Source organism: Anas acuta, chromosome 13, assembly GCF_963932015.1.
Source record: "Anas acuta chromosome 13, bAnaAcu1.1, whole genome shotgun sequence".
In the NCBI taxonomy this organism is placed as follows: domain Eukaryota; kingdom Metazoa; phylum Chordata; class Aves; order Anseriformes; family Anatidae; genus Anas; species Anas acuta.
This window is the reverse complement of record NC_088991.1, coordinates 4,964,952-5,194,185: the sequence shown is the minus strand read 5'-3', so window position 1 is coordinate 5,194,185 and position 229,234 is coordinate 4,964,952. Positions and strand designations below refer to the sequence as shown.

Sequence of the window (229,234 nt, the reverse complement as noted above, 5' to 3'; positions counted from 1 at the left end):
CTATTGCCTGTTTAAAATGGCTCACTAAGTGCCCCCTGCAGACCGTACTGTAATGAACTCGCTCTGCATAAAGCCCTGCAAGGGCCATAAATGCAGCCCGTGTTTTTAACAGTGCTGAAGTCAGTTACGATGAGTTGCAATTGTTAATGCGGCCTGATGAGTTAGGACTCATTAAAACGAAGAGAGGAGAAACTATTTTGTTTAAACTGCTTCCTCCTACAGGGACTCAGGAAACAGAACGCAGGAAATCTTAGTTCTGGCAGTTTACTTCATCTTTTCTCACCTGCGCTGATTCACACAGAGACCTGCCTGTTCCTCTCCTCTCTGTGGGAAGTCCTTGAACACACACTCTGCATCTGCACAACCAGCAGTGGCAGAGTAACGTGGCTGCTAAATATTCCCACTCCATATTTAAGTGGCCTTGAAGACAGTGCTGTTGCTCCCAGGAAGACACAGGATGAAGGACATTTCAAAATATAAGCTGTCATAATATCAAATGCCAAACGTCAAGGTGAACGAAACTAATGAGCAGAGCCTTCAGAGAGTCCTGTGCTTTTGTCACTGATGCTACTTACACTGGATCCGTGGTCTACACAGAATTCCCTGGATCTGAATCTAGCCTGTTCTTCACTGTGAAGTAATGCCCAGTAAGGATTTCCTCTGTGGTTTAAGCTGTGCGCCTTCAAGGTCCACAGATTTTCTCTCAGAGTGCAGGTTGGCCACCACGGAGACAGAGGTGCTGCCTGTCAGCCTTGCACTGGCCAGGGAACATATATAAGGAGATTTAGTTGAAATGAGAATTTACAACATGCTTGAAAAATAAGTAGTGATGCATGTAGGCCAATGCAGGCCAATGCAACTGTTTGTTTTCCTTTAAGGTACTTCCTAATAAGACGAATTCAGCCCACTCTTCCTTCCTGCTAATGTGGTTTATTCATCTAGTTCAAGTAACAGAGGTCACAGCAATAATAAAGGTCGTGCAGGACTCAAACACTGCGCAGATTGGGCGCATTTGGCCTTATTTGGCCTGAAGGAAGTAAAACTAGGAAGGAAAAAAGTTCTCAAGGAGTTCATTGGAATAGATAGCAGGGATCGTTTTATTGACTTTTCTTTATGTTACTATTGATTTCACAAGATTCATTCCAGGGGAGGTCAAAGAAAAAAAGCACACGGTTGTTCCAAAACAGGAAGCACTGAAAAGACAAAAGTAAGAGAAATGGGGAAGAATACAGCCAGTCTGCTAGAAAGGCAAGAACAAAATTCAGCAATGAAGCGTGAAGGTTCTCGCTGCTGAGACAATCGGCACGTCTGGAAGCACAGACTCTCTGGCAGAGGAGAATCGTTGAGAAGGCATCATCCTACTGTCCTAGAGAGGGCAGGAGTCCACATCGACTGGGTGTTCTCATCTAAATCCACGGTAATGATACTAAAGAATTAAATCTATCATTTGCATACTTTCTAGGGCAAACCGAAGGTACACAGGTGGCTTACTCAGTTCAGTGATTTCACTCAGAGTAGGATTTGACCCATCCAAAAAAAGAAATATATGCCTGCTTCGAACATTAAAAGCTACATTAGGAACCTCAGAAAATTCAACAGGGACAAAACCTGCACTGGGAAGAACCAAGCCCTGAAGCAATACATGCTGGGGACTGAACAGCTGGGGCACAGCCCTGCTGGAAACACAACAGTCAAGGAGTGGAGCAGGTTGCCCAGAGGGGCCTAGACCCTGCTCTGTGTAGGAGCATCAGCTACAGACCTTGTGAAGTCCTTTCCAACTTGAATTACTGCATGACCAAGTCTGACTCACTGCTTCATTCTAACAGAGCCTCTCTACATGTAAATTGCATTTGTCTACACAGTCAAATTACCAGCATAAGACTTCCATGCTGCCCAGGTCTAGCCTTTCCAAATACCTGGTTAGTGATTTACCGTCAGCTTCAGCAGAGCTCTCCTGAGAGTTAATGTTTTTTTGTCTGCATCAAAACAAAAGGTGGTAACTCTGATCTCACAGAAGTGAAACAAAGTGCATCCACGTTGTGAAGCAGTAAAAGTTGGCTACTGTAAGAAAACTTCCAGGTAGTCTGATCTTACAGCTTCACATATGCATTTGCCTTTTAGTTTTTCTTAATATTGTTATTCTACTTCATTTGCCAAATAACAAATATTACTCAGTATTCTCTCAAACCATAATTTATCCTTTTATCATATGCAAAAGGTGTTATTACTTATTAGCTAATCATGTCCATTTTATTCTCTGTGAACTGTCCATTTCCCTGAATCTTCTTCAGTGTCACATTCTTACCATAATCCTCCGGAAGGGAAAGTCTCTGAAATCAAATCAAATTTCATAAACTGTGATAGGAAGTTTTCAAAAATGTAAGGAGACAGTCTTCTCCTTTGCAAATGAAACAGGGATTTTACTTCCTCCAGGTAACTTGGTGGAAAGAAGACCATTGATCTGGCAATAACACACTGTTTCTTGCCAGAGTCAGATATGGTAGGTGTCCCTCCTTTTTCCACAGAATTTTCTTTTCACAGTTACTACTGTGAAAGCTTTGTCACTTCTAGCTTGCTTGCTTTCCTCCAGAGTAACAGTTCTAAAGAAAAATTCAGATGTGACAGCAGATAAGATTAAGGAAATCAATAGCAGAATGCAGCAATCTCTGCTTTCCCACTGAACTAAAAAAAAATTAGCCCAGCAATTTCTGCCCTTCCAGGCTGCTGTGGATGGGCAGTATCAGCACAAGCTTTTAAAGCTAGGACGACATACTTTGCAGTCTTCAGGACCAAGAGAATAAACGTGGGCATCTTTAGACACTCTACTTGGAGTAGCAGTTGTTTATTTTTAAGCTGGACAGTTGTCACAGTTAATTCTTCAGAAACCCAAAGGTTAACATGCTTTTCGTAACTATGCATTTAACAAAAAAAAAAAGGAAATAAAATAACTTTATTCTTTCCTGGGAGAGTTTTGACCTTTTATTCATGTATATTTTTCAAATTCTGTATTCCTCTGTTTACGCTGCAAGCTAGAATGTCACAAGCTATCTCAGCACAGAGCAGACCTACAAAGACAAGCAGGGGTAAGCCAAGGAGAGCAGGTGGAAGGGGGTGAGCATCTCAAATGTGGTAGATCAAGGTAATGGGCTTCCTTACTCGTGCCTATGATGACATCTGGGATATATGGAACAACTTTTCCCTCTTTTCTCAAAGCTTCTGAAACAAACACAAACCATTCTCACGATATGATGTCAAGCCAGAAGTACGGGATTTTACAGCCTCATGTAAGAAGGATAGGATGGTGGACCAAAGCCAAAACATTACCTCCCCAAGCACTAAAATAGCTAGATCAAAATCTGAACATCACAAATGACTTCTTGTCTATCTGACGGATTGTTTCTGAACTCAGAGCTGCACTGGAGGTTACAGCAATAATTCCTCCTGTTGCCGTGATGACTCACAAGTGGATCAGAACATTGCACTGACACCTATTGACTCAGCATCTCTCCACCGCTGAACAGTATTTGTGTCAGTGCTGATGCAACAGTCTGCTCTGATGTTAAGCTTTGAAGTTGTGAGATCCCAGATATCTTCATATTTCTTTTATAGTAAATGGGACATGCCAACAGATTGCCTAGAAAAAACAGTCTTCTCCTTTCTCTTCCTGAGCAAGAGCCTTTGTACCGCTATTTCCGTCCAGAAAGGAGTTAGGAACTGAGAAGAAAAAGCTAAGAACTGAGAAGAAAAAACTCTTTTTTAAATGACTCCAAGCAAAGTTTTAGAGCTGGCCATGAAACATTGTTTCCGCCCAGTTCTGTGAGTAAAGTACCCACTTCTTGCTGGTGCCAGGTCCAGCTTCTCTGACAGAGTACTGATTTTGCAGCGGGCTCCAATCTGTGCCTCTGAGAGCCTACATGCATTTGAGTCAAGAGAAGGGAGAACATCTCTTCCTTATCAAGTCAGAACCCAGACTACAGATTCACCTGTTCCAAGTACAGACAGATTTTTTTCCTGGACTTGAGCAAACCACAGCTCTTTAAGCCACAAATGCTCCGTAATACTGCCCTGAGTCATGCTAAGTAGTTCCCTCCTAACATTATCCCAACGTATTAATAATATTCCTTTTATATTATTTTATATTATTATCCAATTAATAATACTCCATTTCCTAAGATTACAGTTAGTATTTAGGTACCATGGATTTTTATTTAAGCATTTTTTTATTAAGACAGATGCCCATCTTTTTTCTACTTTAACCCCATTCAGTAGAGTGATGTTTTTTAATAGCCTTAAACACAAAGTGAGTATTTCATAAATAAAGAGAGGAATGGATCCCAATACAATAGGCTATGCCAACCTTGTTCATATTGTCCTATTCCCATTTGACACAATTGGACAAGACCTGAAAAGGGTAAGACTGGTTAGAAGGAAGGATTGAGCAAACGCAGCTTTTATTCTGAAACATGCAAGTGCCCTTTTGCTCAGCTGACTACACCAAATGCAGTAAGTACCCAAGGTAGCTTGGAAATCTATGCAAAGACAGAAGAATCTTAGGACTGTGACATCGATCATTTTTGCTTGCATCAAGGGTCTAGTTGAGCCCTCCTGACACCTAACAGCCTGAGCTGCACTGATAACTGGATTGGCGTATGGTTGGATCACTTGATTCTTTCAGATACAGTCCAAAATTTGCCCTTCAGAAAATTTTCTTTGTGTCTGTTTCTATGCAAAGTGCTCAGTGGTGCTGCAGAATTGTTATCATCTGTAATGAAAACCAGAAACATCTCCCACCTACTCAGCTGAGTATTGCCTTTCATTTTGGTCCTCCTTTTCCAGTAGCAAGGCCTTTAACTTCCACTGATGGCAGAAGTTTCTGAGTGCCTGCCAAGCACAGTGAAAAGTACTTACAGAACAGCTCAGAAGTATGCGTAAACAGAACCAGAGCGATGTTCCTGATGGGCTGTGGGAAAGTGGGAGACCAGCAAGTAAACTACAAAACAAACAAACAAAAACACACACACACACACACAAACATTCACACAAACACATGTAGAAGCAACTGGTGACAAATGATTTTTAGCTTGTGGGGATCCCTACAGAAAACTCTGTAACAGACCTGTGCATGTACGTGAGTGGATAATGTAAGAGAGGCTCAAGGAACGTTGCACCAAACCAGAACTCTATAGGGGATTTGATATCAAGGTAACGGTAACAAGATGAGAATATCTACCTGTCATGTATTGAAAACACAGAAAGAAGCCCACTGCCTTGTAAAGGGCCTTGTAATTTCTCTAGAGACCCTTTGTCATTCTCAGTCCAAGTCACCTTGTGCTCACCGCTGCAAACTTGAGGCTTGTTGGTGAAAGTCCTACTAAGGGGCACTTGCTGGCTTGTGACAGACTGCATCAAGTTTCCACAGGAGCTTGCTGTTTATTCTTTAAGAGCATTTAAATACTTTACAGACTTCTCAGGCATGTGGCAATTCAGACTGAGTGCAACAACAGACGCACTGGGGAAGGCTACACAGCGTTTTACAAGGTAATGACTTTTTTCCTGTTTTCCATCATGTAGCACCTAAATATTCTTGTCTTATTGGTATCATCTCGATAATGAGTAAGATCTTTTTTTCTGTACAATATCGTTCTCCTAAAAAACTGGATTATGCCACCAGTGTGCCATCATTAAGACAAAACAACAAAGAAAGGTTTAAGTGAGATTTATAAAGCCCTGATAAGGAAGGACCATATTATCCCCAAGTAAATGTTATCCCTGCTATGTAGAATAATAGTTAATAACAAAGAAGCTTAAACTCCATCTCTGTCTGTGTCTGTATTTTCTAAATTCAAATAATGGAAGACCATTTCATTACTCCAGTGCCCTGCGATGTATTTGGGGGTTAGGGAATTCAAACCAAATGATTATGCAGGGAACATACTTGATTTGCTTTAAATAGAAAAAAGGCTGCAAATCATTTTGTAAGCACCCAACAAGTTATGACAAAATATGTGAAAAATGCCTGGCAGAGGACAGTATAAATCCCAACACAGATTCAAGACCCTCCCTTTCTTTTTGAAGACTCTCCAATGGGAACCTGAAATCTGGGAAGAAGGACTGTATAGGCTGCAGTTCATGGGAGTGTACTGCCTGTTGTTTATATTCCCACACTTCAGATATTATCTCACCATTCCCGGTTACTCCATTTGGGTTGAGTTGGGTCTTAGCTGTTGCTCTGGAGATATGGGACATATTTTTGCTTATTACTAATAGCTAGAAGATTTTCTTCTTAACTGGAATGATATTTCAAGTAAATTACGCTTAATACATCATTGGTATGCACACAAAAAAAAACTGGTACAGAATGGTTTAGGAGGTTAAGGGAACATGTAGGCCACGGACAGTCCAACCATGGTACAGGTGGTCTCTAGAGGTACAAAGCAAGCTTTCAAAATACTTCTGACGTGCAAGAAGGTGAAGAGCCTGAGGATTACAACAAGAGCAACAAACCACCAAAAGACCTTTCAGTCTGAAAGAGCCCTGGGTTGGAGACGCAGAAAGTGAAATCCCAGTTGTGCAGTAGTGCTGTTCCAAAGCAAGACACACAGGACAAAGAGAGTGGCAGAGCCTATCCAGGTCCCCACCTGCCTCCATTCTTTGTTGCTGTAACTATTAGCAGGTTTCTAGCACAGGCTCACATGTTCTTGCAGCTGGTTGAATCTTTCCACAGTCACCAGGATGTCATGATGAAGTCCAGAATAAAATTATGAAAATGACACTGCATGAAGACAATTGGAATCAGGTTGGAAAAAGCAATTCTTGTACATATATAACACTAACAGCTCTAAGGTACAGTTTGTGTCATGGGATTATAAACCTGTAGAGGGAAATGTTGTTTTGCCTGCATGGTTATGCTTATGCATACTTATTCTGAAATGAGTGTAAAATATCTTCAAGATAAAGAAGAACTCCCAGAAAAGAAGAACTCCCTTTTCATGTTGTATTTTTATTTTAAAAATCTAGGTTTCAAGAAGTGACATGAAGCATCATATGAAACACTCCTAGCATGAAATCGAAAGAAAAACATTTTCCAGATAACTAAAAGAAGTTTATCACAAATGCATGCACTGAATGCTTGTTAAGACTCTATTTTAATGAAGGATGAAAGGGGTTGCAAAGACAGTCAATGAAATTTTAACACAGCTTTACTATTTACATTTACTGGTGAACATAACTTGCTCACAGAATGATTGAAAATGTAATAATGACACTTCAGATTTCAATATTTTTATTTGCCACACAGATAAAAATGTGTATACATTTGGAAAATCACTTCATTCTGTCATCGCTGGTTCATATGTCTTATGGAGATGAGAAAATGTGTGGAAACTATGAAAACTAATAAAATACTAAGTTCAATCAATTCAGAGTAAATACTACTTGTATAGATGAGACACCAATCTTCTGAAGCCAGGAAAATGGCCAAACTGCTTGACCAGAAATGGTTTTAGCTATTGATTTATCAAATTGCTAAGACTTGCATAAATTTTTAGATCAAAGAGTCTGTTGATGGGATAGTTTGCTTCTAGTTGTCTTAATTGATGCAAGAGAAAAAAGTCCTTTAGAAAAAAAAAAAAAAGACTTGCAGAAGACAAACAAATATGTGTTGTTTTTTTGGAGAAAAATATACTAGAATCTTGAAGTCTTTACAATTCAAAATCCATAAAGTGAACTAAACTGACTTTTTTTTTTTTTCATGTGTAAAGTTTCATCTCAACCACTTCAATGCACATCTAAGGGAAAGACAGTCCTTTTGTATACACTTCAGTTGAACTATCTGCTTTCTGACAAGGCAGACTTTTTCAAAAATCTGCCACTTAATAGCTTGGACCACTTCATTTAAAACAGCTGAGAAATTAAACTAACAGAGATGTAAACTATGAGAAATACCAAAATACAATTCCCTTTCTGTTAGACTCATTTGAGTGTTGATGTAAAGATTTTAAGGCATGAAAGACCCCTGTGATCTTGTGTTAGGCTTCTTCCCCACAGCTTCTGCTACAGATGTTGACAATTACTTCCCGGATTTACAACTGAACTGAAGAAGTCAATTCAGACTGGGATAGATTCACTCAACTCTGTTTACAATGTTATTGATCCAGGACATGCCATCACTCTAGAGGTTTCTCCCTTAAAACAGATTTTCCTCAGATCTATTACCTTTCTTTTTTGTATTTGAATATATTTTGGTCATGTGTAAACACTTACTGCTGATTGATCTTCCTTGCAACAAGAACATGGCAAAGATGAATACAAGACTCAACTATACTGGAAAAGAGCATTTCAAAACTCCACACCATTGGAAAATGTAGGACTAGATGATCTTAGAAGTCTTTTCTAATCTAAATGGTTCCATGACTCTACAACCACCATAGCACCATGGCTACAAGTATTTACTTAGAGTGAAGAGCTATGTGTCACTGTAGTTTTAGACTTTTTACTAGTTATTGTGCCAATAATGAAGTAGCATGGGACACGTCTCCCATTTAACTTCTGTTCTTTCAGGCAAAGATGTGGAATGCTTATGTAACTAGGAAACAAGGTTAAATCGACCTTTACCTCTGCAACACATTACAAATTTATTCTGAAGTGAATACATCTTTTTGGTTCCTACACAAAGGAGGCAGCAGATTTTGAACAGGATTTCATTCCTTTCCTTGCTTGTGACACATAAAGACCACATATACCAATTCTGCTACCATGAGACTTCAGATCTCTGTAGCTCAGCAGTTGAACCCCACGGGTTTGTTAATAAATGAGGACACCTGGCATTAGCTCGGGTTCTCAGTGTACCTTCATTCGCCTCTGAGACTTTCCAGACAGCAAAAACAGGGTGTGTTGATCAGGTATTTTGGGAAATAGCTGTGATTCCGACAGTTGGCTCGATTGAACCAAGCCTAAGCACCTCTCATGGCCTGAGTCTATCTGTTGCTGCTACTTCACTAGTCAAGTAGAAAATTAAACAGAAATATGAGACAATTCTATGAAAATGCAGTATATTTACTGGCACAGCACTGCCAGTCCCAGCTGTCCTTATGGCAGGGGGGTTTATTCAGGTTTCCTGTATCAACTTGCTTTATTCTGGTGCATAGATATAAGTCACTGCACCTAGAGGGAGATTTGCTCAGGATGATTTTCAATGTATTCTAAAACATATTCTTCAGTAATAAAAGGAAACACAACCATCATTGTTCTCATTGTCACTATGCTAAAGAAAAGGAGAGATGGAATATCATAAATATGCACAAGTAGACATGCCAGAATTCATCCCTTATCTGGAACATGTAGGAGCTGAAGAAAAATGTACCCGCCAACAAATAATTATTCCTAGCTTTCACACCACGAAACCAGGATGCTGGAAGCTTGACCTGTGTTGCATCATTCATACCCCTGTTGTGCAAACACAGGTAATGTGGCTCAGAGATACGTACTGCACTGTAAAGCCTTGGAGCTTTAATTTGAGGAGCTTTCAGTAATTTGTGACATATCGAGTAAGAATGTACTTTCAGATCTTGCACTGTGAACACATAAGCAATACAGGCCACAAAGAAGGAGCTGATCCAAAGCTTTCAGGGAGATTCATTTAAAGGGAGTAAAATACTGTTTAAGACTGCAAGGAAGCACAGCAGACACTGCAGCCTACAAAGTGCAACCTCAGCCTCAAACCGTGGGCCTGCATAGAACAAGACCTTGGCAGATGCCACAGGTTCAGGGGTTCACTGCCAGCTCTTAACTTCCCAATCCCAGACGTGAAAATATTGGCAGAAACAGCTGAGAAAAAGCATTATCATCAGTTCTGCATAAGGATGCTGCAATGACCTCCAGGATATGATCCAGCCAACAGTTAAGGTTCATTTCAACCTCTGTCCGCCTGACGTCTGCGCAGCTACCACAACTGCCAAGGAACTAGAAACTGGAAAGCGACACAGCCAGCTGTGGGAATGCACTGACAGCGTGCCAAAAGTCAGTGCAGAAGTGACTGCTGAAAGTTTCAGTGATTTATGAGGTGGAAAAGGGTGATCAGAATGCAAAAAGAGAAATAAGAAATTTCCATTTCTACTTCATCTGCATAGGGCACTGCACAAAACACTGAATGACACCAGGCCGGTACAATGTCTGAAGTACTGTGACCCTGAAAGGAGAAATGCAAATGCTACCAGACAGGTAAACGGTGACTGTGAACAACACAACAGTCTCTACCAGCTCAGACAGAGGTTATGCACTAGAGTGAACACAAGAACCAAGCAGGATTCTGGGGGACAGACTGTAAGTTTTTGGGTGTCTGAGCTTAGTGGGGGTGGAGGGCACAGAGAACTCTTTTTTCACCCAGTCTTAGAGAAAGCAACCTTTGGTTTTACTGTATTCGTATGGCAAAGGTTAATCCTAAAAGACTCATTCCTTTCTATAAATGAATTTGCACATCTCAACTCACAATGTTTGAGAAGAAAGTGTTCTCTGAACTTCTTGCACTGCCACCACAGAAGTCATTGATGTCAGCACACGGTATACATGGAGTTTTACACCAGTCTCAACCACTGGACCAGGCAAAGTCAGTTACCAGCCAAACAAAATAGCGAAGAGGAAGATCACACAAAGTGCCAGTAGATGTTGAGATGAGTCAGTGCTGTGGGATTGGTTTTCATAAGGGTCTTTGTGCAATGGAAAAATGCCTTTTATTCATGAATTTAAGAGACTGGTGGATGCTGAATAAGAATGGGTCTAAGGGAATTCCATTGTTTTCTTCACTTCCACAGTACAGACACTCAAAAGCACAATGTCCTTGCTTGCAGTCTTACTGCTGGCAATACTTGTGTTAGGGTGCTGAGAAGCTTTTGTGCAGGCAACAGCCGTATGTCATTTCAGTACCAACTCCTGCCCTTGAAAATTATTAAAATCCAGCACATCTTCTGAATGAGAAGTGAAATGTGTTCTCCAGCAACTCCTAAAACTGCTCATGTTGCTGTTAGCTATGTTGAAACAACGGTGTTCAAATAAAATTCCTATTAGAAAAAAATGAATTGAAATCTTTCAGTAGAATTAGATTTTCCTGAAATTTTCTAAGCCAGAAGGTTCATAAAATACAAAAGAAACAAAGGAGGAAAAAAATCATTCTTTATGAGCTATAGAAATGTAGCAAAAGGGAGGAAAAAAAAAGCACTTTTTTGAAATATTAAGTCTACAAATGATAATTTTATCTCTTTCTGTCAGTAAATGGTTCCTAGAGATTGGTTAAGGTTATAAACGCATAAAAAGTGGGGTAAAATGAGCTATTAAATTTCAAACAGCACTCCCAGCTACATTCCCATCACAACTGGGGAGGAAGGTGTTTAAAAGTCCCCTTTGCTTTTGCCAAGACTTACAGTGCACGCGCAGAACAGCAGCATGCTCTCAGCAAACTTCCCTGTCACTGTCAGGGCTGGGAACACAGAACAGACCCTCAGCATGGCACAGGAAACCTGCTGGAGGGTGACAGTGACAGAACCCACAGCAGACCACTGCTCTGCACAGTTCCCACCTGAACAGCACAACCCATTGTCCTGGCCAGTTCTTGTCTGAAGTGCAGCCTGTACAAGCAGCTCCATGCAGCAAATCTCTGCACTTGCACATGGCAGGGGCTGCAACACACCCTCCATGACCTGCTAGTCCCTTCTGGCCCTGGAGATCTATGAACGGGGAAGGAGGCTTTGTGGGACTTCAAAGAACTTCCTTCTGCTCCCTGCAGGATTAAATCACGAGGGATTATTTTGCTTTCCCTCCTCCTATGTTTCTAGTTAAAACCATTTTCCCTAGCTGCTCTCCTCAAGCAACTGCCGTGCAGTAATTCAAGCCACATTGCTCTCTAGAAGAGGCTGCGTCCCAGGGCTGGGCAAATCCTTCTTTCTAGAAAGAAAACTGCACAGAGGGATGCTTCAGTCTGAAAAGCACCAGAAAAATACTTTCAAACACTTAATTGACACAACTCTTGAAGGTCGATACCCGCTTCTCTGTCACCTTCAGTCTGCATACTGCTAATACGTACATAAAACATAGCAAATTGTCCTTCAGCAAGTGAATCCATTTGACAGAAAACCTGTAACAACATACCAATAGATCTAGCTACTTCTGGTACATCAGCTTGGTTATGTCTTATAACTACTCAGCAAAACAGCACAGCCAATGGCTTTGCCATTACTGACTTGATTGTCATAAACAGAAGAAAAATGATGCAGTATGAGGTCAGCCAGTCCTCAGATCCCAACACAGGATCCAAAGCTGTTCAAAGAAACTCTGTGTCCCTAAATAACCAAGAGAGCACCTATTAAGCAGTGTTTTAAATGTTTTGAAATTACGTGATAAGTTTCTAGAGGAAGTTATGAATTACAAAAGATTGCAATTGAATGTTCAGCAAGTTTACACCTTCTATCTATAGACCTATATGATACAGATCACATTATAAGCTTCTATCACATCCCTGATCAGATCTTTAGTCCTAGCACAGACGGATACTTTTCACAGAATCATGGAACAGTTTGGGGTGGAAATGTCCTCAAAGCCCACCCAGCTCCACCCCCTGCCATGGGCAGCACCCCCTCCCACCAGCCCAGGCTGCCCAAACCCCATCCAGCCTGGCCTTGGGCACTGCCAGGGATGGGGCAGCCACAAGCTCTCTGGGCAGCCTGTGCCAGTGCCTTGCAGCCCTCTGAATTTAAAACCATTCCCCCTTGTCCTGTCACTGTCTGTCCATGCCACTTTCAGGAGTCACTCTCCATCTTTCCATAAGCCCCCTTTATGCACCGAAAGGAGCTTTTACTACACATCCAAGCAGAATAGCGTGATCGTGTTTGGGGAGGATCTCCCAGCCAACCCCTCCTTCTCACAGATCCTGTGAAATGCGATCCCGCTGCTTTAGCTGCACCTGCAGCTTTACAGGAGCTTCTCTGGTAAAGCTGGCAGTGCAGTACGAGAGCCAGACAGTTCTTGTTGATGCTTACACTGAGTGAGCCTGTTCTGCGGATTGCGTTCCCATTGCTCTAAGAGTAAACCCTCTTCACCACCAAACCCTTTTTGAAAGGTAAACACATTTATAATTTCAGATAATGACAAAACTGCATGAGATCTCCAAGAGAAAGTGTTTCTTTGAAGTAATCTCATAAAGAGTGACTGTGCTGGAAGCTGAGGTCAGGCTGTCCTAACCACCCGCATTTGTGCATATTCAGCAGTGACTCACAGAATTATGAGCCAGAGCGGGTGACCTGCAGGAACTCAATAAGAGCCAAAGGAGAACTGAACATTTGTGTGGCTAATTAGAAAGCCTACATTTAGAAGTGGTCAAATAAATACTGTAGTAAAGGAGAAATACAAATCCCTTGGGACTCAAGGTCAGAATACAGGAGAAAAACTTTCCCCCAAGTTGCTTATTGCATTGAAAGCCTCTCTGCAACTTTCTCTGAAACCTCTGGTACTAGAAAACACCAGAGAGCAAAATCAGCAGCTGGACATGAGATGGCACCACTGTGCACAAGTGATGTCAAAAATATTAACTGTAAAATGAGAACTAGGAGTTCCTCATCTGTACATACTGATGGTGAAGAAACAGTTTAGAGGCGCTCACAGGTGCTCCACTTTGTCCAGTATCCGCGCTCCAGGTGCTGTAGGCACACGATAATTCAAGGTCCATTCCCAGTCCCACCCATCTGTAACACTGAAAGGGATTTTGAGAAGTCCAGCACGACACACTTCATTTTCTCTATTACACACTCCATATTCTCTATTATACACAATTTCTTAATTCTCATATATGATTTCTTAAGCGTGCTGCCTCCAAGTCCCCTCACTAACAGCTTTTGTATCTGGAGGCCAGCTTTTGATCACGGAAGAAGCAGAAGCACAATGAAATCCACCCATTTCTAATGCCAGCACAGTTCTGTGACTCATTTCTGTGTTCCCTTCTGTTGAAATCAGGCATATAAATGCTGTAATGCGAAAATCTGTTCTACACAGTAAAAGCCTTGGCTTCACACAGCCATTTTATCATCGTCTGTTCTGTGACGTTTCTAAGGCTTGGCTCCCCATTAGAGAGATTTCCCTCCTCCACAGCTCGCTCTTGCTCTCAGGGTCCAGGCAGGCACTGCAGCTGGCCAGCCCTGCTCTCCCAACACCCACACGCCTCCTCAAGAATCTGGGGGCTTCCACGGGAGGGATTTGTGTTTCAAGTCATCTTCTGTACCCAAAGACCAGCAAAGAAGGCAGCACCTGGAGACATTTGATTTCAGCAGCCATTCTGTTAGCTCTCCCGAGACACTGAGTATTGATGCTGCCAGCTTTCCAGGAGCACTTGGTGCAGCAGCTACACAATTGTGCGTGATGCAGCTGCCATTTGTTGGTGCTCAGCAACTGCTCTACAAATCACCTTCTTGATGGGTCTCAAGTTTTAATTTTCTTTCAGGGGACAAGAGTTTCCATTAAGGAAACTGCCATACCTACAATGTCTGGTACACTATACTTTCGAGGAAGGGCTCAATGAAGGGCCTTCAGCCAGTCTCTAGCCTGCAGATGGGAATTGTGGTGCCTTTTCAGGTGGTGAGCTGTGGAAGGAGCACGGAGTATGGTAATTCAGACTCCAGAAAGTCTCCTCCTGCCTTCAGCACAGAGTGACTCTGCGTTTCTTCATGTCCTATTTCTAAAGCTGACTTTAAAATACCATTTAACAGAATAAATTTACTCAGCTAAAAGACTTAAGGAACTGTATTAAGTTCACAAAATTTGGTATAAATGGCAGTTTAACTCGGCTTCGCAGTATGCTCACACAAGCAAAAGGAATCAGACCTTCACTTCAGGCTCTCCTGACCATTTGTCTGTTGTGAACACTTTCAGCAATATCACCAATACATGGCAGGGTTTCAGGCATTCTAATTGACCGGTTTGGGTTGCTTTTTGTGGTTGTTTTTCTGCTAGTTTACTCAGCAACCATTTCATATAGTCTTCCCGTGGTTAATTAGATAACTCACTTCTGCTTGTCTAAAGAGTTTATAAATATAAACACATTATCCGTTATTGTATTTTCTTTTCCTACCAATTTGTCTCACAACAATAAAACTAACTACGTTTAAAAAAATAAAAGAGGCTACAGGGGAGAGCTCTGCACAAAAAGGCAATCATTATTTCCCAGGTCATTCTCAGAGGCAATAACATGAAATGATATAGAACTAATCAACAAGTGGTAGCAACAGCATGCATTCCAAAACAATGTGCTCATTTTACCCCGAAATAAACCTCATTGGAAGATGTGTGGATGAATAAGCCGTATCTGCAAAGAGACGTCATCCTATCTTGAATAAATTACTTGACAGTCACACTATACTGAGAATTTTCATCAACTTTGCTCTTTGTATATCCAAGGCTCGGGTAACTGACACAAATGCAATCTATGGCTTTTTGTTGATGGAAATTTAATTCTCCAATAACTTAGTTCTACTGAGAAAAACTTCAAGTTCCAAGAGCTTTCACACCTCAAAATAGAATAAAATAGTCAATGGAATATTTTGGTAGGCAAAAATCTCTGCTAACCCTGCACTGTCAGGGAGACATCCTGCAAAGATATTTAACACAGAAATGTTCTGCAAAACAAAGTAAAACCTGATGGAGCAAATCAATCCTGGATAGGGTTCATCCCAGGTGTATGAGTGATGCCATGCATCTGCCATGATGCAGAATTGTAGAATCATAGAAATACAAGGTTGGAAAGGACCTACAAGATCATTTAGCCCAACCATCCTCCTCTCACCAATACTACACACTAAGCCACTAAATCATAGCTTGTAGCACCTTGTCCAGGTGCTTCTTGAACACTGCGAGGGACAGTGATTCCACCACCTCCCTGGGCAGGCCACTCCAGTGCCTGACCACTCTTTGAGAGAAAAAGGTTTTCCTAATATCTAATCTAAATCTCCCCAGGTGTAACTTGAGGCCATTTCCTTGAGTCCTAATGTAGCACTGCTCATGGAAACACTTCTGAAAGCATGGTTCTTTACCAGCTCCTTTTACTAAAGTAGACTGCATGGTTTAAAGAGGTAAGGAGGAGAGGAACCAGGTAGCAAGCATACAAAAGTACAAGTAATATAAATATTTACTTACTTTCCTACAATGCAGTGAAACAGCACAAAGCAGATTTAGCTCTGAGAAAAGGTAATAATTTCATACAGAAGCCTGCAGAATTCAAGGTCGTTCAATAACATCAAGAGCCAAACTTTCTTAGGAATCAAGAACTACTACGTTAGAAAGGATAAAGATAGAAGACAATTAAATATTCAGTCTCTAGAGCATAATCACAGACAGCTGGTGGTTGATTTGATAAAACAACCTCTCCGGTCAATTAACATTTTGTGGTTCAAAGGATTTCTTGGATGGTTTTCTGAGGTATCTAATTCTGATCTGTCAGACACCTTAATGGAAGTGAGATCCAGGGTCTCCCATGGCATGGCAATTCCTATGTTCCATGCAGCTTGTAATGTCCCCTAATTTAATAGAGCACTGAGTGTATACAGTCTTTCATATTAGGCCTAAACATAGTGTTCTGATCACCTGCATTTTAATAAATTATATAGAAAAGTCAAATGGATTAAAGAGAAATCACATTGAAAACTGTTCCTTGCATAATTATACATTGCTTTTGCAAAACTTCCCTTGTGATTTTAAATGGAGACAGAATCTTTCATCACATCCTCATATAAACTGCTGAATAGTGTCATTGTGAGATTTCTTCCAACACTACCGTGCTCACTAGCTGTATCATCTTTGTCATAATGCACAATTCTTGCATAACTTTGTTCATGCATAGAAGGCTTCACCTCACTGGTGAAACAAGCTTTTTGTCTAGTTAAAGTCTGCACATTTAGAACAAAGTCCTGGGAAAATGCATTAAAAAAAAAAAAAAAAAAAAAGACAAGTTGATTCTCTTCTTGATTTTTGTGTTGTATTTTATTTGTCCGATTAGTATAAAGCATTCATTTGGCTGGCAACTTGGTCAAGACCACTTTTTCCCAGAGTATAATAAAAATTTCTACAATGCCAATAGCTCTGCTACTTTCTGGGAGCTCTGTTATATTAGATTTAAAGTCTTGGAAAAGAAAATGAGCTTCAGACATAATCTTGGCAGCCAAATAACAATGTCTAAGTTTATGTCGGCTATTCAGAGCCCACAAAATAAACATGGGCCTAATAATCTCATTAGGAACTAATTCCATGAGGTAGCCATTCTGGTGATGACTTCACCGACAAACAATTCCAAGCATTTATAGCCTACTTGGACTGGAAGTTAGAAATATTAGATGAAAAAGGGAAAGAACAGGTTCAAATTACAGTGCGGTAAGATTAAGTTCTACCACAGTAATCCTACTGCTCTGCTATTGTTACAATCGCCAAAGCATTTTATTTCATTTTGCCGAAGGTGAATGGTCCAAAGGCACACGGAACATAATGAACTTGCCTTCTTTAGGGCTATTTTATTATGTTATTTTAGCAGATGAATAATAGCAAATCTCTTCCCTTCTGCAAAGCAAATCTTTCTACCACTTCATTCTACTTTAGTATGTATGTAGCCATACACATGGTCTGATTTATACAAACACAAACAACAAATATAGTCATTAAGGAAAAACAAAAAGCAAAAAATATAGTGGGCTATACAAAAATAGTCCCGGTTACAGATGCAAACAGCAACATTAGTGTGAAACAGCAACATTACTGTGAGAGCAACATTTATTCAGAATGCATGTTTATGTTATTTTTTTAACAGATATTTCCTCCTGTTTTCTTTCATTTAAAAAGTTTTATTTGAATTTGTTCTCTGGGTTTGTTCATAGAATAAAAAATGATCAAAATTGTTGCTCAGTCTGTGAGACATCTACAAAATAACTGACATGTCATTACTGAAATGAATGCTGACCTGTAACCAGTGGCTTGTTATTAACTCATATATGACCACACAGCCAACACAGCTCTACAGAAACAAATACAGATCCACAACATGCACACAAACAGTTAAATCTGATTTATTTCAGGGATAAAATATGAATGCAATTCAGGGATGTGAGCCTGTATTCCAAAATCTGCCACTGCAGTAACAGTATTTACCTGCTAGGACTCGGTAAGGGCTTCAGTGTCAGCAATAAAAGGTTCATGTGATTACATGCTTACAGGGAGTATCTGATTTGTGCATGCCCTTTGCATGTATAGGCATCAAGAATGGCACCCAGCAGCCTTCAGCTAGTGTTCTTCAAGCAAACAGCAAGAATAATTAGACACCTTCTTCCCAAGAACACAGAAGTGTCTCCCACAGAGGCATAGAGCCATGAAAGAAGCAGCCCTCCATTAGCTTGCTTCTCTAGATAACAACATAAATCTCTGCAAAATGTAACCCACAATCCTTCCAGAATGTTTTTGTTGGGTTTGTTTGTTTGTTTTCTAACACTTCAATTCTGCTTCTTCCTGTCCTCGGGGCAATCACTATGTGCAGTAAACCTAATCTAGGCATACTCAAACTCACGCTCAAAAGGCAGATGGGTACAATTTTAGAAATAATCACACTTAGCACTTCTTCTGTTTAGGGCATTAAGTAGATCAAAACACAAACATTAAGCAGAGAAGTACCTCTTAAGCAAAGGAACAAATGCTCTACACCCAGAACAATATGTTGATAACATTTGGGACTGGCAAACAAGTTTGCTGCTTTCCTGACCTCCCACTTGGGTTCCCACCTGCAGAATAGGGAAGGAAACCAGCAATTCTCTATGCGCTGGTCTCCTCTACAAAGCCTCACCTAACCTCCCAGAAGTTCTACGGAGCTGCCGTCGGGATGCTGAATGCAGGCATGACGCAGTGCTGCGCACTGTACCGACGGAGGACTAGCTGCAGGAACGATGATCGGTCAGAGACATCTAACGGTGGAATTAGTGAAGTGAAAGTATTTTGCATCCCTGAGAGAGGTCCTGCTTCAAAACAAGAGGAGGAGGGCTTCAGAGCAAAGGCATTTTGAGAGAGAGCTTGCTCTGCTGTTTTGAGCTGGCATATAAAGTGCTACACACTGGTAGAGGCAGTTCATGGGAGTACTGCATGGACCAGAACAGCAGAATAAAAAACACAGAAGCATTTCTAAGAATTGGCTTCCAGGTGCTTTGCTCAGCCTGAACAAACACACAGGAATGTCTTCTACCCTGCTAAATCCACCCGAGTGACTACTGTCTAAGTTTTGGGGCTCGATTTGTATGTTTAATTTTACAGTTTGTATCACCTCACGAGGTCTTCCTAACAGCTGGTATTTCAACACCCTTTTCAAGTTATATACCTATCCCCCTAGGTCACTGCTCAGTCAAGTGATTCAAACGTGATAATTTTATCTCTCTTCATGAGTCAGTGTGATCCACACTTGAGATTAGTGTCTGGCAGTTCAAAAGACAGAGCTGACAGATGATAGCCCTTCTTGATACACAGAAATGTTTTAACTAAGGAAAGAAAAATAGATGAGAAATCAGAGAAAAACAAGAAGCCTGGATAGATTACCTACTCCACTTCCCTTGCTACTATAGATCTAATCAAGGTATCTATTTCTAAATAGATAAGGTAAAAATTGAAAAATAAATTGAAAAATAAAAAAGGTAGAACTAAGAATTTTAGCCTGATACTAAACAGCTCAAGTTCAAGTGCTATCCCTTCTCTTCCTTAGCCCTCCTCCAAATAAATTCCACCTACCTGCTGCAGAAGCTTTATAGCCTGCTCCTCCCACAGCTTTGCACAGTGCAGGCAAATTGATACCACAGACTTAGTAGCTGAAGGAGTTCTGTGCCTTTCAGAAGTTTTCTATTAACCGTTTCTTCCAAAACTTCTGAGCAAAGAAGTAGAAATGAAATTATAGGTTTAGAAATATTTTCTTCGCTGAATCAGTTCGAAAATCCAGCTCCCCTTTCATGAGCATGCTCCAATGAGATGGTTTATAAGAAGGAAAATGCACTAGCCCAGTTTCCTTGGGGTCAGAGGAACCCTTTTTTCTACAGTGCTAGCCTCTTGGTGTAGCGTTCTGAACATAACAACATGTTTTATTGCTTGGTTAGGTAATTTTAATAATTCCTTTCCACCTATGACTAAATGGCCTTCTCCAAGATTGCAGACACTTATATTGCTATGAAAAAAAAAAAAAAAAAAAAAAAAAAACTAAAGGCAGCGTTATCCCTGAACTTTTGTTAACTTCTAGCACTTTGGGGGGAAGAGGTGTAGGAGGAAGGTAAGGTTTGAGCTTGCAGGAAATAACTTTCTAATTCAGAAGATCACTAGGTCTGAGAGTCAGTGTTTCTTTTGTGGTTTTTGTTTGTTCGTTTTTGCCACGAAGTATTATAAAATGCTTAACTCAGCAATTAGCGATTGTCTTTTATGAAAGCCAGACCACTGTGATCTGGGAGCTACACCAAAATCAAATAATTGAGGAAATAATTTTTACTAGTTAATTTTGAAACTTCAAGCCAAAATAAAGGAACTATGCAGCTCCAAAAAGAAATGACAAGGTGATGAGATAGCTGTTGGAGCTGCATCACTGTAAACCAAGGCTCAGAATAGGCTAAATGCAAAAAAGTATGTGAAATGACATGGATTACTTTTGAGAGTTGAAACTCACAGGGGACTTATGTTTGTTTTGTGGTGTTCGTTGTTTTTTTTTTTCCAAATTGCCTTCTGAATTTTACTTTCAGTGCCTCTTTCTACAGAATAGCTGTTGCTTTCTTTTTAGCTATTATTCTAACACTTGCCTCAGCCATCATGCAGCCTAGATAAGACTTACATTATGTGTACGGTATCTCCTTGTACTTCACGTCCTCACAATGAGTTACAAGACTTTAAAATCCTGGAGAATCCAGCCATGCATGCAACAGGTAGAATTGTTCTAACAGAAGTTCACCAGGTCTGATCTCTGCAGTTTCTCCTCCAAAATGGAATGACTCAAAATAGCCTTTGAGCAAAGCAGAGAGGTTGACTGAGATAAGTAAGGGCCATCTGGAATTTTGAGCTATAAAGGGCCTCAGAGGGTAAAAATGAACTTCCTCCCGTAGATAGGACAATGTGTATTGCGGCTTCATCCATTCCCGATTTAGAGTGCTACAGCTATCTGCTGGAGAGACTCTTTACTGAAGCTGCAGAAATTTCTTTTAAGCTCTGCAGCCCAAAATGTGTTAAATTACGTCTGCAAACAAGCAGTTTTTCTAGTCCTTTCTTGAAGAGTCAATTACATAAAGCCCCGCTGAACACATGAAAGTGGATGGGATCTCCTTTCCTTTGGGTTTAGATCTGCATGCCATAGCTTTTAGCCTGTGCTTCTTCAGCTATGCCTGACTGCTGCTTGAGCACAGTTTTCACTCCGCCATAGGACTGAAAGCTGTAATCTCCATCCAAAGCTTATTTTGTGTACACCTGCAGCATCCAGATGGCAGGTGCTATTTTAGTATTAACAGCGTGCTACTTCTACATTTGTGGTACATCCCAGATTTGATGCTCTTCACAGATAAGATTTACACAAAGTACTTTTTCTAATTGCATGTGGTTCTGTAAAGCTATGGAAGAGCCTGGGCAGTTTAAGTGCACATAACTCACGGCAAATGAACTGGTGTCACTCTCAGCCCTGCTCTTCTTCCTCCTCCCCCGGTAGAGTTCAAAAATACTTTATCTAAGCAGAAATATCCCTGACTTTGTCATTTAGCTTTCTTGAGCACAAACTGTAGAACACTTGTCAAGTTTATCCCTAATCTACATAGAAAGGCTGCTGTGATCACCTCAGAGGAACTTTTGTATCGGTATGATGTGGAATTACATCTGAGCCAAGTTCTTAGAGGTAAAAAATCAGCTGGGTTCATGGTACTATCTAGACTGCACAATAAAGCACGGGTTAGCCTTTCACCTTTAAAACTGAAATTACATTGCACACCACCTGGCCCTAAGGGAGAAGTCAGAGGGACATTCAGTATGCTCAATGGCAGCACAGCACGTGTGACACCAGGGATTTCATATTTTGATGCTGATGCTCAGCACGCAGACAGTTTCATATCAAGTGATTTTTACATGGTTAGGGCACATGAATAAACACAGCAAAAGACACCAATACTTCTGCAGACCTTGCACATCAGATATTAAATTTGGATTTTATTTTTGATGTTCACGTATACGCAGTTTAAACGGTTGGATAGTTGGTAACTGTTTGCGTGCTTGGTCATCTATCAATACTTGCACATTTACTTAAACAATGATCCAGATTTATTTATTTATTTATTTAGGTCTACTTACTGAAAAAAATTTCAACTTTTAGTCATGCTGGAACCCATTCTCTAATCATCATGCTTGCCACTGCTTCATACTGTTACCCTCCCAGGACTTGTTATAATCTTATTAAATAGTTAAGATAAGCAAGATTTTTTTTTTTATTTTGCTAAATAAAATCTAAAAACACTGATTCTGATCTCTTTTGGTAAAGAGCAGAAATACATTTACACATGCATACAAACCAGTCCACAAAGTATTTTTTGTATCTTGATAATGTGTGAATAATTGCAACTTGGCTGTGGGAAACCAATAATTTATATTCATTAGGTAGCAAAAATTGAAAAAAAAATATGATAGCCTACTGTACCTTTCAGTACTGAGTCACTTTAAAAATACTTTGATGCTTTTTCTGTTGTTGGTTTGTTTATCTCTACAGCTTGTAACTGGCATTAGAACAAATGGCATTGTTTCAACAAAACACGGGTGAAATGCTAAAAAATCACTTCTTTCATTAAAGTACCTCAGGTCATATAAATGCCTTTTTGGTGAAAGTGGAGGATAATTCTGAATATCAAACTCTCTGTAGTTCTGAGATGTTGAAGATTTTCTGTCTAAAATTGGACTCGCTGTCCTTTAACAATTACAAACAAAAAAATGAAGAAGCAATAGAGCAGAAAGGTAGCTTAAAATGTTGTTGCTTGAATAGGAAAGCAAGGCCTCTTGTACAGGAATTGAGGATCTATGGAGTACAGTCCAGTCACAAAATAGCATCTCTTTTATGGGTGGATGTTCCAGATGTGACTGTAGAAGTGGGTAGGCAATGCTGCTTTCCCTTTTCAGTGATTAATGCTTTGTACTTTGGAACCACTCTACTGCACTTTAACGTGTCTGACTTCCTAATTTAAATGCAAATACTGCCATTGAAAAAGTTCTGCTAGTATGCAGTAAGTTTAGCAGTATTTGCAGTTGCTGCCTTTGTGATGTCTGTTAATCAGGACAACTTCTATACCAAGGTGACTGACTAGGCAGCTACTTCATCCACCGGTGAAATCAAAATAGGTCACTCACGTAGCTCCTGAATGTTGCCAGGCACCGAGTTCAACAAGGTCTTTGTGAGTGGTACAATACACCCAATTCTACAGCTTCCCTATATCAAGATCAATGTGTTCCCAAGAAAAGCTGCTTTATCCAAAGGGTTTTTTTTACTATTAGTCCCCTTAATGATCTAAATTACTTCCCCGGTTAAAATGATGCACGTTTTAAGTGACCTGACAGATTTAACCTCCTACCACTTCTTTCTTTGGCTCATTCTTACTCCAGGTTCAGCTAGGTGCAAAAGTAGTTATTATATAGTGGGTAGAGATACTCTTCTTTTCTTGGTCCTGTCCACAAAGAATGGTCTTGTACCTGAGAGAGAAAACTTAAATGTAGGGTATCACTTTCTACCTGCAGTCCCAGAATGCTGAAACTAATTGACTTGACTAGCATCTCTTAGCTGTACTGTTAATTTTGTATCCCCTTCTGTCCATATGTCCTTTTATGCATCAGGACACCAGAATACTGACTGTTCTGTAAGTGCAAAGGGGCCTTGACCCTACCATATAGCTCAAAATTAAGTGCGTGCTACCATATAATGCAAAATGTAATAAGACTCGGAAAAATCATCTTCTCCACTGAATATGCTGAAGGTCCTCATGAGAAGATGCAGTGCCAGATGGCAGGTAAAATTCCTTCTTGGAGCAAGCAATAGTGGTATTTCGCCTGCTTACTATTGCTAGGTAGTCCTAAACACTTCTCAAAACACCCCAATCTTCCTATACTGGCAGATGATCAATGCTTTTATCTTGGGTTTGTTCCCTCTATCCTACTGGGCTAAGTAGGTGCAGTACTTTGAATTCTGCAGCAAAAGAGGTCTGATTCATGACAGTTATTGTTTATCTGAGGCTGAAGAATGTGAGTAGGAGAGAGTAGATAAGCAGTCTAATGTTAAAGGCGTAATTATAAAAGGTAACTAGGCTTTGATTTCTCAGTGCCAGCTTGTGAGCTCACATGAGGCATGAGAAGACAATATAGAGATATTCATGCCTGGCCAGTACAATCACATTTAGTATCTTCTTCAAGCACATCAGTGCCTGTGGTATTTTTATTGCTTTTTTGCTTACTGTTTCAGACTGGTTGGTGAATTGTTTCTGGATGACACATTTAAACTCCTTTCACATTAGCTATTTGTGTTCATGAAACGTTTATTCAAAGTGATCAGTAGAAGTTACTTCTTTATCCTCATAAGCACCACAAATACAGAGTTAAATCTTTGAGAAACAAGCTGTTGCTGCCACTGAATTGTTCCCTAGCTACTGGTGAGCAAGCCTTCCCAGAGGCAGGCTAAACCAATTCTGGAATGCTCCCAGACTCTCTCAGCTTCTGAAATGAACCTCCTTCTGAGATACACTTTGTTTTCCATGGGTTAGCTTTGAGGCTCTGATACAGCAGAGGCTTTAGCAACGCAGAGTCATGCTAGGCTATGGAAATGTCTTTGGGATGCTTTGGTTTGCGTCTCCAGCTGATAAGCTAAGCTGATAAGCATGGTGATTACCAAGTCTCTGAACTGCACTCTCTTCATGAATTTTGGATTCAGGTCTCAAAGTGAGATGGAAAGACAAAAGCAACCTTCTCAAGCGCAGACTCACAGAAAGGATCTAGGAAATACTAAAGCAGAGAACACAACAGGCACCTCAGGGCAGCGGTCACAGCGACAAGGCTGACAGAGCTCGAGAAGTGTCTGAATGCTCTTAGACATATGGTTTCTTCCCACTTTTTTCTTTTTTGTTGAATCCTTGTGGGATCCAGAAAACAATCCTTGTGGGTCCCTTCCAACTCAGGGTATTCTATGATAACACCTACCAATATAAAGATTTAAATCCTACTAGTTTGGTCTCACTGACTACTCCAGTACAATGTTTATTTAAAAATATAAGGGTGAAGGGACTTACCTGGAAAATAAAAACCTTTATAAATAATACTGACCAAAGGAACATGACAGAGCTGCTTGAATGTTAGCTTCATTCACAATACCTTTTCAAGTTTGCAAATTAATTTTGTTCTGCATTGGAACATCAGTAAGCTCCTGATTTCTATATATTCACTAATTTTGCAAAACTGAACTGATGAAATGGCTGTTGAATTTAGAGCTCTGCATTCACTTTTTTTTTTTTAACCAGAGTCATTCTGTAGGCTGATACTGGGATACTAGTCTAAGCAGCAAATAAAATAGATATTGAAGCCTAATTCAAAGTGATATAAGATTTAATAACCAAAACCTCTTTTCAGAAGAAGGCAAAGCAGAGACTTTGAGTTTCTTTAGGTCTCTTCGTAAAGCAATATACTTCCCAAGAACTGATCAAAATTCTCAGCCCCCTAAGTTATCTATTTCAGTGAAATCTGATTGAAAAGAAAAAAAAAAAGGCAAAAACCTTTAACACCTACTATGCTGTTACCCCATAGCATAAGATACTTGGGAGGTTTTGAAACTACTGAACTGTAACCTGGGCTGAGACCAACTGACTCAGTATAAGACTTCTTCACTCCAACGTGATAATGTTCTTCAAAGCAGCAAACTGCTCATTGCTGTAATGCCTACAATTACTTTGACTGATCAATCTCAAAGGCAAGAGATCAAACTATACTTTCAGGTGTCTTAATGTGAAGTAACGCCACTGCAGTCACAAAAGTACAGTTACCTGAGATAGGAAAATGACCTCGTACTGCATCCTCCAAGAAGCTAGCAAATTATCTGATGTGTTTGAATTAAACTGTAAAGTCTTGGAGCTGGGACTTTCTTTTATTTACTTAAACTTTTTGGTACATTTCTGCTTACTAAGCTAGAACAAAAAAAACTGTCAGTATTTGTAAGACTACTGGTAATGACAAGCTGGAACTCTACGTCTATTCTAGATGAATACCTAAGCACAGGAATAGATTATTTCTGCATATCAACATTCACTGTATGGTTGACACCTACTGTTTAGCAAGCAAGCGCCATGTGGTTTTCTGGTTAAAAGACGTACGTATTTTATTTACTGCATAAGCTTCTGCTAGCCAAACAGGATTGCCTGATGGCTTTCACTAGTGGATTGGTATAGCCATTGATACAGATTTTTAAATGGCTGTAATACAGGAAGATCTAAGGCCACATTTTATAAAGTAAACAAATACACCTATATTTTTGGTTCGCACTATTCCATTATTATTTAAATACATTAACAACTGCATCCTCAAACAGCCTGGCATTTCAGAATCAAGTAGCATGCAACAGTGACATATTCCACAGGACACTTAAACCTGACGTATAGGGCTGTATATATCTGTTACAGTCAAATGGGAGGACATCGTGTTTGCTTGGGGCTAAGAAATTCACCTCCATATTTTGCTTTTTCCTTGCACAGCTGCATTTGGAATACCTGAGGCTTTACTTCTCTCCCACCACTCTCAGTTGCTGCACAGGACTGTGCAAGAAAGTTCATCTGGGGCTAAGACTGCTGAGATATTTCCAAATGGCACCTGATGACCCTTCAGGATTAGACTTCGTACCTGCACCTCCTAAATATTGAAGGCATAACAGGAAAAGAGAAAGTTATTTAAGGTTCTCTCCAACAAATCCTGCAGGAAATTCCTTGAACAGAATCCAGCTGGCCCACCTGCTCACCTGCACAGAAGCCCTAGAGGTAGGAGATGACGTGCGCCGTAGCAGGCTTCTCTGGCAGACCTGCCAGGAAGGGAACTGCTCCACCCACCTCTGTGCTGCTGCCTTCTGCTAACAGCAGTCTCCGGAAACCTAGGGAGGCCAAAACTAGACACAGCAGTTCAGATAACCCTGGGAGGTATTACAATCCTTTCCTTTGTTCATTCAGCTTCACTAGTGCAGCAGGCCAGCTCCTGAAGCACTGTATTTATTTCAAGTTTATGTCATTTGTTTGCACACATGGACGCGTGTTACCTCTATGGTATGTTTGAAAAAGTCAGATAACCTTTACCACACCTTTCGTTTTGTATCTGTAAACAGCTCTCAGTTCAGCTTCATTCCTCATTCAGCTATAAAGAATCACAGAATGGCTTGGGTTGGAAGGGACCTTAAAGATCACCCAGCTCCAACCCGCCTGCCACAGGCACGGATGCTAAATGATAGAGCATTTCAAGCTAAGAAGGGAAGCAGGAGTTTTAAAAATGCCTGCAGCCTGTTACCTCTTCCTCCCCCAGTGAGGAGTTCTAATGGTGTCTGGAAGCTGTTTGGGCAACAACTTGCTTCATTGGAGCAGTGCAGTCTCAGCTCAGTAGTGATCGAGTCATCTCTACGGCTGGATGTTTAGCCTGTGTAAAATAAGATGATGGTATGGAGGCAGTATCTTTACACCACAGGATTGCTGCTGTCAGGGCCTCCGTCCCAGGAAAGGCTGACTTTGAATGATTCCTTTAACCTCAGTGCTTTGATTTCTTAAACAGAAAAAGGTAATCAAATTACCTTCATTACAGTCTTTTCTCCTAACCTGTCTTGTGAGGTCTGTCCTTTCTGCAGCGCCAGCTCTAGGTGATCATTTGTTTCCTACAGTCTTTGATTCAGAGTTTTCCTGACTTCTCTCTCAATCAGAGGAGCCTGCTGACTTCTGTAGTGCCTGATTAGGCTCAATCAGGAGGCAGCTGAAGAAACAGGAGAGGCAGGACCCACGCCTGCTGAAACAGACAGGCCACCTTATAAAACACGCATAGCCCATAATGTCTGTCATATAGACCCACTGTGAACACAAATGCAAGTAAACAATGAAGGTAGCTCAAGGTACCTCTCTGGAAAACAGATTTTGTTGGTCAAACTCCTCTACTGAGCTGAGAGTTACTCCTCCATCTTTAAGCGGTACCAGTAGAGCACCACCTGATTTTAAATGCAGGTATTCTGATTTGCTTCTCCTAATCTTGATCTTGAAACTTAAATGTCAAGTGAAGGAGGAGCTGTGAGCTTATTTTTTTTTATTTATTTATTTTTAAGTTTTAGCATTTGCATATTGCCTTGAAAGTATGAGCCAATGCTGCACGCCAGTTCTGGAAAGTTTCTGCCACTTTTGTAGCACTGCAAATTATATGCACTCAGCAAGGGCCAACCCCTGTTGGAGGACTTTACCTTCATTTCTTTTCACAGGTATCAAAATTAACCAAGTCGCAATGTCTAAACCAAGCTTTTCCTCTAAACAATCTACTGAGACAGAGAAGCACTGAGTTGGTGGCTCCTGCCTCTGTATCCTGGGGGTATACTTCCATCTGGACGAGGACATCCACTGGAAGTCACAGATGCACTTAGAGAGGCTTTCATGTGCTCCCAATTGTGCTGATCCTATGCACTACCCTGATACTAGGCAACAAATGAGGTATGAACATTTCTAATGTTTTCTTCTGCATACGATGTGCCCCTGGCATGGCTCCCGCAGTCTGAAGACATCAACCTGACATACACCCACTGTGATGTTCCTCAAGCCACACTATTCTTCTTGGGAGCCTTCCAGCAGATTTGCTGCCATGCTAGGTCAGCTCCACTGGCAGAAAGGAGCTGCAGCAAAGCCAGGATCTCCTCATTCGCTCAACACATCTTCTATATGGGTACTGAAATGCCTTGTGAATGTGGCACGTGGCTGTGGGAGGTCAGGTCCTTGCCTTCAATACTATACAAGGGAGAAGAAAGGCAACCCACTGGGGAAACCCCCAAAAGAGAGCCTGGGCTTTGTCAAACTTTGTAGAGATACAAACTGAGTTCTTCAGGCATGATGCCTTTGGCTCTTCCCCTTTCCTCTCTCCCATAGCCTAAGTGCTGTTACACAGCTACGACAGCTGACTTCGAAGTAGCAGAGCCATGAGTGACACAGGTCTTTACAGCCCCTGACATGGAAATTGTCATTATGTAATCTGTGTGGCACCACAAGTTTATTTTTACAAGCATTTTTGTGCCCTCTGTAAGCACTTGGCAATTACTGGTGACACATGCTCAGTGGTTTGGGGACACAGGATTGAAAAGGACATCACTTGAGTGCAGTCCTCTGTACATAATCCTGTTAACAAGTTAAGCTTTAATTTAAAGCTAGGTACAGTGCTTGCCTCTGCTGCTCCTCCTGAATGCCTGTTCTGGAGCTCCATTCTTGAATTCAACACAAGATGTATTTTGTATTGTCCACCCCTGCGAACAGACAAATGCTGAGGCTGTTTTGTGTAGGAAACAAGTCCTACGAGCAGCGCAAGGAAGTTTTTCTGCCTCCTAGAAAACACTTGCCTAAATGGAAAAAAAACACAGATCTTGTTTGCTGATCCTCTTATCTGTGTCTCCATACAACTTTCCTGTCCTTTCTGCTGAACAGATCTTTGCCCTGATTAGTAAAGCTTATCTGTGTGCTGATATCACACCACTACACAACACCATTTGTTGCTGCTCTGTGCACAGCCCTGCAGCATTTCTAAGTGGAGATACATATGACAGGAAAAGATGATATTGGGGAATAACATCAGATCTTTGGTGGCAATAGTGCTGAAAGGCAACAAAAATGAACCATCTACTCCACAGATTTTCTTTTAGTCCTGTAGACTCAGTATTGATCAGAACAATTTTGCATGAAAAATTGTTTTTCATGCATGTTCTTCATTAATTTAATCAAATATTTAGAGATTAAAACATGAATTTCAAATGATTCAAGTCTGAAAGTTATAAGCTTCCTTTTTAATGTTATTTTTACGTTATTTCTTATCAACAGCACTGATACAGAACAGTATACAACAGATGCAGAGTGGGAAGGTGTTTTAGTCTACAAGAAAAAAGCATCTTGCTCCAGAGAAAAAGACGACACTCAACAAAATTAAGGAGAGGACTTTGCTAAAGCAATATTCATTACAGGTCATCTCAACTATAATGTTATCCAAAAAGTGATATTAAAAATTACCTAGCTGTATCTTCAGATTTACCTACATGTGAACAAAATCTCCAAATAAACTTCTGTCCTTGGAATAAAAGCTCCAGTCCTTTCTGCAGCTTGATTTCTCTTCACCTGAACTCCAAGACAGCCTGATGTAGGCTAAAGACTGTTTTCAGACTCAGTGATTCCTCCTGATTGCACCTGATTCCTCCTGACTAGCACTAACTCCCGTTGACCAAGTTCAGGCCACAAGAAGAACATGTCAGACAGGGCAGAAGACTGTAAAACAGAAGACTCCTTGGGTTGAGGCCAGAATTGGTTTTTCAAAAAACTCTGGAAACACTTCATGACCACCTCTACCATGCTAGAAAGATGACTGTAACTATGCTCCCATACCATTTGGGAATAAAACATAATATTCCTCGCCTAGATGAGCATCTATGTCATCACATGCAAACTTGGAGGACTCAGTGTGGTTATTACCTACTGTCCTGGTGGAAGTAAAGCTTTAAATGCTCAGATCTAACCTTCCTCTGGGTCAATAGGAATGGTGCTGAGAATTTTACCAGGTTTATGGTGCAGGTAGGCAACAGAGGAACGCAGCCATACCAAACAGCTCACAACACCTACTAACTAGTAATAATTTTCCATCTTAAGATTGAACACAGGCAAATCAAAGTCTATGTTATTTACTCTTGAACTCTGGCCAAGACTTCAAGATATAAATTCCACTCATTAAAAAAAAAAAAAAAAAAAAAAAAGTGTCATAATTGTCCACAAGAGGTCAGAAACTCAGCAGCCTGTCTCATTCCAAAGGGAGGCTGGGTCAGTCTGATTTTCTATTTCCAAGGCTGAGTGTCCAACCTTAAAGAAATTATTTTTATTCCTCTGATTTTCTTTGGAGATGAGAGATTTAAGTTGAAAGCCTTGAGAAAACCTTCCCCCACACAAATCCCCAGCCAAAATAACGGAGCAACTGTGATGTGGCAAGAAATCAGTACACCTGAGATTCCATAAGTAGGCCACTTATCACAGTGTCATTTTGTCCAGAACAATGCAAGTATAAAAATGATAGTGCTCTGATCTGGTGGTGGCTGGCACTAACTTCTTCCTTTTAGTCCTGGTGTAGATGGTACATAAGGATACGGGCAATGCAACACTGCTTCTCGTAAACTTACAGAGTAGAGCGATGTGTTCAAAGTCAGAGGTCCTGAGTTCTGCCCTGGGCTGGCATCTGCTCTGCATGCCCTTGAGCTGCTGATGTCCTTCCTTAAGCGATGCTTCTGAGCCAGCTCTGCTGCCATGCTCAGTAAATAATGTTCTCTCTCTGGTTTTCTTCTCCCACTTTTTGGCTGAGTTACCTATTAGACTGTAAGCTCTTTAGCAAAAGGAATGAAATTTACCATCTGCCTGTAGAGTGAGCAGCAACACTAGCACTTTGAGGTACAAAAAAGAAATGCTTTCATAGCTACATCTAAGATAAAAGTTCAACTGCTGCTAAGGCAGAAAACACTGAAGTTAGGGATTCCCAAACTTTTGGTCTCAACTTTTGAATTCGACTTTTAACAAATACTATTAAAAAAAAAAAAAAGAAAAAAAAACTCACACCTGAATTACTGGTGCCCCCACTTGAAACTGCCAGCTGCTTGAGCTGCAACTGCAAGCTGGTAACCACTCACCCCAAGTGCTAAGCACTGCCAGGGAAGATGGCTGCTCTGTGGAAAGGCTGAGGGTGGCAAACACAAAAGTGCAGCTGAGAAATACTGCTGGAATCATTGTAGCCAATCACCTCAATAATTACCTAATTAATGCTTAGCAGAACCGCTGCTCCATACAACAAAACTACAAACACTTGTCAGCAATCTAAAACATATTTAAGCCATATAATTCAACAGTCCAAAGCCACAAACCACAAATGTAAAAGTTCCAGTTACAGAAGCGCCCTAGCTAAAATATTAAAGGCTATAGTATATGATACAAGCTGTCTCTCCTGTAGTCTGTGGTTGTAAGGGTGTTGCTAAGCATTTCTGCACACCGGTAATACAGAATAAGATACCTGACTAGCAAGAAATTGCTGCAGAGATTCAGAGAGCTGGCAATCAGATTCATTTTTCATCAGTTTTCATGTTCCAAACTAACACGTCATTGGAACAGAAGATGATGATAACAGCAGAGATTAACTGTATTATTTTTCTGAGCTCAGTCCACATGGTTTGTGCATTATTTCTTAATCTGCAATTGAAAAGTTAAACATTTTTAGAATGATGATGGCAGTTGCTCCAAGATAAATCTCTACGTTTTGATGATAGCAGCAATCCCCTTCATCTGAAACACATACTGTCCACATGGATTAAATGAGAAAGGGAAGGAACAGCAACCTATTAATGGATTAATTTCAATGAAACATCAGCTGCAATTAGCACTGCTCCAATCTAGCTCTGCAACAAGGCAATGTGGACTCAGATAAAGCCTGCTTGTGGACCTAGAGCAGAGTTTCTTGATTCTGAAAGAGGCAATTAAGCTCTTCTGTGCCTAAATTTCTACTACCTCAAAATGGGAATAAAACCGACTTGATAGGTTTGATAGGCACATGAAGATCAAGAATGTTGACTTATGGTAAAGAAGAGGGCAACAAGTGGCAAACAACTACTCAGTACATCAAAAATGGGGCTAGATTAATATATTTGCTCTATAAACATGCACCTAAAAACCACTCCCGCAAGTCAAATAATCACACCACAGCCACAGGTTCTAATTTACAAATGAACACATTCCTCGTCCACTTGGTTATGGAGATGCATTTGATAAGCACGAACAAAACATGAGTGATACAGTCCCAAATCTACCAGGAAAAACTACTGCATTAATTTACCCAACAGACTAACTTCGGGTATCCTTATTTCCTAGCAGGGGAGGATCTGGTAAGATAAGGATTAAAATGACATGGCGTTATCAAGCATAAGCTTCCAGATGTTAGATAAGTATTGCTGCTGCTTCTGTCTCTTTGATGACCAGCAGCATCCCTGCTGCCTGCTCTTGACACTGACAAGGGCAGGAGACAGCACTTCCCCACAGGTGGAGCACAAAGCCCTCTAAAAATGCCCATGACTGTCAGTTCCACCTGCGTAGTCACAGAGGTGACACTGCAAAAGGATCTGATGTCACAGCAATGCCTGGTGGTCTGCAGCACCCTTATTTACCCCAAAATCAATGCTATTATGCAGCTGTGTTCTGTCACATTCCAGTATGAGGTTAAAGAAGGTCCTTTGTCACCCACAAACTTGCTTGCTTTCTTGGGCATTCTCCTGTGGGCAAAGCATGGTACCTGCTGAGCACAGGGAAGAGCTCCTCAAAGGGACTATGTAGTACAGAACAGCACGAAAAAAGTCCCTTGCCCTTCCTCCCCCTCACTTGCCAAAAGATGGCTGCAAAGCTAATTAATGTACAGAAACTTGCAGCAGGTGGTGTAGTGCCTGGCTAATTCTAGCAACAACCATCTGCCCTCTGGTTGCAGTGAAAAGAGGGGGTGGATGGGGAGGTGACTCAGCCGAGAAGAGCAAGCAGCTCAGCTGAAGCTGAAATCATACCCAGCTTAGTACAGTCTGTATTTTGTACAAGACCACTCCCACAATGTGGAAATACAACTGAAAAGCCAAGCTTTGGCAGGTATTTGTTAAGGACAACACCAGCCCTCAGCTCCATTTCTTGGGCTGTGCTGACTCCTTTATGCTGAGGTTTTCAAGCACTGCTCTGAACTCTAGCCCTCATTACTGACCTGGCAGATTGTCACAATTCAAACTGGATGCACGTCTTCCTCTGACCTCAGAAGGCACCAGATCTCCTTGTACAGATTCGTTTTGTGTTTGTACTGCCAACACTGCTGTGCCAAAGCAATAAAATGAAGTCAGCGTGCTCCCTCCCATAACACCGCACGAGGACCTGACCTCAACAGCAGTCCAATGGGAGGTGCAGAAAGAATCTGAAACTTCCATCGCTTTTTGGTAGCTTCCTAGACTACCTAACTGCTAGGAAGGTGACCCCCCAAAATCACCACCTTAACTAACACACCTATGCTGACAGGCAAAGTAGCATTACTTGAAATATACTAGAAAATTATTTCTTGTCTGCACAGCAAAATTATTCTGAGCACCAGATTTGACTATGTCACTAAAATAACTCTTATATAAACTGCTTTTCCTGTAGGCTAGTGGTAGTTTGGTAGGCTTACAGCTATTCTGATAATCCTTTTAAGGATTACTAAACTCTGAGCTAGAAGCTGTATTTTTTCTATACTATGTTGCCCCAGGAGACCTGCAAGTTAGTTAGCTTCTGCACAGTATCACCAGAAGGGAGCAAAATTAGCCTCTATCTCCTATGTGACATAACAAATGTGCAAACAATTTATTCTTTGTCCTACAGCTGCACTCCTCTAATCACAGAGAAGTGCATTGGTTTCTCCAAATTGCATTAGAATGTGCTTAAGATGTTGCTGATTATTGTCAAATGAAGATCAGTTCAAAATAAGGTACCTTTTTTCTTTGATAATATTTACACTATTCATAAAAGAAAAATAAAAGGGCAGTGTTTAAAAAAATCTGCAAAGGTTTCATTTTCTTTCTCTCAATTCCTAAGAGTGCTTCCATCGGCCACAGTAAGAAACGAAAGCTTGAAATAACTCTTTTTTTTCTGCCCAGTGTGCTCTGAGCAGTTGCACTGTGCAGGTGAGTTGGGGCTACAGATACTACATCCAGGACAACAGCAGAGTATTTTAACAAGGCTCTCCTTGTCGCAGATTTATTTATTTGTGACAGCATTTTGTTGATATTGTAAAATAGCTGTGCAGGCTGGAACTAATCAAACAATTTGATAGTTGACCTTTTTGACACTTGAATTTCAGTTTGACTACAAATAGAGCAGCACAAGGGAGCTGCTTTCCGGGAGTTGCGCACTCAGTTGTGTTTCAAAGCTATAAAGTATCTTTGACACAAATACCAACTAGTAACTGTTGGTGCAAAACATCTCTCATCACATTTTTGCATAGCATGTATTTTAGGATTTCACTGGATTTTGGTGCACAGCCATGGCCTAAAAGCATTTGAGAAGCTCACGCTGATCCTAGAATAAAGATGCAAGTTCTAAAATTCCGTATGAGAAGCTCCAAGACACCATCACAAAACGGTTTGCTTCAACCTTCAATGAATGGAACTAGAACAGGAGAAAATACTCTAGGTCTATAGACACTAACAAAACTACAATCCATTCTTATCTTCCTCATTTAAAGACGGTGTGACTTGACACGTATGCTGGTTTTTCTATAACTCTCTTCAAAGCATTCACTGTTAAACAGAAATTCAAACACTATTCTGGGCTCAAAGAATCCCGGACCTCTTCTAGCATTTTTTGGCATAATGCCTATGAAAGGGGGTAAATGGAGTGCTTCCTTTATCTCTTCCCATTATGTATTGACATTTCATTGAATGATTTATAAATAAAAGCCTTTCCCTTTGATGTTTCACCAGGTCTTTGTAAAGACCTGCAGGTCTTTGTGCGTAAGTTTCTCTTCATTGATCCATGAGGCATGCGGGATATGCAAACACTCGGTGATCCTACCCATCCATAATCTTCTCACTTTAAAGCCAATCCTTAATTTGCCATTATTCTTTGTAAATCTGCATCACAAATAAGTCTGGTTCTTTATTTCTGCTGGCATCCCAGTGGAAGAAATATTTTATCAAGCCTTCAGCAGGCCCTGTACATCCTCGAACACACTTAGACTGCATCATCTGGCAAGGACAAACCTTCTATATTGGGTTTGGATCAAACTGCGCCACTGCAGCTAGCTGAGATTCCCTGCTGTCTCTCATAGCAACAGGATCGTTTGCTGAAAAAGCAGCATTGATCACCAGCTGGAGCATTTTTTTTGTTGTCACCTATTCATTAAGCAAAATCAGATGCATTCAGTGAACCTGGAATATCTCTTTGACGTGTCTTGAAACCAAATTATATCCCTCACCACTGATGTGTTCATGAATCAGTTAGTAGTTACAAGTAGGAGAGATGCCACTCTTCTCTTGTTTACCATAGTACTATTAGTAAGATAATTGGTAATATTCACTACACTGTTCCAGAAGCAGAAGCTGCAGTTTTCCCTAGTCCTTAGGACTACCTAGCCCTTTCAAAAGACTTTCCTGTTTCCTTTCCAAGAATTTCTCGAGCAAGGAAGATCTCAGCGTACTGGACTTGTGTTGTATTCAAAACAGTCCAGCAAGCAAAAGTGGCAAGTTTTTCCTGAAACCTGATTCTAGAACTACATACATTTAAAAGTCACAGAGATAATTCTATGCCAGAAATTTTTGTCTCAGAGGATCAGTCAGCAGAGTAGTAGCTAAACCAGGATTTCATAAAATGAAACTTTCTGGATGAGACAGAAAGAGACCCAAAGTATTTTTTACATGCACAGAATGTTTTACCTGCAAGAGTTTTCACAAGATTTAGTATTACAAACAATAACCAAATGGAGGCACTCTGATAAGTAGCCGTATCCTCAGCATAGACTCCTGATAAATAAGGCTGCTGATAAAAAAGACTATTGTTACTGAATGTCTAGAAAACACCTAAATGCATGCAACTGCTGCTATGCCAAGATCTGTGTCATCACACTGACATGTATTTCTGTGCAGACAGGGGGAGAAGGATGCTCCCAGCTCAGTCCACAGACGTGGTGTAAGCATAACACATCTATGCTGATGAAAAAGCAAGCACCTGTCAGCTAATACCATCCCTGGCCTCTGATTTGACTTGATTAAACTGGTAACATTTGACAATGAAGGAATTCCTAAAATCTCATGGAATACTTTGAAGCTATGTTCCTGCAGTACCACACCTAGTATTCTGCCATAGAAGAACTCTAACCGAATGTGTGTCCAAACAGGGGCTTAGACTAAAGCTGCTATTTTCAATTGATCTGCATGTTAAAATCATGGCTGTATTATGAAAAGGGATTTTATTTAAAACCTCAAACAAAATCAACATTAATGTTGGAGCACCTCCACTAAGACAAACTTCCTCTGAGAAACATACAAAGCAACAGGCTATTTTGCATTCAAGCTGGCCAGGTACATAATCTTGACAGGTTTTATCACAGGTACGACTTAAAACAAAATTTGTTGCTGTAACAAGGATGCTTAACAAGGATGCTGAACCATTTCATTTGTAAAGAATATTGATCACTGCAGAGCAGATTCTCAGGCTGCATAAATCTAATGGGAATTAAAAAATACAGCAAAAGAAAAGGTTTGTCACTAAGATTAGAAGACATCATTTTGAACACGCCTGAGGAATAGCTCTTCTGAGGAAGCTGCTGCTATTTTTTCCTGTTGATTTACAGAGCAAAATCGCATTTCAGCAGATGGTTCATTTTTTTCCACCACAACTTCAGTAGGAGTAAAAAAAAAAAAAAAAACTCACAAATGTAGGAATAAGATACATTGGATGCTTGCTGCATAATAAAACCTTTGTTTAGTTTTTATTCATGCACTTATCAGCACACTTAATATCTAAAGTTAGTTTACAAAGAAATTCTCTACATGTTTACAACCCAGTCTGTATTTAAAGTGGCAAACTTTGTGGATAAGATAAATCTTTAGATAAAAGACTGAAAACAGATTCTATTTAACATTTCCTGCTAGGATTTCTTCTTAAAACCTTCAAAAGGGAATGTTCATGTTTTCATTCTGTACACTTTCTGTTAAAATTTGAGATCCACATTTGGAAATCTCAGCAACAATCTTTATTGCCATCCATTCCATGGCCTGCCCTTCCTGTTTTCCAAAAACAAAATGCTGTATTTATTTTGAAAATGGGATATCCTGCTGGAAGGCTTTGAGGAAAAAAAAAAAAAAAAAAAAGAAAAAGAACACACTGAGCCTAAGACCTCAAGTATTCCTTCCTGTTCCCTAAAAGAAATCAAGAAATAGTTCTAGTCAAAAAAGGAACTATGGCAGGAAAAAACTACTTGGGAGTTACAGTCAGAGCAATACTTCAAGAATAAATAGTAGGGAAATAATTACATAAATGGCTGTGGTTTTTTTCACAGAATTTCTTACATCATGGACATAAAGTCCCTTAACAATATTGTAAACTTGGAGTATAATGCTTTGAAAGAAACATTTATGAGCCCCATTCAGGGACTAAAATCTATTGTAGTGTTCTTTAGCAGGAGCAGAACAACCAGCTTTTTTTCCTCTAAATGAGTGAGAAAAACCGATCTTTGACTGAATTTTGACATTTCATTCAGTATAACTGGGTGTGTTCCAGACACTCACCTGTATAGCCTTCTACACAGGAGCCTTAATTTTTACTTTAGCAGTGTTTTTGCATACTTTTCATAAGTCAAAGCAACTTCTGCATCGGCCATACACGGTAAGACAGTGGATGAAATCATGACCAGTAAAAAGGAAACTGTAAGGTTTTGTTCATGTCTTTCTGAATGAGATCCAGTTGCCTAAACAAAGCCCTCTCCTGTTCCCTCAGCCAGTGTGGGACACCCTCTTCATCTGCCAGCTGCCATTTGAGAGGAATGTGGGTCTTTTGTAGACTGTGTTGTATTTGCCAGCTCTGTACAGATCTTTTGGATAGCCTTAAGCAGACATCTACAGCATCAGGTACTTACTTCAGTTTCCTGCTTCACCCTGTGGTTTTGTACCCTGGTTCCCCACCCTCCATGGCCATTGGCTTATCCCAAAGCTTCTTCGGAGTGAACCAGTCTGGTCCCTCTCATGTAGTTCTTCTGGACAGTTTACTGTAGTGTCTTCTCTCTGCTGACAGCAGGGCTGAGACTAGGTCAGGTCCAGCAGCCTCCAACACTGCACAGCCTGCCACGACGCTGCTCCCTAAAGCCATTTGGGGCACAATTCCTAAGAACACACCTTAGCATCTGACTGTGCAGAAAGGTGTTGGAGTCACATTAGCTTTGCAGCTCTAAGATGTAAGAACGGCCACTAGGGTAGAATATGGGAAGGGAGACTAAGAGCAGCCTTTAATGGAAGAGTTGCGGTTCTGTTTCTGCATTTTTTAATTTAAGCAATAAAAAGGACATTTAAATCAAAGAGGCCAGATTACCCAGGCAGCTGAATTTTAGCACAAAGCCAGGATAATCCATTTGTCCTAATATTCTTTTGAACAATCATTTTGTGCAAGACTCACGTGACTGTGACTAGAACAAATTCTTATCTCCATCAAAAACACAACCCCCTCCCCCCCCAGTCAGGATCTATCCCCACCTCAGAAATCTTTACTACAACTGAGAACAGCGATTCCTTATCACCTGTATCCTGAGATATAAATAAAATTAAAGACTCCATGGTTATTTATAATGTAAAAGGAACAAGATTTCTGCAAGCATGATCCATGCCACAGGGTTGGTCTATCCTGGCTATTTAAGTCATAAGCATGCATTAAATATAAATATCCCCCTCCTGCAGTCTCACTGCGAAGATCCAGAGTATTGCCACAAGAATGAGAATGACATTTTGACATACACAAATAAAACTATCCAAGCTACAACACACTGGTCTTCTGAGAAATGCAAAATAATAAGGCCACTGGGTGATAGTCACAGCTGGACCCTGCGAATTTCTGAAGAGAAGAACAAGTAGGACGTGACTCAGAGGGAGAAGGGTGACAGTTACATATATGTGAAAAATTGCAGAAAGCAAGATCCAGGGAAAAATACAGCCACATATCATACACAGCAGAGTCAGAATTCCTAGGGAAACCTCCTGGGTATGTTCCAGAGGCAGTGTGTCCACAGGCAAATCTACGCATTGTATTTTCCCACATGAAAAATGAACACTTACAGCATATTAGACACACGATGCTTATTACTTGAAAAGCCCTTTCTTCAGAAGATTTTGGAACCAAGACGTCATCTGCTGTGTATTTAACCCTTTGGGGACTACAAAGATCATCTTTTATTGATTCATAAAGACTTCTGAGATACTTGGACTTAGAGTGCTAATTGCGTAGTTCTCTAAATCCATTAATAACATTATTACCTGTGTGGGTAAGGCTGGTTTTTGTTTGTTTTGTTTGTTGTTGTTTTTTTAAATCTCCAAAGGTAACATGTATTCTTTGGCAGGCAGAGTACTGATGGTTCATATGGCAAAAATATGGGAAGGGAACTATGTCTTTGGGTAGCCTCCACACAGCAACTACTTGCATGTACTTTCCTCCTTCTGTCATTGTCACCAAAAGCTAAGAATAGTAAGCATCTAAGAATGAGTGGAAAAAGAAGTCAGTGGGATAACTGGAGGTCTTCATTGTCACCTCTAAACTTGTTTTCGGAAAAGCTTTGCTAGTATACTAATAATCACCTTTAAATGTTGGCCCCTGTTTTTCAACCCTTCTGCACCCCTCCTCTCCAACCGCAGTGGGATTTTTTATTCTACTCCCTTATGCCCCCCCCAGATCACTGCTCAGAGGACTCAGGTAAGGACAGCCAGAAAACCACAACTACCAGGCACTTTCAAGAACCTTTTCAGTCCTAAAACCCACGTAGAAGTAATGCTGCTACAATAATTCTGTTTAGCCTATATTTGTGGGATTTTCTCTGTATGACTGATGGCTATTGAGAAATGCCTGCCACGTCAGCACCAAGCACTGTTTAGTCACACAGCATCCTTTGATCTCCTACCACACTGGCAAGGGCTCTGCTGTGCTGGTTACAAAACTGAAAGGTATCTCTGCCTTACTTGGCACAGGACCATCCCTGGTCAAAGCTGTAGTGTTTTATTTTAAAGCCTTTTGAGGCAGGGGAGAATTACTTCAGACACACTAGAAAAGAATGAACCCATTACAAAGCTATTTTATGCTGTCTTGTTAAAACACACACACACAAAAAAGGCAACACCTTCCAAAACCTAAACTCAGGTGTTAGTCAACAGCTACAGACATTGAAATAAGAGAATAAACTGATGCAATGCTCGCCTCCATTTAACATTTCTGCATGTAAATTAAGCCAGCTCAGACTTTCTTATCAACCTTCAAGTTCAGTCCAGTGAACCAAATGGAATGCTACCTTCCCCATCAGAGCTCTGCAATCAAGTGTCAAAAGACCTGAACAGGCCTGAAGGCAGATTTATACCCTTTTAGATTTGCTTGTAATTTTACTTACTATATCTTTTGGAGACTCACCACTCCCACAAACCAAGGAATAAATAAAAATACTCCTCATCAACAGAGTATACCTTAGTTATTTTTCCAGAATCCAGTACTAGGGTTGCATTTTTCCCCTTTTCAGAAGGATTATTTGCAAAATTAAGTCAGAATGCAACACAATGCCTTTTTTTTTTTCCTCCACAATCTGGACATCACCACTGACTTCTTCATAAACAGAGCTTCACTGCCTCAGTACATCATAAACATTGGGTCATATGGTCAGTAATAATTTAATTTGAATTATGAGGCTAACCTAGTTAATAACTGTGAGATGTGTTCCATTCGTGGACTAAATAACTAGATAGTCAGGAAAATAAGTGTACATAGGATGTTAAGCTCTGCAAATGAATATTACTAACCATGACTCTTTATTCTCAAGATGTCCTTAATATAATTATGCCAAGAGATTTCATAAATAGTTCATAAAGTATCTACCCAGATTCTCATCTACCCCCAAACCATCTCATGCTCAGTTTAGCAGTCATAGAAATGGCAGCATAACAGATTAGATTTGAGAAAAAATATTTATCCAGCTGCTGGAAATATAAAGATAGAATATATCTGCAAAATACTTTGATCTTCTTGAATAGAAAGCACTGTAAAATGTGTGAAATAATATTATACAGCTGTAATAGTGGAAACAACTATTGTTATGCAAAACAAATGCAATAAAGCATTTATTCAAGTACACTGTGTTTCAAATAATCAGAACCTTAACTGAGATACTTCAGAGAAAACTTCAGTAAACCTCACACTAGACAACTCTGGAAGAATACCACTTACAATTCATACTTTGAAGCATAAGGACAGATATGCTTCAAACACTGTATTGCTTATGATACACTCAATTATCACAACTTTTTCCGAATCCTTCTAAGCTATTTGTTCCAAGATCTGGCAGCCCTTTTAGAAGAGGGCATATGCCATTTCCCCTTGTATAAAAACCTAGAGCCACTCCCACTTAGCACATCTGGAAGGAAAGCACAAAGGATCTTCCACACGTTTTTTGCTTTTAGAAAACATTTGACACTATTTCTGTTTGCTTGTGCAACCACTCCCCTCCAGTTCTGAGGACCAGACCTGAGTTACTAAGTAACAGCCTCCCAGCCACAGAATCTTTAGTGCATTAAGGCAGGAGTCCAAAAGGTCCCTCATTAGGCACTAAGAGTCATGGTACCTTCCCAAAGAAGTACAGGTACTGCTGACACACTTCTGATTTTTAAACCCAACTTCTTCTTCAACTCTGCAATGCTGTGCACCTCACACAACAGCTGCACAGTTACAAACCATCCACGTCAGAGCTTCTTGCAGCGTGACATTGGAAGTTTTGTTTTTCACTCCAAACTCAAGAGTTTCCAACTCATGAGTTTATCCTGGGATTCACAGAAATACATTCTGCTAATCAGAACAAGTGAACCGAAAGAATTTATTTTTAATAATCTCATCTGGTTCATAATTAATTTTTAATGATGCTAACTGCAAGCTACTAAGAGTAGCTTCCTCAAAAGGGCACAGTCAACATAAAGAGCTCAAAGGCTCTTTTTGACTTTACTGAATAAATTTTGAACCCTAAAAAACACTCAGAAGACCACGTGCAAGTTTAATACTTGAAATCATGTATCTCAGCTGACAAGAATGTGATTGTATCCATACCAAAAGCCCTTGGAAGAGATGCAATTCAGTTCAGTCTTCCCTGTGACTTGAGTTCATCTCTACAACCCATGGTAAAGAACAGAATTTCATCTTTGTACCCTCGAACAGTTCAAGACATGTTGTACTGCCATAAATTAAATAGATGAAATAATTTGCTAACAGTGAAATTAAACTTGGTAATGTAGGCTAAAAATTGAATCTGGATTTCCTCAGCCGTTGTTCAGGATCTTTATCCCTTCAGCTCTCACCACACAGACACATGCTCAAAATTTAGGATAATAAGCATGGTCAGTAGCAGTGAGTGGTGAAGTAGTGTTACTCATTGGTGGTAAACTGACCTGTGATAACCACTGAATCTGTATTAGTCAATGCAACTCTGTTACAGACATGTATAAAGACTTTTTCTATGCCTCTTTTCATTTCCCAATAGGCTTCAGTTTGGTCAACAAACATCATACAACTGCATTGAGGATCTTCTCATTCTTAGGTCTTGACACTATTCCATCCAAAACAGACTCAACACAAGCAGAGCAAGAATGCCTCTTTCCTTCACTTTTCATCTTGAAGCTCCTGAGCAGCAACAACAGCATGGCAGTACAGGAGCTGGAGAGCTTTAACGTAGCTAAATCCTACACTGTGTGATTTTTGGTTACCTGTGTCTGAAATGCAGTAGGGAAATCTGCTCAGGGAAGTGCTCCAAAGCAGCAATGAAACAGAGAAGTTCAAACAACTGACCTTCAGACATAAAAGTACCTGTCCCTATGTAGATTTCCCTTTGGAACTGCTATTTTTTCTCCAGAGTCATTTATTTCTTTGTCCTTTACTTCCAATATCACTTGTGTCCTTGCATTTTGGTCTGTTTTATTTGTGCATACTCCAGCTTTCTGTCTCATTCTGAGAAGAGCTTTGAGCAGCATTGGGAGTGGAGCTTGATGAGCTGACTTGGAAGAAGCATGGAGCAAAAGCAAGGATGCTTGATTCCCACTCATGTTTATTATCGGGGGGAATGCATCACCACTTTGTTTTGGTTATATCTGGAAACATAAAATAAATCTGTTCTTTAAGTAACACTATTACATATAATTTCCAGGGAGAGAAAACATTATTTGGGCTGGGGAGCTGGGGGAGAGGCAGAGGAGAGGGGTGGATGCAAGCATTTGGAGAGGGGATAATTTCTGAGCTAATTCTCTTTTACACTGAGATGGGGGTGGGGATTTAATCAATGTTAGTATTAAAAGGAGCTATGAAAATTGCTGCAGGCTGCACTACATTAATCCTTTTTTTAGCTTGGTCAATTACTAACTAAAAATTTGAATAGCAATTAAGAGGGGTACTTAATCAGCCATGTAGGCTTCTGTCTATGCTATGTATTAAAAGTGCCACCTAGTGGAAAACATCACTTTAATGAGAGGCTATTTCTGTGACTATCTTTAATTCATGAGTGACTGACTACAAAGCTATATGAAACATAGCTGTAGATCGCAAAGTCACACCTACACGGGGACGTTCTGTCATGACCGGAGATATTTTCAAGAACTAAAGGAAACAAAGAACACTAGTTCCAGAAACCACATAAAATAACCCTCAATGTTATTTCAAAATTAGACTAAATGATCTACATCCAGAGTCTGCAGCCAGCAGCTAACTGTCTGATAGTACCTATGGTGCAAAGAGCAGAATGTGTTCGGAGAGCTCTCAGAACCACTGAGATAAAAACTTCAAACAGAATTTAAAATCTCAACTTTGTTTTACCATATATGAAAAAATAACAGATTTTTTCTAAATTTTACTGAGCTGAAGACATGAATTTCTACCCAGCAGGAGAGTACTAAGCACATATAAACAAACACACAGAAAACACAGTGTACTGGAACACTAGATTACATTTTACTTAACTCATCTGGCCACTCAGTTTATAGCAAGCATCTCTCTCACAGTTTTGGGGGTTTTTGGTAGGGACTGCAAACTTTGCATTATGTATCATCTCTGCTAGGTTTGTCAGGTACAAACTGACAAAACTGGGCTCCTTGTCTATGGGACAAGTTTTCCCTCCTGTCTCTATGAGCAGCCAAACAATGTGCTGAGGTCCTACAAAAATGGCAAATGTGTAAATAGACCAAAGCAGTAAAGATTGGCTTTAGATCTGTTTGTACTTGGTTTTGGAAAGTTTACTGAGCAGACCCCTTCGGTTTCTTCCTACATTCGGCAGTGACTTATCAAGTCAGGCTTCAAGGATTTCATCACTTTCAATCACATCGCATAATGGCATGACTCACACAGCCTGAGGAGATCCAGCACAGTGCAAGGTGTTAAAAATTCAAAGCACAGAGCATCCTGAAAACAACGGTTAGAAAAAGCGATTTTCTTTTCAGAACTAATATCATTTTCCCTGTTCTTATGAGACTGTCTTTTATTTTAGCAATCCTAAAGGCTACTGTAGTCAAAATATGTTAGCTAATTCACTTCACAAGTGATGAAAAAAAGAATTCATATTACAAATTCCTCATACAGGCATTTATTTGTCATTCATTATTTATATATATTACGATATATTCTTTGGGGGCTTTTATTAAATTACATCAAACTACATGAGGTCACGTGTTACTTCTGCATGCCATATTAATCTCTAAAATAGATTACCCAGGTAGCCCAAGGTAAGTGAACAAATTAATGGCACTGAGAATCAGCCTCATTCTACCTACTTCTGCTACATCATACTACCTACTGAGACATGTCAGTTCTCTTTGACACAACAGGCAGCGAAGCAGTGCCGTCCTGGAAGCTGGCATCAGTCTTTTAACAGCACTTATATCTATTAACACAGAAAATGTATTAGAAACACAGCTACTCCTTAGAGAATTCAAGATTAAAATACCAAAGGCCTGCTCTTCGTTCTTCACTGCCATCACTTCGTAAGGCATCTGTACTAGCGCGATGTGGGTGTGCAATGCCAGCATTCTGACTAGATGCCACATTACATTACGGAGCAATGTAATATACATCACAGCCTAACAGAGGCCAGCCCTATATACTCTCATACTGAGCTGTAAATAACAGCTCTGAGTACTCTGTCATACAGAAAATCACTTGTAAGGCTAACATTAAGAAGCCTACCACGTGCCTTAATAGTATCACTTCAGGTTTCAAAAGAGATGTTTCAGTTAATTACACAGCATGGCAAAAACCCATGCAATATAACCCAAGTTTCAAGCCAGAGTTCTTCACTAGCTTTGCTGCTTCCTGCTTCTGGGCATGTGACAGACATGAATCACACAATTTAAGGCACAATTGGAAGGAACTAATATACTAAACCAGAATGATACACGACTATCATTACCCATTCTGTTCTGCACAGAACAGAATAGACCCTGAACTTGGAAATCTGAATAATGACAGTCACTGAAAATTTTATTGGAAATACCTTCTTGCCATTCAGCCAGCTGACCACTAGCTGTCCCCATTGCTTCACAAGAGTAAAGAATCAGTGTTACAACTGGAAGGCTATTTCCAAACGAAATATATCTTCAGAAATGAGTGCTGCAACTCTTGGGGAAGAGGGGGAAAAAAAAAAGGAAAAAAAAAAAGAAGAAAGCTCAGTAGAATTAAAACAGTTAAAACGAGCTACTAAATTTCTCTTAAGTTTTCAGATAGTGTAGATGTGTAGAACACCAACATCCTCGGACAGTGACAACACTACAATTTGAAACAGATCAGCATGGAAAGCTTAGCAGATCTACGACATTTTATAAGACCTAGGGCAACAGAAGTTCCTGGGGATCCATTGTTGTAGCAGAACAGGAATAATCAAAATGGGCTGGGGCAATGCAGCATTCCTGCCTAGCTTCTGACCACAACCAGCACATCATCATCTGCAACACTGGATAAAACCACCTTATGAGATGCTTTCCCAACCCAACCCATGGATGCTCCTTCCACCTCAGACTATAAAGCCTATTCAAACTTAGAAGCGGAAAAGGTATCTCAGAGAAGCCATAGGGTACAGGTGTCTTAAACTCACCTTCAAGTTTTGACAATTCAGGATGACTTCTCATTGCCATTCACCTTTTGGCTTCTCAACATGAGCTCAGAACAGAATTGTCATTTTATTTGTTAGATCTGGGTTTGGTCTCTTCACAAATCAAATTGGAGTAATCTGGTTTTTATGTTGTTAATGGTTGAGATTTATTATTATATAATAAATAAGTGAAAATAATAATTTATAACGCAATTAAGTCTACCTTAAGTGCCTCTTCTAGCCTTAGTGCTGCTATTTATAAAGAATGGAGAAAGTCTGCATGTACTCAGTAAAATGTATGTTATGATTTTAGATGCTATTTATTGCTTTTTGTTTAGCCTTCGTAAATAAGCCCCATTATTTGCTCTATAATATTTGCTTCTAAAAATCAAAGACAAAGCAATGTCATTTCTAATGTGCCAGACCTCCAGTGGACTCCTCTAGCCAGTGAAACTGCAATACAATATACAAGGTAGTTTTCAATCAAGCCAGATATTTTAGATCAGAATCTACCCTTTTTCTCTGCTACATTATAGTCAAGAAAAGCTGAACAGGATACAGAAGGTGGAGATTACTATATCCTTCAAAATATAGGGAAAATAAAATTAGGAAAGAGAGACTGATCCTTGCTTTCGTCTTCCACTCTTGTACTTGGCAACTACTGCTCCTGCACAATGCACTAAAGCAGTTTGTTGTGGTTTTTTTTTTTTTTTTTTTTTTTTTTTTTTTTTTTTTTTTCTGTGAAGAGCTTTATTCAGAACTGCAAAATGAAATTCAGAATTGTCAGTGCAGGATTATTAGCAAAACAACACAAAATCACCAAAGTGGAAACAAAGAGTTCAGAATTCAAAGTACATTGGCAATTTTCTTTAAAACAGGCTAATACTCTGAAGCAAAACTCCTCCCAGTTTGAAATCCACAATTTACTTCCAAATTCTAGACTTCGCCATATGTAATATCAACATACACACAAATGCTGGGCATCCGCTGTGCCACAAAATACCTATTGAATGTCTGTTTAAACCGCGATCTTTTTTCACGTATGAATGTACTGTGTCTGTATATTCTAATAGACATGAAACGTTTAACAGCCAGCTCCACACAAAATACACATACTAGGAGGAAAATCTTTCACACGAGAAACTGGATGTGGATTAGTTATTTTCTGTTCTTCTGTTTTACCTCTAATGTCAAATATTTGTAATTTTAAAAATTTAGTTTCATTTCAAAACTAACTTTCAGAGTTTCAAAATGTTACCCTACACAAATAATTTTTGTAAACAAGTGTTCAATAAAAATGTTTACGTATCCTTTTCATAGAGTAAAATGTCCAGAAAAAAAACATAAGTATCAAAACCAAAAAGAACGTAAGAGAAAGAAGTAAGCATAAAAAAGAGAAATGTATTTGTCCAGACATGATCAGGAATGAACGTTATCCTCAACTTATGGAACAGAGTAATATTTTCCTGAAGAAAACAATGAATTTGTTTTCTATTAAACTGGATAAGACAATAGGCTTTATTCACCTAAATAGTGTGCTTATTTTGCATTCCAAACTCTCTACACATATAGTACTGTGTAGACTTTATAGATGTAACAACTGACTCTGAAGAAAATTCTCATCTTCCCCACCCTACCCCAAAAAGGTTCTGAGTGAAGAATGGTGTATTTACAAAGGATTTGGTATACATACATACAGATCTCCCCAAAAAGACACCTGTTACTAATATTCTTGCTAGAAGCTATGAAAAGCAATTCAAATCCAAATATTTTTGTACTGTGTTTGCTTAAGAGCCTATGAAAATGTTTAGTTTTACATGAACTATATCAGCATTATTATTTACCTACCACCAAGAAGTTGAAAAACATGTCTGTCTAAAGATGTGCTTCACCTAGGAGGCTAGATTCAAGTGATACAAATGAAAAATTTGGTGCTAACTGGAAGCAAAATATAACTTGCTGAAATAGGATCAACTTAAAGAATCTGAAGAAAGCAGAGTTTCCTTCTTAGGGGTCACAGCACATGGCCAGAAGAATAAAACAATATCAGTTTAACAGTCCTATTTATAAAGTACTTTCTTGAAGCAGTATGGAACAAGGAAAAAAGTCCTCTTCCATGTCAATATGGACATACTAGTTGAAAGTGTCAAAAGATGTCTGTGATAATTACTGCTTTTCTAATAAACTCTCTTTTACTTTTTCTAGTTGCATAAACTAACTATATTATAGTAAAAAATATAGCAAAAACTTTTCTCGTGTAGTGATGTTGCAATGGATTAGGGAATAGGATAGAGAATGTTTGCTTGGCTGTAGTTTGGTGTATCATTGGTGTAGTTTGGGGTAACATTCCTGGATGTTGAAGAAAGGCACATCAAGATCTAAACTATGCAGCAAGACCCCAGCTCTTCAGCAGTGTTTCCAGCTGTTGGTATGTTAGGGAGCTACAGCCTGCAGGAAGAGTTTTTGTCAAATTAACTAGAATATCTTCCAGACAGCTGGAGGGCTACAACTAATGCTACAATAAATGAGCAAATGCTGCTTCTTCCGTTAGCTGATTTATTGGTACACCTGCATTCAGGAGAGGTACAGAAATGTTTCAAAGGATGCATCTCCAACAGATTTGAAAGGAAGGAAAGGAAATCAAAATCAGGTTAAAACAAAGTTGTAAAGAATCTTTTTTTGGTAACTACTTGAGGGCTACCAAACTACCTCACTGGTCACTGATGTGTGTTTCTAAATGATTGAGTAGGAGTGAAATACTCTAGATAAAAAATCCTAAAGTATATAAAAGATCATGCTGCAGAGTTTAAACCCCATTGCATTGGTTACCTACAGAAACAGGCTGTGCAGACACCCCAAAATGTAGTTAGATTAATATTTATTTTGCTGATGTGGGAGAATTAAGCTGTTCAGACACAATGCAATAATTAGTGACTTCCCCAGATCTGGTGAGTCCACCCCAGCAGCTATACTTGGGCATTCTGAATGACCAACTGCCACACATCTGTAAACTGAATAAAGCTCACATATGCAAATACAAAGAAGTTTCTGCCAACCTCCCCTACCTAATGTTTTTAAAATACCTTTCAACAATGATGCCAGCAAAACACGCTCCTTCCAAAGCTCACAAAAAGCAAGACTTGTAAAAGAGCACAAGTTTTACAAAAGCATACTATATGAAAATCTTATAACAAACACTGAAACAATCACAGAAACCTGTGCTTCACCAACTAGCCCTGATAGTAAGAGACAAAAGATTTCCAGAAGCACAGCTAACCACCTCGTGATTACAGCCTAAGGACACCATTCTCACAAAAGGAAACAACTGGCTTGTCAGGTGTGTGAAGTGATTCTTTCCTCCTGAGAAGCAGAAGGAACCTGTAAGTTCAACTGGTGTTAAAGTGCAAAAGACACTCAAAGAAAAAATACACTTCTGAACAAAGAAAAAACTCATCATACTTTGCACCTGTTTAAGAAAAAAATCCCTTTAACAAGTTGGTTCATTAATAAAGGTGCAATTGAGTACCACATCATTAAAGGAACAGGAATGAAAACAGTAAATTCTCATTAGAAGACAATGCTAAGGTATCTATCTCATTTAAAAAAAAAAAAAAATCAACACTTTCTCCCCTCACCCCTGGTTATACATAATCTCTTAGGAACTTGGTACTTACTAACATAGGATTGCTCCTGAAGTTTAAGAAACTGCTTTTTTTTGTGAGCTAAAAAGCTAGAATTTGTTCCCATATTTCTAAGAAAAAGTGCTACTTATTGTGAACAAACACAGCAATGAGAACAGAAAAACCTTTAGGGAAAACTGCTACTCATTTCAATATCACAAACAAGACATAAGCATGGGGAAAGTGACAAATTCTGCATTCTCTCCATAACAGACTCTCTTTCTGTTAACATTGTAAGTTAGAATAGAGAAACTTCAATCACTGTGGCAAGCAGGCAGCTCATGAATAGGCTTGCTAACATCAACAAGACTATTCGTATGAACAAATGCTCAAAATGACTATGAGACTTCTTGTATATCCTTTGTAATGTTAAAATCAGCAGGACTACTGTGGTTTGCAAGTGCTCTCCCACATGCACTAAGAGCTGAAGGCAAGAGGCGTGCTCATGCAGTTAAAGCCTGAATCAGTCCTCTGTTTTCAGATAAAAATATTACAACACATTTTAACAACAGAACTAATGGATTCACAGATACCAGGCTTTACCTAACTATAACTAAGGCCTGAAGTTAGATTCTGATGTGCATTGCTCAAGCAAAATACTACTTTTACTGTCGGAACGGTTATTGGTTAACTATGAATGCAATTCTGCTTGAAGACCAGGAGATTTCAAACTACATTCAAAAAGTATAGAACCAGGATGGTAATACATAAAGGATCTGTGAGAAAGGAAGCACTAGAACTAGCAGCAAGGTGGGGTTGCCTGCATGGTCAGCCCTTCATTTGAATGCAAATGTAATTTTGGGGCAGGCAGTTATCTGTGACATCAGGCAGGACCTTAGTAAACTGTTACCACCAGCACCTGGTAAAACCATTGTTAATCATGTGTAGTAAAGGGACATCAGGGCTAGCATGAGTCATTTATAGAGCCAGTCAGGGCTAGAAAAGACAGAAAGAAAGAGGAGGGGAAGAGAGATCAAACAAACCCTGTGAGGAGCAGGATGTCCCAGCAAGACAAAGCCAGGCTGTGAGCATCATGTATGTGAGTTATCTTTTGGATAAAGAAACCAGCATGTATCCAGGACCTGCAAGGTGCAGCAACAACAACCTGCCAGTGCAAAACTTCGCGTCTGCTCCCCCCTACTCAGACTACATGGGCTATCACCATGTGCCAGCCCTGGACAACCACGGACAGCCTGCGGGAACCTGGGGATCCCACTATGGCCCACAGAGGGAGGACTGGAACGCTTATGGCCCAGGACCTTCCAGCACCGTGGCTGCTGCACAGATCAATGGCTCGTCTCCTGGGCAGGTCTCCTACAGCTCTGCTGATTACAGCTCCCTCCATCCTGCTGGATCCGGGGGGTTACCTCCTGTAGATACAATTAATGCACAGCAAATCTCTCCCAACAGCCAAAGGCACAGCTCTTATGAATGGATGAGGAAAACAGTACAATCTACTTCTACAGGTATGAGGGCAGAGAGGCTATGCTGAGATGTGATTTCTCTCTTTTGGGTGGTTGGTTTTGTGTTGAGTTGTTGCTGCCACCAGGTTCTGTGTTTTGAGGAAAGCATACATTTTTAACAACAACAAAAAAAAAAAGATCCTAGTTGCTCTGAACAATTCTCTTGCTAGCAGTTAGTCATTGGTTCTATTTTTGGATGTTGTTTTTGATCAGCTCATGATCTCTTATTTCTTTCTTGACGTTTACTGATGAAACAAATTAAGAGCAGTGTCCTTTAACAGTGAATTGTTTTCACTTAGGATATGTTAAAAAAAAAAAAAAGTGACATCAGATAATTGCTTTTAATAGCAGTCCTATAGATTTAAAGGAGGAAGCATGTCTGTAGAAAGAAATCACAATGAAAGTATCATATTTCTCCACCACCTATATTGTTTGTTTTCCTCAACTTTTAGAGTAGATATGAAAAGTTCAAGTAAAATACATATAGTACTGGGGTTGGAAAGAAACCTTTGTATTAGATATAACCTCTTAAACCTCAGAATACTGAAATGAAGTGTCTGCAGGATGAGAGGCTTTAAAAACAGGACCAAAAAGGAAAGGCTTGCCACCCCTTGTAGCAGCAGTTCTCAGAAAATGCAGAAATATAAAGATCTATGGTAACACAATCAGTTAATATTATGATGGGTCAACCTCTGATGCACATGAGTGGATGCATTAAAGGAAAAAAAAAAGCTTCAGTCACATTTAACAAGTAAAAATAAGTCAAGAAGCCTGAGGAAAAGATTTTGGTTGTGGGAAGCAGGGAAGTAACACAAAAAATATGTAACTATTAAACATACTTAAAACATCTCTGTTCCTTGTATCAACAGAAAAAAATAATAATCAAACAAGGAAGGAGAGAAGGAAAGGAGCAAGAGGGGAAACTGCCTGAAAAGAACAGACACAATCCACTATAAAATAGCTGATCCTCCAAGGTGCTGAGCAGCTTTTACATGCAGAAACATCAGTAGGAAATAAGGATGCTCAGTACCTCCCCTTAAGAGATGCTCACAGTATTTTAATGTTACATCTCAGGAAGGTTCCTTTCCTTTCAGCCCTTCCTCCTTTCCAGCTCTGTTCCACACATGCCTGCAAATTATGGTTTTCAAAGACAGTACTGAATCAATCTTTGAGAGGGAAGCAATTAATTTAAAAACATGCCCTGCAAAAATGAAAGCAACTAAACAGAAAAATTGTCTTTATTAAAATAATGCATCTAATGTGTACGGACAGACTGAGCCACACTTACTCCTGCTGAATACAACTTTAGCAGTACAGCTTCAGCTCATAAGGAGTCCATAGAGGACAACCAATTAGAGTACGTTGTTACTCTGGGTGCGTAAAAATTGTGGCAAATAAAAAAATACAGGTTGTGGAGTGTTGTGGTTTTTTGAGTATCCATGTCTACCTGTATCTAGTTGCTCTTCATTGAATGCTACCTAAGGAAAGATAAAAGAGGGGGGCCAATCACACAAGGACTTACAGTTTACTTCTGGGTAGTCCTTATTTATGCAATGACATTTCTCCTCACAAACCCTATGATTTACAGATGGCAGCATACTTGCTCAAAAAACACTACTTCTCATCTCATCTTTACCTACCTGCCTCTTGCTCCTGTGGATTTAAACTGCAGCTTTACCCTTCTGTCTCTTTGGAAAAAAAAAACATTAGGAATTTCTCTGCAAGAGCAGAGGAATTACATCCGTTGTTTATTAGCTATTTTTATTCCCTGTGAAACACATATGAACTATGATTCTTAAAGATGGAAAAAAAAAAAAAGGTTTAGATTTACCTGAAGTCACAAAAAGATTATAGAAATAACATTTAGTATTTGTTCATTACTTGTTGCAATATACTAGTCATCAATAATATGATTTCACCATGGGAACAATTATTATTAATGCAAGTAATTTTTGCAAGATGTTCCTGAACATCTTCAAGAAATGCTCCTGTAATCGTATCCCTTTAGGATCAGGAAAGATTCCTTCCATGTGTTTACTTACATAGGGTAGTCTGACTTGTAGCAGCTACAGAAACAGGGCCCAGAATCAATGACATTTCCATCTCCAGGGGTTTCATGGTTAGCTTCTCTTACTGGTGCTTTGTGGCCTCACATCCTGACAAATGACAAACAAAACACTTGACTGAAATTTCTGTCACTGCCTCATATCCTATGGATCTTTTCATATTGTTGTTTAAACAATTTACACAGAACAAAAGAATGATTTCTAGTTAAATCTTACTGTGTGTAACTTTAAGAACATGAAATATAAAAGCATGTCTTTACCTGGTATTAAGTAAAGCTCATGAGATTATGCTGCTTAAAACCACTGGAAGGTCTCAGTATTTAATGCAAGACTGTCATGCTGATTTAGCAGCACTGGAATGCACTTCCCACAGAAAACACCTAATCAGGCTTTCATCCACCATTCCCTTTGGTCGGAGGATGTCTGAACATCCCTCTCTGCAGCTTTGGAACTGGATGGAGTAGGTCTTGATCCTAAATACAATGCACATAGGATCCAATGCCTGGTCACTGAATTCCTGAGGGTGTTCAGGATACAAGAGAAAGCAAGAGTTTTCACTCAGAACGCTCGAAGGAGGAAACACTGGCCATTTAGTATTTTCATTCAATAGCACCAGTGGAAAAAGCCCCTTCTCTAACCCTTACACTGCCCATCTCCCTAAACTACCATTGTGAAAGAGCAAGCAAAGCCAAGGCAACTAGCAATCGCAGCAAAGAACAAAGCCACAGCAACTAGGGATCTGAGATGGCAATTCACGTACACACAAAGCATAATTACAGGCAAATTCTTTGATGGAAAGTACAATAAATCCATCTTTGAACAAATTATGAAATCTACTTCTATTGATTTCAGTATTTTTACAGAGGTATGCAACCCTGCATATAAGAGACTTTACTTTTAGCCTTTGTAAGAAAATAACATACATCTGCCCAAAACCATGCCCAAAATAAGACTGAATAGGTAAGCACCAAGCAGTTTCTGCAGCAGTGAGAATTAGCTCACAAAGCTGAAAGTACATCTTCAGATCTAAATCACATCTTCAGATCTAAACCTCTATTACCATTAAGGAGAGGGGGAGCAAGTACAGAGACAGGGAAACTAGTTATGAGCAGAGACTTTTCCTGTATATGACACCACCCCAGTCACTGTTCAGTAAAACAACTGACAATTAATAAACTCTGACAATTTTTTTGATTACAATGACAGGTGCTGACAGCATCCTTACCCAAGGCACTGTAAATCTAGAAGAAGGAAGAAGTTATACCCCCTCAAATCTAAGAAAGAAACAAGCCTCTTAAGAAGCTATTCCTGCAAAATTTTGAATTTCTAAAGAACACACCCCTAGGAAAAAGAAATAAAATCAGTTAATTGCTTGCTTTTTAGTATATGCAGCCATGGGCAATGGCATTTTTCCTGACCTTGCCACTTAGACATCTGTCTACACTTTTGGCCACTTGTTCCCTTCTCCCAAACAAAATGCACCCCGAGCAGGCTGACCAATCATCATTTAAAGGTGACAAAAATGATTCTGCTTTGGGTTCAATTATTTCTGTATGACAGAGATGAATAGTTTACACTAACAAAGTGAAGGACAGAATTTGGCAAGAGCTTTATTACAGAATACCAGAATGTACTCCAAATTGAAACTGTCAGCACTTTAAATAGGAGTCAACAGCACAGAGATTAAAATGCTGCAAGTCCGTTGACAGGTTCTGATTTCTATGATACTACTTTGTCCTTTTCTCCATGAGTCATCTGAATACGTACAAGAAATTATGATCAAGACCCGTCAGAAAATACAGACACAGAATTTCACCATGCTTCACAAACCTTCATGCACCCATCTTCACAACAGTCCCCCCACCTCACTAAGACTTGCAGGAGGAAGACGATTACTCACACTCTACAGAATCAGACTCACGTAACATTTTCTAATAGAATGGCAGTGTGTATTTTTAAATTAAACTCTACAGAACTTCATGTGCAATACAATGTCCTTCTTCAAGACTTATTTAAATTACTTTTGTTTCACAAATTCAATGAAGTCAGTGAAATTTCCCTAGGGTGAATATGGCCCTTTCATTTCCTAACTTCTAAAGTGCGTGAATATTTGCAAATAGTCTCCCCCTCAAAAAAAAAAAAAAAAAGAAAGAAAAATCCAACACACACTCTGGGGCCTGAGCTCCCATGGTCTTTACCTTTATTACAATTGCAAAAACTAATACTAATCTCTCTCTTAATACTGAGCCAACCTACAGCTGCAGACGCAAACAGAGCATATCTTCATGCCAGCAAACTGTTTGACATTTTGAGCTGACTTATGCTGACCTCTCGCTATCCAGCACAGAAGTTAACTCCCTCTGACACAATATTAAACTATTGAAACTATGATTCTTTGTACGTTATCTGACACTGTTCCGTACTACATTTCCTGTCTAAATTAGATAGCTGGTGGATTTTAGGAACAATGTCAATATTGGAAGATGAAGGATTTTCCTGAACAGTTAAGAGACGAGGCACAGAAAAAGGGGCCAGGGCTAGTTCTCATGCTAATTTATTTTACTTTGTAAACTAGTTGTGAGGTCTGATGGTGGCTTTTTTTCCCTCCTTTCCTGGGCTACATTGTCTTCAGTTTTGAGGCCTATCTGTCATATTGAGGCAACAGACCCTTTTAACACTTCTCTTTGCTTTGATATGCAGTCTTGTCTCTTCCTTCGCCCTTTTTTCTTCAGGAGTTATATTGCCGGAAAGGGTGATGATTTTCACAGCAAATAAAGAGGCCTTCTCCTAGCTTTATTGTCTTCAGAAGAAATACTCTGTGAATTTTATGGCCAATGGGAAAGCTGTTCCCTTCCCCCAACTCAGAACTTGGCCAGTCACAAAAATTGCTGAAGTGGGTGTGATAGAACAGGATTGTTAGAAAACTTTACATGAGATAGTTTAAGCCTAAAACGTCTTTTTTCTCCTTATTCCGAAGGAATTCCAAATTGTTGTTGTTGTTTTTGACAAAATTCACTTTTCTTAAATAGCTCAAAAGCAGAAAATCTGCTCCTCTAGCACAGAGGCAGTCATACTGCAAAGGCAGTCACTTCAAAGCTCCTTATTTTTTCTTCCACTGAACTACCACTAAACCCTCCAACCACTTGCAGCTCCGTGGTATGACTGGCCATGACAACACTTTCCTAATAAAACTGATAATATATTGCTGATTGAAATTACAACCTGACATTAATAAAAGATTAAGCCCACAGAAAGTTAAATGTTGTTCACTCACCTGAGTAAAATACACAGGATCTGACTAAAGGATTGGATTAAAACATTAACATTTATCATTGGATCATTAAATTCAGTCATCACCTACTAAACAAGTCTGAGAAGTGAAAGATATCCTTCTGCTGTCTCTGGGGTGAGTCCATTAGATCTACCTCAGATTTTACTCAGGTAATACTTACTGAAATAACATGCAGTGCTGTAAATAAAACCAGCAGGTATTCTGCAAGATTCATGGCAGAATGCACTACAGTGGATCTGTTCTATCTAACAGATGAAATTCAGAGGCTAAATTCCTGAACTGTCTAGCAATAAGTTTTTAGTGCTGTTGTTTGTTAACCTTGGAAAATAAATAAAAATGTATTTTGCCTTTGAAATCAAATGACATACACAGAGCAATTCCAACCCAGCATCCAGCAAAGGCACGTGGAAGTCTCTCACTGACATCAGGACCTTACCCACGTCTCGCTAGGAGTAAAACACGGCACTGCCAGAACTAGAAATACCTTCTCAGAAGAGCTCAGGTTTCTCAGTTTGTTGTTGACTTTTAAGAAGGAAGTGTTCTCCTTTTCCCTTTCCCTTTTTAAAAATTACTTTGTTACCTTACTTTAAAGAAATAAGGTAGGTGCAAAACCTCCTAATCTTCCCTCAAAAAGGAAGAAGAAATTGTAATTTCTACTACAAAATAAACAGAAAGGTAACTCATACAATAGTGAAAGATTTTATGGAAGTTCTGTTTTCCACATACATTGAATTTCTTCAGTTTAAGAAAAGAAAAAACAACCTCTACTACTCAAATAAGGGTTTAAGCACTTAAAATCATAAATAGGAAGGTAGATCTCAAAGTTTACCACCTTGTTTTGGCAACAGAAGAGCTTCTGATATTTGTCTATGGCTTCTGAATGAGAATAGAGCTGAAGATAAGATCACCTTGTTGCTCCTTTGTGTACTCCATCTTAACAACACAAAGGAGACTAAGGAAACATTTTAAATATTTTGTCCCACAGAATGACCCCAAACTTTCATTTGAAGAGGAAAACCTTAACCAAAAAACAGACTAGAGAGATCAAAAGCTTAAAAAATTTCAAATAAAGCATTAAAGCACCACAGGTGACCATATGTTAAACAAACAATTTACACTTCGAATGAATGAAAACAAATGTCCTACTATTTATGTGGACTGCACTAAACTGCTGTTCTTCAGGGACTTTAAAATTCTTACCATAATATTGCAAAATTAGCAGCACTTTTCACTTGATTAGCAGGGTAAACGTAATTGGGCTAATTCTGCTTTTCACTACGGTTTTGCCATGGCAGAAATGCTCCTGAAATGAGAGCATCTAACCCAACCAAGCACAGCAGAACCTTCACAGGGAAGTTAACAGATCGGGGTGAAGTGTTTCTGGCTGCACGAAAGGAGCAGAAACCCCAGCAAAAGCAAGCAACAAACACAAAAAGCACAATTTATTTTTCCTCCTGAAACATTCCAACTAAGCTCAGACAGTTTAGAAATGCCCGTATCATTGTAAACTCACTATTAATGCACGGTGCTTTCCCAGGGTCAAACAGCACAGAGTGAGGAAGCTGAAGGACCAAATTGTGATGTAGACCATGTTCTACAAGCCCAGGAAGGGTCCTAAAGAAAGCCTGTCCCATAGGGCGACCCAGTTATTGTCCACAACTAGAGGTAAAACAATATTTGTTTACAGCACTGCAGTGCCCAGGATTGCCAGTGCTATACAGTGCACACAGCTCTGCATCCAGGATCAACACAAAACAGACAGAAAATCTGTACCTGAAGAACTTCATAACATAAATAGTACCAGAGCGAGCCAAAAACTCCTACAGGTAACAAAGTACTGGTTGTCAAACACCGTTAGAGAAAGGAGTGACGTGGTTAAGTCATTACCATGTGGTGTATGCATATAGATAATAAGTGGAGGGTAACATTAACTTTATACATGTTCGGCCATGAAAACAATGAGATTTCATTCCTCCTTGGGCATATGGGGAAAAAACATTAAGTCATGAAACAAAATCATGAATTAAGGGATAAAGTACTTCCAGATTCTGCTACACTGTTGTAGACTGAATTCTGATCTCTGGGTGCTACTTAAACTTCAAAAGCAAGGGAAGCTGGAAGGACAGGCTGGGCAGAAATCAGGCCTTTGATACTGCTGATACCTGAAACCTCCAGCTATTCTGTCCTGCAGGGGGGAAGCTGGTTGCTCTGTGGTGGCATGCCGTAGTGACCTACACAGAGACTGAAATTTTACCAGCTCCTGTCTGAAAATCTATTTCAGTGATATCCATTCAAAAATAATTAGTTATTATGAGTTAAAGTGTTATGAGTCTATGAGTCTGAGATTTATTTTTTTTTGAAAAGTTAGGCACACATACTTTTTTTTTTTTCAGAAAAAAAAATAAATAAATAAAAATAAAAGACAAAAATAAAGTGCTGTTGTATGAAGCTAAGCTACATCTGCAGCACTACCAGGCTGCTACAGGCAGCAAGCCACAGGATGCCTCCAGTTCTGTGCACAATCTGAGAGAACCTGGCTCCAAAGGTGTTGTTCTCACCTACTGGGGGGGGGAGATTCCCAAACTGCAGTACCGCTGTGGAGCACACTGCCAAAACTACCAACTACAACTACATTCCCTGTCCCAATTCACAGAGGAAATATTTGCAGCTGAGGAACTGTCCAGATGAATACAGACAGACAAGAAAACAGAAAACGAACCAGCAAGGCACTATTAGCAAACCCTGTAACAGTGGTCTTAGCACAAAAACAATCTAATCTTTCCAAAATGTAGGAAGCAGGGCTAAGAGGCCTTGGTTTTAAGCAGTTGTTGATCTCCAATATTTTGATTGCCTAAAATAAGTATTAACAACAGAGAAGAGGTGAGTGAGAAAGAAAGCATCAGCACCCTCTCTCATTCTCAATTCTGTTTCACTACTGCCAACATCTTCTGTCCCTACAAATTACCCTGTATGGAATCGATAAGTTTCAGCTACTTGCATGCATGTTCCCTGGCTCAGGTCATTTGCTGTTACCTTTTAATGACCCAGATACCACTGAGCCATGTCTGCTTCAGTCAGCTGTGCCTTCATCTGAAGCGATGCAGCGCTGCTGCTTGCAAAAGAACAGATGCTGCTGTTCTAGCGTTGTTGAATGTCCTTTGTTAAAATTACTGCTTTCTTTTCATCTTTTTTTCTTTTTAATTAGCTGTCATCTGAAAGTCTCTATTACTATTCCTTGAGCTATTATCAAGTTGTGGATAGATTGTGTTAGATTTGAAGGAAAAACATAGCCACCAAATTGCAGTAACAACCACAATATCAAATGAGTATTTCTAGCAACTGGAACTGAGGAAGTTTGGAAGCTCTCAGCATTTTCTATGCAGTTAAACATCCTCTACATTTCTCTCTGAATCAGGTGGCAGTTTATCAGCTTTAAGAACAGAGCAACAGAGCAATTCAACACTATGCAGGAAGCCTGCATCAGAGTTAGGAACAGATCCCAGGTTTCCTGGCTCCTCATTCTGAATAAGAACACCTTCCCTTTCCCAAATGATAACCCAAGGATAGTAAAGACTATGAGCACCAGTTTACCTCCTATTTACTAAGGAGCAAACGCAAACTCTGGTGGTATGAACCTCGTGTTGTAAATCACGACTAAGTCCACTACAGTCAAGGGAGTCACTTGGGGTAAGTGCATAGAGAACGAAGTCTAAAATACCCACAAACGTTATCAAATGCAAAGTCAGATATTTTATGTTACTGAAGTTAAAAAATTCTAGCTTGAAGCAATGTGTTCTTCTTTCAAAACAGGTAAAACAAGAACAAGAGAGAAGTACCGAGTGGTTTACACTGATCATCAGAGATTAGAATTAGAGAAGGAATTTCATTACAACAGATACATTACAATCAGGAGGAAGTCTGAACTTGCTGCAAACCTAAGACTTTCCGAGAGACAGGTAGAGTATGGATCACCCGTTCAGAGTTTCCTTTGCATTTATTATTGCTGATGAGGAGATAACCACACCGGTTAAGAACGCAGAAATGCTAATACCTCTAATAACCTACGTGACCAGGTTCCCTTTGCAGTTAAGGAACTCAAACTACCCAGCTGAATGGCCTGCTGCCTTTCTTTCTGCTCTTTCCTAATTATCCCATCAGCACTAGCTCAGCTCACATGATGACAGCAGAGAGCCGTGCAACAACACAGAAACACAAGCACCAGTCCGACAGCCTTGTTCTGAGAAAATATCAACACAATGCTGCCCGGAGGTCTTGGTTTGGCTGAGGCAGTGGTAGGAGGGTGAATGCTTTGCAAAACTTCCAAGCAAAAGTCCTGGTTCTGCTGAAGTCAGTGGGAACTCTAATTTCAACCAGGTCAGCCTTAGCAGGGGTGCAGCTACTAAATATAAGTGATGAATTCACTCATGGTCAGGACACTGAAGGTGTTTGTCTCCTTGGCTACCTCCAACCTTTTGTTAATAATTTCCTGTACTCTTGCTGATCCTTTCCTCCCTATTTCTTCCCATCCCCTCCAAATTCCCCTTGCATTCCCACAACTGAAAACAATCCTTCCAGGCCAAAAGATAAATACAATTTGCTCCGGAGCCATCCAGTGCCATGTTCTTCACTCATGCAGTTGCAGTGCACGTGCCACCTCCTGTGAGAGCAAAGCAGGAACCTGGCCCCTGGCTCATGCAAACCAAGATAAGATATCAAGCTAGATCTTCCCCAAAGACACTCGTAAAATGAGCTGAGCATGCATTCTGCCCCATTTGACTGGGGACTTTCTTGATGCCATACACTGAAGGAAGCAGCAACCTGCAAAATAAAAAGTTTTATTAGAAGATCTCCATGAACAGATTTCGGGGGAGAATATGCTCATTTGTTGGCCTATTTGCAATGTGAATAACCATCACCGCACCATTTTCCTCCGTCAGTTATCATTCTGTACCAGTCATTGTACCTGTACCAGTACCTGAGTCACCACTGTTTTAAGCGCTCTGTTGAGCAGGGACAATTCAAAATCCACCTAGCTGCAGCACTGTGCATCCCTCTTGCACAGCACACACACACTGGAAGAGCTTACAGTAATGGAGAAGCAAATACTTTGTAAATACTACTCGATCTGCTGTTGAATGCAAGTATATATTGAAAACTACAGTTATTTCAACTGGGTATAAAGAACATACTATTTGTTTTCTAGTTGGCTGCTTAAATCCTAATAATGATTTCATTATTAAGACAATTTAAAAATGAAGACCGTCTTCTGTAAACAGCCAACAATATTTACTTGAAACTTCCCTGAGGGGTGATAATTCCTGATAAACCTTTTGTTAGCAGATAAGAAGTGGTGATACAAAAAAGCAAAGCACATTTTTTGACATGTAGCAGCGCTTTTTTGGCATGTTAGCAGGGTAACATGGCTAAAGTTTTTGCAATATTTGCTCTTCATCATCAATATTTCATAAACAAAATTAATTCCACTGCATAAAGACTGCATCTCTGAAGTCACTCTTGAAAATTTAAGATTAAGGAGGAAATATCTCATCTATACTCCCACTACTCATCTTTCACACAAAATTAAACTCCATTGGATGAACATGGCTGAACACACACGGTCCTATCCCAAATTGCACTGCACTGAATCTAAAACCTGAAACAACTTATTTTTTTTTGTCCTGACTATGCCAAAAATCCCATCCAGGACATCGAAGAGATTATCTCAAGACAGAAGGACAAAGAAAAATGCTTAAACAAGAAAGGAAAAATGTGGTATCTAGTACCAAAAAAGTGGTATAATGAAGGATTTCTGAAATAGAAAGGATACAGAAATAAAGAGATGGTGAGGAGAAGAAGAGAGGGGAAGACTTCAAGGGGAAGGGTTATTTAACAACTGAACAATGGAAAAAATACTGAAAGAAAGGAGAGCAACAGGTAAAAGAACAACTCAGCTGCAATTGATCACGTTGGCTTTTAGTGTTTGGTAATTGGTATTCAACCTTGAAATGCCTACTACAACATCGCTCTGGAGCACTGCTGCAGGTCTGCACCCCTAGTTTAATAACAAATCAGAATAAAACTCTAAATTCAAAGCAGATAATGCTAAACACATAGGGTAATTCTGAATCAGATGTTAGTTTGGGTTTTAGGTTGTTTCATCTTTTCATGCATTCTGGCAAACGATGGGCAAAGCACAAAAAAGCATAAAAATTACCACAGCACAATACCAGTGCAGGATATTGGAAAGTATTCAAGTCAGGTTTAACAGAACATCATTTGTTACTGAAGTGATATTCCAGAAACGACAAAAAAAAATGAACTGACAAGTGTTTGAAATGACAGCCTTCGACTTAAGGAACACGAGTTCAAATTTTTACAATTTCTATGTGCATCTGAAATCTTCACATTCAGCTGGAAAATGGGAATAATAATGGCTCAAGAATAAGCACATCAAGATTCCTTAAGATGTTTTGTGGGACTTCACCACTAGGTTTCTTTTAGTGGCCACAGATATTACCACTTCTTACTGTTTTACCCATTTTCTGATCATGGCCTAGTTATCCTTTGCTAAGCAGCTAGAAAGGAAAAGAAAACAAATCAGTATTTCTCAGCAAACCACAGATTTGGAGGAGGGAGGATTATGCAAAATACCGACAAAATTGCTTCCTTTGTCATCTGAACAGCAAAAGAAAAAAAAAAAAAAACATGTCTGAATGTGATAGCTTAATCCATTATGCAGACTACATATAACAAGGAGCCATTTCCAAGGATAAATAGTAGGCACACACTTGTTTAAACTCAGTGCTGGGAATTCACATCCAAAGACGCTTCAGTTGCCACAGAACAGTCACTCTTTCACACCTGAACAAAATCTGCTGTATTACTTGTCAGCTTCATCTCACACCCTCACTTGTTCCATCCTAATCAAAAACCATGAAACTCTTCGACAGTTGCTTCATCTCTTCCCAAAGATCACATTTCTGTGACAGAGCAGTAACTATGATATAAAGTTACGGACTGTGTGGGAAACAGCAGCAGATTCTGGCCCCGTCTACACAGGCAATAAAAGGCACTTAGCTGTTAAGGCAGCACTTCCATAACACTTGGAAATAACGTGTACCCATGGTGACATGTTGCTCAGAAGTTTATTTCCATTGGCTTACACAGTGGAGCAAAGGAATTAATGTTCAGCATCCATGCAGGATAGCTTTTGTGCCTCAGTGCACAGGCCAATAACAGGTTTTGAATTGCTCTGGCTTAGGATGTACAGTTTTCAATGTAAAGATACTCTCAGATTCTTTTGGCTGTAACTGTGATGCATGAGATTGTTTTATTAGATTTTGTACAAAAAAAAAATCAAAGCTCATTCCATTAAGAAACACCTCCTAAGAATAACACTAAAAAATTGTTTATCAAGCTAAACAACTAATTACCTGTGTGAAAAAAGCAAACAGCTCTGTTGTTTCTGTTTGCTATTGCCTTTCTCACCGGTCCTCACACAGTTGATTTCCCTCTTATGCCCCTTGACTCTATACACAAAGGACCACATTGCAGTCCATTAGCAATTGAAAAAAATTTCCTCTGCTTCTCTGCAGGTGAAAATCTGGTTCCAGAATCGCAGAGCCAAAGAAAGAAAATTAATGAAGAAGAAAATGACTCATTTTGACGGCAGCAATCTTGGCTCTATGCAGAGTGACTCTGGCTCAGTGAGCCCAATGCCAGCTCCTGACCAACAGACTCGTTCCGAAATGTCCGGTTCTTTATTTCCACCTCCACCTCCTCCACCTCCGCTTCCAATGAGTGGCTTGCAGCACAGCGGGAACCTGCAGCAGGTAGTGGCCTCTCAGTAAGGCTGCCTGAAGAGCCACTGCTTAAGGAACGCTATAAACTACCAGTACACGTAGCACTACGGTATGAGAGAGAGAGGACATCTGGTGCTGTTTTGCAGGAGTCCCCAGCATGACGGTTCTGTGCACATAAACTTCAAGTTTAGTAAATCAAGAGTCACTTGCCAGGTCTGCAGGATAGTGCGAGTTCCCAAAGGCAATGGAGCTGCTGTGTGCCAGGAGGCCCAGCTGCAGAGAGCCTCTGCGGGAGGATGCCGTGCTGCCCGTGGCACAAGGCAAGCCTCCCTCCAGCCACGCAGCAGGGGGGTAGGCACTGGGAGGGAGGAGAGCTGAGGGCTAGGCACGGCCATCTGTTACCTTATGCTGCAGATGAAAAAAAGGCACAAACCAGACCTCAAGCAATAGGACGTTGCTGGGGCATTAACGGTGGCTTAATGCAAGTGCTCTGTGCCTCGCCCCTAGGCAAGGAGTATATTCCTTCTCCTTCAATCTCCATGCAGGTTCCAGGTGCCAGTCTCACTTTCATGGACTCTACAGGTGGATCTTGATAAGCAGAAACCTGTCTTAAATGTTTTGAGCCACCTGATGGAAAGCCTGGGTTGTTGGCTACATTCAGCTCTGTTTTAAGTGCAAAAGTCGAGGATGAGCTTTTGGGAATTTTTTGGTTTTGACAGGTATGATTTCCAATGCTCCATATGCTGGTATAAACATGCACTCAGCCTTACCATAAATGTTTCGAAAACATTCTGGAAACGTGAATCTTGCCCTAAGTTAATTTTTGTTAGAACAAAAATCAGGTTGAACTCATTCTGCATCCTAATTAAATAGTAAAGGGGTGGGGGGAATCCTCTTTAAAATTGTAGGTATTTAAAAGAGTGATTTCTTTTTATTAGCCAGCATAACCCATGGATAGAGATGCAATAATTGTGCTCAACTGATTTTACATTTGGACTGCTTTTCAGAACTCTTGTGACATTAAAAAACTCTGAAAAGCTACATTAACAGAAGGTAAAAATATTTTACCTGAATACATGCTCTTGCCAATTTCTAAGTGGCACCTAACACTCAGCTCCTAAACCGTCATCTGAGGATCAAAATAGGAGGTCTCAATTCCCAAAGTGATGATCTTCCCTATAATAAGCAGAATGTGGAAGATAATCGCCACTTAAAAATAATCCAGATACCTACTTCCTGAGCTGACTACCAATTGCATGTTCGTATCTTTTGGCTCCAAAGGGAACATCTTTACAGCACCCAGGTAATTTGGAAACTCATACTCCCCTTTGTCAAAAGGGATTCAGAAATCTAGGATGCCTACCCTCACAAATTTCCAGCAAGGTGTCCTACTAAATATCTCCAACACTGTTGCAAATAAGACTTAGAAGCATTAAGTCATTTAGGCACTACATTCTTTTTGTTTTTGTGTTGTTGTTTTCTTAATTATAACAAATAGTACTATTAGATCATCAAAATGTTCGTAATGTAAAATTACTTTGTATATACAGAACATTAAAATAAATGACTTTTTTCAAAAATCTTTTTCCAATGTGATATCAGCTACTGTAGCAAGTGAGCATAAAGATTTTCATGAACACTGTTACTGAATTGTAACATCAAGTTCAAAAGTAGGATTGCAGTCAAAATGCTTATAAAAAGTAGAGAATGGCAAAACCAGGATAATCCAGGGAGCTGGCAGTTTTCACGGTTTCTTGATTTTACTTACCATTTTCTGGTTGTGAGAAGGGTAGCATAAAGTAAACTTAAGTAAACTTTAAGTAAACTTAAAATGGATGCACATCTACACTGTAAAATTCTCACTCCTCCCTTTCATTGTGCTGCCAGCAACAGCAGGTTTAAGCTTTGCGTTGGTAAGACAGCCAAACAAGATGAAGAAACTACAATTCAAAGTTCAGCAACAGATTTCCACACATTATGGAAAGTAGAACGTGACAAATGGCACTTTGGAACAAAAGTGATTTAACACCCACTTTGATGAGCATGGCAACCAAACCAAAACATCGATTTCCCAAAAGAGATACCCACTGCATATGTCCAAAAGAGGAATCCATTGGGAGTGCACAGAACAGCCATTCTGTCTACTGAGGGAAATGCTAGAGATACTTTACATACAGTTCACATACACACAGGACGCTTAAAAGAGACTCAAAAATGTTCAGAAAAAAAAAAAAGACAACCTCAAAATGACCCATTAAATGCGGAAGTAAGTTTGCATACTAGAGAAAAATTAGTGAAATCTTCCAGATTTAGAATTTGGAAAGGTAAAAATAAAAAAGGAAGCTCTGAAATATAGTAATTTGGGACCTAGCTCTAGCTAAGTGCACAAAACCCTGGCCCCAGGGTTTTGCAGGATCAAGTTCATTGCTAACTTTTAATCACATTTCCATGCTATAGTTGGATTCTGTATGAGAATTTCCAAAAGAAAGAAACAAACAAACAAAAAGAAGTCTTTCAAGTAAACTGTAAGAAAAATCTATCTGATCACAACTTCTTTCTCTTGAAAATTATTTAAAGATCATTCAAAGAATGAGGGATCTGGCAAAATGACCTGTTTTATCTTGTTTACATGTAGAAGAGTTATTGAGGAAGATAAGTGACTACTTTGAAGATCTGCCTCATTTCTGTTTCAGTTTACTGAAAGCATGCTTGCTATAGGTTGCTATGTGTTTCCAATCAGAAGTTGTTAAGTACACAAAATAAGGCTGGATTTTATTTGCAGAAGCACATGTTCAAAGGTTAAAATTTATTGCTCCGAAAGCAGTATCTTTAAACCAGGGTAATACTTTAGGGATTATTAACCCTCTAGTTATGCCAGTGATTGCTTTAAGTAGTGTTTTTTTTTTGTGTGTGTATGTTTTTTTTGGTAAAACTTACCAGCAATCTATTCAGTATTTTCAACCTTAATCCTTTAAACAAGTTGCTCACCAAAAATGCATGAAAGATACTTTTCATCAAGCAGCTTATGAAGTACTGCTGTTTAGGTGCTATATTATATATAACTAAAAACAGGAGACATAAAATTGGAGCCAAATCAACTGCAAGTATTTTGGTCCAACACCATGAGTCACAAAACACCAGTACCAGTCCTCAGAATGATACTTGCTTCCTTTCTGACTGTGGGCATATCATGTAACCTATCACTTTTATCACATCTATAAAACTAGGGACACTAAAGCAGGGCTTCTCTGAAGATTGATTAGTTGTTAGCAAAGTGCCTTGAAGAAGAAAAGCATACCTTAGACTACATCACAAGAATATCTAAGCCCTTAATCCTAATTGTGATTAAAGCAATGATCAAGGTATACTCAGTTTTCAGAGGAATTCACTAAACTTTAAACCCTACTACCCCAAAAGAAGTGTGATTTGTATGGTACAAAAAGATCAAGAAGAACATATCAAACAGGACCTCCAACAAAAACTTTATGCATCTAAATTAGATATACAATTCAAAATGGCATTTCCAAATCAAAAAACTCCAAATATGTGTTATCTGCAATTGCTTAGGGGTTATACAATCATTAATGTACATATGAGAGAGCATCAAGTATGTGTTACCTTCTATCCCCAGAGCAGATTCAAAAAATATATTCACTCTGGATGTTAACGTACACAAAGAATCATGCTATTTCAGCACCCTTATTTAGTTTGCTGGAGCAGTACAGGCTTGCTCCAACACACACTTTTGCATCCAGAGCGTGCACTCAATGATGTATCCCTGCTCATCCTGAATGACGTACACAGCCAGTCATGTTTTGGAACAGCACTTGATGTTTCTAGCGGGACACAAAACTGCACTGATCTCACTGTTTAAGAAAATAGGCACTGGTTTTATGATAAAAACATTTGCCAGCTGTTTTCATACTCAGAGAGCACAACTACTTTTTAGTGTGCTTTTTGGAACAAGCTCTGTTTAGAGAGGTACCTCAATAAATGAAGAGGTTTAATTTAGGTACATCCTGCATGCTTTTGGTCTGCTAAGGTAGGACAGACTTCACACAATCTCTCACATGAGAGCATAAAAAAAAAAACATTTGAATTTCGGCAACAGAAATGCCTATCTGAAGGGAATATAAGCCACATGTACAGCAAGAACGGCAGGGGGAAAATTTAGGGTTGACATCAGGAGGGGGTTCTTCACAGAGAGGGTGGTTGCACACTGGAACAGGCTCCCCAGGGAAGTGGTCACTGCACCGAGCCTGTCTGAATTTAAGAAGAGATTGGACTGTGCACTTAGGCACATGGTCTGAACTTCTGGGTAGACCTGTGCGGTGTCAAGAGTTGGACTTGATGATCCTTAAGGGTCCCTTCCAACTCAGGATATTCTATGATTTCTTAGAATGCTAAGCACTAAAAACAATTGATTACTTTGTTAGCTCATGAAAATGACTACCCTAAAGAATGGCTGAAGGACTCAATACTGAGCGCCCCAAAATCCATCTAGCTATACTCTAATCAGGATGAATTTGTTACAGTAAGTGGGAGCCCTACACTGCATGATTCTTCAGGAAGGAAGCCAAGTATCAGTGGAGGATTTGCTGATCACGTTCACGGTTCTGCTAAAAGGAATCGATTTAACCTGGATTGCAAATTCAGGCTCTTGAAATCCTTCTGTGTAAGTCTGCTTGCTGAGCAGTAAGACGCTCTCATTACCATCAGTATTGGTTCTGTAAATTATCTAGATTTCAGAATAGCAAGACCTTCTTTTAGTTCCAGACCACTCTTTCCTGGCATATGCAACATCAGTGCAGATTATACATGACATATGTTGCGGCTACTTTAATGAATGACAAAAGTTAACATTAAGAAAGGAAAGCTAGCTCATTGTTAGCAGCAGTTAGAAGAACAGCAATACAAGATTGAAGGGTGTATTTACTCATTGTACTCCCAATAATTAATTCTTCAATGCTGTCTTCAATTTTTTAAAAGGATTTGTTAACCAAAATTTAAGAATATGGAATTCAAAATAACACTAAGGAAGGCTTCATGGACAGTTGCCATTTTTAGTTCTACTTGTCTGTACTGACTGGAACTTTTGATACAGCCTTTTTTCCTGCCAGGAAGGCTCAGCTCAGCAAGGGAAAATAGCTCCGTTACCACTGCTCATTCAACTCTCTAAGCTGTGCCACACTTGTCGATAAGTAGTACTGTTTGCCATGTGCTTGCATTTCATGCTCTGAAAACAAGACTAGGGCGCCGTATAATAAACCATCCCAGTTAAAAAGATTAAATAGATTTTTCAGAAAGTTTGTAGAAGTACAGTGAAAGCAAGATCAGCCTCTTTGGCTATGTGTTTTAAAATTCAAATACCACCTGCCTTCCTTCATGAATTAACAGTCAGACTTTTTTTCCAGCAGAACTGACCCCCAGGTGACAGCATACCATGACTGTCCCCTTCCTTAAGATTTATACAGCTAGCTATTAATTTTAGGAGGAATGGGTGCGCATGTAAAGCCTGGCTTGAATAAAGACTGAGTAACAGCTCTGAAATACTGCATTAAATCCATCATTATGTAGTTCACCAACAAAATCCTTGAATAGCCATTCCACTGAAATTGCAGGCGTGCAGTTATGAAGGTATGGGCAAGAAGCATCCATAAGCTTTACGTTACTGATGTGTCATTAGAGTGGTCATGAGGAGGCAAGGAAACAAACACCTCTTCCTATCACCTTGGCCAGAATGGGACACGCTAAGCTTGTGTACTTTCTTCTCCTCAGCAACAACACCAAAATAATCAGATCATTTTCAAGTGTCAGAGATGGAAAGATTTGTTTCTTATCGTTGTATGAAAGGAAGAGTAACTTTATGATTAAGGGTTCATAATATACTTATAAAAACCATCACAAGTATAAACACCTTTAATACACGTTATTGATGTACGGGCCAGTTTTAATCTGCCAGTAGTCCCTGAAATTGCAGCTATAATAGCTGTCATTAAAACACTCAACTGCATGTTTGTGGTTATACTGTTATTACCAGGTTTGGAAATGCTCTTGAGAACACCACATATACTAGAGTATACCATCTACGCTGTCTGTACAAACAAAACTTTAATGGTTTCAATAGGTCTCACCACGCTTGTTATTACTACTATATTTCATTAACCACTTGTTAGCAAACTAGGCAATCTTCTTCCCTAACCATCATCTTCCCCAAAGATTAAATGCACATAAAGTATGTTTAATTTTACACGCACACCCCTTCATCCCAACAGAAGGATGAGGCAACTCCTGTGGGTGCTACATAGATAAATTTTAACAGTTGGAGAAAAATGGAACATCATAACCTTGGAGCTCAGTTATCAATCAATCTCTCTGAAGTACACCAAACAGCACTGCGATCCTGCTGCCAATACCTTACGGACCTTTCCTATCCTGTCTCTACCCCCTCAGCTGAAAGTCTCCTAAGTACAAGCCTCCATGTGGATGACATTTTTGGACTTCCTGCCCCTTTCCCACCATCCCAGAAAGTCAAAGAGGGACCATGGTGACACAACAGCTCCACAATTACATTAAGCAGTCATAAGCCCATACCAGTCCTCCCTGTCCCACCAGCAACTCATTACCATCCCCTCACCATGACCCCCCTCACAGGGGAAGGCCAGTGATCTCCCTTGCATTTGACAGCAATGCCTATTAGAAATCTTCCCAGAACTACAGGGTAAGTTACTGCTACACACTGAAGAAGCAGTGATTCTGAGGCTCTGAAGCTACTGACATGCTGGATTTGAGCAGAATGACACACGTGTGGCTGAGAAGCGACTCTTGGGAAGGCAGACTCGGATTAACAGTCAATTAGCTCTCAAAAATCATCAGTCCCAAAACTTATGGTACCCTCAAACCACTAGCCTACATGAAGAGATATGGGTCCTTTCTAATAATCCACACAGTTCTGCTACACTAAATGGAAGGCATAAGAGTGAGGGTGCAGAAAATCATTTCTATGCTGTCATTTTAGTTATCTTATTCTCACTCTGGTGTTAAAAATCTGCAGTCTTACCGAGCAATCTTATCCTTCTATGTAAATTTATTTTTTTTTTAAAAAACAAACTGCCTTATTCAAAGCTTACTATTGTTAGCCGATATCAAATCAGTACAGCAATTCGCCATCAGTGTATCTTGATCTAATTATGTTCTGGAAAGAATCGAAATAGATCTAAAGAAAATTCAGATAATGGAACAGGCAAAACAAGAAAGGGAAAGGAGGAGCATAAACAAAAGATAAAAGAACAGAGAATGAAGGATAAAGCTCTGAGATACAAAAAATGGGATTAGGTGATAGTGAAATTGTGGGGGGTAGGAACAGAGGCATCCCACAAAGGAAGAGAATTAAAAATTAAAAATGCTACTACCATCTAATGTATGCTATGAAATTAAATGTCATTCACTGAGATGTGAAAATGGTATGCATAGTCAAAAAACATGTTTGATCTGGAATCTATGAGCAACCAGTGCTCATTTGTAATATGTTGATGGCTTGCAGATAGTTGATGGAACTGAAACTTCACCCTCTCATTGATCTGCCTCTGACAGACCTGCATTCTGTATTTAGCAATATATAGGAATTGAGCTGCTGGCATCATGCTCACAAATAGGCAAAAATGCCAGCGATGCTTCCAGTATAGGAAACAACCTTGTTCAATCTGAATGACACTCAGTGGAGTCCAGAGATGTTTTGTTAGTGGTTTTGGTTTGTTTTTTGAATAAGGGGCACACCAATTACAGGAGCCTTACTTCTTCCACGTCTTATCCCGTGATGCAAATTTCTTCAACATTCTCAAGATCCTTTGGGATTAAGAACTGAAGAAATCTGCAAATATAAAAAGTGGCCTTAAAATCTTTGCTACAGTTATTGACATAAAGTCTTTCCTCAAAAAAAGTACACACTTAGAATCCTTTAGTGCTGGAATTAGAAGGGATGTGTGAATATGAGTAGTGTCAAAATACAAAGGATGCTGAATGAAAATCCACACCTTTGTAAAGGGAAACAACTCATTATAATTTGCACCTCTTTTGCAAGCATACCCCTTGACAAATAGCTCATTGCAAAGAAATTTATCCAAGATAAAAAAAACTGGTATCAAATACACTCTACAAATTGTAACTAGACAACCATATAGAGGCAATTCCCTAGTCATAAGATATGGCTTCATTCTCCCATGTTAATATCACGCTCTTAAAAATAAGATAAAACCAACTTTAGAATCATTTCTCTCAGTGTGGAGGCTTACCTACCCAGTACCTGTGTGTCAGGCACTTCACAAACAAGCATCAGGGCAGTTCTGATTCACTACACTGATATTCCAGACATTTCTTGTTGCCCATTTCACTTAATTGCCACCACTGAAAACAGTCTGCTATAAAGGAGTTAAAGAGGAAGGCCTTTCAGTTGCATAAGAGCCATCTTCAGTTTGAAACAGAAGCCAACAATATTGCTGGACTTGATCAAAGAATTTCTTTGCTATTTTTTTCAGTCATTTTGCTTGTTCTTCTGCCACCATCTTTGTTAAGAGGATTTATTGTCTACTTCTTAAAATTTATTGGTTTGCAACAGCCAACAAATGAAGAGATCTCTTTAAAGCACGCCATATGGGGAGAGCACGAACATGTTCATTACAGATAGAGCCGTAATTTCTCCCATGCTGGAAAATCACTTATAAACATCAAGAACAAGGGGAAAATTCTTGAGACACGTGTATTATTCAAAGTGATTGTATCCATTAATTTCAAAAATTTTAATTAGATATTTTTTAGCATCTGAGAAATTAAGAGAGTAAAAGATTTACTTGTTGATTGACAATACATCCTAAAATAAACAGTCTGGACAAGAATCATTTAAACATTGAACATTTTTGTTACAACTTAACACTTTCCTTTTTCTTTTTTTCTTGTTTTTTAAAGGTCTATATACTAGGTTCTAAATGCAAGCAACAACTGCACCACATTACAGCCGTGGAATCACTGTTGAGTATCAGTGAAGGGTAACAGGATAGATAAAAGCTCTGTAAAAAGAGAAAGCACCAGAACTAGCAGAAAGGTGGGGTTGGTCAGCCCTTCATTTGAATGTAAATGTAATTATGAGGCAGGCAGTTTGGCTGACGTCAGACAAGATCTTGGTAAACCATTACCACCAGCACCTGGTAACACAGTTGATAATAAAAGAGGATGAAGTAGTAGATTCCAGGCAGAGTGGCATTATTAGGGAAAAAATCAAGCAATTATTTTAAACGGCGAAAGAAAACACAGAAGAACAGGATGTTGTGACAACACATTTACGATCTGTGACCATCATGTACGTGAGCTCTCTCTTGGATAAAGAGAACAGCATGTATTCAGGACCTGCAAGGGGTAGCAACAACAACCTGCCAGTGCAAAACTTCGCGTCTGCTCCCCCCTACTCAGACTACATGGGCTATCACCATGTGCCAGCCCTGGACAACCACGGACAGCCTGCGGGAACCTGGGGATCCCACTATGGCCCACAGAGGGAGGACTGGAACGCTTATGGCCCAGGACCTTCCAGCACCGTGGCTGCTGCACAGATCAATGGCTCGTCTCCTGGGCAGGTCTCCTACAGCTCTGCTGATTACAGCTCCCTCCATCCTGCTGGATCCGGGGGGTTACCTCCTGTAGATACAATTAATGCACAGCAAATCTCTCCCAACAGCCAAAGGCACAGCTCTTATGAATGGATGAGGAAAACGGTGCAAACCAACACTACTGGTAAGCGTATGCTACATTATTTTTGTTTACCTCAGAAAGCATTTTTCTGCTATCTCTGATCTCATAAATAATTAACTTTACTTAAAGCACATAGGTTGGTGGGTCATTTAGGACATTTATTTAACCTACTCTTGTTTAATGCAATTTTAACTGAATTTGCACTAGTTTCACTTTCACCCCATTAAGGTTTTATGTGACTGTAGCAGAATGGCTGTTGTGTCTAGATATGGCTGCATCTCACTCAAGCCCAGGTATCTTTGTTCTAACATTGCGTAAAGTATTTCTGATGAAAAATATGACACTTGAAAATGTTGCTTTTAACAGTTGCACACAAAAACATGGAAATTATTCTGCATCACAAGGTAAAGATAAATTTTATACTGAGCTGTTTTATATATTTAAACCTTTAAAGACTTTTCAGCAATTTTAAAGAAAATTACACTATGATCAAGCTGTATCAATTACGCGATTTCCTCCTGATTTGCCTGTTTTTCATTATTCTCACTTAATAAATCTATGTAGAAGAAATGCCCCCAGACAAATAATCTGACTCAAATTATCATTGTAGACAATTTTGTTTGCAGACCATGTCTCATCAGCTTTTGCTTCATTTGGTTTCAAACCATATTTTTCAGTATTTTCATGTACCAGAATTCTGCAGTTTGCTACAGTTAGACAATTAAAATTCATTTTCTCCCAAGTGTCACTCATTGATGTGCCCGTTTTTGTCACAAGCTGCATGCCAGAACTTTTCTGTGTATATTCCCAAGGTGTAAATTGTGTGTAACAATAGATTTAGCAAACCTTGCTAAGGTTAAAAGTAGTAAGTGTGTGTTAGAGAGCATCAAAGAAAATGCTCTAAAGAAAGAAGGGCAATTACATCTGGAGCAATCCTAGCAGACACGGAAAATCAGCACCACCACTTTGGTAACAATCCTTCAAATGGTTATCCCTCAAGAACAAAATTAGTCTAGTAATTGTTTCTTAGTTATAAAGTAGATACAGACTGTTTTCCCATTGTTACTAAGGATAAAATGCCTAGTGCACATTAAGATACCACAATGCCACCCTTCCACTTGGGGTCTTTACAAAGGCCTTCAAAGCCAGGCAGATTTAGAGTCTGTTCCTCCCCCCACCCCGTCCTTATGTATACTCATGTAAATCAGCAGTTACTTCATTAACATCATTGGAGTTTTCCAGGTGTAAAAGTGATGCAAGACCCTAGCACAGACCAGAATCAGTTCCGACTACTGAATGTCAGTGAGGCAACCCTGTCTCTGTCACAGCACTGAGGTTTAAATGCATTAGTATTTTCAAAATCTAATTCCTTGTTTTACACTAATTGCACAGACATGGCAGACACTGCAAAGTTTCACACATATGTGCTCAACTTCATAAAATGTATATGCAATGCAGAAAAGCACTCATCTCTGGTCTGAAAAACACAGTTTACACTCATGCTGAAATACCTTATGAACAATTCTGGACAGGTGAATCAGGGCCTGTCCACAGATAAATGTCCTGAGGCTTTACATTCCTAGAGCCCAATGCTTTGAAGTGTTAAAAACAGCTCAAGACTTCACTGAATTTGGCTGAAGACATCAATCCCGCTTAATAAAAAGGGTTTGGGAAATAAAACAAAAATGTGATGTATTTAAAACAAGGGAAGTACCAAACCACATTTGGCTTTTTGTCAGTGCCTTTAAAATAATATTAAGTGTAAGAACTGGAAAACTTTAATACTGACACAAAAAAGTTATAGGGAATGAAATTCAAACATAATTGCAAGAGTAAAATTAAGCATGTAACTACACGTTAACAATATTTTCTCTAGAATGTAAGAAAACCTACTTGATATCATTATAGCCACTCTTCAAAGTAGAATTGCTTTGTTTTTCCTTTTGCCCAGATTGTTATGCATGCTATAAAGTAGCTACCAGCTCCTCCCCTTCGATACTATTGAAGACTAATACAGTCCATTGGTCCAAAATTTCAGAACTATACAGCCCTGAACTTCACAAATACATTTACATACATATATACATATATACCTTGAGCAGCATGGAGTAACAGAAATCAAAACACTTCTAATTAAATGAAGGAGCCTACTAAAATATTGACAATGGAAATTATTTGGGAGAAAGGGGTGTTAACGTCTGTTTACCCTGTTTCAATATATTTTCACTTTATACAAACTTCAGGAAAACTGAAATGAAAATTTACCTGACCAAGACAAGCCTTAGGATGAAAAAAAAAAAAAAAAAAAAAAAAAAACTATCTGCTTTCAACAGCTCAAATTTGGTTTGAAATTTTATAATTTGTATTTTCTAATCAAAAAACCATTACTGCATATTTGGAACAACCCTTTTTGTCAAATATACAGACATTGTAGACATATTAGGCAATAAGAATTTTCCTAAAACAAAAACCCAAAGTGGGCTTGGTAAAGTTATCTTCCCAGATGAGCTACAAAAACAAGAAAAAGAACACTTGCAGTATGCCTTACAGTCTGATCCTGTTCTCACTAAAATCAATGTAAAAATGCCCTTCCAACTTCAGTTATGAAGACTAAAACTCCAAACCATTTCTAAAACCTGCAATATTATGTGCAAAATGTGCAATTCTATGAAAGCGAGTCTTCAATGAATGAAACTTAGCAAAGAGAAAATCTCTGAACAAGGGTCTAGAACCTAAAGTCTTATAAAACTTTTTGTGAAACTTCAGCTGGGAATGACCTTTCTCAAAAAACAGAATGGACTTTAAGGGGACTACACAAAAGGACTAGATTTATATACACACACACACATTATATATATATAAATAATGTGTGTGTGTATATATATACGTATTGCAAGGTCAGCTTTAGCTTTTTTTTTTTATTATTATTATACTCAACACATTTGATGTCATCACAAGCAATGATGTCCAAGTAATTCATATCACATCACAGCAGAAACACAGCTAGAAAACAAAATAGAAAAACAGGGAAAAGGGCCAGGTCTCTGCTTTAATGCTAATTTATTTTGCTTTGTAAACTAGTTGTGACATCTATTTTCCACTGGCCTACATTGTTTTCAGTTTTGAGGCCTATCTGTCATATTGAGGCAACAGACCCTTTCAACACTTCTCTTTGCTTTGATATGCAGTCTTGTCTTTTCCTTCTCCCTTTTTTCTTCAGGAGTTATATTGCCGGAAAGGGTGATGATTTTCACAGCAAATAAAGAGGCCTTCTCCTAGCTTTATTGTCTTCAGAAGAAATGCTCTGTGAATTTTATGACCAAGGGGAATGGGGAAGACTGCTCCTTTTCTCCACCCCCTTAAATCGTGGCTATATTTGCTGATTATATTGAAGCCGGAATAACCCTGTTGAATTTTAACTTCTTTTCAAAGATTAACTTCTAAGCCTTCAGTTTACAAGGAACCTGAATATCTATACTATTGTTAACATTATAACTATCATCCAGAGCAAATATTTCAAAGCCAACAATTTGTAACTTGAAAAAAATGATGAACTTAAGTTTGATTAATGTTGTAGTCCTGCAAATTTAACCAGGAAAACCTCATACACTAGAAGTCAAAGGGGAAGAGAATTGAGGAAAACATTCTTAATTTTGTGTATTTCAAAAAATCTAGCTTCAGATAAAAATACCTCAGTCCATCCTCAATGTTGGCCCAAAATTGAAGAAAACTGAAGAAAAATATTCATTCGTTTATTTCTGTCCTTTTTTCCTCTGCTAAGATGAAAGAGTCTGACATTTGTTTAGGGCTTGTAAATTCCAAACCAATTGGCTTGTGTTTCTGAATGTAAAAGGGGTTCTTGATAAGATCTCCTTGTCGCTCTTTTGTGTGGCGTGTGCTTCATCTTAACACCTCAATGGATTTTAGGGAACCACTTTAAAGGAGTCTTTGTCTTACAGTTTGTCCCAGAAAACTCACATCAAAAAAAAAAAAAAAAAAACTAAAACTGGGAAGATCAGACAAAAAAGGAAAACTATCTAGTTGGGCTGTTGGAAGTGCAAAAGAGAAAAAATAAGCTTAAAAGTGGTCTCCGTATTATTATTAAAAAAAAAAAAAAGTTGTTTGAAAAAGTCTAAGAAATGAAAGATATGTTCCAAACATTATGTTACATTTCTCTTAACAGAATTCATCTAAGAATACTTCTTTTACTTGTTAGAGATACCACAATCCTTTTATAAGTATTTTATTGTCTAGGCTTATAAGATGCCAAGTGCCTTCAATTCCAAATGGAAACTCAGCTCACTGAGTACCCCCAGCACCTTGCAAGACTGTACCTTTTCCGAAAAAAATACATATATATATTTAGTATATATGTGTATAATATATATAATTATTGAACTTATAAGCTTGACCAAACACAGACTGTAAACAGATTGCTAGTTGACATTTCTTTGTGTTGGAGAACTGATCTGAAAAGCCCAAACACAAAATTAGTACAATTAGTCACAATTAAAATTGTGACTGAAAGTCAGTCTTGAGATCCTGTGATATTTATGTCCACGTATACACAAGTCATTTAAATGAACACTGAAATGAAATTCCCTTTGAGGTCAAATATATTCAGTACCAATTATGTATGCTATGAATTATTTAACGTGCTTCAGGGTATTCTGCACTTAAGCTTTATATTTAAACGTGTATTTACAGAGAGATAAAGAGGGAGAGAGAGAAGTTTGATAGCCAAATGTTATAAGAGCATATTGGTTATCTACTTATTCACTCTGTACCTTATATTCCTTCTCTGTAACAGAAGAAAACAATCCTTTGCAAGTACTCTGCAGCTTTATTAATAATGTCTGTAAAATATTTGAGATGTTTGAAAGAAAGATGCTATCAAAAATCAATATATTAATAATATTTCTTTCTCAAACAGGTAAAACAAGAACAAAAGAAAAGTACCGAGTTGTTTACACAGACCACCAGAGACTAGAATTAGAGAAGGAATTTCACTGCAACAGATACATTACAATAAGGAGAAAGTCAGAACTTGCAGCAAACCTGGGACTATCTGAAAGACAGGTACACAGACTGTCCCCCATACTCACCCATCCACCAGACACTGTGGCTGTCGGAGGGCTCAAGCAGCATTCATGTTCTGTACGCAAAGTAGTGCCAAGGCAACCAGGACAGTTTGCAAGTGTATTAGGCACAGAGAATACACTACACAGTCACAAATTAATAAGTAAGTTAATTGGACAGAAACCTCCTATTAAGGGTAACTAAACATTAAGACATTCATCTATGATAGAAGTATGGAAAAGTTCTTGTTCTTACTTGCATAACAGCTTGCTAGACAGCTCGAAATTAAACACTTCAGCTTCACATTATCTTCACCATCTCCTCAGTAGTTATGGCATTCTCCATTTTATTTCTTCTTGCAACCACATAAAATGGTGGCCAGTAAAGATGCAAAGCATTGGATACACTACAGCTGTAAGCCAGGAAACTGAAAACTCAACATTCAAAGAACAATCAAATGAGATTATCTGTGTACATTTTGTTACATATTTGTTACCACTACTGCCACATGCCATATCCTCCCTCAGTGAGGTTTCAGCATGTTTTCAAGGAGCCTTTATAGCCTTTGATTTTCAAGTCAGGATTTCTTTTCACTATCATGCTCACTGGTACTAGAAACAACTATTATGTACAGGATGCTTTAGGCTATAAAACTTGTTGCCAAATTTTTATGCCACTTATGTATACATAGCCAAGACTATCTGCTCACGAAATTTCCAAGTGCATACTTAGATCCATTGCTTATCTGAAAAGCATCTCTGTGTTCAAGTTACATACATATTCAAACACTGTCTTGACTACAGTCTCCTGAGCAGGGGCCTAGGTATCCTAGCTGTGTTCATGCAAAGACTAGAGGAATTTGGGATAAAGAATTTCCTAAAGTCACTGTGTTGGAGAGCACATTTAGGAAACATGGCTCTGCTGAATGCAAGTATAGCAACTGTTGTATCCAGCCCTCTTTATACAACAGAATTTCAATGGCTCTGCTACAGTTGGAAGATAAGGGAAGATTTGGTGATACTGAATAAAGCACCTCATACCTTAGCAACCAGACTTATTGCCCCCAGGTAAATTTAATTCAGAGATCTTTCTTTTTAGAATTTTACAAACTATTGTTCTTTCTGAATATACACATTCAGTTCTCTAAAATATCCTCCTCTTCTTCTGCATTCAATCTGTGAAAGAACATGGAATAGAGAGGGACCAATTGAAGCTGGAAAGTGTAAGGATGCATATATAAGTAATAATATTTTAGGCTAAAGCACTGGGTCTTTAGAATCATATTGTAGTACAGTGATGTTCAGTCTCAGACCCCAATAGTACACAGATTACACTCCGTAGACAACAAATTGGGTTGGATATTAGGAAAAGGTTCTTCACTGAGAAGAAGGGAAAGAAAACGGTTACAGCACCAACCCTGCCAGAGTTTGAGAAGCCATTGGACAATGCTCTCAGGCATATTCATTTAATTATTAGGTAGCCTCCCTTCCAAATTGGGATATTCTATGGTTCTTAAGAGGCTCTGGAACATAACTAAGAAAAACTAGTTGATCATCAACAAATTCCAACGTGTTTTACAGTAGGATGTAGCTCCATTAGAATATTTCCAGGGAATTGCAGTTCTAAAAGATTCAAATTCCTGCTCTGATGTTACGCAACCTAGCTGATTTAGAACACAGCCATACCTGGGTAACTAGTGATGCTGCATAAAACCAGCTGTTAGTTTCTTTTTACATAACTGCTGCTCTTCTCTTAAAGCTATCCAATTTCTGACTCATAAATTTCCTTCAGGCAAAACATAGACAAAATACATACCCTATCTGCATTTCTACATGACTCATAACTGACAAAGCTAAATGCTTCTTATTGTCATTACATGTAAGATAATAAAGTAAAACCTACTTGGAAAGTAATAGAGAATTTTTTTTCTATATAATATTGTACTCAATATACCTTAAAGGATGTAACAGACTATGAAGTGAGAACACTGCAAAATAATGATAAGGAAAACACAAATGTGGTTTTCTGCTCATTCACACAAGAAAATTTAGATACCGAAATAGGATTTCAAATAGATAGGGTTCTTTCAATACAAACAATTCGCTTTATTGTCATTAATTCATTGTCATTAAGTAGTGCACCTGTAGCTATACACCTGACACATGTATACATAATACATATATAAATATATAGCCTAAAACAAAACAAGAATGCAAGTACATACACAAATCACTCGATATAAAGAAGGAAATGAACCTTCACCACTTGGGTTTGAATTAACCTCTAACAGAGATGAAAAAGAAAGCTGATGAATTATTCTATAATTGCATGTTCCTTTAAGTATGGCACATACTACTGCCAAAGCTTAGATGATGAACTAGGTGGACTCTTGTCTACACGAGAACAGTTGATTCCAATGTTCCTAAATATAACACAAGCTCACTTTAATGCAGGTCTAAGTAAATAACAAGTTTCTGTTGATTATGATACAGAAAATGAGTAACTGAAGAATTTTCTACTGCAGAAGTCCAGTGTTGGTGTGGGTTTGTTTTTTTGAGAGGGGTAGAGGGGATATTGCTTGCATACATATATTTTTTCATTGCTACTATTGCTGTAAAAAGTTGACCGCTGCCTTAAACTGATCAGACATAACTTACAACATTGCAGGTGAAAATCTGGTTCCAGAATCGCAGAGCCAAAGAAAGAAAAATGATCAAGAAGAAAATCTCTCAGTTTGATGGCAGCGGGGGCTCAGTTCAGAGTGACTCTGGTTCACTCAGCCCAAATGAAATACCTGGCTCCCTGTTCCCACCACCACATGGAATAAATGGATTACAGTCCACTGACATTCATCAGGTCATAGTTTCTGAATGAACAGTGGGGGAAAATAAAGAAAAAGCAAAAGTAAGAGTGGAAAGTAAGAGTGGATTTTTCCCCTCTTGAAAACTCAACTTTGCAAAGGACTCTTTCTTGTTTAACTACCTTCAGAGTGCTGACTTCTATGTACAGATCTGGGACTATTCTCAAAATACTACAGAAATCTCAGGGAACTCGTGCTGCTAAGATTCGTCGCTCAATCTTTTGAGTAGGAGGTACTGTATTTCACATACTGACCCAAAGAATGATACCACTGAAGATTCAAGTAAACACAGTTCTAGTCTCTTCATATATACACAGAAAATTGTCTGTGATCTGATTATAGAATTCTATTGCGGAAAATGTAAGATGTTGGATGTATTTAGTTTGTTACATTTTATATAATTAGAATAAACTGTAGATGTTTATAAATATTCACACATAAGTGGACTGAAATTTATGGTAGTTTTTGAAAACTTTTAAAACACTTTTAAACACTCAATAAAAGTTGCTATGACAACATACTAAATATAATTAAATAAAATTAATCTTCTTTGTCCTCCATAATTGTATGCAAGCATGCCAATCTCCTCAGTAATAGTTAGAGATAAATAATAGCACCCCAAACTTGCCAAGATTTGTTCAACTGTAAGAAACACAATCTGTTGTGCACATGACTAAATACTAAATAGTATGGAAGATGTAAATATTTCTTTGGTCTTCAACAAATCGACATGTAACTGCTCAAAAACGTGAGGACAAACGTAATGGAACCAGAACTATTACTACTATCAAGCCACCAAAAAGCAAATATAAAAAAAAATAACATGTCTCCAACTAAGTCAAAGAGCAGTCCTGAGCAACCAATTTTGTGTGACACCTAATTCAGGATGAAGGCAAGAAACATCCAAAAGTAAATGAATTTCTACTTCAAAGGTGTTATCAAGCAGCATTCAGAGTCACAGCACGTATATTAACAGAAGTGTCCTCTCCACGTGCACACCTGAAGGAGCACTAATTAGGGATAAATGTGCTCACAGTGAGATTATTTTTTATTACTGTCATGTGAGACAGTATTGATACCTAGAAGTATCCAACTGATGAGGCTGGAAAAAGTACATAAAAAACGAAGCGCTAGAAAACCCCAAACTCCTCAGTAGTCCTATTTATAGGAATTTCATAATATGACCTTTTCTGTTTCATAGAATTAAGTGCTCTAGTGAAAAATTTTAATTTTATTGAAAAGGTCATCAGTAGCAAAGGTAATAAAAAGAGAAAGAGGAAGAAAAACAGAAAATATCATTATCCTGCACGTGAGTCATGCATCGCTCCTTACTTCAATAATGTCAAACTCTCAGTCTCAGCAGCAGCAGATCAAATTCTGCTTTTCTTAGTGTCATGAAGCATTGACAATACACTGAGCAACACAGGCAGAACCTGTCAAAGCATTCGTTATCTGGATTCAATGCATTAGGCAACTTAAAGTTGAGGATGCGCCTCACTGTTTCCCAGTTATTTAAAAAGAACTCAGAGTCACTCTATGAAAATAATTCTGGTAGGAGATACTAGAATAACAGTTCATCAAAAAGCATTTTATAGGGGGTTCTCCAATATATTTCTAATAATTGCCCATTCATATGATTCAAATAAATGGGCATATATGAATACAAAGAAACTGCAAGCAGAAAGCCACGTGCATGGAAATATTTGCAAAAGTCAGCCCTTTTAGAAATTGAGACCATGTTCAGATATCTTTGAGGCATTCGGAATATTCCAAAACTGTGCATAGCTATTAGTGCTTGCATGGACATTTTGGAAAATAGGGCAGCATATTATGGAGCATGCACACAAAACATCTATTTCTGTTTCTATGAATAGAAGTGTATCTGCCAGTAGACAGTCAGAAACACAAATGCTGCTCTGCATTTGAAGAAATACATATTTGCTCTATAACAGATTTGGGAGAGGAGGGTTTCGTAGTCCCACTAGCCTCTCTACCTAAGTTGTCTGTTTATACATAAAGGATGTAAATTAACCAAAAAAATCCCAGAAAAAAGCCATCACACTTTACACATACAAGAAAAAAAATGGAGGAGGACCTTCACCTTGCTGCTCAAATCTCCCATCAAAAGACCTACTTCCACAGAAGAGCAGGTGACACTTTTTGTTAAGGTATTAGTGAAAGAAACAGAGACTGAGAGAATTTTTTTTTGTTTCTGGTTTTCAAATGAACAAGGAAGAATGGCAGGAGCAGGGCTATAAACACATAATACATTGTTCATTATATTTGCATGTCAAAAGCGCATGGCCTAGCTTAAAACTTTTCCTTTTAATTTATCTCAAAAGCTTACATGGTTATTTACCAGGGCCACATTCAACATAGTCAAAATTATCACCTTGCAATTTTTAAGCAAGTTCCAGTCTATCTTTCAGACTTGCCAGGCAGCAAGGAAACACCAAGCTGTTCTGGCAAAGTGGGCAGAAGAGCTGTTGAAGGCAGAACTTCAGAACCACCACTGTTGATAAAGGAAACACCTTATGTAAGATTTTATTTTAGACTTCAAATGAGAGTTTCTGAATGGGATACAAAGCATTTCCTGTAAGATGTTTAAAATTAGCCTTGTCAAAAAAAGTGTTCTTTTTCATAAACCCCAGTATTTTTTTCCAACACATCTACTTTAAATGGCTTCAAAGCATGTCAATAAATATTTGGTGGAGACAGTCTTTCATGCTCTAGATAATGATCTCTATGCCTAAAAACTGTATTAGATGATATTTCCTGGCTACTGCTTAGTCAAGTAAAAACTTGTTCCCCCTCTCTTGCACTGTGCAGAACTACCTCCATCTAGATCATAGTGTCCCTTTAACCAAGTGCAGTGCACAGCCATTTCTCAAAACAATCCAGAAAAAAAATTAAACCCTTTTAGACTAACCCGAATCATTTTCACTAAACCAGATGAGAAAGCAATTAATATGCAGTCCTATTACCAGACGAGGACAGCAAGCAATAAAGAGGGAAGAACTGCAAGCAAACAAAAGAAGAAACTTCTTACTTCATCTCTGACAGGGCAGCCTGTGCCATTTTTTTGCCAGAAAATGTGATCCTAAGTCAAAATACAGTTCAAAATGTGCCAGCATGCAGTTCTAATGGTCTGTTACAGACTACAGGATAGTCTGCCAGAAGTCCATCCTATATTCTTGTTCTGCCAATACCAACATGGGGACACAGGGATCAGAGTACTGGAACATACATGGGCAGAGGCAACAAAACCATTACAGAGTTCCTACATCACTATTATTTTCTGGAGAGCTATGCTTGACTCTTGTACATTGCTTACATAAAGGAAAAGCTTCAGAAGACATCATCCAGTCCTTCAGTTTAATTTTTGTATTTTTGTGGGTGAGAAGAAACACTAAAGGCTATATATAATGTTTTCCAATAATTATCTTTCCACCTTTAAAGACTTCTCCAGGGACTTTAATTAGACACTCCCTTAGCACCATTAGGCAATTAAAATAATAAATCAAACACAATCCTTCTCACCCAGTGGGCATTTTCCCCAAACTGTTTCCTGCCTTTTTCCCTTCAAGTAAATAGAAAACCACCACACTGTTTTCAAGTCAGCTGTTTGAGTGGTATTTTGAGTTTGCAAAGTAGTGAGCCACTTTAACACCATGCTGGTATCAAAAGAAAATTCTGCATCACACAACTAATTCTAGCAGCCAGCAAATCCCTTCTGACATTTACTTGAATCATCTTTACTCTTATGAGAATACTGTAGAGATGCCAAACCTTTGGGAACAACTGCCTTTCTCAGCCAAACTGCCTATAAATACTTAATCAAGCGGCAAGATTTTCCCTCAAACTGTTCATGCTGAGACTGTACGAAGCACCATAGTGAGCTGGCTACATTAACTAAGTCCTAAAGAGTGGTCCAGGAGAGGAAGATACACAGATTTATCTCATTCCTGTAATGACACTGAGTTTATAATAGAAATCAGAAAGGACACTATTAAAATATACTTTTAAAAAAAGTAATTTATAGTCAAGAGCATAATTCAAAAAATAATTTGGCTACTAGTAGTAGCAGTAATAATACAGGTGATAAAACTCTGGATCAGTAACTTGACAACTTCCTGAAACTAAGATTACTTGTGCAAATTGCCCTACCTCTACATTAGACATCTTCAGTATAATCCGCAGATGACCAAGTTGTAAACTTGGATCTGAAACCCATTACTAGCCACTGCTTCTCCTGTGCAATTGAGATTAAAAATGTCTCAAATGCCTATCAACTTCACACTTTGATTCCTGAACTGAAACTCCCTAAAACCTGATACCTTCCCTAACGTCCCAGATATCAGAAGAGGTGCAAATAAAACACAAAACACCTAATCTTAGGGAAAATTTAGAATACTACCCATGGGTACCTCATACAGGGGCATATATAGAACAGCAGACCAGTAAAAATATGAACATTTCATATGGTGTTTCTCTGCAGGAATCTTCTCTGAAGCCCTATTACCAGCTCTCAGGCAACCAGCGCAACGTTCTCTGAATTATACAGTTCTGCCTCAAGACACTGGGAAGAGCACACAGGGTTTTAGCAGCATGCTTTTTACGTGCTGCCATCTCATAGCTGCAGCTCGGGAAGCCGAACATCGCAGCATCTAACAGGGCTGGCTACGGTAATGGAGACAGCAGCAAACGTCTTCCCCATCTCAGCGCATGGCTAAACCAAGAGGGAACAACAATGTAGTAAGGATGAGAAGGACAAAGAACAGATTCAGACACGTGTTTCACAAAATACTCTTGAACATTTGGTGTTTGACAATCCCAATCTGAGTGATGCAGCCATGCAGGACTCCCAAATATCATTGTGTATCTCATGGTTCTCAATGGGAACAGCCCAGCTTCTTAAGGCTTCTTCCCACTAAACCCGTATCTCTTTTTTTCATGGAATAACATGAATCAGGTTCCTTTCTCCACTTGGGAAATGAACTTGTACTAGTGAGAAAATTCTTCAGCAGTATTTTAGAACTCCAAAATAGCTAAAGACGTTTTCAGGGAAAGCTGGGCAGAGCCCTCTTGTACTGCAGAGCTGGTTCATCAACATGAATAAAACTTCCTCAGTGCAGAAGCACAGGTCTCACAACTGCATTAGTGAAATTTGTGGAATCATCTCTCTCCTGTGCCAAGGCTCAGAATCAATACACAAAAAGAAAGTAAACCTCTGTGGTATATGAGCTATCATCTTGTTCAAAAGCCATTTAAAAATGGTATTGTGAGTTTTTAATGATAAAGATCATAAACACATGCTTGCAGTCACTTTGTGTGTTAAAATTCAGCATGTAATAGAACCATCCCAAGCCCAGTTACTAATAAGCTCGTTTCCATGCTAAAAACTCAACAGTTAGGCATATATCAATATGTTGAAGAAACCTGGCCTAAGTCTTAAGTAAAAGGGTAGGAAAGCAAATTTGTGGTTTATAGCAAGGTTTATGCACCGTGTACTGCCAGAGGAATTAGAAGTGTGGATATGAAAGAGGAAATGGCGTGTACAAGGAAAAGCCAACACACAGAAGAAAAGTCAGAACTTGATTACAAGTACCTGGATACAAGTGATCTGGACAGAGAAACACAAGACTGCCATGGGCAGGCTTCGAGTATGACTCTGTACTGAAGGCACCAGCACCATGGGGCAGCTGGCAGGTTCAAGACATGAAGGGGGCAGAAGGCTGCCTGATAAGGTGACACTCTTCCTACAGTGGTCAGTTCAGTTTTAAGGGCTCTCAGCCTCTCTAGCAAAAGAGAACAGACTCTCGTTCTTTAGCACATAGCTGTGTGTAGTCACTGACCTTTGTCCTCTTGATATCTAGCTCATCACCACGTCCAGCACAAGCACCCCTTGATATTCTGTTCTGTATAAAACCTGGCCAGACAGCTGCAGCACAGATAGACTGCAGCTTTCATATTTAACATATTTGCAGATCACTTTCAGCCTTTGTCCGTGGGCAGTTCTATGTGCATTCCAATACAGATTTACTGTTTACTTCCATGGCAAATTCTTTAAATGTGATGTGAATAATGCACTCAGATGGGACCATTTACTGCATCTTCCCCTCTTGGTACAAGAGAAAGTGCAAAAATCCCTTTGGAAGGTGACAAAAACCATCAGCAGCCCAGCACATGCAGGGAAGTCATGAAAACAACTTAGCTGGAACAGGTTTGAAAACAGCACTGCAAGAAAGCCGTTGTTTGCCAAGCACTACAAAGCATAAACACCGATGTTCTGACATTACCATAGCTTAGCTTGCTCCTGTGTCAAGTTAATCCTGACTCCAGCCAGGGTAAATTCTCCACAGCAACTCAAGTGTCACTGAAATGGAAACCATTCTTAGGAAAACTGCTCTTTTTACATCAAACAATAAGGCTTACATTAACAGAAATAGTTTGTACTAAGAAACACCTCATTTCTAACCACCACATCCTACCAGTTGATTTCTTCTACAAGTCTATTTCAGTTTTTCCATAACTTTTCATATAGAGACTGAAAAAACATGCTAGGCAAGCAAAGAAATAAAATAAAGCCAACACACACACAGCTTTCAAAAGCCTGTACTTTGAACTTGTTCTCCCTCTCAGAAAAAAAGAGGAATCTAATTTCAATGTCAGATGCGTTAACTGACTAGGAAATGGGGTGCCTTATGGGTGAGGTCTAATAGTGTTTATTCTGTTCACTCTTTTTAAAAAGAGTATTTCTGCTGTAGCAGAACCGGGGCATTCTAAACCCCAGTCAGGTCCTCAAGTCCTAAATACATTCTCAAAATTGCAAGAGTATTTCCTATTCTCCAACAACCTCCTCCTTGGCTGAAGCACAGTCTCTGAAATGAATGAATTATGACAGTCAGTATGAGATCACCTGTGGCACATTCTTCCTTCTGAATGATTATGATGAAGTTTTATGAAATAAACAATGAAAATATATATTGAAAGAAGACTCAGTAACTCTCAGGTCCATACTAGCATTCACTTTCCATGTCCTCTCCACAGCACTTTTATTTAATATTGTGCTTTGGTTTAACTCTTACCATTCCTGCACTCTTTTAGTGCTTCATGCCAGACCTAAGAACACTTTTTCTTCCAAAACAGGGGAGTGATTTGGATAAACGTTGCCAGAGACAGTCATCTGTCCACAAATTGAGTTTTTGCAGCAAAATTATTTCATCTAATAAATGGCTTCCAAAAAAAGTAGTGAAAGTAAAGCATCTAAATACTTCATCCTGAGAAGCCCTAATTCTTGATAAATCATACTGAAAACATTCCCTAGAGTACTTACATCTGAAGTCCAATATTAAGCATGCATCCTCTAAATACAAAGTACAGCTACAAAACACGTTTTTCTAAAGTGATCTGTTTTTACTCCAGATAGTCATTATTCCTGCTAGGAGTACCCCCACAAAAAAAATCTACAGAAGCTTCAGCTGAACTTTGACATTAACCTATTAATTAAGAAGTATAAAGTAGTTAAATATGAAGTTAGTATAGCAAAGTATCTTTTGCAATTAAAGAGACTTCCTTTCTTGGTTTGCTAACACCTCAGACACTCATTATAAAGAGGTCGCATAGTATTTTATGCTGAGACTCACGCCAGTAGGGCAGTATCATGACCATGTGCAGCCCCTGCCTACAACTCTCACAGGTTGACCCTTCTACTCTCAGTTATTCACACCAGAAGGCTGTGCACTACTCCAGCCACTTTGAATTGCCCGTGCTCATGGTTTACTTTTGTCCCTAACATTATCTGGTATTATACAGAGCAATGGGCATAAATTTACAAAACGAGGCTGAAATTGGTTTAACTCCCTCACCCTCCTTAGATCCACCCAGCAAGACACATCAGTGGTAAACTTTGACACCCTCCTACTCCCTTTCCTAATTATACATTGACAGCATTTGTGGCTATTGGACTCCGTTACAAATCTTTCCTTGCTGTGAGGACTGTCCTTATTACTACGTTTTCTTTTCTGTTTTCTAACTGGTCATTAAGCTAGCAGACCGCCCTCATCTCACTTTCAGCAGCAAGACTTTTTATAGAACACTATTCTGAAATCCAAGTACCTAATATCAGTAAAATCACTGCCAGAGTTCTACTAGTTTTTTTAAAAAATACACACTCAAAAGCACACGTGATTTAGCAAATCGGGACAGGATCTTTCAATTCATAAGGTTACCGAGAGGCTGTTCCTTGTGAAAATCAACATATGTATTTCAAATGCAAGAAATTCTTACTGCTGATATACTCACAATTCCATTAATGGGAGCATTGCAAAGCCACAGTCCAGATGAAATAATTATATCAAGAAGCACAGCAACTATCCTTACAACCATGCCTTAATCTAATTAAGGTGATGACATGTGATATCCATCTGGGTAAGAGTTTGAAACCCAACTTGTGACCTGTTGCACTCTATTCAAATTATTACTTTGAGCAGGGAAGCACCTGTAAGAACTCTTCACTTTAAACTTGTCAGTTGAAAATATTCTAAAAAATAGATATATTTCTGCTGATATATAAAATCAGTGTAAATACTCATACAAACCCTTGACAAATTAAGTGTTGCATCACCGTGAAGAAAATAAAGCAACTGTTTTCCCTTTTATTTGTTTTAAAGATCCAGTAGGTATAGTGCTGGAAAATGTTCCCGTAATAACGACAGCATTTCTAACTGTTTCACAGATTGCTCTGAAATGCTTCCAGGACTGTCTGACTTCTGCTCAGCAACAGCATACAACCTTGAACCCAAGATCCTACATTTAGCTTGCTCTCACAGGAAATACTGGACAAAACGACAGTGGGCTACATTCCCTGCAGTTATATTTTAAACTGCGTTACCTTTCTCCTGGACAGTTTGCCAAAGATGACAAGAACAAAGATAATAGCTAAGTATGAAAAACGTGTAATACCAATGCACTGCATCAAACATGTAATTTCTTACAGTGTGCTCAGCTATGATTAAAAGTTGTTTTTGACTTTCAGATCAGTTAAGAGTAGACATCCCAAATTTAACTGAGAATAAAATAAAAGCCCGCACATTATTAGTAACCCGTACAAATCTTTATTTCAGCAGTTTCAAGACTTTCGTTCCATAGATTATGAATGGTAATCTCAAGTATAGAATGGCAGCTGAGTAGAAAAAAGTTTAGATCATCAGTTAAAGCATTACTTTCACCTTTTCAACTTGTTTCTAAACAGGACAACTTTTTAACACTTGATTAATGACAGCAAAATACCTTCTGCCCCACACTTACTTCTTCTGCGATTCATCCGCAATATTAATCACTAATAAATTTACTTTAACTCATATTACTTTTTTACTCATACTACTTAATGAAATCAAAACGGAACATGTAATTTCACTGAGGAAAAAACAAACAAACAAAAAAACCCTTCTACCTCAGTTATGTTTTTCTATTTTCCTCAAGCATCAGAATGTGATTTACCTGTAACTCCATGTAAGTTGTGCAGAATGTTGAAATAGAAGTGTGTGGAACAGATAAAGCTCATATGTAGCTCATACAATTTTGATTTCGGAATCAGCAAAGAGTTTCAAAACCAAATCAGCTGCTTTTTGCTACTTTGTAGCAAGCCCTGAAAAACAGCAAAGAGAATTTATGAGGAAAATTCTTTCTCAAGAATAGCAGACAGGTGCAGAAACCCATTCTTCCCTCGGGTTGGGGATAGGTGAGCTCCCTTCCTCAGAGACACTCTAAGACAGAAATTCAGATTTGGCCACACTCTAAACTAAATAAATCACTTTAAAGTACCTACACTAACACACTAAAACTTAAAAAAAAAAAAAAAAGAACTTTATTTCCAATTTCTAGCTTGCCATTCAAGACACCAATACTTCTCTTTGGCTCACTTTTGACTTGCAGTATGGGACTAATTTAAGGGATTAAACTTTAAAATTAAACGCTTAAATTTTAGAATTTTAGACTTAACAATAATCACCTGCACACAGGTGAGAACACTCTAAGGTGTTTTGTTTTTTGCTTTTTTTCCTTTTCCAGCAGTGGAACTCCTCCTATGGGGCTGTGCTTCCCTCTCAACACAACACCCCCCTTTATTCTGGACTCGCTTCTCAACAAAAATTAAAAAAAAAAAAAAAAAGAGAGAGAAAGAGAATCGTTTGAAAATAATATTTGAAAACAATATTTTCGTCAGCAACCCGCTGAAACGCCTCCGTCGCTCCGCCTCCCCCTCAGCCTCACCTCGCGCCCCGCTGCGAAAAGGCGGGAAGGGCGCGCGCCGCCCCACGGCCGGCACCACACCTGAGGCGCCGGGCTCGGCACCAGTGCGCATGCGCGGCCGCCTCTCCCGCCCGGTCCCCCTCCCGCCCGGAGGAGCACTGCGCATGCGCGCGGCCGGTCCGCGCCGGGGGTGGGCTGGCGATGAGCGTGCTGCTGCCCAACATGGCGGACTTCGACACCATCTACGAGCTGGAGGAGGAGGAGGAGGAGGAAGGGGAGGAAGGGGAGGAGGAGTCCGGGCCCGTGGTGCGCAGCCAGGAGTTGCCCCGGCCCCGCGATGCGCCGGATCCCGTGGCGGTACGGGGCGCCGGGCACATCACCGTGTAAGGAGGGGGGGCGGCCTGAGGGGATGGGGGCAGCTTGAGCGGGCTGTGAGGGGACAGGGGCGGTGTGAGGGGCATGGGACTGCCTGAGGGGGCTGTGAGGGGACACGGGTGGTGTGAGGGGCAGGGGACTGCCTGTGGGGGCTGTGAGGGGATGGGGGCTGCCTGAGGGGATAGGGGCAAGCCTGAGAGGGCAGGAGCCAGCCTGGGGGGGCAGGGGGTGAGGAGGAGCCGGGCCCCAGCCATGCACCCCCCTGGCTGTGTGAGGGGGGAGCTGTGAGGGGGGAGCTGTGAGGGGCCGCTGCCCCCCGCCCCGTTGGGCCCAGCCGTGGTGATCCTGGGGCTCCCTCCTCTGTTTTCTGTCAGAACCAAGGGAAACCCGCACGGTGCTGGGCCCAGCCCGAAGGTTTGGGCGCTGTTGGAGGGATTGTACCGTAACCCTTCTCTGTCACAGCGGAGCCACGGAGTCCCCGTGCTGCACTGCAGAGGAGGCACGTGGCTGCGTTGTAATTTATCTCCAAAGTTAGTTGCGCGTTTTGTTGGGTTTAAGCAGTTTTTGTCATTGGGATGTAACGTGAGCTGCACTGTGTTCTGCTCACAGAAAGTGGTGGGACGCAGGATGAACAAACTGATATAAAGATGCAAAGTTTGCTTAATTTTGGTTTTGTTTTTCTCGCTATTCCTACTCCAACAAGTGGAGGAATTAGTATAACAAAATACAGCCACAACAGCTCAGTGGTAGCTATGTTCCTTTACATGACAAGGAGGGAGCTATCAGAACTTGTATCGCAGACATCCATCAAGCTTGTGTTGCTTTGGGTCTGCCTTTGGACTGCATAAAAGAATGCACATTTCTCTCTGTGAATAGGTGCAGTGTGATCTAGCTTTCTGCAGCAAAGCTCTAGGTGGGGAAGGCTCTCTCATCCTAAGAGAACTAATGTTGGATTTGGTACGGTGTCTGTCATGTAAGTCTAAATCAGGTTTGCATTGAGCTAGTGCCAGTGGGTAGCTGCTGTGCTGCACCGCAGTGTGCTTGCTTGTGTTGATGGAGTTTTCATTCAGACCTGACCCCACAGAGCATGCGGCCTAACTAAAGGAGGGATGTAACAAGCAAAATGCTCAGAATAGCACCTACCCATTTATTAGCTCTCTGTCTTTGAGCACTAAACAGAAAAACATTACACACCTCTTTGCTTTGTCTTCTGTGATGCTTTTTGTGTATTAGTGATGGTACTTAAAGCTCCTCTGGGGCTCCAGCATCTTTTGGGAATGGGCAGGAGCATCTCCAAGAGCTGTCAACTAGCGATATCTACATCAAAAGAAAGTAATAATTTTAAGCAATGGGGGAGACATGAGCTAGAATGTGTGCCCTGAATTCTCATGCACCTTACTTTCCCTTTCTTCTACTCCTCCTAGGTTCCTTGTAACAGATATACCTGCCTGCTGGTAGAAGGCAGCTTTTCTTTCATCAGTTCATGGCATCATGGCATCATTTTTTTTTTTAAAAAAAAAATCTCCTTGAACTAGTAAAAACAGTTAGTGGATGTTATCAGTTAAAATGAAAAAAAAAAAAAAAAAAAACCCTGGACACTATAGTATATAATCCTAACCTCCTTAATAAATGGGGAATATTTGGCTTCCTAAAGAGTTTCTGGTTATTAGTGTGTACCCGCTCTGAAATTCTGTCACTGTCCGATCACACAGATGCTGCTGCTTTTGAAATCAGTTGGCTTCAGAAGCAACCTGCTCTGCTTGCTGAAGTGAGAGACATGTCGTTCAGTAAAACTTGTGTTTGTTTTCTGAGCCTGTCTAGAATATTGCTAATAAAAAATTCTGTCCTGACAGAAGTCAGACACTCTTTTTAAATAAAGGGAAAAAAGGGAGAAAGAAAGAAAAGCAGTTACTTAAAGAGAAGACAATGCCGTTGTTTTGTTTCAGATGCCTTCTGTTCCTCATCTGACATTGGCCTGCTTGGATACCCTTGTTCTACGTAGAAGGGATGTTCTCTGATTCCAGGGTCATCTTCTGGTCCAGCTTTCCATGGGCATTCCTCTTAAATACTTCCAAAGTACTAGATTCAAACTATGTATTAGTTTGTTGCATGAGAGTTTTTATTCCTGTAGCCTTGTCAGTGAGCTTCTAACCCTAACACAGTTACGCTGCAGTATCCAGCTATTCAAAATATAAATTCCAGGAATCGCTTTAGTAAGATCTTGCTTTTTCCACTGACTGTTTTGCTAACCCTTCACCTCTGTGCATGGTAAGAGTGACTGTGTAAAATGTATTTGTTTTGTTTTTCTCACAGTGTTTGTGAAAGCAGGTAGCAAAACTTATGCTCATCTTGTTCAGTGCTCTTTCACTCTGGAAGATTCTAGCTTTAAAAACAAACTAGGCATCATAGTTACTGTTTTCAGCAAGCTTTTGAATTTTAGCACAGAGAAACCACTGTGACGTAGTGAATGTCTTTTCTTTGCCACTGAAATTCCGTGCAAGTTTGTTGTTTCTTGCATAGCAGTGTTGCTTTGATGGCGTGTCAGAATATCTCAGCATAAACGTTTTTAGTGAAGACTGAGTCATATGCCCACCAAAGCAGCAGCAGTAACTTCCAAAAACATAGCAGTAAACAAATGCCAACTTAGTTATGAGTTTTATTTTTTCTGACATACTGTTTTTCCACATCATTAAGCATATGGGGAAGGATAGTAATGAGGTAATGAAACAGCCATTAAACATCTTTTTGCCCTTAGCATTCAGCTTGTGATTCCTGCTTAAGTCTGCAAACTTTCTATTGTTGGATACGAGTTAAGTTTTATTCTTCCATTATGTTTCCTATAGGAGTGCGCCAGGGATCCACAGTCAAGGCGCTGATGAAAAGTGTGTTGTCGCGAATTAGGGAAGAGCCAAGTGCATTTAGTTGTGATAAGACATTTGGTTGTTGTCTTCGCTTACTCCCAAGCTACACACCTTCCACATATTTTAAATAGCAAATGACCTCAGCCTACCAGTAGTTACAAGTTAGTTCTCCAGAGTATCATCCCTGAGAAAAGACACCTTTCAGTTGTTGGGTTGGTGTTTTTTTGGCTTCATAGGGCAGGGCCGTAGACGAGAAAGAAAAATTTCAGCTGAGGGCTGTTGATGAATGTCATCTTTACTTGCATGGAGTTGTGCATGTGATCTGAGTTCATCTGTTCAAGATAAGTTAATCTTAAACTGAATTAGGTGTGGGGAAAGGACCCATGGTGAAAGGAGACTGCAGAGCCTATCCTAGGAGAGTTGATTAAATGGGTTTAGCGTGCGTAGTCTAGTAAGACTGGTAACCATCTGTAAGTAAGGAGTGGGATAAACAAGAATGAAGGGCCATTTCTATCAAAATGACCAAAAAAAAAAAAGTAAAACATTTGTAAGTATGTCTAGTCTAAATAAAAGAAAGTGCTTTCCCGAATATTTCAGTTGCAGTTCTGGGGACTGAAGACCTCGCTTCCTGATAATGCTTTGTGAGGAGCTCTAATGGGATACCTGTTGCAGCTGGGGCTTGCAAGTGATGATTCAGGGTGTTCCTTTCCGACTTTAATTTTTGTGAGGGACTTAGGGCAGCTGCCTAGGAGAAGCTGTGTTCCCTCCACTTTGCAAATGGGGAAAATGATGTGATGGGGCTTTTCTCAGGTGATACTTTTAAACAGGGAAAGAGAGAGAGAGCATGCGACAGCAGAAACTGATGTCATCCTGGTTCTGTTCCAGCGGTGATGCCAAACTGCAACTGAAGTATCTGGGTGACTTAGGTGAATTTCTAAACATTGGGTCTTGTTTGTGCAGCTTAAATCAAGAACTCAAGAGAGCGTACCCAGGAATAAATATGATGCCTTAAATACTTGAAAGGGCAGGTACTGCCCTTCATTTTGCATAGTAATTTGTAAACATACTGAATTTTAGAAGACATATAGGCAAAGTCCTGCTAGATCAATTTTTGCTGTGCATTAATCTGTTGTAAAACGTCTACGTTATCTCTTAATCAAGACTTTTTCTTAACTTTTTTTCACATTAATGTTTAATAAAACTTTAGTACCTTTTCATAGATGCTCACAAAGCTCTAGAACTATGTAATATTCTGCTTTTACCATTGCTCTAAGAAAAGCTATTTTTTATTTGGCTCTTGAGTCTTTGCCCCCCGTCTAATATGAGTTTAATCCTTCTCAACTATGTGGTAAATCATCAAGACGCTTAGCTTGTAAAACCTCTGGAAATACTTCAGTAAATCTGTGTTAAAGCCGTCAGTGATGCTGCCTAAATGTGATATAGGGTAGCATAATTCTGTCTTCAGTATGCTCCAGGCCTTTGATACTCTTCTAGCCACTTGCGGGAGTCAGTGTAAAATAGATGCATTTCTGTAACTGAGGTTTCTTGGTTGTGTTATAACTAAATGGAATATTTTGCAACTGATAAAAGGGTTGCTGTTTTTATATGGTTCAGGACATTATCAGCCTTCAAATTTAACCCAATAAAATCCTCTGTGCTATTATGTCCTTAATAGATCTAAACCAGAAAGCACTAGCGTATTTTATTCTAGGGGGAAATCGGTAGTGCAGTGGCAATCTTATTGAGTGTATCTGTGACAGTGAGATGAAAGATGCTGCCTATGGCTCGGAAAGTTTTTGAACCGTTTGAAGGTCTGAAGGCTGTTCTGGGGAAATGGCATGGTGGACCTTTGGCATGATCTTGTGGAATTAGCCTGCTATGTGGGTAAATAATTCTGCAGTCTTACCTGAACTTTCCAGTAGTTCATTTATTATATAGTTACTCCATTGCTAATTGCTAAAACTTCATCATTTCAGATAGTTTCACTGCCAATAAACAGAAAAGTCAGTATTCCTCAAGAAGAAGCTCATGTATATGCTTCATACAGTTGTTAGTGTTTTCTGTATTTTTTAAAACTGAAAAGACTTCCTTACTAGATTAACTCAGAAGATTTCATCCTAAAAAAAAAAAAAAAAAAAAAAAACTACAAAATGTGGAAGCCAACCTGCAGATGATATTGACAGAAAATGGAAATGTGCTTATACTAGTAACCTTTGTGCATGCCTAAAACCTTTGTGTTTTTACTGCTTGCATTTGTAGCACTAGTTTAAAATCATGGCTTTAGCGTTTGCTTGGATGTGCTGTGCTGGTGTTCAGTTCAGGCACGTTGACTTCTAGAAAATTTGTGATGAAGACATTGAATAAAAGCAACACAAATGGATGGTGATTGGTTGTAGCGTTTGGGATAGCTTAGGAGACAAAGGCTGATGAATGCTTTAGTGAAGGTCTCAGCTTTGTGTTTTTTTAATGTTTCCACAAATAGTGCTCCAATGTGCTGTTTTTTCCAAGTGTCAAGGCTCTAGCTTAAATTAGCCATTGAAGATCTCTATTAGATGTCACCGGCATCATTGATGAACGTTTTAGTTAGCTTTACTGGGTTTCTATAGACAGCACAACTTACCGTGCTTCTCTCTTCTTGAAGGTTTATTTTTCACGTCATTGCAAAGCAAGTTACACTGCCAGGCCTAGGTATCTGAATTATTTCTGGGTGCGCATGAGTATGTATGTATCAGGTAATGGCAGAGGACTGATGTTTGGCATCCTTACTGGTGACCAGTAAAAAGCAATTCAGGTGTCAGTTTGCCTCTAAACACTCCCCCCAGAAGGTTTGGTTCTACAGTAATTACTACAGTACCAAACATATTCATGCTTTTCTTTTTGGCTGTGATCCTTTTTTTTTTTTTTTTTTTTCATGAAACGGTTTAGCAAGGTTGACAGAACTTGGTGTACAATGTATTTAACTTTATGGACTTGACAGTAAGCTTTGCTCAAATACAGTGATAGCTGAGAGGCTAGTTGTTGTTATTCTGTTAAACTTCTGAATTGCAAAGGTTAAAAACTTCCAAGGAGATGGAGAGAATGGGTGATGAGGTTTTCGTTCAGGAGCAGCTAGCAGGTATGGCATCGGAGCTTAGTTAATTTCTTGCTTCCATGCATGCTTCAAATACAGTAAAAAAAGCCAGGTCAGCCATCAGTATCCTGCTGACCTACAAAAGGAGCTTTTGGAAATTTCAGATGGTTTGGTAGGTGTGTGAAGTTCCTAAACTCTGGAAAAAAGTTCCTAAACTCTGGAAAACTTTGGTCTAGCTGCCTGTCACTCGTCACCAGGAAGCCTTACCTCATGCTCAGTAACAGCGCTTCACTGGAGAACAGCCACCATTAACAGTGTTGCCTAAGGTTTAATTTTCTTGAAGTTCATAGTTGGTTTTAAACTGCTCGATGTGTAGACCCTTGCATATTTTGCATGAGAATTTAACTCGGAGCAAACCCTTTTTCTTAATTGTATAATTGTAAACTTTCTAAGAAGATGAATGGGTTCCTTTATAACTAGCTTTATCTGTTGCATGTGAATAAATTGCATGAATTAAAAAACAGCAGTAGAAGGATTATCAAACCTAGTGAAACTGGAATTTAATAGGTGGAGGTTTTTGCTTCCTTTCTTTAAGGAAGCAAAAATGGGAACTTACTGCCATCAATTGTAAAAGAACATTCCTGCTTTTAGTGGCTTGAAGGTTTTAAAGTAAAGCACCGAGCTGTATTTCTTTGTCTTATGAATGATACAGAAGATCTGATATAAACATAGATTGAAAGCTCGTGAAATAAAGTAAATGTAAGGGCAAAAGAATTAGTTTTTCTTTTTAAAATGCAACATCTATTACATTTTTTATTAAGGGAACCAAAATAAGTTAGGTGGAATATATTTTGTTTGTCTCTTTTGTTTTCAAGGTTTGGCTTGAGCAACAAGTTTGATACAGAATTTCCTTCTGTTCTGACAGGGAAGGTAAGTGTGAGATTAAACTGTTCTTTTAAATGGAAAGATGCAGTGCCTCCAGTGGTTTCTGTGTTACAAATAACATGCTCCTGAACCCAGACAAAACTGGTGGCAGGCCAGCACTGCGCTGAGGACTGTTAAATTTAACTTTGTCTTGTATGGAATAGCTGGTCAATGACCAGTCCCTACAGAAAAAAATAACTTGCAATGATTGTTGTCTTCATTGATGATCTAAATATGGCATCATACTGCTTTCATGCAGGCAGTCTGCGTGAAAGCAAGACTGTTACCCTTGTTTTATAGGTGCCTGGAGTTTGTGCTGCTTCTGGCAAGTTAAACTAGACCTTTTTACAATGTGTCTGTCAAGCCTTGAGTTCATTTTTAGAGAGATCTCTGGAAGAGAATTTGTTTTATCTGAAGCATAAAGGAACAAAACATTATGGTGTTAAGCGTTAAAGGTACAAGTTGAGTAGGTTTTTTAGGACATTTTCAAAAATACAGTAATTATTATTTCATTCTGAAAATTGGTGGTGACAAGTCTCGATTTCTCTGCAGTTTTGTTCTGTTTCTAAATGCAAGTTTAATAGATACTCATTTGTAGCTATTAATGAAATCTTTTAACAAAATTCTCTGCTGTTTTATTTTCATAATTGTATATTTTTGAGGCTTTTTAATTTTGGAATATTTTTCCTTTTGACTGTTTAGTCTCTAGTGCTTTGTTTTGTGGTCCCCTTGTGCATTTTTTCCAGAATTTGTGAGAAAAAGATACTCTTACTGCTTCCTCCAATGACGTACCATACAGCTGCAGCTTCACAGTCCCTGTAGCCTAACTTGCAGTAGCTGTTGAGTCACAGTATGTTGAAATGCAGCCGGAGGCTGTGGCATCTTCCCTCCTTCGTTGGCATCTCCTGGTGCTGCCAAATCCATCTGGGGGGTTCCTCCCTTGTTTTCACCCCTGAGCCTAACAAGTAAAATACTGGTGTTCAATTTGTCCAACACTTTTGACAGCAGTCCAACTGTTGTTTGAAAAGGTTGTTAAAAAGACAACCTGGGAACCCTGGCCGTGTTTCAGAACCTCACTGGGCTCAAAAGGGTGCATATTCCTGACTTAATAGTGCCTAGTGTGAAGGTCACTGATAACACCATCTCCATCTCGATACTTGGCATTTCTAAGGTTTATTTTCCAGAAAGCACTTTCAGGTCACTGAAAAACCATGGAATACTCTGGAAATAACAGTTTTCATGTTCTTTTAATCATGTGGTAGTTTTCCTTAAGTAAGCACAGCAGGAAATGTCAGAATTAGATTGGATGATTATTTCATCTTTTTATGTCTGTTTCTCTCTTAAAATGTGTGTGTATTTAAAAAGAAAAAAAAAGGGGGGGGGGACATAAGACCCTCTGCTTTCCAACACAAGCCTCAATGCCTGCCACATCTTCCACTTTGTTGTCTTCCTGTTAAATAAACAGTGAACAATTGACTTTACTACAGGATCTATAGCGAAAGTTTAAATTAAAGTTCAGCTGGCTGCATGAACTTAATTTAGCAAAGAGAAAAGAGGATGTTCTTTTCTGGGCTTACCTGGGTTTACCCTTCTTGTTCTATAGGTCTAATCAGTGACAGCAGAAATCACGTGAGCTTGGTGTATGGAGATCACTTGGTGTGTAGAGATGCTTCTTCTGTTGAGATATCCTGATACCTCTTTTTATATGTGGATTTGAGGGGCTTCTTGAGAAAGATGACTTTGAAAATAATTTGTTTCCATTTTGCAAGGGGAAAGCACCAATCAAATGAGGTAGTAAACAATTTTTTTTTCCTTAGGGCTTGCCACACGCTCTTGTGAAAGATAATAAAAACCACAGCTGTGGGTTGCTTGGTTTTTAATACTTTCATAAATTGCAAAAAAATGAATAATTGCTTCTTCCTCTGGTTATGGCAGTCAATCACCTTTACCACTACTGGAAATGAAAACTCAGATTTTTCCAGTAAGTGTTCTTCAAATACCCTGATTAATAATTCATAGTAATAAGCATTGCGGTCAACTGATGTGTCACTTTAATGTCTTTTATTTTTCTTAAAGTACAGATGTTTACTTTTTATGAAATAACAATTTATGAATAACATAGTGGCTGTTTATATTAACAATTTTTTCATAAAATGTTTCTGGTAAGCCCACATTAGTACATAGCTAATATAAGGTTATGTCCTACTGTATTCAGAATGTCCATGTAACATTCAATTTAATGACTTTGTTGTCCACTGTGAATTGATACTAATAATATACCCCTAGCTGCTAATGACGTGTATGTGGAGCCATTAGACACAGTTGATAGACTTCCCTATGATGCTGTTTTCCTTGTAGATTTTCATCTTGTATTTAACAGATTTTTAAACAAGGGATGGAAATTTTATCCTATACAGGTTAAAAATCCTAAATAGATAAAACTGCCTGGCTAAACTTTTTTCCAGAAACGCTGCTTAGATTTACGCCACTGTGTAGTCTTAAGAATTTACTTAAGTTTCATGACTCGCAGTTTGCCCTTTAATGTAATGATGATAGTAAACCTCACACTATTTTTTAGTGTTTTTTTTTTTTTTTTTAAATATGAAATACCTCTTCTTCTTCACCCATCTTCCCTTCTTACTCCTTCTCATTTTTTGCAAATTTTGGATAGTTGTAAATTAGCCTAGAACTAAGATTTATGCAAGTACATCCTGAGTGTTTGAGTAGATGTATATATTTGAGGAAAATATACCTGGAAAGTTAAACAATAAAGAAAATACCAAGTAGGTCATATATTGGATCTTGCTAATTCAACTTGAATGACTTGCTTCTTATCCTGTTAAATAAATATGTATTGGTTTATAAATACAGAGCTGGGCTTTCAGAGAGTGCATTCTTTTTAACAAAATCTTGTAAGAAAAGTTCTAATTTACACAATACAGAGGTAATATTTAACTTGTAATAATGTGGTTGGACTTTGGCCTAAATTTAAATTCTGGCTAAATTCAAATTCAGTGTGCTATGATTTTATAGAGTTGCAAATTCTTTTAAAACAGACTTTTAAGTTATGCCTTCAGAGCAGCTTGATTAGTAGCTGTTCCAAAACAAAGCATACTTTCTAGTTCTTAAAGTTTAGATGGTTCCTTTGCTGCCAAGAATTTTAAACCTAGCTTTAAAAAAAATTCTTCGTGATATATGGTGCGTTAGTGAACAATGCTCCAGGTGACAAGAAAATGATGGAGCCAGCGAACCTTAAGAAAGCAAGTGGAGCTTCCTGCCCTGATCTTAAAACAATAAGGGTCCTATACAGAGGTAACTGTGCAATGCAGGGAAATGTAAGCCATAAAATGTGCTCTTGGTATTGTGATCCCATTGCAACATGTGATTGATAGGGTTTGTGATCATGGTGATTGAAGGAGAAAGATCAGGCCTGCTGGGCTTTGCTTTCTTCCTGTGTTTGTAGATTCTCTTGCATCCTGTTGTAAAATATTATGACACCCTCTCCTTCCCTTTTATGTTTTTTTTTCCCCCCTCTAAAGACCTAAAAGGAGCTAATGTCTCTTTACAAGGTGTACTGCACAGCCAGGAGCTATGTACTTATCTCGTTCTTTTCAAGACTCAAACAGAAACTTTCCAAGGGACTTCCCAAAAATACTCAAAACTGGACTTTTAGTGGGCTTTCTTTGCACAAGAGGCACTGTTCATTCTGTTTGAAGTAGTTTAGTCATTTCATATTAACCTATATTTGCAAGAAAGACAAGATTTAAAATTATGTCCAAAAATCAACAAAATTCTTCTGTGACAGTTTCATCTGAAAAACATTTTCTTATTAAATTAATACAATGTTATTTTATTTACAGATATTTTACTCTTCGTCACTGCATAACAATGCTTAATGGTTACTGAGCTGGAAGCCCAGAGGAACAAAACTGTTTTGCTTTTGTTTATCACAGAATGAAACTTATGGTCACTGCTTCCTTTAGCTTCAAATGAAGATGCATTGACAAATTGACAAATATATTTTGTGATTAAGCTTCTTAAAGGAAGTAATAAATCCTGTAGATTAGGTTAGCTGAAGCAGTCTTTATTAATTCCATCTCATGATGCAGCTAAGAGAGTAATTGGCGCGTTAGCAGGTAGTGGTGCTTTGATAATACTGTTTTAAGTAAGCAGCATACCGAAGTATCTGAAGTAGATATCTATATTTCTTGGAGGCATCTAAAATTGGTTTCTAGTTTAGCCATTTGCAGTGCTGGGTTCTACTAGAACAAGAATACATCAGTAATGTTCGTATTTAGCAGCATCAGGCTGTTACACTGATATGACCAGTGCCTTAGAAGTGGCAGAGAAGTAGGGAACCTCACTGTGGCAGTGTTTTCCTGTTAGGTTCTTAATTTTTCTGCCAGCTGTGATCTAAGAATCTGGTTGTCTTCATTTCATGTTGGATGTTATCACTGATGATAAGGTTTCATGCTGATAAACTGAACTTTGGATTGTACAAATGCATTCTCTTCAGTAGGTTTGTACAGCTGTATTTGGGGGTGAAATGCGGTGTTGTCAAGGTCCAGTCAACTTTGTGACTGCAAGAAAAGGGAACGTTCTCTTTTTGTAGTAGAACTCACTGCACAAGTGTTAATAGAGTCAAGAAAAAAGTTATCTTTCAAATAAATAGATAGGATGACACATGTACAAATTTCAAGATTTACTAAAGGTGTATATGTTAGGATCATAGTTACATGTAAATTTCCTTAATAATCAAGGATACCAATTTGTTCACATGCATCATCTCAGTTTACTTGGAAGCAAGTCTGACTGCAGGAGCTGTGCAATGTTACTTGTGCAGCATACAACCAACCCGATCGGACTGTGCTACAAAACTTGCTCCCGCCTTGAAGGTGAAATGGTCTTACTCACATGTACCCACACCCGTTGGATGTTTGTGGCATCCTGAATATAAGAGCTGCCATTGGCAGAGAGCTGCAAAACCTTTTGTTTCAGATGCTTCAAGCTACAAGTTAGGTTTTTACATCACAATATGATTTTTTTCCTGTTCATTGAAAATGTCCCAATGTATGGGATCACTGCTTGTTTCGCTATTATTTTTTCAAACTAGTACTTTTTTTTGCAAATGTATTTAAATATTGATGTTTCTTTTAGGCTAAAGAAAATTTTTGGACTTGCTCCATTTGTTTGTGTAAAAAGAAATAAAAGAAAGTCTTTTCAATACTGAGGAAAGGAATTAAGTCCGTATAATTGCATAAGAAATAGTTGCTGCGTATTTATTCCTGCTATAAAATGATCACAATGTTAAATGATGTTTGTATGGTACTAGCTGTAGGCCTGGCTAGCGTACAAACCCAGAAGACCTCTGACTCTATGCTGCATGGTGATCTGAATGGCTAGGAAACAGATGTTGTATTTACTTACTCCCTTTCCTTCAATGCTTTAATAAATTTAGCTCTTGTGAATAGGCGGAGGTAGCAGAATCAGATCCTCGCCACTTCCTGTCTGCTGGTTTTGCTTCTTTAGTGAAAGGAGTCATTGTCATAAAAGCTTTTTTTTTTTTTTATCCTCCCTGCTCGCAGAATTAAATTGAGTGGAGTTGGGCTTGGTGGTTGGAAGGATTATGCAGAAGTTGCACAGCTTTGTATACAGGCTAATCCCAGGGAGAGGGTTCTTCAGCATGGCAAGTAGTTAGGAAAGAAGTTTTCTTTTGGAGTTGTTGTGCCTGACTGTTCAAGTTTGTTGAAGTTGGATCTGATTATTCTGCTTCGAGCAGACAAACCCTGGATTGTGTTCTGGTTAAGAGTGCCATCTTGGAGTCAAGTTTGGTCTAATACCATGATCCACGTTTGACTTGTCAGATTGAAGTTATTTAGGTAAGGTAGAGAGATGACAGATGCGGGGCATGTGGGTAGGCGAGTGTTCTCACTTTTAAGACATGCTACCATCAGAGAAAGCTTATTTTTGATAGTTGATGCAGTTTTCCACTGTGGCTCTGCAGTGGCAACATACAGAAAATATTCCTCTGAGTAGACTCGGCTGAATATTTCTTAAGTTGTTTTTTCAACAGCTAGGCTTTATTCATAATCACATACAAAATGCACTTTTTATCGTTGAATGTAATAGGCTATGTGATGTTCTGGGCTTTCCTTCTCAGGGAGAAACCACAAGTAAAGTTGCAGGCCCGTGTCTGTGTGGACATCATCAGAAATTTGTGTTCCACCTTCACCCAGGCACAGTGTAGACTTGCATTGGTGTGAAAGTATTTTGGACAATATCAGCCTTTTTTCCTGTTTCAAACAACAGTGTTTTTACTACAAAGCAACTACATATTACTACTTGTTCCCTTGGAAACCAGATATCCTTCATTCTTCCTCTTTTTTTCCTTTTGTGGTCAGCGTAGCCAGTGCATATGTTGCACGCTTTTCTTCGGGGCCAACTGATTTATTAATGGTACAACCAATATGGGTGAGGCTGCTCATCTAAGCTATGCTGAGCTTTTTTTAATGTAAGGTTTTGCAAAGCATGCATTGTAAATGAATTTGGTTTTGGAAAGTGACTTTCCATACCCCCTGTGTGACCAGTGTTTTAGAAGATGGGGTCATACTGCATAACGGCGTTACGTTTCATTTACATTTTAATCTGTACAGATAGTTCTTGAGAAAATAGTAGTGGCTTTCCTCTGAAGTTTAGTGCTTCTGTTGCAGGTTGCTCCAGAAGAATTCAAGACCAGCATCAGTCGTGTAAACGCTTGTTTAAGAAAAAATCTCCCTGTCAATGTAAAATGGCTGCTCTGTGGCTGTCTGTGCTGCTGCTGCACACTGGGCTGTAGCCTGTGGCCTGTAGTCTGTCTTAACAAAAGAGTAAGTACATCTTTCATTTGTCCTATTCTCTTTATTTTGCAATTACTGATAACATTAAATCATGTTTAATAGTATCATCTCTGTTCCAAACTCCTTTTATCTCACTGGCATTCAAAGCTTATTCCATTTTCCATGCCTTAGAAAATAGAAAAAATACATTTGTTAATGAAGTAAATGATACCAAATTGCTGATAGGATTAGCTACACCTTAGATTACCACATTCAAACTCACTTAAAAGAACAGTGTGTACTATATGGTAACCTAAACTTTCATGATTTTTAAAGCTCTAAAAATTGAATTGGGTGCAAAACTAGATATTGACCCTCAAAGGTTGCATGAACTGGAATGAAAACTTATTTTCTCTTCCCTCCCCTCTTCCAGATAGTTATCTTTACAATCAAACTAACTTTTTTATTTGTAATAAATACCATAACATTTCTGAGCTGTGGCTTTTTTAACTTACTTTATTGTGCTCTTTCTGTTAAGAATAAACAGAAATTTGTTTTCCGTTCTGGAAGTTTAAAGAGTTCCTTTTTTTCCTTTAGCAGAACAGCTCCAAAGTAATACACCAAAGTAATGATGCTTCTCAAAAGCACTGTGTCAGTATCAAGCAAGCATGATCCTAATTGCTTCTGTGGTTTACATTTAGAATAGCTTTATCACAGCAATAAATGTTTTGGAAATACATAAATAGGTATAGTGTAATGATATTCTCTGTAGTTGTATACTTCGTAAGACTTGTAAGCCATAAAACTTTATTGTCCACAAATGTGAATTGTGATAGTATGTGGGTGCACTGTGAGGGGAAAAAAAAAAGCACAACTGCGCACTAGTCAATTTAAATATAGGAAAATATCTGTTAAAATAGATATTTTAACAGTTTAAATACTTTTTAAACAGTTTAAATTTTTAACTGTTTAAATAACTGTTAAAAAGTAGTACTTAATGCTTTTGATACAAATGCAAAGCAAAAACAAGGACTGGGTATTGCTTTTCAGAAGCGTTCTGCCAAACTTTCCAATTTTGGTTAAGAAAATAACAGTAGCGTTGACTGGCTGAGGTGAAGCATACCTGTATAAGCAAAATGTAATAAATCCCATGTAAAACATTCAGGTTGGATTTTGTAGGATCCTTTTATGTCCTATAGCCCTTCTGAGTGGTGAGAACTGGTGGAGGTAACTTTTTCTTTGTAAGTGGACACCAAAATTTTACAAGGGCTTAAGAAGAAACGCTTTTTGGCATCAAAAAATGAAATCTTGTCACTGAAGGCATAATATCTTCACTCAGTAAACTGCTCGTTATTGAATCCTGTATCACTGAAAGGTTACAGGACTTAATTTAACTTACTTAAACTGCTTTTTTCTACATTATAAAGATGTGTGCTTGAGAAATAGAGATGGAATATTTGTAGTTTTTAAAACATGTTAAATATCTCCGTGCTATTAAAAAATCTAAATAAATGCCTATGTGATATTGTAGCATTAAAATATTTCTCAAGAGTATAAATATGCATAAGTATATATGATCAAATTACATCACTAAGAATCAAAAGGATAAGGTGGTTCTCAGTTTTCTTTTGTGGTGGTTGAACCAGTAACAGAGCATGCACCAGCCACTCACTCGCTCACCCCTCCAGAATGATGGGGGACAGAATCTGAAGAGCAAAAGCATCATGGGTCAAGATAAAGACAATTTAATAAGTGAGTAGAGAAACAAAGGGAAGAAAACCCAGAAGATACCAAGGCAAATCTCTTTTCACCTCCCACTAGCAGACCGATGCCCATTCATTCAGTCAGTCTCTTGGCAATGATGATTCCAGTTTTATTGCTGAGTTACCTGTTACCTGGTGCGGAACAGGTCAGCTCAGGTCAGCTGTTCCAGCCTCTTGCCCACTCCTGCCCTACATGCTGGGCAGGCAGAGGGAGAAAGAGAAGTCCTCGATCTGCAAGCACTGTTCAGCAAGAGCAGAACACATACTGGTGTGTTATCAACATTATTTTAGTCAGAGATCTAAAACTCAACACCATACAGACTGCTGTGAAGAAAATTAACTCCATCGCAGCCAGTCTATGTATACCCATTCAGCAAAATGGAAAAAAAAAAAAAGTGAAACTCAAAACAATTGGAACAAGACACAGCATGTACTTCTTAATTATGAGGATAGCTTCATCACTGGAATAATTTGCAAAGAGGCGGTGGATTCTCCACCATTATGTCCTTGACTTAGGATTGGATGGGTATCTCTATCTCTTTTAAGGAGGTGGTGTGGTTCGCATCCATTGTTAGGTTTATCAGTGAAATCAGTGAATGGAATACCATGCAGGAACTGCAGTAGGTTGTCACAGTGATCTTTCTGTGACCTTAAAAATCACTGAAACTCCCCAAATGTTCCCTTCTCCCCCAGTAAGTGAAATGCCTTGTTATGTCTAGAAATGTGTTGCTCTGCTTGAATGAGGTCGTTAGTGTAGATACAGACCGAGGAAGCAGATTTTTCTATCCAGGGTTTCCCCTTCATGTGTCGATGGTTGCCATGATCTTATGGACTACTGTAAGTATTGTGGAAGCTCTAAATAGAGGTATATAAGAAGGCTTACAGTCTTCGTAGCTATAAGCCTCACTGTAAACTGGTTTTAATATTAGAGTCAAGCCTGTAATTGGACCATAGTGTAAGAAAGTTTAAAGAGCAGAACGTGAAGGTTGTATGCGCTTCGGTGTCTAGGAATTGGAAAATACAGGCTCTATTATGAGCTGGAGTTCTGTGATGTTGAAATTTTTCAGTATTCAGGTAACAATTTCATTAACAAAACCTGGAAACTACGTGTCTGTAAACTGTATTGTCGGTAATTGACCTGCAGAGAGTGCGGTATTCGGCCAAGAGAAGATGGGAGATATTGTTTTGTTGGCTATGGTGGAAAAAAATATTACGTTCAAAAGGATCTCTTAATAACTAAGTGTTTTGGCAAAGTTGTAGTGCTAAGTTAACATGAAAAAAAAAATATTTTTTTCTTTTTTCTGAAGATCATCTGATGTTCTGGAATGGGGACTTGAAGTGAAAGGGCTTCCATTTACAATTTTTCTTTTGCTTGGTTCTGCTTCTATGAAACTAACTTACTTTAAACAATTCTTAAGCAAGAAATTCCATAGTAAGATTCTTCTGGATGAGGCTGGCTACTGAACCATTCATAATACAGTTCTGACTTACTTTTTAGACTAGAAGATCAATTCAGAAGTTATTAGAATGGGAAAATAACAGACTATATCATAAGGTAAGAAAAGTTAGAGTGCTTGTTTTCTTCATGTTAAAGTAGAGTATGTTTTTTTGCATGATTGACATGTAGGAATTTTACCATCTTATTATAATTCCATACTTTATACCGATCTTGTCAGTGTCTGAAATGTTTCAGATCCTAGTAATTTGATATCACTAATTCGTGTTACATTAATATGAAAATAATGCTGTGGTACATGTTAATCCTCTAATAATTATTTTCTCAGCTTGGTTTGCACTGGAAGCTGAGTAAAAGGAAATGCGAAACTAGCAATATGATGGAGTATGTAAGTATTATTTCTGTTACTGATTTGGTATTCAATGTTACCTGGATTTTATAGAGAAACTGAAGTTACTAGGCTATCACCTGAGTGATCTCAGAAAATCTGCAGCTGTTTGACATTTGTGAAGGCCACTTTTAAAGACTAGCCATAGCATAAATGAAAATTAGAAATTGTCACTGCTAACTTTTTCTCTCGATAACAATTCTACCTGTGTGCTGCAGGTACACTTACTTAGATCTGTGGTTTGTAACAAGGGAGACCCACTGGGACTACACACATTGGTGTGATTCCCACACCATTGCATAATTCAGCACCTTTTCTATCACTACTTATGATTACTTTGATTCAGCATTTGGGTGCAGACATGCAGCATTTTTACAGTAGTGTGACTTCTGTCTGGACCATTGTTTTCTTAATTTTTTTTCTGGCTCTTAGTCTTGTAAAGGCTTAACCAAGAAAGTCCATTTAAGAGAGGAGAATTTCAAATATTTAGTGATCGTACTATTCCGTCATCTGCTTTCTTGTGTAACCACAGAGATAGCCTAGCCTAAAGAAAAGGGATGGCTGTCCCCAAAAAGTCAAGCATCTGTAAGCTCTGTATGTCAAAGTGACTGAACCTACAGCTTTGTTACGCTGAGTAACATTCTCTTACAAGTTTAGTTTTATATACTAGCTAATGTTGCATGGAAGGTTGTTCTGAAGGTCTGACCTTGTTGATTACTGTTTTGTTCTTGTCTTTTTTTCCTCCTTCAACAGGTAATATTAATAGAATTCTTACCAAAATATCCCATATTTCGACCTGACTGAGGAACGACATTTGGTCTTTCATGTTACCTGTCATTTTCTACCCTTAGTGCCTTGTAGATGGTTTTGGAAAGAAGATGGTCTACTTTGCTGTGATTTAAAAACTGTTCTTCAGTAGAATATCTTCCTTGCTACGTTACTTTGTTTTGTTTGAGAAAAATTTGCACATTTTTTATGTTAAAAGAGGCTTCTATGTTGCACTCTGAATTTTTAACATTAACAATATCTGATATAGTTGCCACTAGGGATCTAACATCAGTGCTGCTTAAACTTGTTCTGAGCATGCTGCCTTATTAATTTCTATATTGCTGTCCTCAAAAATGCACCCTAATGCCGTGTCATACTATATTTCATTCTAAACATCACAATCCTATAAATCCTCAGTAGAAATGTCCAGGTAAGCGTCTAGTAGTAAAGACTTTAGTATAACTTGCTTGCATAGGACTTGCAATTAACAGCACTGGTTTTGTCCTGCACTTTGCAAAATCATCATTTACATTAGGGGGTTAATTATTTCACCCACTATGGATTTGTAAATATTGACTCTTTGCATAATGTAAAGTGTGGTATGCCAAGGTTTACAGAATGTAATATAGCTCTTACTATTCTATTGCCAACAGTTTGACATAGTTTTATTCGTTACATTTCTCATTCCTCTGATTGTACAGACCCATGTGCGTGCTGTTTTTATGGTAAAGCCATAATGAGTTTGTACATACTATCAGATGTGTAGGGCTCAGTTGCACTTTGTTTAGTAAACAGATGAAAAATGCATAGCATTTCTGTTCTGACTTTTTTTTTTGAAAGTATTTCGGGTGTTATTTGTAGCATCTGAAATTAGAACCTTAAATACTGTTTATCTTTAAAAAAAAAAAAAAAGTTGCATTTGTGAGGTAGATGGCAGCTGCTAATAGCAAAATATCCTAAAGCCTGTTCTTAAATTCAGAATACCTGGAATCCATCAATTCTCGTGAGTTTTTTTATTTTTTTCTAAGCAGGGAAAAGAGTGTTTCATAATTGGAGATGGTCATTACCGTGGAGAAAAAATTTGGAACAGCCAAATTGAAGATGAAGTGACACTGGTTATTTTTGTAGTGTGATAGTCCTTTCAGTGTTTTAAGGTTTAAATGATATGGCATCCTTTCTAGTGGAAATAAATTTTATCTAAATCAGAGTAGTGCTTCAAAATGTGCTGATGAGAGGAAGTGGATCAGTTGAATGGGTTCATGCATATTGCATTCAAGCACGGTCTGAAGAGCCACAAATGCTTTCACGAGGATTTTTGGACTCTTCCCTGTTTGTCTGATCTCAGGAAAGGACGTAAACATAGAAAAACTTCCTGTGATGCCTGGCCTAAGCATGACCATTTGTTAACAGCAAAGGAAAATGCAATATCACCCCTTTCCTAGATAGAAATGAGAAATAAGAGGAAAAGCAACTGTTTATCTGCAAGTTGCGACAAATATCATAAATGTCCACGCATTTCTTTGCAGCAACTTGATTCCTTGCAACATCATCCCAGGTTTCTTTTTAGTTTCAGGCTGACTTAGGATTTCCTCTGAATGTATTTGCATCTCTTCAGTATGCAATATTGTATTAAAATATAGTATTTGTAAAACCATCACATTCTAATAGCTGTAGTAGGACAAAGTCCTAGTACACAGTGTTTACAAAAGGCCAGTTTTATACAAGTTGCTACTTCAAATCAAATTTCTTGCTATTCTTACTGTACAGCCAGGGAGTATCAGACTCCAGTGCTTGCAGTAGTTTCCAGTTGCAGGCTGATGCTTCAGACTCTGTAATCTGTATACTTAGTGCAGAGGTTTCATTGGACTGGCAGATTGATGACAAACTGTTTAATTGCATTTGTAATATAATTTAATGAATAAACTACTGTGTTGTGTGAATTTAACTCAAGCTGCACCTTGCAACTCAGATTTCTATCACAGAACCATACGAAGTATTCTCTCTACTTTATTTTTTTAGGATGAGTGTTAACTGGAAGCGTAGAAAATATTTAATGGCAGAAAACAGTATTGTAACACACCCGATTCTACATGCATTTCCCTTTCTAATGAGTTTTTGTTCTGTAAATGAAGGGAGCTTAGCTCGATGGACCAATGGAAGTTGCTTACTGTTATACCAGAACTTTATTAATTTCCTTTTTATGTAAGAAACTCAAGAAATCACAGCAGGTCCTTAATTTTTTCTTTTATGTGACTATATTTTTCAAAATGCTCTTTTCCAACTGAGAGAAGAGGCAAGCCAAATGAGAGTTCTAGTAATTGCCAGTGGTGAATGCTGAACAGCCTTCAGAAATCCTCTTTAGAGTCTGTGCAGACTTCATCATATTCAGTTCAAAATTTCTCAAACTGATTTGTCTCGTTTCAGTGAAATGCTGTGCCAAGCGGAGAGAATACTGTGAGTTTTCCCACTTAAGCGCATAATACTAATTTTTAAAGTTTACATTTCAAGTACATTAATTCTGTACACGTTACTTTGTCCTGAACTGTTAATTATATAATCTTCAAACCATGAAAGGGTCTTTTCCTTTTGTGTTTTAATAGACATTTAAATATGTGGCCATAGAGCAACTAGTAAAGGGGTGTGAGAGCCAAAACAGCAAATAACACAAGCTCCATGTTTTAATAAGATAAATTTGCATTAAAATGCAAAAACAGCACGCAGTATTATATTTGCATCTGAAAGACACAGGTTCAATAGCTCATTTAAAGATGAAGGCAGCTGTAAATACTGCTGTGAACTCTGTGCACTTCTGTTCTGCCTACAGGTTCTCTTTTTTCCTAGGCTGTCCTTTTCTTTAATATAAAAACATTCAGCAGGTAATTATATCTCATAAGACTGAAAAACTCATTTTTGACAATAAGAAGTCAGCATTTTTTGGTAGATGTATGTATGGAGGACAAATGTTAATTGGAGAAAATGCTTAGCAATATGAGATTGATGTTAGCAAAGTGTAATGGAAATGGTAAAGAAAGTGTCTTGACTTGTTTTTAAAAAAGGGAAAATATTGTGCAGTGAAAAAGGAGAAAGGGAACTGGTAACAGTATAGAGTGTGAGTTTGCAGCAAATTTTTAGAAGTCATTACAGAAATACTGTCTACCTAATCAGTGTTCAATTTTTCATATCAACATGTTGACACTTGCTTTTGTTTCTAGCTTGTATGTAGGAAGCACTTGGTTTTGTATCTAAGAAGTTTTTGTATGTAAGGAGTATTAAAGAATACTGATAAAGAATCAAAGTTCTTACCTATGATTCCCCACCTGCATCTGTGAAGTTGTTTTACCACAGAAGGAGGAAAGATGTGTTTTAAGACATGCACAGACGTGTCTAGGAAGCGTGGACTCAGTTGTAGATGCGCATAACTTTAAAACAGAAAACATCTTTGCCAAAATCTTGTGTGTTCTTGATAAATTAGAAAAAAAAAAAAAGACCCTATGCTTTTCTTGATAGGTACAAAACTCTGTATGCAAAAACATAGATATATGCATATTAGTGTCCCACTATGACAATTTACTACATTTACTTGTCAACACACTACCCTCAGAGCAATAAAAATGTTAAGCTATTCTCACTGAAAATAAGTTATCATTTTAAGTAATGTTACGTGATTCCTCTGCCTTTTCTTGTTTTCTGCTCTTGCTGTTCTTACGATGTTGTAACATTACTTGTATTGCTTAAGGAAAGTGGTTTTGTTTAAGCTGTATGAAACTTTTTTAATTGTTCTTAACATTTTTATTCTGTTTACAAGTGAACAGCCACTTTTTTAATAGGACCTCACACCTTGAGACTTTTTTCTTTTCCTTTTTTTTTTTTTTTTTAAATAAAATTCTGAGCTATATTTCTACATTTTACTGCATTGGCTTGTGCCATTAAAAGAAGCTGGAAGTCAGACATGCTTAATCACTTTGAAACATTTTTCTGTAATTAAATTTAAAGATGAAAACCTCTGAGTAGTGCAATGTGTTTATGGAAACAAAATCTTTTGCGTCTCTCCCTGTAGGAGTATGCTGATCGGGTGTGAGCGGAATGGCAGTTGGTGGGGTTTGTTTAAATGAGGTGTTTCTGACTTGGCCAGATCGAGTGCTTGCATTGGGGCTCCCGGTATGGTTTGGCTGGTTTAAATGACAAGACTCGGAAAACTTATGAAGGTTTTCCCAAAAATAAAACAGTAGAATGATCGTGACACTTGGTCTTCCACGTAGTCTGTAAGCCAACTGAACAAACTTTCTGTTGTAAAGATTTCTTGCAGGAGTCTCTTGCTGCCGCCTTCCTTTGATACCCGGAGCATCCGTGATACACCGCTGCAGTGTGGTGATGCTGAGCTCAGAGAACTGAGAAGAGCACAGGTTTTTGCTACTGCAGTAGCACTGCAAAGGGAGCCTAACCTGAGCACGGGTAGTGTGTTCAGGAAACAAATCACTGGTTTATGGAGAGGATCGTGAATGCAGGACAATGCAGCCTTTTGTGTGTGTTAACAGGCGAACTTTGTAGCTGTGAAAGCAGGACTTAAAATTAAAGCCCTAGGTTCATCCCTGAGGGGAAATGTTGCATTCCCAAAATAGGCACGTGCAACACTTGATGTTGAAAATTGGTGTCCTCGGCTGTTTTGGACAAATACAGGAGCACCTGGGTTTACGTGCTGTTTAGGCATGTAACTGTTATTGAATATTATTTGAGAAATTTAGAGAATGTTCCTTTGTTGCTGTGCCAAATATAGGAACGTTTTGTTGAACCATGGAGTTGATCCAATTAGGACTTAGGAGATGTGCTTGCTTAGACTACTGCAAAGGTCCATCTTAAGAACATTTGGGATTTGGCTCCCACTTCTACTATTGGAAGGTAGTTTCAGTACTTTTCAGTAATGAAGCTTATAATGTCCATGCCAATTCATTTAGAATGTTATGCGTCCTTCCTATCAGTATTGTTCATCACAAACTGTTGAAATGTTCCAGCTGAGTTCATTTTTCTAGTTAAGCTTTTATAGAGACCCTTAAATCTTCTTAGTCCTCACTTGCTAGACAAAATGCTAATCTGCTTTCAAAAGCAAAATTCTGTTTCTGATCATCCTGCTTTCTTTCCATTTGCTTGCATTTATTCCAGTTCGAATTAATTTTCTTTCAATATGGGTGACTAAAAAGGATCTGGTGTTCCAGAAAATGGCTAATGTCTATAGCATGGCTAATGGCACCAGGTATAGCAATGTAATAGTTTTCTCTTCTGTGAGAATAATGTGACTCATTAAACTTAAAGGATCACATTTGTTTCCTTAATGGCTCTATTGTATTTCTGATTTATAACCAGTCTGATAAATTTGGGAGTTTCTTCAGTCAATTCCAGTTAGGAGCTCCCAACAGACACTCTTGTCACTAGTCCCATCGTTTCAGACTCGTCGTGTGATATTTCTCTACTGTTGAATTTTGTGATGATGCTTGTTTTACACCAGCCCTCGCAGTCTGGTGGGAGCTTTTGTTGTGGCACTAGGATGCCCAGCCCAGCGGTTGTGTTGAATGCCCAATTTGAGATGCTTTGAAGCCATTCCACTTGTAGAATATAGGCTATTAGGACTTTCTGCAAACAATAGCCTTTTTAACATTCCTAAAGTTGAGTGCATAAAGTGGCTGAGAGAACCCAAATCAGATATGGGCATGGCTCAGAGAGACTGCAGCGATGTGGGACACTTCAGCAGGGCAGCTCATGAGCTTAATTCCATGCTGGTCTACATAGCTGAACGCTTCATCCTTTGTCAAAGACAAATTTAGCTTGACCCTAAAATGACTGCCATTGGACCGTGAAATCAGTAGCCACAGAGTGTCACTCCAAATCTTAATCTGAGCAAGTTTATGAAGTGCAAAGGTGTAAATTGGAAACCGAGGAGTCAGTTGCTCTTTCCATCAAAGTAAAAATTAGTTCTTTTCAAATCAAATTTAATTTCTCTTGAGTTTTATTTTTATTTTTTAGCTCAAGTGCTGTTTTGGGACTGTCTGGGAGGGAAAAAAAAATACCCTAAACTCTGTTAATAGGCAACAAGAGTTGTTGGCCACTGCACAGGCTCTTTGTGTGAGTGGCAATTTTCTGCCAGAACATTTTTCATTACCCCTGGCCGTGTATCACCAAGGGGCCTCGGGGCTGCTCTCAGGCTCCGTGTTTTCCTGTGGAATTGTTGCCTGATTTCCAGCCCCATTGCTGTGGTGAGCGTACAGCAGTGTTTCTTTCTGCCCGTAGCAGAAAATGGAGCAAGGAGGAAGAAGGGCTCAGACCGCTAGGAGAAGAGATGCTCCTCAGGTACTTTTTTGATGTAATATTTTGTTGTTTTTCAGTGCATGGAACAGGCAACTTTATCAGCCTTGGATTATGATGAAAGGATAAAGGCAACTTTATCACTCTTGGAATATCATTCGAGTATGGTTGTTTTTGGTAGCATCGGTTAACGCTGGAAATCTCATCGCTCTAAGTTTCTGTGTAGCTGTGGTGGAATTAAGAGCTCTGAGGGCGGCCGATGTGCAGCCTACACCTGAATTGTGTGATTCTGTCAGAAGCTACCCAAGAGCTCAGGGCTACAGAAGAACAATTTTGGGGAGCTGTGGCTTGAGCCCATAATGATAATAATTGAGCCCTCGGCTGTGAGGCGCAAAGCCAAAAAACGGAGCACGTGAATCCCAGCACCACACAGGGAGATGCTCCGCAGCCCCTGGGGCGCTTCATGGACACCCCACAACCCCACCACGGCCCCCCCACAGCCCCCGTGCGCTGCCCCCTCAGCGCCATCCCCGGCCCGCCCGTGCCTGAGGCGCGGCGACGGGAGGAGGGGAGGTGGGGGGGCGGGCTGGCGGCTGCCCGCCATCTTCTCTCAGCGCATGCGCCCCCCGCCCCGCGCATGCGTCCCCCCCGTTCCCCTTCCCCTCAGCGCCGGACCCCGCTTTTGTGGCGGCGGGCGGGCGGCGCCAGGGCCGGGGCCCGCCGGCCTCCTCCCGCGGCAGGAGCCATGGCGGCGCCGTAGCCCCGCCGCCCGCGGCCCTCCCCGCCCCGCAGCGGGCGCAGCGGATGCGCGGCCTCGCCTCGGGCCGCGGCGGGAGCGTAGCGGGGCCCGGGGGAGGCCGCTGCTCGCCGCCCTCCTCCTCCTCCTCCTCGTCGTCGTCGTCGTCCCGTTCCCCTCAGCCCCCCGGCGGCCATGGCCACCGAGCTGGAGCCGCCGGCGGCCGGCGCGGTGCAGGGCGCGGCGCCGCTGGAGGCGGAGGAGGATGAGGAGCACTGGCTGTACGGGGGTAGGTACCGCCGGGCTGCGGGCAGCTTCCCCGCTTCATCCCTTTATTTCGCCCCCCCGGCGCCTTACAGCTCCCTAAAGACCCGTCTGAAGCTCCTCGGGCGATGCTTCCCCGTGTTGGTGCCCGGGCCTGGGGTGCGTGCCTCACACGGCAGCCGTGCAGCCGGGCTTTGTTTCCTTCTGGCTGAAATTTATCCCGGGGAGAGCCTGGGGGTTTCGCCGCCCTGTCACTCCGTGACGCGTTTCGTGCCTCAGCTCAGCCTCCTTCCCTCCGCGCCGCTAACTTTGCTTCTCGTTATTGTTGTTGTTTCCGCAGACGACACCACTGGCAAGCAAGAAGATGGACCAATTTCGGGGTAAGTGCAGAGGCTGTTTGCTCATCGTAGCCCTGTGTGTTACACAGAAGGTCGCGTTGTGCTCAGCGTAGCGTGATGAGCGCCTCAGAGCAGAGCGGTTGCCAGAAGCAGCATCCCTTCCCCATCCCACGGGGTCATCCCCAGCTGCCAGCCTTGGCCCGGGGCAGCATTTACATGTCTGGAAGACAATCTGGGTTAGTCTACTGACTTAAGCTAAAACTAATTCTTTCTCCCCCTTTTTTCCCCAAAATTAGGTTTAAATCAGATCTATTTTCCAGTTTAATTCTCAGGAAAAAGAGGGTGGCTTGGGGGTGGGACTTCGTGCTGGCCTGGTGGTGTTAAAACTGTGGCATGTGCTTTAACCTGGAAAAGCTAAAAGCCTTGAGCCTTAGGTTAAAATTTTTGCGATCAAATCAATAAATTATTTGAAGTCTCTGAAGTACGTGGTTTGGGACCAAGCCATGAAAAAAAATGAAAGCTCTGGGGATAACTGAACAATCAGCATTGCTTTCTGTGTATGGAGCTATTTATTGCCTGCTTTTCTCGACCATGACTCCCCTGTAGTTGTGGCAGCGTGTTCTGCGCCAGCAGAGTTTTCTCTCATCAGAGATGCTCTGTTTGCTGTTTTTAAATACAAAGTGGTTTTCAGAGGAGTAGATGTCCACTGAGCTTCTGTGTGCTCAGTACCTTCACAAGTTCAGTGTCACGTTTACTGTCCTTTAAGGTCATTGTAAATCCCATATCTGGAATTTCTGAGATTGTTACAGGTGCTATCCCACTTCTGGAGTAAGAATCCTGTGCCTACAGAATATGACAAATTGTCCAAAAATAAATTTTAGGCAGATGCAGTAAATGTTTGCCAAAAACATCGAAATGAGCTTCGTGAGAAGGAACAACCCTAAGTTTAGAAATTTGCTGCTAGCTTGCTTGAAACTATTGTTCCTTGTCCCTTTCTTCTGCATATCATTTTATCTTAAAAAGAGGATTTACAATCTGTGTTTCCAGCAACCCCAAGCACTACACCTACAGTAACACTGCAAAACATGCAAAAGCAAAGAACTGGTGGTCACAGCAGCACGCTCTCCCTACCCTGTCACACAATGCAAATCTTCCTAAACGAAGAGATTTGGGATGCTTTAAGAAAATAACAGTTCGCTGCGCTGCTAGCAGCTATCATTCACATCTCTACCCATGAGGCAGAAATTAGTGTAGGGCAGGACCCATTACCCATGAACAGTCCTTAGTCTAAAAGATGCTCTGAATACCAGCAGCCTGTGCAGGATGCTGTTATGGCAGCAGTGCACGGGGTTTGTGTTGGCATCCCAAGGAAATTAAACAGCTGTGGCATTTCTTTGCATGCAGCTTATGGCTGTGGTCCTGTCAGGTTGTTCATTCCTAGGAAGCAAGCAGGTTAGGGAACGACTGTTACTTAGCAAATGTTTATTTGAACTCCGATTCATAAATTTTAATGCACACCCACAGATACTTCATGTGACTCGAAGCTGAAGGTAATACTTGTCACTCTTCCTTAATTCAGTCATCTTGGATTCTTAACAAAATTCTGGGGTTGAGGTCAATGTTACAAGTCGCTTGGATGTGGCAAACAAAATGCAAAAGTTTTTGGAACCATCTGTGAAATTTCCTGCAGCGGTACATCTTCTGGTCCTTGTGCAATAGCCTGTATCTTTGAAATACCCTTAGAAGCTGATTTTTCTCTTAGACATCTTTGCTAATTTTTATAACCGAACGTGTCTTCGACTATCACCTCAGGAACATGGCAAAAATGGGACCTGTGTTTCCTCGGTCAGCTGCTGAACCTTCATCCATCGTCTTTGATCTTGGCTTGATTGTTGCAGTTCTCTGTGCATGGGGCTTTTGTGGTTTGGGAGCTTCAGTGATTGCTCACATTGTTCTTGTCTGTTGTTGTTGTCCTTTTTTACGGTCAATAACTGCTGTCTGAGTTGTGTTACTGTGATCTTTGGCTTACCTGTTTGGTGTCTCCTTTCCTGCAGCCTCTGAAATGGCTTTAATCTGACCAGTGTTTGGATTCTGTTAGGTGTGACGTGTTTCTTATTGAAGATAACCTTGTGTATCTTTATTATCCAACATGGGCTTTAAAATTAATAGCAAAGTGTTTTTTCCCCACAAAGCACTGGTGGCAGAACTGAGTTTCCTGGGCTTGGGCTATTGGAATAGGCTCATGAAAAGCCAGAACTATTTTGAATTTCTGCTGGGTTTTACTGATGACATGAGAGAACGACCCCTCTTCGCATTCTGATTTTGTAGCATTCAGCATACTCTTTTCTAGCATGTGTATGCCAGTTTGACTTTCTTGCTTGGCAAATGTGGTAAACAATGTTAACGTCGGTACCAGCTCTTTAATCGGAGGCAAATCTGAAACTGGCTGTTGCATTAGGACAAACCTGTAAGGAATGAGGAGGTTGGGTGCAAACTTGTCCATCGTTCCTTCAGTAATGAGTGGTTACAATGCAATGTAAGCAATTTGTTGGAAGGCTAAAACCATTTTCTCTCTAATTTCTACTGGGTAAACATCCTTATTCCTTACTAGACGCGTATAATTATTAGCAGCCTTAGGACAAGATGAGGTTTTGTTTGTGCTGTGGACACTTAGTTATGGTCTCACTCCTCTCAGTTGTGATTGTGCTGAACCAAAACTGAAAGGTACTACAGCTGCCACATGTATTAGCTGTTGAGTTGTGTTGGGTTAGGCGGGCTTGCTGCCTGTCTGGCCTTCTTTGGAAGCACTAAACTTACTCTTCCCAACCAAAGCAAAGCCAAGCAAGGATGATTAATTTTTTGTCATGTTTTTGAGCTAACTGCCAGCAGAATAAACACACTACATGAATAAAGCCATTGTATGAAAGTCACTGGGACAAATGCATTAGAAATGTTTGTAGTTAAACCTCAAGATCAGGCTCGTGCACTTACTTTTCTGTATCTGTTGCATTTACTAGACACGCAGAATCTTCTCATCCTTTGCAAGATGCTCCTCAGGAGAACCGGCCTGTCAGCAATGAAGACCGAGAGATGTCACAACATGTAAGTGTTCCGCTGCAAACTGTAGACGTACTTATTCTGCTTGTAAATACTCACGGGTGAAAAGCCGTGTGTGTGAAGATGCTGCTGCCTGACGCGTGGCAGTTGTACTGTTGGAGTGTCCTGACAGTAGATTCTCCCAGGTGACTACAGCAGCAGGCTTCTTGCATACGAGAAGCAATATTGCGCAGCAGTACTTGGTCTAAGCATTGCTTATGCCCCCTGAAGCTGCAAAGGAAGGCTTCTGATGCTGCAGTCTGAAAGGAAAAGCAGAGCATGGTGTTGGCTCCAGCCCAATATTTAATATGACTTTGGGGTGAGTAAAATAGAGAAAACACAGGCATAGAAGGCCCGAAGTCCTAGGATTGCTGGGGGTCTAGACTTCATTCTTCCTTAGACCTCGGCTCATTGCTGAACGTGTAGGAGGAGTCTTGTTCCTCCACTCCCTTCAGTCTTTTTGGTGGGTTCATTTTCTGCCACTGTGGTGTGTTGAGGGGGCTTACGGAGAGTTCTGACAACCCTGTGTGCCACAGAAAAGGAGGGAGTGTTGAGAACACCTTTCTCATAACCATTTTGTAGTGATAAAGTGTTAATTCAGCTCGCAAAGCTTACAAAACTGCACTGCTGGGTATCTGGAAGACTTGCGTTGCTCTTGTGCCCCAGCAGTAAGGGTGTTTCCTTGATTGCAGTGGGAGCTGCACTGGAGTCAAACCAGCAACTGCAGAGATCTTGTGTAAAGTTAAGGAACTCAATGTGCTGAATAAGCCAAGCAGAGCTCTTCAACGGCTTCCTGCTGCAAAGGTTTTAGTGAGGGAATATTTGGTCCAAGGTGCTTAGGAGAAGGCTGGTGAATATATTTTGGTGACTTTGTTTGCAATTTTATGCTTTGACCGTGGACCGGTGAAGGAGGTGTGTCAGGACACTGCTAGCTGTTCTGAAGAAAGTAGGGGAAGGGAGCTGTGGGATGTGTTGCAGTTCTTTGAACTGAGGTTAAACTGGTGCCACCTTGAGAAATCTTAATTTGGTTCTCATCGAGGGTCACTTCTTCAAAGGACAGCAGTTTTTTCATGGCCACCTGTCTATTTATATTGAAGGCTGGTTACTTCCATGCTTTTTGTGTCCATCAGCAACTTTAAAAAGCCTTGGAGTGCAATAGGAAATGATGTCTTTATATCAGAATCATTCTTTATAACATCATCAGATGAGCATTGTAAGATTTGAATTAATGTCCAGGGAAGCTTCTCAGTTTCATATATTAATAAGTTCCTGTGTGTTTTTATTATTGCAAGGCCCTTCCAAGTGGTGAAGATGATGAAGAAGACAGTGATAGCGACAGCGATGATGATGACGTGAAGGTTACTATTGGCAATATTAAAACGGGAGCACCATCGTACATGTATGTATTGCGATTATCCTGACAATTTTTGATCCAAAGTAGGTCTAGTGCGTTGATTGGGATTGAAAGTAGGGATGAGAACTAATCTGTCTTATGGGAGACATGGGAATAATGGCCAGAATGCAGGACTGGGGTTAGAAGCTGACAGGCAGTTCTGTCCTGGAATTGCTTGTTGGAAAATCAGCCCATAAAATCAGAATGATAACAGTAGAGCTGTTGTTGGAAAATGAGCTAAGTAATTATTATTGCTTGATCAAGCAAAGTCAAAGTTGGAAAGTTACATTTAACTTATCATCTGTGAAAACTTCAAGAAGGAAAGTCTGTTGTTAAGACTTCGCAAAAGCTGTGAACTGACTGATTTCAGTTCTCTGGTTTTTCATGATTCAGAAATGGTGAGGCTGAATTTGCAAACCAGGAAATGCTGTCACTGACTTAAAATTATATCTAATTTGCACTCAATAAAAATAATAATACAGCATTTTTGCTTGCTGTTAGCAGCCTTCTTCTTAAAGAAATGACTTGCACATGCTTTGCAGCATGTTCTATTTTTTTATTTCATGGATAATTTCCTTCTCTTGTGGTAGAGGTGCTATGAGCCTGGTGGATTACCTGAATAGTAATGCTCCATCCATTCTGGCAGAAGTTCACTAGGTTTTTGCAGACAGCCTTTCTGAAATCTGATTCGTCTACCTTTCTTTCCTCATTCCGTGATAAAAGGTGCAGCTTCAATTTCCGTGTTGTTCTGTTCCATTTGAATAATTCTAGGCAAGTTCCTGAGCAGAAGGTTAACAACCATTCTGTGAAATACCTTTTTGTTCTTGATAAAGAAAACCTGCGTGTATTATGATGTTAGTCACTAGGCAGGTTTCCTGGGTTTCAAGTGTTAGCATTAGGGAGAATCATGGTAAATCACGGAATCATGTAGGTTGGAAAAGACCTCTAAGATCATCAAGTCCAACTATTAACCTAGCACTGCCAAGTCAACCACTAGACCGTGTCCCTAAGCACTACGTCTACAGTCTTTTGAATACCTCCAGGGGTGGTGACTCAACCGTTTCCCTGTGCAGCCTGTTCCAATGCCTCACAACCCTTTCAGTGAAGAAATGTTTCCTAATATCCAACGTAAATGTCTCCTGGTGCAACTTGAGGCCATTTCCAAAGGTGTTCTAACTTAGTATTAAAAATCACAGAGGCATGAATAAACCCAAGTGAACAAAGTGTCTTCTGAAGGATGTCAGGACTTGAATGTATTTTCTGTGAGAACCTCTAAATAATTTGTTTGAATACCAATCTAGTGATTCTTTTCCATATAGGGGAACTCCTATGAATCTAAACTTAAAAACGGGTAGAGGCTATGGAGCATCAGCTTCAGGTATTGCTCATTTTTATCCTACACGTTTTTTCAGTATTTCACTTCTCTGGCAGTGACATGTTCTCTGTTCAGAAGGATATGAAATTAGTGAATCTGATGTAAAGTAGGAATAATAAATAGCTTTCCCTAAAGCTAAGGATTCCTGGGGCAGCCTGGGTGTCCAAGGGTGCAATGGATTGATTTGATTAGTGATCGCTGAACCAGCTGACTACAATTCTGTTTAAACTGGAATAATCTACATTGATTACTACTTCTGTTGTCAAAAACCAGAATATTTCTAAGCTATGTTGTTGCACTGAGGCCAAATGTGCTATGTTGCCTGAAGAAGAACTTTAACTTTATGGTCAACATACCATGCTGCCCGTAGCATAAGATATTAAAATACAAAAACAGACTCTGGCCTTGAGTGTTACCTGGAACACTCCATGAATGGAATTTTCCTTACTATTCAGTTTAATTTGTACAGTATATTGGGACCTGGATTCTGTCCTTCCTCGTGTGTAAGACTGTCCTTCTGTGGGCTTCATAAACTTTCTTCCATTAATTTCTTTGTTCAAATGACACATCTGACTGAGGAGATGAGCACAAATTCCCCTTGGAGATTCTGAACCCACTGGGTTATTGCTGACTCCAGTGAATACATTGTCGTCTTAAGACTGGTCTTGAAAAAGTCTTTTGTTTTAAGAAAATGTGCATGTCTTGGGAGGGAAAAATAAATATTTTGCCTGGGGAGAAGAATAGTTTTTTCATTCATTCAGAGTAAATAGCATGCATGCTGTAATAATTTATTCCATTTGTCTGCTGTACCAGTCTGTGTTGAATTTGCCTCTCTGCTGTGCAACTGCAAGTGCAGTCAGTATACCCTGACTGTTTATTTTTAGAGTAACTAAAATACTTTTTATTAAAAACCTGATTGCAGTTACCTAAGTGTTGTAAAGCCAGCACTGAATTCAGAGTAGTGCTTTTTCTTAACTGGAGTAATTTGTTCAGCAAATTAGTGGATTAAAGGCATTGCATTAAAGGTAGTAACAGTTTCTCTCTCTCCAAAGCCAAGTTGCAGCCCAAAGGTATTGATTTAGATGCCGCAGGGAATATAAATGGATTGCCTGTTATAGAAGTGGATTTAGATTCATTTGAAGACAAACCATGGAGGAAACCAGGTGGGGCCTCACAGTTCTTGTGGTAAATATTTTCTGCAGTTTTAGTTGTCTTTGTAATTGTACGTGTAATTCCTGTTCATTTATTGCTGCCAAGGAAGGGGGAAGCCTGAAGAACTTACTTTGCTCAGCCTCTGATGCCTGTCTAGACAACTGGTGACATTTACTGATAGATCAGGCCATGCTTTTACCTACAATTGGGTTACATTTACTCTATTAATTTCCATTCCTAAAGGGAACAATTATTTTTTTTTATTGCTCAATTTCATTAATTCACTAGTTGCAGAAAACATTGTGCTGATACCAATGCAGTAGAGTTTGTTGGCCTTAAAGTGGGGTGAAGATTTGGCTGTTGGTTATATGTGGTCACCTCTTCGCATGCAGCAGCTTGCTTATTCTGTCATACCACGGCCAAGCTCACAGCCACCCCCGTGCAACCTTCTCACTTGGGCCCTGGGGAAAGTACCCCAAGAAGAGGGCAGTGGTGGGAATCGCCACACAGACACAGATAATGGGAAGCAGGCTTTTGCTATTGAATTTTCCTGCTCCAGACCGTTAACTGAAGGAGAAGAAAACACTTTCTACTCTGACAAGGCTAGGATTTTTCTTTCAGAAAAGCAGCAGTGCCTAATTCTTTACCCCCAGGTGTATGACTGTTAGCAAGCAGTCACCACTTCTCCTGTCTACAGCATCATCTAGGCAGCATACAGGCCGGTCTCTTACATACACGGTCTCTTTTGTCTTCCTCATTTGTGTTAGGGAGATTTCTCCTCTTGTATGACAGCTGTAAGATACTACAAATAATCTCTTGTATCAAATTCAGAAGAAAAAAAAATAAAGAGATCTGAATTTTTGCTATGCTAATCTAATAAAATGTTTAACAAAATGTTAGCCAAAGCATAAAATCCACTCGCCTCTGCTCAGAAATGATCCTTTTCCCCACCAGCCCCTCTACATTATTTGTCTTTCAGAAATACAACTATGGTTAGTAAGTAGTACTTTTATAAAGTTGTCTGTGGCATGTTTTTGATATTTCTTGCCGACCTGAATGAAGGGCATCAGAGCATAGCAGTGCAATTACCTACGTTGATGTGTCACGGTATCAAACCAGCAGTAAGCGCTCTGTGATGAATAGTAGCTAGTACAGACATAATAGAAAACGTAGCCTTTCTTCTGCAGGGGATATCCCATTGATTGTGATGTGAGAAAGAGGGGGCTAGGAAGAAAAGAAGTTAGAAGGAAAACAAGGAAGTGAAGTTCAGAGATAAAGCATGGAAATGGTTGTGATCATGCTGACATCCCTGGACCAAAACGGAGCCAGCTAGCCTTAAAACAGTATTGAAGTGTGAATAGAGGGACGATGTCTGCAGAGGTGTGGCCCGTAAGTTTATTTTAGATGGCAAGTAAGTAGCTTGTTACTCAACAGCCTTTCAGGTTTATATCCTTTACAGTGAATTGTTCAGCAGGTTGGGATCTGTACGTGAGGGAGAGGAAGAAACACGGCGTGAAAAAACTGATAGAGGGCTGAAATAAAGGCTGATAAAATAGATATGTAAATGTCACGCTGCTGAGTCTGTGGTGGTGAAATTTGCATGTTTGGGTGGCACTCCAGGAAGAGTGGCCTACTGAGAAGATAAACTTAAACCTCACTGGATAGATCCAACCTTTGCTTGCCCAGAGTGTTTTGCTTAGCCCTCCTGGATTGGCTGCTTGTTTTAAAATCAGTCTGGCTAGGAGTTTTGCAAGGAGGATGTGTGAAGGACACTCCAACAGGGCTAGGAGGTGCTGCGTAACGCTTCCTGCTGTGAGGGCTGCCTTACAGTCGCGGCTGTGTTTGTCCCTCTACATCTACCTTTTCCTGGCACGCAGTTTGTGGCCACTTCTCTTGCTCAGAAGTATTGATGCTGAAATGGTACATTTTACAGGGGACTGAGTATCAAAGTAAGATAACAGTCTTGGAAAGCCATAGTTAGGATTGCGACTGAACTGTAATTACATGTGTAGTATGAGCTCTATGGATAATAATAATAATAATAAAACTTTAGTCCCGTTTCATCAAATGGCTGAGCCCCACAGTCTGCTCAGATCACCAAGGACAGTGCTGGTCAGGAGCAAAACGTGCTGGCTGAGCCTCACCAAGAAAAGGTTCTGCGGCACCATCCCGTGTTCATGGGGGTAGCTGGAATTGTTGTTCCTGTGCTCTCCTAAGACTCAGCTCATTGAGAAATTGCAGGAAACCAGTCTGAAAAAATCCAGTTGATGAATAACTGGTCATAAGCATCTTTTAATAGCCCGCATACATGCTGTATTCTATGTCCCAATTAGTCCCACTGCTGTTTTGGCTGTAGTCCCCCTCACGCCCCAAGATGCAGCAGTCTCAGCTGTGGCACAGCAGCTTTCTGACAGAATGAAATGAAGGGTAAGCTGTAGCCTGTAAATAAAGATGTGTTTTCTTAATTTTGTTTGAGATGTTAAAGGACAATTTGGGAATGTGAGCCTGCCAGAATCCCAATATTAACCTCTGCTGCCTTTGTCAGGGGCTGATCTCTCTGATTACTTTAATTACGGATTCAATGAAGAAACATGGAAAGCTTATTGTGAGAAGCAGCGACGGCTTCAGCTTGGGCTGGATCCTGCTCCTCCCATCAGCACTGAAAATAAGATCACGGTAGGTGATTGATGTATTTATTCCTGCACATGGCTACCATAAAACTGGGCTTGAGTTTTTATAATCACAGAGGTGAGAGTATAACAACACAAGGCAGCTTAACACTGAACTGTTCACCATTTCTTTCAGCAATGAGAAATACAAACATATATCTTTAAAGATTAGTTTTCTCTGCTAAAAATCTTTCCTCTGTGGAACAAACAGCTCCAGCAGCCTGGCAGGTTTGAACCACCAGAGCAGCAGATCTGGAGTGAATTCCTGCTTGGGTATCCATGGCTGTTTTGCTATTGACTGTTGCAGTTGTACAGATTGTTGCAGTTCTGCATTTCATGTTTGGTGGCTGCCTGGGACACCAGCCTTTGCAGAAGGCCAGGAGTTGTTAATCTGAACTTGAACCAGTGAGCTGAGCAAGTATTAGTATTTTCAGTTCTGACTTGAGGACTACGAGAAACAGAACATGAGATTATTAAACTTCTGGACTTCTAATGGGAAAAAGAAGACAAAAGGTTGTCACAGCCAACTAGCTTACAGAAATGTCTGCCTCTTTGACTGTAGAATAGGTTTCTTGTTTGCAAGAGCCCTGTAGTTGTTTCTTGGTGGAGATCTTCAGTGAGACTTCACCTCTGATGCTCTGTTGGGTTGAAAGTAAAGGTATTAACCTGTGTGTTTTTTCTTTCCTTCCTTAGGTCCAGCAAGGAAGAACAGGAAATGCTGAAAAAGAAGTGGAAAACAATATCATCAAAACAGAATTCAAAACAGACTTCTTGGCTCTGGTGGGAGGACGCATGAAAGCTGGGCCTCCTCCTAATAGGTAAGAGATGATGCAGACATAAAGCCTGGGTGCACTGTGTTCTTCACAGAGTTGCTCCTCCCACCTATGAGTAAAGATACCCATGTTATCCCCACTTTGGAGTTATATGGGGAGGGACACCTGTATTCCAGCTGAAGAGGCACATCTCTGGGATAGAAAAAAAACAAGGCAAATCCATCAGCTTTGAGGGCATACCTTGCGTGCTGCTTGTGCTTAGTTGGCTTATTCTTACTCCCACGATGTTAATCTTTGCCTTTAAGTGGAAGTGAATTTGCATGTTTGGCAGCTGATGAGAGGAGCTATTGGTTTCTGAACCTGTGCACTGCACTGCTAGATGCGTGCTAATTTGTCTCTTCCTATAATGAGAAGATCCACAAGGCTGGACAAAGCAAAATGATTGAGTCATTTTGATTGGCAGCCTCTGCAGGGAAAATCACTTCGACCTTGTGTGGTGGTTGTTTTGTTTTTGTTTTTGTTTTTTTAATCAAAAACTTCAGAAAAACAACCAGGAAGTTGTTTTTATGTGAAACCAGGAAGACAATGGCTTTGAGGTCTCTGTTTCTGTTGTTTTATTCACGTTATGTCTTTTGCAAACTTATCTTGCAGAAATCAGTCTTGCATCCCAGCTTTTTCCAAATAAAGCTTTGCCTGACAGACAACCAACTAAATGCTTTGAGTATAAGCTTCAAAGCTTTACCTATTCTGTTTGCATATAAGCACTTAGCTAGCATTTCTGTTGCTGTTCGTAGTGTCATCAAATTGGCCAGGTTTTTTTCCAGTTGTTGTGCATCTCTCCTAGACTTTCAAAAATCCACACCGCTGTAAAGAAGCTGATGCTATTCGAACTAGACAGCATTTTTGTCCATTTCAACTAGCAGAAAGTACTGACACAAGGTTAGTAGAGCCTTTGGTCTTGTAATGTCTTTGAGCCTAAAAAGATGCATCTGCTTTGTACCAGGAAGCTGGGTGGGACAATTGATGTGATCGGTGGCCAGGCAGGCACAATTAGGAGAGTAGAAGGAAGACGTCGTGATAAGCATGCCTCTGAGGAAAACCCAATTCAGGTAAATGTTTTGAGCTGTCTTGACAAATTTCTGATTTTTACCGCACTTTTGATGAACCCTGAGCAAATGTCTGTGTATTCCTGGCCTCCCCTGTCACTGTTTCCATCTAGAAAGCAGTAGGTAGTGTGTTCCTATTACTATAGTATACCCCTATTGCGTGTACTGCTTCGTTCTGCGGGTTGATTTAACTTCTTTGTTAAAAGCTTTACCTTGCTAGGGGCTAGGGTTTGTCCTTTCAAGCACTAGCCTTCCCCCTCGGTAAGGGCCGAGTTCCCTTTCTCATCCTCAGGGTGCGTTGCTGGGAGGCTCTTTTGTGGATTATCCTCTTCCGCTCTGCTGCCCCACCGCTGTTGGGTTGGAATTTCCAGTTCTGCAGTGGAGAACTACATGGGGCTTGCATTTCTTTGTACTTTGAAGTAAGGTTCAGAGTAAGCACCGTGAGACACAGCCCACACTTCAGATGTGGGGTGGGCCAGTGTTACTGGATCTTAAAAGAAATAAAAGCCTGGGGCTTCAGACTGGATCCAATCTTGTATGTCCAGTGTGTGTCCATCATGTTCTGGTAGGCTTCTTTAGCAAGAACTTGTCTCTTACCCACCTTTCTCCTACTAACCATCCCTAATTCATTTTCTCTATCTCTCAGAACCTTTCCTCTGTCTAGACACAATTCCTGTTCCTGTTTTTACATGTGTTTTTACGCTCAGATTACTTTTAGTGGTCAGTGCTCTAACTTCTACCAACAGTGGCCCAATAAAGAGTTTGTTAAAAGAAAGTTTGCTAGGAAATGGTTGTTGTTGCTCTCACCTACAAGTATTAATACCTGCATGTCCGAGGCATTCTGGTATCTCTGCATATCGATCATTCCCTCAACCGTAGCTCATGTGTCACCTACTTGTGTCAGAGATGTGAATCCATGTTTCCTCTCACCTACATGGACACAATCTTGAGCAGAATGTGGCCTCTTGTTGCCCTTGTGAAAGACAAACTGGATTTACAAAAAGAACAAAAAGATGACCAATAGGGAGCACTACAATGTCACTGTGAAAGCTGCCTGCTCTTAAGTTGAAGCCTGGGCAGGGCTGAAGTCCATTTGAGGATTAATTCAGCCACTAACAGGGGAACAAAAGGTGTTTGTAACACTGAAATGTGCAACCATCTTGCAGTTATGTTATGCATGCAGCTTGAATCTAGTCTTGTTGCTGTTCTGCTTAAGATACTTTTTGAAGCATATTTCTTGCTTTGATCAACCTTCCTTCCTCCCCAGAGGGTGTTACCCCTGGGTCTAGCATAGCCTGACCTTGTTAGGTATCACGATGCCTGTTTTGCTGAAAAGCTCCCTTTATGCCAGCACAGTGAGGCCCTAGCTGTGGGAGCAAAGAGATTAAAATGCTGTCTTCTCTTTCTTCTGCCTTCCAAGGTTCTAGGAGATCATGGAAGCAAGCCACAGCCCCCACAGCAGCCCCAGCAGCCATCGCAGCCCCAGCAGCCCCCGCAACAGCAGCCATTTGCACCACCAGCAGGCCCACCGCCGCCCCCACTCGCCGGGCCACCTCCACCACACTTCCTCCACCCTCCTCCACCAGTTACTTCTGTTCCACCTCCACTGCATCCCCCAGGTACGTGTTCACGCAGCAGTTTGCAGCAGTCTGAGGCCGCAGGTTTGCAAGGCCTTACCAATAACCAGATGGGCTTGTGTTAAACTAAGAGCTTGAGGAGACACTGAAGGTAAGTCCTGTGCCCCTGCAGTTACAGTCTGAGTGCTAAAACCTGTAGAGATAGCTGAGGTAACATTTCTATGCTTTTTTTTTCTTATTTTCTTGTCTTGAGCACCAAGTTATAGAACAGTTTCACTGCCTCTTTTTCTGTACATGTTAATAACTCAGATTTGCTTCTGGGTTAGGTGGTGCATCAAAGATGAAGCAGAGACCACAGTCTGTGCTTTCTCTGGTCCTGTAGGCAGCAGCCAGTCTATTGAGAAGTCACCAGGAGCACATCCCACAGTAACTTCTACATTCTGCACTGCCTCTGCATGCAGAAAATACGGAATACGGCGTAAGAGTTAAAGCCTTTAATCTGAGGCTTGGTAGTGCAGTAGGTGCTTGTGGACTTCAGTGGCTTCTCCTGCTGCCTTTCATTAGAATGATTGTTGAAATCAGGAGGTGGATAAATTGCTCACTTGTTCTTTTGGTTGTTCACTGGTGTGTGATTTCACTATGTAGAGATGATTGACATATAAGAAATGGGTTTTATTTTTTTAAAAAATGGCAAAAAGACAAGCACACAAAAAGAAGCAAAAGGACCTGCAGAGTGTTCTCGTCCCTGCTCCTGTGTTTGTTCTGAAGGTCAAATCAGTTGTTTGTGTGCTGACATTTAGAAAAAGGAACTCTTCAGTGTATGAAGGCAGCAGCGTTTAAAACTATAACATGAAGGTAAACAGATTGTCATTTGGGAAAATGACAGTTTGTAACCCAGTTACTGCTTAATTGCACCAATTTTTTGGCCGGTCTGTTTGGTCAAATGTGTGAAACTTGTTCAAAAGTGCTTTCAGCTTTAGCATGAGATACACAGGTGACAGGCGTTTCCTGCTGTACTCACTGGCTTTGCTTGCTTGTTTATTTCCACAGGTCTGCCACCACCCGGTCCTATTCCAGGTAGGTGTTAACTTGCTCCAGTAACAGCCGTGATTCTGCATGCACAGATGGCCCTAGCTGAGCAGTTGGATTAAGTAACATGAAATAGGATGACACCAAGACCCATTTTAGAGCACAATTAATCTAAGGCCAATAAATTCCAATGCAGTACTGAACTCCAGCTGCTTATCTTGTCTTCTGGACGAAAATAAAATAATAATCTGTAGGGTTTCTTAATCCTTTTTTTTTTTTTTTTTTTTTAACTCAAGACCAATCCAGAAAGTGACACGGAGAACTTTGGGTGGCAAAGACCACCTAATTAGATTTGAAGTAGTTTAGTTCTTGTTATCACAGACTTTTGCTGTGCAAGATGCCATAAATTGATGCTTTGTATAGGAATTTGGAGTGTGAAGCTGAGCAGAATGGAAGAATTGCCATTTCTGTCAGAAGCCTTTGCTCCCTGGTGTGCAGTAGAGCAAATGAATGCTAATAGAGAAATGCAACAACCAGTCTCATACATAAATTGGGAACCCTGCTAATTCAAGGCTACCACAAAACTGAGATTCCTCTGATTATAACTACTGTTTTTCTCCTAGAAGTTTTGCCTAGTCCAGGGTAAAAAAAAAAAGTAGCAACTTGTGTATCAAACTATTTGTTCCAGTAGTTCTGACCAGGTGCCAGACCATGCTGGTGGCCACCACAGGCCACTGCTTCTGTGTTATACTGTACACTTGCTTCATTTACTTGCAAGAGGTCTGCACCCAAAGCATTTTTGGACATAATGTTCTTGTCCTCACTGTGTGTCAGACATGTTGGACTCGTTGCACAGCTTCTGTGTTCGTGTTTTTGTGTCCGTGCTCTGCCCAGGGCATCCCAGGTAGAGATCTGGAAAACCTGTAGCAGCTGGGCTATTGCTCAGGCTGAGAAAATTTCTGTTAAAAACATCACTCTTCACGCTCCTCCCAATGTACAATAGTATTTCTGAGCTGGTTCTCCTCGTAGTACTTAAAGGAACCTGCCTATGGTAAATCTGGATTTAGAAAGCTTTATTGCAGTGAAACTGGATGCAAATCCTGGTCTTGATTCTAGACACTGCAACATCCACTTGCTAGTCAAGTGTATTTGGATTGAAGTTGTTTGGGAGGAGAAAGACAGAAGAAATGACTAGGCTGCTGCAAAGAACTGACAATTCAGGTAACTGGGTTGGAAAGGGAGAAGAGAGAGAGTACCTGCTAATTATTATAATGATGGTGATCCACCACCATTACAGCCAGCTATTATAACAGTAGCACTTTGAAGTACTTGTGCTTGGTGAGCAAGTGTGATTGAAATGCTTTAGGCATTGTATTTTACTGGAAGATCTTTCTTTAAAAAAGAAAAAAAACAAGTATCTAAGGGCAAGATGAGTCCTTCGGTGTGTTTGCAGCATCCATACCCACTAGATGAATTCGAGACTTCAGGCTGCTTCTGCTGGCAGTGAGACCCTCTTCTAGAGAGGGGTTCTCCTCACCCATTTTAGGGGCTTACAGAAAAAGGTGACGAATTGTCCCAAAGTTTCATCAGGTGTGCTGGCTCTGTTGACTTGAAAAGGAGCCTGGGGCTGCTCGCTTTAACTAAAGGGCTGCAGTTAGTCAGATGACTCCTATCTTTTACATCAGTACAGTGTGCTCTTTTGTTGTTGTTGTTTAATGGTAAACAGGAATTTTTATGCAAAATCAGGCCTCTGGGTGGGTTAGCCTACTTCTGTTGGCACTGGTAACTGCCCATGAAAATCATGGTTGCTCCCAGTTATGGACAGAAGTTGAAGAAGTTCCCTTAGGAGCACTCAGCATGTCCTTCTGACTTTCAAGTCAGTCTGAAGGATAGGAGTCTGGCTTCGGAGGCTTATGTCACTTCTGCAAGTGACCTCTGTAGACTTGTGCTTAACTCTCCTTTCTGAAGAAACTGTCTAATGAGTCTGAATTTAAAATCCTCATGTGTTTGAAACTGGGCCAGTTTTTAAGTGTCAGACCTTTTAGCCAACAATCTCTGCCTTGTTGGTGCTGTCGTCTTATGACTTTTAAGTATGTATGTTCTTAGGAATTTGGCTTTCTTTAAAATCAAAAATGGGTGATTTCTGTGTTATTTTGTCTTTTACAACATTTCATTCATTTTAATCAATTGAGCAATAAAATTTTGCTGTCGTTGCAACATGTCCGCATCCCCCAAAAACACATTTTCCTGTTTCCAACAGGACTGTAGGGGTTGATTTTATGCCTTAATTAATCTTATGTTTATGATGAATAAGCCAAAATAGAAGGTAGGTTTTTGTCTGTGTTTCTTTTGGTAGCCCTACAGAACGAGCACAGCTGCAGAGCTTTAATTTTGGTAGGAGATATGACCCTGAAGGAAAAATCCTACAAAGCCCTGTTTGAAATGTTTGAAGTTTAAAAAAAAAAAAGTGCTTTAACTGCATTTAAGCGTAAACAGCAGTGTAGTTTTGTTCCCTGAAGTAAAGCTGTGAGGGCTCTCTGTGATGACTTACGTTTCTGTGCCATGTCCAGGGCTGTTCCCGCCTCCTCTGGCGCCACCACCAGCTCTCCTCATTCCGACGCTGGATGGGTAAGACCACACCTGGGGTGAGCCGTTGGTACAGCACCTCCGTAGTGAGCAGCGATGAGGGATAGATCTAAACTCCCTGCTGGTAATCCTTAGCCTAGTCTTGGGCTGGGGTAGGAAATGAGAGCAGAGACCGTGGGGAACCTCTGTGCAAGGTGCTGATGGATTCTGCTAGCTTGCCCTGATCTGTCATGGTAAGGACACGGGAAGGAGTCAGTAAAATGTAGGGTGGTGCAGAGGAGTTGGTAACGTGCTATGTTTGCCCAGATGTCTTCTGTAAAAGAGTCTCCAGGTACTTTGTTGGCCCTGGTTATTCCCTGGTTATTCCTTCTGTGCCTGATGACAGAAGGGAGGGGTGAAGCAGCACAAGCAGTTGACTTAAAACAGTTTCAGAAGCTGTGACAAAGCACTGTGCCTGTATGTGTTGCTGAGAATTTACAATGCAAAGTGAAACAGTTTCACTGAGCCATCCGCTTCCCATGAGGATGTTCCACAGGGCTTCACAAAAAATGGGGTGAGCTTGCAGCACAGGCATACCTGCGGGCAGTTTAGCCAAGGGGTTGCTGATGGGAGTAACTTGCATCGCTTTCTCTCCAAAGGCAGCCAGCCAGCTACAACAACAGGCAGCCTCCTCCATTTGGCTACAACTCTGCAGGTGAGCACCCAAGACAATGAAGAGTCACACTGCTTCTCTCTCTGTTCACTGGTGTTTGGTAGTTGAGGCTTTACCTAGTCTTGTGGACATCGTGCTTTTGTTGATTGGAGAACTGCCTGTGCCCCAAACTGTCCCAGTCCCTAGAAAGTCTCAGAGAGTCTGCCTACACCATGAAGTGTTCAGAAAGCTGAGTGTTTGCCTTATTGCAGCCGTGATGAATGCAATTTGTTAGTTGAATGCGAAGCGTAAGCTCGCTGCTTTCAGTGCAGGTCCCCAGCATCAGAGCAGCTTCCCCACGTGCCTCAGCACCATTTTCTTGTACTTGTTTGCACACATTCTTGCTCACGCTTACTCATGTTCTCTGCCTTTTCCCCCAGGCCTCAGGGACAAGCAGAGCCATCAGCTTTACATCTCCTCCCTGAGCTTTTGAATGCCCTCCTCCTCCACTTTATCTTCTTCCTTGCCTACAGGCACACGCAGGCACCCTGCCTACACACACTCGCAAGCATCTGTCTCCTTTTGTTTTGTAAGGCAGAGGCAGTGCCAGGCTTTGAGCACGTTTCCTTCCCTGTCACAGCGCTGCCAGCAGTGCCCAGCCCTGCCAGCAATGTCTGTGTCCTCTCTCATTTTCCCATTTTCCCCGCCCTGTCTCCTCCATGGGAGGTTTGAAGAGTGGGCAGTGCGAGGGCTTCCTGAGAAACAGTGCCCTCAAGTGTGTCACGGGCTCAGCTTTTTGTCAGCCAGTGCTGCTTTGGGCTGTCACCTCCCTGGTGCAGCCAAGCAGGCCAGCGTGTGGATGGGGACGTGCTGGTGGCTCTGGGCTCGTCAGGTGGCATCCTTCATCCACAGCTGCTGTCCCCAGCCTTGGCCCTAGATAGCTGCTGAGAAGCAGGACCTTGGAAGGGTGGCCAGGAGCCTCGGGCCAACCAAACTCAGCTGCTGGCCTGCAGGAGAGGGATGCCCAGCACCTTTGTCCTCCAAGCCAGGGTGTCTGGGAGGGGTGGCCTGGGGTTTTTCTTGGTGGAGACCCCATAGCATGCCCTATACAGCAGGGCCTACAGAGAGCAAGAGATGGGGACGCATAGGCCCCGAGTTCATGCGCTGTGTGAGGGACGGGAGGTTTTACAGCAACATCTCTAAATACCTGGTCTTGCTTCCTCAGGCTTTCACGTGTTCTTAGCAAATCGGTGACGGTAAAAAAAGGAGACGTGAGAGCTGGAGGGAGCTGGGCTGTTGCTGTCTCCAAGAAGGGGGCATCGCTTGGGTTCAGCTCTACATCCAGGGGGCCTCTGTGGAGAGGGAGGCAAGGGGAGGGCGCTGTTAATGCTTCAGGCAAACAAGGATTCTGCTCTCTCGCTGCAGATTCAGGTTTCATCAGCTACCCGCCCATCTCCACGTCCCACACGCCCTGGGTGACGACGGTGGACAAAGGCACAAGCAGCTCCAGCAGCAGCCACTGGGAGTACTCGGGCTCCAGGCGCGAGAGAGAGAGGGAACGCGAGCGGGAGAGGGAACGGGAGAGAGACAGAGACCGCACGCCGACCACTAGTGAATACAACAAGTGAGTGCTGGCTTTCAGCAGCCCTCTGCTCACAGCAGCCCCATGGGGAGCTCTGGCCTTGCACTGCAGCACAAAGCGGTGTTTGGTCAAGGAGTAGGACTGTATGCTCAATTTTCTGAGTCATCTGGCAAAGAGATGCTTCGGATCAATAACTCGAGGCCAGAACTAGGAGCCAGTGTCACTGTCTGATCTCCTGTCAGTTGTTGTTGTTGTTTAACCCAGCAGAACCAGTTGTGCTCGCTCTCCCTCCTGTAATGTGAGTGCAGTGAATGAAATAGCCCCTCTGTTTACTTGGTATTTCGCAGCTTGGTGTGAAACATTGGCCATAGAAGCTGCTGCTTCTTGTCTCCTAACTATAACTGTCAGATCAAAGGGGAAAGCAGCCATGCTTTGCTCAGCTCTCCTGTGGAGGCTTTCAGGGCAAGGAGTGCCGTTCACCAGGAGTCAGCCAGAAAACGTAAATCCTTCAGGAGACCAGGCACTTCTGAGCAGAGCGCAGGAGACAGCCTTCTTGCTGGGATCCCAGGCGGCAGCAGCGCTGCGAGCGCTTGGGAGCGGAGGCTTTCAGCCTCCCGGTGTTGATCTAGAGAGCTAATGTGAAGGCTGGACTGCGACAACACTTCCTAAACCCCTCACTTTGTGTGCTCTGCCCCGGGCTGCTCATGGTAGCTCTGTCACAAGCAGCGTCGGTGCTTTGCAGGCTCGGGGCTCAGAAATGCCAATAGTCATTCAAAACATGATCAGAATGTGCATTCCTGGCAAAAGGGCGCTGTCTGCTCAGGGAACTCCCAGGCCCCTGGGGTGAGCAAACAGGGCAACGTTTTCCTAACTTTTTCCTTTCTTTTAAGCTGGTGGGCACTGTGGGAGGAAGCGGGGAGGAACAGAGCTGAAGACAAACTTAGGGCAGTTGGAGGAGCTCAGACTCCTACACTTCCTGAGTGGGTTCCTGCTGCAGCCAAGCCCTGCGATCAGCACTCCTGAGCACATTGTTAGCATTGCTGGCTGCTTTCGAGCACGCTGACCTCCGAGATCACGCCTGCCAAGCAGGGCAAATAGCTGTGCTCAGTAGAGTAATTTGGATTCTCAGATGATTGTAGTGGACATTTATTTGTCTGGCTTGTTTCCACGAGTCTGAGAATGATGCTTCAGACTTCCTTTCCCTCGGAGTCTGAATATTATTTCACAGAGTGGGACCTGTTAACAATTCAGATTTCAGCTTTCAAAATTTGAATAGGGAAAAGGGGCAGTGAATTGTAGGGGAAAAGGGAGCGTGGGATGTATCTGAATTTGGGCTGCATCATGCCCACCGATGATGGAATGAGGTGCCTTGAGCAGAAAGGTGTAGGCAGAAGGACTGTGTCGGTGACGTTCACAATTGCAGTATGTGCAATTTGAGCTTTTAAACTCATGGGGGGGACAAAAAAAATAGTCTCCTAACATGTAATTCCTTTGTGTGAGTTAGACTATCCGGAACAATAGTGCTGTGAGGTAAAATCCAGCACCAGGGGAGGCAGAATGATAAGAGGAACATGTTCCTGTTGGTTTTGAATGAGGTAGCTGGCTGCCTTGGACATATTCCAGCAGGATTGCTAGGGCAAAATCCCGAGACGTTGGCTGCATGCCTGCTGCTGAGGTACTCCCTTGGCAAACCCAGAGAGCACACTTTGTAAACTGTCAGCCTTCAGAGGCTAGAAGAAATCCACGCCATGCGGGTGTTTGGGCGTATGGGCTGTGTAACAGGCACCCAGAGCACACTGAGCCACGTTGCTTTACCAGGGCTGGAAATCGGGGCTGGGTTTAGCTTGGGATCGATAAGCAGCAGAGGGTTAGCACTGCAGCTTTGTTCAGGAGCATCACAAACACCTCTGCCTGTTGATAGACTAAGAAGTGACAGATGCTGTCAGGGAGGGTTCTGCTTGTTCCCCTGCCTCACTTCTTCTTCTCCCGAAGTGACGACGAACGATACCGCTACTACAGCCGGGAGCGCAGCTACGACTTCGAGCGCGACTACCGCCGGAGTCGAGATCGCAGCCGGGAGCGGGAGGATCGGCACCGGGAGCGCAGGCACAGGGACAAAGAAGAGAGCAGCAAGCATAAGTCTTCGAGGCGGTAAGAGACACCTTGGGAGAATCGGGCCGTTAATGGGAGCACACATGGGCTGCAGACAAGCAGCTTGATGTGCTTGGAGTGAACTGCGACCTGCTAAAGCCCTGAGACGTGGTGCCCAGGCAGAGGAACTGCTCTCGGGCGTGTACCTGAGCAGAAAGCAGAGCTGCCCAGTGTAGGGAGAGGATCTCTTGGTGTTTTCAGTAAGGCAGCTGGCAGGATGTCAAATCACTGCCAACAAAATGCAGCAGTGTGTCACAAAGGAGAAGTTAGTCTGTGCTAGACATCACATCAACTGCTTCGTTCTTCCCAGTGTTAAGAACATGTATACAAAGTGAAGTGCAAAGGCCCAGCAGAAGCATCAGATTTTGGTATTACACGTTCTTTTGCTGAAGAGAAAAGGTCTGGGCTCCAGTCTGAGGCGATGCTCTGTTGCTATGTCAGTTTATGTCCTGGTAGCGACTTGAGCAGGCTTGCTCATTTTTTTTGGTGCTTCAACTTTCTTCTTCTAGAAGAAATTTATGTCAGCTCTGTAAGTAATTACCTTTTTTCAAAATTAATATCAGAAAAACTGCTACACGGTGACTGGAGGCAAAAGGCTGTTCTCATCCTTAAGGAGATGCATAGGTTTTCAAGAAGAGACAGATTGCTAAAAAGTTGGAAACAGCGATGGAAAGAAAGGCCAGGAGTATAATTAAAATTAAACAGAAAACAAATGGAAGCTGAGCTGATACCAGCCGAACAGGGCAATAGCTTTAGGGGTTATTTCTCAGCTTCCTGTACTCAGAATTAAAATCTGGTGTTATCTGACTGCATAAGCAGAATGGAATTCACCAAAGTGGTGTCAGAATCTGAGAGTTTGATTTGCAGAACTGGGCTGCTGCACTAAATTGGAAATGAGGTGACTTTTCCTTTGCTTCTTAAACCCGTGCAGACGCTTTCTGTCTCATTCAAAGTGGTAGGATGAGAAGTGTTTTTTTGCCAAAGCAAATGGAGGAATACTTTTTGCTTAAGCCCACTCCTAGTGCATGTCAGAGTCCCTGTTTGAGACACTCCAAGGTGATTTGAGTCTGTTTAAGACGTTTGCAGGTGGATGGAAGGGTTACAGTCTAGTTTCCAGCTTACTGCAGATTGAAGAGTCTGAAGGAAACCACTGACGCTTGTTTACATATTAAAGGGCAGTCACATTGTTCAAGCATAAACCACTGCCACATTGCTCTCCGCGAGGTGGCTGAGGATGTGTTGGAGAAGGGGCAACAGCCTCTTGTTTTTTTAATGACTGTAAAACCACTTATTGAACAAGTCAGAAAATCACTTGCAGCCAGAAGCTTTTCAGCCAGAGCTTCAGTGGTTCAGCCAGTTAGGTGTCTCTGCTACTGACCTGGTATCCCAGCTGCAGTAAGGATGTGTCTCTGCACTTGGCTCTGTCCCCACTCATGGAGCTGTGTCCATACTCTATGACAGTCTGTCTTCCTGGGACGAATTTAATTTGCTTTTTCTTGTACTCTGTCCTCTGTTTTAATTCTGCAACCTTCACACCAACTCTGGAGGGCTCACTTGGTTTTCAACCTGTGAGCAGAAATAGTTGCATGCTTGCAAAACAGCAGCAATCTCCTCCCTTGAGGGACCAAGAACCAGAGCAGGAGCTTCCACCTGTCCAGTTCCAGGGGTCTCCCACAGGTCTGTGCACGTGTGGGTTGTGTCAGGTGTGCTGTACCTACGGAGCACCTGGCCGTGGTCACTGGGCTGAGGCTCACAGGCACGTGTGGCCGAGTCAGAGTAGCTTCTGGCTGGGATTTCTCCCATAAATCCTGTGTAAATGTCTGTAGTTACCCAGCAAACAGTGCTGGTTGAGGAGTTTTAAAGTGTCACAGTAGTGAAGTGCAAGGTCATTTATGAGTAAGCAGAAGTGGAAGCAGGATCTGCCCCCCCATTAGGATATCCACGTGTCTCCAGCCACACTGATCCACTTCTTGCTTCTGGTCCAGGGATTTCCCCCGGACGCTCAGAGTGAAAGCTTCCAAACACCTCTCAGGCCTAGGACTCTTCCTTCTCAGAGCAGCGTCAGTGCTTTATAGTGAAGCTTGTGATGTGGCCAGGTTATTAGAGCTCCCTTAGGATTGGGAAGGGCACCAAGATGTTTTTTATGTTAAATAAATAAATAAACACTCCCCAGAAATGATACTGACAGCAGTCTGTCCAGTGCGCTGCCTGCCTGCATCATGTGCTGATGCAGCATGTGGTGGAAAGCAGCCACCTCAAGCACTTTGCATTCCCTGCCCTCGGTTCAGCTGCACGCGGTATCAGATCGCCCCAGAGAAACCAGAAAGCCTTTCCCTGGCACCGTGGTGCCCTCAGCCTTTCTGATGCTGATGTTTCTTCTAGATCAAAGCCCTCTGTCCGTGTCCGTGCTGTGGAGTTGGTGTGCTCGGGTCTGTTCTGCGGCGGAGCAGTGCTGATGCAGGCTCTGACAGCTCTTTCCTCTCCCCTTTCCTCCCTACCACAGCAAGCAACATGAGAGCGAGGAGGGGGAGAGTCACCGGCGTCACAAGCACAAAAAGAACAAGCGTAGCAAGGAGGAGAAGGAGGCCAGCGAAGACGGTGCCCAGGAGGGAGAGGAGCAGGATGCCAAGGAGTAACAGCCCTCGGGAGGGATTTGCTCCTTTTGAACCAGCGTGGCATTGGTGATTTTTGTTCTGTTTTTTTTTTTGGTTCCTTTTTTTTTTTTCCAAGGGAAGAGAGGCTGACTCTGGGTGAGCAGTGAAGCATGTCACAGTGGTTTGAGAGTTGAAGCTGCATGTGCAGTTAAACTTAAACTTACATTGTTTTTTTTTATTTTTTTTGTGTTTTTTTGATACAAGACAAAATACAGCAGTACTAGTATATAAAGCACTGAGCTACTCTACTCATAAACATCCTTAGGGAGAACTTTGTTGTATCAGATCCTATGGTTTCTGATGGAAGATGGCTTCAGCTGAAACTAACGCATTTAGGTAATAGGTTGTTGTTGTTTTTTGTTTTGTTTTTGTTTCTTTTGTGACCATCATTCCTTTTTTTTTTTTTGAAAAAATAGGACAGTAACTGCAACTTGAAATTTATTGTCCAAAGAAAAGCGTGAGTTAGATCCTGAGAGCCAGCTTAGAGCCTGGTTCCTAGTAGTGAAAAGTCTCATCCCCAAATACATTTCTTTAGAGTTACAAAAATATCTTCTCATTTCTCCATGGCCAGGTGGGCAGCATGTGAGAAAACTGCTTTTACTGGTGGGTCACGAGATCTTGCTTTGGTCTGATGGCTTTGAGAAGCTGTTAGGTGTGTTTACACCGGCTACATAAAGACTGAACCTAGGGTGTTTTTTTTTGTTTTTGTTTTAATCTGTTACAAATGTAGTTCTGCCATGTGTTACACTCCTAAGTGGAAAATCAATGGAGGACCCATAGTAAGAGCACGAGTTTCTCTTTAATTAGTTCTGACTAACTTTTTTGTTTGTTTTGTTTTTGTTTTTTTTTTCCCAACTAAGGGTTGAGCTGAATAACCTAGCACACTAGAGAACGTGAAGTTCCATCTAGCATTTTGCCCTGATGGGGTTGGCTTATTTCTATTTGGATGTCACCAACACTCCTGTGCAATGCATTCCTTCCCCCATAGATCTCTGAATAAATTCAGTCAAATTCCAGAGTTTGCTTGGACTTAGTATTGGTTGAGCAGGGTGGAAGCAGGTATTTCTGGGTGGGAAGAACAAAGTAATTTTGAGGGGTTTTGGCATGTCTAGTACTTAAACAGAATGCTGCAGACTACAGAATGCTGTTTTTGTGAGTCCACAAGTGTCCCGTTTTAAGTATCTTCCACTATTTTGACTTGATATTTCAAACTGTCTTAAATCCTTGCCCTAAAATAACGTGGTTCTGAAACTTTACATATTTTTTGTATTGTAACTTTGCAAGTGAGTATCACGTGAAGCTTAAAATTGTAGAGACTCGAGCTGGTACAGCACTATGATAACAGCTAATATGCTATGACGGTGCGTTTGGTGGGTCATTAACCCCAAAACCTATGGGGAGAAGAATAAAGTGTGGGGTTGTTTTTTTTGTTTGTTTTGTTTATTTTTAATGTAGGTTTTTTTTTAATATGCTTTGAGGTCCTGGGAAATGCACGTGCGGTGGGGAGGTGTGTGCAGTGAACCAGAATTAAAGGGCAGGGCCCACAAACAGGCTTCAAAGCGTTCAGCCCTCCGCAGCCAGGTCAGCAGTCTGGCAGAGCACCGTGAGTTAGGAATTGCAGCGGCTCCAGGCACTGCAGGAGGTTTGCTGAGAGCTGGGGGAGCTGCAGGAACCCCAGCTCGTGGCCTCAAGCAGGTGGCGTGAGGGGACGCATCCTGCTAATGCCCCTCCTCGGGCCAGGGCCGGGGGCTGCGTTGTGGCCACCCCATGGCTCTCAGGAGCTCGGGATGGGGCGTGTGGAGGAGAAATCAAAATGAAAGTGGTGGAAGGATTCAAAATGCTTGGTGCATGCAGACTGGCAACACACTGGTGTCTCACATCACTTGTGTGTCAGTGCTGGCTCAGGCCACAGTTCCACCTGTGTTTTGGGCTGGTTGAGGCAGTTTCTGCCTTGCCCCCTGTCCCGTGCCAGCACCGTGTGGTGATACAGAAGCAGGATTTGGCTGAAAGTCGTGCTGGGAGCACACGGCTGTGGTTCAGCAGGGTCGTTTCCTTGGTTCGATTTGCAGCTGCATGAACACTTGTGCTGGCCCATGCAGAGGAGTGATGGGGAATAAGTGACAGGGAGCACGAGCCAGCCCTGCTGCTGCCACCCCAGCACTGTGCTGCTGAGCGTGCCCCCACCCCTTTGCACTGCTGGGGACTGTCAGGAGGGAGAGGGGCCAGGAATCCTTCCCTTGCCTCCGTGTATTCTGTAATTATGACATTTGATTATTTTTTTTTTCCAGAACACGATCTCTGAGATCGCTAGGGCAGCTAGCAGCAAAGGAAGTGCCAGGCAGTGACCCCCAGCCCAGTCTGAGCTGTTTTTTTGCCTGTCTTGAATCAGGGGAAAATACTTGTCAGTAGAATTTGATGCTAAGGTAAGTGTAGGGTTTGGCCCCCCAGCTACTTGAGGTCTGTGTGGTGCCTCTCCAGGGGTGGATAGAGCCACCCTGCATCCAGTCCCCTTCTCTCTTGGGGTGTGTGTGGAGGGGACAGAAGCTACTCATCCCCTAAATAAGCATAATTAATAAAGTCACCACATCCAGCCTGCAGCCCTCTGCATGAGAGAGGGGACAGGATCTCGACTGAAGAGTCACTGCTTCAAGTTCCTTCCATCTGTTTGGGAATGGTTTCCCAGAACTGGGCACAAGCCTTTCACTGATGTTAGCAGGGCTGTAAGTTTAAGGGAAATGGCCTTATTCTGATGAAATAAACGGCTGAAATTATTGCCTTCGGGGTATTAGAGATATATAAAGGCGGGGCTCTGGAAATCTTCAGTTAGATCAGGTAATTATTGCAGACTTCATGATGGTGTTTCCCAGGGATACTGAGAAGTGACTCCAGTAATTTTCACAAATGAGGCCAGTTCTTGGGCTGGTGACATCAGAATTTGGGGGGGACCAAATAGTGAGATGGAAAACAGGCCTCTGCCATACCGCGTGCAGAAGGTACATTGCTGAGAAGGTAAACTTGGGTCAGAGAGGGACACTTGCATGAGTCTTGTCACCCCAAGCCTCAGCCAGCTTACCGTGGTGAGAAGGCAGCTCAGGGAATGCCAGTGAGGTGTTCAGCCTGGCAGTGCACAGTGGGCACAACATTAAGGAGGAGAGAGGGCAACCTCAGTTCTGTTGTGCAGCTCCTCCTTAATGGCACTGGCATCTTTCTGCCCTTCAAATCAGGGATGTTTTGCACTGCAGCAGTGGAAATCATGACAAAGCTAACCGCTGCCCCTGGCCCAGGCACGCAGCCCCTCCAGGAGCACCAGCAGCAGCCCTGTAGCTGCTGAGCTGTGCAGCAAGCTGGATCAGGGAGTTAAGCCTCATTAAATAAAGCTTTATTTATTCCCTGGGTTAGCTTTTCAGTCCAGGCGATTCTGAGCCCCACAGGCAACAGTGACACAGCTGAGGGAAATGGGTATGTGGGAGTTGGTTTTGTTCTTTTTTGTTGTTTTGTTTTTCTCCAGTCACAGCATATTTCTGGATAGTCAAGCTCCTGTCCTGGGAGAAGCAGAAGACAATTGCACTGCTTCCTGCCTGGCAAGGTCAGTTTCTTGAGGCCTCTTGCTGAAGTGACCTATTCTGGGACATTAGCTGATAAGGAAAAAAAGTTTAAAAAAAAAAAAAAATACAACACACACACACACACATAATCCACTGTTGGTTTTCAGTAATATTAGAATAATTTATAAAGGCATTAAAACAAATCCAACATTTATTAACAAATTGATCTTGGAAACAGTACTTAATTACTAGGACATTTTGGTGAAGTTGAAGGCACCTTGAAACGAGATGGAATAATAGTAAAAATCATGCTGCCCTCCCGCAGCATCCCCTTCATTTAAACTGTCTGACCACCTTCCACAGGGCTTTTTCCTACTGTACTTTATACAAGTGACATCTGGTACTACTCAGTAGGAATGGCCCTCTTTCTATCTACATATTTACTGTTCCCTACCAGGCACAGATTTTGTACCATGGTAGGAAAGAGACAAAACCTGCTTCATGTTCCCTTGTGTCAGACGCAGGTCGAGTGACTGGTTTTCCACAGGCGCATTTCTGACTTCTGAATTATTTCACTCTCACCATTCACTAGGAACAACAGGAAAAAAGACCCCAGAGCCCAGCTGGCCACACACTGTTTCTGCTGTCAAAGTCCACAGCAGTATTTATCAACCAAACAAAGAGGCCACACTGTGTGCCAGGGAAGCCTTTGTAACAATTGGATTCTAAGCTATTTCTGTATAATAGGCCCTGATAACAGGCCCTGCTATATACTGCCTTCAGCTAACAGCCAGAGGAAGCGAAGTCACTCTGAATGTAAACAGCTAAATCATCTAGCAAGGAACAGCTCTACTCTGCTGTAATAGCTAATTACGAAGTTGCCAGCCCTACAAAAAGCATTGCTTAAGACAATGATGGGCACGTATCGGCAGTCAATTCACTACAAGAAGGAATTATTCATTCTAGATAGCATCTTACAGGGGGGAGAAGCTCCTTTGATTCTTACAATCTGAGCTGGCCCCATAAAAGGTACAGCAGAAAGAGCATCCGAGGAAAGATCTCTCTTAATTCAACCTGATTTGAGAAAGATCTGTCGTTTCTACTGCTGATTAACAACCTTCTTAAAAAAATAAAGGGAATCGCTTCATGTACAGTTTCCAGGTAGGAAGTTAGCAACATGGCTTCATTTCTTGCATTCTAAATTTTAACTATACAGTGCATTTAAGCTGAAGCCAAACTGGGCACACTGTCCTGGAGGTAGCTTATTTCATACAGTTGGTACAACGAGGCTGAGGCAGCCTCTTCCCTGCTGCCTCAACTCTGCCTCTGACCACTGGGAAACTCCGATTAAAATAAATGGCTTCCTGGGACAGAGGTTTCTCACAAGCAGACCTGTTTACTTAGTCACCTGCCTTCTGTGAGAAAAGCTGGTCATTTTATCAGGTCTTAAAACCAGGGAAGCTGAGCTGAGAAAGGGGATGAAAATCAAATTCCTCATCTCTGATACCTGGTGATAGGACCTTCATACAAGTCAACACAGCTCTACTGTGCTAATTTGGCAGCTCTTCAGCTACCAGCTGAGTTATGATTTTTTTTTTGATGGATAAAAACGTCCATTAAATTCCAGTAACCTAACACCATTAGGACTGGGGGCAGTAGGATCCTTAAAACTTTATTAGTGGCTTTTAAAAATGTCTGAAATCTATGTCCAATAGGGCAGTTAGGGAAAGAGAGACCAGTAGTCAAAGTGTATTCTTAAACTAGCAAGGGAAATAGGACAGTCACATCTGTTTCAACCTGTTCAAAACATTAAATAAAAAGCAGATCACTAAAACTGAAGAAAATGCCTCAAAGTAAAGATGGCTACTTTGTAGAGAAACACCAAAAAAATGTCTCTCTCTGCAGCACCAGCACTGAGAGGCTCTAACAAGTCCAGGAAGCTACAACTGTTCTGATTTACCGTAACTTTGAATCTAACGCTCAGAGTTGGTGGTAACCTCAGCACAGTAAAGAAATGTTTTCTCCAATAACGAAGTGAAGTCTCCCCTGGCAATACACAGTATAGCAAGAGTTCAGCATTCCCTCCCTGTCACGTTGAGTTTAGCATGATGGTCAACAAATAATCTGGTACCAAAGATGATCTTTGAAGCTGCTGCATGGTTTGAGCTTTCACACGAGGCTTCCTGGCCAGGATACCACAGTAAGCGTAACTTTATTCCTTTGCTCCTTCAGCATTGGGATTAGTTCCGAGTTGCTCATTCCAATTGCTGGTACTCCATTTACTGCCACTATTTCATCTCCACACCTAATCAGAAGACAGGAAATATGCTTGTCAAGACTTAATTTATTAACATTACACCCCGGGACCCCAAGATCATCTGTCCTACCTTGTACCAAGATCATAAACTTGTTGAAGTGACTTCTTAATTATAAAGATAAAAGGTTAGGGGCAGGAAGAGAATGGATGCAAGCACAGTGAGCGGCTGCAGACAGAGGCTCAATTTTGAGTCAGAGGGCAAGAGAAAAGGAGGGCAGTATTGGTACTTGAGTGGCACAGCACTGAAGGGCGTCAGGAGCACAACTGGCTGGCCTGGCAGCAGAGGGAAAAGTTAAAACAAAAATTTGTGCTGATAAACGCATTGAACACCAGGGTCTCTTCCAGCTACCTGACCACCCCGTGCTAAGGTGAAGTGCTGACAAGGCCAAGGCATTGTCACACTCCAGCTCAGGACAGGAGAGGCTTCCAAGTCTGCCTGCTTTGCCCAGCTCTGCAGCACACCCAGCTATCTCCCACCGGGTTGTGCAGTTCAGCTGCAAGGATGTGAGGTGCCAAAGCTAGCCTGGTACCTTCAAGTGTCAGAGGGAAAGAGCCTTGCTCCCCTAGCACTCAAACAGCACACCCAGTCCTCCACCAAGGCTCTGAGCCAGCTCTGTTCTTCCATACTCCTCAGGGGAGAAAAGCCTGACTCACAACCCTAAAGCTCTGACCCCTAAAAGAGCCTCTTTTCTTTAACTGTACTTTATTTACTTATTTAACAGTATGGCGTTTGCTGCATGCTTGCAGAGGAGCTGGTTCCTGGAGATAATGCTGCAGTCGAGTTCTCTGGGGGCCTCCAGCTCCGCTACTTACAGCTCTGCTCACTGTGATCACTAACAGGTCAGCAAGGCTAGTTTTAATTTTCTCTACACTTGGAGGGCTTTTGGTGCTTGCATTGAGATCATATCTTCATAGCCCAAAAGATTTTATACTCAGAAGCCTCTAACATTAAGCTTGAACATCCCCCTTCTAGCTTTATTTAATTACTCAGTTAAAACCTTTACAGTCTTTTAAAATACAAGTTAATTCCTTTTAGTTGGTAGTTGCACTTTTATAGAAAAACCCAAATGCTCATTAAAACAGGACTCTGTTACAACTCTGGTGACAGAATTAACTGCACAAGTGAATGTCTAAGAACTTGAGGTCATTAACTTTTAGTTCAGCCAGCTGAAAGGGTGAAAGCCCCTCAGGAAAACAGTGCATGCTGCCACAAGCACCAGAGCGTTTCTGACTTAAACACCAGAGACCCAGAGGATGGCCCATACGTACTTCAGTCTCCTGTCTCGGAAGGCGGGAGTCCCAGGCACTATGGTTTTGATGAAGAATGGCTGGTTTCCTTTGCTCTCCTCAAAGCCTCCAACAATGCTGAAGCCCCAGCTTTCCAGGTTACCTTTGCTAAGGACAATATCTTGACAGCAGTGAAGGTAGCTGCAAAGATAAGAACAGTCAAAACCAGAGATAGATGGTGTGTGTTTCAGAGAAAGCAGGCTTATGTTTTCCCTTGCACAAGGTGCAGCTAAGGAACAGCCTCATCTTTTTTTTTTTTTTGTTTTATGGACTACAGGCAACCCCTCTGCAAAGTGCTTTATGGGGTAACTCAAATCTGAAGATGCCAATCTTTTAGAGGTCTTTTCTCAGTCCTGCCAGTGCTAGTTCAAGAGTTAACAGAAAACAGCAATGCTCTCAAAGGGTTTGTGACCTGAAAAATTCGTGAATTCACTTTAGAATAACATCATGAACATCATTTTTCATGAACATGAACAGAATCAGTAGACAAAAGCAAATGAACTGTAAACAGCACTGCTAGACCCCATTCAGTTGATGGGAATTGAGCTTTTTATTCCACATGCATGCTACGCGCCTGGTACAACAAAGGCAGTCAGCAGCTATATATCACTGATGGAAAGCAAACAAAATGGGGTGAGGCAGCCTTTCTGCTACTGCCTACCAATCAGAATATGAAAGGTCTTTCCTGCAGGACTCCTGTGTACAGTACCAGGCTCCTTGGGGAGCAACTGCAGATCACTGTATGCTAACCCCAGCCCCTGACCTCAGTCTTCTCAGTGAGCCTGGAGTAGGCTGCAGTGCTGAGACCACCTTGCAGGATGCGTTGAATAAGAGCTAACAGCGCTCATTCCCTGAGTTTGCAGCACAAACGCACACAAAGCCTTCATGAGGCGCCTGAAAAGGTGTGTCAGGAGCACAGGCAAACAGCTCCGGTGCTCTGGCTCGCAGTCAGGTTAAGTTCTGGCACCAACGTGCTGCCACACTGTGTGAAACTGCTGTGGATCACCCCACTGAGGTATTCCAGCAGCTAAACTTTTCCTAATAAACGTTTTTGCCTCAAGGGTTTTGCTTGAGCAGTTCGCAGGTGAGTTTCAGATTTCAAAAGCCTTCTCACAGTTAACTTCTCACTGAGAGAAAGATCCAATTATCTACTTTCAAACTGTAATTTACTTTTGTACAAGTTCTTCACACACAAACACGGGACGACCCAGCTGCAGCATACTGCTACCTCCAGTTTTCTTCTACTGGTATCGTACAACTGTAGTATTGTACAGCTATGACAAATACACACGGCATCTAGTGCAAATAAATAGCCCAGAGAATAAAAGTGCTACTTCAGCATGAAACATAAATGAACATTGGATACATTCACCAAGAGCTGAACAAGGCTTTGCTCAAAATCCACTTTCCATATAAAAGGGCTTTTAAGAAGAGAAACATTAATTCACCATAGTGGAAAATGACTGTGGGAAAAAAAAATTTAGACTTTACAGAAAGTAAAGGTGCAGATTTTATCCTGGCAATCTCCCTGCTGGATCTGCATCCCTTCCAGAGCTTATGGAATGCGCTGCTCCAGCGGGGCCACAGCAGGGAGCACCTGAAGGTCATTACAGGGAGATCTGAGGCTTCGGGGAGACTGGCTTCAGATAAACCTCGAGGGAGAGGGCGAGGGGAATACTGCTTTTCCACCCCCTTGGGAATTAAGCCATGCGCAGTGGTTGTGGCTGTTTCAAGAGCCAAAGCTTTTACCGAGAGCGGACAACTCAACCTTCAGGATTCAGCGTGCAGCGAGTTATGCCACCACCCCCCAAACAATGCTTTGAGATAGTATTTTATGCAGTGAGTATTTGGTGTTTAACGTAACACCATGAAGAAATCGAGTAAAGTCCCTACGCTGTCTTCTGTGACACATACAGTGCTCATGATAAACATTCCACAGCAATAATTAGTAGCGTGTAATTAACTTGAAACGCTCACCACCACCAATTACAAACAAAGCAAAGAATGGAGAAAGAGTAAAAGTTTATAGGGACAGTAGGGCTGCCCACAGTTGTAATACAAGAGAAAAAAAGCCAGAAACACACCAGCCACCTGATTTGGTAGAGCCAGTACTTGTTGCCTGGGGCTAGAGGGAGAATTACTACACTGCCCTCTTACAGCAGGGGATGTTTGTATCTTCCCCAGGTGTGCGGCCATGGGCAGAGATGGAAGCTTACACACCAAATGCTCTGGTACCAAAGAGTTTTTCCTTTAGGAGCAGCGTGACCAAGATACTTGTGTATTCCCTCTGTTATTCAGGGTCCCAAGAAGGGTGCAGGACCAGGGCTGTAATCTCTCCTAAATCCCTTTGGCACCAGCAGTCTGTCACGTAAGCCAGGTTCTGCAGAACGGGCTACGGGGACTGCAGCTCAGTGACAGCATGTCCCCTGGCGAGCTGGCATCACAGACAGCATTTGATGCAAACAAAACCCAACCACCCAGATCCAAGAATCAAGGCTAGGATTCAGCACCATAGGCTCAAGCATTGCAACAACCAAACGCATTTCTCTAGCCTTGAGCACCAACTTTGACTCCAGCCTTTCAGCATGAGTTTCTTCTAAGGAGGATGAAAGGATTTTTCTGCTGGATCAGAGCAGCAGCTGCAAAAAAAAAAAAATGCTGAACGAAAAACAAAATCCCACATGCCATCAGCAACAAGCTTTAAGCTTTCACACTGTTTTAGCAAAATGTTTTAGCACACTGAGGCCATGTCTACTTTAGCAGGGCAGCCCAACATGGACAGATCTGAGTGAAACAACTGGTGCATTTCAAGGTCCACTTCTGTAACACTTGGGATTTTCTGTAATCTAGTGTTAATGTACACGAGGTAAAGGCTCTGTTAGTGCCAGAGTGCCAGCCACCAACAGAGGAATAGGAATTCCTCTGAAGCTCTTCTGGTTTAGTCCCATCCAAAATGAACCCAGTTTGAGTGGGTTGAGACCTGGGCCAACCTAAAATGCTAGTGCAGGGGCACCCCGAACATTTCCAGCTGGCAAACAAGGGTGCCACTTCAGTTCCAGCATTCTCAAGTAACAATTCAAAAACACAAAAAAATGATTTTGCCAGTCACATGATGTCAAATGGTATCAATAACTTGCTTAGATTAAAAAAACAGTTCATTTGTAGGGGCTTTTATAAATCATTCTATGGAGGACGAGCTAGTTGCTACCAGGTCTTATAAGAACATGGGAAAATGAGTGAGGAAACACAAGAAAAAAATTACAGCCACTTCTATTACTGGAAACAGGAAGGAAAATTTTGTCAGATCCTAAAGGTCAGAACAAGAAAGGAAGACTGAAGAGCAGAAACGGCATCTGAAATAATTGCTCCTTGCTTCAGTAGTGAGACATAGTGACAGGCAAAGGAAGGGAAGTCAACGTTGATAACAGCAGCAAAAAGAGCTTGGGCAAGGTATTTAATGGCAGGTAACATCAGCCTTGAGACGAAGGCAGGTTACCAACAAGCAAAGAGTGGACTCCAGTCCCTGCAGCGGAAAGTGTGTTGAAGCTGTGAGCCAGCAGACGTCCAAATAAATTGGAGAAGAAATAAGGGAGAAAGTGCAGCCAGTTTTTGCCTCTCTGTACCTCACTGCACAAGCACCCGTGAGGCACAAACATCAGCCAGCATCTGAGGACTTGTACATGGGTTTGGGCTACGCAGGCACAGCTCGAACTAGTTCCTGCTAGGCCTGCACAGAGCAGATCCCTGGGACAGTGGAGGAAGCTGTGAGGATGGTGCTGAGTACGAGCCAAGCTACAAGTGCTTGAGACAGAAAGCTATCTTCCTTCCTTGGGCTGTTTTGTTTAGCATTTACAGGCTGCTAAGTAACACAAGGGTAACGTAACTAGAGGCTTAGTCTTTAGAAGAAGGTTAGTCTTTCTTCTTCCAGGTGCCTTAAGAAACAAGGTTGTAAATAACCTGAGCTTCCCACAAAAGGGTTTGGCTTTGCCGTTCATCTCCTGCGTGATCCTTCTCCAGTCAGCTGACATGACAACAGATCTTATCTTTTGTGGATGAATGTACTTTCATGAAACTGCAAAAGCGAGCAAATTAGAGGTTCACCTCTACAGAAAGGAGATAGAAATCCAGGCTTCTAATGCCCCAAACCTGTCACATGGAATATACCATATTGCTGCTAAAATCTGTGCTAAGTCCACGGTCCAAAGCTTTGTGCAGGAGAACTCAGCCATTCAGAATTGTTTTTGCTTCACACTAAAGATCACACGATTACAACAGCCAAAAAGAATTAGACTGAAAAATGCCCCTAAATGAGATGACCAGATTAGAGGCTATAAAGCAGCACAGATATCTGCTGGCCTCTAATGCAATCCAGAAAGAGCCACAGTGATTTCAGTTAGTGGGATTTTAGCAGGGATTGTTTCTAGGATGACTGTTTCAATCAGTGCCTCAAATGCCAAAATGTGTTTCATTTTTTGTGTCAATTCTCTTAGGGGGAGAGGGGGAAAAAAAAGTATTCAGGAACCTCTGAAAACTGTACTGCGCAAGAGAAGTGGGAGAACAACGGGTCACACTGGAAAAAACAGTTGAACTTCCTTGTGCATTCATTATACTGTGATTTCACTGACGAATGAGGCTTTCCTCTGCCTCAGAGTGAACAAAAATACTGGTAATGCTTCCAAGTCAACCCACAAAGCAATTAATTCCTAGTGTTTGAGTTCAAAGTCAGCTCAGTGATTGAATAGCTCTCTACAGTCACCAAACAAACGTACCTAGGCAATCCGAGCCACGTGATCCAGAGGGGAGACCAGCTGAATCCTCGTTCCTTGATGTCCAGAGAGGGATCTGTTGAGTCTGATGCAAGGATTTCCAAAGCTTTCAGTACAACCGAGTGGGAAGCTGCATTAGATTTCAGTGCTGAGACAGCTTCGTAGTAGTTAAGATGAGTCAAATCAATGCCATTTATGCTCAGAAGTATATCTCCTGTTGGGTAAATAAGATAGGATTATTGCAAGCCTTTTGCTATGAAGCCCATTCCTACCTCAAGGTCTCATGTGTAACCCTGCTTCCACCTTCACTTTATGGTGTAAGTCCAACGTTCACTTAAAAACAGGTCCTCAAGTGTAAAGATCTGAGTCTTCTTACCTCGCTTGATTTTGCCATCCCTGAAGAGGCACCCAATGGGCTGCACGCTCGTTACGTATATAGGGAGCTTGTTTTTGTTATCCCTTCCACCTCCGATTGTTATTCCTAAAGACTCCTTTGGTTCCTTTTTTATTGCAACTGTCTTCTCGTGAGTTACATATCCCTGAGGTAAATCCTACAGAGGAATGACAGTACAATATACAGATTCGTTAATGCAATTAACGTGAGAAGCCCAGATCCAGAACAATAACAGAACATCCTGCCTCTTTAATCCAGAGCATTTCAGCAATGTTGCCAGATGGCAAAGGCAGCTTCTCTTGTACTTGCTCTGGGTGGAAACACTGCCCTGTATTTCCAAAGTTCTACCAGCAGGACTGAGGCGCCACTGTCTGGGAAACGAAGCCGCTCCCAGCAGTCCCACATCTGTTTGCTGTAAGGAGGCACTCAATGAGGGGTGGCCTCTCAAGGCCACGTGTATCAAGCCATCAGCCCCTCGCTGGCTACTACTAGATTGGGATCAGTAACTTGTATTATCCACTCTGAGTCACTTTGTTTCTCGTGCATGACTTAAAAGGTTCACGTAAACTCAAGTTTACAGTGTTTACATTAGAATAACCACATACCCTGATTTCTGCTCATCAAGCCAGCATGACACAGACGGATAAAACAGACAAGGAGGAGATATTTTCCAGATCCAGTATACAAAACAGAAATCAAAACTTGAAGATGCTGATGAAGATGGCCAGCATCCTTAGAGAGAACGTCTAGTGATTATAATGGTATTATTTAAAGTTTAAATACCAGGATTTATTGTTTCCCTGTTAGTTTGCACATAGTTGCAGATGCAAATTGGAGGTACAAATCAACATTTTTCAGGACACGCGTTTTTGGACGACACTAGCATCTTTGTTTTTCAGGTTATAGTGAAAGCACACTCCAGCAGGTGCTGTAGATACAATATGTAAATGGCAGACCGCTGTTTACACCAAGGCACCACACTCCAGCCATGTGTGGCAGCTGCTCACTAACCTCCAACAGAGGCGTTTAAACACAGAAGTCTGGGCGGTTTCAGAACGTTTTCTCACTGAAGTGGTAGCTCTAGACATGGGGCAAACCTCCACTGGGACAACAGACTGGCAACTCTCCCCCTGTGGGGTATTCTTATAACATGTAAATGGATGGCAGACACACCGCTGAAGTCACACATACATGTATTGCACTGTAGTGCTCCTGTATTTTCTACTTCTGTTGCATAGAGCTGTCTAGCTCCTAACCAGAAGCATAACTCAGTATCATTGTGCAGTACTCCAAATATGTCGTGCTTTATGAATTTCAAGAAGCCCAGTGCTGGCACTGTTAAGTGTCTCACGGATGGTAAATTTCGCGTGGCCCTTTCCAACAAGGAGGGTTTAAACACTTTCTGCATCAACATTAGAGACTTCAGAGGAAATTCTGACATGTTTTTCTTGGTAGATGACAAATACTCAGTTTTCCAGTACTGATAGCCAAAAACCTGCTGCTTTTCAACAGCCCAAGAAGAAAAGGAGCTACTGGTCAGTCTTACATGACAAATAACTATCACAGAGCTAAAACAACAGGCCTACAGTCCAAGAGTAACCAGTGCTTTTGCTGTTATTTACAAAGCTTACTTTCTGGTAGGTAGACTTTCGCCTGTAGTGATTCTGGTCTAGTCTCCTCCGATGGTGCACTGGGCTTCCTCCGTTGCTGCTGCTGCTGCTGCTGTTGTTCGACGTGCTGCCATCTTCCCCTGGGTCCAGCAGCTGCACACCTGGCTGCCTCAGGACCACGAAGTTCACTCTTGATTCACTGGTCTGCCAGGAGAAGCAAAGAGAGGGTCTGAAACCATGAGATGGCAAGGTCCCCTCATGGTTTGTGGAGCACCTTGGTTTTGTGACTGTTGGTTTTGAAAACCGTCCACTTTGTGAAAAAGTAAACACCACGTGTCCACACGTATCCATAAAAGGAGCTACTTAAAAAAGCGATGCTGGTGATTAAGTTTAACTAACAAATACAGATGAAGGCAAAACTCAAAGAAGTTCAAAATAAATCAGAAACAAAGGGAGAGCCCCTGTCATTTTCTTGGGAAAAGAGAAGGAGAGGCATCGTTTTCTACAGAGGGCCTGAAACAGATCTATGCAATGTGATGCATAGAAAACTGGGAAGAGCTGCAAAATTCTATGGTGAAAAGAATAAAGGAATTAGAAAATGTTAGAAGGAAAAGGAGCATAGTCAGGCTTCATTCCTGCCTCTGTTCCCCACGGATGCCAAAAAAAAGAGGAGGCAGAAAGGGACCATCACTTCTTCCACTTCAGTACAAGTAACCAGAATGGCGCATTGCAGAGCAAAATGAACAAAGCCACAACACTGACTGATCCACACAATGGACGACCATGATAAAAGTCCTGGATGCTTTTTCTTTTACTGTAAAGAAACTTGTTAAAGCTCTTCCCCTCCCAGCTTATTCGTGATGTCTATTGTTCAACATCTCCCACCCATTTTTCCCCAGAGTACCTGAAGACATTACCTTTTGTCTAAGACTGCTGCCAATTAAACACTAAAGCAGCTGTACGCCTGGCCTTGGCAGAACCACAGGGAAAGCATTCACTATTGTTACCGCTCCTCTGTCTGAAGGAACGAACTAAATTAATCTGACAAAACCTTATTGTGAAGGACTCCATTGGGGTAAAGCCTATGAGCTCGCTTGGGACGTTTCCTGCAGCAGATGAGTGAAGTGGAGTTGCTGCTCCCACTTTTCCACGTGGGATCCTGCTCCCCTGGTGCCACAGCACCACGCAACAGTGAATTCCCTGGCCTGGGAAGAGGCACTGGATCAGCTGCTCTGGTTTTGTTGTTGTTTTGGATGGTTGGGGTGTTTGTAGAGTAAAGATGAGGGTTTTTTGAAATGAAGTTTTAAAAAGTCTCTCCAAAATCATTTCAGGGTGCAATTTCTTCCAGACAAGTTGGCACACATCTGTGTCTCCATGAAAGATACTGTAAATATTGCATCCTGAACTGGGGATGTGCCCTCCCCTTCACCCCAGAGTACCAGACTATGTACAGTGCATATTATATATATTATAGGTGCAAATAGTATTTTACAATACAGGTGGAAGGACTCTTTTCTCCAAATGGTTTGCAATCAAAATTAAAAAGAAGTTTAACCCATACTTCTAATTAGCTCTCAGAACAGATAATGTTTGGAAGACTCGCAGTTTTACAGAACGTCACTTCAAAAGGAATTCAGCCCCCAAGCCCACTGAAGCCAGTTGTGGGACTTTTGTTACTAATTTCAGTGGGATCAGAAGAGGGTCCCTCATGCAGGAGTTATGCTTGCACACTACTACAGAAATACAGCAGCACTTGGGATGCGAGCAAAATTCTCATGGGCCATTGTATGGAATCATATCTATAATATAAAAAAGGATCTCAGAACTGGAACCCTGCTGTTTCTCTTCTATTCTCCCACTCCACTGTGCTGTCCTTTGCTGACTACCAGGAAGAGAACTGGCTCTCCCTTACTCAGCTGACCTCAGATCCTTCCCGGGACATAAACAGTGTGGGATCAGATGTATTGTGTCAGGATCTCCAGATAAAAACAAATGAGGTTACTGCCTAGGAAGATAAAGAATTTAAAAACTGACCTACTTGACATTGGCTGCACACGTAGCAGTCCCTATTCATGAACCAAAATTCCTTGCCATCTCTGTTCACCGAAACATTTGGCATGCTGCAATAACAACAAACTCCTGTTGTGCAGGAAAAGATCACCTCTCTGCCGCCATTTTAAGTACTGTAGGAGGCTTTTAGTCTGTGATGCCCCATGTTGTTTTCTAGACTCCCTTCCCAAATACTGGTAAAATGGGGAATCCTACAGAGAATTTCAAATCAATCAAATGGTTCTGCCCTGTGTGGGCAGCCTGTCACATCCCCCAGCAGACGTCTTCAGTTGGATTGCTAGAAGGACAAGAGGCTATCCTGATCTTTGCTGGGCCCTACAGATGATGTACACGGCCATTCTGCAAGAAGGGCTCCACGCCACCACGCCACAGGGGCGATCCCATTGCCTCAGCTGAAGTGCCACAAGCAGCCGCCTCGCTTCAGACTCATCAGAGGTGACTCACGGTGTGTTCCTACTCTTCATGTTTATCCCATTTGGAAGCAGTGCTTCCCACACATCTGCAGGGAAGCCGCTTTCCCAGAGGGATCTCAGGGAAGGCAGGTCACTCCCGCGTGTTCTGTTAGCCCTTGGGTCAGAGCAGGAGCCCTGCCATCAATGCAGGCAGCTGCAGTGTCATTAGCCACACAACTTCAGCCGCGTTATCAATTACCTGGATTATCTGTGCTGCAGTCTCCGGCGTTCCTTGCCTCAAATCCTGGCCATTTATAGACAGGACTCTGTCATTCCGACTCAGCTTTCCATTTTTGGCTGCCAAACCTCCCTCTAACAAATCTAGAATAAAAATCCCTGCCTCATCCGTCTTCCTGATCAGTTTGATTCCCAAGGGTTCGGACCGGTCTCTCTTGACCAAGGTGACATGGATCACTTCCCGGTTAGTAGCAGAAGTGGAATCCTGCTGTGCAGTCTTATTGGAAAATCCCTTCTCCTGCAGGACCATAAGGTGGAGAACAGGACCTGGGTGGCGCAGGAAGGAGACAGCCTGGCAGTGAGTCACACTGCTGATGTTGACACCATTCACCTAGAAAGACAAACAAACCAGAGTCCCTCATCAGAAGCTCCATAATTTAGGCACTCTCTGCAGCACAAAACAGCACAGAGCTGGAGGCAGGATGTACAACTCCCTGTGCGGTGCCGCAACTGAAGCAGCTGCTGCGAGCACACATTAGAGAGCAGAGCTTTCTAAAACAGAATGCAGAAGAAAGCAGATGGAATAAGGCCATCGGTGATGGCAAACAGCTGAGTAGTGGTGAGACCAGACAACACAGCTAACAAATCTGAAACTGCAGAATATGAAGTGATGGTATCTGTGAACTGCTTTCCGCTAACTTCCAGCATTCAGTGCACACTTGGAGGAGAAAAGCCAAATGGGAGACTGCCCATCCTCACTCGAAGAGTGGCCCACCATCTGCACAACAGCTGGAACCATCACCCTAACCACGCTGTTACCAAGGTAACCCTGAGAAGCTAACGTTCACTTTGTTGTCACATGAGACTCTGTAGGGTCCCTTTAGGATATTGGTCAGGCTGCCAAGTGTGGGGAGCTGCCCTGCGTACAGCCCAGTCAGGATGGAGAGGCGTGCAGGTAGACTGGCCAACGTGCAAGGTACGCTGCTGGGCTGAGACAGGAACCAGCTGGGAGATTGCGTCGGCCACTCGTGCGTGAGGCTGCCAGTCATTACTGATGCCCGCAGTCCAGCAGGGTAATTAGGTCTTTATGGCTCGCCAAATGATTGGGCAGCCACAGCCGGGAGGCACTAACAGTTTTCACTGCTTGTAGCCAGGCTGCTGCAGCCTCAGTTAGCATGCTACAACACAGCACAACACAGTCTGGTTAATCTCAGCGGGGCAGCAGGGTACAGGGCTGGTGCTCCTCATTATCCACCTTCTATTCATGATGCTGACTTCAAGTTATTAAGGAAATGCAGCTTAAGCAACATAGCAGAGCAAGTAGCTAAGACTTCCTAGCTAGAGCACAGTCCACTGGAGAAAAATGGTGCTACTGGGTGAAGTTTATCAGGTAAAGATCTTTTTCCTTGATCCAAAATGGTCTGAATTCCAAAAACTCAAGGGAACAGAAGGACACGCAAATCTACTTCTGAGCCCCAGGAGAAACACAATGCTACCACTAATGTCTGATCAGTGCTTTAAAAACCCTATCTGTAGAGATTTCCCAGTTTTTCTAGGCAACTCTGCCTGCTGACCCCTTATCCTAAGCCAAGAGAAGCAATGGGACGATCGGGGGGTTGCGTACCTCCAGAATGTGGTCCCCAGGTGCTATCCTTCCATCTGCAGCAATGAGAGAATCCCGCAAGACTTCCTGAACAACGATGTTTCCTAGCGGGGTGTCCTTACCCCCAACTATCCTCATGCCCAGCTCTTCCTCTGGGTCTTCTCGGTGAATCTCAATTGTGCTCGTTTCAGCCACAAGACTCGCTCTCTGAGGAAGGTCTGGTTGGGGAAATTGAAGAGAAAAAACAACACATGAGCAGGATCTTACCCACATACCACAAGATCTGTAATACTGGCAGGTTGTGTTCAAAAGTAGCATCTGGATGGAAAGGAAGAGAAAGCAGCTATCAGGAGAGGACAGGCTAGGTCAGACTGAGAGCTAAAAAGCTCCTATTTTTCTGGTTTCTCCAGAGTGTTTCTCCTCTTCTAGCTTATGGCAAAGTTAGACTGACTGCTATTTCTTGCATTTTATTAAAGGGCATTCAGAGCGTTTCACTTAGCATTCAGACATTTATTTTTCCTGCTGTGACAGCTGGACTACACACAACTAATCCCCAATTCCACCACACCCATTGGGAAGGGGCATTGCTGAGCTGTAATTACTGGCCTGCCATCGCGGTGACTCTACCACAGGCAGCTCACTGCCATTTCCCTCCTCTAATTTCCTTTCCTCCTTTTTTTTTTTCCCATCCTCCCATACACCAGGAGTCATGTTTACCTATTTCACAGCCTCCTGCAGCCTAAGCAATGCTTCTCAGACACTTTGAAGATGAAAGTTGTCAGCAAGTCATTTTAAATCTACCAGCGCCACAGCATTTAGGCAGGCCCAACTAAAGGAGCTAAAGTAGACTGTGAGGGTGAGCCGCTGCTGTCACACAGGAGGTGCAAAACCTGCCCCAGTGTACTTGGGGAAGAGGCCAACGGAGAACTAAACTGACCTCTGCGTCTGCACAGCAGCAGACAAGTTCTCAGCTCCAGCCTCTGCATGCTTGGAAACGGCAAACTTTGAGACAAGGCACCCCGACTTCACGCTCCTGCCTTCTAACAGGGACTGAGACAAAGGGGTCAATACTGAAAGGGAGGTGGTTCCCTTTATCTGCAGGGCTTTTCATAGCCAGCTGCTGATCCAAAACCAGGCTAGGCTATAAAAACACCTTTGCTTTGTACTGTTAGAGAGGTACTGACCACTCCAGGATATCAACTGTATGTTTAACTTTCTTACCAAGATTAAGAAGCTGGAGCATTTCCTAATTGCTAATTATTTGGCTTCTACAAATGCTTTAAATGCTGCATGTTGCCACTGAGCAGGACTGCATTTGTTTTGCAAAGAATCCTGGAAATAGGATTCAGACTCACTGCAGTCTGAGATTCTCTGAATTGTTTTGCACCGATGGGTTTTGTGCTTGTGATCAGAGCTTTCCGTGCCTGACACGCACGAATGCACCTCCCTTCTCCTCAAGGACACGCAGGGGAACGAGATTATTCCTACAGCTACTGGCGGCTGAACAGCAGTGAGGATAGCTAAGGATGTTGGGGACATCTTCAAAAGTGTCCAAAGTAGCTACCTCATTTTTACATTGTAGAAGGTAATTACATAATTACACTTCTTTATCAAACTCTCACCTTCTTCGGTCTCCTCAAAAGCTGGATTAACCAGCCCAGGCTCTGCAGTCCCTAGTGACACCACAGCAGCTGCAGAGCTTTCTGCTACCAGCGATGATCCTGCACTTGGTACCTCTGGATCCTTGGGCGCGTTCGTCTCCACCTTGACAGGGGGATCCTCCTTCCCTTTGGAAACGGGATTCTTTTTCCGTTGCAGTTCAGATTTGTATTTCTTGAAGCCAGGACACCTGGAGAGAGATTGTCAGTGACACTGAGTGGCTCACCTCTGCCTGCACAGCTAACCCAGCATACACAGGCTCTGACCAGCAAAGACGTGCAAAGAACTACATTCATGAGCTCATCACCTGCAGAGCTTCTATCGCAGACACTAAAAGTCATTCTCATTTTACTTTCAGCTTCTACTTGTGTAGAAGAGCAGGCTTCTTATTCCCTTACTTTCAAAATTATTAAGCGTTATATTTTAAGAAGGAGAATGCAATGGGAACTGGACTTTCCCTTGCTAAATATTTACCTGGCAAACTCTCAGCGAAGACAATACCTCTTTTAAAATGTAAGCAAATACTTCACTCTGCACTTCTAGAGATGACGACAAACTGTATCTGTATGCAAAGGAAGTGTCTCAAGTTTCAAGCTCAGCACTGAATTAGGCTTTGTTTTTAATGAGTTGGTAACATGGGAGAGCAGCGAGCAAGGCTTGCTTGCTTCTTTTTCTCTGAATGAGACCTGGTCAGACAGCTCTGCACCTCCAGCCCCTGCAGGTGACAGCTCCGCTTGAAGGATTCAGAGCAGTTTGTGCTCCCGCCGACCACTCCCCAGACGGAGGCTCGAGGAGTAATTCTGCATTCAAGAAAATGTGCTCTGTATGCATCCGCAGCACAGCTAGCCTGCCTCAGCAAAAACGGGTGAGGAAAAACAAGCTTTTATCAAGGGTACTTATAAAAAGGTAGCAGGTAAGGAGGGTGATGAATTCAAAAGCATCACTTTCAGAGACGTGAGTAGTACTGGGTGTTTACCAGAGTCACTTTCCAAATTAAACTCGACTATTTACATTCTGGCTAAACAAGTCTCATCCTGGTATTACTTCCTCTGGTTGTTCCTGGTCATTTATTCCCCAAGCAAGAAGATGACCCTAAAACTTAAAGACAGAAGCTGGTTGATCCACTTGTGCGTGTCCCTCTTAAGATGCTGAGAAATAAATGTACTTTGCAAAGGGCAGAGGAATCCCCCCAAAAAACAAGTTGCTAGATGCTTCTTACCCCTTAAGTCTCCTACTATCAGTTAATCTCATTAAAAAAAAAAAAAGAACACCCAAATCCCAGTGTAATTTTTCCCTTTTTTTTCCTCATTTTTCAATCTAGCCATGCTCACGGCGCATATCGTTGATCTCTTCAGAGCACTCCATCCCTACAGGAGATGCTGAGAACTCTGAAAGGCATACAGGAATGATACAGTTTCCAGCCAGGTCTTTAACATAAACATTTAAGGGCACCTCCCTCTTCCATGTTTAACTCGTGCGTCAGAGGGATTAGCAAGTGGCACAAGTTTTCTGATACCCAGACAGATTTATGGAGTGGAGGGGAAGGCTCTGACCCTGCTTGTTTCTGTAGCCCAGCCCAGCTCTGGGCCATGCCCTGCACGACAGAGGCTGCTGGGCAGCCCCATCCCCACAGCCTAAGCATTCGGCCCTGCTGGGCAATGAGAAAGCTCAATTAGGAAAAAAAAAAAAAAAAAGCTCATTACTGCAAGGACACCGGGAGCCTTCAGGAAAGGAACGTCTTCCGTCACATCCCCTGGCTCTAACACCGCCTCTCAGCTCGTGGGTACCACAGGTGGGCAGCCGCAAGGGTACGTGCTTGGCCCAAACCGTGACGTGTCCCACGTGCTAACGTTCCCCATGCACTCGGTGACCTGTTTATAAAACACAGCGCTGCCACAAAAAGCTACAGCACAGCTGAAGGGAAGCAAGCCAGTTGCGTTTCCAGTGCCCACTGAGAGAATGCACCTTGCCAACGAAGGTCTGCTTCCGCCTGCACTACAGCTTGCACTTAGCTCCCTTTCCTGCAATCATTAACTAGGAACAAATGTTCTTCCAGCACCGTGGCAAGAGCTCTTTGTCACCAGCCCTTCTTTTAAAGCTACAAAATTCTGCCTGCCACCAGCTCAGCCGGCAGTGGAACCACCAAAACATGTCTGCTGAGAAGCAGAGAAAAAAAAGCCTTCCTCTGCACAGGGGGAAAAAAAGAAATGTATTTTTCATTTGCGTCTCTTTCTCAGTAAAAGAAAGAGAGAAGGTAATGGAATTCTAAGTAGGTGATTCAGCAACTGCATAATGTGCAGCTTGGAGGGACTTACATTATTTGGATCAAAGACATATTGCGCATCTTAATTGGACCAATTAAACTGGCAACACTGCATGATCCCTTGCCTCCACAGTGTTGACTTCGTGCCTGTTTTTCTCCTCTGCTCAGTGAAAGAAGGAATAACCGTGTTTGTTCTAATTTCCAGAGTCAGCTGCCCCAGCTCAGGACACAGAAATTTATGGACGTTTAATAGGATATGGGTCTGCAGACAGCTCGCCTGCCAGGTAAGGACCTCAGCCTTCACAGCACACAGGAGCTGCCCTCCCTACCCCACAATTACGCTGTCCTCACCCACCCATTTCTCCAGCCTCACCCTCTGCCATCTCTGCTGTCCCACCTTGTCCCAGTTTAGGGACTGTTCTGAGCACAGATCTCTCAGGTCAGCAGCACAAGAGGCAGACGGCATTACACAAACACTGCAAGTGGGTATGCACCTGTTCTGCAGGTGAGCCTCCAGTTCGCAGCGCTGCATCGTCTGCTGGCACTCCGCCTTGAAAGGACAGCTGACAACCAGCTTATCCAGCAGGTTTCGTACCAGGAGGCTGGACTTGTGGCACTGCTGGAAAGAGAGTTTTTTCCGATCCATGGGACAAAAGTTGTACTCCTGCATGAAGTTTTCGAGGCACTTGAAACAGTACGTGTGGCCGCAGGGGGTGTCCATGGGCTGCAGCAGGGGCTGAAGGCAGATGTGGCAAATGAGTTCGTCGTCCACCTCGTCCTGGAAGTTGTAGAGGTGATTGTCCGGCAAGAGGTGGAACTGGCCGCACTCACAGCAGAGCTCGCCAGCCTGGTACCCCTGCTCTTCTGCTGCGGGGTCAGCCATGATAGCCAGGATGCCGCTCTCTCAGGCCAGCAGGAAGGAAACTTGTCACGCAGCAGCCGTCTGACAGAGTTCCTCTGATGAAAAGAAAAGAGAGAGAGATTTGCAGCTCTCCACGTAGCCAACTGAAAATTAAATAGCACTCCTGCTTGAACTCCCCCTGGTATCTTCACTGCCACCTCTTAGGGTTCTTCCTTCCAGAGTGACCCTGTGAATGATCAACCCTGGGATCAGCGAATACAGGGACCTGAGTCAGCAAAATGCTTAAGTTGCAATTACTTCGCATGCAACAGTGACACAGGATAGGTAAAACATTGCTAACCCCAGGAACTGGAAAAGCTGAGACAAACACTGTCTGTTCTTGAGGGAGAACACCACAGGGAGAGAGGAAAGGGGAAGAAAATGACTGACTGCTGTTTAAACTGACAAATTTTCTGTAGAGCTTCCCAGATGACACTGAGTATTATTAATTTAAAAGATATGTATGGCAAAATATCACTTCAGGCACTTCTGGTTGTCTGGTTTTATAGTCTGGGTTTTTTGGGGGGTTGGGGATGAGGAAAAAGAAGAGGAAGAAATTTCAAAAGAAAAAAAAATCAACCCATTTCCTTCCTCTCAAGCCCACTCCCTCCAAAAATGTTAGCGTTAACAAAGACTGCATTGTTCCCTACTCATCCATGCCTGTGTGCGCACTGAAACATATTTCCTATGGAAAGAGGCAAGCTTTCTACAGGGGAAAAGCCAAGCAGACAGTCCATGTCATAGCTAGTCATGACATGACCCGAAGGCTTGAGCTTCAGCTTCCTACAGGTGGGAAGAACCAAGTCAGGGACAAACTGAGTTCTTTGCAGCCGCTGCGTTACTGATTTCAAGAATGGTATCTCCAGTCACATTCATTGCCAATCTTGCCTACTGTAATTACATTATTTTTTTTTTTTATATAAAATTCACCTGAGTTTGCTAGCAGATTACCTACAGGCAGAGACACTGCAGGAAGGATTCCTGCTAACCTAGCTGTGACTTTAATGAAAGAGGCAGTGTGCTGCTAGATGAAGCTAACACTCACTGTTATGCTGCTGTTGTTTTTTTTGTGGTCGTGATGGTGATTATTTTGTTTAAGTTCATTAAAAATCCCACAGCCAAACCCAAAAATAAATCAATAAATAAGTAGGACTGTGATGAAATGGAAAAAAAAAATGAAAGACATGGAAAATATCTGAAAAGAGTTGCTTTTTCTGGAACAGGTAAAGGCTGAAGCAAGAGCCAACAGCGAGCGCTGGTCTGCACCGGTGCCTGGAGGACACGGCTGGCGTGCGGCAGGAGCTTTGGAGGAGGGTAGGCAAGAACAATAAGATAGCAAGGACGGCAAGAAAAAATTAGTCATGGGTTTCTAATAAAAACCATACATCATTCCGCTTCAATTAACTGTCAAGCGTAAACCAGGTAGTTAATTACAAGGATAACACATCACCAGCAGAATCAAGCCACTTTACGGGCAAATTTTCCTAGCCATAGAAAGCTGTTCAGTTTGGAAGATGACAACATTACTGTCACAGCTCCAGGTGGGCACAGCGCATGTGCTGTGTGCTTCTCCTGTGGCCGCAGGGCCAGGAAGCATCTTCCCCTCGAGGAAGGCACTTACACTGCCCAGTCCGAGCTCTTCTCTTTGCAGTTACTCCTTAACCCTTGCACGCACATCAAAGCAGACGTGCCCTGCCCCTTCAGAAACACCTCTGCTCTTGGGTACTCAGCTCCGTCTGACACAGTCAGATACCTCTCCTCTTTTCCTTACAGTAAGTCTCCATCTGATCCTAAATTATCTCCCGAGCGAAAAGGAAACGTTCCCGACAGCAGACCATCACTTCCCATCACCTACCAATTGTAATCAATCAGCTCAGCACCAGCAGTTAAGCACCAAAGCAAACCCCTACCAATACGAAATACCTGCGCTTCGGGTTGTCGCATTTGCATAAAATTTTGGCAGATGATGAAACAAATCTGCTCTCTCGGCGAAAACAAGCTCCTTGGTAATTTTGCTGATAAACTACTTCTGAATGGGGGGGGGGTTTCCACATTATTTACCAAATTCATTCTCTGCTTTCTGTGTTTGTTATAGGTTATACGTGATGAATCCCATTTATGAGTCACTTCAAAACCCGGGGAAGATAAAAGCATCACCACAACCTTGCAGCGTTTTTCTTCCCCGTAACTGTTCTGCCCTCTCTGTTCCCCTCGAAAAAAAGGTGTGAAGATTTCACTCGAAAGCACCAGAGCAATTTCTTCTTTCACACTGCTGTCCTTTCAGCGAGGAGGACACTCCTGCAGACACCGGGGAACCAAAGCCTGACACCTCAGTGCCGAAACCCATCCCACAGCCTTCGGCAAGGCAGGAGTCAGTGAGCAGCACGGGGAGGACAGCAGGCTCAAACAAGCCTGCCGCTTGTTCGGTGATTCAGTCAGAAAGCAGATGTTCTGTAAGAGGAAAATTGCTAACATCTTATTCAGCAAAGATGACTACTTCGGCGCAACAAGGCAGGTTTGAAGCGTCTGGAAACTGCGCTGTTTGGGCACAACAGGCACAGCTGCTGTCTGCTCAGACATACCCAGCTCCACAAGCCCATCTCGCGCTGTGCCGCAGCCAGGCCCCAGGATTCTAGCTCTGGAGGTGAAGTCTGAGGTTCACCCCCATCTTTGGCAGTTTCCATCAAGTTTTAGCTACTCACTGCAGCCTCTGAAGGCTGGGCCGTGCCCAGCAATCCCCTTTGGTGCAGCTTGCTGGTACGCCGCTCCCCCCTTCTCTAGTACTCACGCCTCTCCCCAGGTACACTAATTCCAGGAGAGGTGCATTTGAGCTTGCACACAGTGTACATAATAAGAGGGGGTCACAAAATAAGGACCTAACTTGGTCCCAAGTCGCTACTTACTGACCACGTGAAGCCCGACATACATTTATGCTGCTGCTCTGGCGGGCTCCGCAGTTTTAGAAGCGAAACACTACAAATACATCCCAAGACAAAGTTATCAAAAAAGTTATGCAGCCCACTCCTATACCTGATAAAGAACTGAGGACAATAAGCCTACACAAATTTCTCTACATTTCCCCCTTTTTACCACATGTAGATAGAGAAAAGATTTCTTTGAGATCATTTTTACCACACAACAAGAACAAAAGCAGTGTTTTTTAAAGGAGGATTTCTTGTACTGTAACACTAACTCAAAGAATAGCTTTTTTTTTTTTAAAGGACGACTTATCAGGTTGTCTAATCTATCTCCCTGCCAAGCAAGACTATTCCTGACAATAGCAGCACGTTGCCTATTCTTGTTTTAGCCCTGCCGGGGCACAGCCCCCTCTGCACATCTGCATGGCGGGGAGCATGCGGCACCCAGCCGCTCGGCACTGCTCCTGCTGGGTGGACAAACCCTGTCCAGAACCTCCCCTGCACCCCAGCCTGGCAACAGAGCTGGTGAACTAGTTCTGCAGATGTTCAAAAAGGCCTCTTTTTTAAAAAAAGCAAAGTTCCCTACAAAAATCATTCCAATGTTGTAGCTCTGCTTGCACTAGAATGGCTGAAAAGGAAGGGTGGCTGTCGCAGCTGGCTGCCCCTTGAGCAGCATCCCTGCTTCCAACCTGGGCGCTTTAAGGGCTCAGCATTTCCAAACGCAGCCCTCGCTCCTTGTCTGTCAGGCATTTCACTCTGCCACCGCTTAGTGGGGAGCACAAACAGGCACCGTTCAGCCCAGGCCTGTCTCTTCATACAGCTCCAGCACGAGTTGCTTTCAGGCACGGAGATGTTTACCTTCCTGACATCTTTCTGAGGTACGATCTTGCTGCTATTCCAATTTACAGCTTGCTATTCCAATTTATGAGCTTGCATCACGAGAGGCTACATTAAGACCCGCAGAACCACAACACGTGGGAATTGAACACTGTTATGTGATCCTGCATCTGATTCTAAGTGACTTACCTCACCTCACGGAGGGACCTCCTAGGAATGCAAAGCACACCGAACCTGCACATCCAAAACGATATTCCATCCCTCCCCGCAAAAAGACTGCTTCTGTTAACTAATTGATTTATAAAACCACAAGTATGGCAAATGACCCAGAGCACATTCCACGCTGCAAAATAAGGAAGCGTGCAGGCAGTCTGCTGCAAGGCGAGGACGTGGAACAGAAGTGTAAAGATTCTTCCAGCAGATCAGGATCACTACAGGAACGCCTCGTACTGACAGAGTTAAAAAAATAATAATAATTAGACATTTAAAAGGCATCTGTCAGGTAGCTAATTCTCAGTAAATTATTTGTGCCATGGAAAGCATCTTGGGATTACAAGGGCTTTCCGTGTTAACACTTACACGCTGCTATGGATGGATGGTACTGAAAACCCAGCTATAAACGCTGGCGTTGAGGCTACAGGGCGCATGCCCCACGTATACTGCTATGTAATACTTTACTGCGATAATTATGCTAGTTATTATATTTATGACTACATTTCCCTGGGAGACTGGAAATGCAACATTCCAAGTAAAGGCTCCACAATTAATTTTTTTTTGGGGTGGACAAAACAAAGCCAGCACATTCTGGATTAAGATGACTGAGGGCACTAACCCCAAAACAATCTGCTTACATAAAAACAAAGCAACAAGTTCAAGATGGATCCTAACATAGCAAACCCAGTGCTCTAACAATGAACCATGAGAAAAACTGACAAAAAAAAAAGAAAAACTTTCTTCAAATAGTTTTCCCTTAGTTCAGAAGCCTTCTGTTTCACTGAAAGGGATTTTTTTTTTTTAAATGAGAGAGAAAGATTGCGAAAGTGTGCTGTAACAGGTTTTTTTGCTGAATTTCAGCTCTATGTTGAAGGAGGATTTCTCACACGTGAAAAGGGACAGGTGTTGTACAAAACACACCAGTGTCCTGCCTGAACACTTCCAGTGTGCTGCTGTAGTCTTTCACAACCATGACTGAACTGTCCTTAGTTTACAGTAGTGGCACAGAAACTAGCGTCAAAACATCGTATTTTTATAAGCAATGCTTACAGCAGGTCAGTTTTTCCAAAAACCACAACACTGAGCTCCAGAATACCTTCAGGTGGCGATACAATTCAGTGCCCTATTGCCTTTCTTTTTCCTTTCTGATATTGCTAAAGATTAGGCCACTGGATGTTTGAGTGTGAAGTCAAAGCTCCTGTAGATGGTATGTTTGTTTGTGCAGCTCTATAAGAAGTAGCCCTTTGAATGATTAATTTTGCCTTAAAGCCAAAGAGTTTCCAATAAGCCACCTCGGGGGGTCACCGCTCAGTGTCTATTGCAATGCTTCGATTGAGAAACTTGACATCCGAGCTGATTTACTGTGCTCAGTCTAAACAGAGACTGCTAACTTAGATCTTGCTGTCCCCCTTCGTTTTTGACCATTCTTTAACCACAAACTTGAAGACGAGTTTTATTCTAAAGCCCTCGCATTTTTGTGCTCATTGGACAATTTTGTATTTAATTGGCTTGAGCTTCTGGGCAAGTATCTGTTTTCTCAACCAGAAAAACAGAAAGCCAATTGTATTTTCATGAATTTGAACCAGAATCATTATCATCTTAGACTAGAAAAGATGTATTATCCCAGGAAACCCTATGTGCTACAAGGCTTGGTTGAGAAGAGTAAGACTACCCCAAGGAATACTCTCCTCAGCAACTTTTGCAGTATCAGCTCTGAGCACGGTACGTGGATTTCCATTTCCTTTTTTTTTTTTTTTTTTAATGTATTGGAAAATTCAACAAAAACATCTTAGCTTTATATTACTTAATTTTTTCAATCTTACTAGAAATCAGCAGCAAACTTGCATCTCATTTTATGAGAACGAGAAGCTCCACAAAAAAAACTCAGAACTTGGTCCTTCTGGTCCCCTCCTGGTACCACCCCATGTGCCGTGCGTTTGGTTCTCAGCCCACTGCACAACTGCAGCGGTCTCACCAGGGACCCTGCGGGCTCTGAACCAGCAGGACTGCACAGATGTAATTCAGAGACTCTTCCTACAGAGCAGGAGAGGCTGCTGTTATCATTCAGTTAACATTATCTGGGTAACAAGCACCAGTAAGTTTCCCGTCTCCTCCCTTTTCTATTAAGGAATTAAACTGGGGTGTAAAATGTTTTCCACCTCCACTTTTCTTCCAAGGGGATTAGACAGTGACTATTTAAATACACTGCTCTGAAAAACTGATAAACTGAATGCCAGCAAATAAAAGTGAAGCCAAGTGCTGCAAGAGAAGCTGTTTTATTTATTTCTTCGTGCTTTCTCACCTTTGCTAGATGTTTCCACTGCATTTCACCTTCCTTTCTATACCCTTTCTTCTCCACAAACGTACATGATGTTGCCTGTTATATGGTCACAGAAACACAAAGCTTATGCAGATTCTTCTGTTTTACCAATTAAATCAATTTGCTTCTTTGCAGAATGTGATCTGGACTCCTATAGAAGTATCACAGCCAGCAGCACGTGTATGTATGCATTTTCTTTGTGTTCTTTATTTTTTTCTATTGCAACTAACGATACCTGTCTCAGAAGTTAAATACCCCTACCTCCACCCCCGGCTCACCAACACTTTGACATGTGCAACCACCTGCAACTCCATCCCTAAAAATCAGTCTGACAGTTGTGAATGAGGTTTTCTGCAAAGAAAGGAGAAATCCAATACTATAATTTAAGGATAAATGGCTTAATCTGTAATTAATAACCAAAAATTTCTCCCACAATTGAAGCAAAAAGTCCCAAACCAAAGCAAAGAGGGATAAGGAGACTTGATGTTAAGATTTAGGATTATCTAGATAGCTGGTAGAACAGACGCTTTCCTAAACGCTGGATTTTGAGGACAGGAGGTAAAAATCATGTCTATTGGCTATATCTGAATACCAGACACACCACATCACTGTCTGTGTCTACCTGTAAATGCCTTGTTTATGGAAAGAAAACAGCACCATGGTTTACAGCAGATGAAATAAGCACGTAATGTGCAGGAGCTTGTCTCTGGTGCTGTTATTTTTGCAGCAGCCTGATAAAACCCCATACCTGTTAGCCACTTGTGATCTGGGTGTCATATTTAACATACAGATCAGAAAAGAGTGAACATCTGCTATCACAATTTCCAAGGCCCATAAGGGAAGAAGCAGCCTGTGCGTTATCCAACTGCAAGTTTTTAAAAATTCGTGTTTAAATATCCTCACCAGGGCAATCACTACCATATGTGATTAACAGTAATGCGAGGGGGCAGGGAGAGAGTGACTGGTGCTCTGGGTATAGATGTACAGCATTTGGTATTTCTGTAGTCCTAGGCCTTGCCTGTCTCATGAGAAAGTCCTGCACAGCATTCATCTCTATCACACTCGCAGTTGCTGCCATCAGAAACACCCGGGCTTTATTGCAGGATAAAGTATCAGAGCTTTCAGTCACCCACAAGTCAAATCTTGGGTTCAGGTACCTAGCACTGATTTATTTTTTTTTTTTTATGATACTTTTAAAAGCTTGGAGCAGTCTATGAAAGAATCCCTTTATATCACCAGGCATTTGGAATCTAACTCCACCAAATAACGCAGGTTATCAGTGACAACCAGGCAGCACAGATGAGGTGGTTGTTCTGCAAGGGAGATCAAACTTCCCGTGGCCCAGGCTCTTCTCCCGGTGGCTCCAGACTGCCCAGCCCACGCTTGGTGCCAGCAGCACCACCAGCAGCAGCAGGGTGCTTCGCCCTGCTCAGTACACAACACCCCAGACTTCCTTTCACAGCGTACGAGGGCATTTTATCAAAAGCAGTGCAAAGTACTTTCTAGCCCAAGCTTGTTCCACCTAACTAAAAAAGCTGAATTAAAAGATAATTAAATCTGGAACTCCCTTTGTATCTCTTCAGATCATGGTAAAGGGGAAAGAAAACAAGTTATCTTCTTTAAAAAAAAAATATATAAAGAAATCCGCACTAATTCCCTAGCCCACGTGTTCTCAAACTGCAGCTCCTCGGGGTGTGCAGCGAGGTTTGAAGTCAGCTCCAACTCCCGCCAGCGCCCGTGGGCAGGCAGAACGCAGCCAGGAGCTGAAGTGGCCTGCCCCACAGCTGGCAGCACAAGTGGGAAATAAACTGAAGCCTCTCTGTTAAGGATTACAGCCCTCTACAGACTCGCAGAGTGGAATTACAGCTCATTTTAAACAGACAGGCCACTGCTTAGGACGTCTGTATGATGGGCGCGTGAGCTGAAGTATGGCTGCACATGTCATTTACGATGCCTTTTTGTCGTACCATTTCTCCTGGTGGATCTGGTTGACTTTAGACTTAACTCTCACAGCTGGGGGAGGAGGGAGAGACTTTTTTTTTTCCCACCCCCAGATCTTAACCTGATTTAAAGCTGTGCCTGAGCTGGTATCAGAGGCAGGTCTTTCAGAACCACTGTTATCTTATTACACATACATTTACAGTATGAGTAAATTGTTATTCCATGTTGTACTTTCCCTTGTTCTAAAAAGTAATTAAAAAAAACAACCTGGCGTGGCCTTCTCACCAGTTAAAAGAGCTAGAACGAGAGCCCTGCTGACCAAAGTCCTCCCATTGCTCCCCAAGCAAGACAGCAGCGCTGTTCCTCCCTACTCACCAGCAAACACGCAGCAGGACGACCTTGAGTTGGGATATACATAGGAGCAGGGAGGCAACCTCCTCGCCCTGCTCAGTTCTCAGCCCGTTGAGATTGCTGGCAGGGCAGCCAAGTAGCCAGGTGTTAACCTCACAGGGGAGCTTTTTTTTTTTTTCCAGTCATAACACAAAAAGGCCCAAAAGACCCATTATGTTTATTTTTAGGTATCCTACTTGAAATAGTCATAGGGCAATTTTTGTTCACTACCAATTGAGACCATTTAATAGAGGATATCCTCAGTTCTAAGGCTCACAAGGCAGGGACTGATTGTTTTCTTTTTTCCCTTTCTATTTAGAGACCTGCAGTAATGCTTTACTAGATGAGAAGAAATTATCTTTATTTATTAGTCTAGAGGTGGGAGGTTAATAAGTCTGAGAACTTTACAAATAGGGCTGATGGTGATTTACTGGACTTTCAACAACTGCAGAATAACTAATGGCACAGATGAGCCCCATAAACTCTGAAAAGAGCGGGTTAAGTTTTATCTCAACCCTTTTTTTAACTGCTGTATAATCAGCTTTTAATGAGAAGGTCTGCCCCAGCTGTTTACAAAGCTCACATGAGTTAAGGCCCAGGCAAAGAGTAGACAATGACTGACACTTTAAAAAAAAAAAATACAAAATCCCTTGTAGTACTTCCCTTCCACTGATGATTCCAAATAAGGAGCAATATGGTCTTCAAAAAATTTGCACAGAGACCCTCTAGGCTCAGGGGAACATTGTATATACGTAAAACCAGCCCTCATCTGCAAGCTGCTGATTGTCTCTCCAAATTCCTCCAGATTCATTCCATTTCCCTCCTTTCAACCTCAAGAGATTTGAGGCCTGGACCAGCCTAGCAATTCCTACTGTCTGTGTTCATCTAAATCCCCTCTAACACTTTAGATGTTAGATGACACAAATGGCTCGTGAACAATTTCTTATCCAAATTATCAAAAGGTTTCCCAGGTATTTGCATACGTTTAAGCTCAATTCATTTCAAGAAATTTCTACAGCAAGTTTCAGCCTACAGCAACATTGTGTGTGTTATATATCAGGAAATATAAACTGAGCAGAGACTGTCAAATACAATTCCTAACAACTGTACGAACAGCACCACTAAAGTAAGCTGAGAAGAGAAAGCCAAACAAGAGGGTTTTGTAATATATCAGCAAAACATACTCGAGCCTGTGAGTAAGACAACAGCTGCAACCACTCTAGCAAGATATATACAGTCAGAATGAAACGATGCAGCTAAATTTTCAGAGTGCAATTGATATGGCAGTTTCAGCAAGATTTTTTTTTTTTTAAATGAAAAAAAAGTGCATGGCAATGCACAATGAAGAGTTAAAAGTACAGCAGGGAGCACTTCGTGGACCACAGATACCTTACTCTGCTCACCGCCTATTTCTAGGATTCTACAATTTCATGCATGGGTAAATTCATCCAGTAACTATGTTTAGGGAAGCACGGAGTTATCATTGTTTAAGAAACCATTAATTACAAGTGCTAATTGAAGTTACTGGAATCGCCATTCATCTAGCATTAATGCTATCCGGAACAACCCTCAACCTGTTCCATCAGGCATCTTTGAACCTCATGGTTTTCTGGAGCAGAGGAAGGTCATGTAGCCACCAGGTCCCTTCTGGAGCTCTTTCTTCCATTTCTTACAGCTTGTTCCCCAGACCAAGTGGTTGGGTTTGTGTATTATCTCTAGCTCACTTACCAAACGAATAGTGAGGGAAGAAACTTTCAAAGAAACTTGGTTTTCAACAAGAAAAGCTTTCCTTCTGCTGCACAACGCAGGTTCCTCTCTCCATTTCATTTGGATTTTATGCCATTATTTAAATGAGTTACATGCGCACTGAGATTTTGTACAATTACAGGCACAGTAAGGGAGGTGAGCGAAGGCGGGAGTTTCCAACACAGCTCAATTTTCTAAGAGCTAGCTAACCTCACAAAAGGTCAACCTCCTGTTTATCATTTCTCTGCTCTACCCCCAGCCACAGGACCCCTTTGTTTTTCCCCGCACAAGCACTGGTGCCCTTCTGACTTCATGAGCTGCCTTAGGCAGCAAATCCCTTTGGGGGAGGGAATAAATATGACCACTGAGTTACCCCTTTCAGCAGCAGACATGCTACATCTGCTCAGCTATATTGTAAATGAACAGTTTGAGTGTAACAGTTTGAGCTTGCAGCTTAAGAGAAAGAAGTTTTGTTTTGAAGGAGCCATGTGCACGATCTGCTTTCCCTTTACTGGAGACCTGCCAAAGAGCTCTGGCCTTCAAGCACCAAGGACAAACGTCAGCGCCGTCCCTCAGAGGCACAGCACAGAACTGACATTGCTGCAGGAGGGTAACTACAGTTCCTTAAACTACATCGTGCCACCTAAACCCTGGGCTACTCCGGAGCCTCCAGAGGCTACGGGATTAGGCTGGACACTTCTGGGGCTGCATGACAGCGACAGAAACTTCCCTGGGCTGACTCGTGGGCTGTCGGCCTGCCCCAGCTTACCCTTGACACAGGAGAGGCCTCTCACAGCACCTAACTGTCTGCATTTGGGCTGGAATAGTGTTTTCCACACAGAGCCTTTACACTGTTCTGCTCCTTGGCGGTAAAACCAGAGCAGAAAGTGAACATACGACCTTACTTGTTTTTTTGGTTTGGCAAGCAACAGGGAGGTACTCCTTTTTGCATCCCTTACTGTACAAAGATAAAACGGGACCAAAGAAACTGCTCAAGGGACTGGAAGCGCCTTTTGGGCAGAGCTGGCAGCAAGCTGACCCTGCAGTGCCACCGAAAGGGGCAGCCCTGCTCTCCCGGCCACCTCTGGGGCTGGCACCAGCCCCTTGCTGCCCAGGCTCTTAATTTGCCATCAGATAACGAGGCTAATGGTAGACCTAGAGAGACGTCAAGCGCGCACAACTGGGACACGAAGCGCAGGGTGCCTGTCCCTGTTGGTGTTACACAGCCTTAAACCCCTCATTAACTCCGTATTGTTAACTAAAATAAAACAGCAGTGTTCCAGTCCCATGGCATCCCTCACACACCTCCTTCTGAGCCTTTTACAAACCTTTCCAGCACATTACCTCACCTGCGCCATCACATGTATTCCTTACCTCCGAGGCACTTCCAAAACGTCCACGCCACCACGCTGCTCTCCTCGCCTCTCACCTCGCCTCCTATTTATAGGCTTCTCCGCATCAGTTACCAGCGCGGCATCGCAAATTCGCCGACTTAACCCCCGTACACCCTCCGACCCGACAAATTTTGCCTCACGACCTCCTTTCGAGGGTCCTGTGGCACCGAGCTCCGGGGTCCCCTCACGGAGCCGAGCCCCGGGGGCGGCGGGGCGCCCCCCCCCCCCGTGTCGCCAAGCCCCGGACGGCGACAAAAGCCGCTCGTTCAGCCCCCCCAGCCCTACCTGGCCCCACAAGGAGCTGAGGGGAGGCTGGAGCACGGCCCTCGCCCCGCTCCTCGCACCTCAGGGCGGCCGCAGCCCTTCGAGGAGCGGGGTCCCCCCCTCGCCCCCCGCCACTCACCTGGAGGAAGGGGACGGCAGCGGGGCTCGCTCGCCCCCCGGGAAGAGCAAGGGCCGGGGAGGGAGGAGGAGAAGGAGGAGAGGGAAGCCCGGCGCCAACTCGGCCCTGCAGCCGGCGGGGCGAACGCGGCTCCTCCACCAAGTTTCCGGGCGGGGATGAAAGTCGAAACCTACGTGAGAGGAGGAGGCAGCGCAGCCGCCCAGGTGTCTCCCGCCCGGCACGGTTCAGCCCGGCACGGCCCTCCCTTAGCCGCCGCCGTGCTCTCCTCCTCCTCCTCCTGCCGGGCCGTGCTGAACCGAGCCGGGCCGAGCCGGGCCGCCCACCCCGCCGGCAGCCCTGCCCCTGCCCCTGCCCCTGCCCCTGCTGCTCCCGCCCCGCGGAGGGCGCCGCGGCGTCGCGGGCACCATTTTGTGCGCCGCCCCCTCAGGGCTCCGTCGCCCTCGCCTCCTCTCCTCAGCCACCCCAAGCCCCTTCGTGAGGGCTCTCCTCACCCAAAAAAATATGGAGTTTTCCTCAGTTTTCCTCAGCAGGACACCCTGTGGGGAGAGGTCCCGCTCCCTTGGCAGAGGGCTGTGTTTGGGGGTATGCCCGGGGGCTCCCTGAGGTGGTTCTGCGCTGGTGCTGCTCCCACCGCGGGGGTGTTGGTTTTCCCTCCTGCCACTGCCTTATCCCAAATCCCTGTAAAATGTAAGATGGGGTAACCTGGTGGGTCTGAGGCTGTTGGGAGAGCAGGGAATGAATTACAGTTCAGCCAGTGACACGGCTGGCAGAAAAAATAATAAATAGCATGGGGCGGGGGGGACACGACTGTTCTTGAAATTTACATTTTGCCTTCTGGCAGAAATACTGTCCATCTGAAAGTATTTGGCTTGTTCTTCATCTGTTAGGAAGGCAAATTGTGAGAGCCCCTGTCAGCCCCAGTGAGCCAAGAGCCATAGGGTACCTGCTGCTGCTGCTGGGCGCTGATAGCAGATGGCAGTGCTGGTTGCTGTGCTGTTTCTATAAACTGTAAATTTGGCCACCTTCCCATGTTAAGGTGTGGGCATTTACTGTAATTTATGTGCTTTGAACTAGCAAAACATGGAACCAGGAGGGACCCGAAAGTTACCAGATTGTGCTGGCCCAGCACTATGTCCGAGCTAGTAACTCTTCCAAAAGGGAGGGAAGTTGCTGGCCATGTCCTGCGCCTTTCCCTGTTCCAGAACATATTCAGGTCCCCACAGAGAACTAGAATCCTTTCAGGCAAATAATATTAATAATAACCATAATATCTTATGGATTATCATTGCTCTCAGCCTTGGAAATCCTCATATTGCATATGAGAGGGCAGTACAGTGACATAACAAAGAAGACTGCTTAAACAAGCAGTTCAGTGAATAATAATAAAAGCAGAACATCAAACCATAGTTTTAGAGGATTTATTAGCAATGAAGTCTTTGTATATTAATGTAATATATAGTGCAGGTGGAACTAGCACACACCTGTCTCCACGTTGTCATTAGGCCTGTCCCATAGCTGCTGAAGTAAACCTGAATAAAAAGAGGAGTGAGTGCTTTTGAGGCCTTGAAAACACCTCCTCTGTGTCAGCAGGCACTAGTAGTTTGTTGTTTGGGTAAGACTATTGGAATGATGTTGGTCCGGAGAGAAGAGTTAGCTTTTTATTTTAGGCATGGACCAATCTGGCTCAATTTCTTAATCCCGCTTTAAATTTTCTGTATTATTTTTGGGGGGCCTGTTCAGCCTAGAGAAGAGGAGATTGAGAGGGGATTTTATCAACCTCCGTAAATACCTGTTCGAAACCTACCTGGATGCCATCCTGCTGAACATGCTCTAGGTGACCCTGCTTGAGCAGGGGGTTGGACTAGATGGACCCTGGAGGTCCCTTCCAACCTCAACCCTTCTGTGAGATGCTTTACAGCATAGAAAATGTTTCCTCTTTTTGTATATTGAAGTCATCAGTGGAGGAGCTGTGAGCCATGTCATCTTATGAGAGGATACTTGTTTTGCAAAGGTGAGCACATAGTACGTGCACCATATTTAATAAAAATGTAACAAGGCCCTTTATTTATTTATTTATTTTATTATTCAGGTTGGGAATCCAGTGGAGCCAAGGTACCCCATCAAGGTGTCCTCTTTCCATGAGACCCATCTTGCCATGGGATGCAGACTAAAAGGTATTTTTTGTAGGGTTTGACTGAGAATTGTGATCTAGATTAGCAAAGACTCTGGTTCAGCTACGTTAGTTTTTTGTTAGGATTTTCTCTGAAGCACTGAGCCGGACATGGCTAGGAAGGATGGGAGGTGTTATATCTTCAGACCATTCAGAATAAAAAATACTCTGGCAGTGTAGTGTCTGACTGCTCTGAGACTATGCAATTAAGCTCCTGGTTAGGGAGGGAGCAGCAGCCAGCGGCAGGCTGGAGCTGTGTAACTGCTGGGGGTGCTTTGCCAGCTCACTCTGGAGCACCAGAGCCTGGTGTAGGGGCATCAGACTGTGCCTGCATGTCAGCCAGTCTCTCAGAGCCTGCATTCATTAAGCCAGGACTCATGTGTATTGAATGCTGGCTTGCACGCAGACAGGCAAATGCTTAAGCTGTGCTTTGTGGAGCTGAGATTTAAGCCTTAGTGCAGAACCAGTCTCTCCTTCGTGCAGCCTACAGCTTGGTTGGTGAGGACAGGAAATGTGTGGGTGAGCTTGGGGTATTGGGAAGGCAAACCCCAGGGAAATTTCAAATGGGTGCAAGCCTTTAAAATTAGGAGCTCTGTCTAGTTAGCACTCGCTGGAGATTTTTATCACGTCTGATGACCTGTTTTTCTGAGTGGACAATGTGCCCACATGTAATTAAGATATGGTGAAAGTTTATTGTATAAGTGTGCTGGAATTTTGGTTTGGCTTTGCAATAAAGGAATCACTGAGTCACGGTTACTAAATAGACTCATGGAGGATGCAGGTCTCTGCTGCAGAGCTAACACAAATGTAAGGAACTGAAATTAGTTTCTTCCCTAGTCTAGGCAAAAGCAGCCACGCTGTAAATAATGCTGTGGCTTGATGACATGAAGCCTTTGCAGTATTACTGGTTCCTAGCAGCTCCTTGTTCCTACCCTTGCTATGCAGCATACCATCCCTTAGTTGCGTCTGCAGCTTTTTGTGTGGCTGAACCATGAACCAGATCAAAACACTCATGCATCTGAACAATAATCCAGGTGAAAATATTTAAATGTATTTTAAGTTATATAAACATATTTAAAATATATTCATGTTTGTTTTCTTAAGCCAGATAGATCAGTTCTCCAGTAATCTAATTTATAACTTTGAGGTTATGGATGAATTTTATTCTTCTCTACTGGTACAGAAGCAAGCGATAGTGGAGTAAAGTGGCTAAATACGAAACTGATCCCAGTGAAAAAGGATTTGTACCTCAAACCACATCTGAATATTCATTCTGCAAAGCATAAATTGATTGCTTTACTGGATTGTTGTGCTAGCAGTTAATGTGTTGTGTGACTGAATAGCTGCTCAAGCTGTTTCAGATGTAAACAGTTTGCATTAAAAACATCTCAATGATTGGGAGAGAAATAGTTTCTCTGGGAACACTCAAATTATAACTTAATTTAACCTTACGTTGAAGAGAAGGTCAATGTGCTGTCTCTTTCCTGGCATCTCTACTCTCTAGTGCTGTTGCTTTTAAAATACTAAAGTCATCCTGGGGAACTTGAAGGCTTTTTTTATTAGCAGTTCTGTTAATTTACTTGTGATTTTTTTTTTTTTTTTTTGATAACTGAGAAGACTCCCTGTGAAAAAAATACAACAGTCTCAGTTCCAGCTTTCATCTGCTCTGACTGCTGATAATTCCCTGCCTGTGATGGTATAATTGGTACAGTAACCACTGTGATGCTATGTTCAGGAAGATGATGTACCTGTGCAATGCATACATCATGGTTGAAATGATACCTTCTGATGAACAGAACTACATATACTCTGTAAACATGCAAATATATTTAGTTAGTTTTTTTATTTATTTGTTTCATGTCAAGATCTAGAAAGCATTTCTTGTCAAGTCTGAAGACAGAAAATCCATATGCTAATAACAGGAAAAGTAACAGTAGGAAAATTGAACAGAGAAGCAAAATCCTGTCACGCAGAGGTTTAAAGGTTAGTTTAATCCCATTACTGTTGCATAAAGCTTGGTAATCTTGTGTGTTTTTATCGTCCTCTTGTGGGAAGGTACAAAGAATAAATGACTGCACAGGATTAATTTGAGACCCAACTTTGATGTTTCATCACAAGCAAACCTAAATTCCCAACCCACACACAAGAATGTAAATACAATTTAAAAAAAAAAAAACAAAACAACACACATCCCACAAACAAGGAGAGAGAATCATCCCAGGAATTTATGATTAAAGGGCATGGAATCTCCCTTTTGTGGAAAGCAGACCAAGAGAGGTATGCATGCAAGAAGGCACGGTGGATTCTGGTAAATCCAAGGTGCTGAACATATTACTTGCATTCATCCCCCTGATTCTATAGTGCCTGAGTGCCTTTTGCTCTCTTTTATTTGTTTGCTCTAAACTATCCTTACATATGCATTGTACATGCCCAGGTAGTAGTTAGTGTCCCATTGTTTGAACTCTACACATGGGAACAAGTGGAGTACTAAGAAATGTAGCATAAATATCTTGTATTTGTTATCACTAAATTAGGGCTACTTTATATTACTTTGTGGTGTTTTATTAACAGTGGCTAGTTATTAACACTGTCAGGTTGCTTTATCTGATGATTCTGTAAAATGTTTTTACTACAAGTGAGCAGATTGATTCCTCGCTTACAGAAAAGTGTCTGTTGGCAGATATAAAGAGGATGTCTGACTTTTCTTAGGGCAGGAGTAGCCCAGCTAGCTTTTAACAGTGGAACAGCTAATGTAACACATGCACAACGTACATGAAACAAACAGCTTTCCTAATTTACTGTTTTGAATAATGTTGATGGCTATTTCATAATCTTTAAAGAATATTGTTGAAATGTTGTGTCTGCTTTTTAACCAACATGTATTTTTTTCATCACAATGTTTCCCTTGCAACGTTTTAAATAATACTTCAGAAACGTAGCTTTTATCAAGAAAGATACTGTAGCAACAAGTAAAATAACATTTCATTACACCAATTTTCAGGTCCCACTGAATTTTCCATTATTACTTCACACGACTGATGTGATATTTTGTAGTGCTGAGCCCCCCTGTCTTGACTCCCTTGTCTTATTAACTTCTTGGAGGGGGGGAAAAAGAGATAAGGTACCATCAAGCTTCTAGCAATTATTTTTATAAAGCAAGTACGGTGCTGAATTTTCTTCATAGCCCCTAACTTGGACACTGTTCTTTTAAAACTGATAACAAATACTAATTAGACTTGCTGCAATTCAAGAACATTATCTGCATAATTGCTTGCCTGGGAGGTACTGCTGCTCTCTGATACAGTATTGGTATTAACTAAAAAGTGTGTTTCTGTCAAATTTAGAATTTGACCTCTAGCCACTTTTGTTCTGTTAACTGTTTAAAAACAACCGCTGACTTTCTGCTGCCTGTGTTTATGAAAGCTGTTTGCTGCTTGGACAGTTGGGTCAGAGGAAAAGGCTGTGTATGTCAAGGGGTATTATCCTGTCCACTAACAGGAAACTCTTCCCCTCCAAGTCCCAGGCGAGGCCGTGGCTTGCTGCGGTTTTCCTGCAGGAGCAGGAGTTGCAGGAAGTCTGCAGCACCGCTCCTAAGTGCGTGCAAATCCCCCGCCACCGTGGTTTGGTTGTAGCAGGAATGAGAGTGTCTGACTTGAGGGGTACGGAGCATAGAGTGATATTTTGGGAACATGTTTGGGTCTTGCTCTTTAATTATTTCCAAAAACAGAGCATCTTTAATTCTCCAGAGTAAGTGTGAAATAATCTCTAGATAGGAGTTCTGGGGATTTTAATCACAATTCATTTTGAATTCTCTGCTAGTGGGTGTGCTCTGGATAACCACAGCACCATCCTGCAAGGTTATTTCTAGGACAGAGGCTGCTTGTGTTCTGCTTGGCCGTGCAGTGTTCTCTGCTATGAAGGCATCTACATGTGGAAAACCAGAGATCCCCTTGGTTCATGCCCCAAAAAATGTATTTTGGGAGCATTACCTCTCCAAGTGTTTTGTAGTCTATTTTTGATGGTATTTCATGCAGCTGTACAGATGCAGCCTGCACCTGGATTCAAGAAATTACTGCAAGTCCTACATGTGAAATTAGGCATCATCAGTGGGACGATGTACTGTGATACTTTAATAGCTATGCAAGGTATGTTAAGGAACAAAAATTATGGACCTAAAGCCCATGAAAACTGGCAGGTTACATTCATCAGTTTGCTATCAAGAGCTTACTGCAAACACAGCAAAACGATGTAAGGATTTATGTAGAAGATAACTCCATAGCAATTCCTCCATCGCTGCCCAACTTGCACCTACTTCTGGAATGGAAGAGGAGACTTGGTGCCTTCTGTTTAACAGCACATAGCACCATCCTTCAGGAGAGCAGAGAGGCATCTTAACATCTGGCTGTTAGACACACACAATGTACTGGGACACCTTGGAATTTGTTTTCTCCCTGAAGCATTCGGTTAGCAAAATTGCCCCCAGAATACCTTTGATATTTACAGCAATCAATTTTTAATAACAACAGTATACACCTGAAAGGCTTGAAAAGAAGAATGTGGGATGGCTGCAAGTCTCATCAAGATCTAACACAGATCTAGACCCATACTAGTTAAACAAACTTGTTCTTCAAAACTCTGTTCAGGCAGTGTGACATATTTCTAACGAGATTGTTCTGACTACACCAGGAAAAAGCCATGTCCTGGGGAAAAACAAGATACATCCAAAAGTAATTGGTATGTGCTGCAGCTGTAGCTCTGTTTCGAGAAAAGCAGCTAAATATAAACATTCCTAACTGAATGGGTGGGAAGCCAAGACTGCCTTGCAGCAAAGATACCCACTAAATAGGATTACCTATTAACAAGATAATCCACAAAAAATCATTTTGCCACAGCGCCTAGAAAAAGATCAGAGAAATAAGCAACATAGCCACTTAAAGTACAATTATACCATTAAATGGACTTTTCAGAAAATGCCCTTGTGGCAGCTGGTGCGAGTTCTCTCTCTCTCACTTCTAGACCAAGCTATTCCATATACAAATCATGAGGTTACATTTATTACTTTTTTTTTTTAGCTGAAAGTTAGGGACTCTACAGGCTCTCGCAGGGGACCTGCAACTTCAGCTGTTTTTTGCTGCTCCTTGCAGGGCCGCTGGAGATGATGTGAGAGGAAAGCTCATGGTCAGCACATACAACTTCAGGGGCTGTGTCCAAGATGATAGCTTAGAAAGGATACTGCAAACCTGACTACAGTTTCCCATAATCTTTGCACTTGTAGATCACTTTACATTTCCATTGCAAAGTTTGCTTTAAAGTATTCTGATGATAATACAGCTGGAAAAAATAGTATGAACCTTTCCTAGGAATACCTTAATTTTTAAAACAGTTCTGTCACAATCTGGTGCTGTTACCAGGCTGGTTTTTAACAGACCAAGTTGTCAAGTCCCACATGCTTCTATAGCATGCACTTCCAGGTTCTTCTCTGGAGGAATGTAATTCTGCAGGATTGCTACCTTAAATTCTGCACAAGATGCCTTGGATTTTCTGAGTTTTTGCATGTTCTTTTAGGTCACCAAGATTTTGAACCCTCTGGCTGTTTCTTTAAGTCGTGATGCAGAATTATGAAGACAGGAAAATGGATTTACTACATGAGTTTCTTGATGATAGTTACAAATCTTTGCAGAGTGATGGATGTCCTCTGTTGTGCTCTCCCATTAAGCTGAATCCTCACGTGGGAGATGATGATAAGTTCAGAAAAAATATGGTCTCTTCACTTTAACGTGCAATATTCTAATGCTAATTCTCTTCCAGCCTTTTGAGCGTGCTGTCCCATCGCTTGCAGAAACCAACTCTTGTGTTTCTGTACTCAAGAATACTGACCAACATTTCAGAGACTTATCTGATTGCACGGTGTAGCAGCTCTGTGAGACTGTTCTGACCAGTTTTAGCAGCCTGGTTAGAGCTTAAGCTATGCATGATTTAGGAAGAAGGACTTTGTTAAATACATTCCAGTGTTGAGGTAACATGAGAAAACACACATCTTTGATAGATTGAGAGCAAAAAAAGCTACGAAGTCAGTTGAGCTTGCTGGGCTCAAGTTATTAAGATTCTTTATTCTGAACATAATAAACAGTTTTGGGTAAGGCATGACTCTAGCTCAGTCATGTGTACTTGGAGGAGCTTTGAAATACTGAAAGGAGTAAAAATATTTTTACCAAAAGAGTGTAGGGATTTGACTTTGATATGAACCGGTTACTTTAAGGAGTTTAATGTCTCTGTGACTGCTGTCAGATATTTTAAGTGGACCTTCACTGGAAAAACTTCCACTTGTATTTTGAGTACAATGTTCCTATGAGGGACCTAATTCTGAAAGGAGGCTGTTCTATGCTAATTGATGCTATCGGTCCTTCTCGCCTGAATTAGGTATATTAGTGCACACAGTAAGACAAATCTTACTGTTTGTACTCAAGAAATACCTTTAACTGTTTTAATAAAAAACATAGGAGATACCAGGTAAAGCTGAACACAGATCCATTATATAGTATTAATTTAAGTAAATACCTTGCACCCAAATTAAAACTGCTCTTCTGGTCTTAGTCTGTTTTAACATTCAGTTATGTTTGAAGTCTGGAAACATACTCTGAATTCATAACAAATGCAGTAGTCACATGGTTGGCTCTCCTCAGAGATGTATTTAAGAGCCAGCTACTCTGGGAATATTGTTCAGCTTATTCTAGTGTGTCTTCTGATGTGAAGGGAGTTGATGTTAAATCTAATCAACTATCAAGACTAGGAATCAGCCCTTACTTCTAGTACTGTCCTCTTTACATTTTTTTTCAGAAGGTATAATGGTCAAAGTAATTAAAATACAAAAACAGACAAAAATAAATAAATAAATGCTGCATCCCTGCTTGAGTGAGGAACATCTGAACTATTTATCTGTGTAGCAAGGGTTAGCTAGTTAAGGAGAATTTCTTCAACTGTAGGACAGAAATATATCTTAGAAAATGAATTACCAGAAGTAATGTTTTCAGCTGACAGCTCCTTCTCATGGATATGGCAGCATGTTCTCTCCTGTGACAGAAGATGCTTTTCTTCCAGTTTTGCAGCTCATGACATCTTCAGATTTCTGGTCAAACTACATTCCTCATCCCCATCTTCCATGAAAGCTCCCCTCTGCTGACGAGTTCACTAGCAAGTTTGCCTTCTTTGCTCAGAACACTTGGTCCTTCTCCATTTTGTTTTACCTAATCACCAAAAAACAGTCTGTAGATGTTAATTTGCAGATTTACCTCCTGGTAGTCCTCCAGGTTCACATTACAGATTTAGAAAGTGAGGCACACGGAGGTTTGATCCCTCTAGCACCACGAAGAACATCTGTGATGGAGGGTTAAATAGAACTCAAAGAGCTGCTCCTATTCTTATTTACAATGGCTTATGTATTTCTTTATTCTTTTGATAGTTATGAAAATTGGTCTAGCAGTCACATTTCTTTCTACAAAAAAAAAAAAAAAAAAAAAAAAAAAAAAAAAAAAAAAAAAAAAAAAAAAAAAAAAGGCTGGAAGGCTTCCTGAGTCATATAATCTCTGTGGGGAAGAGGAAAGCTTGTGTTTAGAATTTTTTGAAGAGTTTGCCAGATAAGGCTCCAAGTCAAAGGCAGACATGTTGTATTTATCTCTGATATTACTCTAATTTGCAGTACAGGTGGTATATCAGCAGTTAATTTGGTGTTTAGGGTTCAAAACAAAGTAAAAGACAACTCGGTACTGAGTAACTTTGTATTATTAAATATTGGTTATGGAATTTCCCTTCCTAAAAGGTTATCTTGTAAAGCCATCGCAGGGAAACTGCATTTTTTCTGGGGATTTGTGGCGTCAGGATGTTGCTTCTGTTACCTTAGCACGGAGCAGCATGCATCTGATATGTTTTTTCCTATCCAAAGTAAAAACAAAGAGGGTGGGGGGAGGAATCCTGGTAGTATTGTGGCTCCAGTAAGATGGTAAAATAAAAAAGGGACAGATATATTAATTACCGCTTTTTTGTCTATGCGCGAACAAAAATGCTGATAGTAGTACACTTCCTTGCTCTTCTTTCCAATGCTGGATGTTCAAACAAGTTCTGCCACTCTTCACTCAGAATTTGCTGAGCTGTTCAGTACAGCACTGCCTCTGCAATAGGATGTTCCCTGCTCGACTAAAACCACTGCAAGTAAGTCTGGGTAGCTGGTTAAGGGGCAGGTGACCTATCTTAATAAAACACCAAGCTAAGGAAAAAAAAGAATCCTCAATAGCTCCTAGCTCGTGTGGTCAGGCTGTGCTACTGCCGGCTACTTTCTGTGAGTAGGACTCGATGATCCTTATGGGTCCCTCCCAACCTGTGCAGTCTGTGCTACAACATTAAGATTTCTCTAAATCTGACAGCAAAAGTCCAAGATGGTCTTCAAGATACAGGTCATGTGAAAGTTGAAGCACAAACTTTTCTCTTTGCTCTCTGCTCTTCTAAAATTATGCCTTTATAATTTTTTTTTTTTTTTAATTGTAAAGGCAAAAAAAAACCTAACCTCAGTGATTAATTCCCCTCTTCCCCCAGGGAATGTCTGGCTTTTGGCTGCTTCTAGACCAGTGCCCACCCTTGTGGCAGAAGTTAGTGTCCCATAGAGAATGAAGTGGGAGCAAAACTCAGGTGTCATGGTACTGTCATCTCTTCTGCAAAGAGATCTTTTTTTTTTTTTTCTCAGTCAAAGCATACAAGCACATGCATGTAAAATGTACTTTTATTCTATTTTTTTTTTCCCATATGGGAAAAATGTGAAAATGTGTATTGTTATGAGAACATACACCCTGATAATATTACTTACACTTCAAATTGTATTCACTTAGCTGCAACATCTAACTACCCAGGTATAACAGATGTTTATGATAGTTTCATCAAGGTAGCTGCTTTGTAATAGTTAGGACCTTCTCTTTTATCCTACAAGACCAAGAGTTGAAGATTTTTTTGATTATTTTTTTTTTAAACAATCTATAAATCAATGTCTTTGGCAACCTTTTCAAAGTTTAATTGATGTTCTTTTCTTGCTCCTAGTGAAGCTCTGTAGTGGCAGGAAGGTGGTGAGCAGCTCGGGGCATTCTTTCATTCATTTCAGTACTTTGCTCACTGTTAAAGGTTGCTTGTGCTGTCCCTCCATTTCAGTGCACGCCCACGCTGGGATGCTCAAAGTATGAGTACCCTCTGCTGGCATGTTTTTGTACTGGGCTCTGTCCTGCTGCTCTTCCATCTGGCTGTCTTAACGTGTAGTACGTTGCCCAGTTATCCTTGTCTCCACGTGTTAATTTTGGTAATCTATTTTAGTAACAGAATTTGTCTTTACTTAAGGTATTTGCAAGGAGGTGCTATTGTCTTGTGTCATTTCTCCTAATTAAAAAATATGTATTTAATGACATTAGTTCAAAAGTCTATTGATGTCTTACTGTGTTATGAAATATGCCATTCCAAATAAAATCAGTGTTTCCACAAGGAGAGAAGTTAGGGATAGATGTCCCTTCAGAGGCATTTTCATAGTTTAATAATTCTTACTATTCTACCTAAACTTTGTTTTCACTGTAGTGTGGTTTTACACCCACATAGATCACTGCAAGTCATTCCTTTCCCTGCTTGGTGTTTACATTCTTGGCATAAGATATCGGCTGTTGGAGAATATTTAAGTGCTGATACACTCGACACCATGCATGTTGCACGCAACACTGAAGGTTTGCAGGGACTGCAGGACAACAGAGAGCCTTGAGCACGAATTTGGCAACTGAAATGTAAGAGGGAGTAGGATAAGCAGTGTTGTACTTTCTAGCAAGAAAGAAAATAGCAGAGGAGAATTGGTTTTCTGGGGAAGAGGTTGGGAAGAAAAATTGTCACAGCCTCTGGGTAATAATTGGCTGCTACATCCAGGTCCTGTTTAGTTGCTCTTAGCTGGAATTCGGAGAGGGGTCCCTGATACCCATGTCTTTTTGTGAGAGTAAGTCTGGAATACAGTAGAAGAAAGCCAGCATGGCTGGAAGAAAGGAGTAGCTGCAGATCAAGATGAGAAATCCCCTGCAGAGCAAGGGAAAAGGAGATGGGGATTGTGCTAGCTGCAGTTTGCACTGTATCTGGTTCTGACCATTCCCTCTCCTAAACATCTCCAGGAAAGAAAAGCCCAAGTTCCCTTTGGCCCCTAATTGTCCTGCTGTGTTTAACTCGCCTGCTGTCTAGGCATCTGTGGCACATAGGAACCAACTGTCTTCTCTGGGGCCTCTCACAGATGTTTTGTAGGCTGCTTTATAACTGGACAGCTGTTGTAAGTTCGTGGAAACCCACATAAAACCACGACAGCTGCTTGTAAGGCTTCTTTAGGGGCAGTTGTCTAAAGCAAAACCTGATACCTCTGGCTTCTGTAGAACATCAGACCCATCTAGAATGATAAAGCTGTTACTGAGCCAGCAACACTTAAGAGATCCTGAAATACCACTCCAGGCTGTACAGAAAATAGAAAATTAATGTCTTTATTTTCTGTGCATCTCAAATAGTCCTTTGGAGGTCTGAACCAAAGGCAAGAGCGTGCCTGATGGGTGCCGGTCCTTCAGGACTCATTCCAAAGCCTCACCATCACATCCATCAATTAGGTAATGACTGAACTAAGAGCAAAACAACACAATTCGATTTCCTCTCCTGTCCTTGACACCTGGGGCCCTGCTTGGATGCGTCATGTTATGAGACAGCAGCTCTTGAGTTTGTCACCCTCCAGAGGGCCTTGCATCTAAGAGGAATTCAGATCTGACTGTCTGTGTTTCTGCTGGCTGCTGTTGGCTATGGCTGTCAAACAATAGCTTTGCAATTTATACTGTAACCCAAAACCTGCATTGTGTGCCCAATCCTGGCAACAAAAAGCATTTCTAAATGCTTTGACATCTCCTTAACTGGAGAATTGAGATCTGTGTTCTTCTTGCTCTGTCAAACTGTAAAATGCAGCTGTGAAATACCTGGCAATTTGCAATCTCTTAGTACTGTGTCAGATTTGTAAGTCTACAGCTGTGGGATTGTTGCAGATAGAGTATTCTGTTAAGCTAATAGATTCGGATTTTCTTTTCTCTTTCTCGGAGGGAAGCTGTATCATTTGGTTTGCTTTGCCTCACTGCTCTGATTCATATTTAGAGCCAGATATCAAGTGTAGCTTGCCTCAGCCCCTTCTTTCAAAGGTGATGTTGGGATTCAAAATCTTAGGCATCGAAATTGCAGTTTTCTGATTGTAAATCCTTGGGCTTCTTTTTCAGAGTCTTCTGCTTTGAATGATTTGTTTTCAAGAGGCTTTATCTGTCTTTAATTGCACTTTGTAAACGGAGTGGTCAGATCCTGCTGAGATCAAAAGGTTGCCATCAGATTAAGGGAGGTAGGTAAATAGCTATTCTGGGGCCCTTTCAAAATTCAGAGACACAGACAAAGCTGTGTCATTAGCAAAGCAGACAGTCGCTATGATTTCTCTTCTGCAGCCCTAACTCAGCCCCTTTCACACTCACATGCGGTTATCGAGCAGGGGCCTTGTACTGTATTATCACAGAATCACAGAATCACAGAATTTTCTAGGTTGGAAGAGACCTCAAGATCATCGAGTCCAACCTCTGACCTAACACTAACAGTCCCCACTAAACCATATCCCTAAGCTCTACTATGATGCTAATACCTGTCCAGTATCCTGCTGTCACTGAGGGTGCACAATTGCAGGCTACGTGGAGTACATTCAGCTGAAGTGCAGTGGATAGAGATGGGAAATATCTGTGAAGGTATTGGTCCAACAACATGTTCGTTACCTGGCTTTCAGATGAGGTTGTAGGAAATTTGGCACATCTTGACTTGATGCTTCCTAAAAGCTTCTCTCATCACTTCCTTCTCCCCCCTCAAAAGACAAGCCTCACATCAAAGTGCTTTGACTGCCAAAATGTGCAGCCTGAAATAGGATTCCATGATTGGTACATCTCTGAAAATCTTATCTGGATCACTGGAGCTTTTTATCAAGCATGTGCAGCTCCCCTTAAAGTAAACGAATAGTGTGGCTGCCCAGCAAACAGAGATTTTGATCAGCCTGCACTCTGCTGGTCCTGGTCACTGTAGTGTCAGCAGTACTGTCAATATTTATCCACTTGCAGCAGTCACAATACTCTCCCAGCTGTTTTAAGTGACTGGATATCTTTCAGTGCTACATACTAACCAGCTTATTTTTGTTGAGTGCATGATAACTGCAGTAAGTACGACTGCACTGCATGCTGGCAGAGAGTCGTGTGGTCTGCCTTGTGTTAAACAAGTGTTGGGCTCGGGCTTCAGCCCTGAGACAGCAAGTGTGTGTGTGTGTGCATGTGTCTGGGAGGCTGGGGAGGAATATTCATGTGGGTGGAAGACCCATGTTGTTACTTAACAACTACATTAACCTCATGTCACAAGTGTGACCTGCTGCTGACCCTGGCTGGTAAAGCAGCCCGGCTCTGAAGTACAAAACATGAAAGTGAGAAAAGAAAGTCGCAGAGGAGGAGAAAAGATCAGCTCCTGGAGGAAGAGGCTTCCAACCCCATTCAGACAAGCTGCCAAACAATAGCTGCAGCGGGGCTGTGCACAGGCCATCTCCACCCAGCCACTCGCTCACTGTTGAAGTATTTTCCTGGTGAGCCTTTCACAGCCAGCTGCAGACTGACATCGACCTTTAAACTGTGCCGTTCCTTTTAACCGAAGGTGCCCTGATGAAGCGAAGGGAAGAAGCCCAGGAGCCTTTAGATCTTGTTTCCATCCTTTTGCTTTGCTTTGCAGTAAATCCCTGTTGCACACATGACTGTGTTGAGAGATGGGTCCAGAAGCTCTGAGGCAGTCCCACCTGAATCTCCAAAACTGGGCGATGGGAAAAACTTCACTAATCAAAGGTGCTTTTTCCTGAGCTTTTTGCTCGCTGGAAACTTGTGAGTTGCAGTGATGGGATGTAAAAGCCCTCCTCTGCAGGGTCAGTAGCAGGAAATGGGCAAAGGGACCCCAAGTTTAAGCAAAAAGGAAGGAAGTGGGAGCCCACTGGAGAGCAAAGCAAGGGCAGGAGGGCAACAGGGATGTGTTTTGCAGGGCAAGGACTGTTGAGAAAATTCTGTGGGAGCTATAAAAAGGAATTTTAAAGGCAGGCTGGCAGTCTGAGTGAGGGCTGTGGAGATGGTGTTTGTGGTATGAGGAGAAACTTCTCTTGGTGAAGAGCTCTGGGGAGAAATGTTAACTCACAGAAGCTCACGCAAGGTGGGTTTTCCCCCTTATTTTCTCTCAAAGAAGCACAAAAAGTCAGGATGCCACAGGATTGACAGTGCTGACCTCAGTGAGCCCATTGAGGAGTTGTTCAGAGCATTTTTCTGGCCATGTATTTTGGTCAGCAGGTAGCCCACTGCTCGAGGAACTGCCAAGCCATCCGACCTGTGGCTCATTTGCCATCTCCGGCGGATGTCAGGACAGGCTGTCCCTGAGGAATTTCCACAAGGAGCCTTTCTGAAATAACCTGCTTCAAAATGAAGCTGTCAGTGCAGGCAGAGATTGGCTTACATTCTGAAGGCTGAGGTTTATGGAAATTGGTCTTTCTCTTTGATTTTCCAGTGGTAAATAATTATGGGTTTGGCATCCTCAAGCTTTGAGTGCCTAACTCGTGACACTTAAACTATGAGATGTTGCATGAAATTCTCACTAACCTAAAATTAATAAACACCGGGTTATGTTAGCTCTCTTCCTGGGTTTGCATCCTTTAGGGCCACAATTTTCAATTGTCCTTCTTTGGCTATTTAAACCCAAACACTGAGGGCCGTGCGGGGTCGTTCAGAGAAGCTGGACAGCTCTCAACAAAATCCTGACAGCTCGCAGAGGAGGTCTGGCACCAAACCCTATACAGTAACCTCGTGCCAGGCCAGGAAGTTCCCGAAGGTATATAGCGACCTATTCTCCAAGGGGCTGTATCTTTTATTTGATCTGCAGGGGCCAGCAGCAGGCAGGGCTTCCCGTTTGACAACAGCCAGGCCGGGCCAGCTGTGCCATGGACCACTCCTACTTCCCTCTGCGCATCCTGCATTCAGCTCAAGGCTGCTGGCCCGGCTCTCTGTTTACATGTTTCCAAATTCAAGGAGGAAAAGTGAATATCAAACAGACCTGCGCTCTTTTGATGTGGCTAAAGGATGCTATCAGGTCTGGGGGGGGTGTTGTGCCTTTGAGGCTTGTTTGTCTTTCCCTGGCCCTTATGTGCAGGCCTGTAACCAGCCATTCGAATCTTCAAAGCCGCCCTAACCCCAAAGCTGCAGCTTCTTTGGAGCTGGCACCACGACTGGGGCTGTGTTGTTTTTTTTGTGTGTGTTGAACCCCTTCTCCATGTGGTTTTCATGCAAGTTTCTTTATTCTTTTGAAATACATCATTTGACCAGAGCTATTTACTGTCCAACAGGAAGAAAATAAGGGATTTGTTTTGGTTTTGGGGTAAGAGGATTTCACCTTTGGTGGTGGGCTTCCTTCTGCTGTATCCACTACAACTGCTGTTTTGAGAGCTTTCATCATATTTACTCGTTAGTTAGTCGTGGTCTTCAAACACATCCTACTCCTTTTTCTCAGATTTAGCACTTTAACCAAAAGCTTGCTGTGATTTACGGCTGGCATCTCAAATCATTGTCAACGTCTGCCCTCTGCGGGCAAAGGGTTGAAATTACTGCTCGAACACCTTCAGTCACGTTGAAAGGAGAAACTGTTCAAAGTACCTGGGATTTTTTGTGTTTTGGCCACCTCACACTACCAAATCCTTTTTAATGTGGAAAATCTTTCTTTTTAGGAAAGAAGCACTTTTCCTAATTGAAAAGCAGCAAGGAAAATCAAACTTTGAAACTCCAAAATCTTGAAGTAGTTAAAGTTTGGGATATCAATATTGTAAAAACAAACAAACAAACAAAAAATCATTATTAAGAGCCTTTTTAATCAAGGATCTCATTCACTGAGTCTGTTTATAAATTTTCTAAGAGCTCAGCTGAAAACAGCTCAGACACATACCGCAAACTAGTGCTCTGGTTATCCTGCTGTTCCCGATTTTTTAAAAGAACTTGAGAAATTGAATTTGGTATTGAATTTGAACACTTGTTATATATCATCTTTCTGTACCACTGTACATTACAGAAGATGTCTGTTATTTTGAAACTGCCATAAAAAACAGTGTAAAAAAAGATTCATCACTGCCTTCAACTCTGGCTAGGCAGGCAGCAATATGCAATGTGTGATCTTAGTCAAGTTTGTTCTTCTGGATGATCCAGTAGTGCACAGCTCTGGTGTTAAAGACTGTGTAATCACAGGTTTTGGAGCCAGATGATAAGGCTTCTTCTATGCAACCAGTAAAAGGTTGAAATCCCTTTATTTTGATTCCAAGTACTGCTGTGTTGTGCTATCTGAAAAATATTTTTTTAAAAAAACAAACATATATTTTTTGTCTGAAAACCAAAATAATCCTCAATGTCTCTGGAACAAAAAGAGGCTGATGGAAAAAAAAAAAAAATCTGGCTGGTATGTAAGTTTAAGTTTTCCTTTTTGCTTTTCACTTCAAATGTATCAGAAATATCAGTTCTGCTCTCATAAATCATCTTGGGTGTGTTGTTTTCCAGACAGCTGCAGAACTGTTATTTTTGTTCGTAGGTCAATTAGTCATGCCCTAAATGGAAAATAGTAGAATTTTTCCATTCTTTAGTATTCTTGTCAGTGAGTCCAGGTAACCACAGAAGGTGTCAGTGCTGAAGATTTAGAAGTAGATTGTGTAGTGTCTGGGTTTTAATCTTACTGGGATCAGCTTTTTGGTTCTCATATCTGACAGGCTCGATGAAGACAAAGCTGACTTTCAGCTTGCTCCTGGAGTTTGTCTGATATTTGGAGCAGCAGAAATCATCTTTGGACTGAGATGCGGCAACTCAAAATGACCCTCCTGAAAGCCCCTCTCAACAGAAATGCTCTGTTTACCCAACAAAGTTTCATGGCTGGCCAAGGCGCCCTGCTTTGGAGGTTGCATGTGAACATGGGTCCTTCGTTTAAGGGGAATCACCCCCCTTGAGAAAATGCTCCTTTAATGAAACCTCTTATGTGCTGCGCCACTAGCTCTAAAGAGCCAGATGCATGGCCTAGAACACAGCCCAGGGCAACAGGTCTCTGCTCTAGATCTTTCTTCTTTGCTTGCCAGACACCTCAGCAAAGAGGTATAGCAACAGGGGAAAAAGCATCTTTCTTTCCTCTACTAAAATCAGATTCCGTATCTCCTCCTTCATGTAATAAAAGTTGCCCCTCTTGTTAAAAATCTGTGTTGGCTACTACTCAGATGCTTTTCCATTAGGTACAATTGAATAATGGTTTAAAGCACTGCTAATTGTATAAGGTGCCTGTGAGAGATGTAGCAAGATTCAGGTATTAAATCATCAGAAATATTAACGAGCTCTTCGTATTCTTGTAGGCTTTGTTCTCAGATTTTGGTGGTTTGGGAGCAGCCTGAGATGGCCTGGCCAACGTCCCCTAGATTGCATGAGCTGCTCTGTATTGAGTCCTTCAAGAAAAAATATTGTTTGCAGATTGCTAGATTTTCTTCTTTTAAGCTGTAAAGAACGGGCAGAGATTAGAGAAAAAAATCTTTAATTGGATGCCTTTTAAGGGTGCAAAAACGTTGTGTGATTTTTTTTTTCCCCTTGTAAGTATTGTCTTATGCCAAAATACTCTCCTTCCCTATCTCCTGTAATTTGTCATAAAATTGTTATCCGAGTCTTAGGGACATGGTGATAATTTCCATGACAACCCAGAAAGATTCCAGAAACAAAGATTTCTGACTAAATATATGAAGGTTGTCAAAAAGCACAACTGCAAGAATTCTGCCCACCCACTGTAAATAACAGAGAGAAAAGTGAAGGTTCCATGAGCTCATCAAGTGAAACTGAAATTTTCTAAACCCTACAGTTTTGGGGTATTTGAGCATCGTGCAGAGAACTGCAGCTTTATTTTAGAGAAGGGGCATCCACATTGATTTACTCAATGTTGGATTATTTTTGTATGGGGTGAAAAAGCATTTTTCTGCAATGCCCCCTTACAATTGCTTTACAATAGCAATACTCCCTTAGTCAGTGCAGATCCCCCAAACCTAGCTGTGTGTCATAAGCTTCAACTGGTCCCATTCCACATAAAACACAGAACAAACACCCACCGAACTTTATGAAAAGATGGCTCTAAACCATTGAAACATTTCTGGTCCAGCAGCTTGATCCAGCCATGAAGCTGTGCTCAGAGCTTAGATAGTAACTCCAATCTCTCCACTTTATTCCAGGTCCTGATGCATCCCACTGTTCAAAGGCAAGAGGCTTTGCCCCTGAGCTGCCGTTTCCCTTCTCTGCTGGTTGACTTCTGGTGGAGTCCCACGTTGTCCTGATGTCAGGTGCAGTTCCCCCTGCACTTGTGGTACTTTTAATGGCATTTTAACCATCATTCTCAATTAGATGAGCACCAACATAGTGCTCAGTGCATCCTGAGACAGGGATCAAGCCAATCCCTGCCTTCAGCACTCACAGTTTAGGACAAGGATAAGGCACTGTGCCTTGCCCAGGGCTGGTGCTGGGTCAGTGCCATGCAAAGCAGCTTTTTTTTTTCCACTCTAGTTTCAACATCGGGTGAGGAGCTAACTTTTCAATAAATGTGTTCATGGATTTGGAAAGGCTCTCACTGAAAGTGATCTTTATTTTCCTCCGTGTCCTGCACCCACACACTGCAGTGACTAACCGGTTCAGATTCATACCGAACAACTCTGCGGAGGGAAAAGGAAGCGGTTGGCCCCTCGTGCTGCATTGCTCCTTTATTGCGGTTGCTCTCTATGTATCAGTGAGCAAAGCAATTTAACCTGCCCGGCGTTGTTCCTTGGAGAGGATCAGCTGCTCCTACCTTTCTGCTGGCTGGATGAATGCTCCATTTGCATGGAAAATCATGCAAATCAGTTGTTGAATTTTTGCCTTACTTAATTGCAGAGCTGGTTACTGCTCTGTGTAAACAAGAAGATGGTGTTTTGTTTGCTGACAGAAAAAAAGAATCGGGACTGTTTATATTTGGCAGTGCTTGTTTTTTGTGGGTGGCTTATGGCCTAATCCTGATGGAGACATTTAGTTGCTATTCTGTGTTCTAAACCAGCAAGATTTCAGGAAAACAAAACAAAACAAGAATCTATATGGTGTGAAGCATTTGGCTCAGCTCCAATCCCCTGATTTTTCTTCTGTCATATTAATAAAACTTGAATGAACAAATGAAAACAGATTAATTATGTATTGGCATCCAGCACCTTTGATTCTCTATTTTCCAAAACTTTCTATTGATGCTTAACATCAGTAAAAGGCTGACAATTGCCACAATGCTGCATGGATGAGATGTAATTTGTTTTGCTCTTTCTTTATGGAGCAGTACATGACGGTAAAAGCAGCAGAAGAAGGGCCTTTTGCACATTAGTTTTTTGTGCTGAGGGTTATGCTGGTCACACACAGGGATGGTGACTGGGCAGCCCTCTACTTCCCTGCTTCAGGAACTGATCCAAGGTGAAACACCTCTGCAGTAGTTTCGTGAAGTGAGCTTTTCCCTCACCCAGGCACTTCCCCTCTGACAGCGTTTGTCCTGAAGAGTGGTGTGTGAAGGATGTTTGTCTCTTGCACCATGAGCAGCAGCACGGAATTCATATCTAGATCTCTAGGAAACCTTTTCAGAATCTCTCTCTCTTATTGAAGTGACATCTGGCCGTTTCATCGTTTCAGCTCCTGGCACAGCTAGCTCCCTCTCATATTCTGTTTTCATTCCTGTTTACCCAACAGTCCCTGAAGTGACAGCAGTGGCATGTGCAGACACCTGAGCTGGCTGTAATACTAGCCTACATCCTGGCCCCTCGTTAAACTGTAATCCAAATTAGATGGTGCTTTGCACCGGCTAGGCAATCAGAGCAGGGAGTTTAAGCCCAAATGCTACACACAGCGGGATGCAGGAGCTTAAATTGTAATAGCTCATCAGCTGCTAATCCAGACTTTCTGTACAGCTAATCAATTCATGCTGTGTATCTTGAGTGGTTTTGATAGCTTGAAAAAGAGCAATCGCACTCAGCGTTGCTACGAAGATTTGATGAAGGATTTGAATTCTGGCAATTCGTGCAGGTGAGGTAACAGGTTGCATTGTTCTTTCACCCTTCATGGTGCTGTCGTGTTGTGTGGCTTAGGCAAGTTTTAACGATAGTGTGATTTGGGGGAAAAAAAGAAATCCATCTTTTCTTAGGACAGACTCTTAAATTGGATCAGCTTCTGGGATTTTCAGTGATCCAGGGGACATTGGCTTGGCCCCGTGACTCCTTTTCATTCCATAATTGCTCGTGGTATTTTAGCGATAGGGAGCTGTGGAGAGCTGCATAAGTCTCATCATTCCAGGCCAAAAATATTTTTGCAAGAAGTGACTCCTGCCAAAGCACTGGTTCACTTAAGTCACAGACTTTGGCCTCGGAGTGTTGCGGAATGCCGAGCGCTCTAAATGCAGGAGGAAAAACATGTTTGCAGAAATGGGAGAGTCAGAGTTCTCCTTTGATTATATCAGTGGGGATGCAGAATAGTATAAATAAATGAATTTCAAGAACAGACTGTATTTAGCTCTAATTAAAGGAAGAATTCAAAATTTGCCAAATTAAGTAAATAGTGTATTAGCTCTCTGCCTGTTATAACCATGAACAAACTAGTCCATTTGGAAGCTAAATGGTTTCCTGGAGTCATATAAAAAGATAGTGTGTTCTACATGTTATTTTACCATAGATGAGAAAAATGTTACTCATGTCCAAATTAAGGGCTCAAATGATGTTCTGCCTCCAGTGATGGCTTCCTCCACTGGAGAGGATTTCTTCCTCAGTGACTGTCAAATGATGTCAAATGCGACGTATCCAAACTGGGCTCCAGTACTTGTACCTCCCCAGGTGCTGGTGCTGTGACGAGGCAAGCCTCAAAATATGTGGGCTAGTGGGATCACAAGGTGTCATCACGTAATACCTATTTCAGTTTTGTATAAGAAATGCTGGTTTACATTTATGTTGAAAATCTAATCCAAAATTGATAAATCCTCCACAAAATGAATTAACAAAGCCTCTCCCTATGTCTTTGCAGTGAAGGTTCATGCTAAGCAAAACAAAAAGCAATTGCAAGGTTTCTCCCCCAACACAAGGAGTGAAAGTTCATCAAGTTCAGTGGGAGAGTAGATACTTGCCAGGTACTTGCTACAATTCTACTACATTCTATTTACAGGATCTTTTATACAAGGTTTTTATATATATTACGTAAGATTGATATTATGGTGACTCTATATGAGAAAAAAAATAGGTTCTTCTTGAGCCACAATTCATCTCACCCTTGCAGGGATGTTTTTGGATATCTGGGATGAGGTGAAGTGACTCAACTCATTTCTCCTACCTGTAGAGTGTTGCTGGAAAACTAGTCCTCAGGTATTTATGCCTACTCTGAAGATATCCAAAGTTAATGAGATTAAGCTGCTTACTCCTCAGGGATGCCAACAGATAATCTGTCCAGCTTCTTACCTATTTACAAATGCAGAGCATTCTCATCACTGACTTTCTTTAAATGCAAGTGACTAATTTCAATCAACGATTGCAGTCATAGAAATAATTTAGGGAATTTTCACTATTTATGAATGGCTGTAATGCTACCCAGGAATATGTTAGAAAAAGACAAAGGAGAGGATTTAAAATTTGGGACAAATCCAAGAAATTCAGTAAGAAAATGTGATGTGGGATTCCCAACTCTAATTACTTTGCTTGTGTTTTTGCTGTGATTTATGGAACCCTGTACAAGGGTTAATCATTTTGCGGTGTTCCAGCAGTCTGAGACATGCATGTTAAAACCCCTCCAGATTTCAGAATGCTTGCAGTTTCTTCCTCCACAGGCCTCCCTTTCTTTCTGTGTTATCTCAATGTTAGAAAGCCTAATGCTAACTCTGAGCTGAAAAGGACTTCCTGCCTTCCTTTGGTTTGTGCTTAGAGTACTATCAGTCCTCCACAGATTTGGTTGATATATTTTGTCAAAGTCTTCTTTTTAGGGTGAAGAAGCAGAGGTTTTTGAAAGAAATGTAGTACCACTGCCTCTGAAACTCTTCATTTTCAGGCTCTAAAACTAGATATCCACTGAATATGGTTGATTTCCCTAGCTGTCTGCCGTGGGACTATTTGTTTTGAAGTTATGCTTCCTTCTTTTCACCAGTTCAGGAGTGACCATCTAGGCGTCATTGCAGACAACCACAGATAGAGGGTCACCTTCCAGGGCCTTCAGAGAGTAGCTAGGTGCTGGGTGCCAAGGACTGCGGTATAAGGACAACAACTGTCCTGTAGGGTGACAGGAATGGCAGTGTGGGAATGATCCACGAAGGTCCTTACATACCTGAGTGATTTAGCCCTAGGCAAGAGAAGTCATGAGGTCCCTGTGCCCCCCACAAGGCAGTTACTGATGTGTTCCAGCTCAGAACAGAAGACAAATGGTAAATAAGTGGTTTGCAAATAAACCAGGCCAAGCAGAGCCCAGCTTCCTGCGCTAGGATGTACAGAAACACTGAGGCAAACCTTGATGATGGAAAGCCAGGGGATAAAAGAAGTCTCGCGTGTGTTTGGAAGCAAGGAGGCTCGCATTGCCCACGAGCAGGAACATCTTTGGTTACCAGTAGGTGTCATTGCAGGTTTGCAGACAGTGGGAGTTCACTGGGGCCCCAGCACTTGTAGCATGCACTTGTGACCGTAGCCATACCCCTAGGAGAGGCATACACTACAGGAAAGCCCTATGTCATCCTGGCTTCATGCTGCAGCTTTAGGGTGGTGCAGAAGAAAGCCATGTTTTATTCCTTATTTATCATTTTGAGTTGATTTTTTTTCCATTAAGGATCAGTCATCCTTATTAAATTATTTTGAACCCTAGTGGCCAGCTCCTCTTTTCTGCGTATGTAAACCCCTTGGAGTCAATCTGCTGGGGATGGAAAAGTTCAATATAACTGGAGAATGGTGTGAGGTGAATTCAATGCCAGTGTTCAGCATGAAAGGGTAGGATATGTCCTTTTCACACTTTCTTTAGGACTTGTTCCTTCCAAGATAAAAGTCTCTCACGCCTTGTTCTCTTTTGTCATGCACCTTGTGTAGTTGATCTGGCTTGTGACATTTTAGTGAAAAGTGTTGGCAAACCCTAATGGTGGAATTTGCACTGTATTGCAAAAATACAGAGTGGAGAGATACAGCCTAGGTTTTAAATTTGTGTAGAGAATGTAAAATCCAACGTACAATCCATTTTCCTGTATTCTGCGATCAAGAGTTTTGGAGCGGGGCACCTAACACTTGGCTCTGGATGTACCAGCTCACTGGAAGGGACCTTGCCGGACATGAAGGAAACTTCCAACTGTTACAGAGCTGTCTTGTACAGTCCCTAAGGGTTAAACCTCATCTTAGAACTAGTTAAAGTGTTTGTCCCCCACTGGGAGGCTTTTCCAGAACATTCCTGCTCCTGTAGCTAGGTAACAGCTTCTAATTCTGGGCTACTGGGAATTCATGGACACTTGAGTTTTCTGACTGCATTGATTCCTGCTCAACGTTCTTCCCTTGCTAAGGAATTTTTCTTCACCACACAGACGGGTGTGTAGCAAGTGACTTTGTCCCTTCTTGGGATACTTCCTGCACGCCCAAGTAGAGAAAGGTGCCTGTCTGTACAATGAAAATGCAATTTCCCCAAAGTTCCCAGGTTACCATTGACGGAGTAAATCTCAGATTTCAAAGAAGTCCGGAGATATTGACTGTGTAGAGGCTTGATCTTGAAAAATGAGCTTTTTGTTGTTGCAGCATTGTTCTTTGGGTGGATAAATTACTCAGTCCCAGGTGACTGCAGAAATGTTCCTGTTGGCACAATGGAGAGAAACAGCCTGGGGGCAAGAACAAGAAGAGGAAGGCTGCAGGGGGGCATAGGAACTCTGTGCAACCCTTCCACTGATACCCAGTCACATCTGAGCTAATATTTCCCTAAGTAATGTAATGTCCTAGCCCTGTGGACATAAAAACACGCTCAGAGCTTGCTCCAGGATCTTTGGAGGTCAGAGATACAAAAATATAAGCACGGCTTCAGCCTCCTCTGGTACGACAGGCTTCCTACCCTCAGTAATTCCTCTGCCTGCACCTGTTCTGTTGGGAGTATGGGTGATCAGAGCAGCACGCACGGGATGGTCTCAGGCAGCCCCTGCACAGTGCCACTTACACTCTCAGCCTTCGCTCTAATTGTTTTGTTCAACATCCTTGGAGCTGCAAGACACTGATACTCACGCACGCTGCTGTAATATGCTACAGCCTTTCTCTTCCTGTGTTGCTTCTTACTGATTAGAGAAATTCTTGTTCTCAGTCCCTGGGCGTTTGCTCCTGCATCCTATTGCTGTGATTCAGTTCCCCAGAGGAATGCCATTCTTCCTGTAGGGCACTCTGATCCTGCTGCATATAGGTGGCACCTCCCAGCTTCACATCATCAGCAAGCTTTACTCCCATGCTCTGATGGTCTGTGCCAGGGTGATTCATGAAAATATTTAACAAGATCGGTTCCTGATTCTTCAGAAATTGAAGTATTTGGCCTACACCAGTACAATGCTTTTCAGTTACTGTTACTATTTCCAGTTTAAATAGTTTTGTTGTTGTTTTTTTAATCCACAGCAACATCCGTATACCAGGCATTGTTTCCCATTCTTTAACTACTAGTTTCCCAGCTGGTATTTTGCCAAATTCTACACTGATGTCCATTATAGCCTAGATCAATTACATGTCCATGGACATCTGGTGAACAGCCACCCTCTTTCATTAAATCCCCAGATGCTAATTTGGATGCCTGAGTGGTGGCAGCTCAAGTACATAGTTTGGCACTTCGGTAGTGGAAAATCGTGGCCTTAAAGTCTGGTATAACACATAACCCCCAACACAGCCTTTCTGTCACTCAAAAATGTCACAGGACGTCACATAAAACTGAGTTTTCAGTGGCCCATAACTGCCTCCATAGAATATGTAGAGAAGATGTTAAAGAAATAAGGTAAAAATAAACAACTGAGAGTAATCACGTCTTACATAATACACTAAGTGGCACAGTAAAAATAATTTGCTGTTATCCTTTCTTTAAAACCTAATCTAGCCTAGGCCATTCCCAAATTTTTTGGGACTGTAGACTGCTGTCAGCTATAAAAAACACTATAGATTGTCATGCACCTGCCTGGCACTACTAGGTGAAAATTTGATAAAGACAATGTGGTTCTGAAGGTCAGCTGAAGGTCTTAAACCACCAGTTATCTGGGAACCACAACTACAGCATTAGGCAACGTTCGAGTGGCTTTATCCTGCTTCTTAGAACTGAGGTTAAAGTATCTGCCTTGAAAGAGGCAAGAACTTAAAGGAAAACATTAAACAAGCTGAACCATTGAAATCAAGTGAAGAAAAATCTTTTTCACACAGAAGCACTAGTATTAGAAGAACAGGCTTGCAGTAACAAGGCTCCTTTTTTGCTCTACATTTGCTTGAAATATTTGGTTGATTTTGTTATGCTGGCACTAATTTTGTCTTTTTCTTTAATCTTTGTCTGTCATAAAACACATAACGGACCTAGCGTCTCTTCTGATTCATTTTATTTCCTGTTCCTTACTTTACAGGTAGTGATGATATCTTTACTGGGGCATCTGGACTTACCAGAACATTGGAGGGTAAATAGGGCAGTAGGTAGCCAGAAGAACGCTGAAAGATCTTGATGCTTGTGTCACTGCTATTATCATTAGAAACAACAGTAATGGAAGGGAAACAACATGGGAGGGAAACATACTAAAGAAAGAATGTAACCATAAAACTGAATTTAAATAGTATGACCTAATTTTTCCATGACTGGTTTCCTCAGTATCTCTTTAATTGCTTTCATGCCCTGTTAAATAACTGGATGAGAGAGTCCTGTTTATTTTTTTGGGGCTTGCTCTTTCTCAGACCTGGGTTTCTGGGCACGCACCGCAGCGGCATAGCTCCTGCCGCCAGTGATGCTGCAGTGGCTGAGCATGCACTGGTGAGCTCCGATGTTTATAGAACTGTGTCTGTCACATCTCCAATTCACAGCACAGTAAGTGCCCAGCAATTGTAAAGGCTGCCCATGCCACAGAGCTTTTGTTAAACACTGCTTGAACTTTAAAGGCAGGGAGATGATATTACTGATGTATTTAGGCTTTGTTTTGCTCACTGAATACTTGTGGTAAGATTATTTACTTTTTTGTGCTATTCAAAAGCAGTGGGGAGGTAATTCCTTTGCTGTGTATTTCTCCAGTGATGTTGAGCAGTGCTGTGTGATTATATGGGTTGTGCTTTGTTAATTATGACCACTTAGAAGAAAAAAAATAACATTGCATTGTTTCTGTGCAGAGTGGGTGAGCATGCAAGCATTTCCAGAACAAATAGCCAGCTGTGTAACTCTAAGGGCACGTCCACATCACACAGTAATGTTGGGGCAGTGAGTCCTCAGTTAATGCCAACCAAACCAGCCCCATAACTGGAAGCAACAGGGCTGTGTTACTGAAAAAAAAAAAAAAAAAAAAAAGCATTTTTGCAGTTAAAAAGAGATTGTTAGCTAGAATGCAACTTCATGCTAACTGCTGTGCTTTCAGATCTGGGTCTGGTATGGCTGCAGAGTCAACCGCTTGCTATCTGGATGTACCAGGCCGGCCAGCAGGAGCTTCTGTGTCGTGCTAGAAGGTATCTATAAATATTCTGTTGTTGCTGTAATATCATATTTGTTTTATGGGAGGACTCCACTAGCCCACAGGACTCCCACGTGCAGCCATAGTACTCTGATGCTGCACAACAAGGTAATTGATACCCTAAAGACATCAATCCTAGTTGCTGGAGCTTTTGTGCCAGGAAGAATCTCACTGGGCTATTCCTGGAAAGTGAATGCAAAATATGCACCAGGAGTTTAAAGCAAATCAAAGGGCCACTGAACATTAAGAGCTTTTGTTTCACTGTTGACACAACTCTCAAAACTTTTTCCATGTGGCTTAATGGAGAGAACCAGTAGACATAAAAGCTACCTCTGCAAAGCTTTCTCTGCAATCGCAGGGGTACTCTGGGCTTTGAAAAATGCCTTGCTTTGTCTGCATATGTGAAACTACCATCCTAGCCTCAGAAACATTTCTTGCTGTGAGTGATTTTTAGGCTGGGTTGAATCCTCAGCTAATAAAAGCTGACAGACTTCTGTTGATCCGCAAGACTCTCATGGTGCTATGGCAAGTTACACCACTTAAAGATGTGGTTTAGGCACACCAAACAAAAAATCCCAGCTGCTTGATATGGAGCCTGCATAGAGTGTTTGCAACAGGAAACCCTGTGTCAAAACAGTTGTGTTCCAGATCAGTCCCTTGGAGAATATTCACAAGGTGAAGAGGAGGCAGGCTGCCAAGCCTGACCTTGTTTTAATTCAGCTCCCATTGAGACATCAATCTGGGTTTCTCCTTCTGGGATTCACTTTCCTTAGGAACAGTTGTTCGTTCTTAGGTTTACCCAGAAGCTACAGAGTTGTTGTAACTTTTGTTTGTGATTAGAGAGCAAAGTTTAATCCCCGCTTCCTGCTCTATTAATAACAAACCATCAGCCCTTCTCCACACAAGAGAATATTTAAAACAACATGACACCTGGCTTACACACAGGAGTTTTAATCAATAGATCTCAAAACACTCTACGAAAGAAGGAAGTAACATTTTGATTTAGTGGGAACGAGTGTGTAGGTGTGGGACAACCTGAACAGCACCTGGCAGTGTTCTGGGTCTCAGATTATGCTGCCTCTTGCAGCAGCCAGAAAACCTGCCTGAGACACAGGGAGGGCAAAGATTTGGGGCTGGTGGAACTGGTAGTGACCCACAAAGGAGATCCCCAAATAAATATTGGGGTTAAAAAAAGAGACTTAAGGTTGGATCTTTCCGTTCAGTTTAAAGGCTGAAACTGGGTGCTGGAAAATGACAGGGCTGACCCAGGGAGTTTTCATGGGGCCCATTTTAGAAATAAAATGTTTGGAGCTGTGGGCTTGAGTTTGACATTTTCCTAATTCCTAGGAAATTGCTGTCATGTAGAACTCTTAAAAAGACCTAACTAACTAATTTTAGCTTGAGCTAGAATCCAGTCATTCTTCTGGAGAAGCCCAAATCTTTACCCTGAAGGCAATCCGACCCACTTTTGCCCGATAGCAATAGGATCAGCACCTATCAGCCCACAGAAACACTCGCTGACCGGCTTTTCTGGCTGTATCCTCCACCAGTCAAAATCTAATGTCAGTAGCTCTGTTATTTAAATCTTTCTGAATCCTGGTGACAAACTGGCCTGAGGATTTCCTGCCATGAAAGGAGTTTGTTTTTTTTCATGCAGCTTCGGGGCGAGTGGTGTTGAGCAAGAGGATTTGTCAGATGATTCCCTTCAGACATTTGTTATCATTTGGTGGGAAGACGGAGAATTTTCTCTTCTCAGCAGCAGGCTGATCTCCCCAACCTCTTTGTGTCACTGCCATCCTTTGGGTGGGGGGCAGTTCTTTTTGGTGTGCAGGAGGAGCATATTGGGCAGAAACTACAGGGCTCACTGCGGCCATGCGAGCTCAGGTTTAGCAGCCAGGCCTGTCAAGGTGCCCCGTGTGGAACATGGCCATGACATGCCACAAGCCTGTCATCAGCAGCTCTGGAAGCCTCGCAATGCCCCATTGTGTGCCAAACCATCCGCAGGTGGCCCTGCTCGGCTGTGTTTAAGAGCAGTGAGGATTTGGGATGGGCTGAGAGTGACCCAGGGTGAAAGGCAGAGGTCGAGGCTGCTGCGTTTGGCTTCAGGGGGAGAAGGCTGAAAGGTGTTTGCTTAAGTGTTTGTGTAATTGTTTGTTTTATTTTTTCTCAGTCCCTTAATCAGTGCCTAGGTGTTCACATTAATTGGCAAGAAATTAAGTACAAATTCCCCAAACGAAAACTGTTTTGGCTGCAACAGGGGAGCCAGAAACCAGGGAAAACAGACAAACCTGATGCACTGGTCTGTAGGAATAGGTTTTGACATAGGAAGTGGTAGTCGTGAATGAGTGATCACGTTGCTCCTGTAGGAGGCCTGCAGGTGAAATCAGCCGAGGCTGCTCAGTGCGTAAGAAGCGATCTGAGAGTGGGCAGGTCTGCAGACTCAGGTTCATCTGAAATTTGACGAGTTCATAAATCGAAGTTTGCCGCCCTAGGTAGAGCCCCTTAGTGTACAAAACAGATCTGGTAGCGTAGGAAAAGATCCGCAGAGGCAGGAAACATAAATATAGCAGGCAGTGCCCCCAGAGGAGTCCCACCTCCTGGATTTGCGGGGTGCAGGAAGGACCGGAGCTGCAGTTTGTGTCTGGGCAGCGGTACTGTGAGAAACTCAAGGCATATTTTGCAATGTAGCGTGGGAACCGTGCCCAGAGCAGAAGCACGCACACATGGGAGAAGCAGAGGCAGCCGGAGCAGGAAGCCCTTAAAGTCACACAGGCGCTGCTGATGGCTCCACCACAGCCCCTTCCAGCTGGGCTGAAGCTGCTTGAGAAACCATCCTCGTCGTTTCTCCGGGTGCTCGTGTGCTTCCCCGGCTCTGCTGGCTCACCACCCCGTGCACCCCCTCTTTTCTTTCTGTCTCCCCCACACTTTGACCTCACACCATGAAACTGTCGGAGTGAGGAAACATTTTGAGCTGAAACATTCATTCCACATTACGTGATTCTAGATTAAAAGCAGGAAATGTTTAACCCTTCAACAGCCTGCTCCCCTCATCCCGGGAAGCCTCAGATTTAAAGCTCATCGCAAACCATGGGCACAAAGGTGGTGACCGCTGGTGCAGTATGGATAGATGGATGTGCCCGTCTGGCCAGTGGCTCTTACCAGCAGCCACAGGACTAGGATTAAGGGGTGCCTGGTTTTTACAAGCTGTATCTATCCTCTCAACCCTATTCATGATCCTTGGTTCTTCCAGTGTTGAGACATACTCGGAGTGTCGGGTGTGGATGTGCGTTGCCAAATGTACAAAGAGATGAACCTTTGGCTCCATTTCCTTCAGCTCATTCCCCAGTGCAAGGTTCATAAGTGCAAATGGCTAAAATTAAAAGCACAAAAATAGATAAAATGAGGAGTCTTAATGATTAACACTCAGGATTTAGAAACAAAACTTCTTGCTTTCTTCAAAGCAGCCTAATAAATAATGCTAGCAGAATAACACTTGCATATAAAATGTATCGTTTCACAGTTCTGACACAAATATGTATCCTGGGTTTTAAAAACTGCTCCTTTGGCAGATTACAGCTCTCCTGAGCGCCAGTTACTGATCCCAGCACAGACTGATGAACACTAGTCACATCTATTTGGTATTTGGTCCTAGCTCTTGGACACTGGACTTCATAGGTGGTCTTGGCAGATAAAAGGGTGGACAGAAATGGTAGATCAAACCCTCTGCTCATTGCTGGAGCTGTACCGGTGTCTACACTGAGACCAGCAGTACTACCATAGTCCTTTAGGAGAAGTGACTTTGACACAGGCATAATGGGACCGTGTGGGCTGCAATGTGATGAAGACATGGGGTTTTCACCGCTGCTCTGAAAAATTGTGCATGAGAAATGCAAACGGCTCTCCAAGGCCTGGATTCTGGTTTTCCATTTCAGCAGAGCTCCCCCAGATATGTAGCTCACAGGAACGTTTTGGTTCCTTCTCAGAGAACCAGTGGTTTCCCCTTTTTATAAGGGTAAGCCTTCTTTGTGCACTTAGGAGGTTCTTCTCACAAATGTTGACCTCTGTCCCAGCTCCCAAACTAAGGGACAGGAGCACAGACTTGTTAGCCAAAATTACCATCACTACTTTCTTTATATTCAGCGCTGCAACCAGCCTATTACCTTCCCCAGTGCTTAAGGGAAAGTCATTCTCTCTTATAGAAAATCACGGGAGTGTAATTTAGAGATTTTATGTCGCTCATTTCCACATCCCACTGCTCTTTACTGACAGTCACAGAACTGCTGAGGTGTGTGACAGTATAACTTGTTCTTCTAGTTAAATAATGAAAAGCCTTGTTCATTTGAAATGATAAATACCTATGCTTATAGATTATGAATTCTAGTCCCCAGTGACTGCAAAAGCAGCTCAGACACTTCAGGTCTCCATGAAGTGAAGACACTCATGTCTTTATCAAAAATAGAGAGGTAAGATAATGGGCCATTGTACATCAGCATGCTACTCCGAAGTTGTTTCTCTTTTTCTTCATCAGGAAAATATTGAGAGTTTTGAAATGAAATACAATGCAGAACACAGCGTGAAGAGTGGTGGCTCCTGCAAGCATCTGGAAACCTGGATCACAATCAAGAAGTGACATAATTCAACTCTCTCTGTGAGAATTCAAAGGATGCATCAGGAAAATCCCAGCCCCCATTTATCTGGTGAGTTTTCTAACCAGCAAAGGAAGTACAGTTTGCCTCCAGATTCAGCAAACACAGCTAAACTCTTTTCAGAATGGCCAGTTACTGTTTGCTAGTGTTCTGCATTTTTGCCCAGAAAGAAGAAAAACATTATCCTTAGGAACAGTCTCCACAATCATCTGTAATAACAGCACAAGACATGCATACTTTCACCTATCACATTTAGAAAATGTGCAGCTTCCCCTTGACCTGCTACAGAGGAGACAGTAAGTGTCTGTGTGACGAGATCCAGAGGCTGTTTCTTGAAACCCATTTGGATAAAATGGAAAATGTAAAAAATGTATCTCCTAAAGAAAAGAGGATTGGTATGACAGCTCCTGAATGAATTGGATCCTTGGGTTTGCAGAGCCTATCAACTCGTCTATCCACTTCATATTTGGTGTTTTTCCATCTCTAGGAACCAAACTGAAATGCAATCACTTAGGATAAACTTTGTCCGCTTTGTGAGTGATAAAATTATTGTCAACAAAGGAAGTTGACAGGTGAAAAGAGACTAGAACTAGGTTTGATGCTTCTCTCTCCATGCTCCTGTTTATTCAAAAATCTTCAATAACAGGCAAAAATCTAACAGAGCAGAAAGTCACCAGCTGTTCTGAGCTCATCTGCAGCTTGCACAGCTGCTTAGAGAAGAGAATTTGGCTGATTAAACTAAAGAGATTTCAGAGAAGAGCAGTAAAACTTTACCAGAACTAAACAGGTTTAAATAAGCAATGACTAAGCAACAGAAATGAGCTTAACTTGGTAAGTATAAAACGGGGAAGAAGATACTGGGCTAAACCAGTGAGAGCATTTGGGGGCAAATGGCATGAATTCAAAGGTTTGTCTAAATACAGAGGTCTACTGACTTGATTTAGATGTAATTTAAAATGATTTAGGTAAATAAGGTCAAAAGGCTAAGTAGACACTCTTCTTTTGATATAAACCATGTTTGGAGTTAAAATAGTTGGAAGTATATCTCAAACTAAACACCAAAAAATATTCCTCAGAATCTAAGGAAGAACAATTGCACAAGTATTCCTTGCTAAACTAAACCAGCACAAACGCATGAATGGAGAGGAACAAGGAAAGGGAGAGCCAGTGGGAGCTGGAGGGAAAAGCATCCAAGGAAGAATCGTGCTTTGTCTCCAGAGGTGATAGATTGGATAGCATTTTCTAGGACCATTGTCCGCATTGTCCCTGCTTTTGAGGTTTTTAGAATATATCCAGAGGTCTTTTTAACTTAATTCCCCTGCTTTCCTGTGCTAGTCCCAGGAGAGACAAGGACAGCTCATAAGAACTCTTTGAAAACACAAGAACAACTCAAAAACAGCAAATATGTCATTATGTTCTGCCACTTCAGGGTCATGCATCGCTGCTGCAACTCCAGCAGAGTCAGTGTGATTTTGACCCAGTCTTCTAGCTTGCATAGGGAAAGAGCATAGGGAAATCAGCAGTAACAATAAGCTGGCTGTCTTCCAGTTTGCTTTTTGAAACTATTAGACAACTATTTTCTGGTACAAAGTTTCTTTCCATGTCTCAGGTACTCACCCCTCCTCGGTCAAATACCTGACATAAATCCTGTGAGAAGCCTGGATAGAAACATTTCTGTCTGAGCTGTCCCTTCAGATGGAGATCTGAATTTTCCATTTTCCTCCTCTACTTCAAGTGTAAACGTGGGATCCCAGCAACCTGAGTCTGAGGGATCTGAACTCATATGTTAAGATTTAAGCTATCTCTAGTGCAAATATGAGCAATTTCATATATTTATCATTGGTAATTCTTTCCTGCGAATGGTAGAGTGCATTGCAAAGATGTGTAAATATCTTTACCCTTATAAACACAGTAACTTAGGTTAAGAGATCTGGCCAAAATCACCAAGCAGGTAACAGGAGAAGTTAAAAATGGGGCTCAGTTTTCTTGTCTCCCAGGTCATGCTGTATTCTCAGGGGGAACTGCTAAAAATGTGTGAAAAATACAGCTGACAGAAATACTGCAGAAGATTATCACTTACAAATATTTTCAATAACTCACGAGCTAGTCTCATTACTACTATAATTGCTCACAGTGCCAGCACATCAGAAATATTTTGCTCAGTCAGTTTCTAACATAGGTTGTAGATCAAGTAACTTTTTCCAACTTTTAATTGCATTCTTGTGTAACACAACTCACTGTGCTTTGTGCATACCTTGAGGGAGGTGGTATGGTCTGGTAGTTGTTGTAAGGAGTCAGGAATTAATTACAAAGGACACAGTTTTTGAGCTCCTCTGAAGTACTTGCTCAGCTGTGTAACCTTGGGGCAAATCACTCAACTGCTTTGTGCCCAAGTAAACCCAGCTGTAAACCATCTTGAAAACCAGATGCTGCACAAGACTTAGACTGCTCAGGAAAAAAAAATGAAGAAGGGGGTGGGGAAGGAAAGTGAATTCTATAGCTCATGGCTTCCAACAGAATTAATTTGGATTTAACCAGGATAACTGAGAATTTGCTATGCTAACAAAAAAATAAAACTGCCCCCCCCATCTATCTTCAAGTCTATTTTTTGTTCTCTTGCATGACTTTACATCAGGTACCTTCTCTCTTGAGGCTTCATTTTAAACCTTCATTAGAATGCATGTTTTCTGTGGCAGCTTGAAGATGCTAATTCAGGACCAGGTTCTATGTGACTAATCTTTGATAATTCACATGATTATTTTTAGGTGCTTAATTCGATATTGTTCTCTGCCCCCTGCTTTTCAGGCAGCTCTCCTTCCTCAGCCTTGCTTAGCCATCAGTGGCACAGTGGTGCGCACTGGTGCTTAAGGGCTGTGCTGCTAATAAAAATGCTGAGCTCTATTGTCCTCTGTAGATGGTATGTCCTGGCTCAAAACCAGTATCAAAGCTATTACAGGATTTGTATTGCTGTTCAATGAACAAAGGAAATACTATACTCAAGTTTCTGTGGCAGAATAAATGCTTGCCACATGTTAGTATTTAGGAGAAGACTTAAATGTTTCAATATTTTTTGGTCTTAGCTAAAATGTAGATTTTTTTTTTCCCCCGCCAGTGCCTCAGGAATGTGGGAAGACTTATTTATGTGGGAGGACAAATGTAGGAATACTTGTGTATGCTTCCAAAGCAGGGTATTAAGAAAAAAATATTTTTAGTCTAATATAAACAAAGAACATTTAAAGATGTGAGATGTAAATGAGCCATTTTATATACTACTTGGGAAAGGCCTTGCTTTTTTTTATTAATCGCTATTGAAAATAGAACATTGACAGTTTTGGAATTTGTTCAAAACAAATTTCTTTAGGAAGAAAGTTTTTTCCCAAATAAGAAAGGATTAGAGCTGAAAGAGTAAATTGCAAACAATTTTAATAGGATAGAGCACCTAATTCTCTTATCTTTTATGAAAACAAACGTCAGCATGTTGTCTTCAGCAAATTTAGCCCTTATTACACAGTAGTGGGATGGCAAAATATTTAGTTGTTCTTCAAAATTGGTGATCTTTATTGTTATGTAAATAATTTTTAGTATATGTGTCTCTTGCAAACAGTTTGCTCATTTTCACTTTCAAGGTTTGATATTTGAGCTATGCTATTAGTAATGTAAAATACAGAAATTTTGTGCTAATTAATGCCATACCAAAATGCCAGCAATGAATCATGACACTGCTCAAACACCAAACTGTTAATAAATCATAAACTAAAGTGGAAATCCCCTGATAGTGTTTGAGTCCCTGTTTGGATGATCCAACTTTCCTTTTTGCTCCCTACTACCACTTGAAAACAGTTTTAAAAAAGGTGCAGTTGCTTTGTATTAACAAAAGAATTTTAAATTAATCCAACCACAAGATATTCTCAGATGTCCAGCTGTGGAAAACAATAAATAAAACTGAAGGTGAGCTGTAGATAAAGCAAATCCAAGTGATAAGGAAAATCATGACTAGTGTTGTCTAGTACAGGGACAAGTAAAATGTAAAATAAATTTTCAAGACCTGAGCTCCATAAATACTCATCAGACTCGATTTACATGTTTGCTGGTCACAAGTAAAAGGTTGATTTAGCTCGGTATTGCTGGCTGAAACTCCAGCTGGGAGTATTTTTCCACATCCATCAAACCAGGATTTTCCCTTCTGTGTTCCTTGGTGTAAATCACTGAGCTTTACTTCATTTCATGGTCCCGTGAATTGCTCGGATGGTGTGTTTAAAAAAAAGATCATTGCATCCTGACTTTTGCATGGTCCAACCCAGTTTCTCTCTGCTCCCACTAGGAACAGAATGATGGATGCTTCATGTTGTTGTCATTGCTGCCATAAAATTGGCCAGCTCACAGGATACAGCTTCAAATCCCTTTGCACATGATGCACCCAAATCAAATCCCTTTGTGCCCAATGCAGTGAGATGCTGCCAGTGAAATATTTATTGACAGACTGGTGATTTGGATGCATTGCAAGGTATTTAGTAAAGTCTGGCTTTAGGCAAATAACAAAATGATAAATTGCTGAAGCCAGGAATTTCAGGCATCATAAAAGCATTTATTCTTTAAAAAAAATAATAAAAAAATTGAATCAGTTATACTTTGTGTGATGACCTTGTTTCTTTAAAGCAGTATCTTTGAGCTTGAAATCTAACTAGTTTGGGGGGGGAAAAAAAAAAAGTTAAACAGTTTTAGGTTCTGTCCTTGGTCTTGATTAATACAGTTTTTTTTTGTTGTTTGTTTGTTTGTTTGTTGGTTTTTTTTGAGCAGGTTTCACAGCTGCACTGCTCTATTTGTCCCTCATCGTCATGTAGCAAGCCTACACAAAAATGACAAGTAGACCATCAAAAAACTGACTACAAAATGCTGCTAAAAGTAAGTATTTTGCTCATATAATCACTTTCATAAATAACAAGTGTTTAAAGAAAAATAATCTGAAAAAATTATATTTTTGGAATCTCCCTTTAATGAGACACTCTATAAGCTTGCAATGCACTCTCCAAGTTCCTAAGAACACTTTCTAAACTGCAGTTTCTGAATTATTACCTTTAAAAAAAGTTATTACTTATCACTATTTATGCTTGTCATTTACTTTTTGCCTTTATTTTCCAGTCTCGTGACTAAGCAAATCTGTTAAGTTTTGCTTGCTCATTATAGCTCCTGTTGCTCTCCTAGTGTCCTTCTGTAGCTTATTGCCTATGCTTAGGAACACAACCACTCCCAAGAGAAGCCACTTCTCTTAATAGTAGAATTTAATTATTTTATTAATAAAATCTACATTTTAAGCCTAAACTGTATGACTGTGTCCATTTTGAAACAGAAATAATTTGCGACAGTCTGTTCTTTAAATCACAGTTTCTAAATTCTTGCCCCAAAAAGCACATTCTGTAAGTTCCTTTGCTGAATGGATATGGGACTTTTAAGGAAGATGTGTAGACAATATGAAAGAACCTTCCACACAGTCTGATTGCTGATGCCCCTTAATACCAGCTTATTTTCTTGCCTTTTTTTTCAGTGATGTAGAAACCAATTTCTGTCAGCTACATCAAAGCGTAGTGGCAGATTTCCCTTTGGAAGTCAGAGCCTGTTTCAAACGTCTCTTTAAGTCCTGCATGTTTGGAGACTTGGGTCGGACAAGGTGGAGGCCTCTTCGTTTCTCTCCGTTGCAGCTCCCGATCATCCTGCTGACCTCCTGGCATAGCTGCTGGAAGGCTTCATGCACTCCCTCACAGTTCTCCCGAGCTGAGACTTCGTAGTAAGTACCTCCCAGTTCGCTTGCCAGCTGGAGTCCTTCTTTGGAGGACACCTGCCTGGCTCGCAGGAGGTCTCCTTTGTTTGCCATCAGAAGCAGGGGGATGTTAGCGTTTGGGTGAATCTTGCGGATGTGCTGGTATAGGGGCCGGATGACTCGGTAGCTCTCATATTCTGTGATGGAGTAAACAAAAACGAAGCCATCTGCCCAGTAGATTGAACGGTTTATCTGCTCTTGGCAACAGATGCTGTCAGTGTCATCCTGCCGTCAAAACCAAGAGGTGTGAGATTAGAAAACTGAGAACAGGGAGCAGACGGAGCAAGCAGTCATACAGCACCGATAGCTACTCAAAGCTGTGTACTAGTACGGCTGTTGCTCAGCAGACAGGCAGAAACCTCGCTGTTTGCTGGGGGATGCACTGGGGACAGGAGAAAGTTCCTCTCTGTGTCAGTAGCATATGACAGACAAGCAGCACAGAAGCGGAGGGCGATCAAAGCCAATCGGTTAAAAATAAGAGAACAACCTAACACTGAAATTGAAAAGTTCAGTTTGGATTCTCTGGTAGTAAATCCTTATGACAGCAACCTGCCCTTTTGTTGTGGATAAAATTGGGATTGGACTAGTAGGAGCGTTAGAAAATCTCAGCAGGCTAGTCATACTATTGCAAGTGAATGGTTGTTCCCCAAGGTGTTTTTTTATGTCTTTTTCCAATTCTGCATTGGATGTCTCCATGGTTGGGGGTTCTCACTAATTCTGTTAAGTGAAGCCTGACAGGTTTTACTGCCATATAGTTTTCCAAATAATCAGAAGCAAAGTTACTTTGAAAGAGCAATTTGTTGCAAATAGCCAATTACTGGCACTGAAATGAGGTGAAATCTCATTGCTCATTTATGGAGCTGCCCTGGGTTTATATTACTGCTTTGCTGGTCACACGCTTGTTCTGTCCATCACAGCTCCTACTCAAACAGCTATAGCAGTCACCAGCATGGGGAATATAAAACAGAATACAATACCACAATACTGTCGAGCTTGAAAAGAGATCTGCTCACTTTTCAAGATGACGCTATTTTCAGCTAATCCTCTACCCTTTGTTATCCCTGCTGGCATGTTTCCCAGCTAGATAGGGAGATCAGTGCTGCAGTTATTACCAGGATTCTCGGTTTGATAAGAACTGACATTCCTGTCAATAATCCAGGCTTTCTGGGAACGTGCAATTTCTTCCATACCCAACAAGACACTACACACATTCAGCCCTTGCTGAAGTTGTAAGGAATTAGAGGCTCCTGCGTGTTTTAGTGGGAGTTCAGCATCATAAATAGAGTCCAGCTTTTTTGATATTGTTGTTGCTAAATTCTATTCAAGAAATCTTCATGAACTTTAGTAAGACTTAGGACAGGCATTTTAAATCCTCTCCAAAGCCCACTAATGTCCATGAATGTTTTATCTAACAGTTACTGGCCGACAGAATGTGCCCAGTAAACAATTCAGTTAATTGGCTGTGGAGGACAGATCCAGCACAAGAGGTCAGATGGTATCTTCCTAAACTGAAACAGGCAACATTTCACATACTTCAACATCATTCACAAATTGTTTTGTCATGTGTCTGTGATGCCATGTAATGACTCATTCCAAAGGCATAAAACACCTGGAAAAGCACTTAGAGGTTTCCTGACAGAAATCTAGTTTGTCATAGGAAAGGACAAAAAATATGTTAAAAATTTAGCCACTGTTCAATATTAGTTATGGAAATTTAAAATATTATAACTTATGCTCCAATATCTATCTATCTACATAACACTTATCTGCCTTTCTCATGCATTTTAACAGGGTTTGCATGTGCTCAGCAATCTCCCAAAACAGATCACGTTTAGTTAGACATCTAAATATGAATTACAAAGCCTAACTTCAGGAAGCAGAGGTGGAAAAGAATGAGCAAAACTGATTAGTTCTTTATGGTGCATCAGACAGTTTAAAAGAAGGACCACAGACAAGACCCTTTTGTGGGAAGGAGGAAGCAGGGTATCTGAAGGCTCGGAGTCTAAATAAGGCTTAAAATTTTCAGCAGCAGTTCTTCTAACTGCCCTTTTGATATACCTGTTTGCCCTGTACTTATTTCAGTATGGGCAATACAGGCACTGGCCCATCATACCTGGTAATTCTTTGCTCTTGCCAGCTCACAATAGTATAAACCTAAATCTTAAATGTCCTTTATTAGCAGTGAAATTGTTTAACAGACGTCCTGATCACTCTCCTCTCCCCTGCTCCCCAACCGAGGGAAAAAAAAAAAGAAAAAAAAAAAGAAAACAGGGCTGCATAGAGTAGGAAGAGGGAGCCTCACCAGCAGCTTTGCTTGAAACATAAATGAGTGAACTCAGCCAGGCCAGGGCAGGCTGTGGGAAGAAGGGCAATTTGCACTGTTGGTGTCTGAGTTGTATCCAATCTGTAGATAATTAGCCTCTTTTCACCAGCAAACTCCTTTATGGGGAAAAAGAACTAATTGCTCTGGCAAGCGTTGGAAAATGTTTTGGGAGAAGGTGTACGCTCAAGGGAGCCCTAATGAGCAGGAATTCTCAGTTACTCCAGCTAGGCCCACCCAGTAGTGAGATGGATGGATAATCCCCAATGGAATGCTTTATTCAGGAAAATCAAAGGCTAATGGGCTACTTTTTAAATGGAAATCTCTGCTCCAGAATGAATTTTGAAACACACAGTCATTTGCCATGTATAGTCCAAGCAGCAATGAATCACCTAACAAAACCAGTTATCTCTTTGCTTCTGTTTCTCTCTTAAACATTAACATTTCCAGTGTGGCAAGAATCCTGAGTGATTCCACATGACTTCCTCCTGAAACACTCTGCTCTGCCTGCCCACCACAAACAACTCTCTTTCTTAAGGATTTTAACAGAAAATCCAACCTATTCTCACTCAGTCTTGAGTTCTGTTCAGGAACAATCCTTTCAAACGATTTCAGATACATTATTTGATGCCAGCAGAGATCCAAGCTAAGATAAGCATGTCTGTGGGAACTGTTGAAACAGAACAGACCTTTGATTGGGACAAAGAAAATGAAACTCCTCCCTAACTAAATTAGAATAGTTCCTGACTAGGAAACCTCAGCTGCTGGCATTACTACATTTTGCAGAGCTCTGGTTACAGTCTCTGAACTTTAGGGCAGAGTCTTAGTTAAAACAGAGAAATCAGAAAATAAACATGTATCTGGTGTGAGAGGGGAGTTAAATTCATTCACTGCCTCCTTTCTCCAGGGGACAGAAGAGAGAAGGGATTCCCTTTGCTAAGCCTGTCAGGCATTCCCTGTTGTGCCTAATCACCACCAATAGCTTCTCTTTGCTGTGTCTTCTCTAAGCAAGCTGGCATAGGGTCTTTGTACAATTAAGTCCCACTTGAATATTTGGAGGACTTCCATAATGGCTTTTGTTTGCTTTTTAGTGTGCTGAATAAACGAGGGTTCTTCTGCTCTGTGCACCTCTCGGAGCAGAGACTTTGGAGCCTTGTCAAGGCTTTCCACTTCAATCTGCTTCTGGTTGTCAGAGAAAATGGACATGCAAGCTGAGGCTGGGGGAGGTTTGCTTACCCTGTTCTCTAATCTCAGGCTGGAACAGCTCTTCACGAGCACAGAAATGAGCCCGTGCTCGTGTGGGTCCACGCAGACTAAACAGGATATATAAAGCTGTCCAGGGCTAGCTTGAAAGTGGATGAGAGATGGTGGTGTTCCCATCCAGACATATATTTGGCCAAGTCTGAGAACAGACTGAGGTTAAAGCCAAACCTAGAAGTTTAGATTTGATGGCGACAAGAGGATGCCTAATTTTACCATGAAATCTCAGCTATTCTATAGGAATTATTGCTCTCCTGAGATTTCCAACATTCCTGTAAAAACAAACTTCATTACAATTCCTGCTGCTCAGACACCATTTTCATCATGTTGTTCTACACGTAAAGCAGATCTTCAAAAAAAAAGATATCTTTGTTCTGGAATCTGTTTGTAAGAATATTTATAGAAACAGGTTCCTGTTCAAACATTAAACCTTGAATATCTAAAATAAGAATAGAAAGAGGGGTATATGTAAATGCCAACAACTGAGAAATAAGGAATGAATAAAATTAAAACATGAAAAAGTAGGGAAAGCACTGAAAAGCACCCTAGCTGGACATGACAGTTTCTGTGAGGCCTGTCCCTTTGAAAAGAAACACCTTTTCTGGAGAAGAGAGATTCTGGGTGCATCAAATTACATAAGGTGAGCCAGCTGAGCCTCTGGGCAGGTGAGTTTTCTGCTGCACAGAGACAAAAACTATTTGACAGGAAATAAAACAAGTCAGGGAGTTGGCAAGAGCAAGCCAGCCTGATTGTCCTGCTGTTTAGGGTTGGGATGTAGGTATGTATTTGAAATAGATTTGGTTTAGTTCTGACTTACTCCTAAAAAGAGCCTGATTTAATCTCTTCAAGGGCTCGTTTTGGTGGGTGTAAGGTACCCCCGTTACGTCTTCCTTTGGGTTTGAGCCCAGGTGTATTTCTGCTGGAATACTAACAGATGAGAGTGCTGGCAACAAACAACAGACAGTAACTGTGCTGTAAAGTAGTGAGCAATGCACTGAGCAGATATGTTACCTCCAGTGAAACAAAGGGAGTATCCTGCACCTGTAGGGAGATCTGTTCCCCATCTATGGTGAACTTTCTTGAATACAAAGCACCTGGTGGAAAAAGCAAGATCATTAGGGGCAGGGACTGTAACAACAAAGGAAGAGCACATAAAGGCAAAATGAAGTGTCAAAATCTAGTTTTGAAGCTCATGATATGGAGCTGCTTATAGAAAAGTGAAAGGTACCAGGGAGGCTGAGTGGCTGGTTACTTAAGTAAAGTGGTTTTGTTTTTGCTGTGTGTTTGGATGTTCCCACTGTATCCCTAGGATGGTATATGGGAGGGGTGGCACTTGTAGTGAGTCAAATACTCAGTTACAGTGGGTGCATCAATCCTAGTCAGATTTCCAGTCCATTTTATTAACTTTTTAAAATGTGGACGGCACATATTTTTAATCTCAAGCCAAGCTATCCAGGTGTTTACTCTAAAATAGGTGAGCTGATTCCTATTGCATTTTTCTGAAAGCGTTTTTTTTATTTTTTATTTTTTTTAAGGGAAGTATTCTAGTTTTTGGACACAAAGCAGGTGAGCATATACAGAATACCCAGATGCTTTTTGGAATTTGTACGACTTTAGCAGTCAAGAGTTTGGTTGAAATCCCCAGAGATTAAATCAGAGCTCTGGTTAGTCTGAATGACTGATACTCAAGGTCAAGCCCTGGCAAAGTGTCTAGGGCTGACCCAGCTCTCATAGGAGCATGACTGTTCTGGGCTTGAACTTCGTTTTGGTACTGGAATGCAGATGAAGTGACAAAGAAAACTTAAGTTTTGATCTTATGAACTATCTGTGGTTGTGATAAGGACAGCTTCAGAGACTGATGTCATCATCGTTTTTCTTTGGAACTTAATGCAAGTCACATGGATGTACAAGAAATGCTATATCTACAGCTGTTGTGTTTGACCTTTCAGAGTTGTCCAAATATAATTGTCATCGCTACATTTTAAATGATGTACTTCGGCTCAAACCTAGAGAAATCCCATCTACTGGAGAGCAAGGAATTCAGACCAACAGGGAGGTCAGTTAGTGACAACAGTGCTGTCACTTCTGAAAATTATCTCTGTAAGATTAGATTCAGGGAAACAAGTGCTTTATTTGCAGTGGAAAAGATTCTGAGCTCATAGCAACATTTACAATATAAGGAAATTTAATATGGCAAAGTTTGCTGCATCTGGATCCAACATTATCATATTATATTTTAATACTGACTCCGTGAGGTAATATAGCCCTCCTGGGAATTATTTATTTATTAAAACACATCAGATTTTAAGCTGCTTAAAAAAAGCTGGTACTAGTTTATGGGAAGGTACTGCGCCCCTGAACCAGACAACATATTATTTCTAGTCTGTAACGCACTGCAGAAAAAAGACCAGGTACTTCTAGACGCTGTGCTCTTACTTATACCCAAGCGGAGGAAAAGCATGCTTGAGTGATCACAAATACAATACCACCTGTTTCTTATTTCTGGCATATTTGTTTCTTCTACAGCATGGCTGTTGGGCTGGTAGCTTAATGAGAAAAGCATGTGGCTCTCGGCACCAATCCATTCCAAAGCTCAGAAGTCTGACTTGATCTACGGTCTCCCATAGAAAAGATGAAGGAAAAGAAAGAGAAATAGTGCAGGCAACCGTCGAGGTTACTTAGGGTCAGTGAGAGGGAGCTGTAAGGAGGAGCTTTCAGACTGTATTTCATCAGACAGGCAGAGATCAAAGGTGTCTTGTACTGCCATCTCCATTCCTAGCTCCCCATTCTAAATCCAGCATGTGTCTCCAAAGTGAAGCAGTCATTGCTCTGAATCCCCTTCTTTTTCACCCCAAATCTGAGGTGGCCTACGTGTGGGATGTGCTAGTAGGTATGCGCACAGTGATCCCTTCTACAATGCTGGCTGATACAGTTAGCACTTGGAACAGAGGCTGAGAATTAAACAGCACATCCCCTGAGGTGTCAGGATTAAACAAGAAACACAGTAGGAGTTTGCATGGCCACTTTGCTTATCTTACGGAAAGAAGACTTCAATTTGGAAGTCCACCTTGTCATAAAAGACACTGAAAGAAGGGAATACAAAGGGGAAAAAAAGTTCTGAACTGCCTTTTACACACTTTTGAATTCCTCTGGCTTCCCTGGGGTTGCAGAGAGAGCAGCATTGGGTTTCTGCGGTTTAGTCAATATGCAAGTTGCTCCTAGAGTCTACATTTTAGTATAGGTATGTCCCCAAGCAAGCATTTTACTCTGATCCTTTTCCTTCATGTTAGGAAAAAAAAAATAGCTAAAAGGATCATAAATAATGAGGCTTTGATTTATTGCTTTCATAGCTTGAGGCTATTAACTGAAAATATGCACCTTATGGACATCTAACACTGCTTGGCTTTCCTGTAATATGCACCAGTCACAAAATTGAGTAGATTCCTTTTTAAGCTATCTGCAACACTGCAGTAGAGAGCAGACTCACCAGTATTGGCTTCGTAGTCTCCAATAAATCTCTTAGTGAGAAAGCGCACAACCAGGGCTGTAAAACAATGAAAAAAATATGGGTCTTTAATGTGAACCAAAGTCAGTCTCTGCAGAACACGTGTAATATCTGACTGGAAGAGTTAGCATAATATGAAACCAAGCTAATCTTGCTATTGCTTGCATGCTATTCTGCAAATCCTTCTCTTTGCACTCACACACACACACAGAAAAAGACTGGGGCCAGGCTGTGATACCTAATGCAGTATTTAGCAACTTGTACTGTAAATTCCCCTCCAGTTCAGTGAGGCTGTCCAGTATAGGGTGTGGAGGGCTGCTTGTTGTGACTGCAGATATAATGATCTGACCTTTGATTTAAAATAATTTAGAAGAGTAACAAGCCAGCCCTTTACTATACTAAAACTAATCCCAATACCAACTTTAAGACCTCTGTGCCGTATCAGAAGTGTGGCCAATGGATCAAATGGCTCTTCCCAGCCTTAAAAATCAAATCCTCAGTCCCCCTCTAATGAAACCCATTAGTGATATCTAATCACACCCAGCAAACAAACTGCATGTGCTATGCACACACGGGTCATGCTGTGGCATGACCTCCTTATTCATCTTAACCTGTGGTGCTTTTATACACTATTGGATTAAAACATTTTCCTTTTTTTGATCTCTTTATAACACTTACATCTCATTTTTGGACACAGGAATTTATATTCCCGTAGTGCTTTCATCTCAGCAGATTCCCAACAATTTTCAAAACCACTCAGTTAATATCTAAACAAAAAGTTTTGTTCTGCAAACAACTGTATCATAGCTTTCATTTAGAACAATCATTTTTCTCACAGTGTGTACTGAGTCACCTCTTTGCTACCTTTACATGGGCAGCTACCTTCAGCAAGTTACCTAAAAATAATACAGAAACATAGCTGCTTCAAATCCAAAGCAAGGAAACATTTTGCTGAGTGCTGTGGAACCCCAGATGGCACTAAACCAGATTTTCCCGTAATTATTTCTGAAACCATGAGCCATCTACTCCAAAGCAGTAATGCTCCCTCACCCTCCTTTCTTCTGCTCTCCTTTGGAGAGTAATACAGGGAGACACATCTCCTGCGCTGTTATTTGTCCACAGAGCATACATCATTTACAGCAGGAGAATAAAAATCGCTAGCCCCATTTTTTTCCGAGTGGAGATTTAGATGTTAAACCCTCCGCACAAGACCCTGGAGATTCATTTGTGAGCACAGAAGTCCCCACGCACTGGCTGGCCGCACAGACCTGCAGCAAATCCTCCCGGCAAACCAGGCACCGAGCAAACAAACATAAGCACGAAGTAACTCCAAATGCTTCAGCTGCAATGGTTAAAGGGCTTGGCACAGCCTTGGGTCTATCGGAGCCGCCGTCGCAGGCAGCCAGCAGCAAGCAAAGAGCACGAAGGACACCTGTGGGCTTACCTGTCTTGCCCACGCTGCTGCCACCCAGCACCACGAGCTTGATGATTTTGTTGGGCACGCAGTCTAGCACCGGGTACTCTGGTATGGGAAGCAAGAGAAAGTTAGTAGAATACTGTGACATCGTATCCTGAGGGATGAGACGCATGCCAGAAGGGAGAGCTGATCAACTCCAGGAGGAGTTGGGAGAGAGAGGGAGGAAAGCAGCTTCTCGGCGCCTGCTCTGGGCTGTGTGTCCCCGGGCAGAGAAGCCTTCTCATTGCATTGAAGCAGCTTGCCCGAGGAATGTTACAGCCACCGGCCTCCTCTTCCCGATGCCTCCGCTCAGACAGCAACTTTGGAAAGCAAAAGGAAACTTTTTGATCAACCCCCGTGAAAACTGACTCCTCCATTCCCCAGCCAATCACGAGGGAACCCAGGACATTCCTCCAGCCGGGCACGGAGCGTGTGCCTCCATCAACCACGCTCCCTCGCTCCCCGCTTTATCTCCCCGCCGCCTGGTTTCTGTGCTGCCCCTTGGCTCCTGCCTAAAACGAGATTCTTCAGTGCTGCTGTCGTCCCAGTGGCAAGAGACGGTCACCCCGCTGCCCTGCGCTAATTCCACTTTGAATCATCCCGTTCTGCCTGTCTAGTTTCTCGGCATTTTCAATGGGCTCCAGCTCCAGGCTCTGTTGTTTTCCCTGCCCTATTGTGTCCTGCAGTTGGGCCCCTTCAGGGTGCCAGAGCTGCTGGGACACTCCTCGTCAGGAAAATAAACACTTTCCCCACACACACACATTTTTCAGACAGGGGTAGGTTTTTTATTCCAAAGTACAAGCTCGCATCTGTACCCTCCAGGATACATTTGATATGCTGGGTTGTGCATGTTATTAGTTGTAATTGCCCGCTGGAATGTGGGTCAGCACAGGGTTGGGGCACTGCTGTTTCTCTGAACATGGAAAAGTGAATTTAGGGCTGACAACAGGCTGGGGGAGGCTAAGGCAGCCAGTATCCTTCAGAGCCAGACAGAGGGAATGAAGAAAGAATGACTTCTATAGGCAAACCCGGTGTAGTTTTAAGACAGCTGGCAGCTGCAAGGTCTGTAGGGATGACAGCATGTAACCGTACACGGGCTACGAGCAACTCTCAGTTATCAGGGATAATGGGGAGGGAAGAAAAAAGGACGAGCAGTGGGGAGGGAATGGCCCAGATAAAGGAAAACTGCAAATAATATAAAACAGATGTAAATGAAACTACAGAAAGTACAGTCTGAGCATTCATCTCTGAAAAAAATGGCCAAAAGAGATCTGCAAAGGGTAGGGCTGGCTTTACACAGCGGTGGGAAGAAGGAAGCCTGGTGCAGACAGCATTCTTCTGAGACGTGTGCTCTGCCACGCTGCGTGGGAAACAGATATTAACTGAAAGCTAATCCACCCCCAGACCTCGGAGACCCGAGTACGCGGATTTCTCCTGTCTTCTGCACACTCCTACTAGGCAGAAGGTGGGCATGGCTCCTTACAGAGAGGCTGCAGCCACCAGAAGAGCTTTTTCTGCCCAGACGCTTTCATGCAGCTGCTTTCAATCACAGCACACACAAGCAGGTTCTGGAGGCTGGGGTATCACAGAGAGCTAGCACAGGAGGAAGGGGAATCAGGCCAGGTCTCTCAATTACCACCCCTTCTCAAAGCACTGGGGGCCAGGTTTTCCAATCATCTCGATTTCCATGCCTGCCTCACACAGGACCTATGCATGCTGAGCGTGAATTGGGTGCAGAGCTTCGGAAAAATCCAGCTTTGGTGCACAGCAGTCCAGTAAAACAAGCACAGGATGCAGAAGATTTATGAATGTATCACTTTTCCAGGGCTCGGTTTCCCCTCTAAAAACTCCTTCTGAAGCTGTATTTGTGCTGAGTTGTTGTGTAAGTGTGAAGGGTTATTACTTTGACCATCATGACAGTCAGCTGATGAAGAGGGAGAACAAAAGGCCTGGAGGGCTATCCAGCTCGTGGCACTGGGAGGGAGACACCAGATCCGGTGTCTTTTGGGACATGGCTCCAATGGGAACGGTCTTAAATCTTCCAGTGTGTAAATTGGCTTCCAGATTTTTGCAGACACCCAAACACTGAAAAATCTTTTCCAGGAAATTTCATTACCAGGGTGCTTTAATCTTGCAGAAGTTTTGTAAGAACTGGCCAAATGAAAGGAGGAACATGAAAATATTCAAAATCTTGTGGTCGATTAACAGGACACTTTGAAATGTGCTGTTGAGCTGGACACATTATAAATTTTAGGATTAGCTAGCAGCAGTATGTAAATGCCCCCCTCCCTAAGTGTAGGATGTTGGAACCCGTATTACCATTTGCTATTAAAAGCATATGTGAGTGAGTAATACAAAATTATTCATTGTAAGTCTTCCTATGAAAACAAGTGGTAATATATCTACCAGCTTCTAGGTGGCCAGAACGATTTCAGCCCAGGGAAAAGGGCCAGATAAATTAAGCAATATCATGGGGAATGTTCTATATGAGCAAAGACATTCCTAGAAGAATACAGGTCTGCTGTCTTGCTTGAAAAAGAGAGGCAACACCGCTGACAGGAACAGAAGTAAATGTCCTTTTGGGTTGTGTCAGTGCTGAGGAACTCCAGAAGGATCTCACAAAAGCGAGCACAGAGCAAGCTGGCAGAGGAGCTTTAGTCTAGATAAATGTAAAGTAATGCATCTAGAGAAAAATAACATAAACTATGCCTAAGTGGTGCTGAACTTGGACTTGGCACCCATAAATTAGGAAGGAGACCTTGGAGTCATCAACGGCTGTTCTCTGAGATCATCAGCTCAGTGTGCAACAGAAGGAAAAAAAAAGAAAATCATCAAAATGTTGGAGGGGAATGGAGAATGAGATGTGGGGTGGCTTTTTGCTGCTGGCATGAAAGCTCAGAACATCCTCACCTCCAGCGCAGTGTGTGATTCTCTGCATCTCAAAACCATGCTGGGGGCTGAGAGGGCACGGAGCCGGGCATCTCAAATGGTCACGGCAATGAGCAGCTGCAGGGAGGAGGCTGGAAAAGCTGCTTGCCATGTGCTTACACGGATGCTGGTGCTGACACCCGAGAGGAGATGTGTCGGGGCAGGAATGAAAGACCAGTGCTGGAGGAAATGTTGGACTGCTTCTTTTGGCAGCTGTGATGGCTTCTGGTTGCTTAAAACAAATGTGAAAGCAGTTTTAGACTGAATCTTGGAAGCAGACCAATTGATTTCTAGTTCTTTGGCTAATATGGTTCCATCTAACTTTCTGATGCACTAGCCCAGGCTTCTTGTGCTTCTAACCAACGCTTGCGTCCACAGTGTACAGATATCTCTGTCCAGAGCGAATAGTTTCTGATAGCAGTAAGAAAGGCAGCATACATTCCAGAAAGTTTTAAATAGATTCCCAAACTCCTTTTCTTATTAACCAAAAATGATGAATTTGGGGCTCTAATTTGGAAAGAATTTGAATAAGATATGTAGTAAAAGCCAGAGGGTTTTGTATCTGATCTTTATTTGATTTTCTAGATTGTCAGAATAGTCTTTTCACCGAGTGACACCACGCAGAAGGATTCACACTATTTAAGATTGTATAACCCTTGGCATGTAGAAAAAGAATTGTTTTTAAAAGAGATTTTCATTGTTTGTGTACAATGGACTTATATTTAGCTAAAAAAGCACATGTTTTTAATTCAAATTCTTCTGGAAAAACAATAGCTTAAATTAAAGGGAGAATGTTTGCAAAACTCAGAGCAATTTTGAAAACATTTGGATGATTCTGGAGATTTTACTAACCACTCGTTAGGTTGCTCCATGCAAAGATATCTGCCTTTGCA

The 229,234-nt window shown here is 41.6% G+C and overlaps 6 protein-coding genes and 4 long non-coding RNA genes across 13 annotated transcripts; 8 read left to right on the top strand and 2 right to left on the bottom strand.

Annotated features, from left to right (window-relative positions):
• The first annotated feature begins 51,660 nt into the window (after positions 1-51,660).
• Positions 51,661-66,951, top strand: LOC137863470 (homeobox protein CDX-1-like). The gene is given in 4 exon segments (XM_068696597.1): positions 51,661-52,294; positions 61,460-61,605; positions 65,245-65,376; positions 65,379-66,951. Coding segments are annotated over 4 exon segments (945 nt in total). The 5' UTR covers positions 51,661-51,861; the 3' UTR covers positions 65,613-66,951.
• A 7,677-nt stretch (positions 66,952-74,628) lies between these two features.
• CDX4 (caudal type homeobox 4) lies at positions 74,629-83,671 on the top strand. The gene is made up of 3 exons (XM_068697182.1): positions 74,629-75,234; positions 80,126-80,271; positions 82,939-83,671. Exons 1-3 carry the CDS (start codon positions 74,802-74,804, stop codon positions 83,143-83,145), a joined length of 786 nt encoding a protein of 261 aa, XP_068553283.1. The 5' UTR covers positions 74,629-74,801; the 3' UTR covers positions 83,146-83,671.
• A 9,790-nt stretch (positions 83,672-93,461) lies between these two features.
• Positions 93,462-118,324, top strand: CHIC1 (cysteine rich hydrophobic domain 1). 2 transcript variants are annotated; one of them, XM_068696598.1, is made up of 6 exons: positions 93,462-93,765; positions 100,564-100,618; positions 107,323-107,478; positions 110,689-110,745; positions 110,975-111,034; positions 118,177-118,324. In XM_068696598.1, the coding sequence occupies exons 1-6, from the start codon at positions 93,584-93,586 to the stop codon at positions 118,285-118,287; spliced, it is 621 nt and encodes a 206-aa protein (XP_068552699.1). In that variant the 5' UTR covers positions 93,462-93,583; the 3' UTR covers positions 118,288-118,324. The 2 variants fall into 2 exon arrangements, with proteins under 2 accessions (XP_068552699.1, XP_068552701.1); XM_068696600.1 differs by lacking the exon at positions 118,177-118,324 and adding an exon at positions 111,788-115,806 and having other exon boundaries at positions 93,471-93,765.
• A 411-nt stretch (positions 118,325-118,735) lies between these two features.
• LOC137863469 (pre-mRNA 3'-end-processing factor FIP1-like) lies at positions 118,736-144,635 on the top strand. Its single transcript, XM_068696596.1, has 16 exons — positions 118,736-119,121; positions 119,437-119,476; positions 122,452-122,536; positions 123,823-123,929; positions 125,243-125,301; positions 126,351-126,461; positions 128,996-129,126; positions 129,813-129,937; positions 130,896-131,001; positions 132,419-132,617; positions 133,626-133,652; positions 136,175-136,232; positions 136,829-136,884; positions 138,247-138,445; positions 140,396-140,554; positions 143,058-144,635. The coding sequence occupies exons 1-16, from the start codon at positions 119,028-119,030 to the stop codon at positions 143,188-143,190; spliced, it is 1,689 nt and encodes a 562-aa protein (XP_068552697.1). The 5' UTR covers positions 118,736-119,027; the 3' UTR covers positions 143,191-144,635.
• Positions 144,636-146,904: 2,269 nt separating this feature from the next.
• LOC137863468 (ligand of Numb protein X 2-like) lies at positions 146,905-178,760 on the bottom strand. Of its 3 annotated transcripts, none has more exons than XM_068696593.1 (10): positions 178,415-178,760; positions 165,846-166,308; positions 163,052-163,278; positions 161,451-161,647; positions 159,849-160,217; positions 157,149-157,331; positions 155,500-155,674; positions 155,127-155,337; positions 150,340-150,498; positions 146,905-149,058 (listed from the first exon to the last, which is right to left on the bottom strand). In XM_068696593.1, exons 2-10 carry the CDS (start codon positions 166,232-166,234, stop codon positions 148,923-148,925), a joined length of 2,046 nt encoding a protein of 681 aa, XP_068552694.1. In that variant the 5' UTR covers positions 166,235-166,308; positions 178,415-178,760; the 3' UTR covers positions 146,905-148,922. The 3 variants fall into 3 exon arrangements, with proteins under 3 accessions (XP_068552694.1, XP_068552695.1, XP_068552696.1); XM_068696594.1 differs by having other exon boundaries at positions 178,588-178,759; XM_068696595.1 differs by lacking the exon at positions 178,415-178,760 and adding an exon at positions 177,992-178,148.
• LOC137863475 (uncharacterized) lies at positions 165,165-168,495 on the top strand. Its single transcript, XR_011100911.1, has 4 exons — positions 165,165-165,342; positions 165,557-165,635; positions 167,476-167,566; positions 168,348-168,495. It is a non-coding gene; the product is annotated as an uncharacterized lncRNA (long non-coding RNA).
• Positions 171,266-174,164, top strand: LOC137863476 (uncharacterized). The gene is made up of 3 exons (XR_011100912.1): positions 171,266-171,942; positions 172,676-172,720; positions 173,780-174,164. It is a non-coding gene; the product is annotated as an uncharacterized lncRNA (long non-coding RNA).
• A 1,179-nt stretch (positions 178,761-179,939) lies between the features above and the next one.
• On the top strand, positions 179,940-205,803 carry LOC137863661 (uncharacterized). Its single transcript, XR_011101018.1, has 6 exons — positions 179,940-180,026; positions 180,504-180,588; positions 197,938-198,045; positions 200,777-200,879; positions 201,026-201,111; positions 205,329-205,803. It is a non-coding gene; the product is annotated as an uncharacterized lncRNA (long non-coding RNA).
• Positions 205,804-206,263: 460 nt separating this feature from the next.
• On the top strand, positions 206,264-215,953 carry LOC137863662 (uncharacterized). Its single transcript, XR_011101019.1, has 3 exons — positions 206,264-206,406; positions 210,940-211,108; positions 215,855-215,953. It is a non-coding gene; the product is annotated as an uncharacterized lncRNA (long non-coding RNA).
• Positions 215,954-216,318: 365 nt separating this feature from the next.
• LOC137863660 (ras-like protein family member 11A-like) lies at positions 216,319-226,107 on the bottom strand. The gene is made up of 4 exons (XM_068697010.1): positions 225,402-226,107; positions 223,940-223,996; positions 221,464-221,546; positions 216,319-217,097 (listed from the first exon to the last, which is right to left on the bottom strand). Exons 1-4 carry the CDS (start codon positions 225,544-225,546, stop codon positions 216,630-216,632), a joined length of 753 nt encoding a protein of 250 aa, XP_068553111.1. The 5' UTR covers positions 225,547-226,107; the 3' UTR covers positions 216,319-216,629.
• Positions 226,108-229,234: the final 3,127 nt, after the last annotated feature.

Coding starts and splice junctions, on each gene's coding strand:
- LOC137863469 (XM_068696596.1), top strand. CDS start 119,028: ATGGCCACCGAGCTGGAGCCGCCGGCGGCCGGCGCGGTGCAGGGCGCG. Junction 119,477..122,451: donor GAAGATGGACCAATTTCGGG/GTAAGTGCAGAG, acceptor TGCATTTACTAG/ACACGCAGAATCTTCTCATC. Junction 126,462..128,995: donor CAAACCATGGAGGAAACCAG/GTGGGGCCTCAC, acceptor TGCCTTTGTCAG/GGGCTGATCTCTCTGATTAC.
- LOC137863468 (XM_068696593.1), bottom strand. CDS start 166,234: ATGGCTGACCCCGCAGCAGAAGAGCAGGGGTACCAGGCTGGCGAGCTC. Junction 157,332..159,848: donor CTGCAGCACAGATAATCCAG/GTAATTGATAAC, acceptor TTCTCCTGGCAG/ACCAGTGAATCAAGAGTGAA. Junction 155,338..155,499: donor GGATGGCAAAATCAAGCGAG/GTAAGAAGACTC, acceptor TTTACCCAACAG/GAGATATACTTCTGAGCATA.
- CDX4 (XM_068697182.1), top strand. CDS start 74,802: ATGTACGTGAGCTCTCTCTTGGATAAAGAGAACAGCATGTATTCAGGA. Junction 75,235..80,125: donor GGTGCAAACCAACACTACTG/GTAAGCGTATGC, acceptor TTTCTCAAACAG/GTAAAACAAGAACAAAAGAA. Junction 80,272..82,938: donor TGGGACTATCTGAAAGACAG/GTACACAGACTG, acceptor ACAACATTGCAG/GTGAAAATCTGGTTCCAGAA.
- LOC137863660 (XM_068697010.1), bottom strand. CDS start 225,546: ATGCGTCTCATCCCTCAGGATACGATGTCACAGTATTCTACTAACTTT. Junction 223,997..225,401: donor CAGCAGCGTGGGCAAGACAG/GTAAGCCCACAG, acceptor ATTGTTTTACAG/CCCTGGTTGTGCGCTTTCTC. Junction 221,547..223,939: donor AGACTACGAAGCCAATACTG/GTGAGTCTGCTC, acceptor TTTTTCCACCAG/GTGCTTTGTATTCAAGAAAG.
- CHIC1 (XM_068696598.1), top strand. CDS start 93,584: ATGAGCGTGCTGCTGCCCAACATGGCGGACTTCGACACCATCTACGAG. Junction 107,479..110,688: donor TAGTCTGTCTTAACAAAAGA/GTAAGTACATCT, acceptor CTTACTTTTTAG/ACTAGAAGATCAATTCAGAA. Junction 111,035..118,176: donor CTAGCAATATGATGGAGTAT/GTAAGTATTATT, acceptor GTTGTTTTTCAG/TGCATGGAACAGGCAACTTT.